The sequence below is a fragment of the Hevea brasiliensis genome, chromosome 6 (assembly GCF_030052815.1).
Source record: "Hevea brasiliensis isolate MT/VB/25A 57/8 chromosome 6, ASM3005281v1, whole genome shotgun sequence".
Classification (NCBI taxonomy): Eukaryota; Viridiplantae; Streptophyta; class Magnoliopsida; order Malpighiales; family Euphorbiaceae; genus Hevea; species Hevea brasiliensis.
Genome location: NC_079498.1, coordinates 107,647,642 through 107,858,185, shown reverse-complemented (window position 1 = coordinate 107,858,185; position 210,544 = coordinate 107,647,642). Strand labels below are relative to the sequence as shown.

The 210,544-nt window shown below is 35.7% G+C and overlaps 20 protein-coding genes, 4 long non-coding RNA genes and 5 pseudogenes across 43 annotated transcripts; 15 read left to right on the top strand and 14 right to left on the bottom strand.

Annotated features, from left to right (window-relative positions):
• Positions 1-22,481: 22,481 nt before the first annotated feature.
• Positions 22,482-49,078, bottom strand: LOC131180718 (uncharacterized). The gene is made up of 2 exons (XM_058148092.1): positions 47,469-49,078; positions 22,482-23,352 (listed from the first exon to the last, which is right to left on the bottom strand). The coding sequence occupies exons 1-2, from the start codon at positions 49,076-49,078 to the stop codon at positions 22,482-22,484; spliced, it is 2,481 nt and encodes an 826-aa protein (XP_058004075.1).
• A 4,022-nt stretch (positions 49,079-53,100) lies between these two features.
• On the bottom strand, positions 53,101-54,192 carry LOC131180922 (uncharacterized). Its single transcript, XR_009149597.1, has 3 exons — positions 53,922-54,192; positions 53,662-53,819; positions 53,101-53,216 (listed from the first exon to the last, which is right to left on the bottom strand). It is a non-coding gene; the product is annotated as an uncharacterized LOC131180922 (long non-coding RNA).
• Positions 54,193-55,779: 1,587 nt separating this feature from the next.
• LOC110634613 (galactoside 2-alpha-L-fucosyltransferase) lies at positions 55,780-59,613 on the bottom strand. The gene is given in 5 exon segments (XM_058148091.1): positions 55,780-55,959; positions 55,961-56,439; positions 56,442-56,955; positions 56,957-57,413; positions 59,472-59,613. Coding segments are annotated over 4 exon segments (1,524 nt in total). The 5' UTR covers positions 57,308-57,413; positions 59,472-59,613.
• LOC131168768 (protein ELC-like) lies at positions 59,338-60,926 on the bottom strand. Its single transcript, XM_021783686.2, has one exon. The coding sequence runs from the start codon at positions 60,778-60,780 to the stop codon at positions 59,539-59,541; it is 1,242 nt and encodes a 413-aa protein (XP_021639378.2). The 5' UTR covers positions 60,781-60,926; the 3' UTR covers positions 59,338-59,538.
• Positions 60,927-60,954: 28 nt separating this feature from the next.
• On the top strand, positions 60,955-63,719 carry LOC110634611 (pentatricopeptide repeat-containing protein At1g11290, chloroplastic). The gene has a single exon (XM_021783685.2). The coding sequence runs from the start codon at positions 61,079-61,081 to the stop codon at positions 63,521-63,523; it is 2,445 nt and encodes an 814-aa protein (XP_021639377.2). The 5' UTR covers positions 60,955-61,078; the 3' UTR covers positions 63,524-63,719.
• Positions 63,720-64,068: 349 nt separating this feature from the next.
• Positions 64,069-67,887, bottom strand: LOC110634648 (uncharacterized). Of its 7 annotated transcripts, none has more exons than XR_009149596.1 (5): positions 67,554-67,887; positions 66,461-66,558; positions 65,369-65,725; positions 64,523-65,274; positions 64,069-64,300 (listed from the first exon to the last, which is right to left on the bottom strand). XR_009149596.1 is itself a non-coding variant. In XM_021783727.2 (5 exons), the coding sequence occupies exons 4-5, from the start codon at positions 65,720-65,722 to the stop codon at positions 64,720-64,722; spliced, it is 909 nt and encodes a 302-aa protein (XP_021639419.2). In that variant the 5' UTR covers positions 65,723-65,725; positions 66,104-66,242; positions 66,461-66,558; positions 67,554-67,799; the 3' UTR covers positions 64,069-64,719. The 7 variants fall into 7 exon arrangements, 6 of the variants coding, with proteins under 6 accessions (XP_021639419.2, XP_058005152.1, XP_021639418.2 ...); XM_021783727.2 differs by adding an exon at positions 66,104-66,242 and having other exon boundaries at positions 64,069-65,274; positions 67,554-67,799; XM_058149169.1 differs by adding an exon at positions 66,104-66,242 and having other exon boundaries at positions 64,069-65,274; positions 66,461-66,553; positions 67,554-67,799.
• Positions 67,888-68,270: 383 nt separating this feature from the next.
• Positions 68,271-69,814, top strand: LOC110634655 (caffeic acid 3-O-methyltransferase-like; annotated as a pseudogene).
• Positions 69,815-73,096: 3,282 nt separating this feature from the next.
• LOC110634596 (caffeic acid 3-O-methyltransferase) lies at positions 73,097-74,801 on the top strand. Its single transcript, XM_021783666.2, has 4 exons — positions 73,097-73,688; positions 73,784-74,094; positions 74,180-74,244; positions 74,407-74,801. Exons 1-4 carry the CDS (start codon positions 73,291-73,293, stop codon positions 74,701-74,703), a joined length of 1,071 nt encoding a protein of 356 aa, XP_021639358.2. The 5' UTR covers positions 73,097-73,290; the 3' UTR covers positions 74,704-74,801.
• A 1,753-nt stretch (positions 74,802-76,554) lies between these two features.
• On the bottom strand, positions 76,555-77,378 carry LOC131180921 (uncharacterized). The gene is made up of 2 exons (XR_009149595.1): positions 77,342-77,378; positions 76,555-76,766 (listed from the first exon to the last, which is right to left on the bottom strand). It is a non-coding gene; the product is annotated as an uncharacterized LOC131180921 (long non-coding RNA).
• A 1,913-nt stretch (positions 77,379-79,291) lies between these two features.
• Positions 79,292-80,305, bottom strand: LOC110634626 (cytosolic sulfotransferase 15-like; annotated as a pseudogene).
• Positions 80,306-87,890: 7,585 nt separating this feature from the next.
• On the top strand, positions 87,891-90,042 carry LOC110634668 (nascent polypeptide-associated complex subunit alpha-like protein 1). Its single transcript, XM_021783759.2, has 4 exons — positions 87,891-88,056; positions 89,031-89,127; positions 89,265-89,398; positions 89,502-90,042. The coding sequence occupies exons 1-4, from the start codon at positions 87,997-87,999 to the stop codon at positions 89,832-89,834; spliced, it is 624 nt and encodes a 207-aa protein (XP_021639451.1). The 5' UTR covers positions 87,891-87,996; the 3' UTR covers positions 89,835-90,042.
• A 683-nt stretch (positions 90,043-90,725) lies between these two features.
• LOC110634638 (SAC3 family protein C) lies at positions 90,726-96,563 on the top strand. Of its 4 annotated transcripts, none has more exons than XM_021783712.2 (9): positions 90,727-91,567; positions 92,122-92,518; positions 93,495-93,595; positions 94,004-94,225; positions 94,723-94,944; positions 95,050-95,135; positions 95,285-95,381; positions 95,857-95,949; positions 96,042-96,563. In XM_021783712.2, exons 2-9 carry the CDS (start codon positions 92,167-92,169, stop codon positions 96,198-96,200), a joined length of 1,332 nt encoding a protein of 443 aa, XP_021639404.2. In that variant the 5' UTR covers positions 90,727-91,567; positions 92,122-92,166; the 3' UTR covers positions 96,201-96,563. The 4 variants fall into 4 exon arrangements, with proteins under 4 accessions (XP_021639406.2, XP_021639404.2, XP_021639403.2 ...); XM_021783711.2 differs by having other exon boundaries at positions 90,727-91,965; XM_021783710.2 differs by having other exon boundaries at positions 90,728-92,518.
• Positions 96,564-96,731: 168 nt separating this feature from the next.
• LOC110634639 (uncharacterized) lies at positions 96,732-100,152 on the bottom strand. Its single transcript, XM_021783715.2, has 9 exons — positions 99,995-100,152; positions 99,727-99,855; positions 99,442-99,487; positions 99,299-99,347; positions 98,960-99,055; positions 98,468-98,521; positions 98,336-98,401; positions 97,891-97,969; positions 96,732-96,997 (listed from the first exon to the last, which is right to left on the bottom strand). The coding sequence occupies exons 1-9, from the start codon at positions 100,049-100,051 to the stop codon at positions 96,920-96,922; spliced, it is 654 nt and encodes a 217-aa protein (XP_021639407.2). The 5' UTR covers positions 100,052-100,152; the 3' UTR covers positions 96,732-96,919.
• Positions 100,153-101,804: 1,652 nt separating this feature from the next.
• On the top strand, positions 101,805-105,410 carry LOC110634627 (proline-rich receptor-like protein kinase PERK3). The gene is made up of 8 exons (XM_058148090.1): positions 101,805-101,948; positions 102,464-102,691; positions 102,832-102,929; positions 103,160-103,365; positions 103,464-104,192; positions 104,243-104,412; positions 104,485-104,706; positions 104,789-105,410. The coding sequence occupies exons 1-8, from the start codon at positions 101,805-101,807 to the stop codon at positions 104,951-104,953; spliced, it is 1,962 nt and encodes a 653-aa protein (XP_058004073.1). The 3' UTR covers positions 104,954-105,410.
• Positions 105,411-105,962: 552 nt separating this feature from the next.
• LOC110634662 (transcription factor MYB33) lies at positions 105,963-111,298 on the bottom strand. Of its 2 annotated transcripts, none has more exons than XM_021783751.2 (5): positions 111,151-111,298; positions 110,310-110,437; positions 109,003-109,426; positions 106,925-107,927; positions 105,963-106,544 (listed from the first exon to the last, which is right to left on the bottom strand). In XM_021783751.2, the coding sequence occupies exons 3-5, from the start codon at positions 109,363-109,365 to the stop codon at positions 106,210-106,212; spliced, it is 1,701 nt and encodes a 566-aa protein (XP_021639443.2). In that variant the 5' UTR covers positions 109,366-109,426; positions 110,310-110,437; positions 111,151-111,298; the 3' UTR covers positions 105,963-106,209. The 2 variants fall into 2 exon arrangements, with proteins under 2 accessions (XP_021639443.2, XP_021639444.2); XM_021783752.2 differs by lacking the exon at positions 111,151-111,298 and adding an exon at positions 110,750-111,106.
• A 4,184-nt stretch (positions 111,299-115,482) lies between these two features.
• Positions 115,483-130,721, top strand: LOC110634618 (uncharacterized). Of its 4 annotated transcripts, none has more exons than XM_021783695.2 (28): positions 115,483-115,672; positions 116,090-116,511; positions 117,141-117,206; positions 117,948-118,065; positions 118,219-118,328; positions 118,767-118,862; positions 119,622-119,745; positions 120,297-120,364; positions 122,150-122,236; positions 122,530-122,682; positions 122,774-122,869; positions 123,068-123,127; positions 123,226-123,344; positions 123,444-123,531; positions 124,336-124,440; positions 124,516-124,620; positions 124,713-124,765; positions 124,910-124,973; positions 125,081-125,215; positions 125,572-125,684; positions 125,762-125,855; positions 126,000-126,219; positions 126,923-127,053; positions 128,225-128,371; positions 128,591-128,719; positions 129,100-129,198; positions 129,637-129,675; positions 130,066-130,721. In XM_021783695.2, the coding sequence occupies exons 2-28, from the start codon at positions 116,107-116,109 to the stop codon at positions 130,201-130,203; spliced, it is 3,162 nt and encodes a 1,053-aa protein (XP_021639387.2). In that variant the 5' UTR covers positions 115,483-115,672; positions 116,090-116,106; the 3' UTR covers positions 130,204-130,721. The 4 variants fall into 4 exon arrangements, with proteins under 4 accessions (XP_021639387.2, XP_021639388.2, XP_021639389.2 ...); XM_021783696.2 differs by having other exon boundaries at positions 115,495-115,672; positions 117,138-117,206; positions 124,519-124,620; XM_021783697.2 differs by having other exon boundaries at positions 115,496-115,672; positions 124,519-124,620.
• A 1,401-nt stretch (positions 130,722-132,122) lies between these two features.
• Positions 132,123-136,882, top strand: LOC110634628 (protein NCA1-like; annotated as a pseudogene).
• Positions 136,883-137,895: 1,013 nt separating this feature from the next.
• LOC110634661 (CO(2)-response secreted protease) lies at positions 137,896-143,369 on the top strand. The gene is made up of 11 exons (XM_058149167.1): positions 137,896-138,137; positions 138,380-138,480; positions 138,590-138,687; positions 139,039-139,191; positions 140,361-140,472; positions 140,720-141,260; positions 141,511-141,611; positions 141,751-141,993; positions 142,135-142,249; positions 142,382-142,595; positions 142,739-143,369. The coding sequence occupies exons 1-11, from the start codon at positions 138,048-138,050 to the stop codon at positions 143,287-143,289; spliced, it is 2,319 nt and encodes a 772-aa protein (XP_058005150.1). The 5' UTR covers positions 137,896-138,047; the 3' UTR covers positions 143,290-143,369.
• Positions 143,370-144,805: 1,436 nt separating this feature from the next.
• Positions 144,806-148,554, top strand: LOC110634674 (CO(2)-response secreted protease). Its single transcript, XM_058149166.1, has 11 exons — positions 144,806-144,975; positions 145,092-145,198; positions 145,282-145,379; positions 145,480-145,644; positions 145,874-145,985; positions 146,117-146,621; positions 146,716-146,816; positions 146,937-147,167; positions 147,278-147,392; positions 147,499-147,706; positions 147,843-148,554. The coding sequence occupies exons 1-11, from the start codon at positions 144,886-144,888 to the stop codon at positions 148,394-148,396; spliced, it is 2,286 nt and encodes a 761-aa protein (XP_058005149.1). The 5' UTR covers positions 144,806-144,885; the 3' UTR covers positions 148,397-148,554.
• A 1,085-nt stretch (positions 148,555-149,639) lies between these two features.
• LOC110634595 (histone-lysine N-methyltransferase, H3 lysine-9 specific SUVH3) lies at positions 149,640-154,855 on the top strand. 3 transcript variants are annotated; one of them, XR_009149593.1, is made up of 4 exons: positions 149,640-149,847; positions 150,018-152,247; positions 154,289-154,404; positions 154,498-154,855. XR_009149593.1 is itself a non-coding variant. In XM_021783665.2 (3 exons), the coding sequence occupies exon 2, from the start codon at positions 150,178-150,180 to the stop codon at positions 152,197-152,199; it is 2,022 nt and encodes a 673-aa protein (XP_021639357.2). In that variant the 5' UTR covers positions 149,640-149,847; positions 150,018-150,177; the 3' UTR covers positions 152,200-152,247; positions 153,818-154,277. The 3 variants fall into 3 exon arrangements, 1 of the variants encoding a protein (XP_021639357.2); XR_002491008.2 differs by having other exon boundaries at positions 154,289-154,409; XM_021783665.2 differs by lacking the exons at positions 154,289-154,404; positions 154,498-154,855 and adding an exon at positions 153,818-154,277.
• Positions 154,411-156,878, bottom strand: LOC110634630 (co-chaperone protein p23-1-like; annotated as a pseudogene).
• A 2,035-nt stretch (positions 156,879-158,913) lies between these two features.
• Positions 158,914-162,162, bottom strand: LOC110634609 (uncharacterized). Its single transcript, XM_021783683.2, has 2 exons — positions 161,476-162,162; positions 158,914-160,694 (listed from the first exon to the last, which is right to left on the bottom strand). The coding sequence occupies exons 1-2, from the start codon at positions 162,062-162,064 to the stop codon at positions 159,160-159,162; spliced, it is 2,124 nt and encodes a 707-aa protein (XP_021639375.2). The 5' UTR covers positions 162,065-162,162; the 3' UTR covers positions 158,914-159,159.
• Positions 162,163-164,911: 2,749 nt separating this feature from the next.
• LOC110634640 (tyrosine-sulfated glycopeptide receptor 1-like) lies at positions 164,912-168,898 on the top strand. Its single transcript, XM_021783717.2, has one exon. The coding sequence runs from the start codon at positions 165,438-165,440 to the stop codon at positions 168,714-168,716; it is 3,279 nt and encodes a 1,092-aa protein (XP_021639409.2). The 5' UTR covers positions 164,912-165,437; the 3' UTR covers positions 168,717-168,898.
• A 1,353-nt stretch (positions 168,899-170,251) lies between these two features.
• On the bottom strand, positions 170,252-170,747 carry LOC131180919 (uncharacterized). The gene is made up of 2 exons (XR_009149591.1): positions 170,611-170,747; positions 170,252-170,511 (listed from the first exon to the last, which is right to left on the bottom strand). It is a non-coding gene; the product is annotated as an uncharacterized LOC131180919 (long non-coding RNA).
• Positions 170,467-176,560, top strand: LOC110634641 (uncharacterized protein C630.12-like). 5 transcript variants are annotated; one of them, XM_058149161.1, is made up of 10 exons: positions 170,467-171,098; positions 171,988-172,047; positions 172,127-172,305; positions 172,541-172,676; positions 173,355-173,820; positions 173,903-174,003; positions 174,281-174,449; positions 174,719-174,793; positions 174,863-175,020; positions 175,572-176,560. In XM_058149161.1, exons 6-10 carry the CDS (start codon positions 173,957-173,959, stop codon positions 175,819-175,821), a joined length of 699 nt encoding a protein of 232 aa, XP_058005144.1. In that variant the 5' UTR covers positions 170,467-171,098; positions 171,988-172,047; positions 172,127-172,305; positions 172,541-172,676; positions 173,355-173,820; positions 173,903-173,956; the 3' UTR covers positions 175,822-176,560. The 5 variants fall into 5 exon arrangements, with proteins under 5 accessions (XP_058005144.1, XP_058005148.1, XP_058005147.1 ...); XM_058149165.1 differs by adding an exon at positions 175,139-175,196 and having other exon boundaries at positions 170,508-171,098; positions 172,127-172,676; positions 174,281-174,338; XM_058149164.1 differs by adding an exon at positions 175,139-175,196 and having other exon boundaries at positions 170,508-171,098; positions 172,127-172,676.
• A 4,863-nt stretch (positions 176,561-181,423) lies between these two features.
• Positions 181,424-187,813, top strand: LOC110634631 (ATPase 10, plasma membrane-type-like). Its single transcript, XM_058148089.1, has 18 exons — positions 181,424-181,752; positions 182,122-182,204; positions 182,297-182,416; positions 182,576-182,674; positions 182,776-182,913; positions 183,242-183,376; positions 183,499-183,677; positions 183,961-184,168; positions 184,290-184,409; positions 184,892-184,963; positions 185,196-185,300; positions 185,489-185,633; positions 185,841-186,000; positions 186,210-186,450; positions 186,551-186,583; positions 186,722-186,803; positions 187,045-187,181; positions 187,264-187,813. The coding sequence occupies exons 2-18, from the start codon at positions 182,139-182,141 to the stop codon at positions 187,465-187,467; spliced, it is 2,244 nt and encodes a 747-aa protein (XP_058004072.1). The 5' UTR covers positions 181,424-181,752; positions 182,122-182,138; the 3' UTR covers positions 187,468-187,813.
• Positions 187,814-187,944: 131 nt separating this feature from the next.
• On the top strand, positions 187,945-188,742 carry LOC131168888 (uncharacterized). Its single transcript, XR_009149589.1, has 2 exons — positions 187,945-188,104; positions 188,215-188,742. It is a non-coding gene; the product is annotated as an uncharacterized LOC131168888 (long non-coding RNA).
• Positions 188,743-190,149: 1,407 nt separating this feature from the next.
• On the bottom strand, positions 190,150-192,445 carry LOC110634602 (triacylglycerol lipase OBL1). Its single transcript, XM_021783671.2, has 5 exons — positions 191,955-192,445; positions 191,574-191,821; positions 191,433-191,466; positions 190,669-191,339; positions 190,150-190,555 (listed from the first exon to the last, which is right to left on the bottom strand). Exons 1-5 carry the CDS (start codon positions 192,388-192,390, stop codon positions 190,277-190,279), a joined length of 1,668 nt encoding a protein of 555 aa, XP_021639363.2. The 5' UTR covers positions 192,391-192,445; the 3' UTR covers positions 190,150-190,276.
• A 6,033-nt stretch (positions 192,446-198,478) lies between these two features.
• On the bottom strand, positions 198,479-200,571 carry LOC110634633 (triacylglycerol lipase OBL1-like; annotated as a pseudogene).
• Between the last annotated feature and the right edge of the window lie 9,973 nt (positions 200,572-210,544).

The window sequence follows — 210,544 nt, the reverse complement described above, 5'->3', positions numbered from 1 at the left end:
AGGGAGGTTCTTTATAATGAGATTACACTTTCTGAGATACTCATATAACCTTTCTTCCTGTCTGGCGGGGTTGAACACCTTCAGAGCATATTCGGATTCAGGTAGGAGTTCTTGTTTCCCTTGCGCTATCATTTTTTCCAGCTGGTCAACGTTATCTTTTAGTTCCCGATAAAGAGCAGCTTGCCTTTCTTTTTCCTTTCTTTCTTTAGCACATTCCTTCAGAATGTCGTTGATGAGCTGTGCCTGTTCCTTCAGTTTAAGCTTCTTCTTTTTGTTTTCTTGTTTATGCTCCTCTATGAGTATATCCTGATATTTCATTTTCTCCTGAAGCTTGCTATTCCGTACTTCTACTTCTTTTATGACAGCTTGGAGGGAGCTTCTTTCTTTTTCCCACCGTGTCTCTTGTTCTTCAAACCCCATCTTCTTGGTCCTAGCTTCTTCTCTGAGCCTCCTTAATTTTCTCTTGAGGATATGCTGTTGGCCCTCCAACTGTTCTATTTGTTTTTGCAGTTGTGAGTTTTCGGTATTTGCCTTCTGTAGTGAGTCAGTCAAACGAGCACTAGCTTCTTCCGAAGGGACGTCTTGGCGTGGGTCGACATCCTCAAATTTTGTTGGATCTGTAGTTAGGTATTCTTGATCCCTGTCAGCTCTCCATTTGAGATAATCGCTCATGGCACTTGGGCCTTTAGGCGACCTTTCCATCATAGTGATGTTTTCCCAGGATTTGCGAGCTATTTTCAGTCCTTCCTCATTTTTGAGCTCGTGGTAGAACTGTCCTCGGTGGTATTCCTCAATGTTGATTCTGAACTGCGTTGAGCCGAACTGTCTCATTACTAATGCTGGAGTGTAGCTTGTGTATCCAGTCACTCCGATTAGGGATACCGATTGATTACTTCCCATGCTGATCAAAATGGATTGACTCGACATCCACAGTTTCCTCCAACAGTAGTCATGGCTATTGAAACTCAAAATCCGTTCTCGCCACTGCTGTTCATTCTTCGGACTGATTACTAATCGGGTCATTTTCTCGATGAGAGGCTGGTCAAGGTACCAAGTCAATCCCTTTGTCTCCACAGGACACATATGACTGATAATCCAGAGATGCAATAATTGAGAACAACACTTAATAGACCCCTTGCCTTGTTGTCTGCAATAAGTAAGAGTTAAGAAAGTCTCGGCAAGAATTGCCGGTACTGGATTGACCTTTTGTTTCTCCACTGCCCAGAACATTTCTACAACACCGCATGTTATGATTCCGGAAGGTCCAGGGAACAAGATCAGGCCGTAGACTGCTAAAGCGAATATCAATGAAGCTTGATCCCATTGCTCATTTTGGATACATTGATCTAGCCCCTTCTTGAGATAAGTCCAATACCATCCATGCGTGTTTCCTTTGACAGTTTCCCTCGCCTTTACTTCTTCTGGTGGAATCCCCAGCATATGTGCTAACCGTTTCCAGGTTTGCCTATGTTCGAGGTGTAGGTAAATCCGATTCTGCGCCGCATAAGGGATTTCTAGCAACGCTTGATATTCTTCCATAGTGGGAGCAGTATCAATGTCGTTGAAAGAGAACACCCCAAACTCAGGATTCCAAACTGGCAACATAGCCTTTAGTGCCGGGACTTGAACTTTGACTTGTATCAAGGTTGCAATCCTCCCATATTTCTTTTCAAATTGTGCTTTGACCTGATAGGGAAATGACTTCCAACCATTGGCCAGACCCCCGAGACTGTTCATCCTGACTTCAATCTTGCTCAGGTCTAGTAGAGGAAATGAGCTGGTATGTCTCCTGGTGACATTACTTCGTGGGGGCACTGAATTATGAGCTGATTCGGACCAAGGTTTAGCATTCTGAACTTCTTCTGCCGACTGACTCGAGGATGCCATATTAAAAATGATGCTTATCCTTTTACAGACCTTATTTGGGTGATGCCTGCAGGAAAAACTTGTTAGCGGGATAAATTCAGGTAATCTTGAATTATACTGTTGACAGAGTGACGCCTACACATTTATCAAAGTAGAAAAGTGTGTAGGTTTTCTTAACAGCATGATCCAAGGTTACCCTAAAAAATAAGAACTAAAGAGAACACAAAAAGAATAGGGTAAGAGTAAGTATGCCCCTTTTGTCCTAAAATAAGGAGAGTACTAGTATCGACTGGGTGCTACCTAATTGGGTAGTTCTATCTTACAGGGTAGCTTGCTACGGCTTCCAACTATCGTGATAGTTTAGCTCAAGGTCTAATTTTCTAAAAGCCACAGGTTCCCAAATTGCCCCTACTGTAAACAGTAGAGCCCCATTCTATCCCCCATGATACTGTCGGGAAGATTCCACGGGTATCACGGTGAATAGGACGAGTTTCAATTTGAGCAGAAGCCTTCACGGATACTAACGGGGTAAAACCCACGGGTACCGCTACATGACTCCCTCCTATTTTCCTAAAAGGGTAAGAAAGCCTGGGTATAGGGCTGAAATGTGTGAGGATATCGTGTGAGTGTTCAGTGTGTGAAGGGACACCTTTACCTCTTCCCAATATAGGGGGATTTTTCTTTCTTTTTTCCTTTTTTTTTTTCAAACGAAGAGTGCTGTAGGAAGTAAAACAAGCAAGACAAGAAAAACAGTTAGTAGGAATAATCAATAATTAACGTATAAAATATTGCCGGGTTAGCCCACCTAACTATAATTTGATCGAAAAATTAAATCTACTTTTGGACCTCTCGACCGGGGTTAAGTTATATTCTCCCCAGTGGAGTCGCCAAGCTGTCGCAATGTATTTTGCGGTCGCCCGAACGAACCCTCACTGAAGTGGGAAAGAGTGAGGAGTCGCCACTTTAATTTCGAGGGAAATTAAAGAAAACCATTTGTGAAAAATAAATTAAAACAAAACCACTTCAAAACAGAGATTCTAGGTTCGGGGTCCGTAAACGGGTGGGGAAGGTGTTAGGCACCCCACCTCGTCCCTCAATAAGGGTAAGCAGATTTAACTTCACATTCTTTATAAATTAGAATTGGTAGTTAGGAGGGCTTGAATGGAAATGTTAATCCTTTTGACAAAAGGAATATTTGATTTTTCACTAATTCGGATTACCCAGATACATAAGTAAATGAGACAACCTTAGTGAGTTACTGTTGTATGTTAGTTTTATTTGAAGGGCTATTTTGTTAGAATTCAATTTTGGGGATTGGATAAGGACTTTCCTCCGATCTCTTTTAAATATTTATTAAAGTTTTAGATTGAGAATCGGATAAGAACTCTTCTCCGATCTCTTTCGAGTATTTATTAAAATTTTGGTTGAGAACCGGATAAGAACTCTCCTCCGATCTCTTTTAAGCATTTTTTAAATTTTAGATTAAGAACCGGATAAGAACTCTCCTCCGATTTCTTTTAAGCATTTATTTTAAATTTTAGATTGAGAACCGGATAAGAACTCTCCTCCGATCTCTTTTATGCATTTATTTTAAATTTTAGATTGAGAACTGGATAAGAACTCTCTTCCGATCTCTTTTGAGTATTTATTAAAATTTTGGGTTGAGAATCGGATAAGAACTCTCTTCCGATCTCTTTTGAGTATTTATTAAAATTTTGGGTTGAGAACCGGATAAGAACTCTGCTCCAGTCTCTTTTGTTTTAATGGGAGTCGGATAAGGATTTTTCCGACCTCTCGAAGTTTAATTTCAATTATACCTCGTAAGAGCCTAAGACTGAGGGTTTTGGCATTCGAAGATGACGGGGATCGGAATAAGGCTTCTTTCGACTCATTAGTACCTTGTGACTAGACCGGGGACACTAAACTGAATTTCCCGATCTTCTTATGTGGTCGCCTTACCAGTACCCTCTGATACCCGATTTATTCTGTTTATTTACCTAAGTTTCGGTTTCATCCTGCCTTGAGACGTCTTAACCGATTGTCTTTTGTGTTGTTTCAGTGATTCGGCTTAAATATTTTCCTGACTTATTACTCAGACCTTTCATTACTTATAAAGAGACCCTTAAGATGCCATTACCTACATTTTATCCGACCTTTTATATACTATTCGATACTAGAAGACTTATATCCTGAAATAACAAGGATTAGCAAAAAGGATGGACTGATCAACAAAGAAGTAAACCCGAGAGTAACCTTCTTCGTATCTTTTAGCACAATATAAACTTAGAGAAAACTACGTACATAAAAGAGCAAAAGAAATACGTAAAATAAGAACGAGCAATTAATGAAATGGCAATATGAGCACTCACCTGTAGGGAGCCGAATCTACTAAACTAAGTATGGAATGACCACAACGTAATAGGACTGCAGATTGATAACCAGAGGGTTAAGGTTCGCCTTGAAACGAAAGATGCTTTGCTAAAATGCCGTCGGGTCGAAATGATCACCAAGTTTAAATGAGGTTGAGCCTAAACAATGGGAGTGGAAATAAAGAAAACAAAGAGCTGAAGATGAGAGCACCACAGGATAATGAACGAACTGAAAATAGAGAGTTTCAGTATCCAAGAATCCCTTTTGCAAGAAAACACTCTAGAAAACTGGTTTCCAAAGTTTTTTCTTATGAAAGCTTAATAGCAGAGTAACGGACTGAATTAAGTTTCAGAGTTCTTCCACTATAGTTACTGCCTCTTTTTTTTCTGTCCCCCCCGCTTTAAACAGTTTTCATACAGGTATTTATAGGAACCGGGAGCTTCCTATGAAGGGTCAGGATCTTCCTTGAGGGAGATGGAGCGTCTGGATTTCAAAGGACATGATTGGATGCTTGAGAATTAAAGAGAATCAAAATGAACGACCGAGATCATTCTCAGGGTACTTGTCCTTTTCCTCTTTTAATCTGACGGTCCCAAACTTTGCTGACCTGGGCGATCCAAGGACTGGGAATAAAAGGCGCCGGCCTTGTCGTCTTCTTCTTTGATCCAAAGGCTCCTGGCTCGTCCTTACAAGTGGGATCAATGGCGGAGATTGGGATGTACAGGACTGTCATGACATACTCTGGCGCCTGTTAGCATTGTGGGCGATTCTTAGGCGTGCGATGGGGATCTCATCTGCAACGCTTTAACTACTTCGGCTCTGATTCTGACGACAGTTACTGGGATTTGTCTTATTGTCCTTGCCTTCCGATCTCTCCTCTTTTCCGATCTTCTTAATACGCTCCTTTTTCGATCTTTCATACCGGCCTTCCCTCTTCCGATCTCTCATACCGGCCTTCCCTCTTCCGATCTCTATTATTTCGGTCCTCCCCTTAATCAGGTCCGGTCCGGTCAAAGCATTAATTTCCCTCGATTCCCGAAGCGTTCGCTTCGTTTTCTGCTTAGCAATAAATGCTTGATCCTCCTCTATATATACCCCTGATAGAAAAAACTTTCCTCATTCGATTTTCCTCTTTTTTCTCATTACTTCCCTATTCCAACTGTTCCGGCAGTAGTTCCGGCCATAATTGTGGCTTTTGATTCTTTTCTGATGGACCTCTTTATTCCCCGACTGAAAATTTACGATCCCGGTGATCGGAGAATTATGATAACCTCATTCGATGACAGTGGGAGAACCGGACTAACTTTCTGACCTGAATCGAGGAACTCGATCTCATTGGTCTCGAATCATTCGACCGATACAAATGGCGAACTGATTTCGGGCGAGAAGACTGCTAATATTCCCCTTAACACCGGTGACTGCTCTTTGGCATTCATCAGGTCCCTGACCACACTAGGTGTTCCGACAGCGGCTCGGTTTCAAGCGGTAACTTTGATGATGACCTCTCTCATTCTCATGAGAGTCATAATCCCCCTATCTAAGCTGTACATCTATCCGATGTCAACAGCCGGTCTCCTGGTCAAACACATCTTTTGACTCAGCCACGAGACTAGGCTTTGACATAGGCCTTTTAGATAGGATGTTCCACCGGTCTCTAGAGATCGTCCAAATGATGTAATCTTTCAATGTAATCCGATCTCTAGAGATCGCCCAAATGATGTAGTTAGACCTTTAATGTAATCCGATCCCTAGAGATCGCCCAAATGATGTAATCCGATCTTTTGAAAATAAAAATTTTATTTTGTCAATTATCATCTTATTGATTATTTTCCGATCTCTGATGTGTTTATCCGATCTGGTTCCTAACTGAACAACCCTTAACTGATCCGTCTTTCCAAACATTCGCCTTAATTAGCCGATCCCTAACTAGCCGGTCTCTCCTTATGAAATTCTGGAATATTCGTGAGACGTGTCAGAACAGCTGGCGAGTCCCGCTAACCGATGCATTGCCTGGAACATCGTGAGCATTAAATGCTCGGACGAGTATAAATAGGGGTGGGGTTAGCAAGTTGCTCTCTTATGCCATTTTCAGTCTCTCGCGAACAACTTCAAAATTCTCTCGTTTTCTCAAGTTCTTCCGACTCCGATCAAGCTCCGGTAAGGGTTTTGATCCTTATTTTAGTTTAAATTCTTTATTTCCTTTGAAAATGAGCAACGCCGAAGGTCAGAGAGCGACGAGCCCTCCTTCCATTCAGTTCTCGTGGTCGTCTGATGAAGTAGAGGTGGTCAGGCCAAGCGCGCAACCTGAACCTCCTAGGGTCTCCATTCCAGCTCGGGGGCAAGCGGCATCATCAAGGCATGCGCCTTCTTCAGGGAGAGAGAATCTTCCCATGGACGAGCTGCCATCGGTCCTTCAAGAAACCGATCTGCTGTCGTTCAGCCAGGAGTACAACATTGAGCCTGATTCATATAAACTTATCCGGTGTCACGGCGATCACCGGGCCGATCATTTCTTCGAAGAGAACGACATGATTATAGTATACGAAGAACAGTTGAAAGCCGGGCTGCGATTCCCTCTTGACGACTTCTTTAAGGAAGTCTTAAAATTTTACCAAGTATGCATAGCCCAAGTTCACCCGAACTCGTGGCGGATCTTAGTAGCCTTCCGAGGCCTCTGCCTAGCTAAGGGATTCCGTCCTACGCCTAAGGTATTCACCGAACTGCATAGATTAACTCGTCGAAAGGACGACGAGTACTGGTTTTTCTAGGAGAAGCCACATTGCGGGCTCTTCACCGATCTGCCCTCCTCCCTGAAAAATTGGAATAACCGCTTCTTCATTCTAAGGAGTAAAATTCCGAACGGCTTTGAGGGTTTCCCTCGTAGTTGGCTACACCAAGGCCCCTTAATTCCGAAGTGTCTCGTTTTGAATAGGGAGGAAGGCCTGATGGTGATGGAGCTGAAAGAACAGGTGAGCAGAGAGAAGTTCTCTTGCTTGGATGCAGTGACTGCCGAACTTCATCACTGGACAATGGAGTTGATCACCGGCAAAGATCGCGGGCTTCAGCTCTCTGACCTCGGCATATTTAATTAAAATGTAATTATTAGAAATAAAATATTAATTTATTTTATTATTTAAAATTAAAAGAATAGAAAAATTAGTAATGTAAAATGTTGTTGAAAATAATTTATTTATTAATAGAAAATTGAGTTCATAATATATTATAGAAAAGGATGTAATAAAAATAAAATATAAATTTATATAAAATATTATTAAAAAATGAAAAATTAGTAATATAAAAAATTGCCAAAAAAAATAAGTAGCATTTTAATTAAAATGTAATTATTAGAAATAAAATATTAATTTATTTTATTAATTAAAATTAAAAGAATAGAAAAATTAGTAATGTAAAATGTTGTTGAAAATAATTTCTTTATTAATTGAAAATTTAGTTCATAATATATTATAGAAAAGGATGTAATAAAAATAAAATATAAATTTATATAAAATATTATTAAAAATGAAAAATTAGTAATATAAAAAATTGCCAAAAAAAATAAGTAGCATTTTAATTAAAATGTAATTAATAAAAATAAATTATAAAATTATATGATTTAGATAATATTAAAGAAATAAAAAATAGTAAAATAAAAAAATTGGCAAAACTCAATATAACAATTAATATGTAATTATTTAAAAAAATTAATATTATTAAAATATGATTTAAAAATTAAAACAATAGTAACATAAAAATTTATCGAAATCATTGCATATTTAATTAAAATGTAATTATTAGAAATAAAATATTAATTTATTTTATTATTTAAAATTAAAAGAATAGAAAAATTAGTAATGTAAAATGTTGTTGAAAATAATTTCTTTATTAATAGAAAATTGAGTTCATAATATATTATAGAAAATAATGTAATAAAAATAAAATATAAATTTATATAAAATATTATTAAAAAATGAAAAATTAGTAATATAAAAAATTGCCAAAAAAAATAAGTAGCATTTTAATTAAAATGTAATTAATAAAAATAAATTATAAAATTATATGATTTAGATAATATTAAAGAAATAAAAAATAGTAAAATAAAAAAAAATTGGCGAAACTCAATATAACAATTAATATGTAATTATTTAAAAAAATTAATATTATTAAAATATGATTAAAAAATTAAAACAATAGTAACATAAAAATTTGTCGAAATCATTGTATATTTAATTAAAATGTAATTAGTAGAAATAAAATATTAATTTATTTTATTAATTAAAATTAAAAAAATAGAAAAATTAGTAATGTACAATGTAAAACGTATTGTCAACCAGACCGTTTATGCTGATAGTTGTTGCGATTTTTATTTTATCAGAAATGTCAATTCCAAGTTTTACTACTTTATATTGGGATGGAGAAATCATTATGGATGATAAAGGCTATGAATATTATGGGGGTTCATCAACCGTCATTACTATTGGTAAACGTATGGATTTTGGTACTTTAGGAATGAAAATTGTCCGTGGAATTAATCTTAAAGGTGGACATGAATTTATATCGAAAATCTTATTCAGACAACCCATTGAAAAAAATGGCTCATTTAAATGGGATTGCATGGGTTTGGCAAACGATGACGATGTGAATATTATGTTTAATTTCATTGATGAAATTTGAGGTATGTCATCGATTGAATTATATATTGACATTTTTCGACCATCTGCAAATGTTGTTGATGAAGCGGGCCCATCAAATAGTTGTTACACTGAAGCACTTAAGTGTACGGATGATTTTGAATCCGCTATCAATTATTATTGTCCTGATGATGATGAGGATGATGCGGAGTCTGATGAAGAATGGATTGATAGTGATGACTGGGACATGAATGAGGATGGTGGTCATCATAATGAGTTAGTAGTAGATTTGCCTTTTTACTATAATACTCATGTTGCAAACCCAATAATGCCGCTTGTCCCTCCTCCGCCTTATAGTGAAATAGATTTTTCATTGCTAACAGTAAATCCATGGTCAACACCACAGTGTAGTTCAATGTGGGATCCATTAAAAGAGTTTGAATTAGGAATGATATTCTCATCTAGAGAGGATGTCCAAAAAGCTACCAAAGAATATCATTTACATAGGCACCATGAGTTTTGTAATGAGGAGACAAAGAGTAGAACATATGCCATCAGGTGCAAAGACACAACGAGCAATTGTAAGTGGAGATTGCGTGCCTCACGAGGGAAAGGAAGTGATATATGGAAAATTACGCGATATAGTGGACCACATACATGTGTTAATCCATCACTGTCACAAGATCATAAGCAATTGGATAGCATATTTATATCTGATTTCATTCTCGCCATTGTACGTGAACAACCCAATGTGAAGATAGGAGCGTTACAGTCTGAAATAAAAGATAAGATTGGATATATGCCAAGTTATTGAAAGACCTGGAAGGCTAGGCATGATGCAATTATTAAGATCTTTGGTTTTTGGGACGAATCTTACGGAAGGTTGCGACAATTTATGCTTGCTTTGTGCAAACAGAACCCTGAAAGTATGTTCTTCATTGAAGATGATCCTTTTTTTGTTAATAATAGATTAGATCCTGCTTATCGGGTTTTTGATAGAATGTTTTGGGCATATAAACAAACAATAGAAGGATTCAAGAACTGTCGACCGGTTATATTCATAGACTCAACTTTTTTATATGGAAAGTACAAAGGATGTTTATTTTGTGCAACAACACTTGATGGTAATAACCATATTTTCCCAATTACGTGGGCAATAGTCGACAGTGAAAATACAAGGAACTGGGATTGGTTTATGTCTTGTTTGAGGGTGTTTGTGACAGATCGTAAAGGAATATGTGTTATATCAGATAGACATATTGCCATAAAAAAGGCAATGAATCAAGATTGGTGGCAGCCTCCTGATGGGCATCATCGATACTGCTTAAGACATATCATCAGCAATTACAACACAAAGTTTAAGAATACTAATATGAAAGAAGCTCTCCGAAAGGCAGGTTAGTTTTCTAAGTTGACTAGTTATTGTTACTGTAATCTAAATATAAATTTGACATGTGTATCCAACAAATAACATGGCTTTTTTATTTTTACAGCACAACAATTGGAAAAAAAAAAATTTGTATGAGGCCATGAACACAATCAAGAATGAGCATCCTGATACATTTGAATGGGCTACAAAGATACCTTTGGAAAAATGGACACGTTCTCATGATGGAGGGAAACGTTATGGCTCCATGACAACTAATACTGTTGAGTCTGTTAATGGAATACTCAAAGGGATCCGTGCTTTACCCATAATCGCAATGGTAGAAAAATATTTTTCCAAAGGTGTTGATTATTTTGACACACGCCGCACGACCCTCCGTGAGCAACTGCAAATGGGCTTCAAATTTACACCAGCATGTCGTCAAATATTACTTGACAATTTAAATGAAGCAAGCTCATATAATGTCCGAATCTTTAACCGCGATTGTGGTGAATTTGAAGTTTGGAAGGGAAGATCTGAAACGAAGCATGTGATCAAACTTAATGAAAGGATATGCACATGCAAGAAGTTTGAAGAAATATGCATTCCATGTTCTCATGTGATTGCCGCATGCCAAGCAATGTCAATTAATTATGAGCAAACACCAATGAGTAGCTTATTTGCTCCATTTGGCAGACCATCTAGCATTGGGCCATCACAATATGCTTCGAGTCAATTTGGCGGATATGGTTCAGATCAATACTATGCACTATATCAGTCTGGTGCCTTAGGCCATATTCCATCTGGTGCAGGTCTATTTGGACACCATGAACAAGGTGCTATGCATTATACTGCAGGGGGGGAATCATCAGGACAACAACAAGGGCAACCTGGCCAACCCCAAGATGCACAAGGTGATCCAGAAGAGCAGCAAGAAGGGGGACAACATCGAGTTCTTCGACCGAGACGACATATTCGAAGACCTGGTTGTGGCACATGACTAATTTAAATATTTATTTTTATTGGTATAATAATTATGAATACTTGTCTTAATTTATATCTTGTTTTAAGCCAATTACTCGTATGACATGTTAGTAAACATTTTATATATATTTTTTTAATTAATTTGAAAATAATAAAGTAATTAAAACTAATAAAGTAATTACATTTATTAATTGCTATGAAGAAAATATATTATCCATAATTATAATAAGAATAAAATTAATATTAGTTATACTTTAATAACTTTTAACGTTTATAACTAACATAATTTTAAATTTATCAATCTACTATGTTCTAAATATTAGAAATAAAAAAATTCCTATTAAGATGTATAAAATATACTATTTCAAATATTATACATTTATATTTTTAATCTATAAATTAAGAAATATTTTTATGATTAATAAATTTTTTTTTACAAAAATATAAAATTAATTTTTTGAATGTAAATATTTTTTAAACCGTACAATTATATTCTATTTACAATATATAAATAAAATTAATTTCATAAATATATAATATTAAATAAATATTACTACTACTAAAACATAAAACAAACTTTAAAAAAAATCAATCTATATATTTTATAAAATATAATAAATAACTATAATTAAATGATCAAAATATTATAAATTTAATATATTTTATAAAATCAATTAAATAAATAAAATATAAAAATTGTGCTGTTTTGGGACGCTAATACGATTAGCGTGTTTCTGCTTTGGGACGCTGCATGGGGTGCATGGCGGAGAGGCGCTCTGGGACGCTACTATTGTAACAACCCAGAAAAAATAAATAAATAAATAAAAAAAAATAAAATTTTGAAGAATGGGATTGGCGTGTGACAGTGGGTTTCCCACTGTCACAGCAGCCTTTTTATTTAAAAAAAAAAAAAAATTTCAAAAGAAAAACGGGAGGAAACCCCCCCATTTCTCTTCTCTCCCTCTCCTTCCCTCCCTTCTTCTTCTTCCTTTCTCCGGTGACCGGCCGGCGACGTCCCAAGCAGCTCCCCACCGGCTGGCGACCCTCCGGCGACGTCCAGGACCACCAGAAACGGCGGCAAGAGAGGGAGAGGAGAGAGAAAACGCGCGCACAGTGGGCAGCGGCTTTCCGGCGCGATTCCGGCTTCATCCGACGTCCGATCGAGGCGATTCCGGTGGCGTTGGAAAGCTTGTTCCGAGAGCTTTCTTTTGATACCAATTTTGAAGCAAATGGAGGTCGGATGAGTGAGATATGGAGGAGAGAAGTTTCGGGTTTTTCAAGCTTTTTCGTCAGATCTACGACGATCCGACCGTTGGATCGATGATCCGAGACCACATATGGACTGAGGAAGAGGAGAGGAACATGGTGGTATGATCAGACCCGGCAAATGTCGCCGGCGACCGGCGGCCGGCCACCGTGCGTGGTGGTGCCGGCGGTGGCTCCGGTGAGCTATGGAGATGGTTCAACTTCCAGAGGCTTCCTCATAAATTTTCGGAATTTTTGAGACACAGATAAACTTCGGGTAAGACAATTTTTATTATTTCTCTGTCTGTAGAGCATAAATACAGTGTTTCTTAAACAGGAAAAATTGGAGAAAAATTCTAAGAAAAATATATGATGAAAGTAAAATTATTTGGAGATATTCTATGGTGTTAGTTGAATTTTTGGGTGATCGTAGAATATTTTTGAGAAATATGGATAAATTTTAGTTAAATTTTTAGCATATAGGCATATAAGATTGTTTGAAATTAAGATGTTTAAATTTTATATGATTGGTTGAAGCTTGAGGATAGAGGTTTAAATATGTGAATATTAAATTGGGTTGAATTAATAATATGTTAGCTGTTGGAAACTTATGGAATTGAGTAAGATTCTTGAATAAAATATTCATGGGTGACTAGAAAATTACAATTCATTTTGCAATAGCCTTATAATATTATTAAGGACCGCGAGGCAAAATTTTAGAATTTTTAGAGCTTGTTTGAGTGGATTTTTGAAAAATGTCAATTATAGGGACTAAAACGTAATTTTTAAGATTTTGAGTATTGTCTGATTTGGAGGGCCCAGGAGGGGCCATGTGATATTGATGAGATGTGATTGTGGGAATTGAGAATTTAGAAGTGTTATTTGAGTATTTTTGCAGGTTGGGTAGGTCCCAGGTATAGGGGAGACTCTGCCGGATTTTCGGCATGAATTAGGCTGTCTATTGCCTCTTTAGAGTTTTATCTTAACTTAGTACTAATAAATTTATAATTTAATTATTAGGTGATCGAGGTCAGCTATTTTCTGCATCCAATGACCACAATAGTCATCGATTATCTTGTGAGTAAAATATTAATTTTAATTGTAATTTCGATATTATTATATGTTCAGCATGCCCATGCATCACTTATATGCATATATTTATGTAGTTAAACTCTAGGCATGAATTATGTTGCATTCATAACTGTTAATGTGCCATGAATGTTGTTGTGGTAATTTGGAGCAGTGTGCGTGCGTTGGCGTGCGTGTGATATGGTGTGGACGGCTTGAGTAATTCGCTGGGACCCGATCCTTCGAGGGGTAGTCACGGCTTGAGTAATTCGCTGGGACCCTCGATTTGGTTATTAAGTGGAAGTCCGAGCTTGAGTAATTCGCTGGCACCAGGTTGGATTTAAGAGAGCTGTATAGGGGATCAGCTCCCATATGTTATGATTGATACTACAGGGTGTGTGAGTGCTCCAAATTACCTTTTTGATGTTATGATGTGAAAATGTTGTTGATGTTGCATTTCACTCTACAGGGTGCATTAGTTCTAGATAGTTATAGAGATTATGGTTAAAATTGATATTTTACTCTCTGAGTCGAACGCTCACTCCTGTTCAATATTTTTTCAGGCTACAGGAGGATTTTATTTTGGTTAACCTGCTTTTCTCCCTCGCAGGTCAATTATTACTGTTTGTATAAACTTGTTAAATCTTAGAATTTCCGCATGTGTTAGAAATGTTATTTGATTTGGGTCTGTAAACTAAATTATTATTTTGGGACCTGTAAACTTAATATGCTATGCATGTTTGATGGATTGGATGAGGGAGCTGAGCTCCCATTTATTATTATGTTGATGAGTATGTGGAGGGTGAGCTGAGCTCCCCAATTGACTATATATTGTGTTTACAGGTCGGGTGAGTCGAAAACTCCCCGTTGGTAAGTCCATTTTATGGCCGGACTCAGTCCGTTTGTTTTCTTGATATTGGGCCCAAATGGGCCTTAGAGTTGGGTTAATGAACAGTTAGGCTTACTACGGGCCTCGGGGGCTTTAGGCTGGCCCAGGTCCTAGTGCCGGTCCGGGCCATAGGTTGGGTCGTGACAAATGTGGTATCAGAGCTTAGGCTCTAGATTCATGGGAAAGAATATACTTGGGAGTGTAAAAGGAGTCTTATTAGGATGTTACATGCGGAGTATAGGATTCTGTTTCGTCTTTTTCTGTAATTCTTTGTTTCTAGATTCTGCGTTATATCTCGGGAAATATAAAAGTTCCTCATTTAGCGTCTTGATTTTCGTGGAGTACATAGAAATGTGAAATAGAGTTAGTAGACATGTGAGGTCTATCATGAGGATACGTACTCCAAGAAATGCTATGTTTCTGTCTGTATGGCTTTAAATAATGTGCCCATTTCGTGTAAGGCACGAGTACATAAAAGTAAGTCCTGAAAGTACAGTTGCCCTAGATAAGGATGAGGATACCACTGCTGGCAATCATCAGTAGATGACCCAGTCAGAATAAGTTTTTGATAATAGAAGATTCAAGAGAGATAAGAAATTGGGAGACCTAGTCTGTCAGGATGTATCGTAGTAACTATACAATGTTCTCGATATCCGCTCGTAAGCTGCAGACATGCATCGACATGGGATTATTGTGTAGAGTTGCGTACTTCCCTGTAGTGCTTATGATGAGGATGTTGCGGGCAGTCTCTGTTTTGGTACAGTAATACCAGAACAGAGTTCTATATCTGCAGAGGAGTTGGAAACTCTTGATTAGGGGTCTAGAGTTAGAATATTGAAAGGTCACAGTTGGGTGATAACTAGAGTCGTGACTCAGATTACTCCCAAAGATGAGCTAGAGTTACAAAAGTTGCCATCACTGCAGGTTTGGACTAGTTGCAAAGTAAAGGTGACACCTATAGAGTGAGACCGTCTAGTCTTGGTATGGAATTTTGGATGGTTTTGCGAGCGATAGACGTTTTGCTTAGAACTTAGTGAGAATAGTATACCTTGTGTGTATCAGTATGGAATAAAGTACAACCCTACTACCTAGAGAAGGTCGAAACTATGAATTGATGATTTACAGAGCTATGATATGATGAGAGAGACATTAATTTGACATGGTTTGGGCAAGGTGATAAATGTAGTACCTTTGTTGCAGCAAGTTAGGGTGTAGTCCTATCTTTTCAGAAGGGATCGAAAGTTATTACTAATAATGGTGACCAACCAAATAGTGCCCCAGATGGGACTGTAGAGTGTGGTAGAGAGTAGTTGGCTCGGGTATCCCACAGAGGATACAAGTTTCATTATAGGAATTATATATAATCAGATCACGATGGATGTAAATCCTTTGAATTGGATGACGGGTTTGGGTGCCCGGAATCTTAAGTTTTGGCTAATTGAGTAAACATGGAAAATAATAATAATAATAATAATAATAATAATAATAATAATAATAATAATAATAATAATAATAATAATAATAATAATAATAATAATAATAATAATAACAAATAAATAAAATTACTGCAGAATCAGTTCTCGAGGTAGTAAGGGTATTATGTAAGCTAAAGGATAAGAATAGAAATCATATGATAAAAGTATGACTGCAATTTCCTGAGTTCCTTTCTAACTTCATATTTTTCAAAACAATAATATAATCTAATTATAATAGTATTAAGAGTAATAAATTAGCGAAGATAAATCATAGAAGGCCAATGGATAAAGAAAGTGCAGAATGAAAGTTTGGACAATTGATTGCAGATGCAATATAATTTAAATGCCAGTGGGAGTACTAGCTAGAGTGATCAAAGAACCAAATCTGAGTAGCACAGATATGTGATAACGTGGTAGAGACTCTGGAAGATATAGTTAGCAGGTACAGCTGTCATGTTAGGAAGAAGAATGGAACCAGGGATAGAATAATCAAGTTCTATTTTGGGTAAGACAAAGGAAATAAATGAAAGGACAATTCGAAGGGCGCATAATAAAAGGAACAAAGTTAAGATATAGGGTAGGCTAAGTGTTATTTTTGGCAAGGTGAATGACAAGGATGGAGAACCCAAAATGGGACCATATTAGCAAGAATAGTGATGGAGGTATGGAATACAATAATAATGAGTAAAAAGTAGAAGGTGTGCGATGATATTACGGACTATCTAATTAGGTAGAGAAAAAGAAGTTAGTAAATAGTAAGTTGAATAAAAGTTAATCTAAGGGATCAAATAGGTATGATGAGAGGAAAAGAATGATAGATAATGACACATAGGTTTTAGGTTAGACTTTTGAGATAGTGAGAAGGTAATTAGAGGTTCGTTATGAATGTCAAGCAAACATTTTTAGTGTGATCAACATAATCACTTTGCAGTGAAGCAATAACGACAGAACAACAGTAAGGGTAGAACGAAAAATGACAAGTATGGGTGGTAATAAATCACTAGAAAGTTCAAGGATCAAATTAATGACCATATATAAGGGTGGAATTAGTGTTGGAAGAATCGATTAGTGAGAGAAATTTTTCAGAATTCAACAAAAGTTAAGGGCACAATATAAACGATGATAGATATGAATCAGAGGTCGAGTATAAGTAAAGTTAATAAATTATAAAATATTATGTCAGGAAGGACAATGGTACGGTAAAGGGTTCATGCAGATGATACCTTATAGGTAGAGCACAATTATGCTAAGAGATGATGAAATTTGAAGAGAAAGACCAAGAAACATAGATTAAACATTATTATATGGACAATTGACGTAGTTGAATATAAGAGGATATTTTTCTTTCTTTTCAAGTTTAGCTTGTGCTTTTGGTTTTAGAAGGTTATATAAGGAACAGAGACTGAGTCAAGGAGACCTAGTTATTTGAGAGTTTGGTAGGCACCAATTCATATACAATTTCCTGATATGAGAATGACAGTAAGTGCATACCTAGTGTTAAGTATGAAAGGATGATCAGAATAATGACAAGAGTTAAATTGAGTTAGCTACTAAGGCTTGCAACTGTTTTAAACTATGAGCTAGAGGAAATACTATTTATGGATGAGTTTCAATAGATGAAATTGTTGCTGATGGATAATTTGAGGTTGAAGTTTAGAAAGCTATAGGCAGTATATGTGATTATATTAAAGAGAATGAACACATGAAGTATTTTGTTTAGAATTAAGGCATGGCACACATTTCCCATAGCCGTGTTAGTTCAGATGGAACTTATAGTTTCAAGGGCTCATATCCATTTAGGATGTGTAATTTCCTACTAAGAGAGGTAGGGAACGATAATGTTCTGATAGTTAAGTTGGGAAAAGAGGGATACAAGGAAAAATTTTCTATGGTTAATTACAAGTGTTACATAAGGTGAAGAATGTGCTGGTAGGAGTAAATGGTAAGGTTAGAATTCCTGAAGTAATAGAACTAGTAATCAAGATAAGACTAAGAAACAAAATGAAAGTTAAAGTTGATGATGGGATAGACATCTTTGAAGGAAAAGGTGTAAGGATGAGATAGGACAAAAATTAAGGAATAAGTACAGCAGGTTGAAAAGATATCAACAATACCAAAAAAAAAAAAAAAAAAAAAAGGAAAAAGGGAAGTGGATAAGATGCAAAGGACAGAAAAAGAGCTCGATAGAGCCAGTTATAATAATGAGGATAAGGAGGAATAGGTATGCTAGGAACACACTAAGGGATGTTTAAAATAAGTTATTATGAGATGATAGATCAAAGGAGTAGTGGAGCCTCGATCTGAGTGCCAATGTGTCAGAAGTAGGCCACATACTAAGAAGCTATAGGAAGAAGTCTAGATATTTCCATTCCAGAGAAGGAGTGGGAATTGATAAAGTTGCATGGATTGAGTTGTCAGGAAAATAAACACGTTTGTCATATAAGAGAGGAGACTCTACCTGACTAGTTACATAAGATGGACAGAGGTTGGTCTAAGTACCTTAGTAATGACACAAAAGAGATTAAAAATTTAAAGTATCATGGGAGTGAGAAGATTTATAGGTATTAACCACTGAGATCATAAGAAGAGTGAAGATCTCGAATAAGATGCCTAGATTAGGTGTTACAGGAAAGCTACTCATAGGATACCATGGAATAAGGAACATAAGTTATGTTTTGGGAAAACAGAGATTATCGAAACAAAGGAAAGAGGACTAAAGTCACCAAGAGACACGTTAGGACGTAATAAAAGTGAGATAAGCGCCAAAGTCGATTAAAGTTATTAGATATCAAGTCGAGAGCAGTGGAGTTATAATGAATACTTGAGATGTCAGAAAAATAGTCAATGAATAGCCAAGAGATAGGAGCATCTCTAGAAAGAGATGATGACAAATAGGACACTATAGTAGAATCAGAGAACAGTAGAATGTCATATATAATATACGAAGAGTTCGAAGAATAAATGTTTTACCAATATCTGCATAGCTGGAGGAGTAATGATTGCACTTATTTCGATAATATTCTTTTCCATATCTCTTGTTTATTAGAAAATTCGAGGACGAATTTTTCTTAAGGGGGGAAGAATGTAACAACCCAGAAAAAATAAATAAATAAATAAATAAAAATAAAATTTTGAAGAATGGGATTGCCGTGTGACAGTGGGTTTCCCACTGTCACAGCAGCCTTTTTATTTAAAAAAAAAATATATATATATATTTTCAAAAGAAAAACGGGAGGAAACCCCCCCCATTTCTCTTCTTTCCCTCTCCTTCCCTTTCTTCTTCTTCTTCCTTTCTCCGGTGACCGGCCGACGACGTCCCAAGCAGCTCCCCACCGACCGGCGATCCTCTGACGTCCGGGACCACGAAGCGGCAAGAGAGGGAGAGGAGAGAGAAAACGCGCGCACAATGGGCAGCGGCTTTCCGGCGCGATTCCGGCTTCATCCGACTTCCGATCGAGGCAATTCCGGTGGCGTTGGAAAGCTTGTTCCGAGAGCTTTCTTTTGATACCAATTTTGAAGCAAATGGAGGTCGGATGAGTGAGATATGGAGGAGAGAAGTTTCGGGTTTTTCAAGCTTTTTCGTCAGATCTACGACGATCAGACCGTTGGATCGACCAAACGAAACAACATATGGCATGAGGAAGAGGAGAGGACGCTTGTGGTATGATCAGACCCGGCAAATGTCGCCAGCGACCGGCGGCCGGCCACAGTGCGTGGTGGTGCCGGCGGTGGATCAGGTGAGCTATGGAGATGATTCAAATTACAGAGGCTTCCTAATAAATTTTCGGAATTTTTGAGACAAAGATAAACTTCGGTAAGACAATTTTTATTATTTCTCTGTCTCAGAGCATAAATACTGTGTTTCTTAAACAGAAAAATTGGAGAAAAATTCTAAGAAAAATATATGATGAAAGTAAAATTATTTGGAGATATTCTATGGTGTTAGTTGAATTTTTGGGTGATCGTAGAATATTTTTGAGAAATATGGATAGATTTTAGTTAAATTTTTAGCATATAGGCATATAAGATTGTTTGAAATTAAGATGTTTAAATTTTATATGATTGGTTGAAGCTTGAGGATAGAGGTTTAAATATGTGAATATTAAATTGGGTTGAATTAATAATATGTTAGCTGTTGGAAACTTATGGAATTGAGTAAGATTCTTGAATAAAATATTCATGGGTGACTAGAAAATTACAATTCATTTTGCAATAGCCTTATAATATTATTAAGGACCGCGGGGCAAAATTTTAGAATTTTTAGAGCTTGTTTGAGTGGATTTTTGAAAAATGTCAATTATAGGGACTAAAACGTAATTTTTAAGATTTTGAGTATTGTCTGATTTGGAGGGCCCAGGAGGGGCCATGTGATATTGATGAGATGTGATTGTGGGAATTGAGAATTTAGAAGTGTTATTTGAGTATTTTTGCAGGTTGGGTAGGTCCCAGGTATAGGGGAGACTCTGCCGGATTTTCGGCATGAATTAGGTTGTCTATTGCCTCTTTAGAGTTTTATCTTAACTTAGTACTAATAAATTTATAATTTAATTATTAGGTGATCGAGGTCAGCTATTTTCTGCATCCAGCAGCCATAATAGTCATCGGTGTACTGTGAGTAAAATATTAATTTTAATTGTAATTTCGATATTATTATATGTTCAGCATGCCCATGCATCACTTATATGCATATATTTATGTAGTTAAACTCTAGGCACGAATTATGTTGCATTCATAACTGTTAATGTGCCATGAATGTTGTTGTGGTAATTTGGAGCAGTGTGCGTGCGTTGGCGTGCGTGTGATGTGGTGTGGACTATGGATAGGGCCAGGCGATCCACGGCTTGAGTAATTCGCTGGGACCCGATCCTTCGAGGGGTAGTCACGGCTTGAGTAATTCGCTGGGACCCTCGATTTGGTTATTAAGTGGAAGTCCGAGCTTGAGTAATTCGCTGGCACCAGGTTGGATTTAAGAGAGCTGTATAGGGGATCAGCTCCCATATGTTATGATTGATACTACAGGGTGTGTGAGTGCTCCAAATTACCTTTTTGATGTTATGATGTGAAAATGATGTTGATGTTGCATTTCACTCTACAGGGTGCATTAGTTTTAGATAGTTATAGAGATTATGGTTAAAATTGATATTTTACTCTCTGAGTCGAATGCTCACTCCTGTTCAATATTTTTTCAGGCTACAGGAGGATTTTATTTTGGTTAACCTGCTTTTCTCCCTCGCAGGTCAATTATTACTGTTTGTATAAACTTGTTAAATCTTAGAATTTCCGCATGTGTTAGAAATGTTATTTGATTTGGGTCTGTAAACTAAATTATTATTTTGGGACCTGTAAACTTAATATGCTATGCATGTTTGATGGATTGGATGAGGGAGCTGAGCTCCCATTTATTATTATGTTGATGAGTATGTGGAGGGTGAGCTGAGCTCCCCAATTGACTATATATTGTGTTTACAGGTCGGGTGAGTCAAAACTCCCGTTGGTAAGTCCATTTATGGCGGACTGTCCGTTTGTTTTCTTGATATTGGGCCCAAATGGGCCTTAGAGTTGGGTTAATGAACAGTTAGGCTTACTACGGGCCTAGGGGGCTTTAGGCTGGCCCAGGTCCTAGTGCCGGTCCGGCCCATAGGTTGGGTCGTGACAACTATAAGTAGCGTTTTGCTCGCTGGGACGCTACTGGCATGGTGCTGGTTAGTCATGACGCCCCTGGACGGTCAATTGCCAGCGTCCCCACGACCAGCACAGGGGCGTCATGACTAACCAGCACCATGCCAGTAGCGTCCCAGCGGGCAAAACGCTACTTATAGTAGCGTCCCAGAGCGCCTCTCCGCCATGCACCCCATGCAGCGTCCCAAAGCAGAAACACGCTAATCGTATTAGTGTCCCAAAACAGCACAATTTTTATATTTTATTTATTTAATTGATTTTATAAAATATATTAAATTTATAATATTTTGATCATTTAATTATAGTTATTTATTATATTTTATAAAATATATAGATTGATTTTTTTTAAAGTTTGTTATATGTTTTAGTAGTAGTAATATTTATTTAATATTATATATTTATGAAATTAATTTTATTTATATATTGTAAATAGAATATAATTGTACGGTTTAAAAAATATTTATATTCAAAAAATTAATTTTATATTTTTGTAAAAAAAAATTTATTAATCATAAAAATATTTCTTAATTTATAGATTAAAAATATAAATGTATAATATTTGAAATAGTATATTTTATACATCTTAATAGGAATTTTTTTATTTCTAATATTTAGAACATAGTAGATTGATAAATTTAAAATTATGTTAGTTATAAACGTTAAAAGTTATTAAAGTATAACTAATATTAATTTTTATTCTTATTATAATTATGGATAATATTTTTCTTCATAGCAATTAATAAATGTAATTACTTTATTAATTTTAATTACTTTATTATTTTCAAATTAATTAAAAAAATATATATAAAATGTTTACTAACATGTCATACGAGCAATTGGCTTAAAGCAAGATATAAATTAAGACAAGTATTCATAATTATTATACAAATAAAAATAAATATTTAAATTAGTCATGTGCCACAACCAGGTCTTCGAATATGTCGTCTCGGTCGAAGAACTCGATGTTGTCCCCCTTCTTGCTGCTCTTCTGGATCACCTTGTGCATCTTGGGGTTGGCCAGGTTGCCCTTGTTGTTGTCCTGATGATTCCCCCCCTGCAGTATAATGCATAGCACCTTGTTCATGGTGTCCAAATAGACCTGCACCAGATGGAATATGGCCTAAGGCACCAGACTGATATAGTGCATAGTATTGATCTGAACCATATCCGCCAAATTGACTCGAAGCATATTGTGATGGCCCAATGCTAGATGGTCTGCCAAATGGAGCAAATAAGCTACTCATTGGTGTTTGCTCATAATTAATTGACATTGCTTGGCATGCGGCAATTACATGAGAACATGGAATGCATATTTCTTCAAACTTCTTGCATGTGCATATCCTTTCATCAAGTTTGACCACATGCTTCGTTTCAGATCTTCCCTTCCAAACTTCAAATTCACCACAATCGCGGTTAAAGATTCGGACATTATATGAGTTTGCTTCATTTAAATTGTCAAGTAATATTTGACGACATGCTGGTGTAAATTTGAAGCCCATTTGCAGTTGCTCACGGAGGGTCGTGCAGCGTGTGTCAAAATAATCAACACACTGGAAAAATATTTTTTCTACCATTGCAGTTATGGGTAAAGCACGGATCCCTTTGAGTATTCCATTAACAGACTCAACAGTATTAGTTGTCATGGAGCCATAACGTTTCCCTCCATCATGAGAACGTGTCCATTTTTCCAAAGGTATCTTTGTAGCCCATTCAAATGTATCAGGATGCTCATTCTTGATTGTGTTCATGGCCTCATAAATTTTTTTTTTTCCAATTGTTGTGCTGTAAAAATAAAAAAGCCATGTTATTTGTTGGATACACATGTCAAATTTATATTTAGATTACAGTAACAATAACTAGTCAACTTAGAAAACTAACTTGCCTTTCGGAGAGCTTCTTTCATATTAGTATTTGTCGCAATGGGATTTTGCGGTCGCCCGGACGATCACTCACCGAAGTGGGAAAGAGTGAGGAGTCGCCACCTTAGTTTTGAGGGAAACTAAAGAAAACCATTTGAGAAGTTAAATTAAAAATGAAACCACTTTAAAACAGAGATTCTAAGTTCGGGGTCCGTAAACGGGTGGGGAAGGTGTTAGGCACCCCACCTCGTCCCTTAATAAGGGTAAGTAGATTTAATTCTGCGTCCTTTACAAATTAGTTAGAAGGGCTTAGGCGGCAATGTTAATCCTTTTGGTAGAAGGAATGTTTGATTTTTCACTAAATTTGGATCACCCAGATACATAAGTAAATGAGACAACCTTAGTGAACGGGTGTGAGAATCGGATAAGAACTCTCCTCTGATCTTTTTTAAGTTGTTCATTAAAATTTTGAGGGGAGACCGGATAAGAACCCTCCTCCGGTCTCTTTTAAGTTATTTATTTAAAGTTTTGAGGATGAGATCGGATAAGAACTCTCCTCCGATCTCTTTCAGATGTTTATTAAAATTTGAGGTGGAGACCGGATAAGAACTCTCCTCCGATCCTTATTTAATGTTTATTAAAATTTTGAAGGGAGACCGGATAAGAATCCTCCTCCGATCTCTTTTAAGAGTTGACTTAAAACTTTTAGGCAAGGATAGGATAAGGACTCTTCCGACCCCTTCTATTTTGATGAGACTCGGACAAAGACTTTTCCGACCTTTAAAAATTTAACCACAGCTACGGGTCTTAAGAACCTAAAACTAAGAATTCTGACCTTCGAAAATGCCGGGGATAAGGTTTATGGATATCCTGTGGCTGAACGAGGAACACTAGACTTGATTCACTGACCTTTTCATGTAGTCATTTTACCAATATCTATTAATGACCGATCCACTCTGTTTCGTTTACTTTGGTCTTATTCCATTTCATGACATCTTTGTCGAATTGCTGTTTACGTCGGCCTAATAGTTCGGCTATCTTCCTGACGTGTTATTCAGGTCCTCTTTTTAAAGGAGACCTCTAAGTTGCAACTACCTACGTTTACCCAACCATTTACATACTACAAAGAGTTAAAAAAAAAACTGGTTTTCAGAAATTACGGAGATCAATAAAATGAACTGATCACTAAAAAAAATGATTTGAGAGTGACTTTCTTTGGGATTGCTTGTGCAGAAATGGTCTAGATGTAAGAAGAACAAGTAAAATGCGGGAAATAAACGTAGACGCTTAATAAAACAGTAACATGAACTCTTATAACAATATTTTCTCTTGGGTTCTCTTGTACAAAATACCCTTGAAGAAAGTTGCAGATGTATGAAGAACAAAGGAAGTGCAGGAAACAAACGTAAACAGTAGTGTGAACTCTTACCTATGAGGAGCCAAATATATTGAAATAACTGTGAAGTGGTAAACAGTGATGAAGATGGCGGATTGATCACCGAGAGTTGATGTGCTGTCGTGAAACCGAGAGATGCTTTTAGCTAAAAGGTAGCAGGTAAGAACCAGGTGAAAGGAAGTTGAGCTTGAGCAATGGAAAGGAAAGCAGAGATGATGAGAGTATGACGGATAATAAACAAGCTGGAAATGTAGAGTTCCAATATTCAAAATCTTTTCAAGAAAACACTCCTGAAAACTAGTTTCAAAAGTATTTTTAATCACTACAAAACAGCAGAGTAACAAACTGAATGAAGTTTCAGAGTTCCTCCACGATAATAGCAGCCTCTTGCCTATATTTTTTTGTGTCCCCCCTTGAACAGTTTTTCATGCAGGTATTTATAGGAATCGGGTGCTCCCCATGAAGGGTCAAGATTCATTTTGAGGGAGATGGAGGGTCAGGATTTTGAAGTACATGATCGGATGTTCAGGAATTAAAGAGAATCAAAACGAATGGCTGAGATCACTTCTCAAAGTATTTGTCCTTTTCCTCTTTTAATCCGACGGTCTTGAATCCTCTTGTCCGGAACGATCTGAGGGCTGAGAGTGAAAAACGCTGGTATTATCATCTTCTCTTTTGATCCAAGGGCTCCGGATTCATCCTTACAAGTGAGATCAACGGTGGAGATTGGGATGTACAGGACTGTCATGACATACACTGGCACCTGTCAGCATTGCGGGCGATTCTTAGGCGTGCGGTGGAGATCTCGTCTGCCATGCTTTAACTACCTCGGCTCTGATTCTGACGACGGTTATTGGAATTTGTCTTATTCTTTTTGTCTTCCGATCCCTCCCTAGGTCCTATTTCGATCTCTCTTGCTGATCTACTATCTCCGATCCCTTTATCCCTTGATCGACGGATTCGGTCCAAGCATTAATTACATCTCGATTTTCGAAGCGTCCGCTTCGTTTTCCGCTCAGCATTAAATGCCCATTTTCCCCTATATATACCCCTGTTGATAGTGGCATTTCCTTCATTCGATTTTTCTCTCTTTCTCCTTGTTTCTTGGTTCTAGCTGTTCCGGGGAAAGTTCCGGCTACAACTGTGGTTTTGATCCTCTTCCGATGGAATTCCCTTTTCCTCATTGAAAATTTACGAGCCCGGTGATTGGATGGTCCTACTTGACGATGGAGAGAGAACTGGATTTGACCGATCCGTATTGCGGCCTTCGGTTGTACCGATCTCGAGTTGCTCAACTGAGTTCATTCGGCTTCTCATCACATTGAGTGTTCCTACAGCGATTCTGATCCACATTGGGTGTTCCGACAGCGGATGAAGCATCCGGTCGGCAATATCCTTGGGATCAGTTATAAACTGATCCTTGGAACACCTGGGAGTATCCTTGGAATTAGTTATAAACTGATCCATGGATCTCCTGGGAGTATCCTTGGGATAAGTTATAAACTGATCCTTAGATCAGCCTCTTCAGATAGGATTTTTCACCGGTCTCTAGAGATCACAGAAATGATGTGATCCAATGTTAGTGTAATCCGATCTCTAGAGATCGCCCAAATGATGTAGTCTGTCAATGTAATCAGATCTCTAGAGATCACCCAAATGATGTAGTCTGTCCTTTATTGTAATCCGATCCCTAGAGATCGCCCAAATGATGTAATCCGATCTTTGTGCAAAGAAAGACTTTATTTTGCGATTATCATCTTATTATTTTTGCATTGATTATTTTCCGATCTCTAAGGTGGTTATCCGATCTGGTTCTTTACTTGAATGACACTTGACTGATCCTTTATTCAAAATATTTAACTTATTATGCCGATCTCCAATTAACCGATCTCTGAACATTCGGATATTTGAGAGAAGTGTCAGAACAGCTGTCGAGTCTCACCAATCGATGCGCCGCCTAGAACCTCGCGAGCATTAAATGCTCGGACTAGTATAAATAGGGAGGGTTAGCGGTTGTTCTCTCATTTCATTTTCGTCTCTGCTCATAGCTTGAAGTTCTCTCATTTTCTCCGTTTCTCCGACGATTAGACTCAGTAAGGACTTTGATCTTCTTTTTGTTTAAGTTCTTTGTTTCTTTTGAAAATGAGCGGTCAGAAGGTCGAGAGCGGCGAGCCCTCCTTCCATTGAGTTCTCTTGGTCATCGTCGATGAAGAAGAGGCGATCGAATAGCGCGCAACTGGACCCCTTAGGGTCCTGCTCAGTGTCGGGTCGGGTCGTACCATTAAGGCGTCTGCGCCCTTCTTCAAGGAGAGAGACCCTTCCTATAGACGAGCTTCCATCGGTTCTTGAATCCGATCGCAATCGTTGTTCAAGAATACAACATTTGTCACGATTCATATGAGTGATCAAGTGCCATGGCGATCTTCGTGTCGATCATTCTTTTGAAGAGGATGACATGGTCATGGTGTACGAAGAACGATTAAAGGCGGTCCGAGGTTCCTCTAGCCGATTTCTATAAGGAGGTCCTAAAATTTCACGAATATCCATTCATCAAATCCACCCCAACTCGTGGCTCATCATGGTTGCTTTCCCACGACTATGCCGAGCTCAGTGAATCAGACCTACAGCTAAAGTGTTCGCCAAGCTGCACACGCTAACTCACCGAAAGGACGATGACCATCGGTTCTTTCAGTGAAGCCTAATGCTGCTCTTTTCCGATCGCCTCGTCTCTTAAGAACTGGAAGAATCGTTTCTTCATTGTGAGGAGCAAAGATCCGAGCCGCTTTGAGGACTTCCCCCGCAGCTGGTGGTACCAGGGACCCTTGCTTCCGAACCATATTACCCTGAGCGAAGAGGAAAGTTTGATAGTGATGGATCTGAAGAGTGAGGCTGCCACTAAAAAGTATTCTTGTTTGGATTCGGTGACTGCCGAGCTGCACCATTGGACTGTTCAGCTGCTCACTGGCCAAGACCGCGAACTTCCGCTCTCTAACCTCGGCATCGGTATTTTCTATATCTCAATTCTCACGACCTTAGTGATCTCACTAACCTTTTCTTTGTGCAGGTATGGCGGGTGGTGAGGGTTCAAGGAAACGGAAGAAGGAGAGAGAGATCTCCCGGAAGATAAAGGAGATAAAGCGTTCGGAACGACTCCAAACGCCCGGTCACGAACCTGGGGAGATACAAAGTGATCCTCCCCAACCTTCGGGTCCGCCGACCACCGGCTACCCGATCTCCTCCTAGATCGGAGGAGCAGCCTCCGATTCTCGCAGTTGTTCCAAGCAGGGAAGGGGGGCCTTCTCAAGCTTCTGGGAGGACCTCTTCTCGGGGCGCTCAAGTACTGATCGACTGCTTGAGGAATAATCGGACCGTCAAGGAGAACTCTGATTTCGCCAAAGTCCTGGGGTCTACCATCTTCTTTCCGGAGGATCGGGACAGGCTATCCCAGAATGGTCTCGACGACATATTGACTCGGACCATGAGCTTAAACGTGGAGTGTGCGTGAACCAGACCATGATCCGGGAAAGGATTCAGCGCCTGGGTAAGGAGATCGGGAAGAAAAATCAGGAGGTGGATTCTCTCCGATCCCAACTCTCATCCGCTCGGGATTATATATCTCAAGTCGAGGGACGGGCAAAGCTCCATGAAGACCGGTTGGCCGAACAGAATCGTGCTTTGGATGAGAGGGACCGTGCTCTTAAGGAAGTCCAGGTGCTTCACGCCAACGAAGCCGCTCAGGTCGCTCAACTTATAGAGGAACTTGAGGCGAAGGATAAGGAGCTTAAGGAGAAAGACAAGGAGCTTAAGGAGAGGGATGAGGAGATGGTGACGGGAATAGCCGAGGCCTATGTGAAGGCTCACAAGGATCTCTTGGCCGCACTCCAGGAGCGTTACCCAGAAGAAGACTTTTCTTGGATGGCCGATGTGGCTCCTGAGGACAATGATGAAGACAGTGAGGATGAAGCCGAGGGTGAGAGGGAGAGAGGGAGTGATCCAAATGTAGATCAGGCTGGGGGTGATCCCCCAGCTGAATAACTTGTACAAATTATGAAATGAAATGCCTTTTGTTCAATGAATGATTGTGATCGGAAAATTTTAAACCATTATTTGTCTGAGTATTTGATTGTATGAGCACAGTAAAACAAAAACTAAATGTGATTATTAATCTAAGTATGAGAGATCGGAAAGCACTTTGAACATGAGATCGGTAGGGAAGAAATGCTGAACAGAACTTGACCGAAAATTTAACTTTAACACTTAAGATCGGAATCGAACCAAAACTTTAGCTCTTAAACTTTCGGAAAGGAGGTCGGCAATAAAACTGGTAGGAAAAGATCTAGTGCCCGTTCATTTTACTCATCAACAGAGATCAGGAATATTCTTGACAGGTCCGGAAATCCGACATCGGGTTTGAGAGGTCGGTAAAATGATTTTGAGAGATCGGCGAGGCTTTAATGAATGTGAGGACTTAGCATTGATTCAAATCTTTGTGAGGAGAGATCGGAAATGTGACCGCCTATCAAGGAGGGACTGGAAACGTGATTAGCTGTTCAAAAAAAAGATTTTTTTATTGATTCTAGGGATCGGCCAAAATATGGTGTCGACAGCTGCCCCTCTTTACATAATTTCAATTAAAGGAAAAATTTCCGTATAGGAATTATGTAAAGATTCCGACTCATATTTTGGACGATTAGGTATTTGAAATTAGGGAACTAAAGCACACCTAAATTAATGACCTAGAGAATTAAAATCAACTTGGATCTAGAAACCAGAGGTTGATAACAGGAATGTAAATTGCATGAAATTAAAATCAACTTGGATCAAGGAACCAGAGGTTGATAGCAGAAATGTAAATTGCATGAAATTAAAATCAACTTGGATCAAGGAACCAGAGGTTGATGGTGGAATTGCATGAAATTAAAATCAACTTGGATCAAGGATCCAGAGGTCGATAACAGAAATGTAAATTGCATGAAATTAAAATCAACTTGGATCAAGGAACCAGAGGTTGATAGCAGAAATGTAAATTGCATGAAATTAAAATCAACTTGGATCAAGGAACCAGAGGTTGATGGTGGAAATTTAAATTGCAGGAAATTAAAATCAACTTGGATCAAGGAACCAGAGGTTGATGGTGGAATTGCAGGAAATTAAAATCAACTTAGGTCAAGGAACCAGAGGTTGATGACAGAAATTTAAATTGCAGGAAATTAAAATCAACTTAGATCAAGGAACCAGAGGTTGATGGTGGAAATTAAATTGCAGAAAATTAAAATCAACTTAGATCAAGGAACCAGAGGTTGATAGCAGAAATGTAAATTGCATGAAATTAAAATCAACTTGGATCAAGGATCCAGAGGTTGATGGTGGAATTGCAGGAAATTAAAATCAACTTAGGTCAAGGAACCAGAGGTTGATGACAGAAATTTAAATTGCAGGAAATTAAAATCAACTTAGATCAAGGAACCAGAGGTTGATGGTGGAAATTAAATTGCAGAAAATTAAAATCAACTTAGATCAAGGAACCAGAGGTTGATGGTGGAAATTTAAATTGCAGGAAATTAAAATCAACTTGGATCAAGGAACCAGAGGTTGATGGTGGAATTGCAGGAAATTAAAATCAACTTAGGTCAAGGAACCAGAGGTTGATGACAGAAATTTAAATTGCAGGAAATTAAAATCAACTTAGATCAAGGAACCAGAGGTTGATGGTGGAAATTAAATTGCAGAAAATTAAAATCAACTTAGATCAAGGAACCAGAGGTTGATGGTGGAAATTTAAATTGCAGGAAATTAAAATCAACTTAGATCAAGGAACCAGAGGTTGATGGTGGAAATTAAATTGCAGAAAATTAAAATCAACTTAGATCAAGGAACCAGAGGTTGATGGTGGAAATTTAAATTGCAGAAAATTAAAATCAACTTAGATCAAGGAACCAGAGGTTGATGGTGGAAATTTAAATTGCAGGAAATTAAAATCAACTTACAAGGCGAGTCTAACCCTGACACATGAAGTTCTTTCCCTGAAGAAGTGTACTTAACAAGATAACGAAGGCGGATGATTAATGGAGGAGGAGTTGCAAGACCTGACCTATGATCTCATTCTTTCGGATACCCCTTTTTCATTCCCGACTTTCTTCTTACTCTACGGAGAGCGCCCTTGCAGGTTTTCACTTTCTCTTCGTCCATTCGACCAGAAGCGCCCTTTCGGGTTTTCACCTCTAGAAGTTTTTTTTTTTTTGAAGGCTATTTCCTGCAAATCTCATAATAAAGTACGTGAGGTTATCAATTTTCAAATTCAAATCTTATGGCAAAAATTTTAACTAATTAATAGCGCATTAAACAAAGAGAAAGGATAGCATGGGGAAAATAACAACAGAAGGAGTGAAGTATAACTTTATTAGAAAGAATAGACTTTCAAAGGAGAGGAAAAGGTACAAAGATAGATCTCACATATTCCTTATGGTTAGTTTTGAAGTCTTTTAACTGCCATTATTTCAAGTTCTCTGAAGCTTCATGTCGCGACAGTTTCCTCTCCATCCGTGGTTTCATACCCTCTTCCTTATTTCTCCACTTTGATTCTTGGGATGCCCTTTTGGGTTTTCACCCCAAGAAGTTTTTTTTTTTTTTTTTTTTTTTTTTTTGGATGCCCTTTCAGGTTTTCACCCTTTCCCCTTTTTATGCATAGTATCTCTTGTGGTGTCGGCATTGACTGGTCTCGGGAATTCTTCACCGTCTATGTGGGTCAAGATCAAGGCTCCTCCGGAAAATGTCTTTTTAACCACATAGGGTCCCTCATAGGTTGGTGACCACTTGCCCCGGGGGTCGTTTTGGTTCAGCAGCACTTTCTTCAGTACTAGGTCCCCGGGTTGGAATTCACGTGTGCGCATTTTTTATCAAATGCCACGCCATTCTTCTCTGGTATAATTGTCCGTGACATGCTGCTGTTAACCTTTTCTCATCCAGCAAATCCAACTGATCCAACCTTGACTGGATCCATTCTGACTCATCGATCCCTGATTCCTTCAAAATCCTTAGGGACGGGATTTCAACCTCAATAGGCAATCTGACTTCCATCCGTAGACCGGTGAGTATGGAGTTGCCGGTCGAGGTTCTTACTAAGTCGGTATGCGTGAAGAGCGTAGGGAAGCATATCATGCCAATCCCTATATGTGACCGTCATTTTCCGGATTATTCTCTTGAGGTTTTTGTTTGCAGCTTCCACCGCTCCATTCATCTGGGGACGGTATGGGGAGGAATTGAGGTGTCGGATTTTGTATTGATCACATAATTCCTGAATCTTCAGACCATTCAAGTTCTTGGCATTATCAGTGACAATTTCATTCGGGAGACCATGTCGGCAGATGATATTGCTTCTGAAGAATTTGAGAAACGTGTTCTGCGTGATGTGAGCATAGGATGTCGCCTCGACCCACTTGGAGAAATAGTCGATGGCTACAAGGATGAATCTGTGCCCATTGGATGCCTTGGGATTGATGGGACCAATCACATCTATGCCCCACATTGCAAAAGGCCACGGTGAGACGAGATTGAACAGCTTGTGAGGTGGCACATTTATCGGATCTGCGTAAATCTGACACTTGTGGCACTTCCGGAAATACTCGATGCAATCCTTTTCCATTGTGATCCAAAAATACCCACGTCGCATGATTTGCTTCGCCATCATGTGTCCATTGGCGTGAGTGGCACAATTTCCCTCATGAGTTTCAAAAAGGATTTTCTTTGCTTCCTTTGCATCTACACATCTCAACAATTCTCCGTTGGGGCTCCTCTTGTATAGGGTTTCTCCTTTGGGAAAGTACCTAATGCTAACCTCAGAATCATCTTCTTTTCATTTTTGCTTGCCTGAAGGAATTCTGCAGTTCTCTGATGAGATCGGGATGTCATGATACCAAGGCTTTCCGTCGGGCTCTTCTTCAATCATGAAGCAATAGGTGGCTCATCCCTTACCTTAATCTTCAGCGTCTGAAGCGTCGCCCTTCTTGATTTGAGCCATAACGCTAGAGTAGCTAAGGCATCGACAAATTGATTCTTGTCTCTACTCGGGTGAGTGAAAGAGATTTCTTGAATTTCTTGATCAACTCCCCTAAGTACTTCTGATATGGGATCAACATGGTATCATTAGTTTGCCATTATCCCTTTACTTGATAGATTATCAGAGCCGAGTCTCCGTACACCTCCAACTTTCTGATTTTCATCTCTATAGCGGCATGTAGACCCATTACACAAGCTTCATACTCTGCGACATTGTTGGTACAGTCAAACCCCAATTTAGCAGCTATTGGGAAGTGCTTTCCTTCTGGGGATACTAGTGCGACTCGATTCCATTTCCCGATAAATTGACCGCTCCATCAATATACATCTCCAATACATCGGTTGGCTCATCTTCTTCGTGGTATACTTCATTGATATGTTCATCAGGGAACTCAAAATCCAGAGCTTCATAATCCGGGATAGGGTTTTCTGCTAGGAGGTCAGCAATCACGCTACCTTTCACCGCTTTCCGGGTCATATAAACTATGTCATATTGGGAGAGTATAACCTGCCACTTGGCTATCCTTCCTGGCACGAACGGGCTTTCAAATACGTATTTGATAGGATCCATCCTGGAGATAAGGCATGTCTTGTGATTCAAAATGTAGTGCTTTAGGCGATTTGCCGTCAAGCTATGCAGCGACAAGTCTTTTCTAAGAAAGAATACCTCGACTCACAATCATTGAACTTCTTGCTCGGGTAATAAATGGCCCTCTCTTTTGGCCGGTATCATCATCTTGTCCCAAAACACACCCCATAGAATTACATTTGGTGCCAGTGCAGGATCAAAGGCACACTGCCACAGGCGGGACCAATCGAGTGGATTTGACAAATCTTGCTTGATTGTTTGAAAGCCTTTTGACAATCCGAATCCCATTGGGTAGGGTTGTTCTTAGAATGTCTGAAAATAGGCTCGGCTTTGGCGGTGAGATTAGAAATAAACCTCGAAATGTAGTTGACTTTCCCGAGCTGCGCACCTCCCTTTACATTTTTGGGGCGGCATTTCTTGAATAGCTCGAACTTTATGCAGGTCCACTTCTATTCCTTTCTCGCTACTATGAATCCCAGGTTTTCCGATCTAGCTCAGAAGATGCATTTAGCGGTTGACTTCAACTTGTATTTCTGAGCCTTTGAGCACCCTCCTCATCACTGAGCGTGGCTCTCTTCTCCTGGATTTAACGATCATATCATCCACATATACCTCCACTTCTTTATGCATCATATCGTGGAATAATGTGACCATTGCGCTGGTAAGTAGCCGGCATTTTCAACCCGAAAGGCATGACCGATAGCGAATACCCCCATTGGGTGATAAAGCGATTTATCCTTGTCTTCCTCGTCCATTGGGATCGATTGTACCACGATGCCCCATCAATACGAACATCTGCCCAAACCCGCGGCATTGTCAACTAGCACATCAATATGGGGAGAGGAAGTCGTCTTTCAAGCTAACTTTATTAAGATCCGGTAGTCAACGCACACCACGACTCTCCGTCTTTCTTCATCACCGGACGGCGTTAGCCACCCATTGGGGATATTTGACCACTTCTAAGAACCGGCGTCATCTTGTTTCTTGACTTCGTCCGAACCTTAAGCGGTGTGTGGGATTCATTCTCCTTAGCTTTTGTTTCTGGGATTGTCCGGGATCAAGGGAATTTTGTGCGTTACTATCGAGGTCCAAACCCACAATATCATCATAGCGCAATGAGAATACGTCGAGAAATTCCTTATGCAGATCGATCATATCTCCCAATTCGTCACTCTCCACTACATGAAGTTCCCTTTTTACTTCTTCCGTGCCTAAGTTTATTGTGCGCGTTTCATCTTCACAAGGCACGAGGGAGGGTTCATCTTTTTCATTGCTTTCCTCTGTAAGGTCTTCCTCAGAATCACTTGAAGTAATGGCAGTTATAAGGATTTCAAAATTAACGGAGGAATTTACGAGTCTATTGGATTATTAGGTGTTAATTGATGAATGTTCCTGAATGAATAAAGAATAGAACATGTTATAAGGATGGAATTAAAAAGGAAAGGAAGAGAGTATTGGATTTAAGATGTGCTATCAATTCATTAATATTAATGCCATAAGAAAAGGTCCTTTACGATATTACACTTGTCACCATGGACAAAGTGATCAAGTGTAGATAACGCAGGTACTTTACTCGAGATTGAGTGCAGGATATCCTCCGTTGTCGGTTGTCAAGCTCTGCTCTTGACCATTGGCGAAACTAGGGCCTCATACAAGGAATCGGTTGGATGACATCTATGGATGGGTCATCGGTGATTCTTACGTACTTGCGGATGTTGAATGGCCGGTTTAGTGAAGATTTCCGTGATTCTCGGGACTACTTTCACCTTTCCCATCTTACGGTCAAATCTACGATCCGAAGCATTTTCTCATCGAATCGCCCATCCACGAGGCATCCTCCTCATACCCCAAACCACAACGGCCTATCTTACGAATGGCGGTATAGGCTCGACAATCCCTTGTAATGTGGCGCCTAGGCCTTTACCCTCTTCATACCCACTTCTTGACATTACTTTGGCCACCATAGCCATGGCCCCTCCTTCCCGTATCTTGCAATTCAAGGGCACGGAAAGAACTTTCCAATGACTCCTCATTTGCTTCCACATAAGGGAGTGATTGCGGCTTGGTGACAGTATGGCCTCTTCGCCCCTCACCGTGATGATTTTGCCGTTCTTAATGTATTTGATCTTACGGTGCAAAGTCGAAGGAACGACATTCGAGAATGGATCCAAGGCCTCCTAACGACATGGTGTAGGTGGCTCAATGTTCATCACTTGAAGCGTGATATTGAAAGTACATGCACCGACTGGATTGGCAAGTCAATGTCCCCGACACCTCTCTCCTTGTTAGTCAAAGCTCTCACCACCATAGCACTTTGGCGTATGTCCGATTGGTCAGCGGCAATCTAGCCAAGGTAGCGCTAGGCGATACATTGAGGTGATCCGTTATCGATGAGGACCTTGGCCACTATCTGACCTTTACATTTCACCGTTACATGCGAGCTTTATTGTGCCTAAGCTGCGGGATCTACCTCTTCTTGAGAAAAGGCTACATTTGGATGCTGGATTTGTCCCAATAACTTCTCAAGCGCCGGAGTAATGTCGGGGTTGACAAAGGCGATCGAGGATTCTCTGTAAGGCTTGTCGGTGCACTTAGAACTCAAAATCAGCGATAACAGCGAAATCCGAGCGGGTGTCTTTCTCAACTGTTCCACCACGTCATACTCGCTCTGCTTCATTATTTGGAGCAACAGTTCTTCATCTTCTCTATGCTCAACAGGCTCTACTTCCCCTGCTTTCTCAACCTCCTCTTAGTGTTTCTTGATGACTCTCCCATCTTTACTTTCCCTTTTCTCTTTTCTCTTTCCTCGTTCCGTAACACCTCCCACTTGGGTTATAAACTCGACTTCTTGCTCAGTGGAGAGGGTTTTATTGCAATAACAGTGAGGACTTGTTTGGGGAGTGATGTTCTTTGGCGAGTCCGGCATAAGTCATCTGAAGTGCTCGTGAGGAGCGAAACATGGCTTTAGTAGTGCGGAGGTGAGGCAAGGCTAGGAGCGGATGTGCTGCTTGACGCTCCCTGAGTAAAAACTTGGAAATTATAGTTCCAAGGGACAGCATGAGTGTTGGTGATGGGGAGCTGTGGCGGAGTCTGAATAACTGTTACTGGTGGTGAGGCTACTGGGGGTGAGAAGGTGATTCTGGGCTTGGAGGTAGAAGCAGTTTGGCTGAATCTTGTGGTGTTCACTTCCCCTTCCGTTTTTGACCTCTTCTGACATCTCAAAACCTTAAAAGACAATAAGTTAGGACCTCTTGCAGACCCCTCACTATCTCGCAGCTCGTGGTCAGCTGCCCCTCCGTGATAAGGACACCCCGTATCCTCCTCAGCTCCCGCTACCTGAGGGGAAAGATAACCTTCCCTCATTGCTATAGCAAAAATCTCCTCAAAGTATGGAACCAGCTCATCCACTTCAGGTGTTGATCCCTCTCCCTTAGATTCGATCATATTTACACCACTACCCGCATTATGGTTGGGCAGTGGATTTGAGGTGACATTGGGGAGGAACCATTCCCCTCAATTTTCAACCACCGTTCGGATTAGGCGTGCACTCTCCCTCTGAGTGCCCGCGATTGTCGATTGAATGCCCTTGTGCTCCAACATGATACTAACAAAGCGCTGTGGCATCATACCACAGGATATGGCGGTGGATTGGGTCTAAAGGTGATGCGATTTGGTTTATCTGACAAGGTATCGGTATATTTCAACGAGAGGAGGAGGAAGGGTGGATCGAGGATTCCTTGGAGGTCTTGGGTTATTCTGTGGTGGCCGTGGTTGAGCTGGAGGAGGAGGTGGTCTTGGTTGGAAATTTGTGGGTGGGGCGTATTGTGGGCGTGTTTGTGGATAATTAGGGAAAGGAGGTGGAATGTTGGCGATGGTTTGGCCATGAGAGGGGGAATATGGCCGGTAGTTATTTTGGGGAAATTGGGGGTAATTATTTGGACGGGTGACAGAGTGTACATCACCTTCCTTCTTTTTGCCAAAATTGGCGGGCTTCTTCACAGGGTTTTCAGCCAACTCCTGTAGTCTTCCTATTCTCAGATTAGCTTCAATTCTCTCACCGGCTTGGATGATATCTGAGAAGCTATTGGAGGTATTGCCAATCATCAGGTTGAAGTAGGGAGCCTTCAATGTTTCGATGAATAGGGAGCAAAGTTCATTGTCGGTCACTGGAGGATATATGCTGACCTTCTCCCTCCATCGTTGGGCGTACTGCTTGAAACTTTCCCGGTCTTTCTGTACCAGGTTCTGGAGGTCCCTCCTTGTGGGTGCCGCATCACAATTGAATTTATATTGCTTCAGAAAGGCATCGGCTAAATCCTTCCAGGAGTGTAGCTTGCTCCTGTCCAATTGTATGCACCATCTCAGAGCTGCTCCGGAGAGGCTCTCGTGAAAGAAGTGAATGAGAAGTCTATCGTCTTAGTTAAAGCGGACATTTTGGCAATGTAGGTTGCGGTGGATCTGAGGATCAGAGTTTCCGGTGTACTTGTGAAATCCGGAACCTTGAATTTGGGTGGTACCACCACATCGGCACCAATCTCGGTGTGACACATCATTGAACCATACATGTTCGGCCCCTCTATTGCTCTCGATCTTTCTTCTAGGCGAGATAGTTTCTCGTTATCTCTCGCCTTATGTTCTCCTTCCTTTGTATGATATGCTCCTCCAAGCTGGAGGCGAGGGTGGAAATGGCGGAGGATCGGGATTGAATGGTGAGGCTCGGCATTTGAGGCAGTAGGGTAATAGGAAAAAGGTGGGTCATTATTTATGGTCACCGGATTGTGATGATTGTCGGGTCGGAATGGGAGGCGAAAGGTAAAAGAGGTTGAAGCTTCTTGAGGATCATTTGTTGTAGGAGGCGGAGGAGGTAATGGTGGGCTAGGTTACAGTAGGTTTGTTACGAGACATTTCCTTCATTAGTCTCATAATTTGAAGTGATCTTTCAACTCGGAGACCTTGCCTGTAGGTTCTGTACTTGCTCCTGATTTTCCATTATCTTCCTTGTTCGAGATCTTGTTAAGTACACTCGCTTGGGTTGAACTGTGTGTTTGGTCAGACTTGCCTTGTTTGAATCAATATTGATTTCCTGTGAGGAAAAAAAAATTTAAATGAATTTGAGTTTTGCAAAGAAACTAAAAGCCCTTGTCGGACGAAGGATCTGATGGCGTTTGAGAGTCGGGTTAGAGTGCAAAGGATAATCGCCTCAACTTTATCATGGCATCGTGCGATAGTCGATCGTGAATGACGGGATTGAATGCGCATTTATGATACCTGTCCATATAGCGCATTTCAATTTTTCACATAACCCTAGCGAGGAAGTTCCTACGGGAGTCATACTATTCATTCACAAATTTTGCTAAACAATGGTTCAAAAATCACTTCATTAACTGAGTAATTTGCACATCGTATTTTTTACATTGGCCTAGGCTCTGGAAGATTCTTTATAATAAGGTGACATTTTCTGAGATACTCATATAACCTTTCTTCTTGCTTGGCAGGGTCGAACACTTTCAGAGCATACTCGGATTCAGGTAATAGTTCCTTTTTTCCCTGTGCTATCATCTTCTCCAACTGATCCACATTTTCTTTCAGTCCTTGATAGAGGGTAGCTTGTTTCTCTTTCTCTTTCCTTTCTTTAGCACACTCTTTCAAGATGTCGTTGATGAGGAGTGCCTGTTCTTTTAATTCAAGCTTCTTCTTCTTGTTTTCCTGTTTATACTCTTCAACGAGCACCTCTTGGTACTTCATCCTTTCCTGAAGCTTACTATTCTGCCCTTTCATTTCTTTGACCTCAGCTTGGAGAGAGTTTCTTTCTTTTTCCCACTGTACCTCTTGCTCTTCGAACCCTATCCTTTCGGCCCTTGCTTCTTCCTTGAGCTTTCTTACCCTTCTCTTAAGTTTCTGCTGTTGGTCCTCCAATTGTTTCATTCGTTCTTGCAGCTGTGAGTTCTCGGTGTTTGCCTTTTGTAACGAGTCAACCAGGCGATTATCAGCTTCCTCTAATAGGGTGTCTTGGCGAGGGTTGTCGTCCTTGAATTTCTGATGAAGTGTTCTCGGTCCCTGTCAGCTCTCCATTTAAGATAATCGCCCGAGGCACTTGGGCCTTTGGGTGATTTCTCTATCAGAGTGATGCTTTCCCAGGACTTGCGAGCCATTTTCAACCCTTCTTCTTCCTTGAGCTCATGGTAGAAGTGACCTTGGTGGTATTCTTCAATGTTGATCACAGATTGTGTTGAGCGAGCGCCTCATTACCAATGCGGAGTGTAACTTGTGTACGGTTATCCCAATCGGGGACACCGAATACCTCTGTGCCGATCAAGAAGGGTTGACTTGGCGTCCACGACTTCCTCCAACGGTAACCATGGCTATTGAAACTCAAAATCCGTTCCATACTTTGTTTTTCATTCTTGGGCTGATCACTAACCGGGTCATCTTCTCAATGGGAGGTGGTCAAGGTACCAAGTCAATCCTTTTGTCTCCACAGGACACATGTGGTGATAGTCGGAGGTATAACAAGCGAGAGCAACACTTAATGGACCCTTTCCTGTTATGCGGTAAGTTAGGGTTAACAAGGTTTGGCAAGAATTGCTGGTATCGGATTGATCCCTGTCTTTCTCTTGTCCAAAATACCTCCTTTGCTGCAAGTGATGATCCTCAATGGCCCAGGAGCAGGATCGGACCATAGATTCCCAAGGCGAGTGCCATGGAAGCTTGATCCCCTGTTTCTCTTGGAGGTAATGATCTAACCGCTTCTCAAGTCGTCCAATACCATCCATGCGTGTTCCCTTTGGTATTTCTCTGGACTTCACTTCTTACGGGAAAACCCAACATGTGTGCCAACCGTTTCAGTCTGTCTATGCTCGAGGTGTAAGTAGATCACGTTACGCAAGGAGTATGGGATCTGACAATGCACGATATTCTTCCATAGTGGGGACCGTGTCAATTTCATTGAAAGAGAATACTCCGTACTTAGGATTCAAAACCGACAACATGGCTTTTAATGCAGGGATTTGGACCTTGACTTGCATTAAGGTTGCAATCCTTAGTACTTTTCTTCAAAGCGTACCTTGACACGATCGGAGCGACCTCCATCTACTAGACAGACCCTTGAGGTTGTTCATTTTGACCTCTATTTTATCCAAATCCAGTGAAGGTAGCGAGCTAGCAGGCGCCTCGAAAGCATCATTTTGGGAGAGTGCGGGACTATGAGCGGTCGGACCAAAGTTTAGCATTAGAACCTTTTACGCGACTCGAGGATGCCATGATAAAAATGATGCCTATCCTTCTACAAACTCTTGGTTTGGTAATGCAATGAGAAGATTCGTTAGTAAGACAAATTAGGGTAATTTTGAATCATCTTTTGTGAGGTGACACGTACACATTTATCAAAGTAGGAAAATGTGTAGGTGTTTGATGAAATTCAAGATTACCCTCACAAAATGAACGAAGGAAATCAAAAGAGAGCAAGGTAAGAGTAAACATGTCCCTTTTGTCCTATAATAGGAGACTCACGATCAGGAGTAGCGCTACCTATTTGGATTAGTTCTATCTTATAAGGTAGTTTACTACGGCTTTCAACTATCGTGACGGTTTAGCTCGGGATCTAATTTTCTAATAGCCACGGGTTCCCAAATTGCCCCTCATAGCAGTAGAGCCCCATTCTACCCCATGATATTGTCGGAAAATTCCACGGGTATCACGGTAAATAGAGCGAGTTTCAATTTGGCGAAGCCTTCACGGATACTAACGGGGTAAAACCCACGGGTACCGCTACATGACCCCCTCCTACTTTCCTAAAATGGTAAGAAAGCCCGGGTTAGGACCATAGTGGGTGAGGATATTGTGTAAGTGTTCAGTGTGTGAAGGGACACCTTTTACCTCTTCCCAATTCAGGGGGATTTTATTTTTCCATTTTTTCCTTTTTCCCCTTTTTTTTTGAAATGAAGAGCACTGTAGGAAATAGAACAGGCAAAACAAACAAAATAGTTAGCAGCAATAATAATTAATGTATAAAACATCGCCGAATGAGCCCATCTAACTATAATTTGATCTAACAAAATTAAATCTACTTTCGGACCACTAAACCGGGGTTGGGTCAATATTTCCCAGTAGTCGCCAAGTATCATGATGGGATTTTGATGCTTGGACGATCACTCAGAAGTGGGAAAGAGTGAGTCGCCACCTTAGTTTTGAGGAAACTAAAGAAAACCATTTGAGAAGTTAAATTAAAAATGAAACCACTTTAAAGCAGAGATTCTAAGTTCGGGTCCGTAGCGGGTGGGGAAGGTGTTAGGCACCCCACCTCGTCCCTTAATAAGGGTAAGTAGATTTAATTGCGTCCTTTACAAATTAGTTAGAAGGGCTTAGGCGGCAATGTTAATCCTTTTGGTAGAAGGAATGTTTGATTTTTCACTAAATTTGGATCACCCGGATACATAAGTAAATGAGACAACCTTAGTGAGCAGGTGTGAGAATCGGATAAGAACTCTCCTCCGATCTTTTTAAGTTGTTCATTAAAATTTTGAGGAGACAGGATAAGAACCATCCTCAGGTCTCTTTTAAGTTATTTATTTAAAGTTTTGAGGATGAGACCGGATAAGAACTCTCCTCCGATCTCTTTCAGATGTTTATTAAAATTTGAGGTGGAGACCGGATAAGAACTCTCCTCCGATCCTTATTTAATGTTTATTAAAATTTTGAAGGGAGACCGGATAAGAATCCTCCTCCGATCTCTTTTAAGTGTTGACTTAAAACTTTTAGGCAAGGATAGGATAAGGACTCTTCCGACCCCTTCTATTTTGATGAGACTCGGACAAAGACTTTTAGGCCTTTAAAAATTTAACCACGACTCACGGGTCTTAGAACCTAAAACTAAAATTCGACCTTGAAAATCAGGGGATAAGGTTTATGGATATCCTGTGGCTGAACGGGGAACACTAGACTTGATTCACTGACCTTTTCATGTAGTCATTTTACCAATATCTATTAATGACCGATCCACTCTGTTTCGTTTACTTTGGTCTTATTCCATTTCATGACATCTTTGTCGAATTCTTTGTTCACGTCGGCCTAATAGTTCGGCTATCTTCACGACGTGTTATTCAGTCCTCTTTTAAAGGAGACCTCTAAGTTGCAACTACCTCGTTTACCCAACCATTTACATACTACAAAGAGTTAAAAAAACTGGTTTTCAGAAATTACGGAGATCAATAAAATGAACTGATCACTAAAAAAATGATTTGAGAGTGACTTTCTTTGGGATTGCTTGTGCGAAATGGTCTAGATGTAAGAAGAACAAGTAAAATCACGGGAAATAAGCGTAGGCGCTTAATAAAGCAGTAACATGAACTCTTATAACAATATTTTCTCTTGGGTTCTCTTGTACAAAATACCCTTGAAGAAAGTTGCGGATGTATGAAGAACAAAGGAAGTCACGAGAAACAAGCGTAAGCGATGAGTGTGAACTCTTACCTATGAGGAGCCAAATATATTGAAATAAGCGTGAAGTGGTAGCAGTGATGAAGATGGCGGATTGATCACTGAGAGTTGATGTGCATCGTGAAACCGAGAGATGCTTTTAGCTAAAAGGTAGCAGGGTAAGAACCAGTGAAAGGAAGTTGAGCTTGAGCAATGGAAAGGAAGCGAGAGATGATGAGAGTATGACGGATAATGAACAAGCTGGAAATGTAGAGTTCCAATATTCAAAATCTTTTCAAGAAAACACTCACGAAAACTAGTTTCAAAAGTATTTTTAATCACTACAAAGCAATGAGTAACAAAGCTGAATGAAGTTTGAGTTCCTCCACGATAATAGCGACCTCTTGCCTATATTTTTGTGTCCCCCTTGAGCAGTTTTCATGCGGTATTTATAGGGATCGGGTGCTCCCCATGAAGGGTCAAGATTCATTTTGAGGAGATGGAGGGTCGGGATTTTGAAGTACATGATCGGATGTTCGGGAATTAAAGAGAATCAAAGCGAATGGTGAGATCACTTCTCAAAGTATTTGTCCTTTTCCTCTTTTAATCCGGTCTTGAATCCTCTTGTCGGAACGATCGAGAGTGAGAGTGAAAAAGCTGGTATTATCATCTTCTCTTTTGATCCAAGGGCTCGGATTCATCCTTACAAGTGAGATCAACGGTGGAGATTGGGATGTCTGGATTTGTCATGACATACTGGCACTGTCGGCGTGCGGGGCGATTCTTAGGCGTGCGGTGGAGATCTCGTCTGCCATGCTTTAACTACCTCGGCTCGATTACGGCGGCGGTTATTGGAATTTGTCTTATTCTTTTTGTCTTCCGATCCCTCCCTAGCTCCTATTCCGATCTCTCATGCGATCTCCTATCTCCGATCCCTTTTATCCCTTGATCGATGCGGATTCGGTCTAAGCATTAATTACATCTCGATTTTGAGCGTCAACCGTTTTCCGCTCGACATTAAATGCCCATTTTCCCTATATATACCCTGTTGATAGTGGCATTTCCTTCATTCGATTTTCTCTCTTTCTCCTTGTTTCTTGGTTCTAGTTTAGGAAAGTTAGGCTACAAGCGTGGTTTTGATCCTCTTAGATGGAATTCCCTTTTCCTCATGAAAATTTACGATCCGGTGATTGGATGGTCCTAATTGGCGATGGTGAGAGAAGCTGGATTTGACCGATCCGTATTGCGGGCTTGGTTGTACCGATCTCGAGTTGCTCAAGCGAGTTCATTCGGCTTCTCATCACATTGAGTGTTCAAATGGATTCGATCCACATTGGGTGTTAGGCGGCGGATGAAGCATCCGTCGGCAATATCCTTGGGATCGATTATAAAGCGATCCTTGGAACACACAGGAGTATCCTTGGAATTAGTTATAAAGCGATCCATGGATCTCACAGGAGTATCCTTGGGATAAGTTATAAAGCCGATCCTTAGATCGGCCTCTTCAGATAGGATTTTTCACCGGTCTCTAGAGATCACAGAAATGATGTGATCCAATGTTAGTGTAATCCGATCTCTAGAGATCGCCCAAATGATGTAGTCTGTCAATGTAATCAGATCTCTAGAGATCACCCAAATGATGTAGTCTGTCCTTTATTGCAATCCGATCCCTAGAGATCGCCCAAATGATGTAATCCGATCTTTTTGCAAATAAAGACTTTATTTTGCAGTTATCATCTTATTATTTTTGCATTGATTATTTTCCGATCTCTAAGGTGGTTATCCGATCTGGTTCTTTACTTGAATGACACTTGACTGATCCTTTATTCAAAATATTTAACTTATTATGCCGATCTCCAATTAAGATCTCTGAACATTCGGATATTTGAGAGAAGTGTCGAAACATTGTCGAGTCTCACCAATCGATGCGCCGCCTAGAACCTCGCGAGCATTAAATGCTCGGACTAGTATAAATAGGGAGGTTAGCGGTTGTTCTCTCATTTCATTTTCAGTCTCTGCTCATAGCTTGAAGTTCTCTCATTTTCTCCGGTTTCTCGAGCCGATTAGACTCGTAAGGACTTTTATCTTCTTTTTATTTTAAGTTCTTTGTTTCTTTTGATTATGAGCGGTGCAGAAGGTCGAGAGCGGCGAGCCCTCCTTCCATTGAGTTCTCTTGGTCATCGTCGATGAAGAAGAGGCGATCGAATAGCGCGCAACTGGACCCCTTAGGGTCCTGCTCCAGTCGGTCGGGTCGTACCATTAAAGCGTCTGCGCCCTTCTTCAAGGAGAGAGACCCTTCCTATAGGCGAGCTTCCATCGGTTCTTGGGAATCCGATGCGCAATCGTTGTTCAAGAATACAACATTTGTCACGATTCATATGGTGATCAAGTGCCATGGCGATCTTCGTGTCGATCATTCTTTTGAAGAGGATGACATGGTCATGGTGTCTGAAGAAACGATTAAAGGCGATCCGAGGTTCCCTCTAGCCGATTTCTATAAGGAGGTCCTAAAATTTCACCGAATATCCATTGTTCAAATCCACCCCAACTCGTGGCGGATCTTGGTTGCTTTCGAGGTCTATGCCGAGCTAAGGGAATCGGACCTCTGGCTAAAGTGTTCGCCAAGCTGCACTACTAACTCACGAAAGGACGATGACCACTTTGGTTCTTTCAGCGAAGCCTAGCTGCGGGCTCTTTTCGATCGCCTCGTCTCTTAGAAGCTGGAAGAATCGTTTCTTCATTGTGAGGAGCAAAGATCCGAGCCGCTTTGAGGACTTCCCCGCACTGGTGGTACGGGGACCCTTGCTTCGAACCATATTACCACGAGCGAAGAGGAAAGTTTGATAGTGATGGATCTCAAGAGTGAGGCTGCCACTAAAAAGTATTCTTGTTTGGATTCGGTGGCTAGAAATGCACCATTGACTGTTGGTGCTCCTTGGCCAAGACCGCGAACTTCGCTCTCTAACCTCGGCATCGGTATTTTCTATATCTCAATTCTCACGACCTTAGTGATCTCACTAACCTTTTCTTTGTGCGGTATGGCGGGTGGTGAGGTTCAAGGAAGCGGAAGAAGGAGAGAGATCTCCCGGAAGATAAAGGAGATAAAGCGTTCGGAACGACTCCAAACGCCAGGTCACGAACCTGGGGAGATACAAAGTGATCCTCCCCAACCTACGGGTCCGCCGACCACTGAAGCTACCCGATCTCCTCCTAGATCGGAGGAGCGACCTCCGACTCGCAGTTGTTCCAAGCAGGGAAGGGGGGCCTTCTCAAGCTTCTGGGAGGACCTCTTCTCGGGGCGCTCAAGTACTGATCGACTGCTTGAGGAATAATCGGACCGTCAAGGAGAACTCTGATTTCGCCAAAGTCCTAGGGTCTACCATCTTCTTTCCGGAGGATTGGGACAGGCTATCCCAGAATGGTCTCGACGACATATTGACTCGGACCATGAGCTTAAACGTGGAGTGTCAGTGAACGGACCATGATCCGGGAAAGGATTCAGCGCCTGGGTAAGGAGATCGGGAAGAAAAATCAGGAAGTGGCTTCCCTCCGATCCCAACTCTCATCCGCTCGGGATTATATATCTCAAGTCGAGGGACGGGCAAAGCTCCATGAAGACCGGTTAGCCAAACAGAATCGTATTTTGGATGAGAGGGACCGTGCTCTTAGGGAAGTCCAGGCGCTTCACGCCAACGAAGCCGCTCAGGTCGCTCAACTTATAGAGGAACTCGAGGCGAAGGATAAGGAGCTTAAGGAGAAAAACGAGGAGCTGAAGGAGAGAGATGAAGAGATGGTGACAGGGATAGCCGGAGCCTATGTGAAGGCTCACAAAGATCTCTTGGCCGAACTCCAGAAGCGCTACCCTGAAGAGGACTTCTCCTGGATGGCCGACCTGGCTCCTGAGGGCGACGATGAGGACAGTGAGGAGGAAGCCGAGGGTGAGAGGGAGAGAGGGAGTGATCCAAATGTAGATCAGGCTGGGGGTGATCCCCCAGCCGAATAACTTGTACAAATTATGAAATGAAATGCCTTTTGTTCAATGAATGATTGTGATCGGAAAATTTTAAACCATTATTTGTCTGAGTATTTGATTGTATGAGCACAGTAAAACAAAAACTAAATGTGATTATTAATCTAAGTATGAGAGATCGGAAAGCACTTTGAACATGAGATCGGTAGGGAAGAAATGCTGAACAGAACTTGACCGAAAATTTAACTCGAACACTTAAGATCGGAATCGAACCAAAACTTTAGCTCTTAAACTTTCGGAAAGGAGGTCGGCAATAAAACTGGTAGGAAAAGATCTAGTGCCCGTTCATTTTACTCATCAACAGAGATCAGGAATATTCTTGACAGGTCCGGAAATCCGACATCGGGTTTGAGAGGTCGGTAAAATGATTTTGAGAGATCGGCGAGGCTTTAATGAATGTGAGGACTTAGCATTGATTCAAATCTTTGTGAGGAGAGATCGGAAATATGACCGCCTATCAAGGAGGGACTGGAAACGTGATTAGCTGTTCAAAAAAAGATTTTTTTATTGATTCTAGGGATCGGCCAAAATATGGTGTCGACAGTATTCTTAAACTTTGTGTTGTAATTGCTGATGATATGTCTTAAGCAGTATCGATGATGCCCATCAGGAGGCTGCCACCAATCTTGATTCATTGCCTTTTTTATGGCAATATGTCTATCTGATATAACACATATTCCTTTACGATCTGTCACAAACACCCTCAAACAAGACATAAACCAATCCCAGTTCCTTGTATTTTCACTGTCGACTATTGCCCACGCAATTGGGAAAATATGGTTATTACCATCAAGTGTTGTTGCACAAAATAAACATCCTTTGTACTTTCCATATAAAAAAGTTGAGTCTATGAATATAACCGGTCGACAGTTCTTGAATCCTTCTATTGTTTGTTTATATGCCCAAAACATTCTATCGAAAACCCGATAAGCAGGATCTAATCTATTATTAACAAAAAAAGGATCATCTTCAATGAAGAACATACTTTCAGGGTTCTGTTTGCACAAAGCAAGCATAAATTGTCGCAACCTTCCGTAAGATTCGTCCCAATCACCAAAGATCTTAATAATTGCATCATGCCTAGCCTTCCAGGTCTTTCGATAACTTGGCATATATCCAATCTTATCTTTTATTTCAGACTGTAACGCTCCTATCTTCACATTGGGTTGTTCACGTACAATGGCGAGAATGAAATCAGATATAAATATGCTATCCAATTGCTTATGATCTTGTGACAGTGATGGATTAACACATGTATGTGGTCCACTATATCGCGTAATTTTCCATATATCACTTCCTTTCCCTCGTGAGGCACGCAATCTCCACTTACAATTGCTCGTTGTGTCTTTGCACCTGATGGCATATGTTCTACTCTTTGTCTCCTCATTACAAAACTCGTGGTGCCTATGTAAATGATATTCTTTGGCAGCTTTTTGGACATCCTCTCTAGATGAGAATATCATTTCTAATTCAAACTCTTTTAATGGATCCCACATTGAACTACACTGTGGTGTTGACCATGGATCAACCGTTAACAATGAAAAATCTATTTCACTATAAGGCGGAGGAGGGACAAGCGGCATTATTGGGTTTGCAACATGAGTATTATAGTAAAAAGGCAAATCTACTACTAACTCATTATGATGACCACCATCCTCATTCATGTCCCAGTCATCACTATCAATCCATTCTTCATCAGACTCCGCATCATCCTCATCATCATCAGGACAATAATCATTGCTAGCGGATTCAAAATCATCCGTACACTTAAGTGCTTCAGTGTAACAACTATTTGATGGGCCCGCTTCATCAACAACATTTGCAGATGGTCGAAAAATGTCAATATATAATTCAATCGATGACATACCTCCAATTTCATCAATGAAATTAAACATAATATTCACATCGTCATCGTTTGCCAAACCCATGCAATCCCATTTAAATGAGCCATTTTTTTCAATGGGTTGTCTGAATAAGATTTTCGATATAACTTCATGTCCACCTTTAAGATTAATTCCACGGACAATTTTCATTCCTAAAGTACCAAAATTCATACGTTTACCAATAGTAATGACGGTTGATGAACCCCCATAATATTCATAGCCTTCATCATCCATAATGATTTCTCCATCCCAATATAAAGTAGCAAAACTTGGAATTGACATTTCTGATAAAATAAAAATCGCAACAACTATCAGAATAAACGGTCTAGTGGACAATACGTTTTACATTGTACATTACTAATTTTTCTATTTTTTTAATTTTAATTAATAAAATAAATTAGTATTTTATTTCTACTAATTACATTTTAATTAAATATGCAATGATTTCGACAAATTTTTATGTTACTATTGTTTTAATTTTTTAATCATATTTTAATAATATTAATTTTTTTAAATAATTACATATTAATTGTTATATTGAGTTTCGCCAATTTTTTTTTATTTTACTATTTTTTATTTCTTTAATATTATCTAAATCATATAATTTTATAATTTATTTTTATTAATTACATTTTAATTAAAATGCTACTTATTTTTTTTGGCAATTTTTTATATTACTAATTTTTCATTTTTTAATAATATTTTATATAAATTTATATTTTATTTTTATTACATCCTTTTCTATAATATATTATGAACTCAATTTTCTATTAATAAAGAAATTATTTTCAATAACATTTTACATTACTAATTTTTCTATTCTTTTAATTTTAAATAATAAAATAAATTAATATTTTATTTCTAATAATTACATTTTAATTAAATATGCAATGATTTCGATAAATTTTTATGTTACTATTGTTTTAATTTTTTAATCATATTTTAATAATATTAATTTTTTAAAATAATTACATATTAATTGTTATATTGAGTTTCGCCAATTTTTTTTATTTTACTATTTTTTATTTCTTAAATATTATCTAAATCATATAATTTTATAATTTATTTTTATTAATTACATTTTAATTAAAATGCTACTTATTTTTTTTGGCAATTTTTTATATTACTAATTTTTCATTTTTTAATAATATTTTATATAAATTTATATTTTATTTTTATTACACCCTTTTCTATAATATATTATGAACTCAATTTTCTATTAATAAAGAAATTATTTTAAACAACATTTTACATTACTAATTTTTCTATTCTTTTAATTTTAAATAATAAAATAAATTAATATTTTATTTCTAATAATTACATTTTAATTAAAATGCTACGTATTTTTTTTGACAATTTTTTATATTACTAATTTTTCATTTTTTAATAATATTCTATATAAATTTATATTTTATTTTTATTACATCCTTTTCTATAATATATTATGAACTCAATTTTCTATTAATAAAGAAATTATTTTCAATAACATTTTACATTACTAATTTTTCTATTCTTTTAATTTTAAATAATAAAATAAATTAATATTTTATTTCTAATAATTACATTTTAATTAAATATGCAATGATTTCGATAAATTTTTATGTTACTATTGTTTTAATTTTTTAATCATATTTTAATAATATTAATTTTTTTAAATAATTACATATTAATTGTTATATTGAGTTTCACCAATTTTTTTTATTTTACTATTTTTTATTTCTTAAATATTATCTAAATCATATAATTTTATAATTTATTTTTATTAATTACATTTTAATTAAAATGCTACTTATTTTTTTTGGCAATTTTTTATATTACTAATTTTTCATTTTTTAATAATATTTTATATAAATTTATATTTTATTTTTATTACATCATTTTCTATAATATATTATGAACTCAATTTTCTATTAATAAAAAAATTATTTTCAACAACATTTTACATTACTAATTTTTCTATTCTTTTAATTTTAATTAATAAAATAAATTAATATTTTATTTCTAATAATTACATTTTAATTAAAATGCTACTTATTTTTTTTGGCAATTTTTTATATTACTAATTTTTCATTTTTTAATAATATTTTATATAAATTTATATTTTATTTTTATTACATCCTTTTCTATAATATATTATGAAGTCAATTTTCTATTAATTTTTTCCTTTCTTCTATAGCTTTTACTAATTTTTAAAAATTTAAACTATTATTTTATTTTATACTAATATTCTCTGTTCAACTTATTAAACTATTATATTATGAGATACAAATATTATATGACTTAATATAAAATTTATTTTGTAACATAATTTACATTTATAATTTTTATTTTCTCTTTCCTAACATTTTCTTAATACTACAAATTTATATTATTTTTTCTTTACCTTCTTTACTATTATACACTAAAAATATAATTTTTTGTATTATTTTTCCCAATAACTTTTACTCATTTTATCAGTATTATGCTATTACTATATATATATCAACTTGCTCACAAACATACCAACATGCATGCATAAAAATATATATATATATTATTTTTAGCATAATAATTACATTAACACTCAAGCATTTTATATATTGCATGTTAAAAATTGTAACGAAAATTTATTTCTTAAGTGATGCTTACAAAAATATCAACTTGCTCACCAAAAGTTTCTCGCAAACATGCACAAAAAAAAAATACATTATTTTCACAATAATAAACATTATTATCACCTAAGCATTTCATATATTACATGTTAAAAATTATTAAACAGTCAAAATACATACCTTAATATAATTTTTTTTCAAATTTCTTCTTTCTTCTTTGTGATCTACCACTGCAACTGCACCTGTCTCCTCTCATTCTTGCTCCACCCGAGCTGCTCCACCAAAATGAGACGATGGATGAGGAATGAACGAGCGAGGGAGACAATGGATGAGGAATGAATGAGCGAGGGCTTGAGGGCGAAATGGAAGCCGTAAATGAGAGCGCAAGGAGAGAGAGCAGCGGTAGAAATGGGGAGTAGATGAACACAGGATGCTAATAAAAATAGCGTCCCCCTTCACTGGAGATTCGCTGCCTGCAAATTGGACTTGGGACAGATTTGGGACGAGACCGGACATCTGCAGGCCATGCACAAAGATGCTAATTATATTAGCATCCGGAGGTACAAGATGCTAATATAATTAGCATCCGGAGCTACTCTGTTACAGATGGGACGTAATATTCCTCGCGTGCAGGGGTTGTTGCAGGTGGCTCAATCCGGACGCTATTCAAAATAGCGTCCGAGCTTCGGATGCTATTATGAATAGCGTCCCTTGTTCAGACGCTATTTTGATGTCACGACCCAACCTATGGGCCGGACCGGCACTAGGACCTGGGCCAGCCTAAAGCCCCCGAGGCCCGTAGTAAGCCTAACTGTTCATTTACCCAATGCTGAGGCCCATTTGGGCCCAATTTCAAGAAAACAAATGGACAGAGTCCGGCCATAAAATGGACTTACCAACGGGGTGTTTTTGACTCACCCGACCTGTAAACACAATAAACAATCCATTGGGGAGCTCAGCTCACCCTCCACATACTCATCAACATAATAATAAATGGGAGCTCAGCTCCCTCATCCAATCCATCAAAACAGACTTAAAATATTAAGTTTACAGGTCCAACATGATAATAATATTACAGACCAAATTCAAATAATTACTGCTAACACATGCGGAAATTCTAGGAGTAAATAAAATTACACAAATATCGATAAACAACCTGCGAAGTATAAAAGCGAGTTAACCTGAATAAAATATCCTCCTGGCTGTAAAATTTTTGAACAGAGTGAGCGTTCGACTCAGAGAGTAAAATATCAATTTTAACCATAATCTCTACAACTATCTCAGAACTAATGCACCTGTAGAGTGAAATGCAACATCAACATCATATTCACATCATAGCATCAAAAGGTAATTTGGAGCACTCACACACCTGTAGCATCAATCATAATATATTGGGGTGATCCCTATCTGACTCTCTTAAATCCAACCTGGTGCCAACGAAGAACTCAAGCAGGACTTTCGCTTAATAAACCAAATCGAGGGTCCCAGAGAAGAACTCAAGCCGTGGCTACCCCTCGAAGGAACGGGTCCCAGCGAAGAACTCAAGCCGTGACTACCCCGTCCTATCCATAGTCCACACCACATCACACACGCCAACGCACGCTGCTGCTCCAAATTACCACAACAACACTCATGGCACATTATGATTATGAATGCAACATAATTCGTGCCTAGAGTTTAACTACATAAATATATGCATATAAGTGATGCATGGGCATGCTGAACATATAATAATATCGAAATTACAATTAAAATTAATATTTTACTCACAAACTTGATGACAAATTACTGTGGCGGCTGGGCGGAGGAAGAAGGCTGTCCCGGCTCACCTGACAATTACATTACATCTATTTAATAAATTTGACTCAATACAAACAAAGAAAAAGATCAAGTACGTCCTAAGTCGTGTAAAATCGTGAGTCTCCCTATACCTAGGACCTACCCAACCTGCAAAAGGGCAAAAAAAACGCACTTCTATATTCACAATCCATATATCAACAGTTCAATCATATCACACAGCCCCTCCTGGGCCCATCAAATCAATCATCTATCACAATACACAAAATTTCAATTTAGTCCTTATTATTGATCATTTTTGCAAAAACTGCCCAAACAAGCTCTAAAAATTATAAAACTTTGCCCCGCGGTCCTTAGCAATATTACTAAGCTATTGCAAAAAGAATCGTAATTTTCTAAGCTACCACGAATATTTTATGGATTTTTAATCCTATTTAAGCACTAGAAAATTACGAAAAAAACAAGGTTCGGGTTTACCTTTGCCGATTCCGACTTCGGGAACGCGCTCGGGACGTCTGACAATGGGGGGCTAGCCAAAACCTCGGTCCAATTCGGAGACTTTTCCGGTAACGGGTCTGTCTGGCCCGAAATTTGCAGACCCGGTCAACTGTCGAATTTCCGCGAATCGAGGATACCTACACGAAGCCCATAACACGGGGGTTAGTACATAAATTTTTCAGAATTTTCTAAGCTCATTTAATGGTCGAAAATACACTGCGAAGTTCCGTGGGACCCACCGAAAAACGGTGTCGGAAAAATTCAAAATTTATGTCGTTGCGAAGCTCTCGACGAATGGAGCGTGCTGGTGGCCTCGGTTTCCTTGTGGGATTCACGGTTTTCGAGAAATCTAGCCCAAAAGTCGAAATGGGCTAAAATCTTCCCGAGCAAAAATCGGACAATCCGCTCGATGGATTTCGGCGTTCTTGGTGTCTATGGAAAGCTCTCGCCGAGTAGATGATTTTGGACACAAGACCCGGTCCAATCGGTGGCCGGATCGGCCGGATTTGGCCGGGGAAGCTGGAGCGGCGCGCGCGCGTGTCACGGGACGGGAGTTCTAGCCCCGTGCGGCACCTAGGTCCCCCTTGGCCAGGGCCCCCAGGTCAGCCTCCCCCTATCTGGCAAGCTCGCATAAGCCCAAATAATAAGCATCTTCGAGGTTTCTGGCACGTTACCTGTACAGATTCACACTAGTTAGCTCCATAGGGCAAGAGACAGCTTGTGACGGCCTTGCCAACTGCCAAGAATAGGAGTGGGGAACTTCCGAACCGTTACATTCTCCCCCACCCAATCCCGCAAACGCCCTCGTTTGCGTGCATTCGCGTCGCTTCCCTGCGCAACTTGATCACACTCCCTCGCACATAGGAGTCCATACGCCATTTGTTGCGCTCGCCCAACGCAAACACTTGAGCAGCATATTGGCCACCAGTTTGCCAGTGCACTCACCCACTTCCGCACACAGACATCCTCTAAAATGCCTTTGCCAAGATTCATCACGTTGCTCGCCAGACGCTGCATACCAGCTACCGCATGATAGGCCGCACTTGTCCCTCGGATCGACCCCTTTCTTGTCCGACGTGGGATTGAGAAAACCCTTGTCTACCTCAGTCCCGTTGAGGCCTGACATTCTCTCCCACCCGATTCTGGCAACACCCTTGTCGCCATCGGCACCCTGCCTACCCCTATCCCGTTGGGGCGCTTGGTGTGATTCGGATCGTCGGGGGCCTGCTCTGATACCACATTGTCACGGGACGGGAGTTCTAGCCCCGTGCGGCACCTAGGTCCCCCTTGGCCAGGGCCCCCAGGTCAGCCTCCCCCTATCTGGCAAGCTCGCATAAGCCCAAATAATAAGCATCTTCGAGGTTTCTGGCACGTTACATGCATTCACACTAGTTAGCTCCATAGGGCAAGAGACGACTTGTGGCGACCTTGCCAAGCGCCAAGAATAGGAGTGGGAACTTCCGAACCGTTACGCGCAGGCGTTTGTAGCGTTTTCCGGCCGATCGGGCGTGGCCGGCCATTGGTCAATGGCTGGCGGTGGCCGGTGGTGAGGGTGGAAGGAGAAAGCGAGAGAGAAGAGGGGAGGGAGCGTCGCGCGCGGGAGGAAGAAAAAGAGAAGAGACCGGTCCGATTCGACCGGTCCGATCCGGTCCTGTTCGATTCGACCGGTTCGATTCAGGACACAAAATTTTGAATTTTTACTCTGCCTCGGGACCGAAAACGAGGTCTAAAAATTTCGAAAAAATTCCATAAAACTCAGAAAAATACGTAGACTCCAAATATATTTTTAATTTTGCCACGTGGTCTTTAAATTAATTTTTAAAAATCATCAAAGTTTATATTTTCGGAAAATCGAACCCGATTTTTAAAATCAGAAAAAATCTCAAAAAAATTCCTAAAATTCAAATAAAATTAAAATACCAAAAATACTCATAAATAATAAAATTTTGGGGTGTTACATTTGAACAGCGTCCAGAGTTCGGGCGTTATTTTGAATAGCGTTCCACGCGCTGACCACTGCCACCCGCCCCCTCTTCGTAATTTTTGGAGTTGTTAGCCCATTCTGGTATTTTTCGTTTTTGAGTTACCTTAGTACGGTCATTTGCCCTCAGTGGGTGGTAAATGGAAACAAGGTTCCATTGACATGGCTTGACAAAAAGCTGGATTAGGGGTCGTCCGGTTCTCAGGCTTGTAAAGAATCCATGGCTTCAAGCCTCCAAGCCCTTGAGCTACATAGCCAAAGGTTGACCAAGTGCTTGTCACCAACACATCACTCATCACTCAAGAGGTTTATTTCAACCCAAGCTTTCAAATTGCGTAAATTATCCCCAAATTTTTTATGCTGCTCATGGCTTGGCTGATAAACCCAAATTACCTCTCCAGAAATGGTTGGAAATGTCCAGTACATGTTCCTTATATTCACATAGAATTCTGGATAAAGAGACGTTATTAGTAAAGCTTTTGATGTCTGGTTCTTAGATGGGGATGCTAGGAACCTTTCTTTATCTACTTCTGGCAGCAGGTTCTCCTTTAAAATACAAGCTAAAATTTGATCCATCACAATTTGGAATGAAGTAGCTTCAGTATCAAATAGGCGTATTTGCAAACTAATTCTTTCGTCAGCCTTGGCTAAATTAGAGCGATAGAAGCTAGTGATGAGTCGCCATGCCTGATTTGAAGGGTGGAAAAGATACCTACCCAAGTGGTGAAAAACAGTTTCTTTGTCAGGGAACATCTTGTCTAGCTCTTGCTCGAAAGCGGGATCAGGAAGAAAGATGGAATGAAGTATTCATCCGATTTCAGAATCAACCAAGGGATTTTTTTAAGAAAAGCTTGGTGCGCTTCACAGTAAAATAGCTTATCATAATGATCATTCCTGAAAGCTAGAAAAAGATAGACAAATGATGGTGGCAAGTCAGTTGAGGGACTAATAATGTTGTTCTTTAGCGTGTTCCCGTAAGTACGTGGGTATGCCTGATTCAATTTTGTGAATTCTTTCTTCAAAGGAAAGTCCAGAGGCAATAACCATGATGCATTTGGAAATGGCTCGCAGAAGAGATCAACCACGTCAGATTCATGTTCAACAAGCAAAAATCTATTTGTAAGGTAAGCATAGAGAAATGCTGAAGTCATGGTTAATATCCTGTTCCCCAATCCTGCTTGAGCTTTCCAGACCATGTAATTGCACTCGGATGGACTAGAAATCTTCCTGGAATCAAGCAAATTGAGTGTTCTGTTATAAGACTTCGTGTAAGGTCCACAGCGCTTATGAAGATTTTTCATAATCACGTAGTTTGGAAAGGAGGTAAGAAGAGGGCTTTTTAGTGGAAGGTTTGCGGTATAGGACAGACTGGTATCTGCATAAGCAGGATTCTTCATCAAATCCTGAAGCTAGTAGTCCACCAAGCAGCTTGTCATGAGAAATGCCAACATAAAATTGAGCAAAATTTTGAGCTATTCCTCCCAGGATCTTGACTTTATCAAATCCCTCAAGTAGATTGAACACGTGAACTTGATAACTCACAGAGAGCATGATTACAGTTGGGAAAGCTACCAAGCAAGCAACCAGCGTTAAGGTCCTCACCATACAGAACCCCAGGATTTTATTCACACACTTGACTTCCATGATTCAGGTATGTCAACTCTAATGGCAATATTCAACCTGAAATCTAATCTTTCTTTGCAATTTTGTTTATATGCTGTATCTCCATGAAATTCCATGCAAGGTTGACCTAAGTTTCAAAACATATAATCATCATATCAATGGAAACGAAAGAAACACAGAACATGATATAATGTAAGGGAATCTAGTAATGACCATTGAAAGAAGTCCATACGTAAAGTCTAGAAGAACATGAGCAGTTTTGCCACTAATAGAATTCTCCCTCCAGCAAAATACAAGACTCCCTCAAATCTCAATCGTTCAGTTGCTACTCTGCAAACAAATGTTTAGCAGGCAATTCCATTTCTGGGTGTCTTTTCTAGTATTAGGCTAAGGACTATTTTAAGTGGAGAGAGAAGGGTAACGGGTATTACCTTGTTGATCATGAAAGCAACCATGTGCCCCTAGTTAGGATAGGTGTGCTTGTTTACAAGGGGACAAATCGTCAAATATGGGGGGGTGGACTATTTTATCAGATACACACATCAATTATATTGTTTTTCCTTGACTCATGGTTCATATTCTTTTTTCCTTTACTCATTACATCCTTCCATTCCATTTCCTTAATTATATTTATTTGTTCCTTGACTTCCGGTTTCCTTGGTCACATTTTTTCCACGAATGCACTCCTTGAGAGATTTAAAAATTCATTTTAATGAAAATATTATTTAAAATACTACTTTAAAAAAATTATTTTAAAATTTTTATAATTAAAGTATATCAAATTCAATTTTAAATAGAACATGTTTTTTAAAAGTAACTCTTAACAATTATGCAAACAGACTCCAAATTTGAGCCTAAACCAAATTGCTCACATGAATGTTTCAAATGGTTTTTTGATCAATTTTAAATTAGAATACATATATATATATATATATATATATATATATATATATATATATCCACGTGCATTGAAGACATATATAATATTAAAAGAAATTACGCCCCTCCTCCCCTTTTTTTTTGGCATTTTTATAAGTTTTTTTTGATAGGTTATCTATATTGGCTCAAATTTGACATCAATGACTCCACCTTTTGTAGCGTAAAATGCTATGAAACAATAGTTGACTAAATGCATAATGATATAACTGGGTTTATGGAGTTGATAATTCAGAATTTCCTTTGTAATGTTAAACAAATCTATAAATCACGGATGGATAATACAGCAAGTAGGAAAAGTCCACCTTTAACATACTTAAAAATAATCCTATTTGTACTAATAGCACTTAAATTGTGTTAAAATCACACTAGAGAATGTATCAAAACTTGATCCATCCATCCAATCAAATCATATGAATGATTGTTTATTAAGAAAACAGATCCCTCCGGACTTCTGCATTACTAATGCAGGTTTAAGATTAAACTGAGACTAATGAACTTCTAATAGCAAACTGAAACCTTTTCCTTCTCATTATACATGCGCTAAAATCCGAATCTGTCTAGCATCAGTAAATCAAAATCTGATAGTAATTATCAGCAACAATGATACAACAAAATGAATCAGTTACTGGCTTCAATTAGACCTCATATATGTATTTATCTACATAACAAGAAGATCAAGTTATGATGTTTCCCCATACCAAATTACTAATATATACAAGCATCAAGCACATCAAAGGCAGGTCATAATTCATAAGTACACCAATAAGGAAAATGGGCTTATTAGATACCATTCCTCGTAACAGAAACACAAAAATCAACATCCTCTACTTGCAACACCATTAAATGATATCAAGTACCATTAAACCGGAACAAAATTGCAGTCATCTTCCATGAATTAATCCCTAGTTAATAAAGCACAAGTTAACTAGAAATACAGCAGACATTGGTGTTTAAATATTAGTCCAAAAAAAAAAAAGAACCACATAACCATTAAACTCAACAGTAATTAAACTCAACAGTAGCATGAGAAATCTACCTCTATGACTACATCTCAAAATTCATATAGAAATTGGTATGACTCAAAAGTTAATTTCAACAAATCATTTAGTGAATTGATAGCAATATAATTCACAGAAACTTGCATTATTTTCCTATCCATACAATTCAATAAGCAGCAATTTATTAACAGCAAGTTAAAAAAAAAAAATGGAAAGTATATAATAATATTTCTTAACAAGAATCTAACCTTAAACTATATCTCTTACAATATCCCTCGAATTGTCACAAAATGTAGCACAAACGCCATTAATCATTCAAGAAGCATAATGTGGCGCTCTAGCAGCCATACTGGCAACCTGAGCCTGCATCTGCACGGCCCTAACTTTCGCGGCAGTAGCCCGATGGAAAAACTGCTCCCTTGACAACAACCTTACGTTCCTCAAGTACTGATCAAAGGGCACTGCACCTTCCTGCACTGCCTTATCTAAGGAATAAACAACATCCTCAATTGCTAAATCAGTTGATGTACGGTCCAACATCTGCTTTGATAGAGAATCAATGCACTCAAGCACACTGTCCACATCCAAATTCCCTTTATTCACTTTCATTTTCCCATCGTTTTCTCTAACCCACGCCTCTAGGACATCTGTATTCATCAATACAAGTTGTAATTGCGCCTCCAACCCCTCCTTCTCCTCTTGCATCTCCTTAAGCCCCTTATTAATCTCCTCCTCCCTCGTCCTCAATGCAGCCTGCGCACTGAATAAACCCTCCATCTCCACCTCCCTTGCTTTCCTCAGTTGCATGATGTCCCCATGAACGGTCTCCACAATCTTATTGATCGCATTCCTCTTATAAACCTCCGCAGAATCCTCCGTTTGTGGCCGCCCTGGCGCACCACCACTACTACCGACGTACGGCGATGGTGGGTAGGGCCTATTCATCGGACGCGGATATCCAACATGCCCTCCAGTAGGACCTACGGATCCGAAACTCGAAGAGTGCGATAAATTTGATGGATTCGCAGCATAATTGGGGCTGGGATGGCTAGGACTAGGATTAGGGTTTGCACAGCGTTGAGAATAGAGAGGAGGATCACGGCCAAAAATGGGGCTTAATTCACGAACTAGATCGACGAGATTAGAGCTAGGGTAGATCCAATTGTGCAAATAAGGGACGGAGACCAAACCAGAAGGGTTAACATAAGGGTGAGGCCGCTTGATAATCATGTCGCGCGTGGGATTCACATAGACACAAGGCGGGTGGCGGGGGTAAGACTCCATTAGCCAGATGATGATCGGAATGTTGTAAGTGACCCCCTGAAACGGCATGGGGATGGTGCCGTCAGCTTGGAGGAGGTTAACAGAACGACCGTCGTTGTGTGTGAAAGTAGCCGCTTTGGATTCGAGAGAAGGGTAAGCGGCGATGAGGGAGAGGAGGTGCTGGCGGATTAGCCATTTTGTGTCTTCAGTGTAAGGGAGGGCCGAGGGGCCGCGTTGAGAGAGGACTGAGGAGAGGAATTGCTGGGTATCTTGGTAGTTGGGTGGTGGCACCATTGGGTCGATGGATTGTGGGTTGGATTGGGATTTGCACAGAGAGAAACGAGGGAGAAACTGAGAGCAAACCGTAGTCGGACCAGACCAGAGGCAGCTTTAGATTCTTAGAAGAAGAGGTAATGAGCCTGCGCGTACACTTTTTGCCCTTTTTTTTCTAAAAATTAATTGTTATATTTTTTATAAATAATAACAATAATAATAATAATAATAGTTTAAAAAAGAAAAATTTTACGGAGACGGGACTTGCTGTGCCACAGAGAGGTGGAGCCGTACAACAGAGTGAGAAACGGGGAAAAAGATGAGCTTGCAGCTCTTGCCTTTTGCTTCAACACAGCTACCACCATCTCCATCTCACTCCAAACAACTCCCTTCTACCTTCCGCAGTTTCTCCCAAAGAACCCAAATCCCAGCTCACGTTTACAAGCACCCATCTGCCATACTATTGGAACTCTGCACTTCCATTAAAGAACTCCACCAAATCCTCCCTCTTGTCATAAAGAACGGACTTTACAATGAAGAGCTCTTCCAAACTAAGCTTGTTAGTCTCTTCTGCAACTACGGTAGCTTAACTGAAGCTGCTCGTGTTTTTGAACCTATTGAGGATAAATTAGAAGCCCTTTATCATACTATGCTCAAAGGTTACGCCAAGAACTCATCTTTAGATGCTGCCTTGTCATTTTTTTGTCGAATGAGGCATGATAGCGTTAGACCTGTTGTATATAATTTCACTTACTTGTTGAAACTCTGTGGTGATAATTTTGATATTAGGAGCGGTAAGGAGATTCATGGTCAATTGATAACTAGTGGGTTCTCGTGGAATCTGTTTGCTATGACTGGGGTTGTGAATATGTACGCGAAATGCAGACAAATGGATGATGCATCTAAGATGTTTGATAGAATGCCTGAGAGGGATTTGGTTTGTTGGAATACAATTATTTCTGGGTTTGCGCAAAATGGATTAGCGAAGGTGGCATTAGAGCTGGTTCCGAGGATATTTGAGGAAGGGCATAGGCCAGACTGGATCACGATTGTCTCAATTTTGCCTGCAGTTGCAGACATGAGGTCTTTGAGAATTGGCAAGGCAATTCATGGGTATGTTATCAGAGCTGGGTTTGAGTCGCTTGTGAATGTTTCAACTGCTCTTGTGGACATGTATTCAAAATGTGAATCAGTGGGAACTGCTAGAGTAATTTTTGATGGGATGAGTAGTAGGACTGTTGTTACATGGAATTCAATGATTGATGGGTGTGTACAAAGTGGAGAGCCTGAGGAAGCAATGGTGCTATTTCAGAAGATGATGCATGAAGGAGTTCAACCAACTGATGTTACTCTTATGGAAGTTTTACATGCCTGTTCTGATTTGGGAAATCTTGAGCAGGGAAAGTTTGTTCATAAACTAGTTGATGAGTTGAAACTCAATTCTAATGTTTCTGTGATGAACTCTTTGATTTCAATGTATTCTAAATGTAAGAGGGTTGATATTGCTGCCAATCTATTTGAAAACCTGCAAAATAAAACTGTTGTATCATGGAATGCCATGATATTAGGTTATGCCCAAAATGGGCTAGTAAACGAGGCCTTAAATTCCTTTTGTGAGATGCAATCTCGAAATATAAAGCCAGATTCATTCACATTGGTGAGTGTTATTCCTGCTCTTGCAGAGTTATCAATTCCGCGTCAAGCAAAGTGGATTCATGGACTTGTTATACGGAGGCTTTTAGACAAAAATGTTTTTGTGATGACTGCTCTTGTTGACATGTATGCAAAATGTGGAGCCATTCACACTGCAAGAAAGCTTTTTGATATGATGAGCGAAAGGCATGTGATTACTTGGAATGCTATGATAGATGCGTACGGGACACATGGACTTGGAAAAGCAGCTATAGAACTTTTTATGGAAATGCAAAGGGGGCCTATCAAGCCAAATGATATTACTTATCTATGTGTTCTCGCTGCTTGCAGCCACTCAGGTATGGTGGAAGAAGGGCTTACATACTTTGCTAGCATGGAGAACGATTATGGACTAGAGCCCTCAATGGATCACTACGGAGCCATGGTTGACCTTCTTGGTCGAGCTGGCCGGCTTAATGAAGCTTGGGATTTTATTCAGAAGATGCCTATTGAACCGGGGATTACTGTTTATGGTGCAATGCTAGGTGCTTGCAAAATTCACAAGAATGTTGAGTTGGGGGAGAAGGCAGCAAATAAACTCTTTGAGTTGAACCCAGATGAGGGTGGGTACCATGTATTGCTTGCTAACATATATGCCACAGCTTCAATGTGGGACAAACTGGCTGAAGTGAGAACTATGATGCGGAAGAAAGGGCTTCAGAAAACTCCTGGCTGCAGTTTGGTGGAATTAAGAAATGAGATTCACAGTTTCTATTCTGGCAGTACAGGCCATCCCCAATCCAAAAGGATCTATGCTTTTCTTGAGACGCTAGTTGACAAGATCAAAGCTGCTGGTTATGTGCCTGATACCAATTCAATCCATGATGTGGAAGATGATGTTAAGGAGCAGTTGCTGAACACCCATAGTGAGAAATTGGCTATTGCCTATGGACTTCTGAATACAATCCCAGGAACAACCATACATATTAGGAAGAATCTAAGAGTTTGTGGCGATTGCCATAATGCAACAAAGTACATTACACTTGTTACTGGACGGGAAATCATAGTGCGTGATATGCATAGGTTTCACCACTTCAAGAATGGAGCCTGTTCTTGTGGTGATTATTGGTGAATTTGGCTTCTCCTGTATCTTAATTCTTGAGTATTTGTATACTACCACTATCGGTAAAGATTTGTGGAGGTCAGGTGCCTTGGACATGAGGTTCGTGTTAAGTTCTTTGCAAATATTTGGGGCATCTATGATGCCTAACCTATTCACAATTGAAGTCTTCAATAACAGAACACATTGATTTTTCTTTTGGAGGATACCTGCCATATACCAAGTACATGATCTTGTCTCCTGCATTAATTGTCACAATCTTTTTGTTTCAAAATGCTCTGGTATTAGTGCCATGCACAAAAATTGAGGGGTTTTGGCCCTGATCCGTAATCTTAGAAACTACTGAAAGCTCAAGCTTCATAATTGTAGTATATCATACGCGGTAGATACCAGAAAAGGCATCGAGGGTTCTTGAAGAGGAAATGATCTTAGGTACCTAATTCAAGTTTTTCCAAACTTAGAAATTTGCACATGGGAAGGTCTTATGCGATGAAGAGCAATCCCTGTTGTTTTATTTACTTGATATCCATGTGCCAATTACATTTAAGAAGTAATCAGGGAAAAAGTAAATAAATGAACTAGCATATAAAATGATTACATCATGCAACATACAAGAGTTGGAGTAATCCATCATCTTTTACCATTAATGTCCGTAGATACAGCTAATCAGATCTGAGAACAAAAATGCATAATCAAGATTCAGCTCCAGACCTTTACTAGCCAGTAGTAAGCTTAGTCCCAAGCGTCCACCATAAAATTCAAGTTCCGTAGGAAATTGACAAAGATGGTCTGCAAACAACACTATCAAGGAACTTTATCTCTGATGAAACCAATGGTTGCAAAGCAACAAACAATTGAACTTAGCTTAACACATTTGATGGCAATCAATTAGCACGTTCAATTCCAGTGGTCACAGGATAGATTCTTTTGCCGTTATATCCAAAATTAAGAGAAAAAAGAGCAACATCAGACCTCTTTAAAAGGATAAAGCAAGAAGGGAAGATCTTACACAAAATGCTATCTTCACTTCAAAAAGACGCAAGCATAGAGGCTGGTCAATGTCTCTATAATACCAGCTTCTAGCTCTAAATTTTCATCCCGAGATCATCTACTATCTGTACATTCACCTCCAAACATCAATTAGGGTTTAATGGGCAAGCATCCATGGAACAATCCTTTCACATTTTTGCAAAATATACATAAGAGTGTCACTTCCACCACCAAAACTGTCGAAACAAATAAATCTTCCTCATACGAGCATTGTATGTCACAAAGGCTCTGGCTTTAATGGGGTCAGCATTCAGATATTCAAAAGCATACATTTGTTTAGCCTCTTCTATGCCATCAACTTCCATCACAGCCTGTAAAAGTTCTGAGGGATCAATTGCAGTTTTGCTTTGCTCCACTGCATCAGCCAAACGACGAATGCTTGATGCCACTGCCAACATTGCATCTTGAAGAGCTTCTGATCCACGGGCCCGTTTCGGAAGTTGTCTGACAGGCTGTATCAGAGGAGGGTCTTGACTACCATCTGGCAGACAATCTGGTGGCCCAGTATATGATTCTGTACCATCAGTCTCACTCACATTTTCTGAACTTGGTGAGAGGAATGAAGGAGAATCTTCTTCAAAATTCTTTGTTAGATGACCTCCATCCTTCATCTTAGTCCAACGGCTAGGAGCTTGGTAATTTCCACAAACAATTTTTAGTTCATCATACATCTCAATCTGTTTACCCCGAATGCCTTTTGCATCAGGATGTGCCTGTTAAATATGTTTGAAAGACACCAAAACAATATTGTAAACAAGCAACAAAAACAACTGCCTCAAAATAATAAATTAATAAATAAAGACTTACAGCGATGTATCTCTTCCAAAGATCTTCACTGTCACATTCAATCATCTTTGTACTGGGATTCCACCTGAATCCATCTTGACTTAGCATATCCCTTATTACCTTGTACCTTTTCTTAATGGTTTTAAGACGATTAACAACTTTTTGATTGTTCAAGTTTAAATTAAAGCGAGAGTTCACAGCAATACAAGCAGCAGAGTATGCATTCTCGTTAAAACATTTGTCTATTTTATTTCCATTTCTAGCCTGAACAGCAAGAGCTTCAATAAGGCACTTGTCCATGGCAATAGACCAAACAACATTTCTTCCTTTATGCTTCATCTCCCTTCTCTGTGCTTGCAAGTCATAGTGGTCCATTTACTGATACAGGGAAAAAACAAATACTTCCATGAATTTATTCTATATGCTGAAACAGAGTAGAACAACTGTTCATAAATATCATAACATACAAATCATGAAAGGCAATGATTATTGAAATGAATAAAATAACATGATTTCCATTTCAATAATAGCTGAGCAAACCCATAATGGGACCATGATATGCTTCTGGCGAGTACTCAAGAATAAAATCAACGTATTAAAAAAATTAAAAAAAAAAGAATGAATGAAATTGCTAAAATATACAGAACAAACACTACACAAATTCAAGCTTCTGGGCACAAAACCAACCATGATCAATGCATGTGAATGACATGCTTAACATATAAAAATAAATGAAAAGGATTATAGCTGCCTAACCTTTGATTAGTTCCACTGCAATTTCAAATTGGGGTGCATATAAGCTGGGCAATTCTAAGGTTTAGATTAATAATACTGAACTCCAAATGCTGCTGAAGGATTTTAATAAAAGCTATCCCCCTTCAACACATTGACATGACTACAAGGCAATAAATGATCGTCTCTAAAAATAATGTCACTGCAATAAACATACAGGTTTAAAAGTGTGATACTGCATGTGTGATAGCAAAAAAGCTATATATATATATATATATATATATATCGTTTCATTGATAGGTTCTCATTGCAAGACAACTAGAAAGACAGTCACAACTATCATTACTAAATGGCAAGAACACAATGACCAACCAAACGCACCTTCATGTCATCAGGAAAGACGGAGAGATACAGGCCTTCTAAGATCCATCATATAAGCCTTACACAAAAGCAACCAAGGTGCCTTTTGCTTCTCTTTTCTTTTTCCAAAAAAGGAAAAAAAAAAAGGAATAACCAAAAATCCTTATTAATAAGCAGGCCAAATAGTCCCTACAATTTAAATACAAACACTGACTCTAGTTGAAGCAAACTTTGGAACTTTGGATGCAAACCTAACTATGGTCTATAAGTTACCATTTCAAGAGTTCTGGAAATATTGAAACCAAGAAAATTTTTGACATTTTTGCCATTTTCCAGTTAGAATCAATAAAATGAAAAGTCCTTGGTAGAAGATGAATAAAAGAATTTCACAATGAACTAACCAAGCTTGGAGAAATAGTTTTTCATGCCAAAAATTTAAGAACTTTTAGCCACTTAATTGTAATTGAACTTGTTAGCCTACATGCATTTGGCCAAAATAAAGAATATGTTATTTGGTAAAAAAAGAATCATTCTCGACATTTAAATTAACCCATTCATCACCAATTTCATTATTCAGGGGAAATCTCACGGGAAGACTGAAAAATTTATTAGTTCCCCGAAATAAAATTGGGAATAGTTCCATGAAATAAAGAATGCAACTTGATCCCGTTACTCCACAGAGCAGTCAACAAATTCACCATAGGAACTAAACTCATGCCCTTCGACAAAATAGATAGAAATCATCATAAGTAAAAAAAAAAACATTGAATTCTTCTTCCACAATCCACAGTCAGACATGAGGAGTAACATGCAGTGACACCAAGTCAGCATCCCAATGGTATCAGTAAGTCCTTTTAGTTTGCTAGTAATAAATAAAATAGTACTAAAAAAGATTCATTCTATCGTAATAGTTCAAAATAAACGTGAATTTGGGATTAAAAGCAAGCTCTGACTCCCAAAAAGAACCCAAAAAAGAAAATTCACAACCATTAACTTCACATATACAAAGCAATTTGCAATAAAAGCTTATTATGGATTAAACCCGCATCCATCAATATATATATATATATATAGAGAGAGAGAGAGAGAGAGAGAGAGAGACAGACAGACAGACCTGGGCGAAATGAGAGAGATAAGGGAAGTAGTGATCTCTCCGCTGTCAGATCAGCCACCGAAGGATCGCCGGAGGAGGGATCTTAAACGCTAAGACGATGAGCGATGGAAACTGTGAGTTTTCATTCGGGGAATCAGGACAAGGGTTAGGGTTTTTTCTCGAGAAAAAGAATAGAGTTAAAATTTTCCCGAGCTGTGACACTTTCTCGAATGCCAAACGCGTGGAGAGAAGTTCAATTTTCCTAGGTGTGATATGACAACATGAAGGTCATGGTTTAACGCGAAGGACCGATCATTGGTTGCCACATACACCAAAAATTAAACGTACTTCCTATTGTTCTCTGCCACGTGCATCAGAATTGAACCCGTTTGCGGGAGAAGGAAAGCTCCACGAGGAGTCAGCAGCAGTTTGGCGCCCCTGCCTCCCCCCGTAAAACCTCCTTTCGCATGTATTAGTTAGGTGAGTATCTAAACAATATTAATTAAGATTAAAAGTCATAAGTCTAATAATTATCACTTATTAATCTCAAACAATTTATAAGTATGGGATGGATGCTTTCAGAAGTGAATCGGTCAATTTCAAAATTAAAATGAAAATTATCAAAATTTATATTGATTGAGATTCAATTTGAAACGAATCAGGATTTAGTCAAAATCAAATTAAATTGAAATTAAAATCAAAATTAGAATCTTAAAACTGAATCTAAATTAAATTAGAAAGCTCCATAGAAATGCATAAAGAAGAGGAAGCATGTCTCGATGCCATGACATTCTCTGGCTCTCATGTCTTTCCTCTGGTCCTTCACACAGCCATAGAGCTAAATCTATTTGAGATCATTGCCAACGCAGGCCCTGGAGCTTATGTTTCGGCCTCTGAGATTGCCTCTCAGCTTCCCACAACAAATCTGTATGCCTCTTCTATACTTGGACCGTATTCTGCGTCTCTTCGCCACTCACTCTCTCCTTTCTTACTCCTCACGAACCCTCGAAGATGGGAGGACTGAAAAGCTTTACTGGCTCACACCTGCCTGTAAATTCTTTCTTGGCACTGAAGAAGAAGGCAATATTGCTCCCACATCTGCCCTTGCCTATCACAGAGCCACTTTGGAGGTTTGGTATGAAAAATAAATAACCTTTTTCTTTCTATTTCATTGAGTAGGGATTAACTCGGTTGGTACACACGAAGGTAATCAGGGTTCTGAGATTGTTTGATTATAACTTTGTTTTGTTTGTTAATTTTGTGTTACAGGTTACATATGAAGGATGTAATTCTTGAAGGTGGAAATCTGTTCAAGAAATTTCATGGTATGTCTACATTCGAGAACACGAGTAAAGATCCGGAATTCAACACCATCTTCAATCAGGCAATGGCTGCTCTCTCTACATTCATTATGAACGGAATTCTAGCGATATACAAAGGATTCGAGGGACTCACTTCACTGGTTGATGTTGGTGGTGGCACTGGCGGGACTCTTAATATGATCATCTCTAAGTACCCTTCCATCAAAGGCATCAACTACGATTTGCCTCATGTGACCCAAAGTGCATCACCTTATCCTGTTAAAGATATACAAGTTATGATCATGGAAGGTTTTTCTTTCCCTATGATCTTATCTAGTGATTTATTCGGCTGGCTAATGAATGATATTTTTAACTGCAGGAATCCAGCATGTAGGAGGAATATATGCTCACAAGCGTGCCTGAAGGAGAAGCAATTATGATAAAGGTGACTATAATTTATCTTGACTCCTTTCTTGTTCTTTTTTACCAGGTCACTTTCATTGGAACCTCACAGTGGAAGCTCTCTATTGGTTGGAGGTGGTAGGTGCAGATAGAAAGAAGGCGAAAAAAAACTAATAAGACGTTGGTGTTTTGGACAGGATACATGTCACAACTGGGATGATGAAAATGAGGCAAGAGTATTGGAGAACATTTATGAGGTGCTGCCAAAAAATGGGAAACTTATTGTGATGAATGCATCATCCCCAGAAGAGCCAGAGACAAGCAAGGCTTCCCAGTATGTTTCGAGACCTGACATTACCATGTTAACCTAACCTTCAGGCAAAGAGAGGACCGCAAGGGAATTTGAGGCCTTGATGAGGGCGGCTGGCTTCATAAACTTCCGAGTTGCTTGTGTTGCTCATGGTATCAGGGCTGTTAAGGAGTCCTACAAGTAATTGTACAAGCCACTCATCATGGGATTCAAGTGATTCTATTTTTGAGCTGTTCTTTAATTAATCTTATTAATAATCCCACCCTAAATATGGCCATCTTTCTTTTGCCTTTATTAATTAGTACTTGTCTTTATAATTAGCTTTTGATAAAATTTATAAATAAATTTCTTATATTTTAATTTGAAACAAATAAGTCCCTTTATAATTTATTTAATTTAATATAATTTAATTTAAGAAAAGGATAAAACAAATTTTAAAAGTTTGTGCAACAATCGCTTTTAAAATAATGTTTTGTCTATATCATAACGCTACCTTTTTTATCTATATTATTCCATGCCATAAGAATGTTTATATTAATATTTAGAAGATGAAGAAATAGATTACGAAAACTATATCTCTCCAAACTTTATAAGGTAGTGTTTGATATTTTGACTAAAGTAAAGAATATGATAATATTATTTTTATATTTAATAACTAATTCAATAATTATTTTTATTAATAGTTTATTTTAAATCATTATATAAATAATTAATGATATTAAATTTGATTTAATTAACTGAATTTATTTATAAATGAAATTAAATTTTAACAATTACTTAGTTAAAATAAAAGATATTTGCATATTTGAATTATGGTAAACTGAGTATAACTTGTAAAGTCACAAAGATCAAAATATTAAGCAGTTAAATATCAACTCAACGTTATATATGAATAAATTTTATAACTACAAGATAAAATATTTATTTCAAAATTTATACAAAATTAATTAAAGTACCATTCTAAATAATATAAATATTTGATGTATGAAATGTTAAATCATTCTCATGTAGGGCCCGTTTGACATTGTGGTTGAAATTATTGTTAAAAAAATTACTTTTTTTAAATATATTAGTTAAAGAGTATCAAAAAATAATTAAAAATTAAATTTGATCAGTTTTAATTATAAGAACATTAAAATAATAAAATAATTTTTTTTAAATTACTTTTTTTAACAGCATTTAAAATGATATTTTTATTAAAAAAATAATTTCAACCTTCAAAACTCAATGCAAAATAAGTCTGTAAAAGTTGCGGTAACCCACTCCCAGTAAATAAGGAGAGAACTATTTTGGAAGTTAGTGATTCCTCTTGGCACTGTTAACAAAGAAGGATCTATTATTTTAATAATAGTACATAAATTTTAATTTAATAATATTAGAATATAAGTCTAAAGAAAAGAAAAAAACACTATTCTTATCCTAAAACCCTAGAAAACATAGAGAAGAATCAAATTTGTAAACTCCGCAGACTACCACCTTTGCTCACTATCGCTGGAGAAGTTGAATCTGAAATTGAATCCAGCTAACATAGCCAACATTTTAAAGGGCACCAAACATTGCCCAAAAGTGATAAACCATTGCAGCTACGCTAGCAACACCTCAAATTAAATGTGCTAAGTTTGGACACACATTATTTGATTCACTTTTGGCATTTAAAGAGTGTTTGATTCAATTGGTAATTGATAGACATATAAATAATTAAATTAACTTATTTATTAAACTTTATAAAAAGATAACTAATAGCGGATAAAACAGTTATCAATTGCCTTTTGAGTTTACTCTACTCTTATGAACTGTTATTTATTTTTTATTATTTAATAAAAATAACTTTAATATTAATTAATATTAATATTTAATTTTTATTATTTTAGTCAGTCACTGTTAATTAGACGTTGTACTTGTCATGCACTATAAAATAGTGCTAAGTAACATGTCCACTGCAATATCTTAAATAAAAAATATATATATACAATTATAAATTTTTATTTTCAAATTTTTTACAAGACATTTATGGCAGTAAAACATTAAATGATTTATTTGAATCATAATATGATTAATAAATTAATTATTAGATATTTATGTCAACAATAAATAAACTATATAATAGAATAGATTAATAATAATAATATTTTTATTCCAATTATGAGATAAAGTATATGAACATCTATTAGTGATTTTATATACCAATAATAATAATCATTATAATTTTATTAAATATTTAATATAAATTAATTATAATTAATTATCAATAATCAATTAATAATGATAATTAAATCAAATAAATTATTATTTTATTTGTACATATTAAAAATTTTTAATATTATTATTTGACATGCACGGCATGTTCTGCACACCATTGATGAGTTTAGATGCGACAATTATCAATTGGACTTAGCCAACAAGTTGGCCGGTGATCATTGACTTTTGAAACCGATGATTATGCTGATAATTATTAAATAAAGCAAGGAGACGAAAGAGAAACTGTTCATGACATAAAAATGCAATATCACTTCAAATAATTTTGGATCCTAAAGCACTAAATTTAAAATAATTAATCTAAATTAGTTGAGTTTGAATTATATATAACTTTAATGGAACCATGATGATTGGGACACTAATGAAGTTGGTAGCTCTAGTGGTGGGAGGTGGGGGTAGAAGCAAAAGGAAGAGGGGAGTTGGGGATACAAGCAGAGGAAGAAGGAGAGGTAGGAGTGGCAGATGGGACACGGCAATAGAGAAAGTTGGGCTGCTCGTGGTACCAACCAAGGCAACCATTTTATATGGACGTGGACGTGGATATAACTATTATAATATTGGAGATGATGATACGTACCCTCAAGAAAACTCTCCTTGGTAGTGGTGGCCGCGGCAATGGTAATAGGGCCATTGGGGGAAATTGGAGTAATGACTAGTTACATAAATAATAAAAATAGAATTGTTAATTATTAGATATATTGAGAGTATTTAAAAATAATATTTTTTCTCTCATAAAAAAGTGAATACTCTCTATAATATGAAGAGTAAGTATCATATCATTGTGAGAGATGGAATATGTGCACCGAATACACCTAATAATTTCTTAAATAGAAGTAACAGTGATAATCGTGATAATCGGATGGAAATGATAACAATAGGAAGTAATAATTGGAGGATGATCTTTTATATGTCCACTTCAATTTTTATTTTTATTTTTTTCGATGACAACTTTTTCAATAAAAAAAAAAGCCTTTGCTATTTAGTTCTACTTGCAGTGTAATTGAAAAAATACAATAATTTTGAATATCACTTGCCATTTTTGAGGATAGAGGAGTATTCTACTACACAACTATTTTGCCCCTCCCAGGCCAAACCGGGAAAGTGAACTGAAAAAAACTATTTATAGACAAGCTGGCCACCACCGTATCTTTCATATATTGCATATTTAATATCATATCTTTCTCACAAATTAAATATTGCAGATTTTGTATCTCTAGTCTTTGGCGTACATAAAAGGGACACCTCATTGTTTAATTAATACTGTTGGAATGGTTGGTAATAATATGACCATTTCCATGTGAAAACACTGATAAAAACACAGAGTCATGAAAGATTTGAAGGGACGTTGGAGAAAACACTTTCAATGCGAAGGCATTATGATCAAAAACAGTATCAAGTGCCATCCGTTTTTATATATTAGTATAGATGTAGATTAACAAGCCACAGCATCAGAACCAGGAACGAAATAAACAGAGCCTTAGCCACAAGTATGGGCTCCATAGAAAGTTATCAAGAAGAGGAAGCATGTCTTGATGCCATGATATTCTCTAGCTCTCGTGTCTTTCCTCTGGTCCTTCGCACAGCTATCGAGCTAAATCTCTTTGACATCATAGCCAAAGCAGGCCCTGGAGCTTATGTTTCAGCTTCTGAGATTGCCGCTCAGCTTCCCACATCAAATCCTGAGGCCCCTTCTATGCTTGACCGTATGTTGCGTCTCTTCGCCACTCACTCCCTTCTCTCTTACTCCTCACGAACCCTCGAAGATGGTAGGATTGAAAAGCTTTATGGGCTCACGCCTGCCTGTAAATTCTTTCTTGGCACTGTAGAAGAAGGCTCTTTCGCCCCGTTTTCTGCTTTTGCCTATCACAGAGCCACCTTGGAGGTTTGGTATGGGGAAAGAAAAGGGAAAAAGAAAAAAAACTTTGATCCTTGAAATGCATTTTCCTTTGATTTTACCAAATGGGTTTGGGTTTTTGTTACAGGTTACATATGAAGGATGCAATTCTTGAAGGTGGAGATCTGTTTAAGAAAGTTCATGGGATGTCTATGTTCGAGTACATGAATAAAGATCCAGAATTCAACACCATCTTCAATCAAGCAATTGCTGGTCTCACTAAATTCTCAATGAATGAAATTCTTGCGATATACAAAGGATTCGAGGGACTCACTTCACTGGTTGATGTTGGCGGTGGCACTGGCAGGACTCTCAATATGATCATCTCTAAGTACCCTTCCATCAAAGGCATCAACTATGATCTGCCTCATGTGACCCAAAGTGCACCACCTTATCCTGGTAACGATTTAAAATTTATGATCGAAGGATTCTTTTATGATCTTACTTCTTTGGTTGGCTGATGAATGATTATTTTTAAGTGCAGGAGTCCAGCATGTAGGAGGAAATATGTTCACAAGCGTTCCTAAAGGAGAAGCAATTATGATAAAGGTGACTATATAACTTATCTTCACTTTTATTGTACTTCTTTATCAGGTCACCTTCATTGGGACCTCAAATTGGAGTCTCTCTATTGGTTGGAGGCGGCGGTAGGTGCAGCAATTAAGAAAGAAGGGGCAAAAAAAGCTAATAAGACATTGATGTTTGGGACAGGATACATGCCACAACTGGAATGATGAAAACGTGGTAAGAGTAATGAAGAACATTTATGAGGCGCTGCCAAATAATGGGAAACTTATAGTGATGAATGCATTATTGCCAGAAGAACCAGAGAAAAGCAAGGCTTCCCAGTTTGTTTCAAGAATTGATATTACCATGTTAACTCATCATTCAGGCAAAGAGAGGACAACAAGGGAATTTGAGGCCTTGATCAGGGCAGCTGGCTTCACAAACTTTCAAGTTGCTTGTGTTGCTCGTGGTATATGGGCTGTAATGGAATCCCACAAATAATTAAATTGTACAAGCCACTCATCATGGGATTCAAGTGATTCTATTTTTGAGCTGTTCTTTAATTTATCTTATTAATAATCCCACCCTAAATATGGCTATCTTTCTTTTGCCTTTATTAATTAGGACTTGTCTTTTATATGTCTATTTTAATAAAAGATTAAATAAGGCAAAAGGCCCCTAAATTTAGGGCGAGTAGTCATATTAGATGTTGATAAAATTTATAAATAAATTTATTATGTTTTAATTTAAATCAAATAAGTTCTTTATGTTTATATTTAATTTAATTAAATCTCATTTATAAAACAGATGAAACAAATTTTTAAGCTGCAACAACTTGTAAATTAGTGTTTAATATTTTAATTATAGTCTAAATATTATCTATCTTATTTATTATGTTCCGTAGTATAAGTGTCTATATTAATATTTAAAGTTTGAGATAGTAAATCATAAAATAATACTCTCTTTATATTTAATAATTAATTTAATAAATTTTTTTATCTAATAATTTTGTTTGAAATTATTATATAAATATTTAATCACTAATAATTAATATTTAATCATTAATAAAATAATTTATAATTATTAAAATAATTAATATTATCAAATAAATTTTAAATTTAAGTATTTAAACAAATTGAAAAAAAAAAAGTAAAGATATCTTTTTTTCAATCGTCATCAACTCATGGAAATTCAAGGAATGAGATTCTGACTTGAATTTATTAAATAAGTAAAATGTCTTTGATCATCATAATTTAGTTTCACTTAATCGAAAATTCTTCACATTTAATAATAAAAATAAATTTAAACTGTCCTATTATATTTCAATATTTTTTATTATTTATTTTACTTCAATTAAGGCTTGAATTGTATTTAATTTAATTATTATTGATATGTTAACTCAACTTTAAATGATTGGAAATGAGAGTTGCAAAATTCAATCAGGTGGTGACTATGGAAAGTTCGAATTTACATGAAAATAAGTTTATAAATCTTTAAATTAAATTTTTTATATAAATTTACCTATTTTATATATACTTTAATTAGTAATGCATACATGTGACGACCCAATTCAGAAAAGTGGTCTGATGAGGGCAAGGAGTGGTTTAGGATAACGAGGCTACCTAGGCTAGTGGAATGTGGGGGCACAGGAATGAATTAAAGCATATATTGAAATGGGAAAAAACTAATCACTAGAGGCGACTTTTAGTGGAATGGCATGGAGAGTTAGAATAACTCCGAAGTTAAGCGTGTTGGCTTGAGAGAAATCATTGGATAGGTGACTCCCTATGAAGTTTTCTATTCTACCTTTGGGACAAAACCGTGAGGCTCGGGATGGGATCAGCCAAAGTGGATAATTTATCTAGTAGTTGGAGTAGGGGTGTTATAGATAGTATCAGAGCCGGACCCCTCTAGTAGATATGTGGTTCAAAGACGAACCAGATGGAAGCTGGTGTGCCTGTAACAACCCGCCTCTTCGGGGTGGTAGTGGTCACGTAGAGAATGCTGCAGTAAAGAGCTGGCAGTTGCTTGAGGTCCAGGGCAGGGGACAAGAATAAATCGAATTATACATTGAAATGGGAGAAATTAATATGTCACGACCCAACCTATGAGCCGGACCGGCACTAGGACTTGGGCCAGCCTAAAGCCCCCGAGGCCCGTAGTAAGCCTAACTGTTCATTAACCCAACTCTAAGGCCCATTTGGGCCCAATATCAAGAAAACAAACGGACAGAGTCCGGCCATAAAATGGACTTTCCAATGGGGAGTTTTCGACTCACCCGACCTGTAAACATAATAAATACTCAATTGGGGAGCTCAGCTCACCCTGCACATACTCATATCCTCATAAAAATAAATGGGAGCTCAGCTCCCTCATCCAATCCATCAAACATGCATATCATTATACGTTTACAGGTCCAACATTATAATAATATTACAAACCATAATCAAATAAATACTTCTAACACATGCGAAAATTCTAGGAGTTAATAAAATTACACAAACATTGATAAACAACCTGCGAGGAAAGGGAGCAGGTTAACCTCAAAAATATCCTCCTGTGGCCTGGAAAAATATTGAACAGGAGTGAGCGTTCGACTCAGAGAGTAAAATATTAATTTTAACCATAATCTCTATAACTATCTAAAACTAATGCACCATGTAGAGTGAAATGCAACATCAACAATATTTTCACATTATAACATCAAAAAGGTAATTTGGAGCACTCACGCACCCTGTAGCATCAATCATAACATATGGGAGCTGATCCCCTATACAGCTCTCTTAAATCCAACCTGGTGCCAACGAAGAACTCAAGCCGGACTTTCACTTAATAAACCAAATCGAGGGTCCCAGTGAAGAACTCAAGCCTTGACTACCCCTCGAAGGATCGGGTCCCAGCGATGAACTCAAGCCGTGACTACCCGTCCTATCCATAGTCCACACCACATCACACGCACGCCAACGCACGCACATTACTCCAAATTACCACAACAACATCATGGCACTTTAACATTTATCAATGCATCATAAATCGTGCCTAGAGTTTAACTACATAAATATATGCATATAAGTGATGTATGGGCATGCTGAACATATAATAATATCGAAATTACAATTAAAATTAATATTTTACTCACAGACTTGACGACAATCACTGTGGCGGCTGAGCGGAGGAAGAAGGTCGTCTCACACCGACAATTTTATTACAATCATTTAATAAATTTGACTCAATACAAACAAAGAAAAAGACCAATACGTCCTAAGTCGTACCGAAAATCCGGCAGAGTCTCCCCTATACCTAAGACCTACCCAACCTGCAAAAAGGCTCAAATCACACTTCTATATTCGCAACTCATATATCCACAGTTCAATCACATCACACAGCCCCTCCTGGGCCCATCAAATCAGTCATTCATCACAGTATGTAAAATTGCAATTTAGTCCTTATAATTGATCATTTTTGCAAAAACTGCCCAAATAAGCTCTAAAAATTCTAAAACTTTGCCCCGCTGTCCTTAGCAATATTACTAAGCTATTGCAAAAAGAATCATAATTTTCTAAGCTACTACGAATATTTTATGGATTTTTAATCATATTTAAGCACTAGAAAATTATGAAAAAGCAAGGTTCGGGTTTACCTTTGCCGATTCAGACTTCGGGAACGCGTTCGGGACGTCTGACAATGGGGGGCTAGCCAAAACCTCGGTCCAATTCGGAGACTTTTCCGGTAACGGGTCTGTCTGGCCGGAATTTCGTAGACCCGGTCAACTGTCGAATTTCCGCGAATCGAGGATACCTACATGAAGCCCATAACACGGGGGTTAGTACATAAATTTTTTTCAGAATTTTCTAAGCTCATTAAATGCTCGGAAAAACACTGCGAAGTTTCGTGGGACCCACCGAAAAACAGTGTCGAAAAAATTTGAAATTTATGTCGCCGCGAAGCTCTCGACGAGTAGAGCGTGCTGGTACCCTCGGTTTTCTCGTGGGATTCACGGTTTTCGAGAAATCTAGCCCAAAAATCGAAATGGGCTAAAATATTCCCAAGCAAAAATCGGACAAACCGCTCGATGAATTTCGGCGTTCTTGGTGTCTATGGAAAGCTCTCACCGAGTAGATGATTTTAGACACAAGACCCGGTCCAATTGGTAGCCGGATCGGTCGGATTTTGGCCGGAGAAGTCCAACAGTCGCGCGCGCGCTGCGTGTCCGTTCCAAGGCCGTTTTTCGGCGTTCCAGGCGGCGGCCGGCCGTGGGGGAGGGCCGAGGTGGGGCGCCGGCGAGGTGGGGACGCAGGGGAGGCGGCGGCGCGGCAAGGGGAGGAGGGAGGAGAGAGAAAAGAGAGAGAGAAGAGGAGAAGGTCGACGCGCACGGGAGGGAAAAGAAAAAGAGAAGAAGACCGGTCCGATTCGACCGGTCCGATCCGGTCCTGTTCGATTCAGAATACAAAATTTTGAATTTTTACTCTGCCTCGGGACCGAAAACGAGGTCCAAAAATTCCGAAAAAAAATTCCAAAAAACTCAGAAAAATACGTAGACTCCAAATATATTTTTAGTTTTGCCACGTGGTCTTTAAATTAATTTTTAGAATTCATCAAAGTTTATATTTTCGGAAAATCGAACCCGATTTTTAAAATCCGAAAAATCTCAAAAAAATTCCTAAAATTTAAATAAAATTAAAATACCAAAAATGCTCATAAAATTTAAAATTTTGGGGTGTTACATAATAACTAGAGACGCCTTTTGGTGGGATGCCTGGAGAGTTAATCATACTCGCTTGAGAGAAATATTAGGATAAGTGACCTCCTGAAAAGTTTTTAATTTCAGCTATAGGACAAAATCGTAAGGCTCAAGATAGAGTGGACCAAAGCAGATAATTCTTCTAGTGGTTGGAGCAGAAACGTTACAATATATGCATGTATCCTAATATAATATTTAAACTCATTATCATTGAAAGTCAAACTTAAGTTAGATCAACAACTCAATCCATCTAATTTATTCATGTGATTTTTAGACTTTTTTGGCTTCTTAAAAACTTCATATATAACACCAAAAAGAAAAAAAGCTCCGGTCCTTAATGATTTTAAGTAGGTTGATCCTGAAGTGTTTGCCAATCAAATCAAAAGGTAATAGACAGACCGAATGCAAAATAATCCAAACCTCACTTTCAAGAAAGTTATTTTAGGCTCTAAATCTTGCAACAGACAGGTCTTTCTAAAAACTTGTGGAAAGCCAATAGCGAAGGTAAGCATCTTCAGAAACATCAAGGTGGAGAAAAAGCATGCAGAATCCCCATATTAGGCATATTTTTGGAATTTATGAGACCAGTTGAAACTCATACTAGAACCCTCCAACTTTTCTTGAATTAGATTTTCCAAACGCTCTGCAATGAAAGGTGTCAAATAATTGCTCCAATTTCGCACTTCACCTTTCCTTAAAAAATGCATTGTTTGGGGCTCCAGAAGGGCGCTTGCCATTCTTGTTCACCTCCAAACTCCTCAGGTTTTCGAAACTACAGAGCTTCCTTATTGCATCTACAACTCCGCCTTCCTCTTCCTTCAAAGAAAAAGGAAAACCCGAGAATTCGGCTAATCTTTTCGTGTATCCTATGATGTTTTCTTTGAGATCTTCATATTTCAAGAATAACACCTTGTCAGGATTTTCCAGGCTTGCTTCCCAATACCCTAGCACGTGCTCCCAAAATGGTCCAAAGCTATGGATTCCTCTGCAATACAACTCGAAAGCTTCCTATGGAAGAGTATTCACTTTCTCTCCTGGAAGCTTGAGAGCAAAATGCCAATCGGAGATGAACTGATCCAATGGATTCCTGCACACATAAACAATTCTACAGTTGGAATCTCTTATGGAAGCTGGCAAGGACGCGTATGGTATATGGGTATTGAAAATTCTTGGCTCAGGAATAGATCCAAGATCAGGGGACCGGTTTTTCAAGTAAAGGTCGAACTCAAGGAAAGGAACAAGCTCACGAGGACTTGAAGTGACGAAGGGACTCTCATTGAGTGCACATTGGGTACGATTAGCAATCAAGTAAATAACAGCCTTCAACCAAATAGTGCCTGATATTGGGATACAGGGTATCATGAGCTTGTAAGTGGTTTTGAAAGGAGACGATCAGTGCATTAAAAAATAATGTACACATTACTCATAAAAAAAATTAATTATTTTTTAAATTTGAAAAAACGATACTCACAATTCAATTCTGCAATACATAAATCGGGAGAATCTCATAATTTGCGAGATTTTATTATATTTTAACCATATAAATTTTAAAATTATTTAGCTTAAGGTATTATACTCATTAGCAAATTACAATTTTCTGGTAACTGCCGTCTAACCATTAATTATGTTAGGGTGATATTAAAATATAATTTATTATAAATATAAAATAATTTTTAATAATTTAATATTAAAAAATTAACTAATGAGAAAACTCTTCTGTTCCTAGCAAAACCACAATGGCCATCATCATCCTTCTTCTTCCTAAAATTTGTGAAGTTGCTTGTGAGCTTGGGAACAATTTAGAAATTTTATCCTACAAAATGAAAAATGAGAGGAGATATTTGTACTCTTCTTCGTTCTGCTACCTGTTAGTTGTCTATTTTGGCAATATTTTGGATCATTAACTATTTTGATGTGTACATGTATTATATACATGTATTTTGGCAATGTTTTGTGTTAGAAGAAAGAATACAAGTAATGAAGAAAAGAATTGTGTAGTTATCTATGTCTTGTTTACATAGATATTACATATATTTATACATGAGAATATGAGCTAATTTAGACAAGAATAATAATTGCTGTAATTATGCTACACAAATCTCCTATAATCATGCTAATTGCTGTAATTATGCTAACACTCCCCCTCAAACTCAAGGTGGTAGCACAGGTGCCAACTTGAGTTTGCTTAAGAGATCCTAAAAGCGAGCGGAAGGATGCGTTTTGGTGAATATATTAGTGGTTTGGCTGACAGAGGAGACAGGAATCAAACATATGGTGCAATGAGCAACATGATGAAGGACAAAATGACAATCAATTTCGATGTGTTTGGCACGCTCATGAAATACATTCTTATGAAAAATCTGTATGGCACTTCTATTATCGCAATGAAGCATTGTGACAGAAGAATGAGTGACACCCAAATCAGTTAATAACCACCGTAACTAAAGTAATTCAGATGTAGCATTAGCAAAAGCACGATATTCAGATTCTGTGCTAGAACATGCAACAACAGTTTGCTTTTTGCTACGCCAAGAGATAAGAGAATTACCCAAGAAGAAACAATAACTAATTGTAGAGCAACGATCTGTTAGATCACCAGCTCAATTAGCATCAGAGTAGCCAGATAATACTAGGGACGAGGTAGCGGAAAAGTGCAAACCATAAAAAAGAGTGCCTTTGATATAATGAAGGATTCGAAGTACTACACAGAAATGAGTTGAGCGAGGAGCAGGCATAAACTGGCTGACCAGATGAATAGCATATGAAATATCAGGTCGAGTAACTGTGAGATAAACAAGACTCCCGACAAGCTGTCGATATAAAGTAGGATCATCAAGAGGAATGCCATCAAGAGGTGTAAGTTTGCAATTGAGCTCCAATGAGGTTGATACTGTTTTGCCATCAGTGATGCATGCTCGAGAAAGTAAGTCGAATGCATACTTGGCTTGAGATAGATAATAGCCATCAGAATTTTGAGAAACTTCAAGACCCAAAAAATAGCTGAGAGAACCTAGGTCTTTCATTTCAAAATGTTGATTGAGATAATGTTGTAACTCTGAAATACCAGATGAATCATCTCCTGTTATTATCATATCATCAACATAAAGCAACAGAAGAACAATACCACTGTCAGTTCGGCGAGTGAATAATGCAGAATCATGTGGACTAGAGAGAAAACCAAGTTGAGCAAGAGTGGAACTAAATTTGGCAAACGAGGCCCTAAGAGCTTGTTTTAATCCATATAAGGCTCGCCGAAGTTTGCAAACCTTATGAGGAGAATGATAACCAGGAGGAGGATGCATATAAACCTATTCTGTTAAATCACCATGAAGAAAAGCATTTTTGATATCCATCTAGAAAAGTTTTTATTTACGAACTGCAGCAATAGCTAAGAGACTGCGAATAGATGTTAATCAGGCCATTGGAGCAAAAGTTTCTTTATAGTCGATACCATACTCTTGAGTGTACCCTTTGGCTACTAAGCGAGCTTTGTAGCGTTCAATAGTTCCATCAGAACGGGTCTTGATTTTGTAAATCCACTTGTAACCAATAGGGGTCTTGTTGGGTGGAAGATCAACTAAATCCCAAGTATGAGTTTTCTCTAAAGCTTGAAGTTCGTCAGTCATAGCTTACTGCCAAAGAGGGTCAGTACTTGCCCACGATAAGAACGAGGCTCATGAAGGGTTGCAATAGTAGAGTAACAGTGAAAATCAAAAAGATAATGAGGAGTTTCTCTTACACGGGTAGAACGACGAAGAGTAGTGCTAGGAGGAGATGCAGGCGCAGGTACCGGATCAACAACTGGTGCAGATTCAACAGGGACAGGTTTAGTTGGGCTAATATTGAGCACATCACAATCACCTGGATTAGGACTTGGAAACAGCTCTTTGGAGGAGTCAGTGAAAAATAGAGAGTCAGTATTGACAGAGTAATGAAATTTGGAAAGAGAAGAGAACATAGTATTATCCCAAAAGGTAACATAACGAGAGATGCGTAACTTATTAGAAATAGGATCCTAACAATGATACCTTTTGTGTTCAATGCCATAACCAAGAAAACAACATAGACGAGCATGAGGTTCTAATTTGGTATGTTCATGAGGTTGTAAAAGAACAAAAGAAATACATCCAAAAGGTTTAAGGATGGAATAGTCAGGAGGTTGTCCAAACAACTTTTTAAAATGAGATAAATTATGAAGAACCAAGGTAGGTAGATAGTTATTAAATATAAATAGCATAAAGAGCTACTTCTCCCCAAAATTTTTCTGGACATGAGACAGAAAGAAGAAGAGTACGTACAGAATCAAGAATATGGCGATGCTTGCATTCAGCTCGCCCATTCTGTTGAGAGGTGTGAGGATAAGAACGTTGAACAATGGTGCCTTGTTGACTAAGAAACTGAAGTAAAGAAGAATCTCGATATTCCATGGCATTGTCTGTTCGAAGAATTTTAATGTAACAAGAGAACTAAGTTTTAATCATTTTGCAAATGTGATGTAAATTTGTGATAACTCAGATCGATGTTTCAAAAAATATATCCAAGTAAACCGACAATAATCATCAATAAATAGCACAAACTAACAAAAACCATTTATTGAAGAAATAGGAGAAGGACCCCAAATGTCAGAATGAATTAAACCAAAAGGAGTGTCTAAAGTAGTATTATTATGAGAAAAAGATAATGCAGGTTGTTTTGCAAGCTGACAATTTAAACAATTAAATGATTCAAACTTAGTAGATCCTAATAATCCATGAGAAATTAAAGGTTAAATTTTACTGGCAGAAGCATGACCAAGACGAAGATGCCATTGGTGAATGGAGGAATTCGGGATTGCAGCTGCAAACATAAATCTCTGAGGAAGATGTAAAGATGCAAGCTCAAATAATCGACCCACTCTGCAACTCTCCTCAAGAATCTATCCCGTTTGTGGATCCTGTACCTGGACACCATAGGGAGAAAAAATAACATTTAATCCTTTTTTCACACAACTGACCAACAGAAATAAGATTGAGTGCCAAATTAGGAATATAATAGGTGTCAGGGAGATGAAGATTTGAGGTAGACACATGACCAGTATGTGTGATGTTCATTTTAGTACCATTTGCAGTATGGATTGGTGATAAGGAAGATACAGGTTTTGCAGAAGATAAGAATTTAAGATTAGTGGTCATATGATTACAACATGCAGAGTCAAAAAGCCAATAAGAATTACCCAGAGTGGTAGACATGGCAGCGGGAGAATTAGAAGAGATAACCTGTTTGAATAGTGCCTCAAGATCACTCATGGTGATGGCAGTAGAACCCTCAGTAACAGCAATAGCAGTGACAGAGGAAGATTCAGGCTTTGAGACATTCTTGAATTTAGAATGCCCTCCTTTTGGTCTTGGAGGGCGTGTGAGACAATATTCAAGAATATGACCGTAACCATGACAATATCTGCATTCTATAGTAAGACAATATGCAAAAGCATGACCAATTTGATTACAATTCTTACATAGTTGATTGCCAGATTTCTGATGTGAGGATCGAGTAGTTGCAAGAGCAGTTTCAAATTAAGGAGTTTTATTCAAACTGAGACGAGTCTCTTCAAAAATAATCTTTTGAATAGCAGTATCCAATGATGGGAGTGGATTTCGATGTAGCAGGGACGCTTGAACGGCCTCATATTCTAATCGAATAGCCATTAGAACTTGAATGAGATGAAGATGATCTTCACTGATTTTGACCTGAGATATTTGATTCCAAATGGGTTGGACCTGGGCAAGAAAATTATTCACAGATTGACTTGCTTCTTGTTTTTAGATTATGAAGAGTAGTCCACAACTGATAATAGTGGGCAAGTCCAATGGTCCAATATCGATTAGCCAAAAAATCTCAGATTTTTTTTGCAGAGTCATAATTAGCAAATTAGATGTGGATGGACGAGACAGAGGTATTGCCAAACCAGGCGATGATCTGATGATTTTTACTATCCCAATCCTCAAGACGGTCAGCAAATTTTACATCAGTTTCATCGTTCTCTCTTGTCAACGTAGTGATATCTCCGGTAACAATACCCCAAAGCTTGCGACCTATCAAAAAACTTTTCATTCCTTGAACCCAAAGATTATAGTTGGAATCAGTCAGAACTGTTGCAATAGGTTTTGAAATATCAGATTTATCCATTGATAACAAGATCAGGAGAAAAAAAAATAGTATAATAACATGAATAAAAGAATGAACTAAAACAGATTGTAGAGAGAGAAGAGAGACCTCAGAAAATAGAAATAAAAGCTTTACGGCTCTGATACCATGTTAGAAAAAAGAATACAAGTAATGAGGAAAATAATTGTGTATTTGTCTGTGTCTTATTTACAATGATATTACATCTATTTATACATGAGAATATTAGCTAATTTAGACAAGAATAATAATTGCTGTAATTATGTTACACAAATCTCCTATAATCATGCTAATTGCTGTAATTATGCTACACAAATCTCCTATAATCATTCTAATTGCTGTAATTATGCTAACATTTTGGATCATTAATTATTTTGGCAATGCAGAAACCTGATAGCATATGGGGAGAGAAGGTATAAAGGCCGATATTTTGATAAACCATGGAGCCATAGCTCCTCTTCCAAACGGCATACCTATCTACATTGTTGAGATGATGAACGTGTGTGTCACTGACTGTGATACCTACGAGGGACCGAATTATGTTAGCTTCAATGGCTAACTTGGCAAAATTGTTGCACTTGTGTTCTCATCATCATCAAATTATCCTATCTCCGAAGTCATCAGCTTTGCAAGTAGTTTCTCCTGCCCACCCTTCTTCTTCTTCTTCTTTATATGCACGTATTCAAGTGACTCTCTCTGTTTTTTATAAGAAAAACAGGGTAAGAAAGAGATTGATGAGTTCTTTGAATAGGCAAGCGTATGCCAGAGAGCATACATACCTACTATTGATTTTTAAAGTTAGGGAAATTAATTAGTTGGTCATTAAATTACAGTAGATGCTTATCCCACTCAAGAGAAGGAAAACGATAGAGTCCCAGTCAAAATTCTGCTGTAGATGCTCATCCCACTCGGCCACTCTCTTATAAAAGAAAGATTGAACACCTCAATCCTAGTAGTTCTTAGAAACATTAGGTTCATCAACTTTCAGGATTCATTGCTTAGCTCGATAGAGTCTAGTTTGTGTAGTGGATACATTGATGCGTTGATTTTTCATTTTTTAATTGGTTGCTCAATTTTAGGATCTTGACAAATCGTCAATCAGCTGCTCGTTCCAAAGAAAGGAAGATGAGATATATTTCGGGCTTTTGACCAAAAAGGTGTAATCCAAAATAAATAATACTAAAAACAAGTGAGTTTGAAAAATATTTAGCAAGAAGTGGTGAGATAAGCTGAGTTGGAGCGGGACGCTAATTATAATAGCGTTTTTAAGATTCGGACGCTATTTATAATAGCGTCCGCATCAAAATTTTCACACGAAAGCTGGACGCTATTCAAAATAGCGTCCAGCTTTCCTTTAAATAATAAAAATTTAATTAAAAAAAAATTTAAAAGTTGGACGCTAATTATATTTTTAATAATTAATTTTAATATTAAATATTTTTAATAAAAATATAATTAAATATATATTTTAATTTATTTAAAATATAAAATAAAATAATTAAAAATTAAAAGAAAAGTTGGACGCTACTATAAGTAGCGTCCAACCTTTTTTAAATATTTTTTATTATTTATTTTTTTAATTTTTAATTTTATTAAATTTTAATTTAATTTTAAATTAAAAATAATATTTATAATAAAAATATTATAATATATAATATTATATATTATAATTTTATTTATTAATATAATATTTATATTTTATTTAAAATATAAAATAAAATAATTAAAAATTAAAAAAAAAATTGAATGCTAATATAATTAGCGTCCAACCTTTAATTTTTTTTTAATTAATTTTTTATTATTTAAAGGAAAGCTGGACGCTATTTTGAATAGCGTCCAGCTTTTGTGTGAAAATTTTGATGCGGACGCTATTATAAATAGCGTCCGAACCTTAAAACGCTATTATAATTAGTGTCCCGCTCTAACTCAGCTCATCTCACCCTTTCTTTCTTGATAAATATTTTTAAACTCACCTGTTTTTTATATATTTTTATTTTGGATTACACCTTTTTTTGTCAAAAGCCAATATATTTCAGATTTGGAGCACAAGGCTCAGACTCTCTAGACGACGGAAGCTACCACACTCTCCGCCCAGCTTACTCCTTTGGTGGTGATTTGGAATACTTTAAAACCTTTTTTGCTTCTCTCTAATTTTTCCTATTGTAAGTTCTCTTGTTATTGCCTTCCATGTTGCATCCAGAGAAATTCTGTTGGGCTTACAAACCAGAATAATGAACTGAAGTTTCGTCTCCAAGTCTTGAAGCAACAGGCACAACTTTGAATGGTATGGACATTTTCTCCCTCCATTCTTACACCAATACTGCCGTTATGCAGCTTGTGTAAATTAAAAGCTTGACCAAACAAATATCAAGTTGCTCAACTGTTCTTCTGCTGCTTGAAATGTAAAATCACATGATTACTCTCCTTTCAAGTTCTCTTGATTGATTTTATATATATATATTTTTTATTTTTGTTAAATTATTAAAAAAATAAATTTATATTTTTTAAAAAATTACTTTTTAATTCAGCAATTTTGGACAGAAAGATGAAAAAGTCGTGTTTTAACTTCATAATACCAAAATAAGTAGTCATTCAGGTGGAAACACTTGGAATGGCTCGAGAAAAGCTTGGAATGATGGCGGAGGCAACTGGAGCAGGAATGGTACCGACTAGAGGGAGGAGGGACTATAAAGCGGGCAGTGAGTCCAAAAGCCCAGAGGAGCCCAATATGCAGCCGAAATTATGAATGTCAGTCTTGTAATTTCAACAACTTGCGCGGACTATAAATAGCATCTCTGCTAATCGTATTCTATCCTGTGGGGTTTTAGGGCTTTTCTTTGCTCAGGCCGATACTATCTCTCTCCCTATCTATTCCTAATCAAGGACAAACCATGACTGCTGAGACCCAGGAAGAGCTCGCTGCTCAGCTCGAAGCTCAAAAGATCCTCGAGGTAACCACTCTTCTCCCGCTTTCTGTCTTTTTTGTATTGGGATCTCTTCTTATTTTTATTCATCTTTATCATTTTTATGCCCTGTTTGTGATTGTTCTTTTGATCATATTTGTTCTTCTGTTTTTGTTAGATCTGATATGATAATGTACTTGTTGCCCCACTTTGGTTGTCTAGACGTTGGACTGCAATTGATATGATTTAGGACTTAAAGAACTTCAATTTTTGCATTTCTTCATTCTCGAAATGGCATGGGAATCAATATGGGAAGCAACAAAAATAATGTTAAATTTATTTGCATTTTGTTGATTAGACTATGAATGTTGTTGTTCTAGTACAATTTTAATAATTTTATTCGTTTGTGGGCATTTTTGGCTTTAAAGATTAATTAGGGAAGATGTTAGAAGTTTTAGTATACAGTTTTGAGTTGATAAATGAAATACTGGTCGTCTCCCACATGACTTTTATTTGTTAGAGTTGAATGAGAACAGGCCGTTATTAATCACTAAATTCATCCAAGATTATGAAAGTTAAGATAGAAAACTTAAATGGTAATGCCATGTGAAAGTTCTTGGTTTGTGAAGTTATAGTGATTATCTGTTTATGATGTCTTTCATTCTTGAAAAAATTCAAATTTTGGTCTTGAATTTTTTGTCTTTTACTTTGGATTTGATTGAAACGAAGTTGTAAAAATTTTTCCATTTTTCAATTATCTTGTGAAGTTGCTCTACAGAATCTGCTGAGTGGATAATCACCCTCCTATATAGTTAGAGAATTGTGGTACTTGTATTCTTATTCTCTTGCTCAAATTTGTTGTGCATTTCAGTTGCTTTGGTAATGTGCACAACAGGGGCAACAATGTTGATAGTTGTCAAATTCTCATGATATCGAATACTGTTATACTGCTTCGTTCTTCTTTATTGTTCTTTCATCTATGGGCCACTAATAGCAATCTTTACATTGTTTTTTTCATCAAGTCTGATAAGCCTGTGATCGAGGATGTGGTTGAGGACGAGGATGAGGAGGACGATGAGGATGATGATGATGATGACAAGGATGAAGATGAGGCTGAGGGTAAAAGACAATACTCTTGATTCATTATTTGCCCATTTCGAATTTATAAAGTAGCCTTAGAGATGCAACGTGCTTTATTTAGTATGCAATTTATTTATTTATGCCAACAAATTTTCTTGCTTATCTTTTGTTCATAGGACAACAAGATGGAGATGCAAGTGGTAGGTCAAAGCAAAGCAGAAGTGAAAAGAAGAGTAGAAAAGCAATGTTGAAGCTTGGAATGAAACCTATCCCTGGTGTTAGTCGAGTTACTGTCAAAAAGAGCAAGAATGTGTGTTCTTCCCACTTCATTTCATTAATGTTTGTTTATTTTTCTGCTTTTATATATTTTTTGTCATGTTTGCTAACACAGCATCGGTTGCTACTAAAATCAGATTTTGTTTGTTATCTCAAAACCGGATGTTTTCAAAAGCCCAACTTCAGACACTTATGTTATCTTTGGTGAGGCTAAGATTGAAGACTTGAGCTCACAACTACAGACTCAGGCTGCAGAGCAGTTTAAGGCTCCTGATCTTAGCCATGTGATTTCCAAGCCTGAGACTTCAACCATTGCTCAGGATGATGAAGAGGTGGATGAAACTGGAGTTGAGCCAAAGGATATTGAATTGGTGATGACACAAGCAGGAGTCTCCAGGTCAAAGGCGGTTAAGGCTTTGAAGGCTGCTGATGGAGACATAGTTTCTGCCATAATGGAGCTTACCAACTGATACGAGCCTTACGGAAATTGTTATTTGAACGGGTGACATTTTTATTATGGTTCTCCATACTGTGTGATTTGAATCAGGAATTTTTTTTTTTTTTTAACTTTTGCCTCCTCCAAAATTTGCTGTTTTCATATGGATTTACTTCTGTTGTATTACTAAGCAAATATGAAATGCATCTTTTGGTGATAAAGTTGAGTTTTCATTTCATTAACCATGCCCATTCCACAACTCTGTTTTATCTTTCTTTTGGAGCCTAAAAGGTTTATTTTTAAGAGGCAGGATTAGGAACTGACTTTATGGTCCAAGCAGTGATGAGGTTAAGCCAAATTCGAATGCTTACCAAACTAGAAATTACTTACAAACGATGAAAATAAAATTGTAATCCAGATAATCTGAATAATTGAATATGATAAGATTAAGATAGATTTCTGGTATACATTATTATAAGTTGTTCTCGGCTGGAGCCATTAAATTGACAAATACTTGCATGTTCATCAGGTGAATACAGATAAAAAATTGAGTTGGCAATTGATAATGCATGTTTACCAAAAATCACTGGCTCTGCGTCACAAGACCTTTGAAGGTATAATAATTGGCTACATTTACTTCGACAAAAAAACAGTAGACACATGATATTTTTGACGATAATGAATCTCCATGATGGTTTGTCATTATTATTAAAACACTTTTTTTTTTAATATGTTAATTATAAATAATAAAGATAGTTTAAAATTAAATTTAATAAATTTTAATTATAAAAATATTAAAATAATAAAATAATTTTTTTTTTTTAAATCTAAAACGTTTTTTTTTTTTTTTTAAAGCAATTGTGGCTGGACATACAGCCGGAACGCTTTCTTTCTAACCTCTGTCGTTGCTCTGATCATGGGATATTAGAGCCTGAACTCATAGCAGAATACTCCATTCACTGCAGAAGTTACATCTATACTACTCTTTTCTTCTTCCTGAAATATTTGTTTGTGTACATAAGCAATAACTGCAAATGAATCTTAAGCAGATAAGCTGCCAAGTTTCCTTGTTCGAAAAACGTGGTATTTAACATCAGAACTTGTAATTGTAGCCTGTAAGATTTGGGAACCAAATCCTAGTCATGGTGATATCTTGCAGGTCATTGTTTATTCCTCTCAGTGTCTCATCAAGACACAGAGTAGCACACCCTCTCACAGAAACAGAAGGCCAATGTGGGTCTCGCTTAAAAGCCAACAAAATCTCTTCTTCACTCCACCCGATACGCTTCATCAGCGCAGTTTTCTTCTTCCAAGTAAAATCACTCATTGTTATCATCACTCTAACAGCATGTACAAACATTCGAGACGTCGGATGAAGGCTCAGATTTTTAACAGAATTCACTGTGCATTATAGCTCTTCGCTGCAAAATAACAAATTTTTCTGGACTATCAGGAGGCACACCCTCTTTTCTTGAGAAATCCATATTTGGTTACAATGTACCCTTCAAATCAAACGTCAGCAACCATGAATAACGCTTAATAGCAGCTACAATTTTATCATTACTATCAATAGCAGACCTCACCAACTCAAAAGTTGGTTTGATGTGAGAATCCCTTCTCAAAATTACCGGATTTGACACGATAAGCTCAGGCAGAAGTTCACCCACAAAAACATTTCTTCACGAGGTACTCGAATTTGGATTGGAGATCGTCTTTTGCTTTCAATAGAGGACTGTGGGCTGCTTTGCAATCAAATTGGCCAAATAGGTATTGCTGAAGTTGTGAGCTTTCTTAGAAATCTATATAGATTAAGCCCTCTGTTGGTTATTTTTGTCGAACTGAAACTTCCGGGAGGCTGAAAGAGCACATTATAAGGGAAGCCCACATGAATTCACGAGGCATTGAACCGTAAATGACGATGACGAAGGTTGACCGGCAATGGAGAAGTGGAAAAGGGTGTTGCAGATGCAAGCAGAAAACGTATTTGTATCCGAGAAAGAAAGTTTCTGATAAGGGTATTGGCCATTCTGGAAGCAAAGTGCCTTTAGAACAAGAATACGAAGACCATATTTAGAATGGACAATGCCTAGCTTTGGTATTTCGATTCAAAGGGAGATGTCTGCGAGGGTTTCCTGATGCAGAGAAATGGGCCGAGTTTTGCTAGAGTAATAGAAAATCCGTCACCGGAATATCTGTTTTTATTTAAAAAAGGCATTTTTTTATATAAAAATATTAATTTATAATTTGTAATTTTCTTAATTTTTTTTAATGAGTTTATTTTTTCACTTCCTTCTTGTCGTCCCCGATCTTAATTTTGATAGCTTGCGTTTCTGTGAACGTGGAAGAAAGGTCACAGAAAAGACGCCATGGAGAGGGCACATCAATATCGTCACCAACACCGAAGCCGAAACTCTTCATCCTCTCATTCTTCTTCTTCTTCTTCTTCTCTGAACGAATCATCGCGCTCCACCCCACATAACACAAATAGCACCAAATTCTCTCGCTTTAACCCAAACACTAGAAGCAACCATGGACCTAACAACACAACGGGTCCCCGTGATGGCCCCGAGTGGAAACCTAGAAGAGGATCAAGTAGCAGTAGCAATACCCACCATCAGAATTTGAAAACAGGAGCTCAAGCAGATGAAGTAGTAGTAAAAGACGAGGATTCTTCCAGTTTTCCAATTCTAATTGGAACTTGCCCTTTTATGTGCCCAGGTAAGTTATTCATAAATCAATTATTTTATGCATTTTTCTGGTAAATTATAGTAATCGGGTTTGTTTTATGGGTACATTAGATTAATCCTAGACCGGTGCTTCTATCAGTTAAATGAAAATTGAATTTTTAGTAGTATATCATTATAATAGAAGGGGCAAATTCTCGACTTTGAGCTTGACTACTACTGACGAGTGTGTTGGTCTATGTTGAAATGGGGAGCTCCTGGAATATTGGTAGTTAGATGTATTGTGTCAGGAATTCAGGATTAATATGGTGGCTCTTCTTGTGTCCATGTTCTTGGATGGTTGGTTTTTAGCGACAAAGAGAAGGGGATGCATCTCTTTATGTATCTTGACTTGTTTCTTCATCATTTTGGTGAATGGCGACGTAACGGATTTTCAAGAGTTTTTGTTGGATGTGTTGGGAAATTCTGATAGGAGGTGAACTTGGAAATCTTGGCTAGAGTAGTGAATGGTGTGTCTGATATGAAGGTCATGGGATGTTGGACAGGTTCCCATCCTTCTGTCACTCTTAGATTATCTATTTCACTTCCCCCATTATATGAAGAAGCTATGAGATGCTAATCATGTGAGAGTCATGCTTCCTTTCATCTGAATGGGAAAGATTGTGACTTTTAATTTATGCCCAATCTGTCCACACATTTTTATCAGCTGTCCTTATTATAGCTTCTGTCATTTAGATCCTAGAAAAGTTCCAAAGAGACTTCTTTGTCCATAGCCATAAACTGGGGTCATGGACTGGGGAAGAATGAGCTTTCATTTTGTCCTTAGAGACGCTAACCTGCCTGTTGAGGGATCAATTCATTTGGGCCTTTAAATTCTTAACTTCAATCTGGTCTTTTAGGATGAAGCATGACATGAATCTGAAGATACATTTATTGTTTTGACAATTAAATTTTAACGTATGGTATTTGTTAACTAGAAGTTGCATTTGTGTTAATCTTTGTGCTGATAGAGGGTGAAAGGGCACAACGAGAGCAGCTGCGAGACTTAGCTGTGTTTGAGAGGCTACATGGAAATCCAAGGAAAACGTCTCCAAGCCTAGCTGTCAAAAAGGTAATTTCACCTAGTATGCCTTCCCCCTTTTGGAGTGGATAGGAGTGTCACATCTTAGACAATATCAGCTAGTACACTTGATTGAATTCAGCCCTGTATGAACATGCAGTTTTTTCAGTAGTTAATTAGTTTCTGGGATTGGTCATCTTTCAGACATGATTTATATTACAGTTGCTGCTTTCTTTCATTTCTTTTATGCTTGCTTATGAAATAGCTGCACTTGTTTTCTTTAGAGTTAGGATGCTACCATGCAACATTTTCTAAAGTTTATATGCTTGTAATAACAATAGAAGCAGAAGTGGATTTGTGATTCTCCTACACTTGTCATTTAGTATTTTTAAATGCAGAAAACATTTATGTTTGAGTTTCATAATGAAAGGACAAATCACCTTCCTCTTTACTCATTAGTTTTGCAGAACTATATCAACCAAGCACACACAGACATCTGATGTGCGGCCACTCCCAGTATTGGAAGACACTTTAAGCTACCTTTTAAAGTTGGCAGATTCTACAGACCATCCTTATGAAGTAGTTCATGATTTCATCTTTGACAGGACAAGGTCCATAAGACAAGATCTTAGCATGCAGAATATAGTCAATGATAAGGCAATCTACATGTATGAAAAAATGGTATTATTTTGTTAGCAGAAACATCTCAATTTTCTTCACCTTCTAAATCTTCATCTCCTTGGTAGGCCATTTCAAGCTAGTAATTTTCATTTGTAAATAGCAGTATCCTATAGCAGAAAATATCTCTGAGTAATAGGCTTGCATCTTGAAGTTTTATCTTTTCAACTTGTTCAGCGTAAATTAGATTCACTCTTTGCATAAGAATTGAGAAACAGTTATATATTTGGAAATAATATGAAATATTTATCCCTGGTACTCTAGAAAATATTTGGAAATGATAAGAAATACTTGAAAATATTGGCAAAATGACCTTTTCTATTGGATACTCTGGCATTCACTTTCAAGGAACCACATATACCATAAAATCATTAAATCTGAAACTGAAACCCTTTGAAAGCATCTTTTGCTTTGCTTTCTTTTCTTCTTTTTTTTTTTAAATTTTTGTTTCGCAGCTTGGAGCTTCAGACACGATGTTTTAACTCATTTATGTTACACAGGTTAAATTTCATGTAGTATCTCACCATAAGCTTCGATGCTGTGGTAGCAGTGCAAATGTTTCCTCAGTGCATTATCTCAACATGGAGCAGCTTATAAAGGCTCTGACATCTCTATTTGAACTGTATGATGCAAATCGAAATGCCAATTCTATTTATGAAAACGAGGCTGAGTTTTGTTCACTTTATGTGCTGCTTCATCTTGATTCTAGAAGCCAATCAACGGTTGAACTCTACTTCATTGGTGTGGTTCACTTGTATTTTTCATTGATAAAGGCATACTTGTATTAGGTACTAAATATGTTCATTATAATAATTTCGGATTCACAGGGGGAGTCACTTTCTTTGTGGTTTAGACATGTGCCTCGTCCAATTATCAAGTCAGAAAAGATGTGTTTTGCCAGGAGTATTTTACGGTATTTATTCAATTTTTTTTGTACCGTTTTCGGTTGTTCTCTCATTTAAGATAGGTTGCTATTTTCTTTTCTTTTTCATTTTTAGTTGCTTTGGTCACACCTCAAGTTTGAATGTCTATTAACTGTATTAATATTTTCTTTTTCTACAGATCTTTTCGCATGGGCAATTACAAGCTATTCTTTTGCACCATAGCTGCTAAGGCGTCCTATCTGCAGTATTGTATTATTGAATCTTACATTAATGAGGTAATGAAATATGTTTGTTTGATTTTAACTTTTTCTTTCTTCTAATGTTAGACTTCTTCTTCTTCTTCTTCTTCTTCTTCTTTAGCCTTTTTATTTTTATTTTATTTTATTTTATTGTTTTTTGGGGGGAAGGGGTGGAAGGGAGGTGGAGGTGAGTAGTTGACTGCATATTTGGGTTTTCTGCCGAGCTGATGCAATTTTCTTCCCCATCTTTCCCCGCTTTCTTATCTCCTATTGTTTTTTCATGAAATATGTACTGCTCTTAGTCCTTGCACTCATCATATCACTCTTCATTTTTCTTTTTGATTGTTAATTTTTGCCTCAGTTTTCAGTTTGTCAATTATTTGACAACATAGTTATATTAGAACCTTTGATCATCTCTTTCTCCATATTCCCTCTAGAAATATGCCAAGGGTATTGATGTTTAATTGCTTGTTTATTCTTTAAACAATTATTTTTCCTTATTATCATGAAGGTTCGAGCTTTATCTTTGTCATGTATAAATAATGTTGGCTACAAGCTCCATCCATATCCTTTGGTACATCTATCAAAGCTTTTGATGATGAAGGTATGGTCTTCGTTACTTGAAACTTACTGCATTATTAGTTGGTTGATATTCTCCATACATTTACTGATTATGAAAACTGAACGTACTTCTAGGAATCAGATCTGGAACAATTTTGCAATGCTTGTGGCCTTGAGACCAGCACAGATGAAATGGGAAATAAGTCGTTACCCACCAAGCAAACAACATTCTGCGTTCCCAAGGGAGGATTTCAAAGCAGTAACTTTCCTGGTTTGGAGCAGTTTGAGAGGTAACTTAACATGTGCAGACATATGGAGCAATTCTGTGTTCAGAGGCATTTTAGTGCACAAGGGAAGTCTGCACCTAACCTTGATGTAGAGCAACGGCTTGGAGGATTTTTCATGTATTTGATATCATGTTTTAGGGTGCCTTAATGCTAGGTCATTTGTACAAAGAAAATAATCATTTGCCATCTAATTAAAATCGGTTTTCCTATGAGAGATTAATCGGCAAAGAATGAACTCCATACCCAGTTACTCCATTGTTCTGCACCCATTAGTGTAATCTGTTTGTAATAAATAGTAGCTTGGAGAGGAATACCTGATGTATTTGATGTCTTGCACACTTGTGATTATCAATTATTTTGAATTCTTAAATTCCATTTTGCACTTTCAAAATTTTAGATGTTACTCAAAATTTTTTACAAGTAATAGTATGATCTTTCAAGTTTTTGAATAAACGACACCCTGATCAAGAAAAAATAATAATAATAATAATAAAAATAATAATAATAAAAATAATAATAAATAAACACAATGAAACAATTCATGTTGAACGTGTATTTCATAATTTTTACGTGGGGTTAAAGGCAAAAGTTGGAACAACTCGCATACTCTATCTCCTGTATGTAGTGATGTAGGGGTGTCAGCAAACAAGGAAACTGACATTTTTCCCCCTGAAAAAGGAGAATTCTATCTAACTGCACATGAACAAAATTTAGAAAAAAAAAACTCTATGCCCAAAGCAACGTCACTACCAAAAATAAGATGAAGGCAAGTCCAAAACAGACTCCAACAAGTGCCATGAAAGCCTGCAAATGAATAAACAAAATTAGATAAATTATAAAGCTAACTGAATTAAAGGCATCAAGGGCTTCTTTGATTTAACTATTATACATAGCTGATAATAGTTGTTAGCTGATAGCTGGTCGTCGATGATAGCTAATTTATATTAAGTGTTTGGTAAAACTATATTTAGCTGTTGCTGTTGATATGTAAAATAACTAATAAGGGTATATATTATATAATTTATTTTATTATTGAAATAAATATAATATTATAAATTTATTATATTATATTATTTATTTTATTATTAAATTAAATATTTAATTATTAATTTAATATATTATATCATTTATTATATTATTAAAATAAATATATAATTATTGATTTATTATATTATATTCATTTATATTTTTAATATTTTAATTAACGCATTTCAACTTTGTTAAAATATTTTTTTATTAATAACATAAAATATAAAATATTTATTTATATATAAAAACTTAAAATTAATTATAAGTTTTTTCTTTATCAACAATAATAATTACTTTATTATTTTATCTATGTTTTTAAAGTTATTTAATTATTTTTTTTAAAATTTAATTATTTTCTTATTTCAATAATGAAATAAATGATATAATATAATAAATTGATAATTATATATTTAATTTAATAATAAATAAATAATATAGTATAATAAATTTATAATTTTATATTTATTTTAATAATAAAATAAATTATATAATATATACCCTTATTAGTCATTTCACATATAAATAGTAACAACTAAATATAGTTTTACCAAACACTTAACATAAATCAACTATCATCAGCTACCAACGAATAGCTATCAGCTAACAGTTATCTAACTGTATTCAACAGTTAAACCAAACAGGCCCTAAGTATTTCAAAAATCACATACCTTCCCCTCAGACCCGAACTTAAATTTGACAGTGAACCATGACAATCCTCTGTCAACAAAAGGTGCAAGAGCAAGGGCCCTGAAGAAGAGTAACCTCTTTAAGAAATGGACACACTTCAAAATGTATACTGCATTCATAATTATATGCTTCACACTCTAAAACAATAAAAACAGCAATCACTATCAAAATTACACAATTCTAAATAGAAATGTCAATGTAACAATCTCATTAAAAACATGAGAAAAATAAACACAACAATAATCATTATTATTTGTATGAGAATATCAGTTTTCAAAACCCTATAGGGACGGGTGCAAGAATTTGGCATGATTAATAAACCAAGAAAATTTAAGTAATAAATAAATGTGCAACAAGTTCAGGGTATTCATGAATATCATCATAGACTGGAAAATTTAAGATGGTAATTGAGTTCTAGCAGCTCACCCTCCAGCTCTTACAAGCTTAGTAACTTGACTCCCTGCCCACACCATGGCCATCACTTTCAGAAATCTGCAAATTATAACAATTTTGGCATCATTTTCTACTCTCATTAGTCCTGAGAAAAAGACTGCTTACCTTTCAACAGCAGCGAAGTAACCCATTTTTGCAGGAGATGGAGCAACATAAAACCTAGCAAGCATATGAAATAGTATTAAACAGTCATAGGACCTCAACTGAGAGATATGCCAAAAACACCACTGATACAATCCGCAAACAACATTTTCTCTGGACCACGATGCACTTAGTTCTACATGAAAATAAATCCAAATACACTTCGAACTTTGTTACAATGGAAATCATCACCAACAAAGTTGCTACATGCTCCTCATCTATTTTTCTGCCATCATATATAAGAGAAAATCTAATAACTCTAACAAATGATGAGAGGTAGGAGCAGAAGAAGACCTTATCCTAATCTCCTACAATCTGCCCAACCCTAAATTTAAAACACCTCTCTCTCTCTTTTGGGGGTGGGGGTGGGAGGAGGGGCAAAAAGAGAGCATGTTGGAGATATGGTGCAATGAGAAGAAACATACATCAATTTATTTGAAAAGTTATTTCACTCACCACACCAACAGAAAGGTTGTGAGGTAGTATGCAGTATTCAAAAGCCCATAGGACAATATTCCAGAAATTCCATATCTCTTCAGTTTCTTCAGTATCCTGGAAAAGTAAGCCAATAAGAATTCAACTTAAAGGAAAGCACACACCAAAGCAAAAAGACCAGAGAAGATTTGCATCAGTCTATCTCACATTTCTAATTTCGTTCTAACAAAATCAAACCATTCAAACAATAAACCAGCACTTCAAGCTTTGAGATGATTAACTTTCAACCCATATGCAAATGCATTCTATTCCAAAAAAAAAAAAAAAGAAAAAAAAAACATTAAGACAAGCAGTAGTTACTCGCTGGATGTGAGTGATTCTTGACCATTATTGGTTTTCTCCCTCGAACCTGAAAAACTTGAAGTGAAATTTTAATTATGAAATACAATAGCCGGCATCAAAATGTAACTCATTATAAGCAACTACATGAAGAAATAATATACCTTCAACGTTAGAAGTAGAGATGTCAGGATTTGACGAACCATAAGCCTGACCTTAATATCATGTACAAAACATAAGCATGTTTAGAATACACTACCTAATTTTAACAGAAAATGGAAAGAAGCATACTCATAAAATAATAGCACGGTCACTGCCTATAATAATCAAGTAAATATTCAGCTAAACTAAATGAAAATCAATCATTTCGGGCAATCCGAATAGGGATTTTGTGAATTGTCAAAAAGCGGCTAAATTTGAATTCTCAATTAATAGAATCTGTCACTCACGTTGCTTTCGCCGTTAACTGAGCAGAGACGTCGAGTATGACTCCAATGCAGCGAAGAATTCTCCAACTTCTGCAGGTTATAATGCCTTGAAACGCCAGAAATGAAGTTGCAGGGGAGGTCGTTGAAACCCTAAACAAATTACAGCGAAAAAAAAAAGAACCAAAATTGCGAAATTAATAGAACAAAAGCTCAATAAGGTGGAAATTAACAAAAGCTCAATAAGGTGGAAATTGAAGGCAATGAAAGTATATAAAATAAAAATTATTACCAGGTGATGCAACGAGAGGATACAGCAGCCTGTGATTTTCAAAGAGAAAGACGACATTGGTGAATAGGAGCTGAGTAATTTTTTTTTTTTAATGAATATATAGTTTTCAATTGCTGCTGGCTTTATTCTTGGTGAAACGGCATGTCGTCGAAGTGACAAGGGCATGGCGCTACACAAAACGCAATTGGCTCAAGAACGACATTCGTTCAATGAAAGTGAACATAAAATCAAAGGGAAAAACAAGTTGAAGAGAGGACTTCATCTCAATGTGAAAAACTAGTCCAAAAATATCCCAAACAGTAAATGCCAAAAAACAAAAAGACTCAACTTTAATTTCATGCATGGTAAGGTTGGAACCTTTGTGCTTGAAGTAGCCATTGATTGCATAGTTAATTGTTAACTCAATGTCAAACAGAAACTATATTAAAATGAAGATTTCAATTGATACATGCATCTTTGATTGAGGATAAATTAGGGTATCTGAACATTTGGAAACATTGGTATGGACAAATATTTAACCTTTTTTTAACATATAACTGGTGAAAATATCAGAGAGGATGAGGAGAATCTTGTGTAAAACAATGCAAGTGAATTTGTAAATATGTCTTTTTCATTCATTTGAAAGAAGAAAAGGGTTAGTTGGATTGGATACTTGGATCCCTGTCCTGCACATCCATTGATACTTAATCCAATTAATTCACACGTTTGGCCACCTTCTGAACCAAAAAAAGAAAAAGCACGCCATTGAAATTTGACAGCCAGATCCAAAATATCCTGCACGCAGGCTCTGAATGATCTTTGGCTTTCAGGAAGCCATTATGGGCTGTGGTTAATGAAATTTTCTAGTTTTTGCATTCACAAGTAGTTTCCTTGTCAAATACTTTTTTCCTTCCTTTTAATGCAAGTTCTTGACAGACCAAGTACAAATGAGAGTTTAAATTAAACCCTGCATAAGAAACGGACACTGTTAATCATTTTCGGGCACTTAAGAAAGGCAAAACACATGCTAAAGGACAGAAGAAAGGTTCTTAAGAAAATAACTGCAAAACCAGCTTCCCAGCTGTGATTTCAATGTCAGGGTGGATCAAGGCAAAGTCACCATCAGCCGTGACAAAGAGCACAATTAACAAATCACTTTCCCACGAAGCGAGACCTCCTCGAGAGAGCCTCGTGATTATCAGTCCCCATCACAATATCCTCCTGTCTTTAGGCTTCAGATTTGCAGGCAACAACTGTCATAAAAAAGCAGCATAGGGATTATCATATGAGAAAAATAAAGATTAAAAATACCTCATACCTTGGATATCAGAATATACGCTAAGGCTAACTCCACAGATGCTAAGCTTGGATTCACCAGTCACCCTTTTCTGTAGAATCTTCATTTAGTTTGCTGCTTTATATGCAACATTAATGTCATAGAATTCATTTCTGAAACTTCTTTTTCTATGTCCATCCTTTCATTCCAATTTCGCAGTCTCCTTGTAATAGTTCCTTTCTCATCAGGATTTCATTTTAGGAAATCTGAAAGATAAAATAGAGTCGATAACGATCAAACTGATTTTGTTACTAGCTGTTTTCTCTTCTCAGTTAGATCATATATGGCTATAACCGTACATACTAGGTCTCGGCCTTAAAACTGCATAGGTTTATAAAATTTCATGTTATATGCTAAAGAATATTATAAGAGTAGCACATTATAAACCATTGAAAAACTGAATTTTTAATCTTTTTATATCCTCTCTTATGTTCTTTGAGAACAAGATCATCCTGACAGGTTTTTGTGAGAGCTTTCCAACAATCTAAATAAATCATGTCTACAGAAGCTCAACCTCAAAGAGTAGTGGTGATCCAAGACGCATCAAGGGATGTTAACCCGAGCGCAATCAGGTGGCTACTTGAAAACTTTTCACTTAAAACTGGTGATGTGCTCATAATCTTTGGAGTGCTTCACCAGGTTAATGATTCTAGTGCGTTATCTTTCATGGGAGCTGGAAAACTGTGTAAGATTTTCTATGATTATTTTCTTTTCATTCACTGTATAAGAAAGACTTAAGGAAAGTAACTATATCAGTATGCTCAAATCATGCTTATATATAGAACAGGTAAAGTTTTTATTCTTTTTTAATAACAAACAATTCATATTACTAACTATTAGAAATAGTTAGTGATAGGAAAAATAGTTCTATATTGAAAAAATTATGCCTCTTCGTTCAAAGGTAGCCAAACGAACCGTTTATTTTCACCAGTTGTATCTGTTATTATTTAAAGAGCTACAAAGTTAATAGTCGTACCTGTTTTAAAAGGTGTAAGTGAACAGACATAATTATTCTAATAGATATAAAGTGAATTATTGTATTTATTTAAAGAGGTGCAAAGGCTTTGTAAATAACAATTTGAACAGAATTTATTAATTTTTTCTCTTCTATCTCTTCTCTTTGATTGCTTGGTAGGTCATAATTCCTTAAAAAGAGTGACTACACGATCGAAACTTATTGTTATTTTTTATCTAACGCTAACTATTTTCCTTTTGCCCTCTCCCCCAACAACCCTTTCTTCTTCTTCTCTCTTGCTTTAGTTGGATACAAGGTCAAGGTGGACTCGAGTTCGGCATTTATTCAAGAAGTTGATAAGAAGAAAAAAGAGTATTCTACCAATGCAGAAATTATGAGAATTTCTAAGCACTGCGAAGTGGAACAGGTCAGCTGGTTAATAAACTCATGGCTGGACTGATTTTCTATTTGCTTTTCCTGTTTCTAAATCATAATACAAAATATAGTTTTAGACCTCTATTAGTAACATGGCTGATGAGATCATACTCATGCTTGGAAATTTGTCAGATTGAGTTTCATATAGAGGTACGTCCAGGACCTAGTCCAAAAGTGGTTGCTCTAAAAGCTGCAAGAACTTTGAAGGCCACATGGGTGGTACTTGACAGGTCTGTCAAAATTTGAAGTTGTTAATCCTATAGCATGTTATGCTTAATAAAAATTTACTGCACATAAGATGCTTCAGATGCATATTGAATGTATTTTCCAGTCCACTGAACCAAACGCACCCTGAAAGCACATACAGGTTCCAGAAAAGTTACCTGCAATTGTCATAAAATGTGAATTAAGGTCCATAATTTATCTTTAAAGATGTTATGATGCACTGTGTATGCTGCAGGAAAATGAAGAAAGACAAGAAATATTTCATGGAGAAGCTCCAATGTGGGATATCAAGGATGAAGCGTGACAACACTGTTGTAGTATTAAGAGGACCAAAAGCAAGAGTAAACATAACACACTCAGAAATAAGAATTCAGACCAAAAGTCAAGTAAGATATGATGAAATGATACCAGGAAGCCCAAGGAAAAGAATACCTTCCCAGAGTAAGCATTTTATTGCAGAATTAAGAATGTCCAATAGACTAATATATACCACAACATATCACAAGAATCTAAACATATATAATCGATTCTTGCTTCAGATCAATTGGCACCTCCACGAATCAGCTCAGGCAAAGAAGTCTACGTTGATCATAGTGAAGAAATCCCCTGCGGAAGCTATAGCCAGTCAACTTTCTTTTCCAAGTCCTCATCAAGTGATCAGGTCATGACAGCTGTTGCTTCAACTTCAAGTCTAACTGAGGCAAGGCACTTCCACTTCAATTATCATAATGATAAGTGCACCAAAACAGAACGAGAAACTGGTGGTGAGCAATCCCCATTTTCAAATGCGGAGAGCAATCCTCTTCAGAGAGGTCAAAAAGAGGTGAATACCGAGAGCCCAAATGAACTGAAGCAACAGAGGAAATATGATGATTGGATGGGAGGGGGTCCAACAGATGAACTGTTCCAAAATTCCATTTGCTCAATTTGCAAGAACAGGAGACCAAGGATTGGATGGAACAGAGACTTCATCTATGCAGAACTCCATGCTGCCACTGAGGGATTTTCCCGCGAGAACTTCTTATCTGAAGGTGGATTTGGTTTTGTCTACAGAGGAGAGCTTGGTGGGTTGCAGATAGCTGTAAAGCAACACAAAAGTGCTAGCTTCCAAGGAGAGAAGGAATTCAAATCTGAAGTTAATGTACTCAGCAAGGCTAGAAATGAGAATTTGGTGATGTTGTTGGGTTCATGTTCTGAAGGAAGTCACAGGCTGCTTGTTTATGAATATGTCTGCAATGGTTCATTGGACCAACATCTATCAAGTAAGAACACAATATCTCAGAATCTAATTCATCATCATAATCCTAATCTAAGAGCTATTTTCGGAAACATGATGCAGAACATAGCCGCAGAACACTCAGTTGGGAAAAGAGGATGAAAATAGCTTTGGGAGCTGCAAAAGGCTTGCAATATCTGCACAAAAACAACATCATCCACAGAGATATGAGGCCAAACAACATCCTCATAACCCATGATCATGAAGCACTGGTAAGGACACATGCTTTTCTACAATGATAAGAACTGCAAATAATAATTTATCTAACATGTTCACTGTCTCAGCTTGGAGATTTTGGTCTTGCAAGAACTCAACATGACAATTCAGATCATTCATGGGAGACCAGGGTCGTAGGGACTCTAGGATACTTGGCACCAGAATATGCAGAATGTGGGAGAGTATCAAAAAAGACAGATGTTTATTCTTTTGGTGTCGTGTTATTGCAGCTGATCACTGGACTCAAGACTACAGACAAGATTCTTGGAGGGAAAAGTCTTGTGGGATGGGTAATAGGATCTACTAGTTTGCCCATGAGCTTTTTATATTCCAGGAGATTCTTATTGGAGTTTTTCTCTTCTCTCTATCCAGGCAAGGCCACTATTAAAAGAAAAGAACTACCCAGATCTAATGGACCCTCGGATCTTGGACTCCCACGATGTGCATCAACTCTTTTGGATGGTTCGTGTGGCAGAAAAGTGTCTCAGTAAGGATCCTCACAAGAGATTAACTATGGATAAGGTATATTTATGCTAGACTCTGTATATCAATGTTTCCAGATCAAAGCACAAAGAATTCTGTGTAACATTGCAGGTGGCATCTACCTTAAATGACATAATGGAAAGTGACACAGCATGTGGAATCAAAGGGTTCACACCAGCACAATCGAATTCAATAGGTAGCACTCTAGAATCCTATGATTAACGAGATCATGATTCAAGTTTTACTGTCCAAACTGGATCGATGAGTAGCATCAAGCATGAGTCAGATGAGTGTATGGCTCCCACTGTCACTCCACTAAGATTTCCATCATCACCTCGACTGCAATGCTGCAACCATTTCTACAAACTGGATTGGTGAGTAGCACGAGTCAGAGGAGTGTAAGGCTGCCACCATCAACCCCACTAAGATTTCCATCATCACCTCGACTGCAATGCAGCAACAATTTCTACAAAAGGATCAGTGACATCCAGGATTCGTGAAGATCAACTTTAGACAGTAGACTAGAGAGTGAAAGGTAGAGTGAAAAGTAGAAGGAAAGTTCACAGGATAGGGTGGAGTGCTTCATGGTGAGATTGTCATTAATGCAAGTTAATTATCTTGTTATCCAAAGACTTTGGGTTTCATGATGGCTAAAGTTGTAAGCCCTATAATTTATGCTTCGTAAAAAACTTGTTTCAATAAGGCATTGCCTCAATCAAAATTCTTCAAGCATGAGAGTATGGATTGGATGGTGCAAATTGAAACTATGGTTTATCATGTATTGATACAGTTCAACCCCAGCATGTGTTGGGAAGCTTACGCAAAATCAAACATACTTGAATGTCATTATAAGCAAACAAAAACATCAAAAGCTATGACATACATTATAAAATACACCTGTATAAAGATGTAATACCAAAAAAATTTACACAAATCAACATATTCATTGGAAACTCACAAGAAACAGGCATAGGTAAAACTAAATTTTAGCATTGAGCCTGAGAACAGTGGAAAATTATTGCAAAATCAAAGGATATCTCCAAAACAAATTAAATACATCAAATGACCAAAAATCATGAGTTGAAATGCATAGTTATTCGACAAATTTAATCATGAGTTGAAATGCATAGTTATTCAACAAGTTTAACATAGACCACGATACATTTGTATACTTCATTAAGTTCCAAATTGGCATACATACATTGCCCTGTTTCACTAAGCAAGGACAAGTCTTGCCCTAAATGAAGCCAGGACCTGACTACCCAATTGAAGATATGATCAATACAATGAAGCCGCAGAGTATCAAAAGTTCATAAATTTGATAGATAGCAGTTTTCTGAAGGGAGTTCAGACATTTGACAGACAGCAGGCATGTTATTCCAAACACAAGAACCAAGCCTCCATCCTTGATTTGATGTAGAAGCTCCAGCAGACATTTGCTTATAATGACTACTCAAATCATCACCAAGAAGGGTTGCTATGTTATCCATCATAACGACTTGGTCCTTAATATAACCAGAACCCTGTTCAAGCCAATCGGAAGCTTGCAAAATATCAGGGCAAGTAACATCCAACAGAGTAGTGGTTTCCTTCTCTCTTTCTGGACTCCAGGCTTGATCAACTAGTTCTGATTTTGCATTGCAACCTACAAAACATTCAAACTTAGGTTGAAGCATTGTATTCCAAAACAAGCGCAGATTATCAGTTTGCAACTAAAATTTGAATTGGAGAATAACAGGGGAAAAAAATCCCAAATTGGAAACTGAAATGTTTTAAGAATGAGAAAACATGTAGCATATAGAAAAACAAAAACCAGATGTGTTCTCTCACTAGAATTGTTTGATATGAGTCCATTCTTAAATAATGTGAAACCGTTCACAAAAATCCAAGAAAACAACTCTAGTTTAAAACAACAAATTCAATAATGTAAACAAAAAATAAAAAATAAAAAAGTGCATAACAATGTTTTGGACATATGAATCACACCTAACACTGACAATAAACCCACATATGAAAGATGCTTACCAGTTAAGGTCTCAGTAGCAGGTGGTTCATCCAAAGAACTTCCACAGGTACTTATAGGAGTGCACTCAGTGAAAAGAGAAGTTGCAGTTTGACCCAGTGGGGAAAGGGGATCACCTAAGTCTTCCCATTCTGTCTCACAAATATTCAAGGCAGAACTTTCAGCAAGTTCACCAGGAATAACCGTAGATGAATTTGAACTCTTGTCGGATGAATGATTCTTTGTGCTGCTTAGAGTTTTAGCCTCATGAAGTAAAGCATCCAATAGGCCACTATTACGTGGAGAAGACTCAACTGTCCCTGTAGGTGGAGACTGGATAAAAGTGTCAACAGTTTCAAGTAAAGGTGGCGGGGACGTCCCCCAGCTACCTAAACCATCTTCTGGATATTGGAGTGAAGGGAGCTCCATCTTCACAAGCCCAGAGGTGGGCTTTGAAGCAGAGAAATTGCCATTTGCAAGGGTATGGCTACCCCGATTGCCACCAAAGGACTGTGGGTTCTTGTTGGTGGGATCAGCATCAAATGGGAAACACAACCCAAAGGATTGGGCAACTTTGTCAAAAGAATTATCCTGAAACTGGTCAAACAGGGGGGAATCAGTTTTTACACTGCCACTGTAACCAGGGATTAAGGCCATTGATTCTCGAAGACGCTTTTGACGATGCATCATTGGCGACATGAAGCTACCATATTGAGAAGAACTCAGACTTTTCACTAGTATGCTGCTTGCAGTAATACCAGGAAGTTCAGGCACATAAGGTGAGATGCCATGGTTGGCCTTTAAACTGTCAAATATAACATCAGGTATCTCATAACTGTTGGTTCGCAAGAGATCTTGATGACCTTTGTCCCTGGTGTTGATTCCACTAACATTAAGGCCTAGTTGTCTCTCCTGCGATGCTTGAAATGAGACTTCAGGAGGATAAAGAGGTAAGCCAGCCCGTTGATGCCTCTTAATTCGGGTGTTCCAGTAATTCTTTATCTCATTGTCCGTACGACCAGGCAACTGGTAGAAGTAAATGAAACCAAAATTATCATCAGTTCAGATGTGATACATCTTTGAGAACACAAACTTTGGAACTCAAAATGGAGATGGCCACACTAAAGCCATACACAACTAGATAGAGAACTATTAAAATCTTCATTTGAAAATTTATTGCAATAAATTTATGAATCAAACTGTAAGAACGCATGAAATTATGCTGAAAATCTTGAAAAGCATAGGAGTCAAACCCTGTACCAGATGCATCAGAATAAAATTCCCAAAAGGATTAGGATCTTCCTATTCCAAGGAGCTGCATAAGCATTAGTCTTTTCTTTTTTCCAACTATTCATTTATTTATTTTCTTAATAAAAAAAGGGCGAAACACCTCAATTTTAAATTTAGAGTACAAAATTTTTATAAATGTAGGAGGCAGATAATTTTCCCCACTTCAGAAAATTTACTACATTGTGCATTGTGAAAGGTCCTAGCACAACCAAGAATATCTGCCCCAACTTTAACACCATTATCTAAGGTAGCAAAATTCATTGTACTGCAGTACCCATCCTTTCTTTCATCTGACTTATACATTCACAAAGGCCATTTTTTTTATTTTCTCCTTCCTTCAATTTTAAGGAGGAAGGAGGGCACATGGGTGTGGAGGGGTGAGGGGGACGGACCCCTCTAAGTAGACAATCAAGTAAATATTATTGTTTTCTGCATGCTAGATAGATAATCAGCCAACTTTATTTATATGACGGGGAAAAATATAGAAAGGGGCATTTTGTATATAAGCAGAAAGTAAATTTGTGGCTGCGTTCAGAAATTGATTTTTCTAAATTGAAAAGGCAGCACAAAACTCTCAAAATGGAGACGATTGGTTAAGAACGTCCCAATTAAAAAAAAATACACTAGCATATAGGCCATGCCAAATCACATTTTTCTTCACAAACGTCAAGTGCAGATGGTTGAAGACGTTTTTGTTCAAGTCTGTTTTAAGTTTACACATTCCCACGTGAATTATATTCAACACAATCTAAAGAAAAAAGAACCATTTACTACACCACAACCTTCAAACAGAAGCAAAATATAGACTTACATGTGCAGCCATGCGTGCCCATTTGTTTCCCATCTTGGCATGGAGTTCAATGATTAGCTGTTCTTCTTCTTGAGTAAATGCCCCTTTCTTCAAATTAGGCCTCAGGTGATTGGCCCACCGTAATCTGCAGCTTTTGCCACATCGGGAAAGCCCTGAATGCTTCTGAACCGCATTCCAATTCCCTTCCCCATGCTTCTTCACATATTCTATCAAAATTCCATCTTCAGCAGATGTCCATGGCCCTTTTTTCAGCACGACTCCTCCATTTGCACTTCCACCGGAGCTACCTTCCTCAGCCAATGGGGGTTCAATTTGATCCCTGGAAAGCACCCCATCGTCGCTCTCATTTGTCGTGTGACTCATCTCCTTTTAATCACACGGCCAATCCTACAGCTCAGAACCATTCAATCAGCAGGATAAGGACCTGAAGCAACAATAAGATAAGCAACTAATCAATATACAAATAAATGAAAAGACAACTTTTTTATACTTCCACCTCCCACACAATCATTATTTTTTCAACACAATTTCTTTGTTAAATATGGAAAACTACAAATGGGGCAAAAGCAACACTGCTTTACACAATTATACAATCTAAAAGCAGCAAAGCAAACAAAATTAAGCTATAAAAGGAAATAAAACCAATCAAGACATCAATAAGAATAATAAATAGATAACTACCTCAAAAAGGGTAAAAGTCAGGAGGTAGCAGAAAAAACTTGTTCAAAGAATCAAAACCTAATATAAAGTGTTCAGGTATTGAATGATAATACGCTCCAAAGTGTAAGTAAAAGGATGAATCTTATAAACTAGGGAGGGAAAGGAAGGAAACTGGTAATAATATTCCCCTTGCAGAAGTAAATGCTTAATACCCAATCCAGAAGCCAAAAAACCATGGAAGGTGCATAAATTGAAACTAAAAGTTAGAACACTCGTTTCTAAGACCATGAAAGTGAACATACGCATCACACACAATTTAATTGGTTTACCAACTATCATTCTATAAAAGGAAAGCTTGGTGTCCTTTATTACAGTATATTGCATTATTTATTATACATATTGAGTGGCAAACTGAATTACGCTACGCTATATATTATACTATCAAAAAGCAGAGAATATGCTATCAAGACTACCAAGGACAGCAAAACTTAAAAAAATAAAAAATAAATAAAAAGAAGAAGAAGAAGAAGAAACTTTTGCCTTAATTAAGCAAAATCTAGTGAGAGATGATAAAATACTAATAGAAAGAAACATGCAAATGAATTAACAAAAAATAGAAAATTGAATCTACCGAAAGAATTAAATACCTGAATCGGACCAAGATGCCAAAACCCAAAGCTGAAATCTTTGAGTTACCAAAATTGGAATCCTTGAAAAAGTTCAGATGTAGTTTCTGAATGAACTAAGAGCTGAAAAAAGGTTAAAAACAGAACACCTGCAAAAACAACAAAACAGGGGAAAATCCAAAATTCAATTCATTTATTAACACCCAGATAAGAATCTATACTGTATCTTAATCGGATTCAGCTCAAAATTGCTATAATGAATTCCAGTATTTATAACACCAAACCCTAATTTTCCCAAGCTATTAAAGGAACAAAAACGACTGAAACAGTTCTATTGGAGCTTCAGAGTTCCATTCATAGATCCAAACAAATGTACACCCTAGCTCAATGAAACAGCCAAAAAAAAAAAAACCAGAAAACACGGCAAACAAAGCTGGAAGAGGGAAACAGAGAATCGTAACCGTAATTTGTGAAAAAGCACAAATAAGATCTGAGCATAGAATGAGCAAAACATTGAGAGATCCAAAAATTCAACCCCACAGCAAAAAAGACACAACTGTGCAGAAAAAAAAATCCTCAGAGAAAGGTTAAATAGAAATGAAAGCAAATAAATGAATAAATGATGCCAATCAATATCAAGAAAAAAAATTAAAAAAATTTATTATTTTTAAGAAGGTATTTAAGCGAAGAAATGGCAGAAGGAGAGAGAAATTAGGAGAGAAAAACGAGGAGAAAGCTTCACATTTGTAATTAAGTAAATTATTATTCTCAATTATTCATCTTTATTAGCTTGATATTATCTTCAGCTCTCTTTCGTTCCTCCCATTCCCATTTCTAGAAATAATGCAAACCCTTTACTTACTCTGCTGCAGAGAGAAAGGTGACTTGACTTGATCAACCAGAACTCCCTTTTCCTTCCTTTTTCTTTCACTTTCCCTCCCTTTCCCACCCTTTCTTCCGTCTGCGTTAATTACTTGCTCTGCAAAATTCTCAAATCAAAATCAGTGAAGCATCTTGATTCAGAATTCAATATCGACGCGTATATATAGCAGGAACCAGGATTGGCAAATTGGGAATGGTGGTGGGGATGGGGACCCACTGACTGGAATTGCACATGATATAAAGAGAGAGAGGAGAGTACTTTAGTGCTGGGTTATTGGAGCGTGGCAAACACGCGGATCTGGATAAGAGTGGGGATTTGGCTCCGCGTAATTGAAAAATTTTGCTTGATTTTGATTGGTATTGTAAGCATTCTGTTGCTATATTAGGGAAGCACACATGGAGAATGAATGATTTTGATTTTGATAGCCAGTGGATTTTGATGCTGTGCGCTGCGACCTATTTTAATGTTTGTGTAAGCGACCGTATGACAAAGTCTTTGTGATTTCTGGTCAGAGAAGAGAAGACCAAATCCACTGTTTTATATATTTCAGCAATTAAAGTCTTTATAAAAAATAAAATAAAAAAAAAAAAAAAGAAAGGGAGGAAAGCTGCCATAATTGCATGTGGGCTCAAGAATGAAGTCCATTATTTAAAGGTTTACGTAGAGTGGACCAACCATATCGTAAGGTGACCCACCCACATCATTAAGTCTACTCCTGCATGTCCATTGTCAATTCTAAATGGCTTCAAAATTAAAATTAAATTAAATTGATTAAAAATTATTTAAATTAAATTGAATTTGATCTATTTAATTTTTATTAAATTTTAAGTAAAATAATATTTTTTATTTTAAAATATAAAAAAACCATTAAATTTAATTAAATCAGCTTAAAATTAATTAGAATTAAATTAAAATTAAAATCGAAATTCATAAACAATTCGAAAATGAATGATGTCTCTCTCAATCAATATCGACCATAAAATTATGGACCTTTATGTTTTCTTGTCTGTATTTCTTGTGTTTTTATGCACAAGTGGTCGGCTGTGCTCATTTTTCTTGTACTAAAGGAGCTAGCTGGAGATGATGTTAAATGCTGTAATGGTTAAATTAATTAATTTTCAATCACAGTGGATTTAATATTATCCAGCCATTCAAAGCTGATGATCAGTAGTCTACATTCTACAGTTTGCTACCAGGAAGAAGAAGATATACATTCAAGATTCAACCAACTAATTTTATTTTCACACACATACTTTCTCGTTAACCAAACAGAGGTTTATTAGGTAGCTACATGAAAGGACAATAGGTAACATGCATATCTGGGCGAAGCTATATGTCTGATGTCATCGTTATCCAATATCAATGCATGCCATGCAAGGGGATATATATGAATTAACTATTAGGACAAAACAGAGATAAAGAAAGAAAGAAAGAAAGAAAAAAAAAGAAAAGAAAAAGATGATGATGTCTGCAAAAACTTTTGTGTTCCAGTCGGTTCATGGATATAACATCAGCTAAGCTTTCATAAATACAGAAAGCCATCCAATATTTGATGAGAATTTTCATTTTTTATTAATTAAGATTCGATTTCGTTGTTATTTATGTTAAATATATAAAATCTTAATGCAAGATTGATGTAAAAATATCATTATAAAAAAAAGTAAATATAGAAAGCCAAAACAAAAGGAATGAATTGACATTGAATTCATATATGCAAGCTTCTCGTGAGAAAAGTTGCTACTTTTCGCTTTCTTTTTCCTGCTCTTCGCAAGCAAACGACGTTAGCACCATGCAATGTAAGCATGTCAGAAAATTGTGTGTGTGTGTGTGTATATATATATATATATATATGAAATTAATATTTTAAGATATTTTAATTAATTGATGGAGTAGTAGTAAAAATTCAACAATCAACATAGACTTGCAGAAGAAACAGGATATGGAGAAGATATAGTTTCATTGGAAGAAGTGAACCTGGAGAATCCGTATCTTTAATTTATATGCATGCCATGCACGCAAGGTTTTTCTAATTATTTGGGGTATGACCATGCGTGGTGATGTTTTGGTGATGCATGCAAATCAAATCCCATTTTATCATTTCTCTCCTCATCAATTTTTTCAATTATTTTAATTTAATTTAATTTCCGTTTGGTTTGGTTAATGCCTTATTTTCAAATACATATATATGTTTGATTTGATTTTCTATTCAGCTTGATTGATTCAGGATCACTCCAAAGTACGTGGCGATTAAGGTGATTTTCTATGTGATATAAAGATGGCAGAAGTATGGGGATGTTTTTGAAGGTCTCCAGACTCCAACAGGCTAGAAGTAAGGACTGAAATGAGTTTTCCATAAGTTGATAACGATCAAGATGCTCCAGATGTCGATTTCTTTCTCTGGTGAAAGCTAGCCAATTAGAGAGTTGATGATAGAGAGAGTCGGCTGCTTTCAAATTAGAGGATGTACGTGGTTGAGACCTGTGAAACACTCCTTTTAGAAACAACTTTTTCGTGGGTTCTGAGGAGGAGTGGATTTGCCGTAATTTGCATGCTAATTGTGGGCGTTCATCCTTTGCATGAGATTTATGAAGACCATTAATTAGTAGGTTTTGTAGGTAATTTAGATTTCTATGATATGTTTCGGTTTGGGGCATAACTTTGAAGTGTTTTGGATGTGGAATTGCTTGGGATCTCAGTTTCCACGTTGTTATCGTCGAGGCAATTAATTGTTTGTGCATATGTTCTTGAGGGTGGTGGTGTTGATTTTGAGCTTTAATGATTCCATTGTTTGTTGCGTTAGGCGGGTTCAAGTTCAGTATATTATAAGATGAATTATTGTGCTGATTGATTTGCAATTTGAGGAGTACTTCGATTGATTGATTGCAAGAGCATGGCAACAGATTCGGATTTTTTTAATGTTTAATTTTATTAAATTTAATTGAGATAAATTTAAATAATATACTATCGAGTCTAAAATGAATTTAAATTTAAAAAATAATACTTGTATTATGTCTAAATTTTATGTATTATGTATATATTATTCAAATCCCTCTCTCTATATAGAAAATTAATTAATTAGATAGAATATTTATTTTTATAATAATACTTATAAAATTTTATATATTATATTTTAAACAAATAAAAATTTATTTTTTTATATAAATTATTAATAAAAATATAAAAGTAAAATATTATTAAAATAATAATAATTAAGTTTAAATAAGTTGGATAATAATAATAATAACTAAATTGAAGTAGAGTAATTTTTGTAGATATGAATATCATATTTATTATCATCTTTATCTCTACAATACTTAATTTCTTTTAAAAAATACAAAATGAAAAAAAAATAAAAATTATTATTTAATTTTTACATTCTAATGAAATTAATTATTTAATTTTTTCATATTAAAATATATATATTGTCTTATATTTTTTTCCATTAAATTATTTAGTGATCTCATCTAATTTTCTTTTAGTTAATAAAATTTAATGATAATAAATTATTATTTAACCTTTTATTTTAATAAAATTAATTTATTGAACATTTATTTATAAAAACAACTTAATTAATTGTCATAATTTTGTTCTATCAACTCTTTAGATTATTCAATTATTTTTTAAACTCAAATTATTTTGACCCTCCCCGTCTTATTCTTCTGTTATTCTCATTTATCATTCTTTTTTTATATTTCTCTATTTTTTACATCAACACCTTTATTCCCTTCATTTTCATCTTAATTTTTATATTTTAATTGAAAATAGAATATGTCTGTATAATGAGTTAAATGAAAATAGTTGAAAGTTTTTAAAAATGCAATTTCATATTTAGTTTACATATAACCAAATTTTTATTTTCATTTAAAAATATATTTTTAAAATATTAATTTTCTAATTAATTAATTTTATTAAAATAAAATAATTAAATAATAATTTTATTGAAATTAAAATCTATAAAATATATAAAGGAATTAAAATTTTAATTAAAAAAAATATAAAATAGTGTATGTTTTAAAGTATAATTACGAAATATTTAATTTTATTAAAATTGAGAATTTAAATAATAATTTCTATAAATTTATTTTATAGCATCAAGCTAAGGCAAACCTCAATACTTCATGGCATTTTATGTAATTAACCCTTTTCAATCCTCGCCCACAATTTTGTTTTTGGGACCAAAAGGAAGCGTGCGAAGCGATGCTATTCTGAAAATGAGTACGTGTCAGCATATAACTAACCTTGATGAGTTAATCAAACGGCTAGAAAAGAAGAGATAAAACACCCTCTCCAGCCACACGAAGAATTCACCGACTTGTGGAAAACATAAAGAACAAAAACATACGCATTTGTTCGCCATTGAAGACTCCCCCAACACTGTTAATAATAATAATAATAATAATAATAATAATAATAAGAAAGCTAAAAAGGAATAGCATTCTCTCTTTGATGTTCTATACAATTTAGTTGATTAATCTTTAGTTTCTAGATCTCTGGTCCAAAGGTAATCCCTCTCTATACCTCTCTGTATCTATCTCTGTTTTTGGTCTCTGTTATTGGTCTCTGTTATGAACTTCTGGTGATGCGAGCCTGTGATCAATCGTTTCATTTCCAGCTTCAGTTTCATTTTCTTCGATTATTTCGCCTTCGTTTTCTGTAGTAATTCGCGATTTAAAAAAATTTTTTTTTTCCGCTTGGAATCGCACGGAAGTGATTCTGCATTGTGGCGATTTTGTTTGTGGCGTTTGTTTTGATCTTTGTCGATGCTTCAAAAACCCTAGAGATTTTTCTTTTAATTTGTATTTGTTAGTATTCGATTGTTTTTTGGTTAAATGAAGCAGACTTTTCTTGTTTACTTACGAATTTTCAGATTCTTCGTTTTGATCACGTTTGTATTGATGAAGGTTGTCGTTGTTTTCAGGTTGGTTGGAAGACGTGATGATGGAGAGCTTAGCGCAACTAGAAGCATTGTGTGAGAGGCTGTATAACTCACAGGATTCTGTGGAGAGAGCTCACGCGGAGAACACTCTGAAATGCTTCTCGATGAACACTGATTACATCTCTCAATGCCAGTACATTCTTGATAATGCATTGACTCCTTATGCATTGATGCTCGCTAGTTCTAGTCTGCTCAAGCAAGTTACCGAGCATAGCCTCTCGCTACAGCTCCGTCTGGATATTCGTAATTACCTTGTTGGCTATCTGGCCACCAGAGGACCTGAGTTGCAGCCTTTCGTTACCGCATCTCTAATCCAGCTGTTGTGTAGAGTTACCAAGTTCGGGTGGTTTGATGATGATAGATTTAGAGAAGTGGTTAAGGAGTCTACAAACTTCTTGAGTCAGGTAGTAAGGTTTTTCTTTGTAGACATTAGCTATTGGCATTATATTTATTATCTCAAGATTCGATGAAATACATTTTGGTTTTCCTTTTTTTTGGTCGTGCTTTTCTCTATGTAGCTTTTCTTTTTTTTTTTTTTTACTGCGATTGCAGAACGAATGATATTTGTTGTTACTAATTTTGGTTTTGTTTCTTTCTCATGTTTATTTATGTTTTGTGTATTACATGATTCTTAGCTTTTGTCTTTACCAGGTTTTTTTTTAAACTATGCAGTAAAACTGGCATGATTTCATTGCCTGTGATTGGAAATAGCATGTCCACGCTAAGCAGGCATTTCCATTTCAGTTGATACTATGTAGTTCTTGTTACTTTTTGAAAGTTTCTTTAGAATCCAATTGCTTAAATTGCTCTGCGAAAAATAGGTCTAGTTATTATTCACAGAATTGTTATAAGGAGGCACTTTAAGGGATTGGGAATGTTGAGGAGAAGGGAATGGATCTCTAGGATGCTAGCAGATGGAACAGATACAGTTAACTGTGATTAATCATTCACCGTGCCCTTTGGTCGCATGTTAATAGACATGTTGATCATAAACCTTTTTTATCTATTATTCTTTTGTTTCTCATTTAAGCAGGCGACATCAGATCACTATGCCATTGGTTTGAAGATACTGAATCAACTTGTCTCTGAGATGAATCAGGTTAGTTTATTACATTTGTCAAAATTTCTCAACACTGCATTAGAAAATAAAATATGTAAACTCTGGAAGGAGCAAAAGATACCTAAAAGTATATATAGTATAGTGCATGCTGCACAGAATATTTATGATTCTAATTTTTTTTTTAAAAGATAATGTATCTTTTTTCCAAAGATTTGTAGCTCATCGTCATTAAATTAATGCTTATTTAGCTAAGCTGCCACATAAAAGCAGATGAAAAATTATTCAAGCATTGCAATCCTGATGTACCTATGGCACTTGTTTTGACAACGTGCAACACACAGAATGCGCTGTGTATCAATAGGAGTGTCATGAGTCATCCATGTGCTTGAGAGAATGGAGAAATTTGACTAATTTTTGAGATGAAGTGCCTATGTTTAGACCATACTGTGTATAGTGCACTCTTTGTATATAAATAGTGAACGTGCCCGATAATTCCTGCATATAATAGTTTTCTTGTAGCATGCTACTAGTTGTACAAATTGTTTTGAACAATTCATTCAGACATGTTGTCACACGTTGATGAAAGCCCCTCACATATGACCTTCACCATCAGAATCATATACAATGCAACTAATTTTTCAATTGGAATGTGATCTCTTTTATTAATCTCTTCCACAACTTCTATCATTGCTACTGTTACTGATGCTACTGCATTTTCTATTTTCATAAATATCTGTTTACTGACATCTACATGTGTGTCTTTGATACTTAAATTCTCAGCCCAATACAGGGCTGCCTTCAACGCACCATCGAAGGGTAGCCTGCTCCTTTAGGGATCAGTCACTTTATCAAATATTCCAAATATCTTTAACCTCACTGCGACAATTGAAAAATGATGGTAATGGATTAACATTCTCATGATGCATTTCTCTCTCTCTTTCTCTCTCTCTCTCTCCTGTTGTCTCCTTTACTATACCTATTTATTCTATTGACTTTCTGCTCTGCTATTTTTAGTGATTTTTATTCTGATATTTTGTATTTTGTGGTAAAGTTGCAATGCGATTGCAAGAGTTGGCACTTTCGCTTTCTCTAAAATGTTTATCGTTTGATTTTGTTGGGACATCGATTGATGAAAGTTCGGAGGAATTTGGTACTGTTCAGGTACTGATTACTACTTTATTAATATGGATATGCTTCAATTATATTCTTTAATTATTCAGGTGGTCTTCAAAAGATGTTTGGCACGTTTGGATTGAGGACTTCTAAAATCTTGGGGGTTTAATAGGTTGTCAAATGTCAATTCTATGGATTTGTATAATCTCACTTGTTTGGTATGTTGGTATAATGGTATGATACATGGGACTGAAGGTTGTTTTTAAAATGATAGAAAAAGATCTATAGAATCACTCATTTGTTAAAATGAGGGATTTCACAAAAACCCAACCCTCATTTTGATGGATTTCAATTAATGGAGGACTTTGACGAATATATAGATTTTATCTTACTTTTCTCAACCAAACAATGGATTCTTACAACTGAACATTTTCTTCGTCTTTTTGCATTTTGAAACTGTGCATAAATGCGTTGGCAATTCTACAGATTCCATCATCTTGGAGGCCAGTTTTAGAGGATCCATCGACATTGCAGATATTTTTTGATTACTATGCTATCGCAACATCCCCTCTTTCAAAGGAGGTTAGTTTCAGTCTTGCTTGTCCTATTATTTATGGTCGTTGGATATCCCATAAATTCCTTACTGTAACCAGTGTTCTTGTCTTCGAAATTTTGTTCAATTAATATAATGTCATAGATGGTTCTTACAGGTAGCCCTAGATTGTGAAATAGCATTTATTTACAATATTAAATGCTTAGTTCTGAGATTTAAAAGCCTGCTTGGCTAGTTTCACTTTTTGTTTAAAATAAATAGCTGACATCTTTTTTCCCTGTTAAGTTGTACAACTATTTTAGTTGTTTTTCATTGGAAAGTCAGAGATGTGTGGTAGCCATTGTGAAAATTCTTTGCATGGAACCTGTTATTTTCTATTCTGTTATCAACATCTCATTCGTCCCTCTTTTTCACTTCTATTATCATGCATCTGAGCTGGTGTTTAGAGAATTTATGCTTTTTGGCAATTTAAAATCTTGAATGAATAAAGGGATGACATTAGGAATTTATTGATTATATTGCTCATCTGAGTTTAAAATATTTAAAATAAATGAGTAGAATCCTAAATTCTGGTTTAACTGTTTATTGCTGATTGTTTTTATGTGCTTGTCAAATGTGCAATGGAGGATTGAAGTACCTCATATATCTGTATGTTTTCATTCAAGGTTAGAAAATTGACTCAAACCTTTCTATTAGTTTGCCTTGTTCTCTTTCTTCAAAATGTGGGGTTTATTTATAATTGCACCTTTGGTTCTCATTTTTTTTTTTTTTTTTAAATTCCTTTCTAGGCATTGGAGTGCTTGGTCCGGCTAGCATCTGTACGTCGCTCTTTGTTCTCAAATGATGCTGCTCGTTCTAAGTTTTTGGCGCATTTAATGACACTAACCAAAGAAATCCTACAAACTGGACAAGGTGCTTCTTAATACCATTTTCATATTTCCTTCATTTATGGCACTTTGATGTTACTAAAAAGCAGTTAAACTATGGTGCAATCAGGTGTGGGGTTTATTTTTTAATTTTTCTTTTTGATATACAATTTTTTTTTCTTCTTGTGGTTTCTTTTTCCTTGTTTTAATTCTCCCTTTTCCCTTTCCAGAAAACAATATTTAACCGAGACCATGTACTCACAGTCAGTATTGCTAATTTGCTATTAGTTTGCATGTATTAGAGTCATGATGACTTGTGTAAAATTCTACCAACTTGGGGTAGTGGAGAGGGGACGGAAATACCATTTGGTGAAGAATGTGCTGGATATTTTTCCTATTTGCTTGAATCAATGTGTTAACTTGGAAGTTGTGCCGTTGCCTTGAATGCTGCTCTTATAGAATTTGGCATTAGATCCTTATATAATGATCTGGGTTCTAGCCAACCATTGAAACTTTTCAAACTTCTGTGTGTGTCTATCTACCTACCTATATCCATTTGGCTTTCCATTTACTGATAACATGTGGACTGGGATTCAGGTCTTACTGATCATGATAATTACCATGAGTATTGTCGTCTCCTTGGACGTTTCAGAGTGAACTATCAGGTGAATGCTGTACATATTTATGACTTTTTGTGCTTGCACATACTTGTTGGCCTACATATTTGTTTGTATTTGATAACATAACGTTGTATGGTTGTGTCAATTTAATATCCATTCTTATGCATTCTTAGTTAGTTTAACTGCTTCAGTGTTGTGTCCAATGTACAAAATTCTTCTTTGGTGATATATATTTACATATATATGATGAAAAATCTCCTTAATTTTGCAGTGCAGCGAAAATAAATTCTCATTATTTCTAGTGATGTATTTAAGGATGGATATAGGTTTTTTCTTTTATAGGGCAAATTAATCAGGGATCTGAAGGAAGATCATTCAAATTAATTTTCAAACGAGCTTGCTTTGAAGAACTTTGCTCATTTTCTCTTGCTGTAGCTTCATTGTTATCAGAGGATTCTTTTGATAATTGATCGTATGAGAAAATTATCCTTAACTCTGACTACAAAATCTTTTTATTACAATAGAAACATTGAATTAATCTTATAATATATATATCTAATTTTCACACCAATTTTAGATGGCTACATAGATAATTAAAAATTGAAAATAAAATAGCATGAATTATAAATGGGTAGATATGAAAATGTTTTGGGAATTTGGTTTAAAATATATTCAATAGAAGAGAAATATGAAAAAATAAATTTTTACAATTAGAGAGTTAAATTCAAGAGAGACAAAATTAAGAAGAAAAATAAAGATGAAAACTAACTTGAAAGTGATATATATATATATATATATATATATATATATATATATATATATATTCTAGAGATGAGTGAATTAGCAAATTTTCCATTGGTCTCCTAATGCATCTTTCCTTCTTGGTTTTTCTATTGCTTGAGATGTGCATCTTTAGTTGTATTTGAGATGTGGTTCACAAGTTTGTCTTATTCAATTTTACCATTTTACTTGAGAGATGAGAGACGAAGAGTGAAAAAGAAGCTGGAAGTGGAAGAGTTTTTTTTTTTTTTTTTTTTTTTTTTTGGGGGGGGGGTTTCATCAGGAAAAGAGAAAGGAAAGAGCTTAAAAGATGGAGAGAGTTGAAAATGTGGAACGAAAGAGAGAAAAAAGATGAAAGTAGTGTCTTGGAAAAGAAAAAGAAAAAAAAAAGTAATGTCTTGAAAAAGAAAAAAATTGGTGTCTTGGAAAAGAAAAATTTTAACTTTTATCAACTTAATTATTAAAAGAATACAGTGGGGCATTTTTAAAACGTGAAGTGGGGTCAATTTTGAAATTATGAGCCTACAATTAGGAGAAGTTGAAGAAGAAGGACATATGTAATCCCTAATTTATTTAGAATTTATTACTTGTATGAACTTTTGAGTCCACAGACATGAATTCTTCTTGCAGAATTCAATCTCTCAGGGATTTGCATTCAAATAGTCTTGATTTATAATTGTTGGGACTAAGATTCTGGTAGTGATTGATATCGAAATTTAAATAATTTTTTTTTATTTTCTTTCTCCAACCACACCTTTATGATTTGCCTTTGCAGTTTTTTGATGTCAATCAAAGTATTGCCCCTTTCTTTTGAATTGCATAGCATTTCTGCAATGTCAGTTTGGTTGTGTTGTGTTCTTGTAGAATTTTCACTTTGCCAAGTAAATAGCAAGTTGTCATTGTCAAATCAATTTGGAGAGGCTGAAAATATGGTTTTTGGTTATTCAGGGGCACTTATTCATTAATTTGTTACGACGTTCTGTAATTTCTTTCCTTCAAATCCATCAAGTATAACTGTGATGTTTACAACATGTAAAATTGTTGTTGCAGTTATCAGAGCTTGTGAATGTGGACGGCTATGGTGATTGGATACGATTAGTAGCAGAGTTCACTATAAAGTCTTTGCAGTCTTGGCAGGTTGATTGGTGTTCACAACTTTCTTTCCCAAAAATTTGATGGATAATCATGTGTAAATATTGTTTGATGTATATTATATCTAGTTTTTAATTTCATGGATTTTAATTCTTTTCTATTATCAAGCCTTAAACTTCAAGATTGATGATGCCTTCTGTGACTTAAATTGCTTGATGTATATTTTATCTAGTTTTTAATTTCATGTATTTTAATTCTTTTCTTTTATCGAGCCTTGAATTTTAAGATTGATGATGCATTCTGTGACTTAAATTGCTAATTGTTTTAATGTCTATCAGTGGGCCAGTAGTAGTGTCTACTACCTTTTAGGGCTTTGGTCCAGACTAGTGACATCAGTACCATATTTGAAAGGTGATGCACCAAGTTTGCTTGATGAATTTGTGCCCAAGATTACTGAAGGATTTATTACATCAAGGTTCAACTCTGTTCAGGTGTGTTTTTTTTCCCCCCTGATCACTAATTGTACTTGTTTGAAGTACTGTTAAAATTTTTGTTTTGATTTGCCTCTTTTGTGTTCTGTAGGCTGGATTCCCGGATGATCTCTCTGACAATCCTTTAGACAATGTTGAACTTCTTCAGGATCAGCTAGATTGCTTTCCTTATCTCTGTAGATTCCAGGTTCATTTGCTATATATTATATATTCTTGTTGCTTTTTTTTTTCCTTGGCTGAAGATTCTAGGTTTGAATTCATTAATGGTATTGTTTTTGTTACTGAATTGCATATACATGAAATTCTTGTTGTAAATGAGCACATGAATTTTTGAGATCCGTTAACTTTATTGGCTTTATGATTCTCTCTTCCTTCTTTTTGGCAGTATGAAAGCAGTGGTTTATATATAATGAACATGATGGAGCCTATTCTGCGAACATACACGGTATGTTAGTTTGGGATGGATTAGAGTGCTTTGGAATGTTGAGCACTTGGATTAATGATAAGTTAAATTATATCATTATTTTGAAATGGCTTACATAGGAGAGAGCAAGAGTACAGACCACCGATGGCAATGAACTTTCTGTTATTGAGGCCAAGCTTGCTTGGATTGTTCATATTATTGCTGCTATTCTTAAAATCAAACAATCCACCGGCAGTAGGTAATTTTGTTTTTCATTTCTGTGTTTTATCATTTTCTGTTAGGAGCAACACCAGTCTTTACTTTGACAATTATGTGTTTGTTACATTTTCAAATGCAGTGCAGAGTTACAAGAAGTGCTTGATGCAGAACTTTCAGCTCGTGTTTTGCAATTAATAAATGTCAGTGATAGTGGGCTACATAGTCAGGTATATGATCAAGAATAGACTTTTATGCTGCAGAACATGTTGTGTGGATGTACCTTTTGTGGGTTCACCAATTTGCCACTGCAGTTTCTATTATTTATTGATTGTGCTTTTACAGTATGTGACAAATGTGTGGTGAAGCTCCATTGGAGTAATGGAGCTTTAGTTTTTGAGGGCCAGGAATGGATCTAAATTATTGTGTTATGGACGCTAAGGTGCAGGAGCAAGGCTCTTTAGTTAAGCATGTATATGGGAGTTTCATTCTTGCTGCAGACTGCTTCCTCTTCTTGTATCCATTAGTGAACCTCCCGTTGACATGCCTGACCAGAAAGCCTTGTTCCTGCACCATAGTGTCCATGAAATATTGTTATTTAAGCTTTTATTAAAATTCTCAGGTGTTTGCCAGGACCTTCTCAGGTGGATGAGGTGTTGGTTTGGGTAGAGATTGTAGGCTCAAGCTTTAATGCTCTCTTCATGTAGCCAAAAGGAAGAAAATATGCGATAGCGGAGAAGTGATTATGTTAATGCAGGGTTCTGTATCCCATGGATACTGTTAAATTCGCTCTTACTTTTGTGTTCTGTTGGTTCAACTGCAAAAAATGACTTGTTGGTTGGACTTAACTACAGTGGCTAAAAAATGTGGTTTTCCTTGTCTACAACGCCCCTTTCTTTCTGGGTCCTTTCGTTTATTTTCCATGTCAAAGCATCTCTGGTTTTGTTATCTGTGAATATTAAATTATGTCAATTTCTTTGTAACAATTTTGGGTAGGGCTTTTATTTTGATTTTCTGATGTTGAAATGTAATAGAGATACGGCGAACTGAGTAAGCAAAGACTTGATCGAGCAATTCTCATCTTCTTTCAGCATTTCCGAAAGTCTTATGTAGGTGATCAGGCTGTGCACTCATCCAAGGTAATGAAGTTTCTTAGTCTTCCATATGTGCTTTATTTATCTTAATATCCTCAAGCCTCTCTCTTTCTATTGCAGCAGTTATATGCTCGATTATCTGAGCTTCTTGGACTACATGATCATCTGGTATTATTGAATGTGATTGTTGGGAAGATAGCTACTAATCTAAAGTGTTATACTGAGGTGACTTTTTTCTGTTAATGATTTGTTTCTTGGATTTTGTTCATTATTTAATTGTGGCTGCTAATATCATAAATGATTTGTGCTTATTTCAGAGTGAAGAAGTCATTGATCACACATTGAATTTGTTTTTGGAGTTGGCATCTGGGTTAGTCTTACTGCCTCATTATTTAGCCTAAAAAAATCCAGTTGTTTCTCATTTATTTTGACAAATTAGTGCATTTGCCTCAACAGTGATTGCTTGGTTGATTGTCATACATTTTTTGTTTATTTATTTGTTTCTTTTTTACAGCTATATGACTGGAAAGTTGCTTCTGAAGTTGGATGCTATTAAATTTATAGTCGCTAACCATACTGTAATTTCAGTTCTGACATATTTCTTATTTCATCATTATGCTTTTTAACTTTATTCTTAAATTTTTATCAATAATTAATTTTCTTTTGTTTTCTCTTGAATTTTTAGAGGGAGTGCTTTCCTTTTTTAGAAGAATATAGATGCTCTCGTAGCAGAACAACATTTTATTACACTATTGGCTGGTTAATATTTATGGACGACAGCCCTGTTAAATTCAAGTCTTCAATGGAACCACTTTCACAAGTACTCTCTCTCTCTCTCTCTCTCTCTCTCTGTGTGTGTGTGTGTGTGTGTGTGTGTTCACTTTTGGAATCTCATCAAGTGCAATACTAGGTGGTTCTGCTCTGACCTCAAAATTTGCTTATCCTCCACTCAAGCCATTCTCATGACACCTCACTTTGGTACTTGATGCATCATCTTCTTTTGAAGCACACTTGTAAATGAAAAGATATTTAAGCCACATTTTTAATTCTGACTCGTGTATCTGCATCATCATCACATCTTGCATTTTGTGGTTATGATGATGTATCTATGAATTATTTCTTTAGTGTCCTCTTTTGTTAATTGTAATCGTTGATATATTTTTCATGTTGTCTTAGGTTTTTATTAGTTTGGAATCAACACATGATTCAATGTTTCGAACTGATGCGGTGAAGTATGCTCTAATTGGGTTGATGAGGGATCTTAGAGGAATAGCTATGGCTACAAATAGGTAAATATATTTTGAATGTCTAAGATTATTTGTTTGAGATGAAGGCTAAAGTTTTTTCCTTTTTCAATATTTTTCAGCCGTAGAACTTATGGGCTTTTATTTGATTGGCTTTATCCTGCTCATTTGCCACTTCTCTTGAAAGGCATCTCTCATTGGGCAGATACACCAGAGGTATAGAGTTATAGTTAACTCCTACATTGGTCTTGTTTAAGATTTTGTTATGTAATGTCATTCAGCAATCAGCATTGCTGATTTCTATGATTTGTATATTGGGAAATATGTTTATTCACTGAATCATTTGGCTCAAAACTGCAGGTTACTACCCCAATGTTGAAATTCATGGCTGAATTTGTGTTAAACAAAGCCCAACGTTTAACTTTTGATTCATCTTCTCCTAATGGCATTCTTCTTTTCCGGGAGGTCAGCAAACTTATTGTAGCCTATGGTACCAGGATCTTAGCTCTTCCAAATGCTGCTGATATATATGCCTACAAATACAAGGGAATATGGATTTGTTTAACTATTCTCTCTAGAGGTTAGTCTACAAATTTCCTTTTGCTTTTGCAAATTGGTTGATTTAATGATAGTTGTTCAAAGTTGCGGACTTTTTGTGCTTTGCTTTTCATTTTGAGTTTTTTTTTTTTTAAGTTATTATTATTATTGAAATTTAAGGAAAAATGAGGGCTTTGAGAAGCTTTTGAGGTACTTTCTGTGGATGAAATCATGATTTGTGGTGCACGCGTAAAGTGTTATGCATCTTTCTTTTATTAATATAATAAATGATTTTTCTTTTTTACTGTTCTGATTACTTTTGATCTTGATGTGTGTGTGTATCATTTCTTTTTTTTTTTGTTGGGGGGGGGAGGGGGGGGGGGGGGGGGTGGCGGCGGTGTTTGCAGAATTGGGGATGATTACTTTTCCTTTGTGGAAAGGTGGGTTGGGATCTACAATCTTGTGTCTTTCAATGAAATTGATAAGGAGAATTTTTTGGAGGGCAATTATTATGGCCAAATCTGAAGAGACACAATGATAAGTATAGCTTTCAGTCAGTGATTCTTGCCTTTTTTAAGGAAGAACCATGCTTAGGTCATATTTAGATGATGTTAATTTGAGTCAACAACATGCACTTTTTTTTTAGTCTTATTTGCTGTAAAGTCAATGAATGACACTCTTTATTAATTTTTTTTTAAAATGCATGATATAAACTGAGGTTCTTCTTTTTTACTGATTATTTGCAGCTCTTGTGGGAAACTATGTGAACTTTGGTGTGTTTGGACTGTATGGTGATAGAGCACTTGCTGATGCACTTGATATTGCTTTAAAGATGACATTGTCAATTCCTTTGGCTGATATATTGGCATTCCGGAAGGTATAATTGACTTCTTCACAAAAAGTTGGGATACTTCATGGATAATAGCCTCTAGGCCTTTCTCTTATTCTCTTGATATATTGCCTTTTAATTTTTCAATTTCTGGACATATTGGTGCATGCCTGCTGCTGTCTTTTAGGTTTTAGAAAACTGAGGTTCTTTCCTACTTTATACTCCCCTTTTTTCAAAATAAAAAATTTGGTCTTTGAATTATCTAAAATTTCAACAACCATTTTATAAAACAAAACTGTTTCTTTCTTTTAGCCAATGAAGGACTTATTTATTTTTATAAATTTCAAGGACTAAAGTGTTTGATTTTGAGAACAGGCGGACTGGAGTATGTATTAGGCCTAACTTCTGGATCCCTTTTTCCCCTCTTTAGGTTACTATACATTTGCATATCTTGTGCACTCAAGGACATTGCTCTGCACTACAGAGTAGGGGTGTGCAAATAGTTGGTTCGGTTCCTAACTGAAAAAACTGAAAACCAAATTTCATTAAAATTAAAACTGAAACTGAATCAAATTATAGATGTAACCAAACTGAAAAAACCGAGATAAATTGGTTCAGTTCTGTTAAAAAGATAAGTTTAACAATCTGCTTTTTTTTTTTTTTTTGTTCAGCCAGACAACCACTCAGTCTCATACAGTCACCGAAATGAACATGGAATTGAGTAATTGACAAAAAACCCAAACAATCCATTAAGCAATTGACAAATTTCCCATAAGAAAAAATAAAAAATTCATAATCAATAAAAAGGGGGATGCAATTGCCCTTAAGAGAAATTTCTAGGCAATTATCCATATGAAACAATCAGAAATTCAAAATAGGAAAAACCCATAAGAAAATCAATAAGAAAATATCATAATCATAAACAAATTTCCAGCCTGTCTTGAGCACTCAAGGACATTGCTTTGCACTATAGGGTACAGAAGGTTATCATTGCATACCTATGGCCTTGATAGAAGACCTCCTTAAACTTGCTCTTATCAATAGTTTGTTTACAACTCTTAAAACTTTGTAATAGTGGATATTTTTTCTTGTGCTGGATGAATGCTTTTACATTGTAGATTTTATGATTTTCTTCTGATATATATGACCTCTCAAATTGTCATTATTGTTTAGTTTTTCATCTTGTAATGGCAAGTTACATTTTTCTTCTTTTTTCCAGTTAACGAGGGCTTACTTTGCATTCTTGGAGGTCATGTTCAGCAGCCATATTGTTTTTCTATTGAATCTGGACACAAACACCTTCATGCATATAGTTGGTTCTCTAGAATCTGGTCTTAAAGGTCTGGATACAAATATCTCATCACAGGTATGTCACACTGATGCTACAGATGCTAATATTCTTCTTAACTAGCTACATCTATCTTTTTCATATTAGTGATGGTCTAAACATCTTGTTTGAGCATAATAACTTGCCTGGTTTTATCTTGAACGTATTATATAATATTTGTTTTATTCTTCTGTTTGTTTTGTTCTGCTGGTCTCAATTCTCATTTGTTGAAGCTAAAAAATCTGAATGCCATATCAGTGTGCATCTGCTGTTGATAATTTGGCTGCTTTCTATTTCAACAATATCACGATGGGGGAGGCACCCACTTTACCTGCTGCACTTAATCTTGCTCGACATATTGTGGACTGCCCCAATTTATTTCCAGAAGTAAGCTATTACATTTCTTTATTCTAGGTTATTTTCTCTTATGCTATTTGAAGGGGGGAAAATGTTCGATCTGGTGAAAGACAATGTTGGAATCAGTTTGCTTTCCTTTCTTATGTTACCAACTTCCACCATTTAGTTGATGCATGCTGTCCTATGGAGTTTTCTCCTTGTTTTGAGTATTCATGTACATTTTTTTTTTAATTTTCTGGATCCAGTAGTGTGTCCGGCTTTCTCTTTACTGGAGATTTTATCTGAAAGAAGGGAACTTTTTTTATATGAAATTAGAAATTTATTCTAAATTGCAAGCAAATGGAGTTTTCTTTAAATTTTAAATTTTTACTATTTATATATGTATCTAATTCTTTTCTTTAAATTTACAGATACTGAAGACCCTGTTTGAGATTGTTTTATTTGAGGATTGCGGCAACCAATGGAGTCTCAGTAGACCTATGTTGAGCTTAATTCTTTTAAGTGATCAGGTATGGCTGAATCAGGAAATCTGTCTACACACATGAATTTACATTACAAGTTTTAAAAAAATATCAAATTAATTCTAATTAAACCACACCAGCTAGGTTGATCTGTTAGCTTCATTGTTATGGAGAATAAGTTACAATAAGTAATTCTTCACTCCCCCTCTCCCTCTTCAAATTATATCCCAGCTCTTATTCTATTATAATCTTTTCTTTTGAAACAACAGTTTTCAATTGCAGAATTGTTGAAGCACAGCCATTTTTTATTTTTATTTTTCCCCATCACTTCTTCTGATAGCCATGTACTAATATCACGAGTGTTGCATCACACACACACACACACACACACACACACACACACACACATATTAATTTGTTTGCTCACTGGGTTTCACTTTTCACTGTCATATCTGTTTAATTGAGAAAATTCCCATTTGCTTGCAGATATTCTCTGATTTGAAAGCTCAAATTTTATCTTCACAAGTAAGTGTTTTTCTGCGTGCATTTTTTTTAATAAATGTACCATCTTTAAACTGAACAATGGAGTCCGGTTAATACTTGTATGTTGGGTCTTATTGTGTGATATGTAGGTGCAAATGCAATGGAGGGTAATTCTAAAAGATTAATAGTTTTGTTTTAATTTTGAATTTGCCAAAGTTTTATGTTAGATAGCTCAAGTCTTGTTGGGTTGAATGTAAAAAAAGTTTGAAGCATTTGGGTCAAAAGAATTATCAGGGGTTATGTATTTAGGAGTAAGAAGAAGGTTGCTTTTAATGAATGGGTGAACTTGGATTGCTAAAAATTTGTGGTTGTTTGTGTTTGGCTGTCTGCACAATATCAATCTTCTGGTGACATTTTGCATCTTGTTTGCAGCCACTGGATCAACATCAGCGGCTTTCCCTTTGTTTCGACAAACTGATGGCTGATGTTACTCAGAGCTTGGATTCAAAGAACAGGGACAGGTTTACTCAGAATCTGGCTGTTTTCAGGCATGAATTCCGTGTCAAATAGCTTCAATGTCATACTGCTACTCGTTTTGGGACTGCATTTTACCTCCAGATGCTGTTTGTTTGAGGAAGCCCAAGCACCGTACATTGATTAGCCTTGTAGATTTGGACTATTTTTGCTCTGAGAAAGGAGCATCATTTTGATGCAGTATCTATATCATGTTGCCCAAGTCATTGAGAAGCAGATTTCTAGAGAAGATAAAAGGTTTGCAATGGAGGAAGTAGTATGATTTTTTTTTTATCTGTGGTGTACAGATTACCCCTTTTCTTTTCTAAAGTTCCTGTTTGAAAGGGATGATGCTAGCAATGTTAGATGGTATATTATAACAGGCATGCAAAAGCTAGTGATGGGTTTGATAATAGTTTATGTTTAGAGTGTTGATTCTTTCTAGAACAAAGATGTAAATCATTTATGCGGGTTGTGTTTTAGAGGTGGGTGAAAAGCAGATTTTTTGTACATTAACCTCAACAAATTCTTTTGTATTTGTTGATAATAGAAAGAAAAGGAATGAAATTTTAGTATGCCATGTTTGTTTTCCTTCATGTGGCTTTGAAATTCTTCTTGTCATGTTTCTCCATGCTCCATAAATTTATTTGTATATTCATATACAGTTTCGGATGACAAGTAGCACAAAGCTGTCAAGGACATTGCTCCCGGTGATTAGTGGTGGATTGGTGATAAGGCATTCCCCTGTCCAAGGAGGCATTATTATCCTTTTTTTTTTTTTTTTTTTTTTTTTGCTTGACATGGTGCTTGGAAGTTTCTGTATATATCCATGTAGCATGTGTCCTGATTTATCATGTGAATAGCAAGCAAATATTAGTGAAATGCCTGTACATTATGTTATTGTTTAGAACAAATAATTTGGAATTCGTTTGAATTCTAGATGATGTGTTGCTCAATTGATGACTACCGAGAACAATGTAAGGTTGGCTTTTAGATTAATTCATAAAATGAAGCTTCATAATATTTTTCCTTTCTTGGTTGTCTGTTTTATTATCTGTTTCACAGGTGCTATTTTCTGGGACAATGATTATTGTAATTTAGGTATCTGGCATATCTTTTACAGCGTTACATTGACTTGTTAATTTTTGTTGATTAGGCAATAACAACCTGACTTACCTTTTATTAGTCGATTAATTAGTTAGAAATTTCAATGAAAAATATTGAAATTGGCGACCTTAGTTTGATATTGTTGGGCAAGATTTTTTTTTTTGTTAGATTATTTATATTGAATAGTTATATTAAAATTTATATATTTATTATTTTAATTGTGTATATATCTTAATTAATTTTATATAAATTTTAACATAAATATTTAATTTAAAATTACTGAATTCATTATTATATAAAGTTTTTTTTAATAAGCATTATTATATAAAGTTGAATTTATAATAAATGTATTGTATTTTATTATAATTTGGATATTCATCATCAACTTGAATAAAAGTATGTATTTAGTAAATTAATGGTGTAACCCAAAATATCTTAATAATTTTCGTCAAATAATTATTAAGGCTTAATCCTTTTTATCATTACTTTTTCTTGAATCTGATATTAAAAAGTAAATAAATTAATAAAAATCTACAAATTTGAGCAAAATTGAAATCGGAAAATAACTGGGGATTAAAAAAAAAAAAAAAGAATAAACAAGGCAGACACCTGCAATGTCCAATCCAGACACAGAACGACGACCGACGACCGACGACAGAAGCCAAACTCGAAGCTTAGGGCTTTTTCCACTCACACTTCCTACTAAGCTACCCCATACCCTTCTTTCTCGCTGCAATTCGTTGGTCGAGCTTCAAGAGATTCAATCAGCTTTACATTACTTTTCTTTGCTTTAATCGTCATTAATTAACTTTGTTCTGATACTTCTTTGAGAATTTTATGTGTTGGATCTGTTTCTTCTTAGTGTTTGATGCAGAATTGGTAGTTTGCTTCTCCAGATGACGCCAGTCTGTCCCTTTATGAAAGCTGCGGGCCCTGATGATTCGACGTTGAACAAACCGGGGGAAATTCCGAGCAAACATGGGACGGAGCACGGCAGGAAGGGGAAGAAAGAGTCTGGAGAATCTTCCAGCATTTCTCCGAAGTGTCCCTTTGGATATGATTCTGCCAGCGCTAAATCCGGCAGCATTTCTCCAAAGGGTCCCTTAGGATATGATTCTCAAACATTTAAAATTGGGCCTCTCAGTTGTGTTTTATGCCAAGCACTTCTCTTTGAGAGTAGCAGATGTGTGCCTTGCTCTCATGTTTATTGCAAGTGAGCCTGAAAGATTTCGAATATATGCGTACATTAGTTGTTTTGTTTATAACTTGTTTATTTTAATTGTTGCAAAGCTTGTATTTCCCGCTTTGTAGACCGTCCACTGTGTGGATCTGACATTGAGAAGATTGAAGCTGATAGCAATCTCCAGGCTGTTGTTGATCGGTTCATTGATGGTCATGCTAGAATCAAGAGCTCACATGTTGAGGCAGACAAAAAGGAAGAAGCAGATGACAATAAAAAAGTGATATATGAGGATGTGTCTTTGGAGAGAGGTGCTTTTTGGTGCAACATGCCATGAGGGTGAGTTTGTTATCATGCAATCGAGGAGGCATTAAAATAAATAAATAAATAAAAATAAACACCTTTTTTTCCATTTGACAAATGTTATTGCTGAGTTTCTCAACTTCATCTGTTGGAGTGAAAAGTTCAAGCAAACTCTTTTATTTATATTAACATTAGCATTTTGTTTTAATGATGATTATGTATCAGATTTTTGCTTAATTGCTGGAAAGCTTCTCTCTAATTTATTTGTTCATTTTATTTCTTGGCTTTCCGCTTGGTTGTGTCTAATTAATTGTTTATTGCATTTCCCTTGTTAACTCTGATCTTTGATGTTGGCTGTCCACGTGTAAGCATTTTGCGCCAAGGATGTGGAAAGTGCCAAATCAAGACTGAGTCTCTGTGCAGAAGACATCCGAGCTCAGATGGACACAACAGGCAACAATTCAGAGTTGTGTTCACAGCTTGGGGCAGTCCTGGGTATGCTTGGTGACTGCTGGTCTGTCCTTTTTCCTTGCCTTCATCATCTTAGTAGTAATTCTTTCCACTTGGTAGAGATTTACATTGTTAGTTGATGTTCTCTGTTGGCTTTCCGCATCTGTGGAAAGCTAACTCTTGTGAAGTAGTATAGGTAATTGGAACAATTTTAAGGACGATGGTAACGTGAAGGTAATGAGGAAATTATGGCCCTAGATAGGGCGGATTGGAGGAGAAGGATTTGAAGAAATTATCCCAACTAGTTTGGGACCAAGAGGTAGTCGGGTAAATTTCACCAACTGTCCCTCAACTAACTTTGATCCTTGTAATGTGATTGTTCCTGAACTTCAATTTACAACATAAAACCTCTTGAACTTTGATTTGGTACACATGAAAATCCCGCTTAACTAAGATAGCCAGTTCACAGGTTACAAGGTGGGTAAATTTCATTAACTATCTCTTAACTTTGACCTTTGTAACAACTCTATTCATGGACTTCAGTTTGTAACCTAAAACTCTTTGAACATTGATCTACTGAACAGTAGAGCCTTTATAATCTATTTTTGCTAGTTTTTTATTACGAAGCTGATGTAGTAGGTATCATAGAAAAAAAAAAAATGATTCCTCTGTCTCTCTCTCATTCTCTCACTGCATCTGCCATCTTACACTTCTCCCATTACCCAACCAAGCTCAGTTTCAATACTCCATGAACCACAGTATGCATCGTGCCTGGAATGACTTGCTCTGCTCCAACTGAGTGGTGAACAACTTGACGAAGAAGACCAAGTTGGTAACATAGACATTGAAGGGGTGAAGTCATAGATGATGTCACCCAGTCCCGTTACAGGATCAAAGTTGAGGAATGATGTGTGAAATTTACTTAAAGGTGGTCAAGAGGAAAAACTTAAAGAAATTGTTACCAAAATAATTGTGGAAATTTTCTATATATAATAGGACATTCTCCCAAAAAAAAAAAAAAGGCAGCATGAAAGTTCATTGCAAAAAGCAGATACATAGTATTGAAGATAGTGGAGGTGGTGGATTGGTGTCACACTTACAATAAAAAGGTGAAAGTTTGGCCTACCACGAATCTTGTCTAAGGCAGACAGATAATCCACTGGAACATTTAATGGCGTATCTTCATCATGCTAAGTTTGCATGTGCTCAGGGCCGGAGGCAGAAGATTATTTTTGAGGGGGTCAACATTATTGATTCAATACATTATTTAATTACACTTATTCTCTATATATTTCTTATTCACTATATATTTTGAAGGGTTAATATTTTATATTCAAAAATACCATAATAGAGTGTAATTAAGCTATAATTTTTTTCAAGGGTGCTAATACTTTAGAAATTTTTTGAATATCTTAATAAAATAATATAATTATTTTTTTGGGAAGGCCAATAGCTAAAATAAAATAATTTTACCTAAAATAAATTAATTTTTTTCTAAATATATATATGTATACAGGGAAAATTTAAAAGGGTTGGGGGGCCCAAGGGTCCCCTACTCCCCCCTCCCTCCGCCCCTGCATGTGCTTTAGAACTCTTTGAAGGATTTTCATATTGTTGAATGTTCAAAGGGGACAGATCCATTAGGAAGATAATGTTGGGACATTTGCAATGTAGGAATTGAAGGCTATGTATCCTAACCACCATTTTTTGGTTTTGTTAAAACATACTTTCTGAATCCATTGATGCCTTCCAAAATCCAAAGTAGCAGATATTGAGTCCTGATGTGTTTACATTGATTAAAATTTTTACTAACATTTTTGTTGCAGTCGGACAATGGGAGATACTGGTTCTGCGGTTGCTTATTTTGAAGAGAGCATAGAGTTCCTCTCCAAGTTGCCTGCAGATAATCAGGAGGTTATATCTCCACAGCCTTTACTGCATATTATTCCATGTGATTTTGGGTTGCCATGCCTAATTATTTTGGTAACTCTTCCTCTACATGTTACAGATACACTTTCTGTTTCTCTTAATAAAGTTGGAGATCTTAAATATTATGATGGAGATTTGAAAGCTGCTAGATCTTACTATTTTCGTTCTCTCAATATGCGTCGTAAGGCCATTAAACATCACTCTCATGTTTCATCCCAGGTGAGCGACCTGTTATTTTTGGCATATTTCATGTCAGTTTTTAGCTATTAATTTCATTTACTACATACTGTGATTCTGAATGTAATTTTGATAACTGTACAGATTGTGACCTGGCCTATACTTCATGGATTATGACAGTATTTTTAAAAGATCCTTCTTACTAGTTATGTTGAAATTATTATTATCATGAGAGATTTTGAGGATTATAATATGTTAGGGGATGGTCAGAAGAAGAAAATCATCAGTATATGATGTGTGATGATTATTTAGTGATTTTCTTGCCTTTGATGGGATGTAGGAAAAAGAGAAAAGACATTAGCCAAGTAAAATAAGAACAAGAAATGAGGATACTCTGTATAGGTTCAATAGGATCAGTGGTAAAAAAAGTTGCTATCTTTCACATCAGGTTCTGCATTTCAAATGTTTCTCAATCTCTCCTACTGTGGGCCACATGCTCTCTTTTTAATAGAACAGTTCTGTAATATTTGAATTTTCATGTTAATGTTAGTCAGAAATGTTCCGTGTTTCCTGACTTTCTTTTTATTTAATTACAGAGGCTAGATGTGGCTGTTTCCCTGGCAAAGATTGCTGATGCAGATAGGAGCCTTGGCAACGAGGATGCCGCACTTGATAGATTTCAAGAAGCCATAAAATTGTTGGAATCTTTGACATTAAAACCTGAAGAAGCTGCTCTTGAGCAATGTGTAAGTTTCCTTTGCCTGACATTTTGTAATTATTTGGATCCTGATAGTAACCTAAGGCGGTGATTTGACTTTTTGTTTCCAACTGCAGCGCCTTTCAGTGCTGGAATTTCTTAAAAATCAGCTTTCAGAGAAACAGTCTGATTAAACTTGCTGAAGTCGGCTCCTCTCTGGCAGTTCTTTCAGAGAATAAACTCAAGCTAAATAAAATGGCCCTTTTCCTGTATATATAGAAAATGAACTTCATTATCAAATATGTTCAGTTTTAGCAATGGTGATTTGATTCCCAAAAGATCAAAAAGTTTCAGAGAATGTTTCTGGCAGTTCTGGATTGCTCTTGCCATGTGTCATTTATAGATATACATACCTCTGATATAGCATTACTCAAGTAGTGCCTGTATGAGTTTTTACTCAGCTGTTGTGCAGTGTAAGTTGCTCAACCACTTGAAGTTCAATGTTTTTGGATCTTGTGGTCGATGCGTCGGAATTTGCGATTATCATTCCTTCCACTCAATGCAATTTTTGTTTCTTAGAGTTGTCCTTCTGTGAGCAAGGACAGCTTAATGTATATGCTATGCTATCTTATTAGAAACTAGAAAGCACACATCATCACAGACAAACGAAGGATATGGTGCAGATTCTCGCTTTTTGTTTATCTGTTTTTTCTGGGTTGTTTTCTCCTCCTTTTCTTGCTTTCTCTTTTATTTTATTTTTAACTTTTTTTTTTTTTTTAATTCCTAGTGGAATATCCACCAAGTTGAAAAGCATGTATTTTGGCTTGAGATAAATTTGTTAGAAACAATGGAAAAAGCTAAAGAGGATGTCATGGTTTGGCTGTTTTTCTCTTTGTTGCATCTTCCCACAATCCTATACATTTATTGTGATTTTTCATATCTTTCATTTTCTTTTTCTTTTCCCATAATTTTAAAGTGGTGCATTTCATTTCTTTGTTGGTGGGTGAAAGAAGGTTGCTTCTCTCTGCCATTCTAGTTGGTAAGGTCCGAATTCAAGTCATAAGGAGAAGCTGCCTGTTTCTGCAAAAAACACTAGAATAAAGCTGCTAAAGGCCAGCGGGTTTCATATATTGAAAAGATACATGTATAATATTAATACCATTAGCCATGTCCATAACTCCAATGCCAAAAGGAGAAACATAAGATTATATAGAAGATATGAGCTAAACAAGTGTGAGGAAAAAAAAAGACTTGAAGGAGAAGAAAATAAGGATAAAGAGGAAGAATAAAGGAAATAAAGAAGAAAAATTAGCAGATGGGCACTGAAGCATAGAGTTTATTCTTCATCTTTAGCAAAAGAGAAATGATTACTTGTGTTACAAGATTATGATTCGCTTTTCTCATCGTACATACATCAAGGAATATTTATAGGTAGCTTACATCTGTCAAGAGTATGTAGTATGCTTTTTAGCTTGTCGTTTTTACTTTGATGGATTTGGAAAACGAAATTTTCTATCAAGTAATTAAGTCTTCTTCAAGATTTCAAGACATTCTATTCATTTGATGTTCAACTCTTTAAGTCTTGGATTCGAAATACATTGCTCTGCTAAAATAAGCATTGGATGAGGGATGCTGCTACTAAAAATTCAATCAATAATACAAAATTCATGGGAAAAGGCCAGTTAAAGAATACGATGTTACAAGTACAATTTATATTTGATAAAATCTAAGAATCATAATTGTAGAATTAATTATCATATGGTTGTATAAAGAGCTCATTTTTTGCCAGTTATGCAGTGTAATATTTAACAAACAGCCTACAATTTCAGATGTCAATTTAAGAGTGGGTGGGTCATACAGCAAACAGATAATAATAATAGCAGGCTAATCCAATAAAATCCATTGAAAAGAAAACAATCAAAGATGCTTTTACTTCTAGCTAGCACTACAAGTTTCCTCCAGTGAAAAAGCCATCTCCCTTCTTATTGGCCTACAAATGGGTGACTCCTTTCATTCTTCTTCATCTTTCTTCTCTTCCAAAAGCTCTTCCCTTCTTTCATGGCCTCATCTCCTCCTCTCCAACTTCTCTTCTTCCTCTCTTTACCTTGGCTTCTTATCACTTCCACTTCGTCAAAACAACTTCCTCAGGTAAATTTTTTTTCCATGGTTAACAAGATTATCACACAACAGTATCAGAAACAGAGAGAGAGAGTCTGCAATCTTCCAAACAAGGATTTTAGAGCTCCATAGTGAAGTAGACATCTACTGTTTTATTGTTTTGAAGATTACTTCTACCCACTAAGGAAATTATAGAGCTATCCATATATCTGCATGAGAAATTACATTTTTTTAAAAGAATTTCATTTATATGTGTTGTTGAATCTTGGCAGCAATATGTTGTTTACATGGGAAGTTCATCCAATGGAAATGGAGGAGATGCTAAAATTGCAGAGTCTGCTCATTTGCAGATGTTAACCTCCATTATACCAAGGTTATTAACATCCATAACCATCATATTTTAGCAGTAACATCATCCCATTTACCTTGCAATTATATTGTTGGATTTTGGGAACCCATTCCTTTTTGCTCTTTTTTGGCAGTCATGAAAGTGAGAGAATATCTCTAATCCATCATTACAATCATGCTTTCAAGGGGTTCTCTGCCATGCTTACACAGAGTGAAGCCTCTGAATTGTCTGGTAATTCCTCTTCTGTCTTCTGTTTCAATAATACTCAAAAGGAAAAATGACATCTTTACATTTTTGGACTCTACGTTATGGACAATGGAAAAAAGATAAAAGATAAAAGATAAAAGAAAAAAGAAAGTAACAAAAAATTAATAACAAAACACACAGTAACTCATTGAAAAGGACAGCATGATCTGAAAGAAAAGAAGAGGAAGATAATGATAATTCACCACTGAATCATTTAAAGAAAATGAAAATGTCACTATTCAAACCCTTCCTTGCATTACGAGATAGGTACAGAAGCTTGGGAGAAATTGAAAATATTTATTGCGATGCTTGGATTAATGAATTCTGAAAAAACAGGCCATGATGGAATTGTGTCAGTTTTCCAAGATCCAATTCTTCAACTCCACACTACGCGTTCATGGGATTTTTTGGAGGGAAAAGCAAGCATGCAATACAGCCATAAGTATCTTCATACATCAAGTGATGTAATTATTGGGGTGATTGACACAGGTAATTATTTGAATTCCCACTATCCCTACTCTCTGAAAATATTGATTCACTAGGGTTTAGGGTTCAAATTCTGGAGGCAACTCCACAAAAAGAGGTTTATTTATTTATTTATTTTTTGGTCAAGGATGAATTCCCTCATTGGTGATTTTAAGACCATTCTCCCTCCTCAGAGATTTTAACGCGCACTCTCCATATCAGCCTAGCGTGATAGATAATTCTGTAATGCTTAAGGAAGAAGAGCTTTCGTTTTACCCTGATGGGTGCAAGCAATTCAAAGCTCGTTGATCATTGCATTTGATCTTTAATCATAACAATAAGAAAAACAAGCAACTATAACAAGCAATTACAGTAATGATAATAAGATCACAAATATGTTCGTGTAAAACAAAACATGCCTTCTTTCATACATCTCCTTAATTTTTTTGTAGGATGTTTCCTATCGACTTAATTTTAATTCGATTTTAATTTTAATTAAATTTAATATTTGAAATTTTTTTAAATATATCAAAAAATAAATAATTTTAACTGAAACTATAAATAATTAAACCGGTCAATTTAAATTTGATTTAAGATAAATTTTTATCTATTTAATTTTATCGATTTTAATTTTAAATTAAACTAATTTAATTCTAATATGATTTAAATCCGACTGTAGCCGGGTCTACCCGACCCATTTTCTAGTACTTCAAGTCTCATTGTTCAAGAATTTTTCAGTTAAAACCCTTCGTGAGTCCAATCTTTTCTGTACCATCTTATCATTTTGTCATTTTCAACTTGAAATTTCCAGAGAAACAAAAAACGACTTTTCCAAAACCAACAATCCTCACGCTTCATGTTTTTAGTTACTATCTTTTATTAAAAAAAAAAAAAATTTAAATCTTTCTCCCATTCAGTACTGTGGGGATGGCAAGAGTCGGCAGGAGATAAAAGAGTCCCCTGATTCATATAACTAACTCATCAATGGCCCCAACAGCTACATTTTGTTGGAAAGCTACAAGGCAACAAAAAGAGCCACATGAAAGTGTAGCCCACCTATAGAAAATCCATGTGCACATTCCCCCTTCTTTCATTTTCATGCTTGTAAGATTTCTTTCATTTTCTAACAGACTCGCATGATTGGGCAAGAATTTTCCCATCCTAATTTCTGTTGTGGTATTTTTTGGTTCCAGGGATATGGCCTGAGTCTCCAAGTTTCAGTGACCATGGAATTGGAGAAATCCCTTCAAGATGGAAAGGAATTTGCATGGAAGGCAATGACTTCAAGAAATCCAATTGTAATAGGTAGTTCTGTGTGTACACATGTATATGCTTATATTAAGGGTTTCTCTGTGCACAAGACTTTCCACTTGAAGAGGGTTTCAAATCCATGATCTTCCAGTAATTTATAAAAAAATAAAAACAATTATAATTATAATTATAATATGATGCTTAAAAGTATGTGCATCCCACATTTGAATTTTCACAATGAAGTGCACATGTATGAACATATATTTTTTGGCTCTGCCTCACTGATACTGTTTATTTGTAGGAAGCTGATAGGAGCAAGATATTATGACGATATCCTGAGAATCTACAAAAATAACAAGACCCATGTGGCCAAACCAAGGGGCTCACCCAGGGACTATATTGGTCATGGCACCCACACCACATCTATAGCAGGTGGTGCTCGAGTAGCTAATGTTAGTTACTATGGCCTAGCAGGTGGCACAGCTAGGGGTGGCTCTCCTTCAACTAGGATTGCAGTCTACAAAGCCTGCACATTAGATGGTTGCTCTGGCTCCACCATCTTGAAGGCAATAGATGATGCAATTAAGGATGGAGTTGATATAATTTCCATTTCTATTGGGGTGAACTCAATTTTTCAATCTGATTACCTTAATGATCCCATAGCAATTGGTGCATTTCATGCACAACAAATGGGTGTCTTAGTAATCTGTTCTGGTGGAAATGATGGACCTGACCCTTACACTATTGTCAACTCTGCTCCCTGGATTTTTACTGTTGCAGCTTCTAATATTGATAGGGACTTCCAATCAACTCTCCTTCTTGGAAATGGGAAGGCTTTCCAAGTAAGATATTCATTTAATTGATTCATGAATTCAGGCTATCTTTGGTAGACCATAATGAGTTGAACATATAAATAAATAGTTCTGTCTAAATTATTGGATTAATAGTATAATAATTAGATATCTATCTATATAGAGAATATATATATATATATATATATATATATATATATATATATATATATATATATATATATATATTTAATTTCCTTTTACATAGATGTGAATGCCTTTCTAATGCTTATTATCACAGGGATCTGCCATTAATTTCTCAAACCTCACTCACTCAAGGACTTATCCTCTTGTATTTGGAGAGGATGCTGCTGCTGCATTTACCCCTATTTCAGAAGCAAAGTACTTTGCCTTTCCTTATTCCTTACTTGTTGAACTGACTAAATTGAACGTGCACCATGTATGCATCAGTGCCAAAAGTTAACAATTAATCCATTTGGCCTAACTCTTGTTTGGCAAATCCTTATGCACTAAATTGCAGGGATTGTTATCCTGGATCATTAGATAGACAGAAAGTTGCTGGCAAGATTGTGGTTTGCATAGATAGTGATTTTAGCGTTCCTAGGCAAATCAAGAAATTAGTTGTAGAAGATGCCAGAGCCAAAGGGTTGATTTTGATCAATGAGGATGAGAAAGGCGTACCCTTTGATTCTGGTGTTTTTCCATTTGCAGAAGTTGGCAATATTGCTGGAGCTCAGCTCCTTCAATACATCAATTCTACCAAGTAAGCATTATCATCAATGATCATTACTTTCCTTCCTTGCTTTCAGAACCTCTCCTTTGAGCTACAGATATCCAAATTAACCATGAGCAAGCACTTCTTAAATGGTCCAAATCATTGATGCTTATTTTTCTGTCTTCACAGATATCCAACTGCAACAATCCTTCCAGCAGTTGATCTTCCAATGTATAAACCAGCACCAGTCGTTGCATATTTCTCTTCCAGGGGGCCTGCACAGCTTACAGAAAACATTCTGAAGGTTATTCTCTGCCCATGCACATTCAACTTCATAATACATCAATAGGATCCGTGGAATATCTAGTTAGTGGCTTTGCATTTTTTGACAAATGAATGTATCGCTAATCATTATTAACACTAATTAGCTATTCAGCCAGATATAATGGCTCCAGGAGTTGCCATTTTAGCTGCCATGATTCCTAAAAATGAGTCAGGAAGTATTCCAATTGGAAAGAAGCCATCAGGATATGCAATAAGATCTGGGACATCAATGGCTTGCCCTCATGTAGCAGGTGCTGCTGCATTCATAAAATCCATTCACCGTGAATGGAGTTCATCCATGATCAAATCTGCACTTATGACAACGGGTAAATTTTAATGAAATATTCATTTTTCTTGAAGAATTATTCAATGCGTGCAGTTCCCTCGTCTTACACATACAGTCATTGGATGTATCCAATAATTTTGCAGAAAAAGTGCTAACTTTGATATCTTGTCTTTCTTTATACAGCAACCTTTTACAACAACTTGGGGAAACCCTTGACAAACAGCTCCCATTCAAATTCAAATCCACATGAGATAGGGGTTGGAGAAATAAATCCAATTAAAGCTCTTAACCCGGGATTAGTTTTCAACACAATGACCGAAGATTATCTTCAATTCCTGTGTTATTTTGGGTACTCACAGAAGAACATAAGATCCATGGCCAACGCAAACTTCAACTGTCCAAGAATCAGTTTTGACAAGCTCATCTCTAATATTAATTACCCATCAATATCCATTAGCAAGCTTGATGTACACCAAGCTTCCCAGACCATCAAAAGAATTGTAACAAATGTGGGATCTCCAAATGCCACATACATAGCTAGAGTGCAAGCCCCAGAAGGACTAATGGTGAAGGTGTTACCAAAGAAGCTTATTTTCAAGGAGGGGTCATCAAAAATGTCTTTCAAAGTCTCCTTTAATGGAAAGATGGCTTCAAGAGGATACAATTTTGGGTCTGTAACATGGGTTGATGGTAGACATACTGTTCGTGTAGTGTTTACAGTAAATGTTGAATAGAAACAACAGAGAAGTGACATTGGAGGGGCAAAGAAATTGGTGGAAAGTGCTATACAATATGGAATCATACTTTTGCTTTCCTTTTCTTTTCTTTTCTTTTCTTTTCTTTTCTTTTCTTTAATGAAAATAGTGAAGGATGGAGTACAATAATTTACTTAAAAGATAATGATTGATGCTATTCTATTATTTGTATCAGTAACAGGAAATTGACCAAGACTTTTGTGAGGCTTTTCTTTCTTTCTTTGCATATATATTTCCAAGGAGACCACTTCCTTTTCCATAAGATAAATGAATGAAAGTGATAAGATTAAATTAGTAAAATAATTTTCATTTATTTATAGAGGAATGTGCTCTAATAATTTGAATTGATATTTCAGCTTCTACATTTTAATTAATCTTCCTATAATTAAAATTGAATTAAAGCATTGACAATTTAATAATTCTAATTAAAAAAAAAAGCACTATCAAAATAACCTTCCAAAAAGAAAGATGCTTGTCTCTTTTTCCAGTGGGATATGATTTTTTATTTAAAGAAAAAGAGAAAGGAAAAAAAAGTAAAGAGTCTTATTATATTTTATTTTATTTGTTCCATTATTTTTTGTTATTTTAAAAAATCGAGGAATATAAATTTTAAACTCTTTTTTAACAAATTCTTATTAATAATTTATGAGCTTAAATCTCAATTATGCTCCTCTACTTATTAAGAAAGTTTAATTTAATTAATTTTTAATTTTTTTATTCAATTTAACTTGCAAGTTTCAATTTAAATTCATTTAAATCCAAAATCAAGAAATTCTTGGTTTTTTATTTAAATCAAGAAATTTAGCTTATAAATTTTAATTTTTGGATTAAATTGAGTTTAATTGAAACTTTTAAATTAATTTGAATAAAAAATTAAAAATAAACTAAATTAAACTTTTTCGATAAATACAAAGACTAAATTAAAATTTTGCCATAATTTATGTGAGTTCTGTTTTATGCTTTACTAGTTGTTTGCATAACGTTTTTTTTTTTTTTAAAGCAATGAATCCATAATAAAGAAAAAAAAACTTTGTTTTATATTATAATGAATATTTTTTATTTAATTGTAAAATAGAATAAAGAGAGATTTACCAAATAATTTGGGAATAAATATTGCATTATGTGTACCTCTCTGTTTTGTTTGTGGACCTTTATGTGAAACTTTAGCTGGTCTATTGACTTAACAAAGAAAGATGCCAATGTGTTTCACATGAATCATGATCACCTTTTTTCTTAAAAAAAAAAAATCCATTTTTTGCAGCCTTAATTTTTAGAAAATTGTATATTAAATATTAATAGCAAAAAAAAAGCAAGAGAAATTTGTTAATAGTAATTTATAAAAAGAGAGCCTTAATTTTTTTGGGGGGGCATATAATCACCAATTTTTAAAAATAAAATCATTTAAGACACTCTAATAACAATTACAAACAAAATGTACACTCAAAATGTGATTATCCCAAGAATAAATTATAGGCATTCAATTATCTGCCTATAAAATGGTGCCAACAGACAAGTATTCATTGCAATAATTCATTGCAATAATCAATCCAATACTTTTGCAAAGCTGCTCATCCCATGGCTTCCTTTCAGCTTCTGCTTCTGCTTCTGTTCTGCTTTCTATCGTGTCCCCTTATCTCTTCCACAGCACTACTTCAAAGAACGAAGGTACATTGTGGTGTCAAATATGGGTTTTGATCAACCTCCAAGCAGTTTTAATTGCTATAGCTTAATTATATATTATATATATCCCTAGCCTGTGATTAATCATCTGGTCTCTGCAGCCCTACATTGTTTATATGGGAAGTTCAGGGGATGATCACAAGGGAGAAGTAGGTGCCAGAATTGCAGAGTCAGCCCATTTGCATTTATTGTCATCCATTATACCCAGGTTGTTATTGTACTTGTATAATTTCTGCTACGATTTTATAGGACTAGGAGAAGCTTATGTCTAATAATAATAATATTTTGCAGCCAGGAGAGTGACAGAATATCTTTAATCCATTCTTATCACCATGCTTTTAAGGGGTTCTCTGCAATGCTTACTGAGCATGAAGCTTCCTTGTTATCTGGTATAATTTTAGTTATACACGCGCACACATACTAGGTCACAACCAGTAATTCAGTATCTTAGATTCTATGCATGATATTTGGGAAACTATTTTGAAACAGACCACCCTGAGGTCCTATCTGTCTTCCCTGATTCGGTTCTTCAACCCCAAACAACTCGTTCTTGGGATTTCTTGGATGCTCAATCTGGCGTTGGATCAAGGCTTGGTTATTATCAACACCATCACTCATCATTACATGATGTTATAATTGGAGTAATAGATACAGGTGCCTCTTGACATTATTGTTGAAGAATTATTAACCTATTCTTGGATTTTTACTTGATATCTTCAAGATTTTTCACATTGCAGAAGCAGAATGGTTAATAATTTGGCATCTGAATGGTTGCTCATGTTTCCAATTTTTTCCATATCTGCCTTTCAAATTATCAAAAACCAGAAAATGGGAAGTAATAATTTCTTGCAGATTTCACATTATTGTTGTTGCTTTATTCTAGGCATATGGCCTGAGTCTCCAAGCTTTAATGATGACCATATGGGGCAAATACCTTCAAGATGGAAAGGAGTTTGCATGGAGGGATTTCAATTCAACAAGTCTAGTTGTAATAGGTGACTCCTCGTAACATTACTATACAAGGCACATTCGAAATAGAATGCAAAATTATAACCTGCCAAAATATCCTGAAATGATTATTGATATTTTGCCAATCTGAAACCTTTGTTTTTCCGAAACATTGAAGGAAGTTGATTGGTGCAAGATTCTATGAGGTCCTGTCAAGTTTCCCATACTCACCAAGGGATGATCCCGAGGGACATGGGACACACACTGCATCTACTGCAGCTGGTTCGCCAGTTGCAAATGCTAGTTTTTACGGTTTGGCAAGAGGTACAGCCAGAGGTGGGTCTCCTTCTGCTAGGATTGCAAGTTATAAGGTCTGTTCAGAAAATGGTTGCTCAGGTGCTGCTACTATGAAGGCCATTGATGATGCTACTATGGATGGAGTTGACATAATATCAATTTCATTGAACTCAACAATTCAGAAGGAATTTTTAGAAGACCCCGTTGCCATTGGAGCATTCCATGCTGAGCAAATGGGGGTGATGGTAATTTGTGCTGCTGGAAATATTGGTCCGGATGCATATACGGTTTCTCACACAGCTCCATGGATCCTTACAGTTGCAGCTTCTAGTATTGATAGGGAGTTTCAGTCTAGGGTGATCCTTGGCAATGGAATAACTATTAAAGTAAATTTTGGTTAATATAATTTGAGCACTTTGGTATTTAACTCTGAGGAATATATACATCTATGACTGAAATTATGTTCTTGTAATGCTGTAGGGATCTGCAATTAATTTTTCAAATCTCACTCGGTCAAAGATGTATCGGCTGGCACTTGGAGAGCACGTTGCTATTAATAAAACCCTTGCATCAGATGCAAGGTTCATACTTGTTTAGCGTTATTATTTGTTTGGTTCTTGACATTTTTGCTAGTAATATTCAAATAAACTCTTTTTCAAATTCATCATCTTCATGGTGTCTTCTTCTGTCTCCAAATGCAGGAATTGCGTTCCAGACTCGTTAGATTCCTCAAAAGCTTCAGGAAAGATAATCATATGTGTTATTAACGACCGAACTATTCACGCATTTGATAGGGCATCTGCAGTAGCCAAGGGGTGGATTTTAGTTGGCGAAAACCCAGAAGATGGAACTTATTTTGCAGGTTCCTTTCCTTTCACTGTAGTTGAGAAGCATGAAGGGCATATGATCTTCAACTACATGAAGTTCAGCAAGTAAGTTTTAACTGAATTTGCTTTGATTCATACACTAACAGTCCATATTTCTGGAAAAATAACGGCAACAAATTTCATATTTCCTGTTTCTTCCTTCACATTTGGAACAGGAAACCTGTAGCAACTATTCTTCCATCGGTTGACGTCTTAGGGATTAGACCATCGCCAGTTGTTGCATCTTTCTCATCAAGAGGCCCAGGAAACTTCACAGAAAATATTCTCAAGGTCCTCTCTGGACTAATTGATCTTCAATTACGTATATCTATGGCAATTTTTTTTTCTCAAAAAAATATCTACACAGTGCATGATCTAACAACAGTTCATTGTTCAGCCTGATATAATGGCTCCAGGAGTGGACATTTTGGCAGCAATTCCTCCATTGAAGGATAAAGAAGGTCTTCCCAGTGGGACATCAAATTTTGCCATTAAATCTGGAACTTCCATGGCTTGCCCCCATGTATCAGGGACTGCCGCATTTATAAAAGCAGTGCATCCCAATTGGAGTTCATCAATGATCAGATCAGCTCTCATGACAACAGGTGAAAATGAAGGCCTAAAAGCTTATCATTAAAACACATTATCTGCTTGTTGTTCTCCATCAGGAGTATTCTTGTTTCAAGAATGAATAAAACATTATTAAATGACTAATTCTCTTTTTCATGTCCTGTATTGAAGCGACCATTTATAACAACATTGGGAAGCCATTGACAAACACCTCAAGATATCTTTCAAACCCACATGAACGTGGTGTGGGAGAAATAAGTCCAGCCAGAGCTCTCGATCCAGGCCTAGTCTTTGAAACCACAGAAAAAGATTATCTGCGTTTCCTTTGTTATTATGGATACCCACAGGAAACAGTAAAGAACATGACGAAGACAAAATTCAAATGCCCAAAGGGATCTCGCGAAGAGCTTATTTCAAGTAGTATCAACTACCCATCAATCTCCATAGGCAAGCTCGATCAAAACCACCCAGCGCAGATCATTAGAAGGAAGGTGACCAATGTGGGGTCTGCAAATGCCTCATATTATTCCAGAGTTCATTCTCCAGGGGGATTACTAGTAAAGGTTTCTCCAAAGAAAATCAATTTTAATGAGAATAAGAGAAAGGCATCGTTTAGAGTCTTGTTTGATGGCAGGAAAGCTTCCAAAGGATACCATTTTGGATACGTAATTTGGTCTGACGGCCATCATAGAGTTCGTGTCGTTTATGCAGTTAATGTTCACTAAATGTCGTTTATAGTTATTCTATGTATTATGGGGGTGAGTCACATCTCCAGACGAGGGGGAAGGAAGCATATGCTTTGAAAGCACTATATAAAATCCCCAGTAATTAATTTTAAATTATAATTATGGTATGTTAATGAAGAATAATCAAATTTAATCAATATATTATTTCATAAATATATTAATACATTACTATTTGCAATTTTGCTAAGTTATGGTCCATTATCTAATTTTTGCCAATTTATTAAATAATATAATAAAAATAAATCCTCATAGAGCAAGCTGGGTTAACTCTCAAAGTTACGAAAGTAAAGAAGATTTTGATTCTGATGTCCTCAAAATTTATCAAAAAATTCCTAAATTTATATATATATAAAAAAAAAACTCTTCATGAAATTGGACATTTAAAAATAAAAGGAAAATTACTATAATATATACTTCGTCTTTGTTATATACTTTTCAATTTTAAAGTCGACATTTTAATTTCTGAGTTTAATTAAAATATTACTATAAATTTAGGCACCGTAAAGGGTGTCTATAATTTAATAGATATTCACGTTCTATAATAAGATTCAAATTAATAATTGCATTTCAAAGTTAAAAATATTTAATTAGTATGAGTGATAAAAAAATTATAAATTAATTAAATAAAATTAAATATTTAATTTTCATAAATAAATAAAAATCGATTCAATTGATGATAATAGTACATGTTCAATTAAAAAAAATCAAAATTCATGATGTACTATTTTAAAACGGAGCTAATTGTTAGATACACTTGAACTCCTCCTTTATAGAAAAATGACTTTTTTTACAATATAAAAAATAAATTTTATATAATTATAAAAAATAATATATATACACCGATTACATCTAATAATTTTCCTCGAAACAATCATGTCTATAATCTCTATCTTTTAATTTTCACAAATTACAAAAACAAAAGTACTTGAATTTCTGTCTCCATTAATAATTAAATTAATAAATGTTAATTCAGATTATAAAATAATGATTTTAAATATTAATTAAATTAAATTAATTAAAAAATGAAAATAAAAATTAATAGCTATGAAATTAAAAATTTTAATAAATTTTAAGTATTAACCAATTAATTTCTAATTTATATTTTTTTTTTTTTTCTAATATTCATTAAAGTTTTTAATTTTAATTAAGGAAAAAAAAAGGAATAAATGGAAAGAGAGAAGGAATCATCAGACAATAAAATAGGATTAAAAAGCGCCGTATAAAATTTACTTAAAGGAGCGAAGCCAGAGCCATAGAGTAATGACGCATCAGGCAGGGGGCTCCCACAGAGTTCCAAACCAGTGCTTCGTCTTCGGACCCCGAAGCCACCGCCAAGCTCTCATTCTCTCTTCTAACAAAAAGTAAACCCTTTTCTCACCTTCCTTCGCTCTGTCTTTCTTCTTGCAAAGCCCTAACGGTCAACCAATCAGGTAAATTTTTTTCGTTTTTCTTTGTCCTTTGTCTAGTTTTTGTTTTGATCTGTTGCTTAATTTTGTGCCGGGGTCCTGGAGACTTTGGATCTTCTGTTTTGTTTTTTCATTTTTGCTCTCCTTTTGATTTTCTTCGACGTGCACACCTTATTTGCGTTTTCTTGTTGCAGGGAAAAAGAAATGGTTTTTTTGCTTTCTAGATGTTGGAATTTGAATTGAAATAGTGATTAGGGAGAAAGTATAAGGCGGGTTTCATTTGGGTATTGGAGGGTTGGTTGGTTTGTTTATTGTTTCTTTTCCCCCTTTTTGTTTGGGGTCGAGTAATTGGAAATGGAAGGAGGGTCTGGTAGCAATTCTGTACCTCCTTCGGCTACGTTTGACAAATCAAGAGTGTTGGATGTCAAACCGCTGCGTAGTTTGGTTCCTGTGTTTCCATCTAGTCCTCAGGCTCCTCCTTTTGTTTGTGCGCCTCCTTCTGGTCCTTTCCCGTCTGGTTTTTCCCCGTTTTACCCTTTTAATGGACCGCAACCCACTCCTCCTGACCTCAACCAGCATACCCACACTCCAGCGCCTCTTCGATCTTTCCGGGCGCCACAGTCAAATGGGAAGATGGCTACAGATGGGAACGCAGATGGTTCCACAGGTGCCCCAACAAAGCGTCCTGTGGGGCGGCCAAGATCCTCCTCCGCATCCCAAAAGAAGGCCAAGAAAGACCTGGTTTTTACCTTGGCTGTTGTTGATAATAACTTCGTTTTGGGGATTACTCCCGCTCAGAGGGAGGATGGTGACACGGAAGTGGTGAATAACGTGCGAATGAGGTTTGATGCCCTTAGGAGAAGGCTTAGCCAATTAGAGGATGCTAAGGAATCGCCCAATGGGTGGATTAGGCGTGCAGATTTGAAAGCAGCCAATATTATGATGAGCAAAGGGTTGAGGACGAATCTGAGGAAGAGAGTTGGAGTGGTTCCTGGAGTTGAGGTTGGGGATATTTTCTTTTTCCGAATGGAGATGTGTTTAGTTGGGTTGCATTCTCAGACCATGGCTGGGATTGATTACATGATTGTGAGAGCTGATATAGAAGAAGATCCACTGGCTGTAAGCATTGTTTCTTCTGGTGGGTATGAGGATGAGGCAGAGGATAGGGATGTTTTAATTTATAGTGGGCAGGGTGGTAATGTCAACAGCAACAAGAAGGAAGCAGCTGATCAGAAACTTGAGAGGGGTAACCTTGCATTGGAGAGGAGCTTGCATCGTAACAATGAGGTGAGAGTCATTCGGGGTATGAAGGATGCCATTAGTCCAACAGCAAAGGTCTATGTGTATGATGGGCTTTATAGGATCCAGGAGTCATGGGTGGAAAAGGGGAAATCTGGTTGCAATATATTTAAGTACAAGTTGGTTAGGTTGCCTGGGCAGCCAGGTGCTTTTGATGTTTGGAAATCAATACAGCAGTGGCGGGAAGGGTTTTCTTCAAGGATTGGTTTAATTCTGCCAGACCTCACTTCGGGGACTGAAGGTATCCCTGTGTCACTTGTAAATGATGTTGATAAAGAGAAGGGACCTGCATACTTCACATACTTTGCTAGTGTCAAGTATGTTAAATCATTTAAGTTAACAGAGCCTTCTTGTGGATGCAACTGCCATAATGCATGTGCCCCAGGTGATCTGAACTGCTCTTGCATTAGGAAAAATGGAGGTGACTTCCCCTATACTGCCAATGGGGTTCTAGTTAGCCGGAGGCCGTTGGTTCATGAATGTGGTCCCACATGTCCATGCATTCCCAACTGTAAGAACCGGGTGACACAAACTGGTTTAAAGGTTCGCTTGGAAGTGTTTAAAACCAAGGACAGAGGTTGGGGCCTGCGGTCATGGGATCCTATTCGTGCTGGTACTTTTATTTGTGAATATGCGGGTGAAGTTATAGAAAAAGTAAAGGCAAGGCAGGATGGAGAAGGTGAAGATGATGATTATGTGTTTGATACAACACGTGTTTATGAGCCATTCAAATGGAATTGTGAACCTGGACTAGTGGAGGGGGATGGTAATGACACCACTGAGGAATACAGCATCCCTTCTCCTCTAATCATAAGTGCCAAGAATGTTGGAAATGTAGCTCGATTTATGAATCATAGTTGTAATCCAAATGTTTTTTGGCAACCAGTTGCGTATGAACAAAATAGTGAGTCCTACGTCCATATTGCTTTTTTTGCAATGAAACACATCCCCCCTATGACAGAGTTGACTTATGACTATGGGACTTCCCGCTCGGATGAGGTTGATGGTAATGATTCATTGCATGGAAAAAAGAAATGCCTGTGTGGATCGCCAAGATGCCGAGGTTGTTTTGGTTGAAGATTGTCTATGAACAAGCATTGCTGCAAGCACGCCATGGATGGATAGGTCTGCAATCTGCCCCTTGTTTGTGTTTAATGAACTTTGTTGTTGATGAAAAAGTTTGTTGCTCATCTTTGGATGCATGTGATCTTGCATTTGTTTGTGCTATTCTACAAAATGCACGTCCATTTATGTGTAAATCAACATGTGAACAAACACACACTCACCCTTTTGTATTTACGCATGCACATGGCTCAGCTTATCTATTCCCATATTGGGCAAGTATTTTGGGGAAAGGTTATTTAACTTTAAGATTCCAAACTACAAAATAAAGATTTTTATTCCAAACTTTGAATGTTTTATGTGTCTACATTGTTTGGTAGGATATTTTTCTCCACATATTCATAGGTTGGAGATTTGAATACTGTCTTTTGAATGGTAAAATGATTCTTTTTTGGAATAAACATCCATTTATCAAGGCTGAAGTGATCATAAATGGAAACAGATTAATAGGGTAAAAGTGGACCTTAAGCACTGTGTGCTTGGGGATCATGCTGTAAAAAAAGTTGTTACTTAAGATGAATGGTGTGGAAACATGGAAAGGGTTTGCTTAAGAAATTTCTACTGTGTGGCAAGACCTGTTGAGAATAAGTGGATGCAGGATTGTTCTAACCAGTTCGTTAAATGCCTAAAATAGACCAGTAGAGCCTCAGTCTGTAAGATTGATTGGATTCCAACAGGAATGGGGAAAGAAGTGATACAGCCGAAAATTTATGCTTGCTGAAGTAGTAAAAACTAATTTAGGTTCACAACGGCTCCCAATGAATTTTTAAAAAGGCGGCATCTATTTCTGTTTTGTAGGAGCCATTGACACAGTGCCCAAATCTGTTTTTTCTTTTTGAAATACATTTGTTCAATTTTTATTGAGTGTGGCATCGATGAGGTTTTACTGAGGCCCTTTCTATGGTACTTCACAGCCATCTTACTATGATCTTAGCTGTTAAGTGTTAAGTAATGGTTTTGCTGCAATATGCGCATTCTGCCTGTCCTTATTAAGCTTCAGGCATTTGAAATATTGTTGATGGCATATTTTTATAACTCAAATCTAGAGATAATTATACACATCTTTTACAAGTCAATTAACTTTGCAATGTATATGTTCTTGGGTTAAAATTTTTTCAAGTTTGCTCGGGATTCTTCACTGCCTATTGTAACAGCAGAAATATGAGATAGAGTCTTTGATCCTAGTAAAAGTAAAAATTGTCGAAGAGATCATGTTTTTTGGCCTTTGGCTCTGTACATGCAGATTTGCCAAATTCATCTTTGCATTACTTTCATAGTTACTCTGTTGGATGTAACTTCTTTCTGCCTGCTAAATTAACCAGACAATTTGACTGCTTAATTTATAGTGAAGTAAACCATCCTAAAGGATGATACTTTAGATCTCCCATAGGCTGCTGAGCTTCCATTGTATGTGAATGGCATACTGCAAGCTCTCATTGTTATGCTAACAGGAAGTTTAAATGTAAACATTTCCAGCTGAGAATATGAAAAATGATAACCCATAATTTAGCTTTTTCTTGCTTTAGTATAGATTTTAAATTTTCTTATACTTCCGTTTCTTTTAATGTGACAGCAATTCTTGGCAAGTGCTGAAACCATGCTTGTTTGGAGAATTATCCACCAATGCAAAATATTTATTACTTAGAAAGATGGGAACAACTTTTTGTCTTTGGTTTCTCCTCATCGTGCTCAGCCATGTAGTATAGATCTACTTCTAAGGGCAGATTTCAGTTTCCAACCTCAACAGAGGTCCTCTTCCTTATAATTTTGGGCAGGACCATAAATTAGTGAAGTTTATTAGGGCTTGTAGTGTAAGGACAGACATCAGATTAGTTGTATTGTTTTGTACTTGTGCTTGTAACCCAAGTATTTTGTATCATGTCAATATTGCTGCAAGGCCAGTGTCTTTTGAGAGGGCCATGGAACGTTTAAGCTTTTGTATGCTTCATTTTGCAACCCTCCAACGACTGGATTTTCTTTCCTCTCGTTTCCTTTTCTGTAAGATGACTTCTAATAAGTTTTCCTTTTCTAAATGTTGTTATAGAGTTTTCTTCTTGAAGTTGATAAAAGTGGCGTTTCACCGCTGGGAAACAGTATCATTTGCAGAATTGTATGTTTACTTATCTCATTTCACGTATGAAGAAAAATGTAGAATGAAACGTAAGGTAACTTGAAAAACATGGCATCGTTTTATCCTGTAAGCAGTTTTTTTTTTTTTTTCCTTCATCTTAACCTTACTTTTCTGGATTATAGGCAAATAACAAAGAGAAGTAATCAAAGATCATAACAACCTTGAAATTAGCCGGTTTAGCCTGGTCGCCTTCCACCACAATCAAGCCTTAGCCTCCTGAGCAGCTGATGTGCTAGGCTCTGCTTCTTTCGCTTCTACTTCTTGCCCTTCTTCTGCTTCTTTGACTTCGGCCCCGTCTGAGAAGTTCCAAGCCAATAAGCAAATGTTATGAATTCAAAGAAACAGCAATGCATGCATATTTGAACAATTCAACACACTAAATTGTTTCATGTAAAATATGCCGGTAGAAATTTTGGTACGATGACCAAGACAAACTTTGTAAATAAATTTCTCAAGAAATACAACTATTTCACGAACAAATTCTAACCTTCTTCATCCTTCAACTCTTCCTCGTCAAAATCATCCCCACCCATGTTTAACTTCTGCAGGGTATTATCAATCACAATTAGCAAGAAGAAAAATCTACTATTTGTTGGTAAAGGAGGGAGGCTTCGTTTTGTACGTCGTCGCTGCTTGAAAGTTCACACTTGAGGAATTGGTTTTCCAATTTAAGCTTTCAAATATCAGCTCTTTTAATCTCCTCACTGATATACAGTAATTTGACCCTAATGTTCAGTCTAATGAATAATAAATCTTCATGGATAAAAACTACACAAAATCATGTTCAATTTGAAGCTTTATGCAACTAAAATCTCAGCCTAAACATCCTACAAAATGTAATAAACTAATAAGGAGTAATCAACTAATATATTTATCTGTCTATTTGCAAATAAATATGCAGTTCTTTAACGAATCAAATTTTCTTATAATGATCAAGCAAAAGAAACTCCTAGTAGGAAGACAAATCTGCCCCATACAAGCCAAAACTCCTATTACCGATAATAAAGGGTGCCTCTTGCACAAAAGACTACAGCAATGTTAGCTTTGTCAGAAATACGAGGCAAGGTTAAAGACCTAAAAATAGAAAAATCTACGGCAACTTTGTTTTCAGGGCACCTAAACAAGGTGTTGCTGGTTAGAACAAAGAAAGAGGCATAATTGTTCTACGGCAGAAGGTCAAGCTTGTTATAACAACCATGTCACCACAAGAAGATCCAGACTATAAATTAACAAAATTTTGTTAATGACCTTAACAAACTATGTTTGGAAAAAGCGAATTAATAGCTGAGGATATTTCAGTACTGTTAAAGCTTCATACTCACCGAGAAATCCATGCCATCAAAGTCCAAGCGACCTCCATCTGTTATAATCACACAAGGAAAGGCTCTTAGTTAATGAAGTTATTTAACAGAAGCACCAAAATATAACCCACAGAGAATCAAGTAACATTTTACCATTCTCATCATCTTCATCAACCCATTTATCCTAGTCAACTTTGACAAACACAGGAGGCTTCCCTTCCTGCTTAACCAATCTGCTCCACAACTTCTGCTCTGCTTTCTTTATAACATAGACAATACTTCTCACACCAATGTTATACTTGCTCTCCTGCACAAAGAAAACCCACCTTTTGTTATTTCTAATTCACATTACACCAAACTCTATCTCGCTTCCAAGAGGTCATCGTTATCTACCTCTACATTGACCTTATCAAGCAATTCAATGTCAGCCTCATATGGGATATCATCTTTAGTAGCAAAAAAGCTGAATTTTCCTTCAGGTTCAAGCTTGAGCTTTACATCCTTAGCATCAGGCAACTCAACAGTGAGGTAAAGTTTGTCGCTTCTCTGCACCCACTTCACAGTTGGGTGGCGGCTGCATCAAACACACATGTGCATAAATTTCATACTCATAAACATAACAGCCTCTTGTCCACATCAAAATCTTTACCCTTGCTTTAAACTATTATCAAATATCAACTTTCTTGATATAGTACTTAGCCATCTATAATGGAAAAAAAAAAAGCACAAATAAGAAAGAAATGCAAGATTTCAATAACCATCTACCTTTAAACCAAAAAAAAAAAAAAAATAGAAAACCTTTGATCGGTAGTAAACAATATCGCACTTCAAGTCTGCTAACAATAACATTATTATCCCAGCATAATGAACATGAAAGCTTACCTCATTTTCTGAATGGAAGAATGGATAGAGAGAGAAGAATTGGAATAGGTATGGTCTTTGAGCGTGGAATGCGTAGGAACAAGGTGATGGTCATCAGCCTTATATGGGCAATAGAGGATCGCGTGCTTTCTTTTCCCTCTACACTTCGAATGATTAGGCCGGCCGGGATGACTTCGGCCTTTAATTTCATCTAGGAATTTCGGTAGTAATTGTCTAAGCTTCGTTGAGAGCCCGGCCCAAAGAAAACATGTTCTTGCAGTTGCAGAGGCCAGCGACTCCAACAAAGTGAATGTCGGCCTGATGAAGACTCCAAGGTCTTGAATTTTGAATGGATTTTCAATATTAATTAATTTATTCATTAACTTCTTACCAATTTTGAATATGTACTTTTGATATTACTAGTAATTGTATTCAAATGCATAGTTGGAATCTTTTCTTTTTAGCAAAAATTGTCATTGAAACCCGAGATTACCAAAAATTTAGGTACTATAAATAAAAATTCAGGACAGTAACAGGAAAATAAACAAATCTAGAATCGAAATCTAGAGGCAAGTATTTTCTGAGTTGACACCTTCATAGAATATTAACAGAAATTTATATGAGGTTTTTCTTATTGCTGTTATATTGCATTTTAAATACTTATGTTATCACATAGTATTATATAGTAAAAATATTTTTTTTTTGTTATTATTATATGATATTTTAAATTTTTAGTGTTACCATGTGATACTCATCGTATATAAATTATTATATCTAATAATTATAATAATTAATATAAATTATTATTATTATTATTATTATTATTATTATTATTAAATATTTTTACTATAATCATTATAATCATAATTTTTATGGCTAATTAATTAAAAATATTAGATATATTTTAATAATTTTATAATTTTTTCATTTAATGGTTTTTAAATTTTTAATTATTTTATTTAATTATAAAAATTTAAAAATTATATTTCTTAAAATTAATAAAATAATTTAAAATTAATAATATAATATAATAATTATATTATTATTATTATTATTATTATTATTGTTGTTGTTGTTGTTATTACAAATGTCTTAAAGCTTAATTTAATTAGAGATGGAAAAAAATTAAGAGTTAATTAGATTAATTTATCAGTTATACCTAATAAACTCATATATTAATTTTACATATGTTTTATTTTCGTTTCCTAATGAAGAGGTTGTTCAGATTTTTGTAAAAAAAATTCAAAAGAAGATAAGATTTTAAATCTATAATATTTATACCAAATAATAATTTTTAATTAGATTTATTAATGATAATTTTTTCTGTATTTCTTAAACAATTATAATATATAGTTATTATATAATTTAATTTTTTAAATATAATTCTTAATTATTTTGATTTTTCAAATTTAAATAATATAAAAGTATTGATTATTAAATATAATTACCATTCATTATGAAGTTTTTTAATTTTTAATTTAAAAATGTTAATAGTAGTTGTTTTAAAGGAAAGTGAAATATTTTTAAATACATTTGCTATAATTAAATTTAGTATTTAATTACTGATAATTTATCAATTCAAAACATTTAATTTTAAAGTTTAATGAATAATTCATAACTATCCAATTATTACGTCTATTTCAAATTACAACTAAGCATATTTAAATTTTTATGAGAAATTAATAATTTAATTTTTTTAAACATGTCGAAATTTTAAAAATAATGCCTATCTATTAATTTTTAATTTTTGTTAAAAGACAAAAGTCAACATTAAAGGCTTTTTTTATATTTTCTAAACAGATGTAATATATAATTACTAAATATAATTATCATATGTTATTATTTTCATTTATTTTTAATTTAAAAATGTTAATGGTAGTAAAATCAAAATTTACATTCACTTAAAAAAAATTAATATTTAAAAGTTTTCTCTGTCCTTTATACATTTAATAAATTTTAATTTACTTTAATATTATTTTATCTTTATTATTATAAAATGATTTAATAATAATAATAATAATAATAATAATTATTATTATTATTATTATTATTATTATAAAGAATAACTTATGACCATTAAAAAATTTATAACTGTTAAAGTCATTAATTTGAGAGTAAATGTTAACTTATTTAATCAAAGTTTATTACTAATATTTTAGAGTTTTAATATTTTAAATAGTAATATTAAAATTCTTTTAATTAAAAATAATTTTTTAAAACAAATAATGATATATATATATATATATATATATATATATATATATATATATATATATGCACGAGTATTCTTCTAATTCATAATAAAGGTATCATTAGAAACCACTAACTTGAGGTAAAATTTTTTGAAACTGAAAAAAAAAGAAAAGAAAATATATATCCCTTAAAAGACATAATTCAATTAATTTAGCATATATTCTTAATGGAGTCCAAAACACGCGAGTTTCACAAAAGCTACACAAGTTCAGTTGCTCATTAAACCTCTGATCGTCATACATGAGCTACTAACAGTAACAAAATTGGACTCCCTGAACAAGTTCATATTAAAGCGCAATTTTTTGCGGCAATTTTCAGAGAGAAATCAACACTTAACAAAAGAACTAGTCACCTGTGCGGTGATCTAATCTATGTTTCCATTAAAAACCTCACCCTTTTGGAACACTTCTTACCTTCTCGTCCATGCAAATCTGATTTTTTGAGGCAGGATTTTATGTTTGGCAGGGGTACAACATACTTTGATAGTCTTGTCTTTTTCTCATATGGGTCAAGCCAATACAGGATATTTGGTTCACCAAATATATTTTTTTTCCTCTTTGCATACTGATAAGCAGCCACTGCATCAGGCTGGTGTAAGAAAACAACCAGGGCAGAGCCCATTCGAGTATAGATTTTGGTTCTAAATGAGTCTACTTCCCCAAATCTACTAAATTTCCTTATCAAATCCTTCTTGGATGGAAGGCTAAAATCCTTGGGGAATTTCATGTACAAAGATTGATAATTGCCAATAGTATCATGTGTTGATTGCTGAGCTGCTTGCGGCTTGAATGATACATGAGAAGTAACAAGTGGATGAAGCTTCTTATTATCCATAGAGCAGTCTCTGAAAGTTGCATCAGTGCATACTTGTCTATTGGTTTCCACAGATGTTTCATCCATAGAACTGTCTCTGAGAGCTACATTGACGCTTAATTGTCTATTGGTTTCCACAGATGTTCCATCATCATCTATAGAGCTGTCTCTGAAAACTGCATCAGTGCTTATTTGTCTATTGATTTCCACAGATGTTTCACCCTTAGCATCCATAGAGCTGTCTCTGAAAGCTGCATTAGTCCTTATTTGTCTATTATTTTCCACAGAAGTTTCATCATCACTGCTAGGTTCCTTCTGCATTTGATTGGTAGCATGAGAAGATGGTAGGTAATTTCTGGTTCTTGAACTTGCATCATCAATAATAACTACCTCTAATTGAGACCCTGAGAAAAAAGCACCAGAAGTACTTGCCTCACATCTGCTTCTATTTATTTGTAAATAAGCATCCATGCCAATTAAAAAGGAAAAGGGCATGGTGTTGCAAAACTTCAAATAAAGATCTGACAACGCAGGCTGTGAGATCAAAGCATCCAACATGAATGCATTGTGTCCAGCTTTGCTTTTCTGAATATCAGCTTCAGCTCCATTGATTGAGAAGAGGGTCATAGTTTTGCGTAACTTAAAACAAAAATCAGAATCAACAGGATAATTAAAATGCCTCTTTAACCCCAGGAAGTTAATAGGGCATGCCAGATTTGATTTATGACAGGTGGAAATACCCCAACACTCATTTTCATCATCCTTGACACTTGGTTGACTCTTTTTGCAGCAAGGATGAGATGATTGAATTTCGTTGCCTCTGAAACAGCATTTTTCAGTCCCAATATTCAAGATAGTTTGGTATGCACAATTTCTGAACATCAAAATTTTCTGCTTCACAGTGTTCAAGAATTCTCCCCTCATATAGTTTGTATCTAAAGCAAGACTACGCAATTTTACCAGCATTTCATGCAGTGATTGCAACCGGGCTTGCTCAGTTTGAATCCAAGAACCACTGTTAGGTTGATCATCACTCATGGGTTCAAATTCCAGCTCTGAAGCATCTGATTTTTCAGCTCCTGAGCAAGCACCTAAAAAGACATTCGAAAGAGAAACTTAGGAGCAAATAAATCTGCCATCCATACAGCACAAGGTTTCAGAAAAAGATGGGATGCTGCTACAGAAATCAATGACAATATATGGTCCATCATAGGACATGAGGCTAGATTATTGGACAAAATAGGGAAAAGATTTTAACAATTTTTATCATTCAATCTTGATTATGAAAGAGTTCTAACAATGAGGAAAAATACCATATTGAAAAAATAGTAAACAACGTGGAAAAACATATGTGCTATAACTAACGTAAACAGATAATGAAATACAACAAACAGTAACAGAATTTTTTACAAATGGTGAGGTTTATCATTAAGGAGGCATACAACATGCGCACAAACACTTTGATAAAAATAAGAATTGAAAAGAACCACTAAAAAGCAGAAGGTTCTCTAATTTTGCTAAATATATGCTGAAAAATATCCTTCTAAATATATAAGGCAGAATTTCATAGCTAGCATAGCTCCTCCAAATATCCTAGGCAATTGCCGAACGCCTACTTAGCAATCACATCTCGCATCCTTACCACCTCACATTCCACCCTTACTCGAACAACCAAGGACTAGCATTACAATATTGACCAAAGACCCCCAAAACCTCATCCACGCAATGAGACTACGGTGAAAGACCTTAATGTGAGATAAGCATCATACGATTAAGCATTTATAAGAAAATAATTATCACACCACATCAATTCTGTCGTTCAATGTGAGATATTCTAAAACAGTCGCTTACCCAGCTGGGGTTTTAACATACCTAAGGTACGCGAAGAGGATAAATAACTAAAATCGTCCCTTTCATGGTGATGCCTCATTGCTTCTGGCTGTAGAAACAACTTTTGCTTGCTCACGAGATAATTGCGAAATACATTAAGCTGGGCAGACACCGTAACTGCATAGACGAAATCCGAAACTCCAACAAAGGGAGAAACTGCCAAGCCAAGAACAAAACCCAATACCGCGTCTGACCGAAACAAGTCTTCTCTCCTCCTCCTCTTGCTCCGCCTCGACAATGCATTGCTCTGCAGCGGTGGCCGGAAATAGCAGGGGCATTTCAAGCTCGAAGTGACCCGTTTTGACAGCAATTTCAAGGCAGCATCCACCAATTCCTCGCCTTTACAGCAGTTGTTTACTGTCCCAATTAATGTTTCGAAGTTCTCTTGAAAGGAGCACACCTCTGTTTCTAGGAAATAGCGAGGATTCTCGCCGCTGTCGAAGAATGAAACGGCGACCCCGAGAGCGTCAACGCTCAAAAGTAGACCAGGCCACCATTTCTTAGGGTAGACTACTCTTGCCCATACAATTTCTCCCCTCCTCAATTCCATTGGCGATTTTGCCATCTTCATTTTCGTCCAACCCTAAATCAATACGGTCAACTTTTCCCGCTAAATTTCCTCGATTTCCCGCTTGAAGAGAGCACATGGTTAACAGCCTTTTTTTGCATTACTGTTGGGCTCTTAGGACGTTACGGCAAAATATTTTTTTAAATATATTATTAAGAGGTAATAAATAATAATTTAAAATTAAGTTTTTAGTTATAAATATATTAATCTAATAAAATAATTTTTTTAAATTATTTTTAAAATGATGCCTGAAAATTAAATTTGACCATCTAATCTCAATTGGTAAATAAATATTTAGGTTGCTTTAATTTTATGAAAAATTATTTGTATATAAAAAATATTTTATAAAATATATTTTTAAAAAAATAAGAATATTTTTTATTATTTAATTAAAATTTTAAAATAATAATATATATTTATTTCATGTATATATACATATATAAATATTCTTACATTTTAATAAAATTATTAAAATTTAAAAAATAAAAAATAACTTCATTAAAAAAAATCATTTCCTTTAAAAATGATTTAGTTTCCTTTTAATTAGGAAAATATTTTTTATTAACTATTTTTTTAAATGCTCTTAATGCTATAAAATATGAAAAAAAATTTTGTGAAAAAAATTTTCTGTAAAATAAATGAAATTTTAATTATATTTTTGATACAAGTTAAAAATAAAAATATTTTTAATTTTAAAAAAAGTAATTATTAAATTAAATCTTTAAAATTAACATTTAATCCCTAAAAAATTATAAATATTAATAAGATGTACAATTAACCTAATATTTTAAAATATCCAAATAATCTTAACAATAGTTAAAAGTTACAACGATTAAATTTTTTATTTTCATAATGAATAAATATTTTTGTATCATATGAAATGTTAAACCTTTATAATTCTTTTTCAAAATTTAATTAAAATTTTTAATTTTTTAAATTTTATGTTAAACGTTTCATTTTTTTATTTTAATAATAAATTTAATTCAAATAATAAATTTATCAATTAATAAATACAATTCAAATAATATATATCTAATAAATATTATTATCTTAATCTTTAAAATTTCTCTCTCCTTACTTACACTTTAATTCACATTTTTCTTATTATTTTATCTTAAATATTAAAATTTAAGGTTTAATAAATTAAAAAAATAAATAATTTAAACAGTGAAATAATATAGCTGAAATAAATTTAATAAAATAAAATAATTTTATAAATTTAAATATAATCAATAAAAAAAAGTTAAAAAGATTAGTTAATCTTAATAACGTATAAAATATTTAAATTATTTTTATTAATTGAATCATCAAATTAACTTAATTATTAAAATCAAAATTAATATGAAAATCTTGAGGTTTGAACTAACAAAATTAAAGATGAAATTAAAATTTAGAGAAAAAGAAAGATTTATTTTTTTTAAATCATTTGGCCAATATTTTATAAAAGTTTATAAAATAAAATTTGGTTTAATATTATCAAAATTATTTATTTATTTATCTATATTATCAATAATATGTCATATTAAAATTCATGATCGCAAGATATTTAAATCTAACAGTATGATTCTCTCAATTCAAATTTAAATTTCAAATTGAATTTAGTTTTAATTTAATTTTAATTTTAACTAAATCAAATGATTGAAATTTTTAATTGTTTTTTTAAAGAAAATTCTATGTTATAACTGGTCTAAATTATATCGTCAAACTTCGACTTAATTTAAAATTAATTTAATTTTAAAATAATTTTAATTTCATATTGAATAAATTCAATTTAATAATAAAAGATGTGAGGCCCATAGGAGGCGATAGTTTTGTCCATACTACAAAATAAGACTTTAATACACATTTTTTAAACTTTTTTTTCTAACAAGTACAAAAAAATCATTCAATAAAGAATACTTTTCTTTAGAGTACATTTCAAGGAATATTTGTAAGAGTCGTTACTTGACTTTCATTTTATTTCATTTTTTTTTATATTTGTCAACATGTAATTTCAAATATAATAATCAAAATATTAATATTTCATTGAGTAATTATTTTAAATATATCACGTTGGTATTAAAAAAATACATATTTATATTATTAATAAATTTTTATTTAATGGTATTAAAATAATGTATAATTCAATTAACTTCTTATCAAGTTGAGAGAATTAGGAAACCTGATTATGATTTTAACGATAATATATTTTTGTACTAATTTATGTGTTTACGTGTTTTATATATAGATAAAAAAAAAAATTAATGTTAAAAAAAAAAAAAGAGGGGTTGGGGAGAAAATTGCAAATTTTGTTTTAAAATATTCAAGGATCCATGTGCTGTGTGCAATATCTATCAAGTGGAAGCCGTGGATTAAGTTTATTGACCAACTAACAACTTTGAAGTTTGAACATTTGTAATTAATTGTTCAGGGCACTTTCAACACGACCAAAAGAAAGAAACACAAGAAAAAAGAGGGTGATCTGAATCTGATTTCCCCTCGTTCAAGCCCGCAATTACATTGGGAAACACTGCTACAAAAACCTTGTGAATGGGTCAAGAAATGTCCAAAGATCCAGTTATACAACAGGACATGATTTGATCAGGTACAGGTTGAACATTGAGCAGTACGAGCAATTTTATATAAAGGGTCACTCTCTGTTTCTGCCCGCTTGCAAACATTGCCTATCTGTCTAATGACCAATTTCAGGAATTAGAAAATTGCAGATAAGTACAACTAACAGCCTGCCCACAAAACAAAATAAGGAGATGGATTTAATTTTAAAAAAAAGAAAAACCCACCAAAATAGACCATTCAGCAGAGAAACCAATTAGAGAGACACACAGAGAGGAGAGGTTTTGAAGTTGGGAAAGATTTTGATTTTTGCCTTTTTTTAGGCTGTCAAAGTTTGTGGAGTGAAAAGGGGTTTCTGGATCCTTTTAGATTTAGTTTTAACACGGTTTTTGTTTTGTGGGCTTTGGTCATTCATTAATCATCATCCAAGAAAGAGTGCATCTCCACCATTACCACGCACCACCAGCCAGTACCAGCCGCCCCATAAGTAAACGCTATAAGATATTCATATTTTTCATGATGATTCCCCCTTTTTTTCCTCTTTTGTTTATTAATATTTCCATTGTGCAGAGCCATTATAATATCAATGACCTAACGTCATGCCCCCACGCACACACATACACTCTCTCTCTTGTTCCCTTCCTTTCTCTCTCATTTTCCTTTTCCATCTTTGGTCAATGGAAGGCTTCATTGCAATCTCCAAATCTTTGTTAGTGTACAACGTTGCTTGGATACAGGATAATCATGTACTTGGTTCCCTATTTTTCCTCTTCCACCTCCTTCTGTGCCTCATGTCTTGTTCTTGTTCTTGTTCTTGGTCCCAATGATGGGAACGATGGCGATAGATGTTAAAGCCACCAACTTTATTCTTCTTGATTGCTCCACAAATCCACTGATCAAACCAAGTGCAAGAAGATCCTCCTCCTCCCTGGTCATGGTCTTGTCTGCTCTTGTATTGACCGTGTTACTATTTCTGCATCCTTCCCTCACTGCTGCTGCTTGCAACCAAGATGATCATGATTCTCTATTACCCTTCTTTTCAAACATATCATCTTCTTCTCCTTTCAATTGGTCTTCTTCCACTGATTGCTGCCTTTGGGAAGGAGTTGAGTGTAGCGGAATTGATGGTCGAGTGACTGGTCTTGCGCTACCTTCTAGAGGCCTCAGTGGTGTTCTCTACCAATCTCTTGCCAACCTCACTCACCTCTCTTACCTCAATCTGTCCCATAATCGCTTCTCAGGTCCTATCCCGGCTGGATTTTTCTCTCTTAATGATCTCCAGATTCTTGATCTCAGTTACAATCGTCTTCATGGGGAATTACCATCCAATGACAATAATAACACTAAGATGGCCCTCCAAATAGTGGATTTGTCCAGCAACCACTTCAATGGCGTAATTCCATCCAACTCATTTCTGCAGGTAGCTGGGAATTTGAGTACATTCAACGTCAGCAACAATAGCTTCGCAGGCCAAATTCCACCCGACATCTGCCTTGTTTCTTTTCGCTCCATGACCATCCTTGACTTCTCCTACAATGATTTCAGCGGCAATATTCCCTCAGGGATAGGTGAATGTTCCAGTTTGCGGATTTTCTCTGCAGGTTTCAATAATCTCTCTGGGACGATTCCTGATGATATTTACAAGGCTGTCTTGCTCGAACAACTATCCTTACCTCTCAACAGCCTTTCTGGTCCCATCAGTGATGCCGTAGCGAACCTCAATAAGCTCAGGATTCTTGATCTCTATTCCAATCATTTGATCGGCACAATATCCCGGAATATTGGCAAACTCTCCAACTTGAAACAGCTGCAGCTTCACATCAACAATCTCACAGGTTCATTGCCTCCATCTCTGATGACCTGTACCAAACTAGTGACGTTAAATTTGCGGGTCAACCTCTTGGAAGGGGAGCTCTCTGCCTTTGATTTCTCCAATCTCTCCCAGCTTAGCATCCTCGATCTTGGTAACAATAACTTTACAGGTAATTTGCCCAACACCCTTTATTCATGTAAATCGTTGACTGCTGTTAGACTTGCCTATAACCAGTTCGGGGGACAGATCTTACCTGAAATACAAAAGCTGGAATCACTGTCTTTCCTGTCAGTTTCTTACAACAACTTAACCAACCTTACTGGGGCTATCCAAATCATGATGGGTTGCAAGAACCTCACTACTTTGATTCTCTCAGTGAATTTTTTTAATGAAAAGATACCAGATGATGAATACATAAGAGATTCAAATGGATTCCAGAATCTCCAGGTTCTAAGCCTGGGTGCTTCCCAACTTTCTGGTGAGGTGCCCAACTGGTTAGCCAAGCTCAAGAACCTTGAGGTTTTGGACCTGTCTGTTAATCGAATCACAGGTTCTATTCCCAGTTGGTTGAGTGGTCTACCAAACCTTTTCTACATAGATTTGTCCCGCAACCTTCTGTCAGGAGAATTACCCAAGGAACTTGCAGGATTGCGTACATTAGCATCGCAAGGAGCTAATGAACTAGTTGACCGCAGTTATCTACCACTGCCTGTCTTTGCCCAGCCCAATAATGCTACCTATCAGCAGTACAATCAGCTCTCTAACCTGCCACCAGCTATATATCTGGGAAACAACAGCCTCAGTGGTGATATCCCTGCAGAGTTGGGACAACTTAAGTTTCTGCATGTGCTGGATCTCAGTAATAACAACTTCTCAGGAAATATTCCAGATCAAATATCAAACCTCACCAACTTAGAGAAATTGGATCTCTCTGAAAACAACTTGTCTGGAGAAATCCCTGCATCACTGAAAGGTCTGCATTTCTTGTCTTCATTCAGTGTTGCGAATAATGATCTCCAAGGACCTATACCATCTGGAGGTCAGTTTGATACTTTCCCCAGTTCCAGCTTTACAGGGAATCCAGGGCTATGTGGTACAATTCTACAGCGTTCTTGTTCCAATCCATCAGTACCTGTCAATCCTACTGCAACTGATAAAAGCACAAACATGAAACTTGTTGTTGGACTAGTACTTGGGGTCTTTTTTGGGACTGGTTTACTTATCGCCACACTAGCACTGTGGATATTGTCCAAGAGAAGGATCATTCCAGGAGGGGACTCTGACAACATAGAGATGGATACAATTTCTAGCAACTCTTATTCTGGATTTCATCCTGGGACTGTCAAGGACACTGACCTAGTTATATTGTTCCCAAACAATACTGATGAGATCAGGGATCTAACCATATCTGAGCTCTTAAAAGCCACTGACAATTTCAATCAAGCAAATATTGTTGGCTGTGGGGGTTTTGGTTTGGTCTATAAAGCAACACTGGCAAATGGGACAAAGGTGGCAGTTAAGAAACTCTCAGGAGAGATGGGTCTCATGGAAAGGGAATTCAAAGCAGAGGTAGAGGCTCTGTCCACAGCCCAGCACGAGAACCTTGTTTCTTTGCAAGGTTATTGTGTGCATCAGAGCTTTCGGCTGCTTATATATTCCTATATGGAGAATGGAAGCCTGGATTACTGGTTGCATGAGAAGGCTGATGGTGCATCCCAACTAGATTGGCCAACTCGACTGAAGATTGCAAGGGGAGCAAGTTGTGGTCTGGCTTACATGCACCAGATATGTGAGCCACATATTGTGCATCGTGACATCAAGTCCAGCAACATCCTTCTTGATGAGAAGTTCGAAGCACGTGTAGCAGATTTTGGATTGTCCAGGTTGATTCTTCCTTATCATACTCATGTTACAACTGAACTTGTTGGTACACTGGGTTACATTCCTCCAGAGTATGGGCAAGCCTGGGTAGCCACATTTAGGGGAGACGTGTACAGTTTTGGGGTTGTTATGCTTGAGTTGCTCACTGGGAAGAGGCCTGTAGAGGTGTTCAAGCCAAAGATGTCTAGAGAACTGGTTGGCTGGGTCCAGCAAATGAGGAGAGAGGGTAAACAAGACCAAGTCTTCGATCCTTTCCTGAAAGGAAAGGGCTTCGATGATGAGATGCTGCAAGTGCTAGATGTGGCCTGCATGTGTGTGAACCAAAACCCAGTCAAGAGGCCAACCATCCAGGAAGTTGTTGATTGGCTAAAGAATGTGGGCACAGACAGAAACCAAAATAAGATTTAGAGAATATACCCTTCAGTACATATTATATACACTCGCACAAAATATGGTTTATTAATGCAAATTTTCACATCAATTGACTAATGTGAATCAAAATTCACCACATCATACTGTTTTATGCATTTAGAAAAGAAGAAACCATAATTAAGTGAATATAGTTGTTAAATCAGGATTTATATGTTGAAGCTAAAGAGCTACTATGAAAAACTGTAACCTCATATCAATTATCAAATATATGCAACCTCCCATCTAGACATACTAAAACAACAGCTTCCTACAATAATGCAACTATTTTAACTGGTTTTATATTTAGAGAATTGCAAAGAGTTACAACTTTGTTTATAACCACATTCTATCAGCCTAGTATCAATTATCTTCTCACTGCTGTAGACCATTGGGATTTGAGAATGTTGTCTACATTAGGAGTTTAGGACAAAAGATATGGAGATCAGGGATGAAAGCAATATATATGTGAGTGTCTCCATAAGTACACTTGTATATATATGTTAGTATTTCTTTATATACATATTACGTTAACACCTCAAGTATACACTTAATTTCCTTTGAATATATTATTAAGCATTTTTTGCTGCAAACAATTCATAGACCGGTGAGTATACACTGTTGCCTAAGAACTGCCAACAACATTTCAGCTTAATGAAAATGCAAGAAAAGGAAACCAATATCTGCAGAGAAACACGCACAATTACCTTCAACAAATTAATGCTAGCATGAAATGTTATATGCAAATTTCAATCATGCATAAGATCATATTTTTCACATACAGTCAAAAGCAGATGGAGTGTGCAGTTAGACCATGAGCCGCAGCAAGTGGTGCTTTGCCTTTATAAAGGCACTCACTGTGAGCTTGATTGGGCGCCTAGTGCCAGGTGGTTGAAAATTAGTTATGTCTCTTATTTTCTATGTCACTAATGCCCAATGACAAGTGTGCCACTTTACTATGCTTTCCCAGCAGTTTTGGTTATACGAGCGACTGGCATTTCACAACAGAAAATAGGATTGAAGCATAGTCATTAGATAATTTTGTTTATTGAAGAAATTAGAATATTGTTCAGTGGAAACGTCCTATCTCAAGAAATATTTGTATCAAGAAATTAATAAGTTCTTTCAACTCTGATAATCACTAAAATTATTTGCATGCTTCCTCATAAGTAAATTATTAACCCAGATCCAGTGATCCAATTCTACTCATGGGCGGTTTAAAGGATGGGATGAGTTGCTTGAAAACAAGTTCATTATGTAATGTGCTTAATTCAACGTAACAATTGACAAGAAAATTCATATGCTTGGTGGCCCCAACTTTTTCTTGAGTAATGGGCAGGGGATTGTAACTAGTTAATCTCCCATTTCAGTCCAATTCACACAACTGTGCCCAATTTAAATCTCCTCTCAATTGATAACTCCAAAGAAAACCTCTCTGAATTTCAGCCCAAAGAACCAACCCTCGAAAAAATTGAAACTCTTTTTCATGGCTTTGAGAATCAAAGCCCAAAACTTGGATGGCAACAGTGAAAGCATGCTTAACATTTTGTTCATTAGATTGACATAGAGTGTGGCAGATCCGAAAGACCACTTTTAATTATCGGCATTACAACGAACACATAGAATGCGTAGGAAACAAGTCACATTCTCCCAATTCACTGCTACCTTACATGAAAGTAAACAAAAGAAATAAAATGTAAATCTGTCCGTACTTATAAAGGAGGAAAAGAGGTCAAAATCTCTGTAGCCGGGAGAAAGTCAGAATCTTTGTTGCACTTGGACCTGCCTAGCGTATCTGGCGCAAATGCAACTTTTGACAATCAATAAGCAAGGAAGCTAAAAGAAAACATAGTTGTCAACCAGCAATACGTACAGAGAAGAGCTTGTCTAGTACCTTAACATAGGCTTCGAAACCATTCATAGCCTTCTTGTGAATTGTGATTGGAAAGATTATGCTTCTCGCATTGGCTTCTTGAAGTAGCTTTCCGATACAACACCTCCCCTTCGTGCACTTGTCCAGCTAAAAACGACCCTAAAGGAGGGACTTTTATTGGGTGCGCTCGACCACATGGTGTTACAATAAGCGCCTCTCTTGAAAACGAGGTCAAACTCAAGAGTCCAGACCAAAAGTTGAACTAAAACGAGAGAGTGGGATATTAGAGCAGGTACAAGGCAATTAGAAGGTAGCAAAATCAAGGCGGAATGAAACATTGTCGGCGTAGGAGGAATATGAAGCAGCATCACAAATTGACATTGGCTCTGTGCAGGATGTGGGCTGCCACTCTTCTTTACGGCGAGATGCTTGCCTTTTGGGTGCCCGCTCTCTGGTCTTCTTCCTGGCCTCGTCTTCATCATCCTCCTCTTTCATTTGCCAACTCCACGGTAATTCCATTGCATTCATCTATCAAATGAAAATTGAAAATTTTTCAATCACATAAGATACCTTAAATTGATTGAATTTCTTTCCTTGTTTCTTCTGCATTTTGATCTTTTCTAGATGCCTTTCTAACATTTGATTAATAGTTCTCAGAAGCCTTTATATAATTGGTAGCAAAGAAAGATTTCATTTTTGTTGCACCCTTTACCAGCATTATTATCAATCGTTCCCTTAGAACCATTTCTGATCTTGCGAGTTTATCGTTGGTCCTCCTTTGTAACCATGTAAACGCTATTCCCAATAGAAGTTCCCGTTATTGGAATAAATTTTATGTTTTTTTCCTTTTTGCTAATTGCTCTTAAACTGGCACTTGGTTGCGAGGGGGAGGTGTCTTAGCAGTGGCAGAAGCTATACCAAATGATTTAAGCTGCTCTTGCCTCAATCTGGTATCAACATGGTCTTGAGTTTGTCTGATTAGCTTTAATCATTTTCCTACATTGGGCTGCAAGTTACAATTTCAACTTTTTATTTAGTTACTTGTACCTTGGAAAGGAAGAAATAAATTACAACCTAACAGAAACTACACCCAATGCATCTGACTCAAGGTGACTATACAACTCTGCCAGAGGAGAATTCTAGCAGAAACTACGTCCATGTAGCTAAACTTCCGCACACTTATTTCCTTCTCTTAAAATCTGAAGAATTTGACAACTCACTCCTATTATTGGCAATGATAGTTATATAGTTAGATGAGAATCAGCATCTGGGGTTCAACTACATATGTAATGAATACATCATCTTTTAAGCACACATTTGTATTAATTTGTGTAAGCATATGCATAAAGAGGTAGATATGTAGCTAAAAGAATCCTAAGTTTCTAATGCAATTTTCAGATAAATGGAGTAGGATCTCGAAGTGATTATGTGAAAGTTGCTGTCCTAGCGGATCCACAGGTTTTTTTTTTTCTCTGGTGCAACAATTTTTTTTTTTAATTGTCTTTTGTTACTAATGTAGGTTTTCTATCCTTGACAGCTTATGGACAGAACCTCCCTCCTTCTACGTCCAAAATCATTTGCTTTGGAGACTGCACAATTTTATACTGATTTATAAATGTGCAGGGCATTCTTTTCATCTATCCTGCCTTTCAAACCTGATGTGATTTTGTTTTTGGGTGATTACTTTGATGGAGGCCCTTATTTATCAGATCAAGAGTGAGGCCTGCAAATTTCTAATTCCCACTTGAAACTTCAATTGGCTGCTTTGTAGTTATAGGGCCACAAAAGCGTAATGTGACCTGCTGTTAGCTTTGTTTTCTATATTTTTCTATTCCAAATTTTTTTTTTTTCTGGACATATTATTGTCCCTCTCTTTAGACTATTTTTCTTCTCAGCATGTCACTTGTTAGTTTCTGCTGCCGAATGCCCTTGACATTCTTTCAATGATAAGTTGGCAGGAGTCCTTACACTGCTTTAGGCATATCTTTGGTATGAATGTGGAAGGAAGATATACAGATATGCAGGTTTACTTCATTCCTGGCAACCATGATATTGGCTATGCAAGCATCAATTCTCATCATCCAGAGGTAGTTTGGCATGCCATTTGTAATAATGCATCATCTTATAGAACTACACACTGGTTATAAGAATTCTTTTTTTTTTCTTGTCTTACCTTGTGTAGTTAAGTCAAGTGTGCTTTTGTTATAAAATTTTATGGACAAACATTGCCACTAAGTAAGAAAAAAATTAAAAATGAAATATATCCCCTGATAATCCAAAATATAAGAGCTGAGTTGAAAAAATGCCCTGAAGGTCAATTTGGCAGAAATGGATTTGGCAAAAGAGCAAACATTAAATTGTCATTGAGGCAGAAATGTAAAAATTAATTAGTTTGAGCTCGACAAGGTTCTATCTGAGTAAATGACTAATAGTAATAAGGTATATACTATAGTAATAAAAAGAACATAAGTGCATTTTGTATAAGATCTATTTACATATTCATAATGGCAATTTAATAGGAGGTCCATCTTGGTACTGGTTAATGCAATTTGTGGCCATCAATATTTAGAGGTAAAGTGCGTCACAATTGGTTCCACGTTTATGGCTAAAAGATTTGTTCAGTTGAGTGCATTTTCTTGTCTGTTTTCTTTATCATATGTTTGACAATTATTGGCTCATTTCCTCATAACTGTAATTACATCTCATTTTCCCATCATTACTAGTAATTGTTTAATAAGCCATCATTGTACTTTACATTTTTCCAGGTTGTCAGACGCTATTTAGAAGGATTTGGGATTAGAAATTTTTGGTTTACAGCTGGCAAAGTGGAGTTCATTGCTGTCGATGCTCAAACTCTCGATGGTAAAGCAGTTATCCAATCTTCACTGACCATATATTTGCATTTCTGTTGTATAATGTAAGTATAGCAGTTAAATGTAATCCCAAATATCTGTTAATTTATTTTCATGATCTGCAATATGAATTTATAAAATTGCCTAAATTTCTTATATGTCCTTAGCTCCTGGCAAGCAGCAACTTTAGTTGCTCTTTTCCCTTTACAAACCATATAACTATTATCCACTTCTGTGGTTTGCCTCATCTGCTGTCAAGTTAAAAATTTTACAACTTCAAATATTTTGAAGGAGCATATCTTTATTTTGTCATCACCACGCCACCCACAAGAAAATTTGGCTTCTGTGACTTGGGAGTTTGTAAAAAATGTTTCTACAGGTATGTGATATTCGGTTCTTATTTAGTTACCAATGAGTTTGTGTTCACAACTTACAGAATTTTCCCTTTTTCATTTCTCTAGACATTCAATTAGTTCCAAGGGTTTTATTGACCGATATTCCATTGTATCGGAGGCATGATACTCTTTGTGGCCCTCACCGTAGTTCTCCAATCATCAATCAGGTATGCTTTTGTCAGGTTTTTCAAAGTGAAAACAACTACGTGGAATTCTCTCTTTGTTCATAATTGCTGTTAATTCATTTTTTCCGGTGCTTTGAGATTCTCCTTAGTGGAGATTGTGAATCTGAATACACTCCAAATTTTTTTTTATGCTTAGTGGATTTCACATTCTGATATTAGTCTAGAAATAAAGTAACCTTCTTGAACTTTCTCATATGAAATTGTAGAATTTGATCAGCAGCTATTGTTTTATGGTTTGATAGTTGGTTCAATGCTGCAGGTACCAGAATTATGTTACTGAGGAATCCTCGTACAAATTGCTGGAGTTAGTGAAGTCTGTAAATCACTTTCATGTCCTTGATTCATCCTATGGATACAATGTTTGCTTTAATAGGGGTGCAGTGTTTTCTTTGCATCCGTGTGCATGGCAGCCAAATGCTTATCAGTTTGTGAGTTTGAATGTGGTGTAAGTTACAAGAATATATGTTGTCATGGTCTTGTGTCCAAGCAGGCTCAAAGAAGTGTAATGCTTCTGACATTTAACTAGATTACTAATGAAGTATTTTTGAACCGTTGATGGGAAAAACTAAGAGAGAGAGATGATTTCTTGTATGTGTTTCTTCTAAAACCACATACAAATATGTACACAGTGTATGCATATAAACATGTTCTTGGAGAAGATACTTTAACTGGCAATAATATATATGGTTTCTTGCAGGCATTAATTGTATCAGGACATGATCATGACCAGTGTACAGTGGTACATGACTCAAAATTTGGGCCCGTAACAGAGGTATTCATTTGATATTTTGGCATTTTAATGTTTTATGGGGATATGGCTTTAATTGATAATAATATGCAGCCCACTTTAGGGACCATAAGCTGGCAGCGGGGAAACTTGTATCCATCTTTCATGCTATTATCTGTTAGTAACTCAGCAAATGCCAATGTTTCCACTCCAGAAGATCCATTAATTTCTCAACCATGCTTTCTTCCACAGCAAACGCACATTTACATATGGTAACCATCACTCTGGATGAGTAGTAATAGCAGTAGTAGTTACCTTGGGAATTTTTGGGGGAGGGGTGTGTGGATAATGCTATTTAGTCATTATTAATGTTATATCATTGATGCCCAGGTATCTTTCCCTCGTTGTTCTGACCCTACTTACTCTCCTCTTTTGGCCAACTAGTGGGGTAAGTTGTGGGCATCACTTGGGTGGTTTAATGGAATGTATCAGACTTTACAGCAGCATGTTTAGAGGGGTGAAAGAGAAAAATGAAGATGAGAATTGTGAATATGAAATGATGTGGGATGCAAAAGGAACCATGCATCTTGTGAAGAAAGCAATAGATACTCCTATTCCACTCCCAAGTGATAAGCTTCAGTTGAAAGTTGTTTCGTCTCTGCATTGTCATTAGCATTAATCAATATTATACATAATACAAACTTAAAATTTGCATCTCCTTGTTATTTGTTAGCTTTTATACTTTGGAAATACTTATGTTACTCTTTTCTATATGATTTATCTTTTGCCCCCTTATTTTATATGTTTTTTAATATGATGGCAGGGGTAATGCTGTGATACGGCCAACAGCAAGAAAAAACATTTCTCAGGAGATGGAGGTTTCTATGAACTTCGACATCAATGTAGAGGTTGGAAATGATCCAAACATAAAATTACCACATAGAACAAGCAAATCAAAGACAAGTATCATTATCCAAAGACTAATGAGGACCTTCAGAAAGGTGACAGTCATTGCTGCGGTAAATGTACCTATATACATGATGTTGCTCTTCAAAGACTGGATCGACCAGTGACCTTAGAATACCACATCGTGAAACATAAAATTACCACATAGAACAAGCAAATCAAAGACAAGGATCATTATCCAAAGACTAATGAGGACCTTCAGAAAGGTGACAGTCATTGCTGCGGTAAATGTACCTATATACATAATGTTGCTCTTCAAAGACTGGATCGACCAGTGACCTTAGAATACCACATCGTGAAAAGATTATGCTTAAGGTGACTTCTTACTCCTTTTATTGTACGTGAACGGATGCCATTGCCAAAGTTATCTCCCATTTGAAGTTCCAAGTAGCCAGTGCAGCAGTCTGGAAATTCATTATGCTTTTAATGCATTTTAGCAGCTGCAAAATGTGACAGTGAAATCAGCATAGTTTCTTAGTTTTTCTCTTCTTGGCAGATTATAGAATGCATTTGGTGGATGTTCTCTTCACTCACATTGGTGTGGAGCTCACTTTCCGTAAATTTATGGGAGGACTCACATTTATTTGAGTGCAAGGAGCACTAAAATTGAGTGCTCTAGGTGCACTCAATAATTTCCCTTGCTGCTTTTTTTGTAGAGAATTTGGCAGTTGGAACTTGCAGTTGTTGTAATGGTGAAATCAGTGAAACTCTTAACTTTCTTATTATTTTGTTTTATTCAGAAAAGTGGCAGTATTAATTTTCATCAAAAGGCCCTTACTGGCAAAAGATGTACTCAAATACCTCTAATGGCAAAGATATTATAGATCATTGGGCCCAAATTTTACAGTCTTGTCCCAATCCTAAGTCAAACTAGTTTGAAGTCTTTGAACAAGGGAAGCATCCCTTCGCTATATTGATGTTTAAGACTTTCAATGAATTTACCTTTGCTTTAAAAAAAAAAATGCTTTGTAATACAGAGAATAGAGATATGCCTAAAATCTGAACATATAAATTGAGGACGATGGACACCTAGTTGTCTCCACCATCATACTTGATCATTTTCAAAGCCTTTGCATGCATGTTCACCAAATTTCTCGGTTGCCTTGCCCCATCTTTTATCATCAAACAGGATATTGTCCTCAACTGCCCAAAAGGCCCAACATAATGTGTCATTTATGGTATGGCCGCTCAATAATCATAAAATTCTCTTCATTCAATTATTTGCCATTTTTTTATATGAGGTAAATTAATGGACTCCTAAATTTATTTTGCAGAAAATATTTTACATACTTTTGAGATGCTAAAAAAATTATCATCAAAAAATATTTTCTTGACAAAAAAAAATTATTACTTTTAAGATTTTAAAAATATTTATACATACATGATATAAATACATATTATTTATTTAATATTGTAATTAAATAATAAAAATTATTTTTTTAAAAAAATTTTATAAAAAATATTTTTCATACATAAATTATTTTTCTCGAAATAAATGGAACCTTAGGCATCATAATCAACATTTTAATTTGACTTAAATTACAATGGGATTCAATGAAGAAATTTATAGCTAGAGATATAAAAGAGAAATAATTATAATATATAATCCATTAATTAATCCATTGTTACAAGCAATTACAATAACATGCAAGTTCTTTCCCCTCTTTTGGGGAGTTCATAAAAAATAGTAACTAAACAAATGAAAAAGCCAGCACTGCATGCACCTGCCAATTGTGTACATGAGAAACTTAGATACAAAGTTGCAATGAACCCTTCATCAACAGGCAAACAATACCTTAAAGATAGACATATAATTAACAGCATGATGAGGAAGATGATTATCCCTCCATGTTTATTTCAACACAGCTAACTAGCTGCATTTTTATTAAACTATATAAACTTGACGCCCGGCTGGTGAAAAAGCAACATCTCCTGTGCTCCCAAAAACCCAATTAATGGATTCCTCTCAATTGGGTAAAAAAAAGGTGGATCTGCATTCAGGAGAAAATAATGTATAGATAGCAAACCCGGACCAGTATATGATGGATTTGCGAGGCTTTATTGTGAAGAACATAGAACAAGAATTAGGAAGTAGGGAAAGATAGAGTATATATATATATATATATATATATATATATATATGTGCGAGAATTCTCTTGCACTGGGACAATATACTTCTATATAGCACAAGCTAGAGATGCCTAGTCATCGCCATGGATGTACCAGCAGAGAAGCATGGTGGCGCAACGGCGTAAGATATAGATACGGGCACGTTGCTCCTTGATCAAGGAAGCGCACTTGGTTGTGAAGCCATGGCCCTTTCTTCTTGAAGAGGACCTGGTTCCACACTTGTTGCATGGTTGGAGCTTAAGCTCATCAGCCATGGTAAATCTATAAATGAGTAATAATCTAGGGTTCACTAGAAAAAAAGCTCAGCGAAGAGCTTGAGAGGCGTTGTAGGGGAAAGAGGGAGTATATATACAAAGGCAAGCTCAAAAACCAAGGAGGGTTAACTCGGTTTTGAAGGAAGGAAGGGGGCTGGGGGGTGAACATGGTCAGCTTCGAAATCTGAGGGATTTGCATGGAAAGTTTAACATTGGAGAGGTTTAATTTACTGATACCAAGGTTAAAGAGGACAAGATTTTGTTTATTATATAAAAATTCATGAAGGCGTATGTGGATTTGTATTAGTTGTTGGAAGAGATAAGGAAGGATATTGAATAATATTATAGAATTAACGATAGATTAGAGAAGTGGCAAAGGTGGGCATAAAAAGTGGAGAGGTGTTGAATGAAGACAAGGCATAGGATTTGGGTTATGGGAACAAGCTACCGGCAAGCTGGCCTCAGTTTTGAGGTAGGAAGCTGGTTTGGTTGGATTCTCTCTTCCATGAATCAGTGCACTCAACTCCCCCCACCCCCCATCTCAATCTCTGCTGAAGCCTGCATGCACATATATAATAATATGTACTCAATTTCTTTCTTTTTGCTTAAAGATTATTTCAATAAAATTTGTATGAAATTTTAAAGATTTATTCTATAAAAATCTCAATTTAATATAAATATTGACTTTTTTTTTTAAAAAATCACCTTCTAGTGGTCTTTTCATTTGGCATAGCAGCAATTTTATGAGAAATTTTTAAATTTAAAACTTATAATTATCTAATAATTAATTTTAAATTAAAAAAAAAACTTGTATTTAATTATCCATACTTCAAGCCTGGTGAACCTTCATGTTAGGGGTTTGCTAGAGATGTATCTTTACATTTAATAGTTTAATTAATTAAAGCTTATAAAAATGATTTTGAATAGAATAGCAAGATTATACAGAATATATTGATCCTTTTGTTGTATTACATAGTAGTGGACGGATGACTTGAATTGCTTTACTGCCAAATTATAAAGTAAAATTTGCTCTTTGAAGCAAAGAAGAGGCTTGAAAGAACACAAATTATAAAGGGAATCCATGGAGTCAATAATCACATGCATATATATAATTATATTTTTCATATTTAATTATATATCAAGCACTTAAGCTAATGATGGCTTCCACATACAAAGAAGAATAACCCAAATTCCAAAATAAAGAAGGGAAATTAGAGATCAATTTAGATTGGAATCTGCATTTCTTAATCAAGTTAAGGTGGTCAATGAGGACAACTCTTATCTCCATAGATATGGTTGTTCAGCTCCTCAAGATACATACAATCAAAATAATTTAAGCTTTTATTTGATTGTGATTGAAAGATTAATTAAAAAATAATTAACATATTTAAGGAATTATTGTTTTTAACAACAGCTAAAACACATATATATATTAGCTCCGATACTCGAAATATCACAGTACTGAAAATACCATTAATTAAGTTAAAGCCAACAAATCTTTAGTGGCTAGAATAGTGAAGAAGGGTACGTGATAACATACCTACCTACCCTCATAAGTTGCTGGGTTGGTAAGCAAGTGAAAAACGATCTATGTCCAATGCATTCCCATTAACGTACAAGAAATGAAAGCTTTGGTAGTAGCTAGGATAATTAGTGTATGATTTTAAGAAGGATTTTGGCAGGAATCTTCGTCGATATTACAGGCTTTTTGAGATTATAAGCTAAAGCTACGACCTATGGATGTGTTAAACTATATTCATATAACATCCCTAATGATCATTAATTATCAGTTGTCACTTATGCAGTACGTATATGTACAGCCTAATTAATGTTCCTACAAATCTTAATACTCTAATCCCAACATAATTTTTTATACATGACTAAAATAACATATGGAAATGAATACATTGTATAATAGTGTAAGCAAATTGAAATTTAAGATAATATATCAAAAAATTATATATATATGAAAAAATATTATTTAGAATCTCAATTTTAATGAAATTAATTATTTAATTTTTTTTATTTTAAAAAATATATTAATTAGTCTCTATATTTTAATTTATTTCATTTACTGTTTAATCATTCTGATCATTTGATGTTAATTTAAATTCAATCCCTATTTTATAAGTTTTATTTATAGTTATCATGATGGAAATACTTCTCCAGAGACTTTTGCAATAAGTAAAATCTGAATGTATGGGCATTAGGCCCCAGCCTTGTTTGATGTTTGCCGAAATACTACTACAAGGCATTATAAAGACGACTTCTCAAAATGACCCATAAGGTATCCGATTGGCCCATTGTTACCTAAGCAAGTCCACGATTAATTTTTTTTTCTTCTTCTTTATATATATATAATCACTGAGGAAGTTTGAAAATTGAACGGGTCTTGTTCTTAGGATGTGCTCAACCCAACAATATATCACCAAACTAATTGGCTTTCAAGAGGTACAAAATTAGAATAAACCCTCCTAATAAATGGGTTTCTATCACACGTGTTGCTATTCATTGTTAAAACTGGGATTTGTAGCATATTTTTGGAGGGAAATGGGAAGGAACCGTTACGTTAGAAGGGTCAGTTTTAAAAGGTAGTTATAAGCAAACGGTCTTTGGATCTTTCTTTCCGTTGGGTTCTGCTTTGAGATTTTACTAGTCTCAATTTTTAGACAAAAAAACACGTTTACTCTCTTAGATTTTGAAGAAATGGCAAAACCCAGATTGAGACAGGTAAGATTAGGATCATCAGCCGCACATCCTCAACTGCTAACCAACAGTCAGCTACCAAATCTTGATCTATTCGTGGTGTGCTGCTCCCTTTTAAGCATTCCAAAACTTCACCCAGCTTCATTTTCCTCACTTCACGTGGTGATTCTCACACTATTAACAACAACTAGCTAGTGTTCTCTTTTCTGGGTCCTCTCACTCTCCTCAGCCTCTAAAAAGTAAGTCCAGAAGTTGATGAATGTATTCATTTTATACTTATCCATTGTCAGGTTCTTGACTTTCAATTAGTACTTTATCTTCTTTCCTTTTTTCCCCTCCCTTTTCTTATAACGTGATGGCCTGTTAATATGCTCTTGATTGGAGTCGCATAGTATGACTTGTTTTTAGTGGTATGCTTGATTAGTGTTTTAAGTTATTAGAGTGAGTGGGCCTAGCTAATTGACACAGCAGGAGCATAATCTTGCAGATGACATCTAAATACTTCCATGACATTTAATTTAAGATGATGCTATCAAAGAACTTTCGTTGATTTTATGCTCCATTGAAGATTTGAACTCAAAGAATCTTACCATTTCTTCAGTAGTGGCAGATTAGTACTTGCAGAAAACAACAGAATTTTGATTTGTCAAGCTAAAATGGGTAGGTAGGGGGTGGTTGAATAGAACTGATTACATGCTTCCTTTACTATCTACTTTAATGTAGTACAACTAATAAAAGAATTGTTATAATGTGGCTTGAATTTTGGGTTTACATCACATTGCGACTCAAATGGAATATTTTGTAGGTATGTGGTGGTAGCGAAGGGCTGCCTATTCTTGCTGTATTGTGAGAGTTGGGTAAACCTACAATGTTGGGTTTTGGAGAGTTTACAAAGTGGATTTTTTCTCTCAATCTTGCAAGTGGACGTAGAATTTATAATCGAACAACGTAAATCTTATGTCTGTTTTTCTTCTTCTCTCTCTATACTTTGATTGTGTTTGTGACTCATATTTGTAACAAGAATGTGCTTTGCCTTTCTCACAAACTTAGGCTCCAAAATTGTGGAGATTTGCTAAGGTCTTAAAAAGCATTAAGAGACAGTATCTTTCTGGCAAACATGGTATTCTACAGTTTCATCAGTGTTGTGCATGACTGTCCATATCACTTAATTGGTTGACAATTCATGTAGATTGATTTTATTGTATTTGAAACTATGCTCATAATTTCCATGGCTATAATATATCACCATTTGTGTTGCTTTACAATACTGAAACTCATTATGATTATGAGAAACATTTGAATTTGACATTGCTCCAGGTTCTGAGGCTTGAATCATGGCTGAGGATCTGGATAAACCATTGCCGGATCCTGAGAACTTCAATGGAGAGGGAATTGATTTGGTAAGTTGAGCAAGAAACAGGTAAACATTTAACGACATTTTTGGGATATTCATTTTATGATACTAGAAAACTCTGGAGATTTCATTTTGTAGGAACGCTTGCCATTGGAAGAAGTTTTCGAACAATTGAAAGCTTCAAGGGGAGGACTTTCAACTGAAGATGCTGAAGTCCGATTGCAGATTTTTGGCCCAAACAAACTTGAAGAGAAGCCAGTAAGTATACTACAGTTCTAGAATATCTTATACTGTGAGATTAATGTTAGTTTTTTGAAGCAAGCGGAAGAATCATTTTGAAAACAATGAAAGAAGAGTTGGATTTGAGAGGGAGAAATTTATCAGTATATTGATGGGTATCCATTATAATTTATGCAGGAGAACAAGTTTCTGAAGTTCCTCAGTTTTATGTGGAATCCCTTATCATGGGTTATGGAAGCTGCAGCAATAATGGCAATTGTCCTTGCTAATGGTGGAGTGAGTGACTTAGTTTTGCTTCTTATTAATTTCTTGCTTTTTTCTTTGTGATAATTTTTACTTTCCTCTTTATAATTCTTTTGTTTGAAATAAAATTTCAGGGGGAAGGTCCTGATTGGCAGGATTTTGCAGGGATTATTTGCCTACTGTTAATAAATTCAACAATTAGTTTTATAGAAGAAAATAATGCTGGGAATGCTGCAGCTGCACTTATGGCACGTTTGGCTCCCAAAACAAAGGTGTGTACCTTTGATTGATGCCCTCGATCATTACAAGTAATCACATGTATCTCTGGCTAAATTGGTTGAGCATTTTCCTGAATAACCATTGAACTGAGAATTCTAACTAATAGCTAGGAAGATGAATAAAAAAATAAATGTTCTTAGTAAAGCAGAATCTTATCATAGATGCCACAGAGATTCAAAAAGCAAAGCTCATCTTATTAAGCAATGCTAGTCATTTTTCTGATGATGACTCCAAATTCCGAAGTTAATGGAATATAATGCCTATTTTGCTAGGTTTTTTCAGTGGAGGAATGGTATTTTGACTCACCATCTCTTTGTGCAGGTTCTCAGAGATGGACAGTGGCAAGAGCAAGATGCAGCAATTTTAGTACCAGGAGATATAGTTAGCATTAAGCTTGGGGATATCATCCCAGCAGATGCTCGACTGCTCGAAGGAGATCCACTAAAAATTGACCAGGCAAGTACTTCTCTCAACTTATGTTAGTACTCTTGGAGTCTTCTACATTGTCCTGTTTTTTCCCCTGTATTTTGTGTTAGTCTCATAGAATCCTGTAGTCAAGTATACCATTTTCTGTGCAGTCAGCTCTTACTGGAGAATCTCTCCCTGTCACCAAGAGGACGGGTGATGAAGTATTTTCTGGTTCAACATGCAAGCATGGTGAAATTGAAGCTGTGGTTATAGCAACTGGAGTTAACACCTTCTTTGGAAAAGCAGCACATCTAGTGGATTCCACTGAAGTTGTTGGGCATTTCCAGAAGGTAATCATACAGAATTATCAAAATTTAGCCTGAAAAACTCTCCTTAGAATCAGACATTTCTTATTAGACTGCCCATAAAATGACAAATACTTTCTTTTTGTGTGCTTGTTATGCCTTTAGTCCAAAGAAGGTAAAATGGGAAGTCAGAATATAAATTAAAGCAATTCTGGAAGCCAGTCTTAAATAAATGCAGTTTCCATAAATTCTGAGTGCTTTTCTACCCTCACAAGACCTAAAACCACACTACATTAAGATGTGACTTGGTTAAAATGTTCTGTGACGGGTCCTTACCTCCATTGGGAATTTCTGTATTTGCTCTATAGCTGTGGGAATGATTCTTGAAATCATTGTCATGTTTCCAATACAAAAACGATCATACAGAGATGGAATCAACAACCTCCTTGTTCTCTTGATTGGAGGAATACCTATAGCTATGCCAACAGGGTTGTCTGTTACACTTGCAATTGGTTCTCATCGGCTATCTCAACAGGTGCAGATCTTAATTTGCTATATTTATACAAATAACAAGATATGTGTCACAATGAATACTTTATCATACTTGTATTCCAATGCTGGCATTCTTTATAAACTTTTTATTTTTATTTTTTAAGGGTGCCATTACAAAGAGGATGACAGCAATTGAAGAAATGGCAGGAATGGATGTTCTCTGCAGTGACAAAACTGGAACTCTCACCTTGAATCGCCTCACAGTTGATCGCAACCTTATCGAGGTACAAAATCTGATTTCATGGAAACTATGGTTATCTTGCATCAAGGGAAAATAGCACGTATTTAAGCGGGTTTACATAGATGTAATTTGATAATTAAGTCATAGAGGCAAATGAAGCAAATTTATTTTGGCTAATGATTTCTTACTTTCATAGTTATCACACAATGTCCTGCACCGCTTTTATCATTTGCAATGATACCATAAACAAGAATACCCTGTTTCTGAGCAGAGCTTTTAGTCAGCCACAAGCAATTTTTTTCATAGGAAATGGTATCTCCTTAGCCGAACTGAAAAATCTTTATTAAGTTTTTCACTCCCAAATTTTGAACATGGAAGTTAGTTCAAAATTAACAATCAGAAATTACATATATAATGTTTGTTTTTAACTTTCTGATAAAAAGCTTCTGTACTCTGAATTGATTCTGCTCCTTCCATTGCTTCATTTATAGATAGGTCTAATGGTTGAGCACATATCTGGAACAGGTTTTTAGCAAAGATATGGACAGAGAAACAATTGTGTTGCTTGCAGCCAGAGCATCCAGACTGGAGAGCTCCTGAGAAGGTACACTTCAACTTCAGAATCTCACATTGCCCAGTTTATGATTCTAAGAAAGCTAGACCGCAGGCTTTATAGTATCATTTTCTCAAGCAGATAAATTTGATTTAGTATTGATAAATAATCCCCAAAGGGTATATGTTTGTGGAGTAAGAAATCTAATTTAGTTTTCTGTGTTTCATGAGTGTACGAGTATTTGATTTTTCCTCGTGTTATTTTATGTAACATCAGATCCTAAATCTGTGCCAAGAGAAGGATCAGATTGCTGGAAAAGTTCATACCATCATTGGCAAATTTGCTGAAAGAGGCTTGCGATCCCTTGGAGTAGCATTTCAGGTATACATCTGGAACCTGTCTTTTCCTTATTCATTGGTTGGGCTTGTGTGAGCAGAAAACAGAAAATTTATAAAATGAATATGACCGTGATTTAAGCTCTCATTAAGAATGAAAAGTTAAGAAAATTGTCTCCCTGGTGTCAAAGTTTTCTTTCTGATTGCTTCATTTCATACAACACATCTATGCAGGAAGTACCTGAAAAGACTAAGGACAGTCCAGGAGGTCCTTGGAAATTTTGTGGGTTGTTGGCCTTGTTTGATCCTCCTAGACATGATAGTGCTGAGACCATCCGTAGAGCACTTAACCTTGGAGTTGATGTTAAGATGATTACAGGTACCTGCAGATTTCTGGTGATATTCAAATAGGTGTTATATATTTAATAATGATTTCATAGGACAGAGTCATCTTATGAATTTAGCAGAACTTCAGTATGGTTCTTTATTAGCTCTAGAGTCATCAATGTTTTTCTTGAAGCCCCTATGAATGCCTTTGGCAGAACTGCGGAAGGATAAAACCAAAATTGTTAATTTGCCAATGTAGGTGATCAGCTGGCAATTGCGAAGGAGACAGGAAGAAGACTTGGCATGGGAACAAACATGTACCCCTCTTCATCGCTTTTGGGTCGCGACAAGGATGAAAATGAGGCTCTTCCAGTGGATGAGCTCCTTGAGAAGGCAGATGGCTTTGTTGGTGTATTCCCAGGTATTTGAATTGCATTTGATATTGACTAGATTATAACATATCCCCAACGGTTACTTTTCTTTTTGGTTGCAATAGAATGTGAAAATATAGCATGCTTTTTCTCAAAAATTAATTTATGGCAGGGAAATTTTATGTAGATAGATAATATATTTATGCCTGCATCTCTTCATCTCATGACCCTACATATTATGACTGCAATGCAACTTTCAGACACAAATATGAGATTGTGAAAATCCTACAAGAAAAGAAGCATGTTGTTGGGATGACTGGAGATGGTGTAAATGATACTCCTGCCTTAAAGAAAGCAGATATTGGTATAGCAGTGGCAGATTCTACTGATGCTGCAAGAAGTGCTGCAGATTTGGTGTTAACAGAGCCGGGTTTAAGTGTGATTGTCAGTGGTGTCTTAACTAGCAGAGCTATATTCAAAAGAATGAAGAACTACACAGTCAATTTCTCTCTATATATAAATATAGCTACTGGATTCATTTAATGAAAAGACAAAAAAGAGAAGAAAAGAAACTGATAACACTGTATGCAATTTGCAGATATATGCCGTCTCCATAACCATTCGTATGGTGGTAAGCTGGGGTTCATTGTGCTTATACAAGTAACTGCTATATTAAATTTCATGAACAGAACAGAAGCTAGCATTAAGATTTTTGACATTTGTTTTGTTTCAACTTAGGATTGATGTTTGAAATTTAATTTCTTTGCAGCTTGGTTTTGTGCTTCTAGCCCTGATATGGGAATATGACTTCCCACCTTTCATGGTTCTGATCATAGCAATACTCAATGATGGTAATGTTTCCAAACGTGTCAGCCCTTACCATTCTTTTCTAGTTGACATGGATCAAATTTCAAAACCAAGTAGCAGATAATTGAATTACATCCATGTTAGTTGTATCTATGATTCTTGTCAACGAATTCAAGGAAGGTTTTTTATTGAACTGTAATAAAAGAAAACTTTTTGGAAAGATATGCACTGAACTAAAGATTATTCCTGTGTTGTAATTGGGGACTATCATGACTATTTCCCTAGATCGGGTTAAGCCATTTCCAAGGCCTGACAGTTGGAAGCTCCCTGAGATATTTGCAACTGGTATTGTCATTGGGACATACCTTGCCTTGGTCACAGTCATGTTTTACTGGGTTGTGATTGACACTAATTGCTTTGAGGTATCAATCTTAGACTTCCTCTTTCCTTTTTTTTTTTTTTTTTTAAGGACATTGCAAACTTGCAATCATCTATATGGTGCAGAGAACCTTCCATGTAAGATCTCTGTCTAGCAATACAGAAGAAGTTTCCTCTGCTGTATATCTGCAAGTCAGCATCATCGGCCAGGCTCTCATATTTGTTACGCGTAGTCAAAGTTGGTCGTTTATGGAGAGGCCTGGGGTTCTCTTGATGTGTGCATTTGTGGTGGCTCAACTGATAAGTTTTAGTCAATCAATGCTCCAATAAAGGATTCCATTCTATAGTGTTCTACAAAATCTTTTCTTCTGGAATTGCATGTTGAAGCCAAATCTTTAATCTGATATTGGCATTTCTCCACTTGAATCATAATCCTAAAGTGTATTTTCAAATCAAACTACACTGAATGATTTTTATTTTTTTAATTGTCCTTTTGCAGGTGGCTACCTTAATTGCTGTATATGGACATATTAGCTTTGCTGCTATTAGCGGCATTGGATGGGGATGGGCTGGTGTTATTTGGTTATATAGTTTGATTTTCTACATTCCCCTGGATATTATCAAGTTCACGGTTCGTTACGCCTTGAGCGGAGAGGCATGGAATCTCTTATTTGACAGAAAGGTTAGTGCTGCCATTGGTGTTTTCAATAATTCATCTCTATTCTCTAGATTAAGAAGAAAGGACTGTGCCTTGGCATGAAATGATTCTTAATTCTTCCCTTTCTTTTTGTTTGATTCAACAGACTGATTTTACTTCGAAGAAAGATTGTGGAAAGGAAGATAGGGCAGCCAAGTGGATTATGTCCCAGAGGAGTCTACAAGGGTTGATGGCTATAGACCTGGAGTTTAATGGCAGGCGATCCTCTTTGATTGCTGAACAAGCCAAGCGGCGCGCTGAAATAGCCAGGTACATTTTGAAACTCTGCTCACTGTTAGATTATTTCCAAAACCTCTTTTCAAGATCTTCTATGAATTTTGGTTTGAATGTACCTGCAAAGTAACCTTTCAACCATGCAGGCTTGGGGAGATTCACACCTTGAGAGGACATATGGAATCAGTAGCAAGGCTCAAGAATCTGGACTTGAATGTGATCCAATCATCTTATACAGTTTGAAGCCATGAAATGAACATTGTATCTTCCAATTTTCTAGTGAAAGAAAACTTGGCAGCAGCTGCTCACATTATCAATTCCAAACATAATCTACAAAAAGAATTGAAATTTGCCATTCAAGAGTCAATTGGAATGGCTTTAGTGATCCATTCAGAAATGTCCCGAATTTTTTTTTTTTTGAGTTCCTAGAATGGATTAAAACTCAAGAGGGTATCTTCAGTAGACAGCTGTGCTATTTCATAGTATGCATTGCAATTTTTTTTTCTTTTTCTTTTTGGGATAGAGAGGGACTATTTTTCTTGAGCTTTTTAAATTCTCATTCTTGTTTCAGAGATTTGATTTAATGATTTTGTTAATTCCAATGTAATAAATGTACCTGACACAGTGGAAAGTTCATCTTTTTGATTGGATGAAATCATTGCAGGATTTTTTCTTACTCAGACCAAATCATACTTATAGCTCTTTCAAGAATCTTGAAGCCTCTTCTCACAATTGAATTGGATTGGAAGACTAGGCTAATTTGGGTTTGATTTAAAAGTTGCTTAAGTTTAAAATTAAAACCTAACCCTAATAATCAAGTCTAAACTTAGGGCCTCAGTTAAAATAAAAGGGATTAATCTTAAGATAAACTCAAATTATCTTATGGATGGAACCACAACTGCTCAAGCCATGAGCACCTCTACTTTCACCAGACCTTAAAGCGTAAAAACTCTGCATATGTTTGATAGAACATAATCAAATTTATAATATAATCACAATTAAGTTATAGGATTCATTATTCTATTTGAATGTCCATTGCAATCCTTGTCCCTTCCATCACTGTGATTATATTCATCGGAAACATTTTAACTACCAGAAAATTGGGTTTGGTGACGATTTAACTTCGATTGGCGACGTCAAAACCGTCGCCAAAAGTTTTATAGATGAAGCCACTGCTTCACCTGTGCACAGCTAAATGTGAACCGAGACCCACATGCCGACGATTTCGTCGCTAAAACTACCATATGCTGACACACGTCGATCTTGTCGGCAAATTGAAATCACCCGTTTTCATTTTTGTACAACGCACACCAGTTTATTTTCGACAGAACAATTTTATGTTGTTAAATATATGATTTAGCGACGCAAATTGCAATTGTCGTCAATTGCAGTTAGTAAATTGATTTCATATGGCGACAATATTTTCCGTGGCTAGCAAGTGAAAGTCCTGGCAACCCAATAACATGAAAAATGTCGATAGATATTTATTTTCAAAGCAAATAATGATTAATTAATGTATACATCGAAAGTACTAATTATTGAAATAATAGTGACATACTTGTTTGTAAATGTCGTTATTATTTATTAAAACTTACTATTAAAAAGATATTCATATAAGTCCAAAATATTATAAAATAAATATATTTATTTTATATATAACAGTTATTTGTATCTGCCAGCATGCAAGTGTTCAAATTCTAATCCTAGTAGAAGACGTCATATTTATCATATTGATTTTAATGATAATATGATTTAACATTAAGAGTTTAAATCTATTTATTTTAATTAAAATTTTGTGATGTACCCTTATTTTAGTAAACAATTTACTGTGCATCCATTATATATATAATAACTTAATTTTAATTATCAGGTGAATTTCATATAATAAATTTCATCATATATTATTATGAATTTATTGTATATACATCGAATTCGCCAAACAATAATAAAAAGTTGATACAAGATATATGAGACTGAAATCAAAGGGAATTAAAGGTAATGTTTATATAATAAAGAAAGTGGACATGCATGCTATTTTTATTATAACCAAGAAGCTTGTTCGTACATGGATATGAAGGGAATACATAACCCAAAAATGCTGCTACACCATGATACATTTCCATTATGAGTTTTTCCACATAATGGCGTGAACCTCTGATCTCTTGACCTTATTATTATGATGAGGAAGAAGATTGCGAACCTTCTTAATTATGATTTGCGAGCGAAGCTTTTCAAAGTGGACAATGGAAACGTGCGCTCCCTTCCAAGCCTGACGGAGTTGACATAATCTATAGGACTATGCGCAGAAACTCCAGGGAGCACCAGCCCCATTAACCTGAAAAATGTGCAGAACCAACTCTCATGATACTCTGGTCCATGTGTGTGGCTTATCACAAAACTCCTGAAGATTTCCCACAGGGCATTCAACCTCATAGGGATAACGTGCTTCAATCCAAAGAAATTTCTGTTCGGTTCGTCATCCATAAACTTCACCAACAAATTCACAACACAAAAATCAATTAGCTTCATATGGAATAAAATCAGCAATTGAAGATAAATATTAAGGATTGAAATCGTCTAGAAAACTGTGAGATACGTACTCGGCCAAAGTACCGGCTGTCATAGTAAAGGCAGACTCCGAAGTGCTTGAAGGCGAAGATCTTGTCATCGAAAGGCACCCTAGGCACCATATCATTGCAGTAAACTACCCTGTAGTATCTATTAACTGGGTAGTTTAAATGGGCTTCCATGAATGTACCTAGGTGTACGTCCCCGATCCTTGGCTGCCCAAATGTGTAAATATTTAGCAACCTGTGGATCATCTCCGTCTCCTCTTGTATCGCCAGCACGCAAGGGAATAATATAGCCAGTGCCCCACCTAAGCTATGTCCAGTGACAACAAATTTTGCATTCTTGTGCTCCCTCAGTAAGTTCTTGAGTTTCATCGACACAGCATAGTACGCACTCTTCTTCGCCATTTCCATAAAGGACCCCACAGACTCACCGTTTAAATGCATGAAACTTGTATGCTTCCTCTGAAGGTGATTTTGGAAGGTGTTAGCATCTCCTCTGCAACCCAAACCCATGGCTTCTAAGAATCCGATGTGGAGTTTTCCCACTTTTGGAACCTCATACCAAGAGAAATCGAAATCAGTACTCCAATCTTGCGCATTGAAAGGTTCTGTGCCTCTGAAGCTGATCACTATCAAGTTTGCATCTTTGGGTTTGTCAGTAAACATGAACACTTGGGTATTGCTCTCCTTTTGGTTTTCTATCAAATCAATAAAAAAAAATGAACTAGTTAAATTCGACTCAAGGAAACAAACAGATAAGAATAGGGTACAGAAAAATTTTGTGTTCTTACCATTCCAGCAGTTGTAGAAGGCCTCGAAATGCATCTGTTTTTGTCAGAATTACATATTAGATTAGATTAGATATGAAGATATGCATGTATCAGAAAAGATCAAAAAGAAGAGAGATCAGAAGAAAGAGAAGTAGTGCTCGCCTTCCAGTGATTTTCGACAACATTTTTAATAACTTTCTCATTCTCATAAACAAGCTTGGATGCCATAATACAAAGGTCCATAAGATATCGATTGCCCAATTCTGATCTTATGTTATTTGCATCCAAAGCAACTGAATCATCTACTTTCTCAGCCAAGAATACAGTCTTGTATAGGTCTATCCGTCCATCCAATTGCCCAATCGTGCTTATAAAAGTCTCTGTGCCTCTACGTGGTATCCTCAGCTGACCTGCGAGTTTACCATGTATAATTGTAGCAGCTATGCGAGTGGTTAATATGATAGAAGATAGCATATTATAAAATAATCATAAGCTTTGGAAATCTCGTATGAGAAAAAGAGAGAGAGAGAAGGAAGTGGATACCCTTAAGAAAGTTATTAAATATGCCAGAGAAGCCACCATTCTGGGAAAGAAGGTTGAGAAAGAAATCAACCAAATCGCCAAAGTATTTCAATGGGGTGTTAATAAGGGCAAGGATCCTGCGAACGATAATGGACACCAACAAAATCCACCTGTGATCAACTGCTGCACCTCCCTTAACTGTCTCCTCTGAGCTATCCAAGAAGTTCATTCCACTCTTTGTGCTATTCGCCACCAAGTACTTGAATATGTCTCTTTTGCTTCCCTTATCTGGGTTTACTATCAGGAAGTTTGGACTAGAACAAGTAACATTAGTGGCCATGGCTTTTGGCTTCTCACTTGCTTCACTACCACTTTTTTTCTTCACTTTATTCAAGGCTATGTTCAAGATGGGGTGAGCAAGGAGAACTATGAAAGTATTTATAGGTAGAATTGGCATCAAATGGAAGAGTTATAACTAGCACAATTCATTTTTATGATCCATTAATATTCTCTGCCTTGTCCTATTTATAAATCTATCTTTCTACTTACAATGCTGAAGAAGACAAAATTAAAATTTCCCAAATTGATATTTTATTTAAATAGATTGTAATATTGTCCCAACACGATTACAATATGGGCTAATAAGATGCTTGCAAACTACTTCCATGGCCGTCAATAAAATTAATTATTTAATTTTTTTTATTTTAAAAATTATATTATTTAATTTTTTATTTTAATTCGTAAATTGTTTAGTCCCTATCATTATTTTAAAGCAAATTGTTTTTTTCAACTCAATTATTTAGTCACCATAATTTAAATAATACAACTATTTAATCCCGTAATTTTAAATTTATCAATTATTCAATCATTGTCTAAGCTATTTTCTCTACTTTAAATAACTCAGACTAATCGAAAAGTTAAGGAAATAAACAACATAGAATATAAATAGAGAAACTAAATAATTTTTAAAAAAAAAAAAAAAAAAAAATAATTTTAAAAATAATATATATAAAATAATAATTTTTTTTTTTTTTTTAAAAGGAAGATTATATTATTAAAATCTTTAGGTGCAGTTAAGATTTGTTTATTATTAATATTTGAGCTAGTATTACACTAAATAAGTTAGGTATAGGTTATTAAAAATTATTTATATAATAAATTTGAAATACTTATTCATAAAAAAAACTCTAATATTACTAAACAATTTCATCCAACAATCTCTTCAGTAATTTAAAAAAAAAAAAAGTTTTAATCTCAGACTCTTAAATTTTAAAATTATTAAAACGTGCTAAATGCTTAAATTTTAAAATTATTAAAACGTTCTAAATGCTCTACATAATTAATTAGACATACTAATATTTGTCCTATTGTAATTGTTGCCATCCAAAATTGACTTCGTTTATCAGTAGAACGTACGTAGTGTGAATTGTGAAGGTGGCTCAAAGGACTAATTATCTCCGCCCTCGTTTAAAACGATAATGAATGAACTTATACGCTACCTCATAAATGATCAAAACTTTGATTTGGTTCGATAATTAACAGCATATTATATTATTACTCATTTGATATAATCGGTTAAAAAAATAATAAAAAATAAAATATTAAATAAATTAAGAGATAAAAATTTCCCCAAGCAACACAGCTAGCTTGTTAGGTTATTATTAGCTTTTTTTTTGTTTTTTCTTTGCAATGCAGTGAAAAGCAGAATCCTGAATCTCTGTATCGAGAGCAAGAAAACAAAACATATTCCCATTTATACACGTGATGCACACGAACTCTGAAAATCATGGTCGGCACTTGGCAAAGCAGCTGTGCTCGATTGATGGTTGACTGCGAAAACTGGTTGCGATTTGGGTCTACACATTTTTTTTTTTAATTTTTTTTATTAGAGATGTGAGGAGCTCCAAACGGTTGAAGAAAATTTTTTTTATTGGCCTTATAAAAAATTATATGTATAGATTTAATACCATTTTAAATTTAAAATTTTAAAGCAATTAATATGTGAGTCCTTTTTATCACTTATTTTATTTTTATTTTAATATAAAAATTTTATAGTTATATATTTTCATAATTTTTTAATATCAAATCAATGATTTTAAAAGATTTGAGAGTGCGTGAAAGATTAATGAAAATATAAAATATAAAATTTTATGAGCATGGAAAATGAATAATGCAGATGATCATGTGCATGTGCATGCATGTCTTGTGGGATAAGAGAATTAATTATTTGGTGTACCCAATTGTTTAAATTAATATATATATATATATATATATATATATATATATATATCTTGGAAAATTAAATATTGTGGAGGTCATGCAATCGTAATAATTAATACTAATAATTGATATCAATATAATTGTTTTCCACATGCAAATCCTTTTCTATTTATCATATTTTAAATGAGTATATTATAATAGAATGTCTATTGTGTATGATAAAATGTCAAGAATTCAAAGTTTTTATTTTTATTTTTTAAAATTTTCATATAACATTAACTCTAATTGAATTTTCATCATTAAAAATTATTCTCAATAATTGATATGGAGAGTTTAATTAACACAATACTTATATTTTAGATTTAAGATAATAATTGTGTTGTAATTTATAATTGTTAGCTTTATACATATGAGTAATAATTTTGCAATGATTCAAAATCGTTCCAAATTAATTGATAAATTATATCAAAAATTTGATAAAATTACTACTAAAACTATTAAAATATAATAATTTACATGTATTTAATATAGCGATTTTGTTTATTATAAAAATATAATTAAATCGTTGCTTTATGTTACAATAGTGAAGGCATATATAATGATCCTAAAACTGTTGTCATTGACTTGTGATTACAATATCTAGTTACATTTAGCATAGAAGAGGAATACATATTTTTTAAGAAAATAAAAAAAGAAAAGATATATATATATATATATATATATATGTATGTGTGTGTGTTTATTTTAATGTAAGTAACTTGTATTAGCATACATTTAATAAGTTGCGGTTAAACAGTTTTTTAATGTTGATCGATGAAATAAAGAAATGAGATTATAATACTTGAAAATACTCAAAACATGTATTTTTGGGTAAGAATATATTATTTCAGAATGCTAATATGAAAAATATTGCATATTATTAAGAAAAGTATTACATTAACAAAATTCAAAATTTAGCATCCACTTCTAGTTAGCCTCACTTTTATTTGTAGATAGACTAATAATTGAATTGAGCTTTATTATTACCTAATATATATTTTATACAATATTTTTGAAATTTTTTAAAAGTAATTTGTTAATATAAAGTATTTGTAAAATATTCTTTATTAGATAATAATAATAATAAAGATTAAATAAAGTTTTCATCATGTTTGCTTCTCCATTATTAATAATGGCTATAAGTACTCTACCAAATATTTTTTCATATTGTACATGTTTTTTGAACAAATAAAGACACAAATTGCAATGTTGTATTTTGTTTTATTATAATTGATTTTATTAAATGAAATTAATAATTAATTTCCTAGCTACCTACTCATCTCTTTCTATGCATTTTTATCATGTTCTTTTGAGGCTTGTACATCACCATCACCATTAACTCAAAGCTCCCAATACTGTAATTATCATATATGTTCTAGTTCAACTCTTTCTTCATTGTTTTACATTGGAACTCTCTCTCTCTCTCTCTCTCTCTATATATATATATATATATTATGCCAACTTTTTTTTTTTCTTAAAAAAATTGTGATTTTAATGACAATATCATGATAGTTGAATTTTCAACCATTTGAAATTTTCATAAATTAGCATTGCTTTGACAAGCTTTATATTTTCAACAAACTCTCAAAAAATAATCCTTTTAGAGGACCTTGTTAATTCAACAATTAATTATTAAGTCAGAAAATTTATTTGGAATAATTAATTAATTGATTATGGCTTAAGATGGGATATGGTGAAGATAGCCCATATCCACAACGATTTATTCCTCGAAAGATTTCGCAACATATCTTTAATTAATTATTATTATTATTATAATATGAAAGATCCGATTCTAACATATTCTTTTATTAATCACATTTCGGCCTAATTATAATAAGAGTTTGATTTCTATTGCAACTTGCAAATTTATCTATGAATTAAAATCCGTGAAAGCAGTAATCAATTGCAAATTTACAAGTCCTCTACCTACCAATTATAAATGACATGAACCACACCCATCATCTGATCAAATATTTTATTATATAAAAAAAGCTGAGATTTATTTATTTTACGCATCAATATTACATATTTTATTGATTTTTCTTTGGAAAAATATTTATAAAACACTTTCAATTCAATTTTTAATTTTTTTAAAATAATTTTTTAAAATTAATTTTTTAAATATAAGAATTAATAAAAAATTAATTAAATTAAATTGAATTTTTTTATGAAATTTTAATAGTAAATTTAGTATAAATAAGAAAAATTCTTACATCCATTTAATTTCAAACGGTCACATCACAAAATGATTATTAAATTCCTAAATATAAGAGAATTAAAAAAAATATATTAAATCATGTATTGATCTTATATTGATCAAATGTAGCAAATAGGTTAAAATTTCTTATTCTCATTATTTTATTAAAATTTATATTTTTTTATTTAACTTAAATTCGAAATTTTAAAACTTAATTGCTAAAACTCTTTAAAATAATTTATGCTTAGTTTAGAATACTGTAAATCAATCAAAATTTAATTAAAATTGATGAAATAATAATATAGATATAATTCACCCATAAATATTTTTTTTATTATTATCAAGAAAAATTCTTAATTATATTTGGTCTATCATAAATTCAAGATATAAACATAATATATTGCCATGTATGTGCATTAGCACATGATATATTGCCTTCAATTGATTGTAATATTAAGATATAAAAATTCTTAAACTTGACTCAAAGACTATAATTAAAAATAGGGTGCGGCTATAAAGAACTCAAGTTCATATGAAAATAAACTCATCAATCATTAGATTAAATATTTAGATATAAATTTATGTAATTTATATGCACACTTTAATTAATTATTCACGCATTCAATATAAATGTTTAATCTAACGATTGTTAAGTTTGTTCTTGTATGAGTTCAATCATATATTAGAGGTACCCTTAAAAAAAAAAAGGCAGAGCCATATTAATTAATCCTTGAAAATTATTGCTCAATTAAATCAATTTGAATATGTAACATGTCAAATTGATTATATATTTTAGTTAATTGAGCATTTAATTGAATCAGTTGATTTTATGCAATATCACATTAATCATATATATTTGAACCAATTACGAAAATTATTATTCAATTGATTCAACTGAATATATATTTAAATAAATTTGAGTATATAATATATCACATTAATCATATATTTTAGTCAATCGAATTTTTAATTGAGTTAATTGAATCGGTTGATTATATGCAATGTCATATTGATCATACATACTTGAGTCAATCGTGACAATTATCATTTAATTGATTCAATTGAACATATATTTGAGTCAATTGAATCATTTCAAGTATGTGGCATGTCATATTGATCATATATTTTAGTCAACTGAGCATTTAATTGAGAAAATTGAATCAATTGATTATGCACAATATTATATTGATCATATATATTTTTGGTCAGTTATAACAATTATCATTCAAATGATTCGATTGAATATATATTTTAGTTAATTAAATCAATAGAGCATATAACATGTCACATTTATCATATATATTTTAGGTCAGTTATAACAATTATCATTCAAATGATTCAATTGAATATATATTTTAGTTAATTAAATCAATTGAGTATATGATATATCACATTGATCATATATTTTAGTCAATTAAGCTTTTAATTGAGTTAATTGAATCAATTGATTATTTACAATACCGTATTGATCATATATATTTGGGTCAATTATGACAATTATCATTTAAATTAGTCAATTGAATATATATTTTAGCCAATTAAATCAATTGAGTATGTGAAATATCAAATTGATTATATATTTTAGTGAATTGAGCTTTAATTGAGTCAATTGAATAAAAATATATAATTTAATAATATAAGATGAATTTTTTTAATTGAGTCAATTAAATTCATTTCGAATTATAATATTAATTATTTATTTATTAACATATATATATCAATCGAGTCAATTTAATCAATTTAAATTTAGATTGATTATTTGTTTAAATATAATAAAGTAATATATATATATAGTATTATTTTTTAATATTAATCAATAAATTTAAATAAAAATATATTATTTATTTTTATTCATAAATATTTTTTAATTTACATGAAATATGTTTTGGTTTCTAAATGTATAAACTTAATTAAAAAAAAGATTGTGAAGAGGAGAGAGAGAGTAAATGAGACTTGTCATTTATATTAAAACTTGTAACTATAATAATACAATAGACATAATTTAAAATTTTAATTTTAAATTTTTATATTCTCTAATGAAAATGAAAATAGTTTAAAAGGTATTATAGTAAAGTGACTTAATTCTTATTCATGAAATGACTTTTCCAACCCTGACAGAGTTGACATAATCTCTAGGGCTATGGGCAGCGATTCCAGGCAGAGCTAGTCCCATTAACCTGAACAATGTGCAGAACCATCCTTCCTTATACTCTGGCCCATGAGTGTACGGCATTGCTAAACTTCTCAGAATCTCCCATGCTGCATTCATGTGTCGTGATATATATCAGATATCTCATTCCAAAGAAATTTGGGTTTGGGTGCTCATCGTTTGTCTGTAAATATACACACAAAATCAACTCATAACATAATATATAGGACTTTCCAACTCCAGTTGGAGCCCAATTAACCAGAAAAAAGAAAAAGAAAAATCCATGACCAGAGAGAAAAAAAAATACATACGTGTTGATAGGACCAGCTATTATGGTAAGGCACACTCCAAAATGCTTATAGGAGAAGATTTGGTCATCGAAAGGCACCCTAGGCACAAGGTCATTACAGTAGACCACCCTGAAGTATTTGGCAACTGGATTGTTCAAATGGGCTTCCATGAACTTTCATAGCTGCGCATCCCCAACCCTTGGCTGCCCAAATGTGTATACTCTAAGCAACCTTTCTGCTAATTCCATTTCTTCTTGTATTACTAGCACAGCTACGAATAATACAGCAAGTGCACCACCTAAACTATGTCCAGTGACTACAAATGTTGCATTCGTGTGCTCCCTCAGTGAGATCTACAGCTTCATTGCCACAGCACAGTATGCACTCTTTTTTTTTCGCTATTTTCAATTGGAACTTCTGATTGCTAGAACCACTGGTTGTCCCCTCGGAGCCTGAAGAATTGTCCCATATGCTTTGGCACTTATCTGATTTAGTAGTGAATGATACTGTTTTAGTACCTTCTGAAGGGGTTTTGGTAAGATCATGATCACCTTTTGAATATTTGAAATTCCTGTTCTGCCTCCGAAGGTTATACTGGAAGGTGAGAGCATTCCTTCTGTCTCCTAAACCCAATGCTTCCAAGAATCCAACGTGAACTTTTCCCACTTCTGGGATCTCAAACCAAGAGAAATCAAAGTCAGTATTCCAATCACTAGCATTAAATGGTTCTGTTCCCCTAAAGCTGATCAATATCAAGTTTGCATCTTTTGGTTTGTCACAGAGTATAAACACTTGGGCGTGGCTTTCCTTATGGTATTCTATCAGAAAACATAAACCAAAATAATGAAAATTCCAAGTTCAATCCAGGTGAAAAAAAAAAGGTAAGAATAGAGTATATAAAAGAAATTGTGTTTTCTTACCATTCCAGCAGTAAGAGAAATCCACAAAATGCATCAACTTTTGTTATACGGGGAAAAGTTCATAATATGAATATCAGAAGACATTGATCATGAGAAACAAAATATTGAGGGAGAGAAGAGATGATTAGAAATAGTTCTTGCCTTCCAGTGATTATTAATGACATTTTTTACGACTGCAGCATTCTCGTAAGCTAATTTGGAAGCCATGATAGAGAGGTCCATAAGAGCTCTGTTCCTCAAACCTACACTGATGCTTCTCTCTGCAGAAATAGAATCATCTATCTGTTTCACCAAGTTGTCACCCTTGCACAAGTCTATTCGCCCATCCAATTGCCCAATGGTGCTTATGAAAGTCTTTGAGTCTCTATGTGGTATCACCACCTTCCCTGCATTCCCATTGTCAGTGTAATATTAAGTACTTGCTTCTATTCTATATACATTTTTAGGAAAGGAAATCAAGCTCAAGGGGAAAACCAATTGCATACCATGGAGAGAGTTGACAAGCAAGCCAAGGAAGTCACCATTCTCAGAAAGGAGATTGAGAAAGAAATCGACCATAAAACCAATGAATTCCAATGGCTTGAAAATAAATGCAAGGGTCCTGCGCTCGATAATAGATATCAAAATGACCTATTTGTCGGCCCGTGCCCTCTACTATCACCACAGATTTCACTTTTTATCCAAATCGGATCGCAACAGGAAACTTTTGGGCCCATGAAAATATATTCAAAAATTTAAGCCACAAAAAATAATAATTCTTCCTCTTGGCTTGAATTCTCTCAATCATCAACAAAATAACTACAAAAACACTCTGTCTTGCCATATGCCCTCACAAGGGCACTACTGAGCACTACAAAATACTAAGCAAGTCTAGGCAATGCCTAAACTTGTTGACTGAGACTCCCTTGGTCATCATATCTGCTCGATTATTATGTGTAGAGACTTTCTGCACAACTACAGTCTCATGAGATACAATGTCCCGAATGAAGTGATATCTGATATCAATGTGCTTAGTTCGCTCATGGTACATCTGATTCTTTGTGAGATATTGCACTCTGACTGTCACAAAACACTGTTGTCTTGTTCTGTATCAATCTAAGATCACCCACTAAACCTTGTAATTATAAAACTTCCTTTATTGCCTCTGCTAAGGCCATATATTCAGCCTCTTTGGTAGACAAAGCAACTGTAGCTTGTAATGTTATCTTCCAACTGATAGCACTTCTAGAAAGAGTAAACAAATAACCTGTCAAATATCTCTTCTTGTCTAAGTCCCCTGCAAAATCTGAATCCACATAGCCAATAACTGAATCACTCATCTTAGCCCTGTCAAATGTCAGACCAACATCCATAGTACCCTTTAAATACCTCAAAATCCATTTCACTGCCTGCCAATGCTATCTTAGTACCCTTCAAATACCTCAAAATCCATTTCACTGCCTACCAATGCTCTTTCCCAGGACACGCCATGTATCTACTCACAACACTAACTGCATGTGAAATGTCAGGTCCGGTGCATACCATAGCATACATGATGCTACCAACAACACTCGAATAGGGAACACTAGACATGTGATCCATCTCCTCATCTATTTTTAGTGACATGTCTGCAGATAACTTGAAATGGGCAGCAAATGGAACAATCACAGGCTTAGCATTATTCATGTTGAAACGCTTAAGCACTTTCTCAACATAGGCCTATTGAGACAAGAAAATCTTCCCAACACTTCTATCCCTGGTAATTTCCATTCCCATTATCTTTTTTGCAGCACCCAAATCCTTCATCTCAAACTCATCACTCAACTACTTTTTCAGAATATTAATTTGTGACATGCTTTTAACAGCAATAAGCATGTCATCCACATACAACAGCAAATAAACAAAGAAATCATCTGCAAGCTTCTTATGATACACACAACTGTCATATGAACTACGATTAAAGCCATTACGAACCATAAATGTATCAAATCTTTTTTACCACTGCCTAGGAGACTGTTTCAGGCCATATAAAGATTTCTTAAGCAAGCAAATACGGTTTTCCATACCTGGAATGAAAAATATCTCAGGCTGACTCATATAAATTTGCTCCTACAACTCACTATGCAAAAATACTGTCTTCACATCTAGTTGCTCAAGCTCTAGATCATGAAGAGCAACCATAGTAAGTAAGACTCTGATAGAACTATGCTTCACAACTAGAGAAAATATTTCATTAAAGTCAATCCCCTCCCTATGAGTAAAGCCTTTTGCTACTAACCGTGGCTTATATCGAGGTGCTTCAACCCCTGGAATGCCTTCCTTTTTCTTGAACACCCATTTGCAACCTACCACTTTTTGTCCCTTAGGCAATGTTACAAGCTCCCAAGTTTAATTTTTGTGAAGAGATTCAATTTGTTCACTCATAGCACCGACCCACTGATCTGCATCTGAACAAGAAATAACTTCTCTATAATTACTGGGTTCATGCACATCAACTGTTTCAGCAACTAACAAGGCAAACGTAACTAGATCTACATATGCATATCTCTACGGTGGTCTAATTTGTCTTCTATCTCTATCAGTTGCAATGCTATATGGTTTCTGTTGCTGTTGCTCAGGTGCATCATTTTGTTGATCAGGATCTTGCACCTCATCCTCTAAATCACTGGACTGAACTGCTGAAGTATCAATATCAAGCTCCACCTGTTCTCTGACACCATGATCTGATTCTGCTATTGACTTCTCTCTCTCACTATCCAATGAAGCAGACTCATTAAATGTCACGTCCCTGCTTATAATTAATCCTGGAGACTTTGGATCATTGCGCCACCTGTAGCCTTTCACTCCAGATGCATACCCTAGAAATATGCATTTTCTTACCCTCGGCTCAAGCTTACCATCTCTCACATGAGCATAAGTAGGGCAACCAAATACTCTCAGCTGAGAGTAATCAGTAGGTGAACCGGACCAGATCTCAAAAGGAGTTTTACACTCAATAGCTGTAAATGGAGATCTATTAAACAAGAAATAGGTTGTATTAATTGCTTCAGCCCAGAAATCCTTTCCCAATCCTGAATGTGAGAGCATGCTTCGTGCTTTGTCACAAGGTGTTTTGTTCATGCGTTCTGCAATATCATTCTGTTGTGGTGATCTTGTACAAGTGCGATGTCTCACTATACCTTCATTGTTGCAGAATGCATCGAACTCACGATTGCAAAATTTCAACTCATCAGTTCTAAGACGCTTGACCTTCTTTTCTGCCTGCTTCTCAATCATCGTCTTCCACTTTACAAATGTTGAAAATGCCTCATCTTTTGTTTTTAGAAAATACACCCACACCATCTGAGAGTAATCATCAATCAAAGTCATGAAGTACCTGGCACTGCTCTTGAAAGGGATTTTGTTAGGACCCCATAGATCTGAGTGGATATAATCCACCGTTCCTCTGGTCTTGTGCACTGCCTTTGTAACACCCCTATTTGCATAGCCTGGTACATTTTACTGTTCTGGTGATCGGTGTCGATTCGGACAATTAAGAGAATTAGAACCTCATCTAAGACACCTAGATAAGCCCTGAATGAAAATAATTAGTGATTGCCAGTTAGTTAGTTATAAATAAGAAAAACAGAACAAAAAAGGTTAAATGAGCCGGGAGTCATAGCGATAGGTGTGTAGGAGGGGGCGTGAGGCAAAATATCATCCAGTAGAATTATATAAAATACACCAAGTAATGCCCAGGAAAGATGGTGGAGTCACAATGGTCTCACTTAAGTACCACCTCCTAAGAAAGCATTTCCTAGACATGCACTTCATGCAATCCTAATAGAATCAAACCACTGGTAAGTACCGTCTTCCCATAACACTACCACGGTACTAAGGATTTATGCCACGAAGGCATACATAGACAGAAGTTGCCACCCGGGTAATAACCGGGACATATTCAGTATTTCTTTCGAGGGTCATGGATGGCAACTTACTCATTGCAGAGTTTCCACAACCGTCATTACCATAGCCCAATGTCTAGGTTTGGGATAGTGGGTACGTAAGGGGAAGGTGTTAGGCACCCCTTACGCTTGGTCTAACCTAGTTAATTCGAGTGCCAGTCCTCTACTAATGTTTCTAAAAGTCTTGTTTATCATTCCTTTATTAAACTTCATCCTAAAAAATGTAATTTTAATCCTACACAAGCAAGTAATTCACAAAAGTGTTGTTATTTACACACAATTTTCATGCACAAATAATTCCTATCTATGGGATTGCTAATTATTTAAATGATGTTTACCAAATGACTAAAATTAATTTATTATTGAGAATTTAATTCACAAACAAATTTAATTTTAAATAACCCTACGTTTCTATTTAACCTAATTAATTAATTTTCACCAAGTTACCCTAAGGATAATTGAACTAAGTTAATTATGCATATGTATAATTTATTCTAATATCACATAAGGCCCAAACAATCACAACCTAATAAAGATTTCTAACATGCAAATTTATTTTATAATTACCAAGTATTAAATTAAATTTATTTTACATGCCAATGTTAGTTTAATTTACAAAGTATTTATTTAAATTAATTACATGCAAAGTTAGTTAAATTAAAAACAAAGTTAATTTTAATTTACCAAATAAAAAGTTCTATTATTACTACAATTTCATGCTAATGGTTATTCGAGAAGTTTAGAGCTACTTACCTGTTGGTAAATGCAGTTGCCATTGGGGCAAGCTACCCTTAAAAAAGGGTCTTCTCTTCTAGTATGGCAATGATATCCCTGACTTACTCCCGTTTAGCTCCAAATAAGCTCCACGCAAATGCCCTCTTTGGTACTTACCTTAGGGCTACTTACCAATTTTGTTTGTAATAAAAAATAAAGAAACTAAAGAAAATAAAAGAAATAAAGAAAATATTAATAACAATTTACATTGGATTCTAACTCTAGTCTCCTAAAGGGTTAAGATTCCTAATTAGTTACAACTACCTAATGGTCTAAGTCTTCTAACATGATCCAAACACTTCATAACACTTCTTGAATTAAAAGAACACAGAAAAATAGATCAAATATTAATTAAAACTCAAGAAAATACAAGAACATGCATAAATATACAATTTCCAAATTCTGACAGATTAACAGTAGTAAGAAATTCGATTTTTTAAAAATAGTTAGACATGCCTAAAATTCATAAAAAAATTACAGAATATAGCCTACATATCATACAAGATCATAAAATTTATAAATCAAACAAAACCCTAGCCGAATGGTCTACATAAATCGTAACTGTTCTAAGTGATAGAATCGTACTACTTTTTTGTAAAATTCATAACTCATTAACCACAACAGATATGAATGCAAAACCAATTGAAAAAGATTCATAAGATTCTGAAATTAATTTTAGACACTAGATTTACACAAAAATATTAAGAAACAAGGGAGATATGGGCTCCACAAATCGGGTATCCTGCAAATCGGAGTTTAGAGGAACCCTAACTTCAAATAGCCATAACTTACAAAATATTAAAGCTTTTTTAGTGATTCTTGAGCCTAAAATTAATAGAATTTCGTATAGAATATGAATATAATTTTTACAAATTTTTTGCAGATTCAGAAAATAATGAAAAATAATAAAAATATGAGAGATAGAAAACTGAACATATGCAGAATTGTATATCCCCTCAAATTAAACATGATTACATGATTTATATGAATATATAAAATAAATTAAAAACAAAGAACATAGAATTAAATATTACATAACATAGATCTTGAAAAGAAAATAATGAAAACTGATCTTCCAGAAATCTTGTATGAAAATCTTCTTGAAGAAAAGAAAAAATAAGGAAGAACTCAAAGAGTCTTGAATATCTCTAAATTTCCTATAGCTCTGAATTTTCTCTTCCTCTTTCCTCTTCTCTCCTCTCCCTCTTCTTTCCTTCTCTAGTAGGGTATTTATAGGGTTTTGGGAGAGAGGTGTGATAGGGTTTGGAGTCTTAGGGTGATAAAGTTTAGATGACTTAAACAACTACGATTGCAGAATTCGAATAAGACTGAGATATGGGTGAGGTGTTTCAACCAATAGGAAGACAGAAAAAAATGGAAGGCACCAATAGGGAGTGAGGAAGAGGTGTGGTAGGGTTTGGAGTCCTAGTATGATAAAGTTCAGATAACTTAAATGAGTAGGATTGATGAATTTGGATGAGACTGGAATATGGGTGAGGTGTCCCAACCAATAGAAAGAGAGGGAAATGGGTGACACCAATAGGGAGTGAGGAGGAGAGTGGGGCCAATGAGGAGAGAGATATTTTATTATTTTAATTTTTAGAAAATAATTAAATGGGTCCCATTTAAAATTCTTAACTAGGCTTTCTTAGGCCCATGGAGCCCAATTAAATTTAATTAGATCCATTTAAGAATTATCCATATTGAATTTAAACAAAATAAAATTTTATTTAAATTTAATTAAATTTTCCCCAAAACTTTATTATTTTTTTTATTTTTTCAAGATCATACCACGGAATTAATAATTCAGCTCCATGCCTCCAATTACATCTTACAGTCATATAATTTTTCATCATCGGGTTTCCCACGGCCTCAATGCACATACTCATCACAAAATAAGGGTCTACAGTTTGCCCCCCACTTGGCGAAAGTTGAAATCAATGCGAAAGCATTGCTCAAGTTTTGTCAAAGTGAAACTCAAATTTCTAATAACTATGAAACATTGGCTATGAGGATCAAGTATATCTTGCTCGGTCGACATACTGTATGTTATGAGACTAGCTACGGTCTCATAACAGTAATAACTGTGTCATGTGAAAAATGAGTGTATCTTGCTCCGTCGATACACTCTGCGTCATGAGACTAGCTACGGTCTCATAACAGTGATAACCGTGTCATGTGAAAATTGAGTGCATCCTGCTCTGTCGATACACTCTGTGTAATGAGACTAGCTACGGTCTCATGACAATGGCAACTGTGTGATTTGAAATGTTGTGGATTCGTATTTAGGACCGCAGTCCTAAACTACCTATGTATCCCCCTTATTATCCTGAGAAAAAATCAGACCCACTTGTAGTTCGACACTTGAAACTGTAGTGATGCATGTTCTTCTATGCCTTACACACCTACAGGTGACATGTTGATGCGTGTTCTTCTACGCCTTACACAACTATGCCATAAGCCCTAAACAACGTCTAAGGACTTACCAAAAAATATCTGTCATGAAATGTTGTGGGTTCGTATTTAGGACCGCGGTCCTAAATTACCTACGTATCCCCCTCGCTATCCTGAGAAAGAATCAGATTCTCTCGTAGTTCGACACTTGAAACTATGGTGATGCATGTTATTCTATGCCTTACACACCTATAGGTGACATGTTGATGCATGTTCTTCTATGCCTTACACAACTATGTCGTGCGCCCTAAACAACGTCTAAGGATTTACAAAAAAATATCTATTTCATGATTTGAAAAAATTGAGATGACTGGGTCTCAAAACTCTTTTTGTGATTTTTGTGCTTTTTGTATGCTGCTTCCTATCATGGGCATGTTGATTTTGCTAGAGATAAAAAAACTTAGTCCTCTGAGGGACCTCTTTTTGCAAAAACTTTCTTTTAGCCTCAAAATTTTTTAGAAGAATTGTTCACCAAAAAAATACTTCATTAAGGTCACAATACAATTTCCCTCTGATTTTTCTTTTTCTTCTCTCCCCCATGCTTCATTATTCTACAGCTATTTCAAAACTTTTTTCTGCCTTGACTCCTTTATCTTGCATGAACTCAATTCTTTGTGCCATAACTTTTGGCTAAAATGCTCTTTCAAGTTTTCATTTCAGCAGGCTTGCTCTAACTTTTGCCTAAGCAGCCTTTTCGGGTTTTCCACTTAGCGAGCTCTCTTTTTTTCTTTTCTTTTTCTTTTTCTTTTTCTCTTTTTTTTTTTTTGAAATTAGACAATCACCAGGGCATTAATATCAAGTACCTATTCTGTTATGCTCACAAGACATAGATTAAATCAAAATAATGTTGTTCAATTATCTAATCATTTGATGTATCCCTTAAGACACAAACATTCACAATCATAATTAAATAAAACATATACCTGGTTAATGCAATAAAAACTTCTTTATCTATTCAAGTACACCATTACTCCCTCTTACATTTAGTTTTACCAAATTTTCAACCTTTCAAAGTTAGAAATAAGCTTTATAACCTGCTGAATGGCCTTTTCAGGTTTTTCATCCAGATCTTCTCTCATCTCTCCTTTTGCCTAGACCACCTTTTGCAAATTTTCAATCTAGTATTTTTTTTACTTTTTTCTTTTTTTTTTTTAACCCTTACTTTTGCCTAGACCGCCTTTTGTAGGTTTTCAGCCTAGCTAGCTTATCTCACACAAAGTACCATTTGAGCCTGTCTAAATTGACTGGTTTTTGAAATTCATTCCCATCCAGGTCTGATATTCTTACTGTGGTAAGATCTTATTGACTATGTATGGACCATCCTAGCTTGGGTAAACTTTCCTCTTAAATCAAAAGGGATGGGCCGAGCTTGTTTCAAAACCATGTATCCCTCTTTGATCTTTCTTGGCTTCACCTTCTTATTAAAGGCTCTAGCTATCTTTTTCTAATAAGCCTGCATATGATACAAGACTCACATCCTCTTTTCATCAATCAAAGCTAGTTCTTCATATCTCTTCTAGGCCCACTAATTTTCTAGGATCATAGCTTCTAGCATCACTCTTAAGGATTTGACCTCTTGCTTAATGGATAGCACTACTTTAGTCCCATACACTAAAGAGAATGGGGTTGCTCTCGTGGATGTCCTTGTAGTACTACGATAACCTTAAAGAACATAAAGGAGTTTTTCAGGCCAATCCTTATATGTTTCGAACATTTTTTTTTCCCAACTAGAACCTTTCCATTCATATGGGGATCACACATTCCTGCATGTACTTCCTTCATTATTTGCTCAGCCTATTTTTCTATCACACATAAGAGTTTGTAGAATTTCCCCCCAGCTACACTAAGTTGAGTGGCTAATCTATGAATTGTTACTCTATCTCTTTTGTAGGCTTATTGCGAGTATTCTCTCACTTTCAGAGACCTCCTTATATCTTTATATCATTTTCCTTCTCCCTCTAGGTCCACATGTGCTACTATTAATCCTTCATAGTATGAAATTTTACTCCTCATTATGATAACTAGCTAAGTCAACTTTTGATCACTCTTTTCCTATAGGGACACCAGCGTGGCTTGGGAATCGGCCATCTGATTTTAAGCTCGAGGCATGTGCTTCTTGGTACTTTGTTAACAAGGCTATAAATTTATCTCTTTCTTCTTAGGTTAAATCTTCAGCTAACTTAATGTCTTTAGGATTATTTGGTGTATCCAAATTAATAGAGATCAATTTTGATGCATTAACAAAAATAGATTCTAAATGATTATGAATGCCATGCATATGTCCATTAGAATAAACATCAAATAAGTAAGCAGAAGGACTGGGAATATTATTGATCTTTGCCTCGAAATCTTTATTAAGTACATCAAAATTGGAAACATCAATATCACTACTGTGAGCATTACAAAAGATAGACTCAAACATAGGGGTGTACCTTTAGGTGTTTGGCTTTTCATGCAGTCCTTAGATCAATGGTGCTGATTTTTTGCTTAAGCTCTTTCACATGTGGTAACCCCTAATCATATGTAAAGGTAATTGCCCCCTCTTTCAAGAACTTAGAAGGCTTTAGCTCTTCTTCCTCTTCTGTCAGCTCATAGCCTAAACCATGACTCGTAATCTGCCCCTTCATCTCAAGAAAAGTCACCAGACCATCTATACTTTCTTCTAGGCCTATGCTAAGAAAAAACTTTAGCCCTTTCTTCATAGTAGCCACTTTTAGATCCATCTAGTTTTTATGGATCCCAACAACTTGAAAATCAGACACTAGTGGAACTGAACCATCTAGTTGTAATGCAACTATCTCCTCATCAGAATCAGTCCAGACATCCAAAGGACCCTCATCATAGCTAGAATTATCACAAATGTCGATAACCATTATAGACTGAGGTTCATTGGGCTTTTGAATGGGTTAGATAAAGTCAATAATTCTGTTAGGGTTATTTAGGGTAATGGAGATCATGTAGAGACCTAGTGTAGGTGAAAATTTTGGCTAGGCATGGGGCTTTTGGGTTGATTTTCTGGTTCAATTATCCTTTTGGCATCAATTAGGTCTTAGATATCATGCTTAAGTTGAAAGCATAAGTCGGTGTCATGACTGTGGGCTTGGTAGAACCGGCAATATTGGTTGATATCATAGCTAGGTGGGAGTGGATTTGGTAGTGGTCTGGGTGCTAAGAGCTATTGGAGGTCTTGAACTTTGAGACGCTCCAAGACTTCGGATAAGCGTTGGCTGAATTGGAAAAAATCTCCTTAGGGTGTGAGACACAATTTGAACCTCAATAACTTTAATACCATTTAATTGGCCTACCTCGAGGCCTCTTTCTAAAGTTGACCACAATTGTCTCTTCTAGCTCAAACATCTTGGCGTTCAATATTTCATCAAGCACGGCCATAGTTTCTTCCATCTTAAGTAGTGCAGGTGAAATCCTTACTAGTCTCTTTCCTTCCCTAACCCAAGTGACCTGATTGGAAGTCTCTTTGGTGTGTTTTGAGGCTATGTTTGCTCAAAAAATAGGATTTAAGAGTTAACCTAAGTATGCTATGTACATGAATGCAATGCATGAATGGACCATTTTTTTTCTTTTTTTTCCTTTTTTTTTTTGGCCTTTACTTTTACAAAACCAAAACTGAACCATACCAATAGAACT

Excerpts from the sequence above, each read along its gene's own strand:
- LOC131180718 (XM_058148092.1), bottom strand. The coding sequence starts at position 49,078 with ATGTCAATTCCAAGTTTTGCTACTTTATATTGGGATGGAGAAATCATT. Across the intron at positions 23,353-47,468 it reads ATCAGCAATTACAACACAAA|CACAACAATTGGAAAAAAAA; the intron begins GTTTAAGAATAC and ends TTATTTTTACAG.
- LOC131168768 (XM_021783686.2), bottom strand. The coding sequence starts at position 60,780 with ATGGTGCCACCACCCAACTACCAAGATACCCAGCAATTCCTCTCCTCA.
- LOC110634611 (XM_021783685.2), top strand. The coding sequence starts at position 61,079 with ATGAGCTTGCAGCTCTTGCCTTTTGCTTCAACACAGCTACCACCATCT.
- LOC110634648 (XM_021783726.2), bottom strand. The coding sequence starts at position 65,722 with ATGGACCACTATGACTTGCAAGCACAGAGAAGGGAGATGAAGCATAAA. Across the intron at positions 65,275-65,368 it reads TTTGGAAGAGATACATCGCT|GCACATCCTGATGCAAAAGG; the intron begins GTAAGTCTTTAT and ends CATATTTAACAG.
- LOC110634596 (XM_021783666.2), top strand. The coding sequence starts at position 73,291 with ATGGGCTCCATAGAAAGTTATCAAGAAGAGGAAGCATGTCTTGATGCC. Across the intron at positions 73,689-73,783 it reads AGAGCCACCTTGGAGGTTTG|GTTACATATGAAGGATGCAA; the intron begins GTATGGGGAAAG and ends TTTTTGTTACAG. Across the intron at positions 74,095-74,179 it reads AAGTGCACCACCTTATCCTG|GAGTCCAGCATGTAGGAGGA; the intron begins GTAACGATTTAA and ends TTTTAAGTGCAG.
- LOC110634668 (XM_021783759.2), top strand. The coding sequence starts at position 87,997 with ATGACTGCTGAGACCCAGGAAGAGCTCGCTGCTCAGCTCGAAGCTCAA. Across the intron at positions 88,057-89,030 it reads AAGCTCAAAAGATCCTCGAG|TCTGATAAGCCTGTGATCGA; the intron begins GTAACCACTCTT and ends TTTTTCATCAAG. Across the intron at positions 89,399-89,501 it reads CTGTCAAAAAGAGCAAGAAT|ATTTTGTTTGTTATCTCAAA; the intron begins GTGTGTTCTTCC and ends TACTAAAATCAG.
- LOC110634638 (XM_021783712.2), top strand. The coding sequence starts at position 92,167 with ATGGAGAGGGCACATCAATATCGTCACCAACACCGAAGCCGAAACTCT. Across the intron at positions 94,226-94,722 it reads TCTACATGTATGAAAAAATG|GTTAAATTTCATGTAGTATC; the intron begins GTATTATTTTGT and ends TATGTTACACAG. Across the intron at positions 95,950-96,041 it reads CAAAGCTTTTGATGATGAAG|GAATCAGATCTGGAACAATT; the intron begins GTATGGTCTTCG and ends ACGTACTTCTAG.
- LOC110634639 (XM_021783715.2), bottom strand. The coding sequence starts at position 100,051 with ATGTCGTCTTTCTCTTTGAAAATCACAGGCTGCTGTATCCTCTCGTTG. Across the intron at positions 99,488-99,726 it reads CAGTTAACGGCGAAAGCAAC|GCTTATGGTTCGTCAAATCC; the intron begins GTGAGTGACAGA and ends TATTAAGGTCAG. Across the intron at positions 99,348-99,441 it reads CTCTACTTCTAACGTTGAAG|GTTCGAGGGAGAAAACCAAT; the intron begins GTATATTATTTC and ends CAAGTTTTTCAG.
- LOC110634627 (XM_058148090.1), top strand. The coding sequence starts at position 101,805 with ATGTCTACAGAAGCTCAACCTCAAAGAGTAGTGGTGATCCAAGACGCA. Across the intron at positions 102,692-102,831 it reads AGCACTGCGAAGTGGAACAG|ATTGAGTTTCATATAGAGGT; the intron begins GTCAGCTGGTTA and ends GAAATTTGTCAG. Across the intron at positions 103,366-103,463 it reads GAAAAGAATACCTTCCCAGA|ATCAATTGGCACCTCCACGA; the intron begins GTAAGCATTTTA and ends TTCTTGCTTCAG.
- LOC110634662 (XM_021783751.2), bottom strand. The coding sequence starts at position 109,365 with ATGAGTCACACGACAAATGAGAGCGACGATGGGGTGCTTTCCAGGGAT. Across the intron at positions 107,928-109,002 it reads GGGCACGCATGGCTGCACAT|TTGCCTGGTCGTACGGACAA; the intron begins GTAAGTCTATAT and ends TACTTCTACCAG. Across the intron at positions 106,545-106,924 it reads TGCTACTGAGACCTTAACTG|GTTGCAATGCAAAATCAGAA; the intron begins GTAAGCATCTTT and ends AATGTTTTGTAG.
- LOC110634618 (XM_021783694.2), top strand. The coding sequence starts at position 116,107 with ATGATGGAGAGCTTAGCGCAACTAGAAGCATTGTGTGAGAGGCTGTAT. Across the intron at positions 116,512-117,137 it reads CTACAAACTTCTTGAGTCAG|CAGGCGACATCAGATCACTA; the intron begins GTAGTAAGGTTT and ends TTCTCATTTAAG. Across the intron at positions 122,683-122,773 it reads CAAGGTTCAACTCTGTTCAG|GCTGGATTCCCGGATGATCT; the intron begins GTGTGTTTTTTT and ends TGTGTTCTGTAG.
- LOC110634661 (XM_058149167.1), top strand. The coding sequence starts at position 138,048 with ATGGCCTCATCTCCTCCTCTCCAACTTCTCTTCTTCCTCTCTTTACCT. Across the intron at positions 140,473-140,719 it reads AAGAAATCCAATTGTAATAG|GAAGCTGATAGGAGCAAGAT; the intron begins GTAGTTCTGTGT and ends GTTTATTTGTAG. Across the intron at positions 141,994-142,134 it reads CAATACATCAATTCTACCAA|ATATCCAACTGCAACAATCC; the intron begins GTAAGCATTATC and ends CTGTCTTCACAG.
- LOC110634674 (XM_058149166.1), top strand. The coding sequence starts at position 144,886 with ATGGCTTCCTTTCAGCTTCTGCTTCTGCTTCTGTTCTGCTTTCTATCG. Across the intron at positions 145,199-145,281 it reads TTGTCATCCATTATACCCAG|CCAGGAGAGTGACAGAATAT; the intron begins GTTGTTATTGTA and ends AATATTTTGCAG. Across the intron at positions 146,622-146,715 it reads GCAATGGAATAACTATTAAA|GGATCTGCAATTAATTTTTC; the intron begins GTAAATTTTGGT and ends GTAATGCTGTAG.
- LOC110634595 (XM_021783665.2), top strand. The coding sequence starts at position 150,178 with ATGGAAGGAGGGTCTGGTAGCAATTCTGTACCTCCTTCGGCTACGTTT.
- LOC110634609 (XM_021783683.2), bottom strand. The coding sequence starts at position 162,064 with ATGAAGATGGCAAAATCGCCAATGGAATTGAGGAGGGGAGAAATTGTA. Across the intron at positions 160,695-161,475 it reads ATCCTCTTCGCGTACCTTAG|GTGCTTGCTCAGGAGCTGAA; the intron begins GTATGTTAAAAC and ends ATGTCTTTTTAG.
- LOC110634640 (XM_021783717.2), top strand. The coding sequence starts at position 165,438 with ATGATGGGAACGATGGCGATAGATGTTAAAGCCACCAACTTTATTCTT.
- LOC110634641 (XM_058149161.1), top strand. The coding sequence starts at position 173,957 with ATGATACTCTTTGTGGCCCTCACCGTAGTTCTCCAATCATCAATCAG. Across the intron at positions 174,004-174,280 it reads GTTCTCCAATCATCAATCAG|GTACCAGAATTATGTTACTG; the intron begins GTATGCTTTTGT and ends TCAATGCTGCAG. Across the intron at positions 174,794-174,862 it reads AATTTGGGCCCGTAACAGAG|CCCACTTTAGGGACCATAAG; the intron begins GTATTCATTTGA and ends AATAATATGCAG.
- LOC110634631 (XM_058148089.1), top strand. The coding sequence starts at position 182,139 with ATGGCTGAGGATCTGGATAAACCATTGCCGGATCCTGAGAACTTCAAT. Across the intron at positions 182,417-182,575 it reads ACAAACTTGAAGAGAAGCCA|GAGAACAAGTTTCTGAAGTT; the intron begins GTAAGTATACTA and ends TAATTTATGCAG. Across the intron at positions 186,001-186,209 it reads GGCTTTGTTGGTGTATTCCC|CAGACACAAATATGAGATTG; the intron begins AGGTATTTGAAT and ends CAATGCAACTTT.
- LOC110634602 (XM_021783671.2), bottom strand. The coding sequence starts at position 192,390 with ATGCCAATTCTACCTATAAATACTTTCATAGTTCTCCTTGCTCACCCC. Across the intron at positions 191,822-191,954 it reads ATTTAATAACTTTCTTAAGG|GTCAGCTGAGGATACCACGT; the intron begins GTATCCACTTCC and ends GTAAACTCGCAG. Across the intron at positions 191,340-191,432 it reads CTTCTACAACTGCTGGAATG|AAAACCAAAAGGAGAGCAAT; the intron begins GTAAGAACACAA and ends TTGATTTGATAG.